The sequence below is a fragment of the Carettochelys insculpta genome, chromosome 7 (genome assembly GCF_033958435.1).
Source record: "Carettochelys insculpta isolate YL-2023 chromosome 7, ASM3395843v1, whole genome shotgun sequence".
NCBI lineage: Eukaryota > Metazoa > Chordata > Testudines > Carettochelyidae > Carettochelys > Carettochelys insculpta.
The window spans coordinates 21014490-21302847 of record NC_134143.1 but is presented as its reverse complement, the minus strand read 5'-3'; the positions used below and the strand labels follow the sequence as shown (position 1 = coordinate 21302847).

At 42.0% G+C, this 288358-nt stretch overlaps 4 protein-coding genes across 8 annotated transcripts; 3 read left to right on the top strand and 1 right to left on the bottom strand.

The window, feature by feature from the left end:
- The first annotated feature begins 49463 nt into the window (after window positions 1-49463).
- On the top strand, window positions 49464-65703 carry LOC142016046 (elastase-1-like). The gene is given in 9 exon segments (XM_075000108.1): window positions 49464-49528; window positions 52293-52329; window positions 52331-52384; window positions 55176-55275; window positions 56311-56420; window positions 57529-57623; window positions 60433-60713; window positions 62783-62946; window positions 65448-65703. Coding segments are annotated over 9 exon segments (1083 nt in total). The 3' UTR covers window positions 65625-65703.
- Window positions 65704-67439: 1736 nt separating this feature from the next.
- On the top strand, window positions 67440-91292 carry NCOA4 (nuclear receptor coactivator 4). 5 transcript variants are annotated; one of them, XM_075000102.1, is made up of 10 exons: window positions 67440-67487; window positions 79676-79830; window positions 81649-81789; window positions 81982-82070; window positions 82583-82691; window positions 83539-83610; window positions 84819-84965; window positions 85156-86175; window positions 87033-87122; window positions 87984-91292. In XM_075000102.1, exons 2-10 carry the CDS (start codon window positions 79690-79692, stop codon window positions 87987-87989), a joined length of 1815 nt encoding a protein of 604 aa, XP_074856203.1. In that variant the 5' UTR covers window positions 67440-67487; window positions 79676-79689; the 3' UTR covers window positions 87990-91292. The 5 variants fall into 5 exon arrangements, with proteins under 5 accessions (XP_074856203.1, XP_074856206.1, XP_074856201.1 ...); XM_075000105.1 differs by lacking the exon at window positions 67440-67487 and adding an exon at window positions 67727-67852 and having other exon boundaries at window positions 84822-84965; XM_075000100.1 differs by lacking the exon at window positions 67440-67487 and adding an exon at window positions 67727-67852.
- A 907-nt stretch (window positions 91293-92199) lies between these two features.
- TIMM23B (translocase of inner mitochondrial membrane 23 homolog B) lies at window positions 92200-123603 on the bottom strand. Its single transcript, XM_075000109.1, has 7 exons — window positions 123433-123603; window positions 122021-122079; window positions 116025-116118; window positions 114387-114471; window positions 110535-110593; window positions 106796-106906; window positions 92200-94829 (listed from the first exon to the last, which is right to left on the bottom strand). The coding sequence occupies exons 1-7, from the start codon at window positions 123539-123541 to the stop codon at window positions 94714-94716; spliced, it is 633 nt and encodes a 210-aa protein (XP_074856210.1). The 5' UTR covers window positions 123542-123603; the 3' UTR covers window positions 92200-94713.
- A 119-nt stretch (window positions 123604-123722) lies between these two features.
- On the top strand, window positions 123723-278618 carry PARG (poly(ADP-ribose) glycohydrolase). Its single transcript, XM_075000097.1, has 18 exons — window positions 123723-124223; window positions 127009-127075; window positions 130392-131405; window positions 137222-137408; window positions 139333-139455; window positions 142046-142129; window positions 147379-147453; window positions 180003-180095; window positions 194440-194597; window positions 224002-224081; window positions 227942-228002; window positions 232082-232157; window positions 238463-238610; window positions 254385-254463; window positions 255300-255408; window positions 259825-259930; window positions 274003-274131; window positions 278120-278618. Exons 1-18 carry the CDS (start codon window positions 124001-124003, stop codon window positions 278278-278280), a joined length of 2973 nt encoding a protein of 990 aa, XP_074856198.1. The 5' UTR covers window positions 123723-124000; the 3' UTR covers window positions 278281-278618.
- Window positions 278619-288358: the final 9740 nt, after the last annotated feature.

The following is a 288358-nucleotide window of genomic DNA, read 5'->3' as shown; positions in this document are numbered from 1 at the left end:
CTGCACAGCACTCCAAGGGCCACTCTATTGATTCTGGGTGCAAGGCCACACCACCCACTGCTCCCAGGGGATCATTGTATTTGCCCCAATAGGCAATGCAGCCCAGAACCCAAGGCCCACTGCTTTGACTCTTTCCACTGGACTGCACAGTTGTGAGATCCAGGACAGGCTGGTAGACTGTGATGTCAATGCATCCGAAATTCACACCAAACAGGGAGATGGGTATACACTGCCACATGCTCTCCTATGCTTTTTCAAAAAAAGATGTCATCTGAATCCTTGTAGGAGTTAACAGGGGATGAAACCAATAGGGTTCTAATGAAATTAAATCAGATGCTATGTAATTTACTCTAAAATCCTATTAGGCTTCATTAGAATAATCTTCTTTCTGTAAAATCCTAGGGCTAGAAGGGACCTTATGAAGTCATCAAGTCCTGCCCATTGCCTGAAGCAGGATCAACTCTAACTAAATTATTGCAGCCAGGACTTTGTCAAGCCAGGACTTAAAAATCTCTAGGGATGGAGATTCCACCATCTCTCTAAGTATAGCATTCCAGTGCTTCAACACTCTCCCAGTGAAATAGTTTTTCCTAATATCCAACCTACACCTCACCCTCTGTAACTTCAGACCATTGCTCCTTGTTCTGCCATATATCACTACTGAGAACAGCCTCTCTTCATCTTCTTTAGAGCTCCCCTTCAGGAAGTTGAAGGCTGCTATCAAATTGCGTCTCACTGTTCTCTTCTGCAAACTAAATAAGCCCAAGTCCCTCAGCCTCTCATCATAAGTCAGCTGCTCCAGTCCCCTAATTTTCATTGCTCTCCACTGACACACTCCAGTGCATCCACTCCTTTCTATACTGGGGGGCCCAGAACTGGACACAATACTCCAGATGAGGCCTTACCAGTGCTGAATAGAAGGGAATAATAACCTCCCTAGATCTGCTGGAAATGCTTCTTCTAATGCACCCCAATATGCCGTTAGCTTTCATGGCTACAGGGGCACACTCTTGACTCATATCCAGCCTCTCATCCACCAGAATCTCCAAGTCTTTTTCTGCTGCACTGCTACTTAGCCAGTTGGTCCCCAGCCTGTAACCATGCTTGGGATTCTTCTGTCCCAAATTCAGGACTCTGCATTTGTCTTTGTTGAACCTCATCAGATTTGTTTTGGCCCAGTCCTCCAATTTATCTCAGTCATCTGAACCCTATCCCTATCCTCCAACATATCTACCTGTTCCCCTAGCTTAGCGTCATCCACAAATTTGCTGAGAGTGCAATTCATCCCCTCTTCCAGGTCATTAATAAAGATGTTGAACAATAGTGGCCCCAGAACTGACCCTTGAGGTACCCCACTTGAAACGGACCACCAACCAGACATTGAATCATTGATCACTATCTGTTGGGACCGACCTTCTAGCCAGTTTTCTATCCATCTTAGTCTATGTATCCAATACATACAACTTTCTTGTTCGTAAGTTAAGGAAGTGGGACACTGTATCAAAAGGTTTGCTTAAGTCAAGGTATGTTACATCCATTGACTTCCCCATGTCCACAGAACCAGTTACTTCATCACAGAAGTTAATCAGATTGGTCAGGCATGACTTGCCCTTGGTGAATCCATGTTGTTTACTCTTGATCACATTCCCCTCTTCCAAGTGCATCAAAATGGATTCCTTCAGGATCTCCTCTATGATTTTTCCAGGGACTGAGGTAAGGCTGACCTGTCTGTAGTTCCCTGGATTGTCTCTTCTTTTTATAAAGATGGGCACTATATTTGCCTTTTTTCCAGTCATCTGAGACAACTCCCGATCTCCGCAAGTTTTCAAAGATAATAGCCAACTGCTCTGCAATGATATTTACCAGTTCTCTCAGTACCCTTGGATGCATTAAATCTGGACCCAGGGATTTGTGTGCATCTAGCTTTTCTAAATAACTCTTAACCTGTACTTTACCCACCGAGGGCTGCCCACCTCCTTCCCATACTACATTGCCCCGCACCATAATCTGGGAGCTCACCTTGTCAGTGAAGACTGAGGCAAATAAATAAACACCAAGTATTTAATCTTTTTCCCATATCATCTGTCACCAGATTACCTCCCTCATCCAGTAATGGTCCCACACCCTCCCTGATAACCTCTTATTGTCAACATCCTTGTAGAAACCCTTCTTGTTGCCCTTCACATTCCTTGCCGGCTACAATTCCAATTGTGCTTTTGCTTTCCTGATTACTCCCCAGCATTCTCCAGCCATATCTTTATACTCCTCATTAGTCATCTGTTCAAGTTTCCAATTCTTATACACCACCCTTCTTGAGTTTAAGCTCACCAAGGATTTCCCTGGTAAGCCAAGCTGGTTGCCTACCATATTTGCTTTTCTTACTGCGCATTGGGAGAGTTTGTTACTGTGCCTCCAATAAGACTTTAAAATACTGCCAGTTCTCCTGAACTTCTTTCCCTTTCATATTAGCTTCCCAGGGGACTCTTCCTATCAGTTCTCTCACGGAGTCAAAGTCTGCTCTTCTGAAATCAAGGGTCTGTATTTTACTGCTCACCTTTCTTCCTTTTGGCCAAATCCTGAAATTTACCATTTCATGATAGCTGCAGCTCAGGTTGCCACCCACTTCTATTTCTCCTACTAGGTCTTCCCTGTTTGTGAGCAATAGGTCAGGCTGTGCACAGCCCCTGGTCAGTTCTTTCACCACTTGTACCAGGAAGGTATCCCCAACATTCTCCAATACAGCAGCACACAGACAATCCAGAAAGCTTTTGGTCTCTCAACAAATGTCTGCTAAAGTCTCCCAGGAGGACCAGGGCCTGTGATTTGGAATGCTTGAATCCAACCTCCTAACACATAAAATTGCCTGCTTTAAATGTTAGCTAGATTGGCTTAACACTCTTACTTTGCCCAGGACTTTTCCAACAGGTGGATGGCAAGCTAGGTCACCTTTAATGATAAAGCCATTTATCTTTCATGTGTATTTCATTTCTACCTTCTCACATGTTGTTAATTACTGGATGTATTTATTTTACACCCTGTCATTTGCTTCTGCTGTATTTATTTCTACAGTGGCTTCTTAGTAATTCTCGATGTGGGCTAACAGCACCTTCATGAGCAGACTAAGAGGAGCGTATAGAAGTTGATAAAATAGGTAGGAACTGAAAAGGGAGTCAAGAGAGAGTCCCATTCAAATACATCATATGACAACAAACTACTGACTATTTACAAAAAATGTAGTTTCTTGAATATGGATAGTAAAAGTCTAAATATTAAGATGAGTGAATGTGAGTGGGCCTAATATTAAAATGAAAATATCACAGAAACTTGGTGGAAGGATGAAAAATAAGTTGAACATGGTAATACCAGGGTACACAATACATGCAAGTCAAAAGAAGACTGGGATGAAAAATAAAGATTTTTTTTTCAAAAGGGAAGTTTCTCTCTCTTCAAAAAAAAAAATTAGGAGCAAACTGCAGAGCTAGTGATTACCCTTGTAAGGCCAAGATAGGGTTTTGTAGATGTGCTGTAGGGCTTCTAGCAAATTCTTGGGAGCTACAAAAATAAAGTATTTCTGCTCTAAAGATCAAGGTCTAGCTTCTTATATCAAAACCTAAAAGTTTAAAGGGACAGAATCGCATAAACATCTCATTTTCATTTACAAATGGCTGTACCTGCTGTTAGTCAAGGTAATAACTGAAACAGCTTTGCTAGAACAAATTGTTGGGGTGGGCGGGGAACCAATTTGTCCCCATTGCTTACAGTATTACGAACCTCATTCAAAAATTATGTCAGATCCCAGACGATTAACCAAAAAACCCACTCTGAGGGGTTTTTTTTCTTTTGACTTTTAACAGTTTTTTTTTAAACAAGTTGACATAGGTGCTAGAACTAGGGGTACGGAGAGTGCTGCAGCACCACCTGGCTTGAAGTGGTTTCCATTATATGCAGGGTTTCCAGTTTGGTTCAAGAGCTCTCAGCACCCCACTATAAAAATTGTTCCATCAGCCCTGCAAGTCCAGTTTTAAAAAACACATTTCAACTTGTCAGTATCTCTGCAAAGGTGCATCATCAATTTAGGCTATACTTTTGTCTGAATATCTTTGCCTACATTGTTACAATTTAGACCAGAGAGAAAATATAAATGAAAAATCTTTTGTTTTTCAGTTTGCACTTTTGCTTGTGCTTTCAGTTCAGTGTTGCATATTTGACAACACTGTTTTATAATTAGACTTTGTTTCCCCTATATAATCACTTCCCCTGTTGTGTCATCACAGGTATAGGGAAGAGAGACCTATTTTTAAAAGATATGTTGGTACTACTGTAAACACAAAACTAAGTAGAATGATCTAAGGGGCACAACTAGTATCTGAAAATAGCTTCATCTCTTCTAACTTGTTAGCTTTCAAGTTAACAGTATGTGTCTAAAACTTAGCACCAACCATATTTCATTTATCATTTTAGAATTATTACTGACACCTTTACAAGAAATGCCAAGTTCAATAAAACTGGCATGAGCCAGAAAATAAATACAGACCACAGGACTTACTGAAATAGCAAAGTAGTTTAATATACTTCCTCTCTTCTTTTACCTCCCATGGTTCATGAGGTTTGACTGTCACATAATTAGCACGTTAAGCTAAAATAATGAGCTCGAGAAAGAGGTAGATTTTTCTAATTAAAAATGGTACTGACTAAGACACTGATTTTGTGGAGTTGGTGAATCATTCACAGAGTTGTCCAATTAACAGGATCTGGAGAACTGGAATGTGAGTTGTACCCTGAGTACAATAAATAGATTGCACCAGAAGAGAGAAGGCCTAAGCGTAATTATAAACGGATGAAACAATACAAGTACTTTAATATTTCTACAGAATCTTCATTCTGGGGTTCCCAGACATTACACCATTACTTGTAGTGATGCTTAATTACAGCAGTGTGAAAGTTATTATTTTATATATTGGTTGACTACTTTAAGCTACTCCAGTTTCATAGTAGTGTAGCCAATAAGAATTTCAATGAGATACTGGGCTTATGTTGGCATTTAGGACTTACACTGAAGTAGATGAAGCTGAATGAAGTGATAGGAAAAGAAAGTCTATATGAGACAAAGCCAGAGATTTGTAAAATATTCCTTAGTGCAATTTATTCCAGGAAGCAGCAGCTCCTCATGCTTCAAAATGAGGGCTGTTAAATAAAGAAATCAAGGTGGTGAGCCTGCTTGTTTATTTCCAGTTTTATTGTTGAATTCAAGCAATAACATTTCTTGTTAAATCCAGAACACACTCCAGACAAAATTAGGTGGAGAGGGACAAACGCTATCTTAACAGTGAAGTTCGGGGGTGGAGGGGGGAGGAGAAGCTGAAGGATTTGGATTGATTTAGTCCACAGATGATAAGACTGAGAGGAGATTTTCTAGCAGCTTTCAATTACCTGAAGGGGGGTGCCAAAGAGAATTGAGAGAGGCTGTTCTAAGTGGTGGCAGATGACAGAACAAGGAGCAATGGTCTCACGTTGGGCTGGTGGAGGTCTGGGTTGGACGTTAGGTGGCATAGTAATCAGGGTGATCAGAGACCACTAATGAAGTGGTGCGATTCATACGCAGCACTTCATTAGGCAAACTCTCCCCTGCAACAACTTCGAAGGGTCAAACTTCAAAGTCTCAACATGCTGGCATGCCAGCTCATGCTACTTCAAAGTGCCTTTACTCCCCAGAATTTTGGCATGTAGGCACTTCGAAGTTGTAGCGGGGGAGAATTTGCCTAATGAAGTGCTGAATATGCATCGCAGTGGTTCATTAGTAATCTCCCATTACCCTGATTACTATGCCCCCTTTGAAGAAGGTGAAAAGTGTACACATAGCCTAGGAGAGTGGTGAAGCCCTGGAACAGATTATCTATGGAGGTGGCAGAATCTCCTTCCCTACTGGCCTTTAAGTCCTTTCTTGAAAATGCCCTGGCTGGGATAATTTCGTTGGGATTGGTCCAGCTTGCAGACAGTTGGACTCGATGACTCCCCCAAGGTCTCTTCCAACTCTTATTCTATGAGTGGGGTGGGAGAAAGGCATGAACAAGGTGGATGAAAGAACAAGCACTCAGGCATAGCACCAATATAAGAACAGCTGAGACAGAGAGAATAAGAAGAGAGAAAGGGGGAAGAGAGCAAAAGGAAGGATTGCAGGGCCATGGGGCCCTGCTTTGACATCTTGTCCCAAGCCCTGTGAACGTTAGATGTTAGCTGTACAGGGTCAGGCTGGTAGAATGCTTTGTCCACTGCACAGGCACTGGCACTGGGCTATGTCAGTCCCTGTTAGTCTTCCTCTGCAGCAGTATGCAGATGTTGCCACAGAAAGTGGATAGATTTTTTCTTTTTCCCCATACCCAAGCAGCCCCTCTCTGGGTCCCTCCATCTATTTTCTCTAAGTCTAATTAGACCCCTTGTGATCGTTATTGCAAACCTTTACAGTGTAACTGTAACGTGTCTTTTGACATGAGAGTGTAACTCAGTGACGTGCTTGATGTAAAATGAGGGCAGGATTTGGTCCACATATCACTGCTGCTGCCTTAAGAAGCTTTTTATCTCTTCACCTGTCTGTCTTTTAATAAGCCTTACAAGAATGATAATGCCACCTACTGGCTACTTTGAATATTGCTCAGCAATGTAAATTAATGCAGTAACCAGTTCTCTTAATTAAAGATTATGCAAAATATATTTATAAAATCTTGAGCCGGGGAGCTTGACTTTGCTTTGTATGATGATTAAGAAATCCTAATTTTTTTTAAATCCTTCTTGTTTTTTACACTGTAAATCTCAGAGATGTCAGCCTTGGAAAAGTATTCCATAGTCAAGGAAGCCACAATGCTCCTGTCAATACCATCTGTGCCATCTTTTCTTTGTCAGTCTGTGACTATGATAGGAACCTGGAGGTTTACAGAAATAAAACATAAAAGCAATTTTTCCCAGTGTGATTGACCAACAGGGTGTAGGCTACTCCTTTTTTTTCCCCATTCTGCTGCATTCTAGACTGTCCTACAAAGAAAGACGTGTCTATGTAAAACCAAGAAGCAGCTAAATGTTGCTGTTCACCAGAATCTATTGTGTATGTGTTTATAATTCTGCAGTCCTATGCCTTTCTTACTAAGTAATGTGAGGGATGGGGTCTGCTTGACCAAGAAGGGGAAGAGCATCTTCATGAATTCACTCACCAACCTAGTGAGGAGGGATTTAAACTAGATTCAAAAGAGACAGATGACAAAAGCCCAAAGGTAAGCATAAAAAAGTGACCTTCATTGCTCTGTATGCTGGGAGGATGTGGCACATTAAAATAGAATCACAGGAACAAGAAGATAGAAATCAGTGGGGGAGCCCATTCAGCATCTTGTGTCTACTCTCAAACACAAGGGCTGCATCTACACATCTACACATTTTCATCTACATATTTTTGAAAGGAGCACCACATTGTTTGGATTTACTTTCAAAAAAACACTTTTCGTGTGTGGATGCTCTGTGGGATCTTTCGAAAGAGACCCCTTCTTCTGAAAAATCTTTTGAAAATTTTCTGAAGAAGGGGTCTCTTTCGAAAGATCCCACAGAGCATTCACACACAAAAAGTGTTTTTTTGAAAGTAAATCCAAACAATGTGGTGCTCCTTTAGAAAATGCTCTTCCTTTTCTGTTTCAGGAAGACCGCTCCCTTTGGAAATCTTTTTTTCAAAGGAAAATGTGTGTAGACACTCTGCAGGCCTTTTTTCTCAAAAAAGCAATCCCCATGAGGCCTGATTTTTCAATCCCTGGCCTGCTCTTTTGAAAGAGTCGGGGGTGTGGACCCTCTCTTTCGAAAGAACAGATCGCTCTTCAAAGTGTTGACACACTCTTTTTTGAAAGAAGCTCTTTTGGAAGAGATCATCCAGAAGGGCTTCTTTCGAAAAATCTCTGTAGTGAAGACATTAAACAGGAAAAGGTGGAAGTATCAGTGCATAATCTATATGGTGACAACTGTTATCACAGACTTGGTAGGATAAATTTTCATGGTTGGAATATTGATAGAGAGGGGTATAGCTGAAAGGAGAGGCAGGAAAAAAGGGCAGTTGTGTTGAATTGTACTCAAGAGTATATACAGTCATTCTAAAGCCCAGAAAGAGATGAGAGGCCAACTAGTTAAGTCTCTGGGCAGACAAAAGGAGAAAAATAGAGATGACATAGGACTCTACTATAGCTCACTAAATCAAGAAGGGGAGGCTGAGGCATTTATAGAACAAATACAAGAAATATCCAAAACACAAGATTTGTCAGTCATGAAGGACTATAACTACCCAGACAACCACTGGAAGTCATTTAAGACTTGATTCTGAACACCAGGGAGGATTTTGTTGTGAATCTGAATGTGAAAAGGAATTTGAGTGAAATTGATAATTAAATGAGATATTTCATAATTCTAAAAAAAGGAAAGACCAAGAGCAACAGAATAAGGACAATGGCCTTCAAAAAGCATCTTTTAATTAATTCTGAGAACTTGTCAGGTCAAGTCTGGGAAGAAAATCTAAGCAATAATGAAGTTCAAGAGAATTAGCAGTTTGTCAGTATTAGAGGCATAACTACAAACTATGTGATACTAAGGGAAGATAGGAGGAATAGGAAAAAGTCCAACATGGTTTCATCAGGCAGTCTTTGACGACCTGAAAATAAACAAGAAAAACCAAGAAAAAGTAACTAAGTGGACAAATTGCTAAGGAAGAGTACAAAAGTAAGGCATAGCAAGTAGGGACAAATCAGAAAAGTGAAGCTATATTTTAGCAATGGACATAAAAGGCAGTAAGAATTCCTCCAAGTACATTAGGGCTTTGTCTATGCTACAGCAATCTTTCGAAAGAAGTCCTTCTGGAAGATCTCTTCCGAAAGAACTTCTTTTGACAGAGTGTGTCCACACACAAAAAAACAGATCAGAAGAGTGATCTGCTCTTTTAAAAATGAGCGCCCACACAAACCCCACTGTTTCGAAAGAATGGGCCAGGGATTGAAAAGTCAGGTGTCATGGGGACTGCTGTTCCGAAAAAAAGGGCCCACTGAGCATCTACATTCATTTTCTTTTGAAAGAAGATTTCAAAAGAAGGCGCTCTTACTGAAATGGAAGCGGAAGAGTGCCTTTGAAAGGAGCACCACATTCTTTTGATTTAATTTTGAAAGAACGCTTTTTGTGTGTAGATACTCCACTGGGTGTTTCAAAAGAGCCCCCTTTGAAAATATTTCAAAGGAACTTGCAAGTGTAGACATGGGCTAGGTGTAAGAGAAAGATGAAGGAAAGTGTAGGCCTTAGAGAAGTCTGAGTTTTTTAAAGGCCTACTTTGCTTTGCTGTGAGTGATTTTGTAAGTGCTTATGTTATATGATGGGTTCTGTGAGACTCCATTTTGAAAGGTGCCTAATAACATCAGCATAGGTAGAGCTGGGTCAATCCGACTCCAACTGGATTTTCTCACCACAGGCTCCTGAACATTCTTTTACCTCAGAAGTTGAGCACCGCAGAGCTGTCAATCATATGAACTTTTGCACCACTGAGTTAATCAAAGCCTTGCATCTGTCAGTCAGTCTCTTGCACGCTGTCTTGCACACTCTTGCACGCTCTCGAATTCAAAGTGACCTTCAGAACGCAGACAATTGGTTTGAAATCAACAAGATGATGGGTGTGGCAGGGGTGGGTAGGGAGTCAGGGCAGGGGCCAGGGATATATGTGTGTTTGGGTGTGGGGGGTCATTGTAGAAGCCAGGGCAGGGGGTGTGGGACCTGTGGAGGGTTGTGGGAGCTAGGATGAAGGGCTATGGGGGTGCCAATGTCAGAGCAGGGGTTTTGTGTGGGAGCTTGCAGAAGTTGGGGGTGGGGGTTGTAGGAATGAGGGCTGGGGGTGTGTGTGGGGGGAGGCTCAGGGCAGGGAGTTGCAGGGGTGTGAGGGAGGTGCCGCAGTCAGGACAGGGGACTTGTGGGAGTGGGGGAGGAGCTCAGGCTGGGAAGCTGGGGCTGGCTTATCATGCCTCTCTGGTGGACATGTCCCTGCCCCTCTGGTACTGTTCACTGCCACAAGAGGGGTGTGGGCTGACTGTGTGGGGGCACTGCTGGCCTGCTGTTACCTTCTCCTGACTTCTGCCCCAGGGCACCTGCAGCAGTGCATGCCAGAGACTTCACATGCACTGCCCAGTGTCCAGAAAGGGGCAGCAGGACAGGCACAGACACACCAAGCCTGGCTAGGAGTGTGCATTGCCCCCTACAGCATACCCCCAGCCCCTCTCTATAAAACTGTCTACCTCACCTGGCTTCCAAATGCGTACTGTGGTGTGCAAGGCCACCAGCACCAGTATGCAGCTAGGAAGCCCTGGGAGCTGGCTGGAGCCCAGCTGGAAGAGTGCACTGCAAGCCAGACTGCATGCCTGGTCTTCAGCAGTGCCCAAGACAGATCTTGCCTGAGTAGTGCACCCAGGGTTCATGACCTTATTTTAACCTTTGAGTATGATTGTACAGACAAAGATGCATGTCAACATTAGGCCTCAGATCTATGGAAACCAAACCCTGGAAGTCAAAATATTTTTCATATATCCAACTATTATTTCCTTGCAGCAGATCATTTATTTTCCATTGTGAAACTACTATAATTCCAGGCCAGTTGCAATTCTCTGGCTCCCTCTGCTGGATTTTGACTTTGTAATTTGCTGCATTGATGGGAAATGGCTAATTTGCTTTGCCCATTTATCATCCCTGTGAGAACAAACAATAATCTGGCAAAAGACAAGTTGAATGTGCAAAGGAACTTTGTAAAGAGGCCAGTTCTGACACTGGAAACAAACTTTAAAGACAGCCTGGAGAGAGAACTTTTATACATATCTTGTATAGTACTCTAAATGTACAAAACTATCTAGTAGTGGTTCTCAACCTTTCTAGACTACTGAACCCCTGTAGAGAGACTGTCTTGCATATCCCAAGTTAAACGTCACTTAAAATTACTTGCTGACAAAATCAGACATAAAAATACAATAGATTAACGGCACCCTATTATTGAAATAGCTTGCTTTCTCTTTGTCTGTGTGAAATGTTAGTTTGTACTGAGTTTGCTAGTGCTTTTTATGTAGCCTAGTGTAAAACTAGGCAAATATCAAGATGATTTGATGATCTCTGTACCCCTCCAGGGGTTCACATACCCCTGGTTGAGAAACAATGTATTGAACCAAACCTGAATAAGGGCCAGACCAAAGTCTGCTGAAATCATTGGAAAGAATCCACCGGATTTCAGTGGGTTTTGTACTCTTCCCTAGATCCCTAATCTAAAGATCTTGAAATTAAAATAAATTACAAACAGCACAAATGACAGCCAGAGAGTTCCAGGTGGGTACTGTCTCTGGCAACCTTCAAAATATTTTAAAATTTGATCTTTTATATCTGAAACACAGCACTGGAATAATTTAGAGGGGTGTATATAGTCACAAGCATATATCAGGGCAGAAGCAAAAGGGTTCTGAGCAGATAACAGAGAAACTGCAAACTAAGCACAACTCTCAATATTAATTTACTGCTCCCTGGGTATTCCTTGCTTCACTATAACACGTGTGTGTGTGTGTGTGTGTGTGTGTGTGTGTGTGTGTCCATCCTTTTGATTAGAAATAAAAGGAACTAAGGGATTTACCTGGCATCTTTGGGGGTCCTTAATGCAATTAGTTTTTCTTCATTTAAATTGTTGCTTTGGGGTGGGGCTGGAGATGAGTGGTTCAGGATGCAGGCTGCTCCAGGGACAGAGGGCTACCCCAGCTTTCTCTCACCACTGCAGGTTGGAACCAGGTGAGAAGCATCTGTCTGTGGCCCCTGAAGTTCCAGTGGGCATGGCAGAGGGAGAGGTGCATGTCCGCTGACTGGGGCAGATCCAGGTTCATCTGCCTCCTGTGACCCCCAGTCAGAGCAAGAATGTGGCAGACTGTGCACTGTCCCCTCACTCTCTGATGAAGGGAAACAGACAGCCAGGCCTGCTGACAGAGGGAAAGGAGCAAAGGGGGGCAGTTGCCCTGGGGCCTGGCATTTCAAAGGAGCCCAGAACTTGAACTGCCACCACTGCCAAAATAAACTGTCGTATGTTTTTTGTGCCTTTCCGCCTATGGCCCTCTTCTGGGGGCAGGGAGCCGGGCTCCACTCCCCATTTGCCCCTGGGCCCATGGCGACTGTCATCCCTCCTGCAGCCAACACCTGTATGAAGTGGAGTGGGGAAGCTTCAGCCCCCTCTTCCCTCTCTAAAGCGCAAGTGAGGAAGGGTTTGATATGGGGAGTGCCCCCCAAGTCAGCCCCTTTCACTGGCCTGGTGATTGTCTCCTTTTCCGTATGGATTAAATCTTCAAAGCCCATTGATTAACTGTGCTGCTAATGTCTAGGTTTGACCAAATACTTACCTTTCACTTAACCAGAATAAATTTAATAGGAACATTCAGTAACTTTCTAATTCCATGTAGACAAGCTGCGCATGAGTGAAATGCAGCACTTTCGAAGTGCTGTGGCTGGCTGCATACTAATGAGGCACAAAATATTCATTTCAGTGCCTCATTAGTATTCTCCGATTTGGCAATTAGCATGGCCATCTTGCAGTTTTCCCCTAGTGTAGACATAGCCTTAATTTTGTAAGAGCAGTCCTACCCAGTCTGATCACACCCTACTCTCTCAACCTCTCTGCAGTCCTGCTACCTCTGAGGAACTGCTGACCCTTTGGATTCAAACTCTACTCCCTCCTGCCCTAAATGCCAAATGAATGGTCGGGGCGGAACTTCCATTCAGAAGCCCAAGTTCCTGTGCCTCCCTACACCCAGAGCTTGTGTTCTTTGAGCGTTCAACAACTTGCCCCAAGGTACACTTTTGTTTAGCACTTATCCTAAAGCAACATTTGCTGTCATACAATTTCATGTAAACATATAGAACCCTCTCCCCAAGTACATACTGAGTTAATACATAAAGATAGAGAAGAAAGAAACTCCAAGAGTTTAAATTTGTGGTGGTGCTATCGTGGGATAAAAGTTCACTAATAGAAGCCAGCATATACTTTGCCATGAAAGCCCTGAGACTACAAACTGCACAGGGGAATCTTTCCAAATTTAGACTGTTTCTAAATGCAAATACACTGGGGCTGAGTCAGATTGTCAGGGCAATGTGGGAAACTTTTTATTGACACTTGCTCTTCAGTACAGAACATGTTCTCTGTGTGGAGACCTGTCATCTTTCATGGGTAGTAAAGTAACTTAAAAATGTACTTGACTGATGAATATCTTGGACCAAATTCTGCTCCCTGGAGTCCCATGAGATTGCAAAGAGGCAAGTAATGAAAGAATTTGGTCAACAATTCCTACTGAATGAAGGATCTGTAGATGCTTCAAAACATTTTAATGAGATAATTTTTCATCTTATTTCCATTTCTGTTTCATTTTTATTAGGGACATTGCAAAATTACCTGATAGTTAAAATACCTTATTAAGATCCACAGACCCACTCATACCAAGTATCACCTAACTGAATGCAACTGGCATAGCAGATAGTAGATTAAATTCCACTCTAATAGGTTACCCAAGATATATTGTAGGAGGGTCCAGAATTAGATCCATATTCTTCAGTTCCAAGAACACAGGGTCATATTCTCCTCACAGCTACAGTGATGCAACTCCATTAAATTTGGTAAAGTTGGCGTAAATGAGAAGACAAAGTGGCCCTGAATCTTGCATTGAGAAGCAGCAAACTCATGGAACAGGTTTATAAGCTAAGCCTGTAGAGAGTAGTCATGCTGCTCATAGCAGAGAACTGTCATGCTATACATTCACCTGCTCCTGCTGCTCAGTCTGCACTTTAAGGTGTAATAATGTGCATAACATAGTGTGTGTATGGGGGGAACCAATGAAAAGGCCAATGTACACCTTCCAAGCACAGAACTGGATGAGACTTCCTTTGATGCATATTATCACCTCACTGTCATCAGAAAGGTAACAGCTCAGTGCTGTAAAGCAGGGGTGAGCAAAGTAGGGGGCATTCCCCCAGCCCAGGGTGTGAAATTTTGTAAAGGGTGCAGTGCAATCGGCCTCCCGCCACCGGAGCTTCTGCTGCCACCCCTCCCCGCCCCCACAGCCTCCATCACCACTGTCCTCAAGGGAGTGCAGTGACAAATGGGAATGGTCCCCCTCCCCTCTGCCACAGTGCCCCTTGGTCCAGACAGAATGTGCAGAGGCCCTGAGCCAGGCAGTGGGGGCAGCTGTTGAGTTCCCAGCTCAGTGAGGTAGCCACACTGGTTCCCATGTATGGTCCAAGTGCCAGTGGTACTTTTAAAAGTCACTAATAGTCCTACTTACAACAGTTTCATTAGTAAATGAAGATGCAGAGCTTTACCCTTTAGGTGATGGTTGGTAGCACCAGCTGGTCTTTTGTTAATCCACAGGTGGTACGGCTTTGAGTGAGCTCCCAGCTGTATGAGGGAGGAAGGGCAGGGCTGAGCTCTCATCTTGTATGCCAATGAAAACCAACTGACATGCCACTCTTGGCATCTGTGCTGGGGGTTGCTGACCCCTGTGCTAGAGCTTCTCAGTGCAACAATTGTATAAGTGAAAACATGGGCAACAAAACAATGTGTTTTTCCTTAACCTCGTTCTAGAAAATGGCTGAATTGTGTTTGCTAACACTTAATAACATAAGGAGCTTGAGGCAGACTCCAAGCATGGCAAATTTCAGCCTGGACAGTTAAAATTTGGCAAAACTATTAGGGATTAAAATCAGGGCCTTATCATGAAGTGTTAGGCAACTTTTAACTAGAGGCAGTGCTAGGAGTGCCATCTATACTATGAGCCAAAGTCAATTATTGGTCACATACATACAGCTGTGCTGCTTTGTAATTTGCTTTGGAGTGGCTATCTTAAAAAATTAACTGAATCAGTAGCCCTACTGCAAATTGCATGAGTGACCAGAGGCACACAAACTGGTCTAGAAAAGTTGCTTTTAAATCCATGGTGACAGAGGAAGGATGTGACATGGCTCAAAACTTCCAGTCTCCATAATCCGAAAACACCTTTCAAAAAGATTATTTTCCCAAAGACAATAACACTGCACCATGCTGCTGAAGGAAGCGATGATAATACTGTTAGAACATTATACCCAGGGAAGCTGAATCAATAAAGCCTGCCAGAATTTAGTAATGACTGAAGGATGAGGAAAGACCACAGGAATCATCTACCACAGAATATTAAAATTGCAGAATAGACGGTTTTAGTTCATAGATCGTATTTGAATCCGCTAGGCCATCTAACCAACAGTCTTCTCCCTGAAGGAAGAAATGAAAAAAGTGACTGTGATGCTGCTTGTTTGGTGAAAATGGACATAATGAGTCTGACAAACTTTTCTGTGTTGTCACACTTCTGAGCTAGATGTACTACATCTTGCAAGGCATGCATGTAAAAACCTTCCTCATACTGGATATGTCTGAGTGCTTGTGGAGTAAGTCTATTACTACTGTTTGAACACAGAGTTATTACAGGTCATGTGTATTATAATTAGACAAATACAAGCATGAAGACATATAAGTCTTCGAAGTCTTGGGTTGTTATAAATCAGCAGCTGTTATAATGAAGACATGGATGGTTTGGATTATTTTAACCATCCCACAAGTGCAAGTGCATTTACCAGAGCTCTTGTTTTTTATATAAAATTAAGTTACCACATTGAAACAGAGAGTGGTCACAATTGCATATTTTCTTCTAGTTGTTGTAAACATAAGCGTGAAATCACAGTCATCAAATCAGAAAGCTTCAATTTTATTCCACATGCTAAAATTAGTTCATATTTTACTAATCAGATGCATCCTTATTCTGAAATGGCAGATGAGCTGCTAAGAGAAACCTGTAGCTCCTGAGATTCTTAATGCATCATGACACTGGGAACTGTAGGAGGGTTGGTGTGGATGCAGTGTGGTCCATGCCCTGTGTACTGAGAGATACTGTTCTTTTAGATGTCGCAATGGGACAGGGACAGACTGGTCTAATCAGTGCAATTGGAGTTAAGTTTAGGCTGACCATATCTCCCTGTCCCAAATATAGGACAGGGAGATATGTGGGGAGGGGCATCAAGTCCCAGGGAACCAGGAAGGAGGCGGCAGTTGCCAGTGCTGCCTGGGAGCCCTGGGGAAGCAGCAGCTGGCAGCACTCCCCAGGAGCCCTGAGGAAGCAGGGGCTGCCAGTGCTTCCTGGGAGCCCAGGGAAGCCGCAGCTACCAGCCCTGCCCCAGAGCCCCTGGGAAGCGGCAGCTGCCAGCCTCCCTGGGAGCCTGGCACATGTGGCAGCTGCTGGCCGTGCTCCAGAGCCCCAGGGAAGCCCCAGCCCTCAGTGCTTCCTGGGAGCTCTGGGGAAGTGGCAGGGATGTGGCAGCCACCCACATTCCCCCCCACTTCTCCAAGGCTTGAAGAAGTGACTTCTGTCAGCAGCTGTATCTGCACAGCTGCTGGCGGAAAAGGTTGTGGGGGATGGCCCAAATATGGGACAATTAGTCCTTTTTTAAAAATAAGTTGGGATGCCTTTTTGGCATCCCAAATATGGGACCGTCCCACCCAATATAGGATAGACGGTCACCCTCGTTAAGTTAGTAGTGTAATTCAAATCAATGTAGCATAATCTACCTACCTCAGGATCCACACCATGCTGGGTCAACAAGAGAAACTGGTCCATTGACTCCCCTTGTGGCAAGTCTGCATCACGAGGGAAAGTCAATCGAAGGTTAGGTCTACAAAGCCAAGTTATTTTGAAATAACATATTACATTGAAATAACATGCCTTGCATCTACACAATGCAACTGCTATTTTAAAATAATTTTGAGGCAGTAGGCTTATTTTGAAATTGGAGGAATGGCACCTATTTTGAAATAGGTGTTATTAAGACAGGGAATAGAATCTATTTCAAAATAACTCATTGTGCAGCCAATGGCTCTATTTCAAAATAGGCTCTATGTGCATAGATGCTGTTTTTTTGAAATATCTAAGTGCTATTTCAAAATGTATTTTTGATTGTAGCAGTGTTACTTTGAAATAAACTATTCCAGAATAGCTGTTCCTTTAAAGAGATGGTACACGGCAGCCTGTTAATTTAATGGGGGTTACCACACCCTTCCTTCGAGTCACAGTACTGAACTGGATTGTAGTAAAACTAAAACAAATTTATTATCAAAAGGACACAGGTTTAAGTGATACCATGTAGAAGTAATAGGGATAGAAATGGTTACAAACAAAGAAAATATGATACTAAGACTGAAAACCAACATAGCAAACTAGAGTCTTCTGTTTATAATTTTTTTTTCTTCATGATAGTCATTCTTCCAGCATGGCTAGCTAGTCCTTTGCCAGAATCCAAAGGTAGCATTCAAAGCACTTAATTTCTTTGTCCCCTCAAGTGAAAAATTATTTTAGGTTTCTTTTCCCATCAATTTATATTCCAGGAAACTGTTGAAAATTTTTCTCCTGAAGTGTATCTTCAGAAAAAGGCCCTTTCCCCTGCTGCATGTTGCACTTTAAGGCTTCTTCTGTGCTTGTGATTTTTTGCAGTGCACATAATTTTCCTGCAGGTTCCAATAAAGGTGAATGGTGCATACATTTTGGTCACATTTGACATGTACATCTATGTAATTCTTTGCAAGTGAACTGCAAGTACATCATGCAAAAATAAGAATGACCAGTCAGTTGTTAGTTTTCAAATGCTATAGTACATGCCTCCTTTTGGATAAATATTATGACAACACTATGGTATGTGCACCATCTGGCACTGGGGTGCTTTAAGTTCACAATCAGAATACAGCAATAGATAGTATTACACTACCATCAGGGCTGTCTTTCCAATTAATCATTCTTGTCTACATTTGGCCACCATGTCCTTAAATAGAAAATGTAAACTCAAATGAGTCCTACTATTAAAATTATTGTTAAACATGCAACACAGTCTTGTAATTGAACCAAAAATTAAGCAGGGAGCTGTTCATAACCTCTGAGAAATTGAACAGATTTAGGGGTAAAGTGCCCATATAAAAGATTTTTAAAAAACTACGTATTTTGTATTAGATTTGAAGTCACTGCTGGCTCTACAAACTCAAGAGATCATAAAGTCAAAATTAGACATACACAGTCATTTGTACATACAAATTTAGGCATACAAATATCTGATTTCTACATGCATAGACTATTTTTGCATGCACAAATTCATTGTTAGCAAATACAGGTTAACCTCTCTGGCCGTTTCTACACAGGGAGAGAAAGATGTTAATGAGGCGCGGATGCAAATTCCCTGCACCTCAATAGCATAATGTCATGTGATTTGGAGTCCGGAAGACTGTTCTTCTGGACTCCAAAACTCTGTGTAGAAGTGCAGCCCCAGGAGGGCTTCCGGAAGGAAGTCCTCCTTCCAGAGGCCCCTTCTTCCCAAAAATTTTCAGGAAGAAGGGGCCTCCGGAAGAAGGACTTCCTTCCGGAAGCCCTGCCCCCGTCGGCGGCTGTGCTTTTACACGGCTTTTTGGAGTCCGGAAGAACTGTCTTCCAGACTCCAAATCACATGACGTTATGCTAATGAGGCACGGGGAATTTGCATCCGCGCCTTATTAGCATCTTTCACTCCCTGTATTAGCATGCCACTTCCGAAGGAAGGGGCCTGTGTAGAAATGGCCTCTAATCCAGAACACTCTCATCTGGAAACATTTGTAATCCAGCATGATTATAGTTAGCCAGATGACTACTTATCTTGGGTGTGGCCAAATTTTCCCATGGTCCCATAAAGTTTGTTTACAGCCACCTGTCCTAGCTCTCAGTGTTCTTTTACAGTTATTTATAGTTGTAATTTACCTCTAAATGCCTTCTAAGAACCCAGTAAGCCATGGAAGTGTTGGTAACGTCCTAGACAATACTGACCTTCTGTGGTCTGGGAAATTGTCTCATTTGGCAGCAGTCAAGTCCCAAGGATGCTCGATGAGAGAGGTTCTACATCTAATTGCATGAGCCAAACTTTGTAAATTCAGGCTATGAATACCTCATATCATAACCATGAATAAAGAATCTTAAGTTTGACTAGGAGTTAGTAAGCTTTCCTGTATGAGAGCTAGTCTAAGCGATGTTATGCATGATGACATTTTACTTTGATTTCTAATATAGAGGTGCATCGGCTTGTTTTTGTGTTATGATGGCTGACTGCTTTATTTTTTTTTCATAGCATATCTAACCTTTTGAAAACTTGTAATATAAAATCTGCAATAGAGACACGGTGGATTTGATCCAAACTGCCTCTGGCAGATGGAATTCAAGGAAGGAGCAATATAGCTCACAAAATGGCATATCTTCTTGGAGGGCTACATTATTTTCATAGAATACAACAAATTGCAAAAATACATTAGTGGGAAAGCAGCCTCTTAGTATTGGCTACAGGCAGTCTGGTTGCAGGTGCAACTTTCTCTGGTTTAAATGGAATAGAATCATGTGATGGAGAGTAAAAGCCTTTCTATACCCTCTTTAGTGAAGCCTTAAGCCATAATATACTCCACACCCCTGCAGATCCCAGAGGGGGAGAGCCTGCCTTGCTACACAACTGTGATTGGGCTTCTGAGAGTGATATTTAAGCTGAGTTTTCCTAATTAGCTGAGAGAGTCACTTCCAGCTGAGCCTGGTTCAGCTGGGGAGATAGGAAGAACTGGCAAGAAGCCAGGATGGGCATGTTCTAGAATCAGAATGGCTGCTCTGTTTATTTATGGTGGTTTTGTGTTTATAGATAGCTCTGGATTTCAAGGTTAAGGATTTTAGCAGGGCTCAGTATTGCCATTCACATGCGTTTTAAACAGCGTTGAGTCAGACCCTTACCCCCAAATGATGAGACTGGTTTTGAATCATGAATTTTTTAAAATGCTACAGGTTGGGTTCTTTTTACCTTCTGTCACCTGAACATTTAGGCATTGATGTTTTGAGGCTTCTGTTAACAGCACTAAGGGCCAGGGTGACCATATTTCCCTAGTCCAAATATGGGACAGGGAGATATGGGGAGGGGAGCGCCTCCTGGCTCCACCAAGGTGCAGAGAACCAGGAACTGGGTGGCAGCTGCGTGAGTGGACTCCTGGCTCCCCATCCGTTGGGTAACTTGGAAGGAGGTGGCAGCCACCAGTACTCCTCCCAGCTTCCCCAAACCTCAGGGACCCAGGAAGGAAGCAGCAGCTGCTGGTGCTCCTACCAGCTCCTCCTAGGCATGGGGAGCTGGAGCCAGGCAGCAGCCATACTGGTGTGTACTGGGAACCAGGAAGCAGCTGCTCCCCACACAAACATGGGGCAATTGGCCCCATTTTGAAAATAAATCAGGACGCCCTCCTGGTGTGCAAAATATGGGGCTGTCCTGCCAGAAACAAGACAGATGGTCACCCTACTAAGGGCTAGAAATTTACTTTAGAAAACAAGCAACACTGCTTATATTACAAAATGGTGTCAGAAACATGGGCTCTAAAAAGAAATCCAAGTACCCTTAGTGCTGGCAGCAGTGCAAGAATTTCATTTACAAGAATTCTGGAAAGATAAACTAGAAACTCCAGAGAGATTGAACTTGAACAAAATGCAAGCCTGTGAAGTTTCTCCCCACTTGCTAAGACACTGTGTCTCGTCCAGATCTTGCCACAAACTCACACTAGATTTGGATAGAAGCCAAAGTATCTGAGGAATCCAGAGACCCTCCCAGATAAAAGCTTGTTTTTTTTGTTTTTTTTTTAAACTAGAGTGCCAGTCATGGATCAGGACTTCCTGATGTGAGGCACTGTACAAATGCAGAGCAAAAAGATGGCCCCCGTCCAAGGAGCTCCTAATCTAAGTGAGTATCTGATCTTTTCATTTTAATCAGTACTCCTTCCACTGTGAACTGTTTAACCAACGATACATTGAATAAACTGTGCCAAGTTGGATTTTAAGATTACTTACATTCCCATTCAATGAAAAAGTAAAGAGGTCTATGTGACTATGAAGCCCCACCTCTTTAATCCCACAATACCTCAAAATAATTTCTTTGCCATTTTTCATGGCAGTGACATAGCCTCTGGGATACTTTTTGTATTTGGGTCTCTTCTTCTCAGAGCACATTTCTCCCCATCAACCAGTCAGGCTTGGTCTATACTAGGCAGGTTGATTGCAGATATGAAAGTTAGCTACAGCAACTGCATAGCTAGAATCGATTTAGCTGCAATCAACTTACCCAACCATCTACACTGAGGGAGGTTGATGGGAGAGTTCATGATATCAAGGAGTACAGGGGTTGGACTGCTGACCCCAGACAGTTCAATTTAGCACGTCTCTACCAGGTGCGGAAATTGAACTTCAGATGATCGACCCTGACTAGGTTGATCTTCCTTGTAGTGTAGACATACCATTAGTTATGTTTCTTCTACCTTTTTTCTGTGTCTGGCTGGCTGAGGACCATCAGAGATCCTTATAGAGAGGGGTAGAAGAGAGCATTACTGAGCAAATCCAAAACAAGAACTAGAAGGCCAAATATCCCCTCCTGCAGAGGACCTGAGAGGAAAGAAATGCTTTAAGACATGCCTCACAGAGTTTCTGTTAATTCTGTACCCTCTAAGATTTGGAAGATCATAGAATTTAGAAGAGAGCTTCCTCCCAGCTTCACAGAGCATGGCAAGGTGGGGTCTTCAGAAACCAGTGTTACTCACTGAGCTCTCTTATATGTGCCCTGTAGACCCTGTGGTGTGCTTCTAGCATATCCACAGTTGTCAAGAGTGTCTTTCAGTATGGCAGCTCCAACTCTGCTCCTTTGGCACCTCAGGCAAGGGCCTCTTTCTGGGCATAAGGATTAACAGGATAGTACGGTACTGTGGAAGTGGCATGCCCTGTCCCCTTCCTTCCAGCCAAGCAGACAATGGAAGAACTGCCCACAGTGTCCCCGCCCTGGACACATTGAAGGGGACATGGTGGAACACACTGATTTGATGAGCTTATGCCTCTTGCATCATCACATCCATGAGGTGAACCCCAATTGCCTACTATAAACACCTGTTTTAATTTATTGCTCTAAAAGCATTACAGACAAAAATGCTTTTCAAAATCCAACAGGCTATTGCTTAATAAAGAAAAATGATTGACCCTCGATGTGCAGTACAGCAGCAGCTACTGCCCTACAACTTCACAGCCTCAGGTTTAATGCCGTTGTATTGGGAGAGAGAATTTGCCTGGATAGGCCTAGATAAGCACCTTATTTTTGCAGTAAAGCCCAGCTTTGAAGGCTTAGAAAAATCTGTCCCTCACATTCATCTCTTTCCAGAGAAGAAGCATCAGCAGCTGCGTCTGCTTCCCCCTCTCCCAGCCAGACTGTGGTAAGAGTGGTTATGAGAGTTTTGTAGGAGAGCTCAAATATAAAGAGAGCTTAGGACGTCAGTATTAAACAGGAAAGAATTTAACGCATTAATGAGCGGGACAAACCGTGGAGTTTTTGCTGGTATGAGGCTTGATTTTATTCTTACTACTTTCTTCATGTGCCTTCTCGCCACTTTTCTTCCTGCTGCCCCTTCTTTTACCACATGCCGAGCCAGGCTCCTGAGGGAAGAAGGACAGCACCACAACGAAATAGACGCCAACTAATTACATGCGAGGGGGAATACAAAAAGGCAGGGACAGGATCGGTGCTGCATGAATCATCAAAAGTAACTGGAAGGACACCAGGCAAAGACACCTGCAGAATGTCCATTTCTTGTGCTCTCTCTTTTCTCCCAGAGCTGTGGAACCTTCCAGGATTATCACAGAGACCTCACACAACCCCCTTCTACTTACTGCTTCAACTGTCTTTGCCACAGACATCTCCCACCTGCTTGTCTTGCTTTATCTTTCATTTCTTCATCCACCATCAGAGTACTCCCTGCCCACTGCCTTGTTATGGTTCAGCCCCACTGGCTATAAAAGACCCATCCACCATACTAATTCTGGTGTCTCCTGCTGTCTCCCTTACTCCCCAACAACCTACTCCAACACCCCTCCCCCAACACTACAAATTTTCACCAGACTACACCGACTTTCCCCTTATCTGCTGGTGCTTCTAACTACAGGTTCAATCTCTATAGTGCAGATTACCATAGTCTAGCAACATCTGTGGTCCGGCATTTCCGTGGGTCCTCTGAAGCTGGAGCACTCGCAGAGGAAATCCAACTCCATACTCAGCAGCTCCTCCCCACTCTTCCTGAGCTTCAGGAGCACTGCTAATAGCTCATTTGCAACACTAAAGCTCAGGGAGGGAGAGGGAGGAGCGAGGGTGGAAAGACACTTGGGTAAGAGACAGGGTGGCTGCAGAGCCACATGGAGCTGCACTCCTGGCCCCTGGCTGTGGAACTCCATAGCCACCCTGCCTCTTCCCCCTTGTGCCTTCCCCCAGTTCTCCCTCAGCCAAAGCAGGTCCCTCTACTGCCAATGGAGAAGAGCCCAGCAGCCAACACTGACCTCCACTGATCCAGCAGATTCCCTGGTTCAGGACTGGTCAGGTCCCCAGGGTACTGGACCAGGGAGATACAACCTATGCAGGGTTTGGTGCAGCTCTATGTACCCTTGAGTCTGGATGATGGAAGGAGAGCAGCAGGCCTGATGGCTGCTTTCTGAAATCACCAGATCACCAGAGGAGGCCGTCTTTGACTTGAGTGTCAAAAAAAAAGCTTCAGATAAGGGGAAGCCTTTTGCGGGTTGGGGGGCCTTTGTGAAAAGTAGAGAATGAGAGAGAACATCATCATGAGTTTGGCAAAGCATATCAAGTTCAGCATGCTTATCCAAAACATCCCCCAAACTTCTATGATTGCATATCTTTATGCGTATCTGTGATGTTGACAGTAAGATGTGTGTTCTGAGATGTAGTCGTACAGGGCAGAAGCTGATTTTATTCAGTTTTTCATGCACTTTTGTATGTGTTTGCAAGGCTGAGTCTGGGTGTTGAGCATTTTCTTAAATGAACATTGACAACATAGTGACTGGATAGTTGGACATTGCAAAAATACATAGGTGAACAATATCAAGGGCTGGGTTTTGTGCATTTTTCTTATGGATTCCTGCAAGCCAGAAGTTATACTTCATGTTCCTGGCTAAAAATATAGCAAGATCCACAGCTTTTAATCTTCTACTTTAAAGCCACTTTGATTCAATAGAGATTTTTCCACTAAGTGAAAATGACCTCTAGACAATAAGTTTGCTAGAAAAATCATATTAAATAGTGCCCATTCTATCCATTCCTAACTAATTTATTCATTGTGTTGGCCAAGGTTGGGACTTGTTTCTGTACTTGTTTCTGAGGCCCAGGTAATTATGATATTCAAATTAAACTAAAATTTCCCAGTTATTGTGGGAATAGTAGAGCATTAGCCAGAATGCCCCCCTCTATTGTTCTCCTCCTGGTCAATTCACACACAGATGCTGCTCTCCTGAACTTACCAGGAGATTCCTGTTTCTAACCCATGCATGTGTAATGCTGACAGACCTGGGTTCCTGGCACCACGGATAGAACCTGTAAGCACAGAGTTTAAAGCCCTGCACTCTACCACATGAGCTAAAGGACAGGTGGTTTTCAGCTGAGGTGGCAGAGCACAGACTTCACTCACCCTCATATCTCTGGGTACTAGGTGCTTCCTAGGCCTGAGGAAACCCATCCCAAGCATCTGAGACCTTCTGGTAGTTCTCCCTAGCCACTACACCAATTGTAACACCCACAGACCCAAATTGCCAGTACCAGGAATAGAACCTAGGAGCATAGGGACTAAAGCCCTGCACTCTACCACATGAGCTAAAGGCCAGGTGTTTGTCAGGTGAGGCTATAGAGCAGAGACTTCACTCACCCTAGTGTGACGTCTCAGTACCTCTGAGAACTACACATGCAAAGCTGCTGTGTTTTTCCTTCTTTACAGACATTAGAGACAAAAGCAGCAGGTGTTTCTCACTGATATTTCCCAGCCTGTGTGAGAATCAGGAGCAATAACGTGCAGGATATAGCAATCCCCATATACCTAACTGCCCATACTTTACCACACAGCATGTATAGTTACTCCTGCCCTTCTCACTTTATTCCCCCCATTCCTCCTTTTGTGACCCGCCCCCCACCATTTGCTTCTCCTTCTCACCCCCTCCTCTCCCCTCCATGCTTTCTTATGCTTTGCTGAGTTGTTAGCTATGCACAGGCCCAGTCTCTCTAATCAGCTGAAGCAGCAGGATTATCTCTCTCCCTCCCTCCTAGGCTCCATTTTGTTTCTTCTTCAGTCTGGGGGAGAGGGAAGGAGGGGGAGACAGGAAGAGGCGTCACCTGTAGAGGCAAGGGAAATTGCATCTCTTAATCCCTTCTCCATTTGTTTTGATGGTCTTCACTCTCTATTCTTCTTTTCCCTTCGTGCACCTTGTTACCAGCAGGAGGAGGAGCAATCTGAGTTTCCAGAGGAAACCTAAACTCTCGCTGCTTTGATTTGTTTGTTTGTTTGTTTGTTTTTAAATATTTATTTAATTACTGAGCATCTTTTGAAATCCCCTCCAGGTAACCTGAACTGGCAAACTGGATCTTAAGGCTCTCTGAGCAGGGGAACAGCTAAACACCATAGGAGGTACATGTTCTCTTATCTTCTTCTAATACAATGAGATCTTTTTGTTTTAAACATATATCTCACAGAATAACAAAGCAAATTGTATGGCAGTGAGAGAAGCTGTAGAGAGAGAAACCTAGAGTTCTGTGAGTATTGTGGTGTGGGCTGAAATCTGGTCTCCTGGGGGACTCTGGTGATCAAATCCAGTGATTAAAACTAACTAGTAGTGAATTTATAGTGTGTGTGATTTTTTTTCCCTAAAAAGAGAGATGGACCTCTCAAAGGTGGCAGTTGTTTTGAGTTTTACACAGACAGCATCCAGCTCTACAAAAGGTGATTGTATTTCCATGAGAAACACCTGAAAGCTTTTATTAAAATGTGGATGTTTGTCCTATAATTTCTGTATGTTCTTTGGTGTGTTGTAGTGATTTTAAAGGAAAATAAAACCATTAGCTGTTTCTCCCTCCAGCCCCTTGGATTGTAGGATGCTAAGCGGCTCCATGCAGCTCTCTTGTGTTTTGATTTCCTATGAGTATCAAAAAAACTCTGCTAAAGAGAAGAGAGAAGTCATATAGTGGATTTGCTAACATTCCTTTCTTGTTTTTTCTGCTGTAATATTCCATCAGAGAGCACATTCCCAGAACTGAACCATGTGGTCATTGCATATATTTTTGAAGCTCTCAGCAAATTAGCACACAACAGCAAATCATTGCTCCACACCTGAATTGTACCATAATTCTAAATGATGTTATTGATTTTGTTTTCTCCATTGCTGCCCTATGTAAAGGATCCACCACAACTTCAGAGGCATCTTTTGTATTCTGCTGTTTGGAATTACTAACAAAACATTTTCTCCAAGTGGTAACTTGGTTTGCAAAAGTCTCAACCTAGATACAAATTGATTTGACAAATCTCAAATAGAGGGGAATTATTTTGCTGTATTTCAAGTCAGAGATTGCAACAGCGAACTGTGTTTTGTGTGCAAATGATAGCTCATAAAAATCCAATGCTAAAAGTAAAACCTTGTATCTGGTGCATTTTATTGATTAGGAAAAGGAGATGAAGGGAAAGAAACAGGTTGATTTTTTTTTTATGTAGGGGATTGTACATGTGAAAATAGATTGGGAAGAGAAAGTCATTGTAAAACTTTATTTTTTAGAACATCTGAAAGTTCACAAACAAAACAGGCCATAAAAATATAAAAAATTGTATTTGTCAATAATCTATGAACTGTATTAAACAAAGTAATTGCTTGATGCAAAACACCAGTTGCTGTATTGTGCTTACCTGCAAAGGTGAAATTATAGCGGTCTACCCTATGCACAAGCTATTTCAAAATAAATAAGATCCTGACACTGTGAACACTTATTCATAAACTTAACTTTAAGCACTTATGTACTGCTATTGGATATTAATCATGTGAGCAAACATTTTCAGGATTAGGCAACAGTTTTCCAAATGATCAAAGATCTCTGCAATAAGACCAAGATTTAAGAAGTGCCTTTTTAATTTTTATATTCTGTGTTCTGGCTGTTGTTGACCTTTCCTTAAGCCATTTGTGCTCTGTGTGCTCCTTCCAGTAAGATATGTTCTGTTACTACACTCAAGGGAATCGTAGCTAAAGTTTAATTTCTTATCTGATAATGTTTAAATATTAAGAGCAATCACTTGTACATAGTATTGTCCTTAAACTTTTTATTTGTGCTTATTAATAAGATTATTCACTTGCTAGATAATAGCATCAGGTTAAAGTATCAGAAACATATTTACTATGCGTACTGTGATCTAAACTTTTGTTTTCAAATAGTCTCACAGTTTGAAAAATGAGAGCTTGGCAGACAAAACAGGCAATATACATAATTTTCCCTATTAATCTGTACAATCTAACATTTAATTTTGCCTCTGCCAGCAGCTGTGATAAAATACCACAAATCAGGTATAGCCTGCAAATGGTCAGATGGGCAGAGGCATTTGGTGCATTAAAGAGATGGTTAATCTGGGTTAGTTCAGTGCGGAACAACAAAGCATTTCCTCCTTTTCCCCTCTCCATCTCACACTAATTTTCAGCTGCTGTTTCCTGTGGTTAGAATCCTAAAAACAAAACCTTGCCGTCATAAAGCCTTGCAGGGAAACTACAGCAGGGAGATTCCAGAGATAAAGCCAAAACTTTAGTCTGAGGCCAGCTTCTTGTGCTTCGACATTACAAAATCTTACGTAGTATATGGCGTGGGAGATCACTCAATATACAAAAACATCTCTCAATAATTACAAACAACATGGTGAACTCAAGATAATGTTTTAAGTCTTCACTCTGTTTTATTTTCCCCTGTTTTTATTAGTTTAAGGGATACATTTGAATTAAAAATGGTGGTTTGGGTTTTTTTGTGGGGGTGGAGAGCGCTCTGTGTGTGTGTGTGTGTGTGTGTGTGTGTGTGTGTGTGTGTGTGTTTCCTGTATCGTCCTAAGATCAGTCAAAACAAAACAGTCATGAAGCATGTTAAAGACTAACAAAATGATTTACTCGGTGATGAGCTTTTGGGGGACAGACCCACTGCTTCAGATCCTAAGATCAGTGTAAGAATTAGAGGGAAAACTATTTCTCTTTTTCAGTTCACTTTGTGTTTTTTATCAAGTCAAACTGATCATGATCAGTTTTTTTTTTTTCCTATAAAGTCAGTTTCCTCGTGTGAGTGCCTGGCATAGTCATAAGGGATATTAAAATACAAAGAAGATGTGATTGGAAAACTACAAAAATTGGCCAGTGGACTTTGCAGGGGTAGAAACGTGGGCTTAGTTATTATGCTGATGACCACTTGAAAAAACCATATGATAATAAATAGTGCCTGAAATGGACTTCATCTTTTAAAAACTGATTTGAATACATGTGAACAGTCTTATCTGACAATAGATTTTAAATGTATATGGAGTAGTTGATGTGATCGATGAGGTTGGGATTTAATATTTTGGCATATAATAGTGTGAACATGCCACTAATCTCATGTAGGAAGTCCTAATGTAGATACAGCATATGCTGTTGTTTTTTTAAAGCTATTATGATATACAGTGTAAGGGTATATGTATAAATCTTGCATATATTTACATCAAACCTTTGCCTGTTATGTGCAAGTGGCTTTTGTTTTGTCTTAGTGTCTCAGCTGTTTTACTTAATTTACAAATTCTTGAAGATTTCAATCCCTAGTGAGCTCTAACTCACTTAATTTTGTCTTTACCAGAGTCATTTCAGTTACAAGCTACATTTTAACAAGAAAATTGTCTAGAACCAACCATTTATTTTATACTTCTGTGACATCAACCATTTGTGTTAAGAGGGAAAGAATATGTTGAAGGGGCAGTGGAGTGGAAGATATTAAAACCATTCTCTGGCTGACCTCCTTGATGCCATAATTCTTATGGATGAGTTACCCTAATATAGAAAGACTCTTTAGTGCAGCCATAAGCAAAGAATTACCGAGGAAGAATGTTTTCAATTTGTTTTTAAATGGTTATAGCTTAGAAAAATTCCATTCAGAAAGAGTGTATTCAGCAACAGAAACATCTATTAATTAAGCAGAAGCCATGTTGTGAACCAGTTTAAGTAATCCCTTACTCAATTAGGAAATGGGACTAGGGGCTGGCTAAGTGTAAATGAGGTTGACACCAGCACATGTCTCTGCCTGAGCAATGTTGGGAGCACACTCATTAACTATTAGTGCTTTACTTTAAAGGGCAGTTCTGCATTGAAAGGGGACTGTAAAAATAGTACCTCCTTACTCAACCAGTCTGTTTCTTTGTGTGTATTTAAAGTCACATATGCTCAGACAGATGGCATTATACACTTGTTGGTGCTGTAGCGCTAACAGAATGAGCTGGATTTTCTTCTTTTGCAAAATGTTTACCAATTAAACTCCTGTTTGCGTGTGTGTAATCAACTGAATGGAATGGAGTTGAAGGGATGTAAAAAAGGTCTTAATTTGACTTGCAGAGTCTTTTGCTATCATTAATGCATGGGCATGAAAGAACCCAGCTTGTTCATGTTGAATTGGTAGGCAACATACCTTTTAACTTAGCAGCTAAGCACATTTGGATCTGAGAAATGTGCAAACCCACTATGACACTTGATTACTTTTAAAATGACACCCTACTCTAAAAGATATCTAAAAGATATCTTTGCTCATCACTTTCTGCAAAGCATGTGCCTAACTAGGATAAAGTGAAGGTGCTATATCTTTAATGTATTTTGTAGATTCTCTCAGAGAATTCTGTTTTGTGCCTTTTCCCTGTTATTTAGTTCTTAAAACATGTGCTTTCAAAAAGAGAATTTAATACCTGATGCACAACAAAGTGGTATCATGAAAGTTGTCTTGCTGAATGATTTGGACTATGATCATACTGAAGTCCATAATACAATGAAAGAAAAACCTACATGGTGTTGGGGTTACTAACAAATTTTGAAAACACACTTGGATACTGGTTGTGTCCCTAGACTTGATCTTAAGGCTTTGTTTTGTTGGAGTACAGACTAATACAGCTACCTCTCTGTTAATGTAGAGTGTAAGGGTGGGGGGAAGTTCCTCTTATTGATGCACTATCTAGTAGTTGTTGTCTTAACTCTTTTCAACAAGCAGAACAAGTTAACAATACCCTGTGTGTTTTTTTTTAAGTGCTGGTACTTGTTGATACCAAGTACCAGCACCTCAGCAGCCTCAGCCATGGTATTGGCTGGGGATGGAGGGCAGGTGACTGGCTAAGTATCGGCTCCTCCTTTTTAACAAAAATGATTATCTCATTTTGGGGTTGGGGTAAGAAGCAACATAAAATCACTAGTGGCAAATATGTCATTGTCCAGATGTTAGACAAATGCACAAAATTAAGGAGACAAGAAAATGGGTACAAATATTTAAAAAAAAAATAATGAAGAATTGTGATTGGGGCATTGTTGTCCAACCAGCCTTGTTCAACCACAGAAAGGAAGAGATATATATATTCCTGAAAATATAGTAGCTTTTCTTCAGAATTTCTTAGACATCCTGAAAGAAATGCTGATACCATGTTTGCAAATTATGATCTCCAATTCCTGCCACACCTCATGGTTCTGGTTTTTTCAGTGCCCCATGTTGACTGAAACAGTCTTTCATAGGGTCATTTGAGTACAAACACCAGTACAAACATTTTTTCATCCCTTCTTTGTGTCTCCAGAAAACAGATTATTTTTTCTCTGAAAATGGCTCACACTAACTGCTCACATAAGTCTAATTACAAGAACTCAACATAGTCATCAGTACGAGGTATAAAATGTATACTGTTGGGAAATGTACCCCACTTGATGCAGTCAAATTGTTGAGTTAAGCCAGAGTAAAATCTTTTTATGCTTAGGAGCTCAAATGAGCCTTAGGGCTTGTCTACATTACAATATTGTCAACTTAAGTTAAGCCTACATGCAGCCTATGCACTAATTATAGCAGGTGGTTGATGATCACATGTACCCCTTCTGTCAGCCATGCATATCCTCACCTAGAGTGCTTTCACCAACTGAATTGGGACACTGAAGCTCAGCTTGGTTGACAGCCAACAGGCTCTGAAAATAACACAGTGTCTACCTGGAATCTGTGTTGGCCTAATTACATTGACCTAACACTATACATCTCATGGAGGCGGAGTTAGGATATCAATGTAATGAGTGAATAACATCTTGTAGCATAGACAGTGTAAGTCTCTGAGGCTGAAGAGTTTTATTCTGTGGGCTTTAGTTGCTGCTCTGTGTTGAATCTTTTATTTATACTTTGCTCATGTTGATGTTTAGGTTTGAATATACTGTGTCATCCCATGCTAGCAACAAGTAGTTTTCCCTATAAGGTGAGTGCTTGGGCAGCCACCCAGGAGAGGTTCAAGTGTTGCCCAGCTGATCTGCAGAACACCCACAGCCACCCACAGTGGGGAGCATATGTTTGTAATGGCAGTGCACAGCTACAAATGCCTTAGTGAACATAACAAAATTTATTCTGCCCACAGATGGAAAAAGTTAGAGGGAACAGTGGCACCAGATCGTCATCTTTGGCAACACTGATGATACTTTCTCACCCCCAAATCCAGCCAAAGAATTGCATTGCTGGAGTCTGCCTATCTAAAAGCAATTTTTGCCACACAGCAGGAGGTTGATAGGAAAAACTCTCTCACCAACTTCCCTTACTCCTCACAATTGCCAGCAGTGCCATGAGAATTTGATTTAGTATGTTTCCATTGGTCATGCTAAATAAAACCCCAAAAGATTGACCACCAGCGCATATGATCTTCTTATAAGTGTAGATGTACCTTCAGTGAGGCTATCATCTGTTCATATGCTCACAATAACTACTGCACCTTGTAGGGGTCAGCAACCCCCGGCATGGGTGCCAAAACTGGTACCAAGCCAATTTTCATTGGCACATGAGGCAGGAGCTCAGCCCCGCCCCTACTCCCTAATGCAGCTAAGTGCTTGCTCCAAGTCATGTTGCCTGTAGATTAAAAAAACACCAGCTAATGTTACCAACTACCACCTAAAAGACAAAGCTCTTCATCTTTATTTATGTATTAATGAAGCTGTTTCAAATAGATCTATTAGGCTATGTCTGCACTGCACAGTAATTTTGAAATAAGATGTTTTGAAACAGCTATTTTGAAATGAAATAACACAGCTACACACAAAGTCTGTGTCTACACTCCCCCTCCCTTTTGTAGGGGATATTTAAATGACATGGATCAGAACTGGTTAATGAGGTGCTGATATGAATATTCAGTTCCTCATTAGCATAATGACAGCCAGTCACACTTCGAAAGTGCTGCTTTCAAAACATAAACTACATGGCCACTTTGAAATAAACCTCCGACTTCAAAATTCCCTTATTCCCAAAATGAATTGGAAATAAGGGAATTTCAAAGTCTGGGGTTTATTTTGAAGCACCCACTTCTACACAGACAGTTTGCATTCGAAAGCAGCACTTTCAAAGTGCTACTGGCTGCCATTATGCTATTGAGACACCGAATATTCCTATCAACACCTCATTAACCAGTTCCAATCCGTGTCATTTAAATACCCCTTCCAAAAGGGTGAGGTAGTGTAGACACAGCCAAAATGTATTTCAGAATAGTACCCAGCTATTTAAAAATAGCATTTTTGGATACATAACACTGTTTCAAAATAATGCCATTGGACACCATAATGTCTTATTTCAAAATAGCGCTATTCTGTGTCTTAACAGCACGTATTCAAAATAGGCGTTACTCACCCTGCAGTGAGGTTTAACAATTTCAAAATAACACACCTGCTATTTTGAATTAGACTGTGCATAGTATAGACAGCTGTTGTTTTGAAATAACTCTGTAGTGTAGCCTTAGCTACTTTATAAAGTACCACTGGAGCTTGGACCGTTCTTAGAGGTCAAATTTTTGCACTCTGCCTCAGAGTGGTTGCTGACCCTGACCTTTTATATAATGGGGGCAAAAAATACTAAGTGAAAAGCCTTTGTGTCTCTTCCCCCTCCTACCCATTCCACTTTATGACTCACAATATTTCAGAGGATCATTTGACTGCTACTGCACATCAGTTGGTTAGACTATATTTACATACCTATTCTTGTTACTCCTTCTCAAACCAGCTTAATGCACTCTTGCACAGATGCATACGCCTCTGTGGGCAGAGATGGCTCAGCCTCTGCTGGCAAAGAAAGAGGGAAAGGGCAGTCAAGCATTTGAACCAAAGGCATGCCCTGGACGTTTCAGTGGTTCTTGCTACAGTCATGCTATTAATACTTGTGAAGAGTTTAGCAGACTAGAATGAAAATCCAGTAAGTGATTGAATTTCTACAGGTATGTGTAGTGAGGTGTTCTGGCCTTCCGCTGCCATCGGGAAAGTGGAGGAATCCTCTCAGAGGCCCTGATGGGCAGAGCCAGAGCACTCTTGCCCTGCCTTCATCTCTGAGATTGACACACAAGGCAGGAAATGCCAGAGGCAGGGCATGGAGCTCACTAAAAGCCAATCCAAGCAGAGGTCCAGGCTGGGTTCCTGAGAGCAGGAGCCAAGTAGCCTGTGCCACACCTTTTGGACTGGCCAGACTGGTTGGCTGGCCCCCCGAGCTGACACCTGCAGAGCATCTGGACCTGCCACATACCCACTACCCAGAAGACCTGGGGTTGTCTGGGCTTCCGGGCCTTCTACTGGTCTGCTAGGCAGAGCACCCAGACCTACTTGAGCCTTCTGACCTGCCACTGACCCACTTCCAGGAAGGCCCTGACCTGCCCAAGTCTCTGAACTTGCCATCTGCCAGCTAGCTGGATGACGTGGATCTGCCCAACCTCATGGACAACCCTGAGGGGGACCCTATGCCAATGGAGGTGGAAAAAGGAAGCAGCCCAGGGTATGCCCTGCCAGAGCCTTGCACTGACTGCTGCTCCACGCTGCCCCAGGACCAAGGTACTTACATATTGTTTGTTTGTTTGCTCAGTACTGCTGCAGGGAGCTGAGTCTTGTACGGAATGCTACCCTGCTCTGCCCAGGGCGAGGTACCTACCTACAGTTTGGCTGCTCAGCCCAGTTATAGGGGAACTGAGCTCTGTATTGACTGCTGCTACACCCTGAACTGGGGCAGCTCCTAGACTGTAGCCTTCCCTAACCCATGAACTCCTAACTCGCACCTCTACAGTAAGTCTCCAAATTCTGATGATTTTTCACACCTTTGTTCTTATGGACATAAATTCTGCATGACTCAAACTATGATAGAATATTGCATCATTGTGCAGCCCTTGTACCAGAGTGTGTGTGCTTGTGATAAACCCCGGCATAGCTGAGCAGGAGTGCTGCATGCACCCAAGTGAGGCTGTCGCTATGGATAGGGTGCAAGCAACATAAAACTGACCCATAGTCAAGTGTAATTATGACCTACAGCAAACTGATACTGCTTCTGGTTTATTTGCTTGCACAGGATTATTCCAGTACAGATAAAGGCTTTTTTAAGTCAGTCCCAGTAGTAAGTAAAATGCTTATTCTGTGGCATCTGATGCCAAAAGCTTTTGAAGACAACTGGTTTTTATACTGGCACTTTCTTATTGGAGGTACTGTCATCTGTGATGAAACAATATTACTGTTCAAATAATCCTGGCTTTACCTGTTTGAAATCCATAGGATTAACTACCCTAACTGAAACTGCAAGTCTGAGGAAAGGGATTTCCACTGATGCTAGCACAAAGTAAATAGAATTTAACTGTTTAAATATATAATGGAAGTAACAAACTACACAGTTTTGGGGTGATGTGGCTTTCTGATAAGAGAGCTTTCTCTGAATGTGGCAGAAAGTTTATTATAAGAAGCCACTGAATTATTTCAAGCAAGGTACTTCTTTTTAAAAGGTAAAAATGCTTTTCTCCTAACATCCTTCATGCATCCAAGGATTTCAAAGTGCTTTGCGAGCATAAATTAGGCCTTATGAAACCTGTGTTCATCTTATCCCCATGTTATAGAGGGGTAAACTGAGTATCACAGAGAATGGGTGACTTGCTCAAGATTTCATCATGAGTCAGTGATCCAGACTGGGAATAGAAATGGGAAGTCCTTGCTCCCATTTCCTTTCTCTAATCACTGAACAATCCTTGTTCTCTTTCATAATTTTAGTTATTTTCTTGTTGCTGCTTAGAGTAACATTAAGTAACTTTTGAAACCTCAAAGTCCTAAATGGGTTTCTTCCTGAAACTTTTTTTAGTGTGCATAGCTACTTGTTGATATACACTTGCTCAGGAATGCTGGAAAGCTCCATTTCCTCTTACTGTTTTGTTGTTATTTTGGCTTGTGGCCAATTAAAGATGGTGGTGTAGAAGATAGAGAGGGAAAATGTGAGAGCCCGAGAGAGAGAGATCCTACTGGGGTGTTTAGTCCATCTGCCATCTATAATACTGATGAGAGTGGGTTTGTGAGAAGGACATAGTTGTCCTCATCATCTGCAAGCATTTGGAAGGTGGTAAGGTGCTAGGGAACAGCCAGCATGGCTTTGTTAAAAACAGATCATGTCAAACCAATCTAACAGCTTTCTTTGATAGAATAACGAGTCTTGTGGATAAGGGAGAAGCGGTGGATGTGGTATATCTAGACTTCAGTAAAGCATTTGACACGGTCTCACATAATATACTTATCAATAAACTATGCAAATACAACTTAGATGGGGCTACTATAAGGTGGGTGAACAACTGGCTGGATAACCGTACCCAGAGAGTAGTTATTAATGGTTTTCAATCCGGCTGGAAAAGTGTAACTGGTGGGGTTCCGCAGGGGTCTGTTTTAGGACCGGTTCTGTTCAATATCTTCATTAACGATTTAGATATTGACATAGAAAGTACACTTATTAAGTTTGCAGATGATACCAAGCTGGGAGGGGTTGCAACTTCTTTGGAGGATAGGGTCATAATTCAAAAGGATCTGGATAAACTGGAGAAATGGGCTGAGGTAAACAGGATGAAGTTTAATAAGGACAAATGCAAAGTGCTCCACTTAGGAAGAAATAATCAGTGTCACACATACAGAATGGGAAAGGACTGCCTAGGAATGAGTACAGCAGAAAGGGATCTGGGGGTTATAGTGGACCACAAGCTAAATATGAGTCAACAGTGTGATGCTGTTGCGAAAAAGGCAAACATGATTCTAGGATGCATTAACAGGTGTGTTGTGAACAAGACACGAGAAGTCATTCTCCTGCTCTACTCTGCGCTCGTTAGGCCTCAGCTGGAGTATTGTGTCCAGTTCTGGGCACCGCAGTTCAGGAAGGATGTGGAGAAATTGGAGAGGGTCCAGAGGAGAGCAATGAGAATGATCAAAGGTCTAGAGAACATGACCTATGAAGAAAGGCTGAAAGAATTGGGCTTGTTTAGTTTGGAAAGAGAAGATTGAGGGGTGACATGATAGCAGTTTTCAGGTATTTAAAAGGGTGTCATAAGGCAGAGGGAGGGAACTTGTTCTTCCTTGCCTCTGAGGATAGAACAAGAGGCAATGGACTGAAATTGCAGCAGGGGAGGTTCAGGTTGGACATTAGAAAAAAGTTCCTAACTGTCAGGGTGATCAAACACTGGAACGAATTGCCAAGGGAGGTGGTAGAATCTCCATCCCTGGAGCTATTTAAGAAGAGGTTAGATAGATGCTTTCAGGGATGGTCTAGAAAATGCTTGGTCCTGCCATGAGGGCAGGGGGCTGGACTCGATGGCCTCTCAAGGTCCCTTCGAGTCCTACTCTTCTATGATTCTATAAGAGGATGAACAGAGCTTCTCCAGTGACCTGTTAGGTGGGGCATCTTTCAAGCATGTGAGCATTGCCTTCCCTAGCTGTCTGGAGAAATTCTGGGGTCACCATCTGTCTCTCTATATTTCCAGTGTCACTGCTGCACCACCCATTGCAATTTATAAAAACTGCCATCCTTCTGCCCAGCATGATGTCAAGTGAACATCTCTGAAGGTAACGATCACTGGATTGTGTGATAAGGAGCTCTAAATGTATAGAATGCCAGGCAGATGCTCATTCCTTAGAATTTAACACCTTATCATTGTTATGTTCAATCTCAACTAGCCTCATTGTTATGTTCAGTCTCAACAAGAAATGTTAGTCCTGATGTTAATGTGAAACTTGGGACTTTGACATTAGACCAGATCATATTTATTTCTTTCCATTCTAACTGTTGCAGTTAAACTTCCAAAAAACAAAATAAAACCCCCAAAACAAACAGGTAAAACCCCTGCAAGAATATTTTAAAGCAAGCATAATATTAATTTCCAAGTACATTTAAATGATTCAGTTGTCCAGCCAGTTGGAAAGGAGCACGGTAAGTAAGCAAGACATGGATGCAGCCTTCTGTAAACAAATTATATTTTTTGGCTTCCTGCTTTCTTCATTACACTATTAGCATCAAGTCATGACATTTTGTATTGTTTATTTCTATGTGGTTTCCAGTATGCATGGTGCAGCCCTATGGGATGATCTCAAAACATAGATCCCTGACTCAAAGTTTGCAAGTCCCCAGTGCAGCAGAGACCAAGATGGGTGAATCTCTGTGTCTGCATGGAGCTAAACTGAAATCAGTAGGTGGAGGGGTTCATATGCGTGGCTCTCTTTTTGGGACTGGAGCCTATGGCCCTGACCTTGCAATGGGGTTTGCCCAGGGTGAAGATCATCACAGGATATGAGCCAGATTGTTGAACTCCGATGGGCCACATACAAGTTCGCATCACTGTCAGCCTGGGAGGACCAGGGTGGGAGGGTGGAGGAAGAGGACAAGAGTTACAAACTTTGTTGATCCCTTTCACTTCAGATTTTCATCTGTCTGTACATTTTTGCTGTGCAATAGTTTTGATGGCTGACTGTGAAGCTCAGCTGGATTTAAGTAGCATCCATCTGTAATTTTTGCTTGAATCATTCTGCTTTGTGGTTGGAAAGCCAGTTACTGGTGACTGTCAACGTTTGTGCATTAAATAGTTGAAGTCCTTAAGAAACAGTAGCATGTTATACCCACCAAAATATAGTCATGAGCTGACATCTAACTGGATATCAGTAAGAAGATACTCCTACTTAACACAGTAAGTGACAGAGTAAGTCAAAGTCTCTGAGTAAGTCTTTGTATTGTGTAAATCTAGTCTATATTGTTGAGAACAGTGTTTCCCAAACTTAAAACATTAGTGTGTCCCTTCTCCCAGTGCTGTCACAGTGCTTCTCTCCTGAATTTTGTAATTTGTTTTCTGCCACATACTCCTTGAAATCCTTTCACATACCACCAGTGGTATGCATATCACGCCTTGGAAAACGCTTGGTCAGACGACTAGGACTGTATGCTCATATGTAAATTCCATGGACAGTGGGACTTTCAGTGTGAATATATAGCACCTTAAAGAGTAATGAACTTATTTATTACATAGCTTTCACGGGTAAGACCCATTTCTTCACATTTTTTTTCACATCTGAAGAGATGGGTCTTACCCACAAAAGCTCATTATATAATCAATCAATTTCTTAGTCTTTAAGGTGGTACAGGACTGCTTGCTCTTTGTGAATCTATGGACTAACACAGCTACCTCTCTGAGACTTTGAGTATAGTTAGTAGGTCTGGTCACCCTTGCAATATTTAATGCTTTTCTTAACGTCTCATCTGTTGAAATGAGCTTATTACATGAGCATCTAGTTTTGATTTGAAAGATGTTTTTAGGCTTCATGATTTGCAGGAAAAATCTTGAACACAAGACCCCTAAATACTCTAAAGTCAGGAGGCAAATAAAAAGAATGAAACTTTTGTTTGGTTTCAGAATAATCAGATTTAAAAGAGATTATTATTTTTGAGATCGGACTCAATTTGTGAGCACCTAAAGTTGGCAGTGCTGCAGGGAGTGTGTTGTGTGGGGGTGGGGTGAAAGGAGGGTATGTACGCATGCATGCGGTGATGGGGCATGAAGGACAGCGTGCATTGATCATAATGGAGATGCATTGAGGAGCAGGGGTCAGGCAAGATGGTCAAATGTCTGTACACCAATTTATCACATAGAGATCACCTCTATCTGTGTGATTTTTGCTTTGGACACATACTATGGATATACTGAACTTGTCTTCCTGATTAGGTTGGATATTTTTTATTAACTCAGTAAATACAGAAACACATTCATTTTTTGTACAAAATAACTATCTTCATGTTATGTCATTGCAAGAAAATCATTTAAGCGGGTTTTCCCAGATAGGTCATTGTCTTGGGGAGTCAGTGGGAGGAGAGAGCCCCTTGCTGGAGCCTTGAGGATTTCCAGACACTTCTTCGCTTCATGGAGAGTGACTTGAGCACTCCTGCTTCTTTCTCTGACTTTCTGTCAGTGGGTAAGCGAGATGTCTGTCTGACATTCTGCACCTTAGCCAGGCTGAGGGGCAGGGGACAAGTGTTGGAAATCCTACCAAGCTTGCTTGGAGTTAACCGTTGTATAACTGATAAGAAGTATCAGATGCCGCTGATGTGACTACTTATATATATGTGGAGTGTATACCATCGAGGGTTTTGTATTGCGCTCATGGAGTTCCTTTGTAACATTCTTGCTAAGTGCAAAGAACTCTAATGTAGGCCACACTTGTGTTGTGTTTAATTTTTTTGGACTCCTATAATGATCACAGAGGAAGAATAGTCAAAATGTATAGGAACATAGTAAATGTTATGCCAGATCGTATTGATTGGTCCATCAAGTCTATTATTCTGCCTTAGACAATGGCAAGTACTAGCTGCACCTGACGAAAGGCGCAAGAAATCCTGGGATAGGCTGTGGTATAAAGTTAACTATGCATGGGAGACATCTCTACCTCACTGCCACTGGGCCTCCAAGCATGAAGGGTTTTGAGTGCTTCCAAAACACTTTTTTTTTTTGTGGGTTTAGTTGTTTTAGTGTCTTTGCTGCTGTTCATTGATGAATCAAAGCAGTGACCAGCAGCTGCAGAGCTACAAGGCGAAGTGATAGTTGATATAACTGAAAATGATGAACTCTTTTTACAAATGGTCTCTGCTGAAAATAATCCAACTTACTGAAGTACATACCTATGTGTTCACTACATGCATGTCACATTGTTTGTCTACTCCACCTGATGACTTATGTCTGAGAATCTGGGGAATTATTAAGCAAAGCCAAATCATTTAAAAGAGAGTGAGTGCCAGCTGGTAACTGTGGCTGGGCACAGTCAGTGCAAAGTGCCATAGGATATAAAAAAGTCTAAATTACTATGATTTTGAAATATTTAAAAATTGGGGTCTCTGGCCCAGTTCTGCAACCATCTCAAGTATGTACGTGCCCTAGCTGCTTACCGAACTTGGGAAAGCCTCATCAAAGAAAATTCTCATATGCTATCATCTGTGATCTGGAGACTCCTTAAATTCTTCAGCAGTGTCTCCTGTCTTCAGTTTCCCCTGCCCAAGAGGCCCTGGTCTCAGGTACCTGAGCCTCTAAGCTTTTTATTAAAACTAATCCTGTTTTGTCAATGCCTTTCAGGGGTCTTGACCCCCTTGGCACTAACGGATGCTAATCATCACAGCTAATGACCAGTTTCTTTTGAGAACAGGAATTTCCACCATGCTGCATAATATTACAGTATAAATCCTCAGATAACTGTGAAATGTATCCCGTGAATAGTAGTATGGTTAAAAATGCATGAACTTTATACTACATGAGTGCAAGATACAATAAATGCATTAATACAAATTTATTTTGATTACCTCCTTCTTTCAATTGCTGTCTCAACATAGCTCTAAAATAAGTGAATGTCATATGTTTGAAAAGGGGAATCAATTTACATATTAAATATACAAGTTGCACCTCCCAAATCTGAGACTCTTTGTTCTGGCAACATCTGTGGTTCAGCTGGACCACACATGTTCCTGAACCAGAGAGCCTGGAGCCAGGTGCCTAGTGGTAGGAGCGCTGGGAGCCCTGCTGCTCAGAAGCCTGGTGGCAAGGGTGGGGTACGGTGGCCTTACCAAGCCAAGAGCCCAGTGGTGCTGATGTCTCTGAGACCAGGGCTGGCGTCTGTAGGGCTGGCAGCTGTGGGTCTGGCAAATACTGGGCCAGCGGTGCCAACACTGGCATCCCAGGGGCCCTGTCTAGCAGCCCAGCCAGGGCAAGAGCCAAGGCTGGCAGCAGCAGGGCTGTGGGCAGGACCAGGGCCCAGGCCAGCAGTTAACAAAAAAAAAAAAAAAAAAAAAAAAAAAAAAGACACCTGAGGGCCAGAGGCAGGGGACCTCCCCTGCTCTAGCATATTCCCTCATTCGGGACTAGTCAGGTCCCAAGAAGCCAGACTAGGGAGGTTCAACTTGCAGTAGTTTTCCTTCAGGGATGGCTACAACAGAATTTTGAAGTAGAGATACACTTTGAGACAGTATTCCCCTCCCCCTCATGCAGTCTGTAACTGGTCATGGTCGCTAACACTTGGTGTGCAGTGAAAGTTCTCAACTACTTGCCATATGGTATTAATAACAATTGTAGCCTCTCAGGCAATTCTTCCTGGGCAGTATGGCAGGAATTTGCAGGTTATAGGCCGAGTGTCTGTAATAGGATTAAATGGAGTTAAGAACCTAGATATAGCAACCTTCTACTGGAATAAATCTTATAAGTAAATTAAAATCACACTGCCCTCTTGGTATGAAACATGCATATAATTGTTGCAGTGTTAAAAAAGAGTTTGGTGCTCTGAAGTAGTAGTGCTGTGTATGTTATACTGGCATATTTTATGAAGCTTTTCATAATACTTGTTAATAAATGCTGACACAAAACAAAATCAAGATGTTAAAAATGGACTAGTAATTTTAGGTGCCCAGTTTGAGACACCTTAACAGTGCCTGATTTTCAGAAACCTCTGGATGTCGGGTGCCTTTAAGTTGTCTCTAGTCAGAGAACCAAAATTATTTGTAAGTTTGAAAATCTTGGCCTAGATCTATTAGACCCTTTCTTTTCATTTTATAGGTACATATTTTCTGTTTGCAGCAAGGATGGTTCTGATTTTAACAGATGGAGGCAAGAAGTGCACTTTACAAGCATATGCTCACAGCTAGCGCTGGCTGGGTTTTTTAATAATAAGGTTGTAGACTCTGCCACCAGTATTCTTTCTCCCATTATGTGTACTGTTGTCAGTTTGTGTTTGAACTTTAAATTTACATAATGAAAATGATCCATAAAGATTTTGACATGGAATGTGGAAAGTAATCAGCAGGGCTATGTGCAGGAGCTTTTATGAGATTGTGTTTGCCTGTGATGCACTCACTCCTTGCCCCTTACCAAATTCTGCAGAGAATTTGTAATGAACCTATTTAATCTGTTTTTAAGATCTTAATGTTTGTGCCATACTTCTCCAATTTACAGAGCAGCAGTGAGTTTAAAAATGGGCACAGCTAACTATCAGTCACTAGTAGTGTGCTATAACTTTCTAAGTAAAGCAGCGGCAGATTTCTAGATGATGGTATTGTAAATCGGTAGATTCTATTTTGCCTCTTAGGGCAGACTCAGTTATTTAATACCCACCCCCACAGGACTCCCCTCCCTCTGAGTCCTACCTAGGACTCTTGCTCCCATAAGGGGGACAGAGGTGCAGCAGGATTGGAAACAGGGTAAGAGCTTATGGCCTCCCCAATCTGTCATATGCGCTCAAGGCCCATCACCAAAATCCCATGTTTTCTAAGTCTGAGAACTGCTCATTTTATTCTCTCAACCACACTGGAAACCAGCTGTGAACTGTGATGAGTAAGCAGCACTGCCCCTGTACCGCAGTTAGGTATTGTATGTTCCTACTTAACTCCCTGTGGCTTGCAAGTGCCGTGAGGAAGCCAAAAAGCTCCTGACTTTTGTGCCGATTTAGCCTATGAGGGAAAATATCCTTCGTGACTCCCCTCCCCACCCCGAACAGATCTGCACCATCCTCCCCCCCCCCGAACAGACCTGCGGCATCAGTCGGTCCAGCTTCTCATTCCTAGATTTGGTGGGTAGGATGAGCTGCTGTAACAGAGCTGAAAGAGGCTCCACTTGGCCCCTGTGCTGGGCTAAATCTAGGGAGCTGGGGAACGCTGTTCAGTAAGCACCTCCTTTTCTCCATGTGTGCCAGAGACTCCCCTAGGAGGCTGTTGTTCCTTAACAAGTGTCTTCTTTCCCTTGCTACTGGGGCTGTGTCCCTCTTTCACCTCCAGCCCAGCTCCATTAGCTTTCCCCACCTGTTGCTATGAGTGGGTGCCATTTGTAATGGTTCTCATTAGTATTCATCCAGCTTTGTAACTGCTCAAATAATTCTTGATGAATATACTATTTGAAACAGGTGTAAAAACTCCTTGACAAATGTATTTTACTGTTATTAGTTCAGTTGTAGTGATAAATTGTTTAAAAATCAATTGAAAATTGATTAGCAAGGATATACTTAAACATAATAGCAAATGAAACACCAATATACAATTTTTTTATGTTAGATACGTGACTTTGGTGTGCATAGGAATGCAGGGATTTTGAACACCTCATAGGATTATATTGGAGCTAGTAGGTATCGGGGAAATGATTCAAAACATGGAAGAAAACAAATTTTCTTCATCAAAATTTTCACTTGTGAAACAAATAGTACTAAAAAGTTTATGGAGAAAGATTATTGTTGGTATTGTGTATATGAAATGAAAATTGCTTTGAAACCTTGATCAGATGCCAACATGGTTTTATGGATTGTTCTGCATTTTATCCATTTACCTTTTGTTTTCAAAATTGTAATTGAAAGCATATTAATAAAATATTTTAAATTTCTGAATTCACTTAGACATATCAATTTGTCAGTAAATCTCAACTAGTAAAGTACACAAAATATAATATTCTTATACTAAATTTACTAATGCATTAAATAGGTCACCACTTTAATCATAAGTTATAGAAAAACACACAAATTTGTTGCTTTCAAGTAAAGTAGTTCAGTGGAATTAGTCAAAGCATGTTAGATCCCCTCATGCAGCCATCTGAAGCTAAGCCAAAAATAGTGGATGTTAATGCCATTTCTAGCCTAATCCTTTCTGTGCTTGTCTAACAATTTTGCATATATTCCTAACACATCTAACTCACATGGCATGCTTTCTTATGTCTTCAGATTCTCAAACTAAAATATTTTGCATGAAGTCAGTGTAAACAATAGGTATCTTTAAACAGAATGAACCTCACCAGTGTATTTTGTTCAATTTAAAATAAAGCAAAGTAATTCCCTCACCTCACACTGAATGAAGGGGACTAGTAGGCTAATAGCTCGAATATAGAGCTTTTTTCAGGGAGAGTGGGTGGGTGTGATCTGAATTAGGCACTTGCCAGCACCTTGGATGCAAAGCCATTTTATTTTAAGCTTGGGCAAAGTACTGCTTGATGGTATGGCAGATCCGTGAACCCAGGAATGCTATTTAATTAGTTCTGCACTCACCCCACAGCTCCATGTCTGCAGTTCAGGAGGCTGTGTGATGAAAGGGCTGAGTTCTTCAGTAGTTCGCCCAGCCTTTTGTGCCTTAGTGACAGAGGGAAGGGAGGAGGCTGCTCCTCAGCATATGCAAAAGCATTACTTACTAAGAATGTAATCAGTCAATGTGCACTTTCTCTGTAAAATGCTGGGTTTCCCTCAGACACCCACAGGAGGGTCAGCAATCCATAGTGTTGGCAGGTCTGAGTGCTGGAAGAAAAGATGGACAGAAGAGGGAATGTCCAGAAAAAGTGAAAATACCTTGCCCCACTTGGGAATAAAGGTGTATCATACAGGTAGCACAACAGTGTACTGCTCACCTGCCGTGTGACCCAGGGGAAGTCTCTTCACATCACAGATCGTCACTTCCTCATTTTACAAATGGAACTATTCCTTCCCTTTTGTAAGGGGCTTTGAGAGCTACATATGAGCTCACCTTATAAGAGCAACGTAACTTTTTATCAGTTCAGATATACATATCTTAATTCTGGCTCATACAATGTGTGTAGCATGAAAGAGAAGCAGGGCTATGGCCAGAATTTGGTGGAAGGGTGATTGTTCATGGATTATTACACAGGACTGAGGAGAACAAGATTCTACAGGTAGAAGTAGGGCATGGAACTGGTCAAAAAGATGAGGGTGTTTGTGGAAACTTTACTTTGAATTTCCTGATATCAGTGTGGGGGTGGTGGAAACATGTCTGTAAATTATATTGCTCTCATAGAGGTTTATTCATCTTGTGAAAGTATATCTTTTTTTACCTTCCTTAACTTTAAGATAGAATTATTGTTAGTGATTTTCCCATTTTGTATAATCATTTAAGGAATAATAAAGTTGGTTTTCATTATTTTGAGGTCCTGGATGCAAAGAGCAACAGTTATCCTGATTCAGAACCAAATATACACGTAGCTGAACAATAACCAAATTTAGAATGCCAAGTTATTAAAGCAACAATTTGCATGCTATCCATAGAGTGAAATAATGACTGATGTGAAGTTGGGTTCCTAATCAACTGATGTTCAGCTATTCAGTATAGCTGTGATTAAAATTATCTGTAGGTGTGAATAGCACCAAGGCAGGCAATCATAATTTTATAGAGAAGTTGTTCCTTTCTGGAATTCTATTGAAAACTTTAATCTTTGGAGTTTTCAACGAAAGTTGTTATAGCAATACATGGAGTTTTGCCGATTCATGTGAACGTGTTTCTTCCATATTTGTGATTCTGCACCTGAATTCAACTTTCAGACCACCCTCTGATCCCCGCCCTGATGTATTAACAGATCTTTACCTCCCAAGTCTTAAAAGTTTCATCAATCGTGTCCCTGGAAAAATTCCTATAGACTTCAATGGGAGTAGGTTCAAGCCCTGTATGTATACCTTCTATTTGCTATAAGAAGGCTTCCTCTCATCTGAGACATATAGATCCTGTGGATGAAGAAATGGTCATTGTGAAAAACTGGTTAGTATCAATGGTGTCGTAGGGTCTATACAGATACATAGGAAGATAAGATCCCTGACCTGGTTAAATCTAAAGCCTTGACCTTGCAAACTTGAATTCAGTTGTACTCTGGCATTGAATCTCCATTTGGAGTAGATGTGAAAAGGTATGCTAGCTGGTGTATCAGTTTGCAGAACTGGGCCTGTGTGTGTGCGTTGAGAGAGCTGGACTCACTGAAATGTGTCTAAATAACTAGGTCTCAGTCCTATTGTTTGCTTGATTTCTCAAGTGCTCTCTGAATGGACTTTTTGAAACTCTTTCAGTTATGGGATATCACTAGGGTTGTACAGCGTCATTTATTCATGTTGACAGCAAGTTGTGGTTGTATGTCATTTTCTTCTGATTTGTGCTTGCCTGTGCCTATCGCATACTGCTCTTGTGGCAGATTAGTCATTAGGATTATCAGGCTTCTGTCACACATGATCAGAGTGTGTAGGTGAAGGGCATAACACTGGGGCTAGGTAGAGGCAGTTGCCTCCTACTCTGCCATCCAAAAATATGCTTGTAATAGAAGCCCTACCTTTCTGTTCAGGGACTAATCAATTTCTTGGATAGATGAGCAGAGTATTTTGGTATATTTACAGGTATTTTTGTTCTTGAGTGACGAACTTCTCAGATACATCTCGCATTCTTGGCCCAAAAACTGTAATTTTTTCTTTGAAATCCATTGTAATGGTATGACTGATGTGTAATTGTGACTGCTTTTATTTTGTAAAGCTGAAATCTGCAGGGTTCATTTGCTTAAGTTCTTAAAGATATTGGGATTCATATAGTCATGAAGTTCAAGGCCAGAAGCAACTGCCAGATTATCTTGTCTGACCTCTTTGACGTTGTAGGACACTAATTTCTATGCAGTTACCCAGCATTGAGCCCCAAACCCAGGATTAGACTCAATATTACAGCCCTCAGGAGACTAAAATATTGTTTGCTCCAGTAGGAAGAACCAAGGTGCACAAATGCCTGAGGAACACCTGCCCCACTCCCTGCCAACCTGCAATGGCACGCAGTTGATTTGGTGAGCTGCACTCTGATGATCCTAGCAAGCAACCCAATGTCCCACGCTACACAGAGAGACTAAACTGCCTCAAGGTTCCTGCTAATCTTACCTGGGGCAAAGTTTCTCCATGACCCCCAAAAAGATGATCAGTATAGCTCTGGGCATAGAAGAAAAATGCAGCAGTCAAGCATCTGAGTGAGAGAATTCTTAGTACCAACTCAGAGTTTCAGCCTAACTATCTCCAGCCACGGCCCTCTCTAACGCATCAGAGGATGATAGAGAAAATAACTTGAAATTAATTGAGCAGGAAAAAGCATTTTCTTCTGAACCTCTGCTGACAATCCTATTAAGCCCTGAAGCACGAGATTTAGGAATACGTTCATCTGTATTTCTATTAAGAAAAAATTACATTATTTGAGCTGACCACTTAATCATGCTAATAAATTAATAATAAATAAAATCAAAATAATAAATAATAAATATATTAAATAATATATAAATAAATATCACAGGTGTTTTAACTTGAAGTATGTTTTCACTACCTAAAAGAGCGACTGGTCAAGGTCGATCTTCTAGGGTTCAATTTCAGGAACCTAGTAGGGATGCACGAAATCAAACAATCTGGGTTTAACAGTTGACCCCTGTATTCTTCAATATTGTGAAGAGAAAGGAAGGTGTCAAGAGGAGAATTTCTCCCCGTCAACCTCCCTTTGTGAGGATGGCCAGGAAAGTTGATTGCAGTAAGTCAATTGTAGCTGCACAACTGCTGTAGATAGAATTGTATATCTACAGTTGACTTTAATGCCTAGTGTAGACCTGGCCTAAGTGCTGGGTAGATGATTTAAGAAAACGAAAAATGGAGTGTGTTCTTCTGAATGCATTGTGGTGTTGCAGAAAGCTGTTAAAATAATTTTACTTCAATTATATGTCAAAGTGCGTGCTAAGGAGAGGGAAGGTGAATGGGCCAAATAGTCAAGGCAAGCTATTGTAACAGCATGAGAATAGAATAAATGAAGTTAAAAAGAAAACCATTGGAAGAAGCTACTTATGGACCTGTTAAATCTGGGTAAAAACAAGACTTATCATTACAGTTTATTTTAAAATGAGGAAATATTAACACATATAAACAATTGTAGGGCAATAATACTGGCAAAGAATTCCATACCCACCAGTGGAAGCAAGTATGTTTTTACTAGAAGTTAGCTAGTTCTCTTGTGAAAGATAGAAGAGTTGTAATATGTCATTTTAAAATGAATGTTTGTCACCTTGCTGTTTATTAGCAACAGTTAATATGAATTTCTGGTTCTTAAGGTGACTTTCAAAGGAAAACAACTTGTGACTAGAACCCTGGTCTGAGATGCAGAGCTCTTCTGCTAACTCACCCTGACAACTCTGAAGTATAAATGACTATGACTGTCTCTCTCAGGCAGGACAGAGAGTGGGACAAACCCAGCAATAATCTGGTTTCTTGTGATTGCGTGGGTTTGAGTGTGTTAAGGTAACTGTCAAGAAAGGGGTAAATTTAGATCATATATAGTAGGTGTTTGTGTGTGTTCTGCTAGCAGCAGGGTAGAAAAGCCACCTGACTTGTGTCCTCTTCTGCCTTTTGTGAACAATACGTAAACAAGGCTTGAAAGGATATTCTCCTTGTTTGGGGATGAGACTTGATTTTTTTTTCCAGTTTAGAAACTTAAATCCTGTTTCTGCTTAAAGACTCCATGACATAATAATGTTCACAAATTATCTAATCAGAAAGAGCTAAAGGTTGAACAGCTGAGAGAGGAATGGATTTTTAGTCACCGCTGAAAATATTTTTTTGTTTGTTACAACACTTGTTTAACTTTAGGTTCCTAATGAACTCTCAAGAGAAAAGTTACCTTTGTTTAAAAATGTGCCTTCCCTACAGAGTTGTGACTGGTTACACTGACTGTTTCTGGACTCTGGAAGAAGTGTTTTGGTAAACTTAGGAGTGACTTGACATTGCTGATACTTATAATGTATAAAAACTCTTTTGGTGTCATGAATAAGTACAAACACAATTTGGGGGAAAAATCCAATGCATAACAATCCTAATGGTAAAGAACAAGCTGATCCACTTGAGACTAAATAAGGATGTTGTACTTTGATCCCTGAAGGCACATGCTCTTGACTATAAAAAGCAAGGGAGGCCTAAGTTGTGGATCCATAGAGATGGTGAATATTTCCTGATCTTGAGAATCATTAATTGAATTGTTTTTAAAAGTCTCTTTTCTTCTTGCAGGTCTTTTATTTGTGATGGCAGCCGCCAACAGCCACCGGGTCGAAACCCATTCCCATCAGGCAAGATTAAATTCTGTTTGCCCTCGTCCTTTGAATCTAACCAGCCACTCTCTATCTAAGAGCTCCTCGAGTCTGGCGTGCATTGAGCAAGTGAGTGCTGATGAAAGACAGAGCAACAGACAAGATCTCAAGAAGAGCCTCAGTAGTAGTGTCTGCCAAACACAGGCGAGCGAGAATAATGTTGGAAGCCTCCCTAGTTCTGAATGGTCTTCCATGCAGTGTGGAAAGGTGGAAAGTTCACCAGCTATCAGAAGCACAAGTGATCAGTCACTGGGTGATAATGTGCAGAAGACTACAAACTGCGTCCTGACTGTTGACCAGACTCCCATATCCCTGGAAGGAAAGGACAAGAGGATGCATATCAAGAGTAGCACTGTTGAGAACATTTCTTCAGTCTGTGGTGCACATCAGCAGAGTGTGACTCGAATGGAAGGATTGGAAGCTGCAGTTCAAAGAAGCCATTCTGACCTAACATGTAGTTGCAAGCAGCAGAGTGCTGTCACCCATCTGGAAACTAGTGCCACACACTCCATTAAAAGTTCTTCTAACAGTAGTTATGATACATTGATGGATAACTCATCTTTACAAAAACAGGAGTGTAGCTCAGGACCGTATGAAAATACTCCTAATTATCAGCACCAGACAACTCAAATTCTTGCTGTTCATAGAGACCAAAAAGTGCCCACAAACAGCTTTGACAGTGGTGGTGTAACATATAACACAACCATTTACACAGATCCTGGAACATTTCACAGTGCTACTCTAGGACCACACATGCCTGGAAGTGGTTTCCCAAACATAAAAATGCACAGTCAATCAGCTGGACTTAATCAAGGCATCATGGTTTACAATAATGCATCAAGTAGTATATATTCTCCTACCGTGATGACCATTCACAACAGCATTGCCTTACCCTGTAGTGCAAGGCAGGACTCTGCTATGAAAATAGATGGCACTGTTCCTGCCTATTGCCATTCTTTACCAATACCGTCTCTTCAACTTGTTCCAAGGTTGGTATGCTCAGTGAGTGAATCGGGAAGAGAACAGGTAACTCCTACATATTGTCAGTCCCTGCCTACTTCAGGAATGCTCACCTTTCCTAAACTAGTGTCATCTGTTAGTGAATCAGGCCTGGATGCAAAGCGAATCCTGAAATGCTGTAGTGTTCCTAGGGAGAATCTGGCAGCTGCTCAGCACTGCATTCAACAGGAAACAAAGGCTGCTTACATCATGTTGCATAATCAGCAATGTTCAGATATGATGATGAAGACTAAAGACACATGGACTATGACCTCTATGAATGACTTAACCAAAAGTCTGAAATCTTCTCTTGAGCATAAAGATGCAGAGGTACAAACCATTTCTACAGTTGAATGCAAGTCTGTTGCCACAAGCCCATCTGTTGCAGCTGAAGGACGCCCTCATGTGTTCCCAGAGGTTAATTTAGAACAAGACCAAGAGGCCCCAAAGTCTCCAGTCCGTGAGGTGAGATGGGATGATGAAGGAATGACATGGGAAGTATATGGGGCAGCCGTGGACCCAGAAGTTCTTGGATTGGCCATTCAAAAACATCTTGAAATTCAAATAGAACAGTTGCAGACTGAGCCTATAGAGATATCTAGGAAAAGTACTGAGTCGTCACCTCCAGCTAAAGAGGCAAAGAAAAGGCCATTTAGAACAGTGATGCACTCTCTGAGATACCCAAGTTGCTGTGCCCGTTCCAGTACTGCAGTGGAGTGAATATGTACATGACTGCAACATTTAAACTGTCTTGTGAATAAATATCACATTTTAAGACTTAACACAGGCAGTGTGGACAATTCAGCACTTCAGAATAGGGTGGGATGACTGTGAATTGACTTAAAATAGAACTCCACAAGAAACTCCAAGGAAATCAAATACCTGAGAGGCAAGAGGGCTATATATTCATGGCTCCTTGACTTTTTTGTTTAATATATTACTCCTCTGTCCTTGTGTATTAGTTGTGAACAACCTTAAAAACAATGCTAGATTTTTTTCCCCAAAAGACGGATCTTTTAAGATCATATTATTGTACCTCTTTGTACTTTACTAATTTATAGTTAGGAACACTTTTTTAAAAATGTAACTTACCCTCTTTAGTAAAAATCCTATTACATGGAAACTGTTTTGGGAAATGGTATACTGTTTTTAAAAGCTATATCTTTTAGATTTACATAGCCATTAAATACCATTTTTGTCATATATAAAGGGCATAATATTAATTACACTGTGATTACTAGCAAGTTAATGAGCAGGAGTGTTCTGTAATATAAAATGCAGAGTAAGGTTTGTTCTGCCAGTCTACCTTCATTCTATACAGGATATATGTCACAGACAAAGTATAGATAGAAGATACTACTGAAACATGACTTAAATTAGTCTATATAGTTATAATGAATTACACTGAGTATCCAAAGGACTTAAACAATAAGTCCTGTGGCACCTTATAGACTAACAGATAAATTGGAGCATAAACTTTCATGGGGAAAGATGCACTTTGCCTATAAGGTGCCAGAGGACTTCTTGTTGTTTTTGTGGGTACAAGCTGACACAACTACCCCTCTGATACTTGTCACTAAAGGACATAGCACTTGAGGTATAAAGAAGACCCATAAATGTACAATATTACCAAAGATACCCAATTAACTGTGAATGACTCATGTACTGTGAATTTTATCCCAGATATCTGTTTCTTAAACGTGACACGAAAAATGTATCTCAGGTTCGTCTGTCATACTGTGTCTATATTACAGATAAGTAAGTGATCAGTTTGGTTTCTGGACATTAAATGTATTTCTAGTGATATCTTGGTATGAATGAACATTGAATTGTGATTTTTTTTCTTTTTTTTTTAATTGCATAAGTGATAAATGTATAGTCACAATTATGCCTGTTTGGATGTGTACAGGACACATGGAGCAGAGATCATCCTGAGCAACTTAACCTTCTACCAACCTCACGTTCTCATTTATCTGGTATGAAACTTGTTCCAAAAGTCAGGTTGCTGCTCATTTGCTTTTAATGTAATGCAACTTAGAGTACAATTTTAAAATTTCCAGCTGATTGAACTGCCATGTGAACTGCTTGATTTCCCCCTCCCCAAAATGTGTCTCTGTTTGTATGAGTACACTCTCTCTCTGCCTGGGGAGTCATTTGAAAATAATGGGTTAATTCTGATCATTGTAGATTTTTTTTTTTCAAAATAGTTGTAATAAGTCCTAAAATAGTATTGGTACTGATTAGAAGGAAATTGTAAGCAGAAAAAGAGACTATATAGTCACAGTGTATTATACAATGGTCAGCTGCTATATAGTGGAGAAGCTAGTGCTACAAATACTAGGTTACATAAAGCTCTGCTGTGAGTAAACTTATTCTGTAGTACTGACAGATCTGATACAGAAATACCAATATCTCATTACCGCTATAAAAGAAAATAAACTGCAAATGAAGAGTAAGGGGACAAAAAGGTAATCAGATCAATGTCTTACTAATAAAAATAACAGATGCTCTCTTATTTTGGCAAGCTCAGGTCTTTAGGCTTCTAATTGAGTCAGTGTGGCTTGATAATAAATATAGTGCATAGATTTGTGGATTTTCCTTTGCTTTTGAAAAGGACTAAAAATATAAGATTTTTTAATGTGGATTTAGAAAAAACTAAAATAGTCATCTGAATATTAACAATGTGGATGGAATAGGTAAGCTGCCTTTTTTTTTTAAAGGGCATTATATCAGAGAATGTTGGGTGCACTTTGGATGAGGTCTTTAGAAAGTTACTTTTGGCATTTTAAATCTAAATGATGGTCAGGTTACATGTCAATTTAATCTTTTCATTTTTTGACCAGTGTTCAAAATTACTGTTGTGAATGTACATGGAATTGGGGTTAGATTTATCAGAAACAAAACTTGTACTTTTTGGGGCTGTCTCTCCATGGGAGCCCACCATTGAAAGGGCAAAACCGAAAGCCAGGAATTGACATCCCAGCGTTTGAAAGTGTATGACTACACGGCAAAAGTGGACCACAGGTTGACCTCCTCTTTCAACAATCCGTCCTGTTTTTTTTGAATGGGAGCATCCTCATCTGTCTGAGCACTCTTTTGAAAGAAGTGAGGCGGAGACGCCACAGATGGGGTCGCATGGCTGCCAAGCCCTTCCGTGGCCCGCAGCTAGTCGCCTCCTTAAAGGGCCCCCCTCCAACTCCTCCGCCCTGCACAAACTGAGTCCTGCCAAACTGCCAGCAGCAACGCAGACCTCAGTGCAGCAGCACCATGGCCGACAACATCCTGCTTCTGGCAGTGGATGCAGACATTGTGGACACCGTTGCCCACCTTCTCTGCATGGTTGCCGTGGACCCCCCCCCCAACCTGCACCCCACCCTCTGGCACCGAGACACCCATGGAGCCACCCCAGCAGTGGAAACTGGTGGGAGTGACTGGTGCTGGGCCAATGCCATATGGCTGCAGAACTTCCACATGAGCTGGGACACCTTCCATGAGCTATACCACTGGCTGACACCAGCACTGAGGCACCAGGACACCACCATGTGGCCTGCACTCCCCCTCAAGAAGCAGGTCATGATCGCAATATGGAAACTGGCTACTCCAGACTCCTACCACTCAGTGGGGTGCTAGTTCGGGGGCACCTTAAGGGGCAGTGGCAGAGTCTCCTCACCCTCCTCAAGGTCAGGTGCACAACATCCTGCAGGTGGTGGGCACCTGCTGCACCCTCCTCAACATCATGCAGGGCAAGAGGGATGCCTACATGCAGGGGTGGGCCGCTGAAGCTGTTTGTTTAGGGGGGTTAAGGCTGTGGAACATCTCTGAGAGAAAAATGCTAGTTATCCGATGTCCTCAGACATTTAACTTTTGACTGTATTAGATTAAGGAAAATATTTGCAGTCTTTGCTGCATCTGTTCAAAGATATGGTTGCTAAATCTCTAGAAATGCTGCATCTTGAGCTTACAGACATCACATGCAGAAGGGTCAGTGCATTCAGACAGCAGAATACTAACATGAGGTCTGTAAGTCATTAGCAGTGTTAAACCAAAATAATATGTGACCAGAAGAGATGTCATCAATCTTATTATCAGTCTTCTGTATATTACAGAACACACTGTTCAATCAACATATCAAAGAAATTTTAAAAAGGGAATAAACACAAATGAGAAAATTATGCCAACAAATTCTAACCCTGCTTCAATCATGTTTACTTACTAGCAAAAAGGCAACCCCAGCAACAATTAACCACATGGTGTTGCAAGCTGTTCAGCCTCACAAGAAGAGGTTTTTGCCCCCACGTGGCTAAAGGTAGCATAATTTAATGAATCTGGGTCCAGAGCTTTCAATGATTTAGTGTGTTTACTTACAGAAAACATGTTCTCTAGCCCCACCTAGTACTAAGTGGATGAAACTGCCCATCAATGTTATTAAATCATAAAAATTCAATGTCTTCATTTGTTTTATAAATCATTAATCATAAAGAGGATGTTGGACCAAAATTCCCTAAACATGTAACAGTACCTTGCAGAAATGCCCGTTTTGTTTTTGCTGTCCAGTGTAAAACTGCTGATGTGACCTGCCCTCACAGCAGGTCACAACAAGAATGCTAAGCACAGGAAGAACCATCCAGGCTTTGGTGTTTTGTTCTGCCCTGCATTGTTTTATTCTATTTTATCATGAAAATGACAACAAGCAGAGGTGTGTTTTGGACCTGTCCCTCCAGTGTCATGTTCAGTAATGACAGTTGTACTGCAGTATAAAATTCAGTCTCTCTTCTTTTCTCGTCTGATCAAGTTCTTGGCAATAATTGTAGACAGAATGCTTATGCTGCAGTTTGTACTTTCTTTAGCACAAGCATCTCCACAGCCATATCACCCCACATTCCTGAATATAGGTAAGTTGATACTACATAATCTCTCTTTTTTGAAACATAGTGAATTTTAATTCAGCAGATCCTGTTCACATGTTTAGACTTGTTTGATAAGGTCAATCCTTCCTTGCTTACTAGTGCCCTTAATTTGGGCCTCAGATTAGAAGGAACTGTTTGGGTTCCATGGGGATTTCTTTCTTTGGTCAAATGCTTAGCAACCCCACCTAATAGTCCAAAGAAATCTTTTCTTTTCTTTTTTTGCTCCTAGGTCAGAAGTTGCCATTGCTGTTAATATTTTGAATATTATTAATATTTCCCTTTTTAAAAGAGAAGTCTTGGAGACTCCAGTGGTTTCTTTGACACCTGTCAAGATAAGGGGTTCATGTGATTTATAAAATGGAACCACTTGTGTAACTACAGCTTGCAGGATCAGGTGCCTGATGTAGTGTGGGCTATTTTTAAACACCCAACTTCTTACCTTTAATTCACATTTCTTCAAACCTATCATAGGCATTTTCCTCTATTACTGGGTGCATCCATGGTAAATAGGAAGTTTTTGAAACATTGTTTGAAGTATGAGTGTGTATTCCATAGAATGCATCCAGTTATATGTAAATAACACAAAACCAATAAAACTTATGAAAATTTCTCACCATAAGTTATTTCCAAAAAGTGATTACATATTCCAAAGAAGCAATCATTATTAAATTGAGATACAAAAGAAAATTTGCCCCCAAAGCAAACTAGTCGTAGACATTTGCAAATAGAAGGGTTAGGTATATAAACTAATAAGGTCACAGAATAAACTCTTCCATGTGTTTATTGATCTATCCGAAGTTTTAAAATCCGCTTTTAAAATGTCCCTATACTTCAATGCATAATTGTTGAAAAAGGAATATATGAATAAAAGGTTGAATATAGTATATTATTGACGATTGTCAGTTTACCTAATTTTCCAAAATTCTCTGCATTTTTTTGGTTGCTTCATCATTCCAGAATCAGCTTACCACTGTTAGAGCACAATCTTGTTGACTTCACTTATTTATCTGTACATTTCAGATTGGCCAGAAAACTGTGGGGTTCCACATTTTCAGCCAAACACATTGGAGAGGATTATATCAGGCAATGAAGTAAGGCCACATTCTTGGCCTTGGCAAGTCTCATTGCAGGTAAGATGACAGAGGAACAAACCTTGGGTCTGTCCCACGAAAGCTCACCTAATAAATTATTGTGCTAGTCTTTAAAGTGCTACTTGACCACTTTTTGTTTTAAACCTGTAACGTGTGTCTATTGTGCTAAATGCTTCTATAGAAGTCAATAGTAAAATTGCTTATTATTATTACACAGTAGCCGTGTCTACACGTGCATGCTACTTCGAAGTAGCGGCACTAACTTCGAAATAGCGCCCGTCACGGCTACACGTGGCGAGCGCAATTTCGAAGGTGAAATCGACGTTAGGCGGCGAGATGTCGAAGCCGCTAACCCCATGAGGGGATGGGAATAGCACCCTACTTCGACGTTCAACGTCGAAGTAGGGCACATGTAGACGATCTGCATCCCGCAACATCGAAATAGTGGGATCCGTCATGGCAGCCATCAGCTGAGGGGTTGAGAGACGCTCTCTCTCCAGCCCCTGCGGGGCTCTATGGTCACTGTGTGCAGCAGCCCTTAGCCCAGGGCTTCTGGCTGCTGCTGCGGCAGCTGGGGATCCATGCTGCATGCACAGGGTCTGCAACCAGTTGTTGGCTCTGTGGATCTTGTGTTGTTTAGTGCAACTGTGTCTGGGAGGGGCCCTTTAATGGAGCGGCTTGATGTTGAGTCCGCCCCGTGACCCTGTCTGCAGCTGTTCCTGGCACCCTTATTTCGATGTGTGCTACTTTGGCGTATAGACGTTCCCTTGCAGCGCCTATTTCGATGTGGTGCTGCCCAACGTCAAAGTTGAACGTCGACGTTGCCAGCCCTGGAGGACGGGTAGACGTTATTCATCGAAATAGCTTATTTCGATGTAGCGTGCACGTGTAGACGTAGCCAGTGACTTTCATTTCACAGTGGCATTAGTAGGGGGGTGGGGGGGTCTTAACAATTCCACCTTAACATCAATTTACACAGAGAGAAGAATGCTGAGCTACATGTGTTTCTTTCACAACTGCTAGTAAAACACTGTTCAGTAGAGGGCACTGTTACATCATCATTAGTTCATCCCTTCCTTTCATGTACCCAAGAAATATCCCCTTACAAATTTTCTTACTATTTTCTAACTTTTAGTTCTATTCCTAGGTTTGGACTAGAACAAATAGCAAGTTTATTCATGTTTGCGGAGGGACACTCATTCACAAAAGCTGGGTTCTTACAGCTGCCCACTGCTTCCAGAAGTAAGTTTTGTATCTGCAGTTTTCGCTTGAGTTCTGGAAGGTTATGGAATATATTTTTGTAAATGGATTATTACTACGAAAGGGAGAAATAAGTACAGAATTAGATGTACTTTGCACTTCAGCCATTGTGACTCAGAGACACCATGAGAAGTCACACATCAGAAAGAATGATAGAAAATGATCAAGGAAAATTGGGCGCCCTACTGGGGCGTGGTTAAATTGTGGAACGTAACCTGGAAATTAGGGTGGTAATAGCAAAAGAAAAATCTATCAAAATGCAAAAGATGACCTCTAAGGGGTATTATTTAGATGTTCTCTTTCAATATATTTTCCTAACTGAAGTCAAAAGAACTTCTAGTTTTGTGCTTGTATTAAGAAATATGATTCCATCACAGGAAGGAATAAAATCAAACAAGTATGGGTTTTATCCAGTCCCTAAAAGTTTTGCTTTCTGTGGCCAATATTTCACACTGGTTTCGAACAATGAAATAGCACTATTATTCTCTCATATAATGATTCCAAAGGCAGTTATTTTCTGTACCTGGGACACATTCGTACTATTTAGTATTTCTTTTCCTATATCATACGTGATGATCATCGCTGAATGGCCGTGTCTACACTAGCGCCAAACTTTGAAATGGCCACGCAAATGGCCATTTCGTACTTTACTAATGAAGTGCTGAAATGCATATTCAGTGCTTCGTTAGCATGCAGGCGGCTGCGGCACTTCGAAATTCACGTGGCTCGTCCCGACAGGGCTCCTTTCCGAAAGGACCCCACCTACTTCGAAGTCCCCTTATTCCCATCAGCTCATGGGAATAAGGGGACTTCGAAGTAGGCGGGGTCCTTTTGAAAAAGAGCTCCATTGGGATGAGCCGCGCGGCAGCGAGGCGCATCAATTTCAAAGTGCAGCGGTCGCCCGCATGCTAATGAAGCGCTGAATATGCATTTCAGCACTTCATTAGTAAACTCTGACATGGCCATTTGCGTGGCCATTTAGAAGTTTGGGGCTAGTGTAGACGTAGCCAACGTGTCACATATTTTGTAAATTCCCTTTTAAAATAACTGCAATGTAATTTTGTTTACATTTTATAAAGAAACAATGGAGGTGATGTACAATGTAAAAGATTATATCACAAACAAGTAAAATAGAAACGAATGCAATCAACCAGCTGTGTAAGTTATGGTCTAATAAAGTTCAAACTTTCTGAAAAATATATGGACAATCTCCATGCCAATATGTCATTTGGGGTGTGTCTACACTAGCCAGCTACTTCAAAGTAGCCAGCACAACGTCAAAATAGCACGGGTCGTGTCTACACGCGCCGTGTGCTATTTCGACATTGAATCGACGTTAGGCGGTGAGACGTCGAAATCGCTATTCCCATACTTCGACGTCAAAGTAGGGCATGTGTAGAAGGTCCGCTTCCCGCTACTTCGAAATAGCGGGGTCCTCCACGGCGGCCATCAGCTGAGGGGTTGAGAGACTTTGTTCAGCCCCTGCGGGGCTCTATGGTCACCGCGTACAGCAGCCCTTAGCCCAGGGCTTCTGGCTGCTGCTGCTGCAGCTGGGGGTCCATGCTGCGTGCACAGGGTCTGCAACTGGTTGTCAGCTCTGTGGATCTCGTGCTGTGCAGGGCAAGTGTGTCTGGGAGGGGCCCTTTAAGGGAGCGGCTTGGGGCTTTGCTGACCCCTTATTTCGACGGGGAGCGCTCCACATTTCTTTCCGGGGAGGCTCCTTTTGATGCTCCCCGTTGCTACTTCAACGTGGAACGTCGATGGCACCAGCCCTGGAGGACGTGTAGACGATACACATCAAAGTAGCCTATTTCGATGTCCTTACTTCGAAATAGGCTACTTCGACGTACGGTGCTATTGTAGACGTAGCCCTGGCGTAGACTGAAATTCACACTGTCACAAAGACCTGTCTAAAGTGTGGCATGCTACTTAAGCTATACAGTGGAAATCTTGACAAATTCAGTAATTAGAAAGCCTATGTAAAGCTATGTATTGTATGTCCTGCCCATAGTTAGAGCACTGAAGTGATGAATTCAGTTCTCTCCTAATCTTCACTCAGGCCTCAGCACAGCAAGATACTTAAGCATGTGTCTATACTGAAGCACAAATAGTTTCAATAATTACTTTGCTGAATCAGAGCTGAAATTCCTGATACAAAGCAAATTGACTCAGGAGCAACACATTTTGCCCTAAAGAAATGTGTAAAATTCATTCCTTTTCCCCAGTCAGCTAGAAATTGTACTGTATCCTGGATGCAAAGCCTCTTTTTACATTCATGTGCAACATCCAGCAGAGAAAGGTAAGAGCATGAAGCCTCTAAACCTTTTTGTTCCCTTCCTAAGCATCTATATGATCTGTCTATTCACATTTTTTGCAGAGACCTGCTGTAATAATGATGCATTGTTTATTCTTGCAGTGCAAAGTCAAACTGTATCTTTGTTACTATTAAATTCTAGGCCAACTGCTCTTTTGAGGTTATGATATTAGGAGAACCTCTTTCACTAATTTCTTATCTACCTTTATGGCAGGATTCCATTTTTCAGAATAAAAACACCTTCACTCATTACAGCAGACTATCATTTTGCACTTCTAAAGAATGTCATTTTAAATTCATGACCTTTGATATAACTGTCATGCAGGTATGATGTAAACAGCCTTCTGGTCAACTATGTGAGTGAATGAAGTAACACCTACTGCACGTAATAATCAGGTGGAAAAAAAACCATTAAAAAGAGGGTATTGGGCTCAATGTTATGTTCTTATGACCCTATGTTTATTTTCCTTTTTTTAGAGGAAAAGCAGAATATGCAGCAAACTGGCGAATTCTCTTGGGCAAGCATAACCTTAATCGTACTGAATCCACAGAGCGAGTCTACCATGTAAAGCGAATTTATCAACATGAGCACTTCAACTACCCTCACCTAAATGAGCTGGATTATGACATTGCCTTGGTCAAGCCTACAGAAGATATCATACCAAACCAATTTATTCACTATGCATGCCTACCTAAGACAGACGGCATTCTTCGCCCAGGACAATTATGCTGGGTGTCTGGATGGGGGCACACAAGAGGTACTTCAGAGATTAGACTTCAGCAGTCTGTGGAATGAGCATGCCCTCAGGGTACACCTAAAGTTACGAGGAGATCGACTCGGTCAGGGTTGATCTTCTGGGATTTGACTTCATGTGCCTAGTAGGGAATGAGTGAAATTGAACTATCAGGGTCCACAGTCAACACCTGTACTCCTCATTCTCGTGAGGAGTAAGTGAGATCAACAAGGGACTTTCTCCTGTCAATCGTCCTTAGTGAGGGCAGCCAAATAAGTAATTGTAGCTATGCAATTGCTGTAGCTGGAATTTCGTATCTAGGATCGACTTTAAGATCTAGTGTAGACTGCCCTCTGAGAACAACTTTTAGCCTGTTACTTTTTGAAACTCCAATGATAGAGAGGAGGATTCTTTTTCTACCACACAGCAATATAGGCAGGATGCCTTCCTGTGCTGAGCATACAAGAAAGCCAAATAACATCCATTGCTTCTGAAGTGTAACTAGTATGACAGCACTTACTGAAATAGGTGACTGACTTATTCGTTTATATGATGTTGCTCTTTTAACAGTATTACCATAGCATCTAGAAATCCCAGTCAAGGACTAGAGCCCTGTTATGCTAGGCACCATACAAATACAGAATAGTTCCAGCCCTAAGGAGCATGCCCAAAATTTTGACAACAGTTAGTGCCCATGCTACCACATGCTTGAAAACTAAATTTTTCAACATTTTTTTAAGGCTTTTGCCTGTTTTTATGTTATATTTTAGAAATGTGTGTCTTTCAGTCTGAGCCCATTTGGTCAAGAACTCCTAAATGGTAAGAGCTAGGACCACCAAATGTGGTATGCAGCTTCCTCTTATTGTAACTTAAAGCAAGGGCAGTGTTCAGTTGTGCCACAATAATGGGATTGTTTCGTACCAAAAGGAAAGGGAGAGGTGAGAGGGCAGGGACAGTTATACTCAGGAATGATCATAAGGGGCAGCAAGCAAATATCCCAGCCTGTCCAGCAGCACTCAGCACCCCAGCCTGATCCAGCGCAGAAACTGCTGGCCACCCCCCCAGGCGGCACTAGCAGATGGCCTGTGTGCCCAAGTCTGGTCCCAGGCTGAAGCTGGTGGCTGGGGTACACGGCAACACCCAATCCTGGGGAGCCTGGCATTTGTGCATCTCCCCACCTGGGCTGAAACCAGGGGCCACAGCTCTCCTTAACGCTAGCTGAAGTTAGAAGCTGGGATGCACAGCTTCCCCTGCCCCCAGCCTACCCAGGGAGGAGCTGGTGGGGTGGGGAAAGGGGTGCATGTCCCCCCAGCCCCAGGAAAGAGCCAGTGGGCAGGTTGTGCCCTTCCCTCCCATCCTGGAACATCCCCAGGGAGAAGCCAGTGGCCGACCCCTCCTCCCCATTGATTGCCTTGACTCCTGCACCCCACCCTTAAGTGCCCCTCCTTGCTCAATTGACTTCTAAACACACACTCCATATTACCAGCCCCCCTGCCCCGAAGGACCTGAGCAGCACCAGGTAAGTCTTCTAATATTTCTTATTTTATATGTGGGTAGCACATTTGAGGTTCCAATCTGGATTACAGCCCAATTGTGTTAATAAGTGCACAAACATCTGATACAAACCCTGCCCCAAAAAGCTTATATTCTAGCTAATGGCCATGAAAAGTGCCAGACTCTTTAGTCCTGGAGACAAAATAAAACAGATAAAAAAATGGACAGTAGAAGTACAAACCTCCCAGTTCTGTGCTGCCAACATTTCATAACCCTGCACAGAGATGAACAAATAGTTGGCTCCTTAATCTCAGCTGCAAACTGTGGCAACAATATATTGTGGTGAAATGCAGTTTACAGTTAACTATACTTGTAGAATAGACACACACTACTACTTAAGCAAAATACAAAACAAAAAAAAAATCAGAATGAATCAAACGAAAATAGAAAGGTCTGAATCTTTTAAGCTGGAACAAATGAAACCAAATTCTTGTACATGAATATTATTAAATTGTTATTCATGTCACTTGAAATTTTGATATTTAGAATGGAAAAGTGCTTCACATTCCATTTTTTTCGTTCTATTTTTTCTTTTAAAGGTGGGAAAGAAAACCTTACTTTGTCTGAGGTTTTGAACCAGGCCAAGTTACCAATCATAGATTTCAGTACATGTCGCCAAAAGAAATTCTGGGGAGACAGAGTTCAGCAGTCAATGCTCTGTGCTGGATTCAGGGACACTGGGGAGACTCCTGCTGCCTGTCAGGTACAAAAAAAATTAGCTGTTAATTCCAAACATGACTGAAAATATAACGCTGTTGAGCACAGGGATAGCTAACGTAGTTTGTAGCTTTCTAAAATGGCCTGTTGCCACCCCTATCTTTAAAGAGAAGAAAGCCATCCAGTAGAACTTTCAAGACTAACAGAACAATTTATTAGGTGATGAGCTTTCGTGGGACAGACCCACTTCTTCAGATCATAGCCATACCAGAACAGACTAGTATGGTAATGATCTGAAGAAGTGGGTCTGTCCCCTGAAAGCTTATCACCTAATAAATTATTCTGTTAATCTTTAAAGTGCTACTGGACTGCTTTTCTGTTTTGATTAGTATATAGACAAGCATGGCTTTCTCTGTGTTACTTTAAAGGGAAGTGTTTTCTGGCCACTGAAGATTATATATCTCTACATACGATGGTCCACAGTGCATGCTGGGATATGTAGTTTTCAAAGGGTATACTCCAACATTCAAGATAAAGGCTGTTGCAAACTCCATGTTAAATGCTATAAAGATGATTAAACATGATATTTGGTGATAAAAAGGTTGGATATTCCTAATCCAATTGGAGAGAGAGTTTTTAAGCAGTGGCATAGATTAAGATTCCCAGAGGCCTCAAATTACAGGGGAAAAGTCCTGGTTCAAAGCATTAGTCCAGTATCCTGATCTGAATAGTAAAAAGAAAAAAATGAGAGATAATCAAGAGGATGTTATTTTAAGACCATTGCAGTTCAAGTCTACGGAAAAATGTTCATAGCTGCATATACTCTTAGAGAAAAAGTTACTAAAAACGCCCAAAACTGCTGCAAAGGAATCTCTTGTCAGAGACTTACCACTTTTGATTAGTCTAAATAAAGAGATTTCACTTTTCAACCTCTTTGTATCTAAGAATGTTTTATGATGATTTTTGGACAGACAATGTAAGGAAATTATTTTTATAATTTTATTTTATTTTTGGATGTGGGAAGGCAGCTTGGGAGTGTTCATTCTTAGTCCTTGTGAAAGGTGACTAGTAACCTTGCATACTGAAGTAATTTGTATTTCCCATAGATCAGCTACAGCAGGGGAGAGCAAACTTATGTCAGGCCTCACTTTTTTCATCCCTGCAATTAGCAGCCCCCCACCTGTCTAATAAATCCAAACCGACAAATTTCAGTTATGTTCATATGGGGGAGAAGAAAAAAAACCTTTGGCATGTGTAAGAAAACGTGTAAAATGTAAAACTTTATTGATATATAAATGTGAATACACATACATAAAAACAGTTATATACTTCAACATTTTTAATTAGATGGATGAGCCTGAGACCTAGCAGCTGATCATGCTGTGCAACCTTATGAAATTTCATGCCCCCCCAAAGGGGCCCACCCTGCCCTTGTGCACCCGAGCTACAGCATAAGTAGCTGTCAACATACCCTTCCCCCTCTCTGCATGCATAACTTCAAGAACTACTGAAGTAATTGGCTCATTGGCCTTCTCAGTCCTTGACTACCCTCTCACTGTTCAGCCATAGGACATAGAATCATAGAAGAGTAGGACTGGAAGGGACCTCGAGAGGCCATCGAGTCCAGCCCCCTGCCCTCATGGCAGGACCAAGCACTTTCTAGACCATCCCTGAACGCCATCTATGTAACCTCTTCTTAAATATCTCCAGGGATGGAGATTCTACCACCTCCCTTGGCAATTCGTTCCAGTGTTTGATCACCCTGACAGTTAGGAACTTTTTCCTAATGTCCAACCTGAACCTCCCATGCTGCAATTTCAGTCCATTGCCTCTTGTTCTATCCTCAGAGGCAAGGAAGAATCTAGCATCAGCTGAAGTGTTTGTTGTGGGCCATACCTTTTTGTACAAATCAGATTCAGACCACTTATTCTCTTCACGTGGGCCATTAAACAACCTACCAAATGTTAGTAATGACCAGCCTAGTCTTGATTTACACCTATGGGTTAGAGACGAAACACTCTGTATACCATTACCAAGTCTTTGAATCATCCACTTTCTTAATCCAATAAATGATTGTTCATCTTTACAGAACAAGAAGCTTATAAATGCATCTAATAGCCTTATGTTTGGTGGAAAATGCTATTCATGTGGCTCTGAAACTGTGCAGTTTAGGTAATCCTAAAGAGGACTCCAACCTGATAGATAAATCTCATCAAGACTGCTTTATACTGGTGAAACATGGTGCTTGCCTCACTTCTTGAAAATGGCAGACCTTATTGCAAGGTGCCTGATCTAAGAACTCCACTATAGTGTCTATATGTTTTTCAGCACCCTAATGACACTCATTAAAAACAGAACTAGATGTTTGTGTTTTATACATTATGCAATCTGTAAAAAGTCTGATTTTTTCATAAAATCATAGGGCTAGAAGGGACCTCAGGAGGACATCTAGTTATGTTTGTTAATAGAGCTTTAAAGAGCACAAAATCATTGGCATACATAACACTCTTGCAATTCCAAGTCCCATCTAATGGTTGTTTCTTACAGGGAGATTCTGGTGGACCATTGGTTTGCCAGATTAGAAGAGAAAAGTGGGAAGTGCACGGCATAGTTAGCTTTGGACCTACTGGATGCAAAGTGGAAAACAAACCCACTGTCTTTACCAGGACTTCTGCTTACATTTCGTGGATTGAAGCAACCAGAATTCAGGACTTCTTTTTGTAAAGCCATGAAAAACAAACAAATGTAAAATTAATCTTTAAGCTAATTTTGTGTTTATTTCCAACTTTGGGGATAACTAGGTTCTTTGCAGAAGGCAAGATGGATGAGTGTGCTGTGGTCGCCATTTGTTTCCCCGTTCCCGAGTACAAGGTCCATAGATTAAATTTTCATTGGTGTACAGGTAGTTCAGTTAGAGCTAGGGTTCACAGGCCCTTTCCCTTCTCAGCTCCCAATCTTATGGGTTATTTTCTTCTTAGACACCTGAACTTTAATTCTCTGTGCCTGTAGTCTCTTCTAACATTGCTCAGCAAAAAGGCAAAGGCTGCACAACTGAAAATGCTGAAGACTAGGTAACAATAAATTATGAGAAATGCTTTAAAAATATTCAGGGATCTTAATTCAGCATTGTTTGCTGTGTCACAGAGACTTCCACATGCCTGAAAAATTAGTTTAAAACAAGTATGAGAAAACAGCTAGTCTTTCTCTACTATTGGACAGAGAGAACAGGGGAGTTGCTGTTGGAAACAAGAGCTACCTCTGTGCTAGTGAAAAAGTTCTGAATAAGGCACTTTTCTACCCAAGTTTATGCTGCAGTTATCACAGAGATACTATTGGATATGGAAGGGGAATGAAAAAGCAGGATGTACAGTCCTATATAGGCTGGGGACAGAAAAATGAGAAGACAAGTCTGTATGATGGAGGGTGGGAGAGGTGGCAAGGCTGGGTGGTTTGGGTTGTAAAGGTTGGGCAATGGTGAATGGGAGGTGGAGCTTGGTGGGGATGGGGGGGCTAATTGGGTTCCCTGCCTCAAGCTGCAGCCTACTTTAGTACAGCTGGACAGGCCTGCCTTAGAGAAAACTTGCCAGGTTTCGGGAGTTGGTTGTAGAGCTAGGCTACCTGCACCATCCTTTCTTGAGTCTGTCCCTGCACCAGTCAGTCAGATGGTATACACAGAACCAATCTCTCAAGCAGAGATGGGTAAAATATTTAGGCCACCAAACACCTATGTCCTACCACCACTCAACATCCCATGGCGGAGAAGGGTGCTCCACCTGGCTGCTGCTGGCACGTGTGGCTTTGCCCAGCCCTTGGAGGACAGGGGAGGGGCAGTGAGCACCTGCACACTGCCAGCCCCTGCTCACAGCACCATCCTCGCAGCTCCTGTACTTTACAGCCCCACGCAAGTACTGGTAACCTTCTCCCCGCAGGAGACAGGCAGAGACACATTTGGCATCCGAGACTCTGCCTCCCCTCCACAACCCAATCCCTTGCCTAGCTCCCTGCTGCACCCCAGCACCATGCCAGACACCCTTCTCCCTCCGTTAATACGGACGTGCAGCCCAGGACCCCCTTCCGAAATTCTCGGCGGGCCTCTGCCAAAACGGCGGCCCGCCCCTGCTCCAGCAGTTGCGGCTCTCCGCCGCCACTCACCGCCCCCACAGCGATCCGCCGGAGCTGCAGGCAGACGTGACGGTGCACTCAAGCGGGAGCCTGGCAGCCCGCCCAAGCAGACGCGGGGCTGGTGACGACACTTAGTCCGGTGATCTTCCCCGGCCAGGGCTGCCCGTTCTCTTCATACGGGGCCACCGGCCACTGGGGGGAGATGTCTTTCGGTTACCTCAAACCAGCCAAGGAAACCCCCTCCCCTTCCCCCTCCCCACCGTGTGCAAGCGCGTGAGGGGGGAGTGCTACTGCTGGCCCGCCTCGCGCCCGCGCGGCTCCCCCTGCAGCCCGAGATGTGCCACAGCGGCGACTCTCCGCCGAGGAAAATGGATGTTTTGGCCGCAGACGCAGAGAGGCTGGAGGAGGAGGACGCCCGCCGGCGCGGCGCGGCGCGGCGCGGCTCAGGGCGAGCCGCAGGCTAGGGTAAGGGTTAGGTCTGACACCATCACCGTTACCGAGCCAAGGTGCCCTGAGGCGGTGGCACGCAGCCTCCTCCGCTACTCCCATTGCCACAGAAGCGCGAGGGGCGGGGTGCTGGAATGGTTTTGAGCATGCGCAGACCCAGTTCTAGCCGGCTACCGATTCAGGCGAGCCGGTCAGCTAACTGCGCCCCCCTGCCGCCACGGGGCAGCGCAGGCGCACTGCTCCCACCTCACGGCGCCCGGACCTCTCGCGAGAGCAGCAGCAGCTACCGCCTCCGTCGCTCGCTTCCCCCAGCCTGTCCTCTGGCACTGAGCCACTAGCCGGGCCCGTGAGGTTAAACGGACGCGTCTGCTGGTCACGTCAGGGTAAATGCGGTAGAAGCGTACCGGGTACACCCCGCCGGCTCGCGCTGGCCCAGGAGCCGCCGAGACGTGCCCGGCCCCGCTCCCCATGTGCCCCCGGGAGGCGCCGCTGCCCGGCCGGGGCCCCGCGGCTTTCCCCGCCCATCGCGCGCCGGTAGCTGACGGGCGGGAGGTGGCTCGTCACCCAGGTGGCTGCTGGAGCGACAAGGGCAGCTGGTGTGGAGACATGCGGCCCGGACTTGTCCGGGGGCTGGGCAGTGAACGGGGCTTAGTGTAGACGGGCTGCGAGAGGTCGTGGGAGGCTTTTAGGCGCGTGCCCCGGATTGAGCAGCGCATGCTGCGGGCCAGCCGCAGTCTGCATCTGCGGTTCTCAGCCTGTGCCTCTTTCACGCGTTTCCTTTGTCTGGCAATAGGTCGGGATTTCTCCTCCCATAAAACTACTTGCTTACAAATCAGCTATTAACGAACCAACAATGTCACAGGCCACTGTTACTGAAAAGTGCTTGTATTCTTATTTCTCCTATTTAGTATAAAATAGAAACCCTGGAACTGTAGCTTATAGAGTCTGTGACATTTTAGTTTGTTTTGGCTCTGGTGCCTTTTATGTAACCTATTGTAAAATTAGTCAGAGATCTGTTTGAAAACCACTGATCTCCCTAACAGGAGCCTGTCAGTTTTCAGCCCACGTCATGGCAAATGTAGGGAACTCCAGTGGTAGCAAATATGACTAGTCTTTTAAAAGGTAACTTTTGCTGCACAAGCTAAATGAAGCAATTCTCTATTTGAGGTGCGAAACAAAGTGATGAGTGCACAAAGTGAATGGATTGGTTTGTTTACTCTGAACTACACAGTCAATTGAAAAATAATCTTTTAAAATTAAGAAACATCAGCCTGGTTGGTTTACATTTTACTTTGGATGGTAGTAAACCTTATTAAAGTAAATAATTTTGAAAACTCATGGAATATGTGTCCAAACCTACACAATCATGTAAAGATAATGTCATTCTTTATTATTTGTTCTTGGTAAATATATTTAAACATGATAAAAAGAATCTTCTTTGACTTATTCCTGGTAGTCATATGTAGGGCAAAATTTTCAAAAGCACCTAAAGCTGTGACATTGCCTCAGCATAGCTGTGTTAGTGTTGGTATGCCATCATAATCTTGTTCTGTAGTGTGGACACATGCTATGGTGACCATAAGAGTTTTCTGTTGGTGTAAGCTCCTTTGAAGATAGTGAGTTGGTTGTAGATTTCTGTAGACCTAGCTGTCTACATTGCATGTTAGCATAGCACAGCTCTGTGGTTTTTTTGCCCCCCTGACAGCTAGTTTGATCTTTTAAGTGTAGGTCAAGCCCGAGTCATTAGAAGTGCTTAATTTTGAAGGGATGTCAAAATAAGTTGCCATCTGATGTGTTTATGAAGGGAGGAGAAGGAGGCTGCAGTGCAAACAAATGTGGGGTACAGTATATTTCAGATCTGAGGGTTAGCATGGATAAAGGTACTTATTGAAGTATAGTACCAAGGAGTGGTGAAAAAGAAGCAGTCTTAATGGGAAGTACATTTGGATTTTCTTTGTATGGTCACTTACAATGGTAATATGCTGAATTTCAATAATTGTAACTATGGTTTGAACACCTTTCCCTGTAACTAGGTAACCACTTCACTTACCACCTATAAAGTGTCTATCTGGCTATATCTACACTATCCCAAAACTTCAAAATGGCCATGTAAATACATATTCAGCGCCTCATTAGCATGCGGGTGGTTGTGGCACTGCTGATAGGAATAAGGGGATTTCGAAGTTGCCGGGGTCCTTTTAAAGAGGAGCACTGTCTGGATGAGCCATGCAGCGGTGAGCCACAGCAATTTTGAAGTGCCAAGCAGCCGCCCGCATGCTAATGAGGCGCTGAATATGTATTTCAGCGCTTCATTAGTAAACTTCGAAATGGCCATTTGTATGGCCATTTTGAAGTTTTGGGCTAGTGTAGACATGGCATGGGTTTGTCATAACCCATCATGCATGTTGCAGAATTCCCTACATTGTTTGTTTTTACATACTACATGTTTTTTCCTCTGTCAGCTTTTTTAAGATGAAAGTATAAATGACAGCGTCAATATATGGCATGACTTTTTGGGAGGATTTCCCTTACATCCTGCTTGCTGATTCTGTACATCATTGGGGTTATAGAATAGCCTTGAAGTGGTGGGATGATTTGTGGTGGTAATCTTGTTGGAATGGTAATTGCTCCAATATGTTGTCTCTAACCTCTGTCTACCTGGGGCCAGTGCAGAGCCAGCAGCTGTGAGACAGGGTGCAGGGAATTAGGTGGACACAACAGCGGGGAGCTGGGGAGAGGGGCTGGCAGCTGATACTGTGGGAACAAGGCCTGCAGTGGAGCCAAAACTAAAACCTGAGGGTGCTGCTGCATCTTCCACATCCCTTGGTCCTGTGCCTATTTCAAAAATTTGTAGCATAGACTTCATCAAGAATAAGTTTTTTGTTCAAAAGTTCTCAAAACTTGATTCTTAAGTAATAGGAAATTAGAAATTACCAGTTCTATGGATGACAGGTGTCAGAGAGGTAGCCGTATTAAGTCTGTAGCTTTGAGAACAACAAAAAGTCTTGCGGCACCTTTATGGATGTTTCTGATCTACTCTGTTTTCATACATTTCAATTGCAATCTATATAAATGTAACACCCCTCAGGCAGACTCAAACCTGGGAGACCTCTGGAGCTTAGTGCAGGCACCGCTACAGCTTGAGCTAAAGGCCAGAAGGCTCTCACTTTAGGCTGTACAGGACAGTTACTCTTTCTCTGTGAAGTGGTCTAGGTACCACTACGTAGGACAGTTAACCACGCATAGGTGTGTGGATTACATAAACAGTAATTCAAATGCCATTGCTGATGAAAAGCTGGTATAACTAGTTCTTCTGGCCCTCCAGCTCTTGCATGTAATCATTTTGATTAAGCCAAAAGCATTCCTTAGCCTCTGAACATTTGGCCCGAAAAACAGAGTTGCAAGATTGAGAAATATAGAAAACAATCTTTTAGGAAGGCAGGGTCAGGTCTCATTTTGAGCCTGAAAATTCTGACTTCTATCACCTTGAGGTTAGGCATTATGTCAGTGATGGGCAACCTAGGTTATTGAGTGGGCCCCAAGATTCTTGTAACCAAGATGTTTTCCTGGGAGAGGATAGTTTTGCTAACTGCACTTGTGTATCTAGAATTTGTGGGACATGCCAATTGAACTATTGCAGTGTTTTGATTGAATGCTGATGGAGTGCATGGCTCTTGTGCTCAGTGGTATGTGCAGTCAACCTCACCTCACACACATCACTTCACGTGCTCTTACTTTACATATGTGTCACTTTAGTAGTACCAGTAGGAAAAGAACTATGTGGATGGAAGCCAGCGGAATCTGGCAATCCTGCACATGGGCAACAGTAAACAAAATGTCCATGGACCACAGACAGAACCCAGATGAGCTACAGGTGGCTGCAGGTTGCCCACCATTGCATTATGGCCTTCATTTTGTAACTGACAGATTTTAACTCTGCTGGTTAATCATGCAGAGGAGTTCTTAGTAAAAACACTCCCTTTATGTCCTGCATCTGGGAAGCAAAATAATTACTTTTTGTTTCTGTAAATTGATGTTAACACTAAGGGTGAATCTATACTTACCATCTGATTGACTGTGCCGCGGTTGATATTCTGGAGTTTGATTTTACTGCATGTGTTCAGAGGTGGCAAAGTCAACCTCTCTGGGCTTGGCCATTGACCGTGGAAAATAAGGGATGTTGATGCAAGCCTGAAAAGTCCTGATCTACAGAGAGTAAGAAAGTTGATTCTGATATGTCGATTCTAGCTACACTAACAGCATAGCTAGAATTGTGCATCGAAAATGGACTTTCTACCTTAGTGTAGATGTAGTCTAAGAGAAGCTATATCTAGCTTCTGATCCTGCCTTGCCAATTTTTGTGGCAAGTTTTCCTATTACTTTTTTTGGTCTGCTCACTTGGGCCATGTCTACATTACAAAAATAACTTGGAAGTTATACCTTGAAATAAGTGACTTGGAAGTTGTGTCTATACACTACTACAGGAATGGAGTATAAGGTCTTTGAAGTTGGGCTCCCTTACTTCAAAGTTAACTGTCAGATGGTGCAGTTAATCAGATGGTAAGTATAGATTCACCCTTAGTGTTAACATCAATTTACAGAAACAAAAAATAATTCTTTTGCTTCCCAGCTGCAGAACATAAAGAAAGGTAACTTGGAAGTAAGGGAAATGTGTGTGGATGTGCTGCCAGCTATTTCCAAGTAGCCCCTAACTTTGAAGTTAGTTCCTAGTGGAGATGCATCCTTGACATGTGAAAGACCCAGGGAATCAGTGAAATCTGAGAGTAGTGAAAAGCTCATGACTATTGCATTTGTTTACAGGCTTTTATTCCTTTCTTCCCAAGAAGTAAAAGGGGCTAACCACATGCTCACTGGGTGTATTTTATTTATCCTCTTAGTATCTAGTACACATTGTCACATCCAGACAAGGGATGTGTGGCAAAACATCAGGATGTATTACAGCAATTTCTGGTTTTGTGGTTTAAACTGACAATTGGATATTAGAATATGTTTGCTTGGAGAGAATGTTATTAAACCTAGAGTTAGTTGAACTGATCACCTGTACTGCTGAGTAGAAGTTAATATAAACATTTCAGATACTTTCCTAGGTATTGTTGATCTAAGTTCCTCTCTAAACTGCATAGTCATGTGCCTTTGTATTAAGCACAATGCCCCATGACAGGCAGGCAGCCTGCCTTAGTGCTATGAACTAGGAACTGTCCATGTAAGCCTGAGCCCCATCCTCCTGCCCCAGACTGAGGGCCCCCCAACTTCTCATCCCTGGACCCACCTTAAAGCCCCACCCAGGCAAAAGGCTGTACCTCCTCCTGCACCCTAGCTCCCCAAACCTAGAGCCCATGCTTGCATGCCAGGCCCACCCCAGAGCCTTCATTCCCTCATGCATGCCAACCTCTTCCTCATTCCAGAGCTCTGTCCTGTATTCTGAATACCTCAACTCTACCTCCTCAGCTTGGAGCATCCTTTTGCACCACAACCCTATCATCTCTAGTCACATTCCAGAGCCCTCACCCCTTCCTGCACCCCAACTACTGACCCTAGCCCAGAGCCCCCTCCCACACTTGGAGCCCCCATTTAGAGCCCTTAGCTGCACCCCCATAACATACTGTCCATGTGCAAAAGTAATTTTGCTATGTAACACATCATCTTCATCTTGGTGTCATTCCACACATACACATAAAAAATTAGTTAGGATAGCTTTTGAGTATTGTCTGTCGCATGAAATTTTAATCTGTTGATAGAAGAATTAATTCCTGTCAAAACATGCAGTAGAATTGTAATAATGTTACCATTTTCTGTGACATTAGACCTTACTAGGAATTGGATTTTCTAAATTTAGCCTCTCTTGAGGAAAATTTCTAATACTTCCCTGCTTCAGAGTGGTGGTGTTAGAATCAGTACTTTGGACTCTGCAGCACTTTTAGATTTATTAATGAAAAGCACTGTTGCAAAGGCTAAATATTATTGGTAAGCAGTACCCATTACAGGGTGCAGTGTGTTAAGAGGATGTTATCTAGCAGTAGTCTCTACTGCTGGTTGCATCACTCTCATCTGGCACACTCTCATCCAGCATGATTTTAGTTTACCAGGAGACCCCTTATTGTGGGTGTGGCCATGTTTCCCTTGGTCCCATAAAGTTTGTTTACAGCCACCTGTCTTGGCTCTTCCTGTTCTGTGCTGTCATTTAGCTCTAATTTACCCTTAAATTTCTGGTAAGGACCAGGCAAACAGTGGAAGTATTGGGAATGCTACTAGACAATATTGACCTCTCATGGTCTGGCAAGTTCTCTTGTTCATCACGGGTCAGGTCCCAAGAGTGCTGGACTAGAGAGGTTCAACCTGTAGTACATTCCTAACTACCCTTGCTGCTCAAAGAACTGATTAAAAAATATCCTCAGAGGAGGAATATTTGGAGAAATTCAGCTGTAATTAATGCAAGAAAAGCATAGTTTATGCTGAAATTTGTTCCTTGTTTGGAAAAATCTTTATTTTAGCACTTCCCAAATCCCTCTGAGAATGAGTGATAGAAAAATACTACTTTTTAAATGATTGGGTGAAATCAATATTTACCCATATGTTTAAAGTTCTGGCTCCAAATATTCTCTCCCTCTGTCTCCTGAGTGAAGGGTAGTGGTTCCCCCCCGCCCCCCCCGCCACCTGCTTTACCCTTTTGGTCCTATATTGATATCCTGTAAGTGTTAGATTTTATGTTTTCTAAATAATTGCTGGTATTTACTGGGCTTGTTCAGAGAAATCATTGTTGTAGAGAACAATGAGAGAATATTTTATAGCTTAAATAGGTAGGTTTCTGCTTAATGCTAGTTAGCTTTGTGTGTATAATTTTTGCTTTATAAAATTGTTCCAGGAACTGAACTCAAAAAAGCACATCAGTAATGCTCTCACAAAATTAGTTAGAATTATGAAGAGGATCTTTTATGTACCAATTAACTGGGTTTACTATGCACTCATGGCACTTCAGTTTTTTTTTTTTTTCAGTTTAACCTATTTTAAATATGTATCACTAGAAGGTTGTTAATCATACATTGAAACATAGAATTTCCTAATTATGCATTTTACACCTCTTCCCCTGAAATGAGCTAAATTCATAGAAAGACATCTTAAAATTTTAAGCCCCTTCAGCTGACACGAGGCTACTTCACTGGTTTTGAAGGGATCATTGTAAAGTGGGCACATACTAAAGTAACTGGACTTTGTCTTTTGGTGTCTTAGTATGGTATGTGAGGTATTAACTAGTGAACAGTATCTTAAAAGCAAAGTTATTCTTAGGAACTTACTTCATGGGTTTGTTATTGAGAGTAGTGGGTTCTTTGGAGTAGTAGGCGAGTGATATGAGAATAAAAGCTGTCTCTTGGAATATAAGGTTGCCAAATCTCAAACCAATAATTTTTGTCTTTGCGCATCACACTACAAAGTGGACAGTTTCTCTGTAACGTGAACTGTGGAATATTTGATTTAATGGTCAAGTTACAGATCTGTATGAGAAAATGGATCCATATTTGTTAGGCAGATGACTTTCACAGATTGCATGCTTGGCGCTTGGCTCCTGTTAGCTGTGAGCTACTGTGTGCAGATTTGGCAAAGTTCCATCTCGTAATTTCTAAAAGAGGATTGTCTGGAGACATGTGCCATACTTGCAGTTTTCTAAGGCCCCTAACGTGGCCTTTGCCCTTGCATTGTCCTGTTGGAGAGAAGTTAGAAGTCCATAGAAATGTAAATGTGTTGTCTGCGAGGCCGGGAGCTGTGCTCAGCATTGCAGCTTCGGAGCAGCATTCTGCTACCGCTGTCTCTATCAGAGCAGGTCTTTACAGACAGGGTTGTCACAGGCTTTTGTATGGTACACCCGTAAACCCCTCCTCTTTGTGCAGACGTGCAAGACTGAGTATCAGCTGTGGCTGCCTTGACCATGTGGGGCGGGCTTAGGAAGTAAGCTGCGCTGGCAGATTCCAAAGTTTGCTCGGTGCTCACAACTGATAAATTTGAGGGAGTAGCAGAAAGCTGTGAGTTCCTGGGCTCGTCGGACGGGAAGACGAACAACAAACAGGTAGAAGAGGGGTAGCCGTAGGATAAACAGGCTTGTCTTTCACATTGCAGTCATGTGACAAAAAGTCAGCGGCATGGATGTATGGTTTAAAGGTTTGCACAATATATTTACTATAGGAACTTGTGATCACATGAATTTCAGTTAAAATATGTTGTGTTTGTTATATTGAGAACTGAACGGTAATGAAACAAGGCTAAACAGCTTCGGGACCAGTCACTTAAAAATAAGGAAACTATATTTTCCAGAGTCTTGGTTTTTTTTTAAGCAGAAGATTTAATTGCATTGTTTGGTGTGAAGAATTCATATGTTCCTGCCTCTGACCTACAGGCGATTCTGTGCATTCCTGCAGATATGTATTTTTGTTTAAAAGAGTTTTTGGATCAATCCTAGAAAGCTTGGCAATGAATCAGTGGATGCTGAAAAAGAAAACATTAAAAGCTTGTTAATAACTTGGGTCACTGCTGAACTGTTTCTGTCATTGGAGAGAAATGCAGGGTGAAAGTGCAGTTTTAGCTGGTGTGGGTTTTCATCCTCCAGGTAGTAAGAAGTACAGTACCTTTTCCCTGCATATTTTTGGTTTCACATCCCAAGTGTTCTGTGCAGATATTTAAAGACATTGCAATTAGCGATTTAAACCTAGAAAGTTTTGAAATATGAAAGTTGGACAAGAGTTCAGCTCTGATGCTCTACGTATGGTTTAAAATGTATAACATCTTTGTATCCATCATGTGTAATTGAGACAGTAGCAGATATAGTAACTGTAAGTATGAAAGCACGGATGATTTTTTGTACCTGAAGTTGGGGGATGTTTGGCTGGGAACATTTATTGAAGAGTACCCTTGGATCTTTATCAGCTACTTGGAGCAGAAAACTTAAGCTACATTGAACTAAGACGACTTCTCGTTTGAATGAGAGCAGGGGGTAGGGTGTGATAATGTGCTTTTTAAAATTTATGTGCATGTCCTTCACATCTTTAATAACTTTGGTTTAACTTTACTGAGTATCCTATGTGGGCATAACCTCAAATAGCAGCGTAATCAGTTCAGGCCTTCAATACTGTAGGTTAGTAGGTGCATTTAATAGCACTTAATACATAGCAAGTGGTGTTTTGTTGGTCAGTTGTACTTCTGTCTTGTGCAATGGTTGGGGGATGGGCTCTCATGCACATTTTCCAGGCTCTGCAAGAGGGAATTTACCCTAGCAGGATCAGTTGGGAGAGGAAAGAATCAACCCTTAATATTAGCAGGGGACCAGAAAACTTCAAAATAAACAGATCCTTTGAGAGTCAAGATGCATATAGAGCAGGCTGCATCATACTTTTTAAAAAAAACAAAACAAAACTAAAGTTAAAAAATAAAATTAGCAGTGTCCTCAACTTCAAAATTGAGAGGAAATGATGCATCTAGGCATCTCTTGGACAGAAAACTGCTGTAGTAAGAAGTATTACAAAAGTTTTACAAATTGAGCATGTAAATGAATTGTGTTTAATATTAGAATTAAACACATAATCCTCAAGTAAAAATAGAGAAAAGGTGGGTAGGCACTCTGCATCTTGAATAATTTGGTACATGCTTGTGTAAATTTAAAAAAGAAAGAATTAGAGTAGTCTTGAATATGATCATCTGTTTCTTAAGAGAACATACTGGATAAAATTACTTCACAACTCATGGCATGATCTTTGATATTATATACAGAATGTTGCTTCTACCCTTTTCCATGAAAAGAAAAACACACCATACAAGCTGGCCCTGGATGTTTATATTTTTTTTTGTTCTTTCTTTCATAGTGATGACCTGCGTTTTCTTGTAACGTTATAGTTAAAGATTTATTTTCACAGATTTAAAACATATTTATTTACTTTAAAACTTGAATTCTGTAGCACTGACTGAAGTCCAGAGTGGAACTGAAATTTGCCTTCCACAAGGCAAAAATATAGTGATGCAGTTTTTGTAAATGTGGTACATATCTTCATGCATTTCAGAAGTCTAATAATAACCCTTTGCTTTGCGTACAGAATACTTATGTAAAGAGCTTTCTGCAGAAATGTTATATCTCAGCTCTTTTTATTTGAGGATATGTTGAAACTGAGGTGTCTGTACACAAAATTTTGAATCAAATTCACTGAGGAACCTGGGCTTGTGTAACATAGCTCTCTGACTTGTGGTAACGAGACTTCATTATACTTTTACCATCTTATCAAAGAGATGGTAATTTGCATGTATTCAGGAGTCTTAAAGAAAATGTATTGCTAGATTATATAATAATTTATCATTCTATTGAAAGATTTCCATTGGTGTAAAGGTCTTGGGTTGCCTTATTCACATCTATGTAAGACTCCCTGTTTTCTGGGGATAGGAGGAGGAAACTAATCTTATTTTAAAATGTTTATTTGAAGCAGTGTAGTTCAGTGTTTCAGTAAACAGAATTCTGACTGCAGCAACTGTTGTGCATAAAATAAATAAATAAAATAATACTTTTCAGAATAGCTTGGTGACACATTTAGGGTTTATCCTGACTAGGAAAAAGGTTGGATGTAGTTGGGCTTAAGCTCAGTCTAGACCTGACTACTTTTCATAGCCAGGAAAAGCTAATAGATACTGAACCTGGTTGATAGTCTTTTGAAATTAAATCTCATGTTTTGTAGAACAGCTCTGATGAATGTTAGTTCTTGTTTCTAATTAAGCCCTTCAGACTAGAGCATTTTCTGAAAATGACCAGGGGAAATTCTCTAAAAATTTCCTTGGTATAGCCAGAGGTGGAGGTTCATACAATAAAACTGGGGGAGTTTGAGTGAATTGCAAACAGGTGACTATAGAAAGGAGATTTGAACTAACAAATGATTGTTTATGACTTAGATTGGGATCAGCAACCTCCAGCCTGGGTGCCAAAAGTGTCACACAAGCTGATTTTCATTGGCATATGGGTTGGGAGCTCAGCCCTGCCTCTCCTCATCCATACAGCCTAGAGCTTGCTCAAAGCCTTGCCACCTGTGTATTAACAAAAGACCAGCTAATGCTACCAACCACCACCTAAATGGTAACGCTCTACATCTTAATTTATTAATGAAGCTCTTGTAAGTAGTATTATTAGTGACTTTAAAAAAAGTATGATCGGCACTCGGACTGTTCGTAGAGGTCAAAAGGTCAAATTTTGGCACTCCCCAACTTGGATGATCATTTGGCGAGCAGTGATGTGCATATTGTTGCCTGATATTAGTTAAATTTGAATAAGAAGTGTAGGGCTCAAGGGGACTTGAAAGGTGGTCTATGCTGAGAGAGGATTTGAGGATAAGTAACTTCTAGAACATATCTAACCTATTCTGAAAACCTCAGTGATGGCAGATTGCACAACCACTCTTGGAAGGATAGTCCAGTTCTTAACTATCCTTATAGGCAGAAATTTTTCCTGAAACTCCTTGATGCAAGTTAACCTCATTAGTTCTTGTCCTACCTTCAGCAGACATGCAGAACAATTGGTTACTGTCCTCTTTATAGTAGCTCACAGGATTGTTGAAGGCTGTAGCGCATCAGATATTGCTAATTGCTGTGTACCAAAACTAAACAAAAAAGGCAGCCAAGCTGAAGATTGTTATATTCCAGGGGTTCTCAGACTTCATTGCACCCATGACCGCCTTTTGACCACAAAATTACTATGTGGCCCCATAAGGCAGGACTGAGTCCTGAGGCCACCTAAGCCCCATTGCCTCAGGTGGGAAACCAAAGCCTGAGGTCCGATGTCCCAGACTGCAGCTCAGTCTAAAGGGCTTCAGGCCTAGGCAGTGTGCCTTAAAGCATGAATTTTAAGGCTGAGTGGTGAGATCAAGTTTCATCTTTGGCCCTGGTGAACCCACCTTTGAGTCCCAACCCACACTTTGAGAGCAGCTGGTATGTTAAGAAATGCTGAACAAATTACTGGACATTACTTTCTTACGCCAGGTTTTTAGTATTGGGTCTCTTGACCCTTTAGAAAAGTTACATTTCAAATGTGTTTGCAGTAACAAATTAATATTACTGAGATAGCAGATACAGGTGACTGTTCAGAATATGACCCCCTCATTCTTATCCTTTAACAGATTTTTGGATATACTTAAGTTTCACAGTTGTTAAAACATTTCCTTGTGTTATAGAAACATTGTCAAGAATGAGCCCACTGCAAGAGAGGAATGGAAACTCCTGCAGTAAGGAGTACCTGGTGAAGTGCCTTCAAGCTACAAAAGACTTGGAGACAGCTATTACTGGAATTGTCAAGGCTGAACAACAAATTAAAGTCAACTGGAGAGAGGTATTTACAATGTGTCTTTTAAAAGTCCAACATTTTGCTAGTGTTTAACCAGTTTTGATTGATAGTTTTGCAAGATGCTTGGTGTTCTGAGGCAATGAGTTGACATTGGTCACAGAAGCACCATTATTAAGGCTACGATTTAGTCACGGGTATTTTTAATAAAAGTCATGGACAGGTCACAGGCAATAAACAATTTGTGGCTGGTGCTCTGTCCATGTCTTATGCTACAAATCCCCTCAACTAAATTGGGGATTAGGGAAGAGATATGTGCCTTAGGGGGCCACAGGTCGGGGGGGGGGGGTGGAGGCAGGCCAGGCCAGCGGCTTGAGTGGCCCAGGGGTCAGCCACACTGGCTGCTATACAAGTCATGGAGGTTGGTGAAAGTCATAGAAGGACACAAAGCCCTAACAACTCTCTCACTATTACTTAACTATAATCCTTACAAAAGACACGAGTATTTGAGCATTACTGACGTCACCAAAACAAAAAGCGTAGTTTTTCAACATCCAATATCACCGTCTATTTTTTGTTTAGTCTCTAGGTTTTATTAATAGTTTATTTACAATGGGATTTTTTTTAAGTAATTCACAGTTTACACCACTGGAAATAACTCTTCTTTAAAATGCAAGCAATAAAGGTAATACAAAGAGTACTGCTGGTTAAATAAACTGATAATCCTTCAATAAGAATGGTCTTGGAACTTTGCATTGGAGTAACTGATAAGTATGTAGGGTAAAAGCCCATGTGTTTGATGAATAAACTTGTTGTGACGTAAATTTCAAAATGGTTTGTATCTGTAGATTAAATGTATTTTATGGGGTGAAAAGAAGGCAGTTGGGAGTAAATATATTGAGACACAAACAGACATTAGCCTCCATCTCCTGCTGCCTTTCCTTGCTTGTGTTTACCTGGGAGGTATTTAGATTCTGATGGGGCACTCTAGGGCCGTTTCTACACAGGCCACTTCCTTCGAAAGTGGCATGATAATACATGACCCGAAATATGCTAATGAGGCATGGATGCAGATTCCCCACACCTCATTAGCATACAGTCACATGATTTGGAGTCCGAAAGAACGCCATTTAGAAGCGTGGCCCTCCTGGGGTCTTCCAGAAGGAAGTCCTTCTTCCGGAGGCCCCTTCTTCCCAAAAATTTTTGGGAAGAAGGGGCCTCCAGAAGCTCTCCTGGGGCTGCACTTCTAAACAGCGTTTTGGAATCCAGAAGACCGGTCTTCTGGACTCCAAATCATGTTACCATATGCTAATGAGGTGCAGGGAATTTGCATCTGTGCCTCATTAGCATATTTTGGGCTCTGTATTACCATGCCACTTTTGAAGAAAGTGGCCTGTGTAGAAATGGCTAGGTGTCAATTGATGTGCACAATTGACAGATATTACCGTTTAATATGATCTGTCTGTGGAATTGGGTAGTCATATCTAACTTTTGTGAACTTTTATTGTTAATTTGCATTTGTCTCTAAACAATACTCAATTTGTGTACAATAATGCTAACTTTTTTTTAACCTAACAAGTTGAAAGTTTTTTACATTTGTACTCGTGTGAATTGTTTGAAGGTTGGTGACTTGTGTGTTTTGTGAAGACAGACAGACATTTCAGGTTATGGTTTAAGGTGATTCTGTTTAGTGCAAAAATATTAGTATTTAATTTCAGTGACAAATAATTATAGGCTGGATTTCTCCTCCTTGTTTTCCCACATCTCTTCTCCCTCACACCCACTCCCACCATTAGGCATGCTCTGTTTTGAACTACTCAGCATACTTTCCAGAAATATTAAATGGAGCTGGTATTTATCTTGCAGGTCAAAGCTCAGATTCACAGCTGTATAAGTCGCCATATGGAATGTCTCCGTAGTCGTGAAGTTTGGTTACTTGAACAGGTAGATCTCATTCAGCAGCTCAAAGAAGAGACCTTGCAACAGCAGACAGACCAGCTGTACTGGGTAAGATTTGTGCGTTTAACACATTTTAGCTATACTGGCCCTTTCAAATCAAGTGGTCTTGCTAGTATGGGCTCATGGGGAAAGTACAACTCTTGAACAGGTGTATCCTATGTCATGTATTATAAGAGTATGAATTTAAATGTGGTGCTTTTGCTGGAGCTAGGGAAATAATATATTTTATTTTTCATATAGTTGCTGGGACAGTTCAATTGCCTTATCCACCAGTTGGAACACCCCCATAGTAATGGCCTCATCAGTCAGATTTCAGAGTGCTTGGAGAGGTAAAAATATTACATCATATAAATAAATGATAGCTGTTTGACTTTAAACTGTTTTGTGGTTATGATGTCTGTAGTCCATGTTTTCTATATAGTTTTTTCTTGTGAATGTATGTATAAGACTTGACATTTTTGTAATTACTACTAATGGTGAAATTTAAGAGTCTATGCGAGAAGATGTGTGTGGCTAAATACTCAGGACTGCTTAGAAAGTCTCAGTGTAAGAATTTTAAATGGATCCTTTAAAGAAAAATCAGGATACCATGAATGGTAATACAAGCACACCTATTTGTGCAGGTTACTTCAAGTTAATGTCTAGGGCCTTTGATGGAAGTAGTTTTATTTTTGTATAAAAAGCTCAATAAGTCAGATTAATTCAGATATTTGCAGCAGAGCTGATCAATAAAAAATTAAGTTCACCCATAAGTTCAGTTAAATACTTTGCTAGCGTTTAAGTTTATAACATTGAGCCATATCTGTATAAAAGTTTTTGAAGATCTCCTTAATTCTTTTAGGTTGGGCAGTCTGACCCTCAAACCAGAAGAGTCTTCCAACCTGAACTTTGAGGCTGATACCTCTTTCCTTCGCCAGGCCATCACATCCTTTGGCTCAATTAAAACACTGGTGAGTATTAAGGCTTTTCTAACAGGATCACTGTTGAAATACTTGATTCAGATATTTTCAAGGCGATAGGGCATATGCAGAATCCTGGTTACTTATGCAAGTGTGGGTTCATTTTAAATTTCTGGTTGAAATAAAATATTTGTGTGTTGTATTATAGCTCTAGGCGCATCATTGAATAATCATAGGTAATAAGGACTTTTTCCTACTTCAGAAAGTCTAGAACTCCTTGAACAGATTATGGCCACTTGAATAGGATGTGATACTTATCTACAGTGTCAACAAAACCCAAATTATTGATGATCTGCAAAAATTAGTCACACAAAAATCTCCTTAGGTATATAGACTGGCAGCAGATGTATGTAAAGTTTTATGCAGCAGCCTCCCTAAAATATACCTGCATTTAATTAAAACAGAAACATATTTTTGGCAGCAAGTGATTAGGAATTGAGTGAGACTGGTCGGGTGGATGGATATATGTTCTTGATCTTTGTTGTAGCAGTTGGAATTTAATGTGGGGTCTTTTTGCTTACAACTAGTATCAGCTAAAGAATGTCAGTTAAAAAGGTATGTGCACAAGCCTCTGGCAGCATTTACCTTTTCTAAATACAGAAATAATTCTGCTTAATTTCTCTAGATTGAAATTTATCATAACATCTTCATTTTGGATGACTTTGCTCTCAACTCCTTTAAAAATAGTTCAATAACCTTGAAGTTACAGGGGTATGAAAATAGTTTACCAGTTGTAACTGCTTTTAATGCTGCTTCGTTATAGGTCTTAATGTTTAAATATTTTATAGTCCAAGTGTAAAAATTATTCATACTTTCTATTTATTTTTTTTTTAAATAGCCAACTCCTGAAAGAGAGGATGCTTCCCCTTGGATGTCAGTGCAGAATTGCCCTCTGGCCCAGCAGGAACAAGTAAAATGAATATTTGTCTTCTGCAAACATATTTGAGTACAGATATTTAAGGCATTATTTTGCCTATCAGCATTCCTAATTGGTAGTTTTTAGGGCAGTTGTTCAGGTATTGAAGTCTGAGTATCCAGTAACAACCTTGCAAGATCTATTTTGCAACAAAAGGGCTGTTGGGTGGATGTTTTAGTTTCCTTTTGCCATATTCCTTTATATCCTTAAATATGAGGTTGAGTTAATTATTCCATGGGGGTGGAATGGGGCAGCTCCTGCTTTGATCTTGTAGTGAATGTAGTGCGAATGCTAGAGGATAAATTGAGTCCTTTAAGTATGCCAGAAAGGGATCTGGAACCATTCTGGTTGTATTGCAGCAGTTCAGCTGAGACACACCAAGCTGGGTCCAGCACAGGACAGCAGTGAACAATGTTCCCTGTAAACTCACACTTGTGCGGTTGCTCAGAAGAGATTCCAGTGCCACCTAACTGCTTAACAGAGCGCTTACAGCAATGTTTGTGTTTCTTCTGCTGGTGCACATTCACATGCCTTTATGCACATAATGTATTCCATAAATGGACAGGAAGCAATAGGTTTAAACTGCATCAAGGGAAGTTTAGGTTCGATACTAGGAAAAAACTTCCTGTCAGGGTGGTTAAACACTGGAGTATATTGCTTATGAAAGTTGTGGAGAGAGCAGCTTAAGACAAAACACCTTTCCAGCATGTTCTAGATGGTGCCTGCTCGTGTCATGAGTACGGAGGACGGGACATCATGACGTTGAGGTTCCTTTTAGCTCTAGTATTCTATGATTGTATGGAAAAAAAATCCACACATGGATGAAAAAGATTAGAGGAATGTTGGCAGTGAAATTCAAGGTATTTTTAATACAGATGGAGAGACTGTATGGCACAAAGGGCTGCAGTGATCCACGATTCCAGAACTGACATGAGTCATACTGATAAATTGTACACTCAGAACTGTTTTCAGTCCAGTTCCTAGATACTTAGGAACAACTGGAAAAGCAAACCACACAGAAGTAAGGTGATTTTCTGCCACATGCATTACTTAGAGGCTTTTCTGATGATGGTGTCAGAGGGGACTTCTGGTGGTTCTTCTTTTGGTAAATACACAATGGTAATATTCTAAGGTTCTTGGTAGATGGCCTCTGCAATGAAATAGTTATTGTTATAATATGGAGACCATACATTCTTTTTTAGCAGAAACTATTTTCTGGAATCTTGGGTTCCTCACTCGGCGACTGGCTACTTGGAAGCAAATCTGCTAGTGTTTGCCAGGCTCAATATGTTCCCAGTAGCAACCCTGATGACTGGCTTCTGAAAAAACATGTGCCGGAGATCAACCAGGTATGCTCTTCAGATACTAAATAGGGTGTGTTAAAAGGAATGTAATGTCATGCTGCAGTAGGTATTGGAAGGGAGGTGAGGACATCCATTATGTATTTTTGCATCTCTGTCTTACCCTTGTTACTGCTTGCCTAGTTCTCAAAAGATTGTAAGATGTTCGTACAGTGACAATAAATGTTTGTTTTTTAAGGATTTAAATTCTTCCAAAGTGTGTTATTTTGAGGAAGCTTGGGGAAATCTGAAAGATTTGGAAAACTGGCTCCTGCAGAATCAGCACAGAGAAGAGGCTTCTGAAAGAAAAGATTCCCGTAAGCACAAGATCTCCAGTTCCATCCCCTGCTCCTCTTTTTCCACTGAAAAGAAGATGCATGAATTGGAGTTCCTCGAGCAAGAAGAGATGGATTTTTCTGACTGGCTGCTTACTCCACCGGACACAGAAAATGGAAATAGTGTCTCAGAAGAGAAATGGAAGTGTGCATTTAAACCTTTTTGGGAGCAATATAACATAAATGATTGGCTTCCCAAAAGCGACTCCTGCACTAACTGTTGTGGGAGCCAGGCTGAGGGTGTAGAGATAGAAAACCTTGGAAAACTGAAGTGCCTGAATGAGCATCAGGATGTGAAGAAATCATCCACAGTATCTACCAACAATGGGTGGCTTCTGCAGCAGTCCGAGACTCCATTTAAAGTGGAAGATGTGTGCAAAGCAAATGAACCATGCACTAGCTTCTCAGAGTGCATGTATGATGAAAGTTGTGAAAAGGAAGCTCTCTGTAGATGGCTTCTGAAGAAAGAGGGGAAGGATAAAAATGGGATGCCAGTAAGCCAGAAGCCTGTGATGAACCCTGAGCCTGAGAAACCTAAAACTGATGTCAATATCTGGCTTCATCCGTCTAGGCAGCTTCCAGAGGAGTCAGCTACTACCACAGTGAAACTGGATAGTTCGTCGAAGGTTGCAGAACCTCTGAAGGCATTGCTTCAAAGTCCATTGGAAACCTGGCTAGCCAAATCAGAGCACAAAGCAGTAAGCACAGAAGAAAAGGCAAACAGAGAGAAAGCAGAAGTTAGCTTCAGAAGTCCCTTTCTAGAGTTCCTGGCTCCATTCCATCTTCCTCTGAATGTCAACAGTTGGGTGCTGTCTTCTAAGAATATAGAAAATGTCAACAATTCTTCAGTGGAAGATAAATGGCTGCTACGCAAGAAGGCACAAGTGAGCCTAGTTTTTAATGTTTGTTTCTGGATAATTTGTTAAGCTAATATAAATACCAGTGTTACTTCTTATCATTAGTTTACATCAACCTCAGGTTTTTTCTAAAAAAAACTGTAGTGCTCAACCACTATGTGACAAAGCCAGTCCAATTCCTGGGCCTCTGTCCTGTGGTGAGTCCATTAGGACCCCTTAAGGGACCTGTTGCCCTCGCTGAGGTGAGGGGTGATCTAGGGGGGAACCCAGCCCCTGCCCACTCGTGCTGGGTTCCAGCGCAGGGACCCTAGGCAGCTGCCACTGGGAGGAGCTGACTCACTTAGTACAGCAACTCTCCTCCCAGGGCTACTTCCCCAGACAATTCCCCCGGTACAGTCTCCAGGCCGTAGCAGTCGGGGTCCCCACTCTTAATCTTGTAGAGGCTCCCGCTCTCTCTCTGTGATCTCCGGTGTCCCTGCTGTTCTCCTCTGCTCCTGTCCCCTTACATCTCTCTGCTCACCCCTCACTTTCTCCCCCAGTCCTTCCCCCTGTGGAGGGTTTTGAAGGCCTCTTATTGGCCCAGTCATTGGGGCCAGCTGGCTTTAATTAGGCTGAGCCATCTCCCACCCAGCTGCCTCTGATTTCCCTGCAGGCCCTTCTGCTTGTTTGCGGTTCCTTCACCCTGGCCCTGCCACAACTATTTTAAGTGTGCTGAAATAAAACAAATCTCAGTATTGAAATCTAGATAACTTTGTCAAGCAAATGTAGCCAAGATTCATCCCAAGAAATATTGGATGGAATGTCTTTAAAAGATTGTAGACACATAGGAAATCTAACTTTAGACACATTTTGGATACAATTCTAAAAGACATTCACTTTTTCAGGACTATGGCCTTCCTACAGTTTGTGATCTTTTTGCGTGTATGAAACTGAATGGAGATAGGGAAAAGTGGCTATACCAGACACCTTTTCAGGTAGGATTTTTCAATTAAAAATGCATTCCTAATAGACAGTTGTGTATTCTGTAATCCTTGATGATATCTAAATTTAAATACTAAAAGCAACCTACGATTTCCTTTCTATATCCATTTAACAGCTCAACCTACTTCCTCTTCTCCATTCCCATCCACTGCTGAGCTGTTCTTTCTTGCATTCTCTTCTGTCATGGGATGTTGAGGGAATCATTCCCATTACTAAGTAACTTGATATTAAATATTGAATCTTTGCATGGTTTATGGTAAATTGTGCTCTAATTTGGGATTTTATTAATTTTTAATGTATCTCATTGTGGGTGTTTATCATATAGTTTGACAGGGTCCTCTGTTTGATATTTGGCAGATGAACACTTAGGCCAGGTCTACACTATGACGAAAAAAATCTATTTAAGATGCACAACTCCAGCCATGTGAATTGTGTAGCTGGAGTCAATGTACTGGAAATCGATTTGTTCTGCCGTCCCTACGTGCAGAGGTCGACAGGAGGAACTCTCCTGTCAACTTCCCTTACTCCTCACAACAGCAAGGAGTACCAGGGTTAGACGGTGGAGCCCTGATAGTTTGATTGAGTGCATTGTCACTAGGATCACTAAATCAAACCCTGGAAGATGGACCACTGTGTCAATCTTCTGGTAAATGTGGCTGTACCCTTGGTTTTCAGTCCCATTGCTGGCAAGGGAACAGCAAACCCATAAATACGGAGAAATACAGCCTCAGAAATAGTATATTTGTGTGAAATATTGTCAGTGTCCCTTTTGTATGCTCTTCTCTTGGCGTATTACTTTCTCTTTTACCAAAGAACAAAATCAAATAACTGCATCCTCAATTATTTTGTTCTAGAAATGAAAAGCCTGAAGAATTAGAACCAAGTCACCTTCCTGCTGATTGCCACACATCCATAGTGTCATTGCAGTTTGCTGAATCATAGTGTTTATATCTGACTAGTCTGCTTAATTTTTCTTCCAAACTTTTATGCTAAAAGATTAACTATATTTATATGTAACTAAGTTATGGTGCAGAAAATGCCCTTGAGTTATAAATAACTCCTGAGTGCAGGCTCGCTGAATATAAGCACATTGATATAATAGGCATTTATAAGATCATTGAGTCTCCGTGAAACTTCTTTTATGGGTTGTCATTTGAAGCATCTTGAAACTTGGAACAGTTTGTAAAATGAAATGTCTTTGGTGTGAAATCTGTATTTCTGGTGTCTGGACTGTACTATGGTGTTGCAGTTTCCTTGCTGAAAAGGTTACCATTCCTATGATGGAGTTTTATCTTGAGAAGAATTCAATTTTTTTTAGATAACTTATTCCTTAGTCAGAAGAAATATGTTGTTAACGTTTGAAGAATGGCAGTTGTTTCTTGCATACTATGTGCAACTCAGCCCAAGGCTGTTAAATGTATTCTAGTTTTTGAAAGAAAATACCTTGTGGCCCCAACACATGTTGAGAACTGTTAGATGTGTTTCAAAGGAAGACCTTCCTGTCAGTATTTGCCTGTGAATGAGATCTTCAGCTGCTGAGAACCAAGACCCATTTGGCTCAAATATTTTCAAATTGCTTTTTAACTGACAGACTTTGTAGTACCCTTAGGGCTTGTCTACACTTGCCCCCAGCTTGGAAGGGCGCATGGATGCTAATCAGGGCGACAGGAGATTATTAGTGAAGGGCTGCAGTGAATACGCAGCACTTCATTAGGCTAAGCCTCCCCTGCGGCAACTTCAAAGTAGTGCGGGCACGTCCAAGTGCCTGCGGCTATGTGCATGCCAGCATTTCAAAGTTTGAAGCTTCCAAGTCCCTTTACTCCTTTAAAATTTTATAAAGGGACTTTGAATTAGCATGGGCACATGGAAGTGCCCGTGGCAACATGCATGCCAGCACTTCGAAGTTGCTGTGGGGGAAAATTCGCCTAATGAAGTGCTGCATATTCACTGCAGGACTCCATTAGTAATCTTCCATTGCCCTGATTAATATGCTCCCTTCAAGTTGGGGGCAGGTGTAGACCCACCTTAGTCTTTGTGAATCAATTGACTCTGAAGCATTTGATGATGTAACCATTACAGTTATACTGAAACAATGTGGTACCCAAGTCTTATTTTAGACTAATTGGCAATTAATTTATACATAGTTAGCTGCTGGTAGTTTTGTTTCCTTAGCTGACTCATAGACAAGTACAATTGGAAAATCTCAGAATGTCTGAGAACCTCCTAATAGGATGTAATCCTGTTCAGTGTGTTTTCCAGCTGGGGATCTGCATGGATCCCACCACCTTTTCAATCTGCTTTAGATACATAACTATCCCCTTGGTATCAAAATTTTGAAGTGGGGTCAGATAAATTTTGATCACTGTAGCAGTGGACATTGCATGAATATACCTCAGTTAGTATACATTTTATTGAAACCTTGCTTCAGTTGTCAAGAGCCATTGGTATACAAGGTGCAAAAGGGCAGTAGGTTTGCTAGTTTGCATGAATAATTAGAGTATCTGCACAGTTAATTTCCTCTGTTCATTTGAATTCACTTTTTGCCGATGATTTTTAGATAATATTTTTCTAAAAGCTTGTCTGGAGTAAAAATGATCTCCACTTTCCAGTGCAGAAAAGAAATATTATAAGGACTGAAACTTAATACCACTTGCCTGGTGCTAATAGTAATAAAGTATGTGTGTGGTACCAGTATATTCAGATAGCCTGTGCACTGATGTTTTAAAAAATCTTGGCCCTTTGCACACTGAAAATAAACTCCATAAGGGCTTTAGATTAATGGACCACTTAAGATCTTTTAATAGTTTGAGCTGTCAGCTGAAATCCGAAAGTGTTTTATGGACTTCAGTTCTTATGTGAGCATCTCACCTGTTGCTGCATGGAAAGACTATGATTAATTACAGCGATAGCTTGTTTTGATTAGTAGTTGAAGTTAATGATGTCTGACTTGCTTCTCACCTTTATACTCCTTTTAATCTTAGTTAATGAGTGCCGACTTCATATTCATTATGCCTTAAAACTTTCTGGGTGTATATTCATATGCTTTTCACAGAAGCACAAGTTAAAGCTAATAAATATTTATGTAAAAGATTGATTAGTTTTTCCATTAAAAACATTGTAGCCAAAAATGTGTGTGGTTATTTTTATTTCTTTATGGAAACCTGTATTTGGAGAATTCTAAAAGCTGTTAGCACAGCTTTCTATAACTAGATTTGTATTGCTTCCTACAGTGTCCATCCTCATCATTTGAGGCCTTAAAAACAAACAGTTGACAGATTTGCATATTGTCCTTTGACTGTTGTGGTACCATCCAGTAGCCCCCATAAGTACTCTATAATACAGAAGCTACTTGGAAGAGGCACAGTAATAGGAACAACTGCCTCCTGAAGAATATTATTGGAAGGCCCTTTACAGTGCTGTAACAAAGGCCTCATCTAGGGTTCTTGCAGAGGGAAAGATAAAAGAATGGCTATTAGCAGAATGATTGACCACTTCAAGATCCTTTTATTTTATGCAGGCATTGTAACTTATAGACTGGCTGCGACTGCCACTTGAACAGCCTGCTTAGCGTGGGGGACAGTGAAACTAGGGGAAGCGTGGTCTGGCTTTTTCTCATCACTTCCCCTATTCTGGCAGCTTTGGCAGGGCAAAGCTTAAGGTCAGCCTTGGAAGCTTATTGTTGCCTGCCTTTTTTTTTTTTTAATTTTTACAAATGCATTTCAGATAGTGCCTATCTTCCTGCCTCTTTATGGGTTGTTTATAGTGAGCTATGTTTTTTCAATCTACTGCCTACTCATTCTAAGTGCCTTGCAGCAAGTAGGCCCTTTTTCAATCATCGAATGAAAGCTGTGGTCTGCAGGGTAAATACTAGAACCTGCAACTTTCACTGGTACAGTCAGTCCTGTGTGCCTGATATTGGCAAATGCACAGCATAGACAATACCTAAGAAACCCATTAGTTTAAAAAGCACAGCTGAAGGCTCTGTGTTTTATGGGTTAAATTTTCATTGAGGATGAGTAAAAATTCAAGTCCACAGGAAATTTTCTGCCACTTTGTCTATTAAGATGCATAGAAATTCATGTACATTGCTGTGCTCAACTCTGTCTCTGTGAATTCAATGTGCAAATATTAAACTTCCTAGCAGAATAGATTGAAGTGTGAATTCTTTTCGTGGCTTCCCTAGTCAGTCTTCTGCTAGGATCTGGCCTTTGAAAGGAGGCCTTCTGCACCTCCTCTCACTTTGTAGATCACAAGGAAGTTGGGCAGACAGCAGTTCCCTGTAAGCTGTGTGGCTCTTTGAGAAATTCAGATGCCACCCAGCTGATTAGCAGAGCTCTTACAGCTAGCTCTTGTTTGTATTGGTGGTGCACATAAATAATGTATTCTGCAAATGGATGGAAAAGATTAGAGGGAACATTAGATGGTTAAAGTGCCAACACCAGAGATGAGGAATGTTGGCACTTCCACTGCTTTAATGTACATACACCTGTGGTTTAGAAAAGGCCTCAGCCAGGAATTGGGAATTCTAAATGTAAGCTGATAAAAGGTACTTTGATAAGTGGGGCTGGAAGAGAAGTCCTGTGAAAAGGAACAGCAAAAAAAGTTTTTGGCTGCTCCTTAAAGGTATGAAAGCCACCCTGCAACCCTAAGAAAGCTTTTCTTTACACCTCCCATGTTAAGCTCTTGCCAGGTTGCTTAAAGTAAATGTTCTTAAACTGATTAGCGGGGGGGCAGCCCTGCATGTTCCCAGTTATGATGAAGAATAAAAGTAGATAGTATGATTAGTTTCTTTCAAAGGGACAAAACAGCTTTGACAAGCAGATACAGCTCATCTTATCTTCTCTTTAACCCCTATGCAAAAATCACCCCAAAACAAAACATGTGCTTGCCATCTGATTCTAGGCCATTTTCCTTCAACTCACTGTGAGTATTGGTTTTTCCCCTTCTTGCCTTTCAACTGAGTGGCTGTCTCCCACCTTCCTGTAATCAATGCATTTTATCTATTTAAAGCATTGACTTGAAATATTCATCTTGAATAATTTGGTTTCCATATCCTGCGTGGAACTGCTTGCTCTCCACTACCCTCCTTTTCCAGGGCTGGTACTTTGCACTAATTCTGCACCTCCCGGGTATGTTTAACGATCATTCCTTCTTGGTTACAAAAGCTAAGGGATGATTAAAGATTAGCATCCTCCTCTTGATGAAGTGTGGAGCAGCTAAAATTTTACCTTGAAAGTTCTCTTTACCTTCTGCCACAAGCCTGCTTTGTTTAAATAGGAATACCACTTCAAGGTCATTTGATACTTCTGCAGAATAGGTTTTATACTGGTAAATACAGTCAATCTAGCCTTTAATGTCTTAAGGTTTTAATGAATTTGAACAAATTTTACGCTAGTTACTAATCTTGCATCTAATACATTACAGGTGACTTGCAAAGGAGACAATTGTAATTTTTCTTTTTAGAAAACAAATCTTAATTTTTGGGGGGCAGAGGATTCCCATTAACAGGACAGATTACACAGAACATCTGAACACAGCCAACTGAAATTAAGGAGAACGATTTTCACTCAACTTTTGATTTCAGCAATGAAACTTAGCACTTTATTGAAGCTTTGCAACATATGCTGATTTAGTTGATATTGGTGAGCACTGTGCCTGTTTTAGTCTTCCTGAAAATTTTATATTCCTGCTATGTCTCAAGCAGCTACAGCTTTTATGGGGGTTATGGAAAGAAATTTAAAAAAAAAAATCAAGCTTGAGATTCCTTTGTCCTATTTTGAAACAGTATAAACGGGCTCACAGGCTTGATTTAAAAAAAAGGGAGGGGGGAAGGAGAGAGCTACTGCACAAAACAGTATTAAGCCATCCTTCTCTTTTTTACATCCTGAGTAAATATACTAGATTCAAGATGGACAAGAACCAGGGAGTAAGTAGCTGCAGTGAGGCTATAGCAGTCACTCAAAGGTCAATCTGCAGTGGCTCTCCTCCCAAACTGGCTGGGAGTAGTTCACCGAGAATCAGCTCTCCAAGAACTTCCTGCTACTAAGCAAGAGCATTACTGTGGTAAAGGCTCCTGTACCCAAGCAGCTAGAGGATGGGGTTAAAGGAAAGAGGAGGATTTATTTTGAAGAGAAGGAATTGTATTGGAATAGAATCTTATTCTATACTGGGATTTATAAATACCCAAGATAGTAGGCACTTGTGCAGCATGACTCAGACAGACATTCAATAGCAGGTATCTGAAGAGTAGGCTCTTGCTATTCCAACAACATTTTTAGCCTCCAAGTATTGATGTACTACTTAAGAAATCCACTACCCTACTTTAGTTCTTCCCAACCAAGTCCCTTTTTCCCCATCTGTGCTTTCACCCATTGATTTTGAGAGTTACTCCTGATTTACTTTAATGTAACAAAAAGAAGAATCAGGCCCATGCTTCTCAGCCTGGACATAATGAAGACAGTTTGAAGAAACCATCCTTTGTACTGTAAAGAAGGTTCAAGATTTCTTCAAACCATCAATATTATGCAGCTTGATGCCACTCACAGAAGTCTTCAGCAGTTTGAAATAAATGACTTAACAGAAACTGCTTTGTGAACAGTGCTGTTGTGTTTCTTGGTTTCAATTTACTGACCAAACCAGCTTCCTCAATATCATCTCAGTTGTGCAATACTCATCTGTTTTAACAGCAAGTAACTATTCTGCAACAAAACATTTCCTAGTCCATCCCAGCTACAGTCTGCATGAAGAAATTAGTCCCTCTGCGATAATAGAAACATGCAACTTTCAGTCATCACCCCCCCTTTAAAAATGTCACCATACCATTTACCTAGCAGCAGGAGCCAGCTCACCCATGGCTTTTCTACTGAGTCCTACAGTTGCCCTCCTGCAACCTAATCATGTTACTGCTTCAAATACAAACCATTGGTCTCTGCATGTTTCTTTGCCTTATCAAGTAACAGAGGTCATCTTTGCAAAAGCATCGCATGAATACATCTATTTACTGCCTGATATACCTTAGTTTTTACCAGGTTTTTTTTTTTTTTTTTTTTTTTTTTTTTATCATTAGCACAAGGCAAGGCTTGTGTTGACTGCTACTGACAGACTCCACCTGAATTAACACTGGCTTACAAAACCATTTTTATTTATATTAGAACTGCAGTGGTTAGCTCTTGGGATGAAAGTTTTATTCGCTAGAAAGCAGCAAAACCACAGTACACAACTAACCGGATTAATGAATGAACCTTGTGGCATAGCACTGTCAACCAGAGCCACATCTTGGAGCTCATGTCCAGGTCTAGCAGACATTGACATGATGTGGAGACAATCTGTGCCTTTGAGGAGAAGTTAATGGCCACATTGTTCACTTGCAGACCCACCATGTACTGCTGCCTCCAGTCTGCTGGCTAGAAGTGATGTGCCAGTCCTGGCCAATGGTCTCAATGAACTTCACCAGAGTACAATAGCTTCCATTCAGTTGCACACTATTTGTAGATAAAATACAGAGGGACATCAATAGACCAATTTTGAAATCAATTTGATTGGTGAACTACATAAATGTCCTATATTGAGTCCACATGACCTGGCTCAGAGAGACTGTCGTTGTACTGAGCCCTTCATATGCTCCCAGTTGTTATAGAGAGCATAGAGGCCAGTAAGCATCAAACCTGCAATGCCTCCTCGGGCTATTCCACGCACTCCACCTGAGAGAGAAAAATAAACAGCATTGAAATACCACCTACTGAAAGCAGTTAAAAACAATTGACTAGGCTTCATTCAATTTAAGACGGCCTCAAATACAACAAGGTAAACAAGAAGTGGTGAGGGGACAAACCAACAGCAGTAGATGCACATATGAGCTTCTGCAACAGAGCTTCTTTATATCTGGCTCTAGTCCTTTAAATAGAAATTGAAAGTTAATCAAAACTGTCTTTTTTCTTTATTATTAAACTTAGCTAATTTTGGTAATTTGGAATCAACTGGGGTAATAGGATCAGTCATTAAGCATTTGAGGGGATCAAGTAACAGCTATTATCAGGCAGTTGAAATTGAAGGAAATGCAGTGAAAAAACATCATTCATCCACCACACTCTCTCAGGCTGCATCTACACTTGCATGCCTCTTTAGAAACACATGCAAATGAGGTGCAGATTTATCTATATGGCACCTCATTTGCATATTTTCAAAATAAAAGCAGTGTAGACACAGCATTTTCAAAAGTAAACCCCCCTCTTCAAAAGAACCCTTTTTCCCTTTTTTTATGGGAAGGATTCTTTCGAAGATGGGGTTAACTTACGGAAGAGCTGCGTCTACACTGCTTTTCTTCTTTGAAAGAAGCTCTTTTGAAACAAGAATATGCAAATGAAGTGTCAGGTATGCAAATCTGCACCTCATTTGCATCTTTGATTTCCCTTATTTGCATGCCTCTTTCAAAAGAGGAATGCAAGTGTAGACACAGCCTCACAGAAATAATAAGACCATTTAAAGTGGCTCTCTTAGGTCAAGTTTATTTTTTTAAATCTACTATTAATGGTAAAATGAGAAGTTAGCTGCTCAATAGTCATCATATAAATCAGTTGAAGCTTTCTGTCATTTAACTATTAGATTTCAGTTCCATGCCTTATTTAACACTGTCAAATGTGCAAAAGCTGAATTCTAATAGTAAAATGGAAACTTCTGCCATTTCCAATATCTAGCCTCTTCAAGCATTCTGGGAACACTCTACGCATGCAATGGTATCGGGGACCACAACCCTGAACTGGCAGGAAAATGTTAATTGTTAGAACCTTCAGTGAGACAAAGTCTGAGATTTAGAAGTGCCTGCTCGATGGGAATTAGCAGAATTACAAGGGCATTTCACAAGTTCTTCAGTCTTAAAAAAGAATGAGTGTCATGGTAATCCATACATATTACTCAACTCCTAGGGAATTAGTTGTCCCCCATCCCAAACGGCTCAAGGTTTTGTAGATTCCATTTAGTGGGACAAATTGTTAGTTTTATCTAGATGAGACATTATTAAGCAGAATCCCTCTGCAGCTGCTATGTCTTACATCTATTAGATGCATAATAAAACCAGGAAAAACGCGAAGGATAATTGATGACCAAAGCTTACTTCTAGTCCTACCTTCTCTAACTGCAGCCAGAGTAGCTGTGCTTACATAGCTACAACTTGTGTTTGTGAGAGGGTCAAGAACTCTGTTCTAGTTTAAGCTTCTTAATAAGTGGGTTGTTCCTCAGAAGTCCTAAGCATCCTGTAATGGGAGGTGAGGAATCCTCAGCAACACTGAAAGTTATACTTATCTAAACCAGGATTTAAGAGTGGCTCCCATTTTTGTGGCTGTGTCTTGGGTACACATAACAAAAAGAGGTAAAGAACTAAAAGGACACTTGTGCAATAATCACCTGTGGGAAAGGACAATAAAAGCTCATGCTCACACAGAAAAAAAAAATAAATGAAACCATAACATTGCTGTGGGAAAGGATTTGCCATGGAGAATAAGTAAGGGAACCCTTTAACCAGTTAGGTGTAGGCAGAACAAAAACAACTACAGGAGCTAAACCACAGTGCAGCCCCTCTCTTTCTTAAAGTCCTATTTTCCCACAGAAGAGAGAGAGGTTGCAAGAGGGTCTAAGCTGATTTCAGATGCTAAGAAGTTATTCATTTAAAGACAGAAATCTTAATGGGTTGTTGTAACGAGTCACTTGACTAGCATTTTTTTGTGCAAGTTTGGGCTTTGCAGCTCTCATGGAAATATACAGTACAGAACATCTGAGGCAGAGCCAAAGTCGTCATGTGAGCAGGTCAGGCAGTTGAGAAATGAAGCCTCTTGTGTTTACCATCCTTCAATGCTTCACTGAGTGCAGAGTGGTCTGGGGTATTTGTGGGCAGCTTAGAATAATGAGAACTTCGCTGAAAGACTTCAAGAGTACATTTCAGGAAAACAACTTGTTTCATGTAATGGAAACAGATGTACAGGGTTTGTACAAAGAGCCTTCCTGGTAACTGGAAAGTACACATGAAAGGCTGGGGGCGTTAAGCATGTGTTAAGTCCCAGTTCCTATTGAGTTCAACAACTTCACACCCAGGAAGCGTGGCTAAGGCGTGTTTTCTCACTACTCCCATGGAGAGACTTGTAGTTAAGTGAGAGTTTAAATCCTTCCAGCTCTGCTTTAGCCAGCTCACTGCAATTCCAACACACAAAACTAAGTTACAGGGCAGGATATGCTAAGTGTTCTGACTGATGACCTTGCTTAGGAATTGCTCCTCTTCCACCCATGGGGCGCAAACTAAGTGACAGGCTGAATTCCCACTCCTCCTCTGCAGTCACATTCTGCTAGTTGTGATAGCAAGTTGCTTTGGCACACCCCACAAGACATACATCATCAAGCCATTATCTCACTTTGACATGTGCAAGGCGAGGCTAAAAGTCAAAAAGGGGCTTAATTCAATAAGAATCCAATATTAAACCAGATCTTTAAGGGTTAGCCAAGTAAAAGTTACGTGAGGAAATAAGCTAGGTTTCTAAGGACACATTTCCTTTGCCTTTAGTTAATGAGCTAGCTAATGATACAGCTTATCAAAGAACCCTGGCTTGCTTACCATACCATTACTGTGCATATTCATTCTGTTCCAGCTCGAGTCTTAAAATCTCATTGTGTAGCATACTCACAGCACTGAAAGAGCACAACGCTCATACCATTTCAGTTCACTGCCTCTTCACAAAACTGGAGCGGACAGAGAGCAGAGGGAATTACCTGTTCAAGCTGAAAGAGCTGGACAGATATTTTTAGCTTATAGTTTCTCACTGACTCAGATATATGGGTTTTGGGCAACATTAATTCCTCCTCATTTTCTGAAAAAGTCTCAAAAAAAGGAAGACCATGGGAAAGGAGCTGAAGAGAAGAAAATTCCAGCACTGCTGCCTATTACCTTAATAGGCAGACGTGAGAAATACTATGCTAGAAATCTAGACTTACCAAATGTCAAATAGAACAAGGCAGCTAAGTGTATATAAACATTTAAATGGCTTGCAGCATCTGCCTCCTAGGAATTTAGAATGAGAAACCTTTTTCTTTTTACCCTGTAGAAGAAATCACTTGAAACTGTTTTAAGGCCCTGATTTTTGGAGGTGATAAGTGCTTTTAAATCTCACAGAATGAAGCTGTGGTTAATTAGCATTTCTGAACCAGGCCCATAAGTTGCTTTGAAAAAAACCCCAATGGTGTGGTTAAATGCAGATCTATGCCAGGAAAATTTTCTAAAAGTTCACTGCTGTCTCAAGAGAGTTCTTGAAAGTTTCCAGGGTAGGGAAAACCCTGGAAAGTATAGAAAGTACTGAGGGAAAAGTTCTGGTGAGGACATGAAACATTCTACTGAAACAGTTCTGATTTCAAACCACCATAGTCAGATGTAAAGGCCGGATCTGTACTTAAAACTTAGGCCCATGGTGTCCAACCAGTTCTGGAGCAGTAGCCACTATAGCAAACTAGCCACATTATGCTGAAAATGTAAGTAATTTAGTGAGACTCTCTGAACACACCAACTCTTGTCTTTTAAAGCCAGCAGAATGCTTCAACATTGGTTTTAATCAACAGAACTCATCACATTTTGCAGAAGTCCAATCATGGGACATATCACATGATATTTCTGGCCTAAGCAGCATATTTAAGCTTTCCCACAAACTGGTGGAAGTCTCCATCCAGCAGATGGGTCAAATTAACAGGAAGAGGCTTTAGAATTCAGAAAGATTGTCTGTTTTATTTTTTTTATTTAATGTCTAAAAATTTGTTTTGATTTAAAAATATTTTTGAATGCAACAATTTGAGCTTTTTAAATGTTCAAGCCAACTAGCCACATGTGGCTTGTGTGTTGGACACATAGATGTAGGCTATGTCCACACTACACAGATGTTACACAGCACAGCTGTATTGCTGTAAGGTGTCCTGCACAGCCTGTGGATTTGGAATAGCATCTTCCACACTGGTAATTTTGTCAATGAAATGCATGTTGGTCAGGAGTGTTTTCCTCCCTACCCCCACACGCTGACTCACAAGTTTTACCAGTGAAAATGCTAGTGTGGACATAGACTTAGCCTGACTTAGTTACACCCCAGGGCCCTATGCAACGCAGATAGGTTGACCTCCCTCCTCGCTGTAGCTGCAGCTGGGCTGACAGAAGAATTCTTCTGTTGCCCTAGCTACTGTTTCTTGGAGAGGTGGATTACCCACACCAACAGGAAAACCCCTTACACACAGCTGCAGTATGTGAAATTGGGAAACATCTCATTTGGTAGGGGTGGAAGGCAAACTGACATTGTCTAAAGAAAGTGAATTTTCCTTTAAAAAGAACCAATAACTTCCCAGCACCTTAATGGTTGTTGCATCACCTCCTGTCTATTAACCAATGCAGTATCATCTTCCTGTCTATAGACAGCCCCGGTACTTCTGCTGGGGATATTCAGAACCCTCCAAGCAGCAGTGAAACTGAGGAAACTAGTCTACTTTATTCTGTTACTGCTGCTACTTGACAACTAAGAACAGGCAGAGCCGACCCATCCATAGAATGAGGTCCGGCAGCAAAGCTGGGGCAGCAGCAGTGGAACACCTCCCTTAGGCCTTCCCCCAGCTCCAGCACCCACCAAGCAGCATTCTGCTGCTGCCTCCCAGCCCGCTGAGCCCTGTGGAGAAGTGAGGCTCAGCGGGCTGCGAGGCCATAGTGGTGTGCTGCATGGTGAGTGCAGGGCTGGGGGGGCAACCTCCTGCAGCTGCTGCTGCTGCCTATCCCAAATAATGCCCCCCTCCCATCCCAGGGATCACAATGGGGGCACAGAGGGGAGCAGGTAGTAAGACAGCATATAAAAATACCCTTTCCTTCCCTTGTTGCTGTCTTGTTAGATCAGAGCATGATTAAAAGCAAATACGTTCACAACAATTTAATTCATTCAGAACTCAAGTTCAAGGTGGCCTCTAAGATGGCGACACTACAAGCTGACAGACCACCCTGGCTGTTCATTATATTTCAAAAGTATCTGAATGGATTTAAATTTACAGATAGGAAGCAAAATCATCTACAATGAATTCTATCTTGGTTGTCTCTGGAACCTACACATAGCAGAGCCTTTATATGCAGAGCCTGAAAAACACCTTCAGGGTCTGTCCCTGAAGAAACAAGGGATTAAACAAGAGACCCTCTACTTTCTAGCTGATAACTTAAAAAAAGTTGTAATACTTGCATCAAGGAAAGAGAAAACCCTGATAGGACAAACAGGGCCCCAGTTTGCAGAGCTCACAATATTGTGGTTGTCTTTATATTCTTTTAAAGCTAGATCAGTTATTGGGTACTTCTGCACATTAGCACGACTTCAAATTCGTCTATAGATCTGACCTGGTCAGACTTCATACTTGTAGTAATGCAGTGATTAGTCCCATTAAATTTGTTGGCTTTCAGGGTTGTGTCCTGAATTTCTAAAATGATTACTGGTCGATACATGATAAAAAGGCAATGACACTGTTGTTCAGTTGGACCTCCTGATTGCAACAAATATTTTTACTGGAATAGAGCTGTACAATCCAAGTACTCTAATCAGGTTTCCCATTGTACAACATGCTGTACCCATACATGGAAACAACCCCTCTCCCAAATGTCAGGTTCCTTGCTGTCTTACAAAAGAAAGATAAACACATTATGCCAGGAAGAAGAAAAAGGAAAGTCATGTACAAATTGGGCTTATCTTTTATATTAAAGGTTAAGTTTCTTGCTGACTCAATACACTGCAAAGAGAACTTTGCCTTTATACCTGAACAGTCAAGATCAAGTCTGTCAAACTTGTTTTAAGCTTTACTGATCTTTTCAGTGATTCTTGTTTCTGAATCCAAAGAAAGGCTGCTGAATGAGTGACCCCACAAAGAGATAGGCTCTATATAAGCTTGAGTCTGAATATCTATTCATCTATTCACTACGGTAGTTCTGACCAAAACAGATCAAAACCTTATTTCTGCCTCTTTACTAATGGTGAAACACCCATTAGGTAAATTTGTAAAACAGGGAACACACACCTTATTGCATTTACATACTTTTCTGTTAATTTGCCTGCTGCTGCTCTCTTCCTTGAGGAGACTTAGGAATGTCTTTAAAAATGGTATCTTGAACTCATTTGAACCACTTCTGCATAAACTAAGTGTTGCTACTGGGGGTGGGGAGGAGGGAGGAGTGCTGATGGGCCTTTTTCTAAGATTATAAATCAGTTTACATGACCGCTTTTGGTAGGCAACAAGTGGGGAAAAGTCACTCTACAGCCAAACAGCATATGCTCCCTGATGGCCTGTAGTGTTTCCACAATGCTTCTGTTTCCTTTTGTTTATCACTGAACATCTGCTCAGCACATTCAGCACATTCAGCATAATGGGTGACCTCAAAAACTTACCCAGAGAAGCTACAAGGGTAGCATACCAGTTAATACTAGACTTAACTACTTCCAGTTAAGTCTCTAATGACAGCACTTAAGCTTTACACCAACTCAAACAGAAAAGCTTAGATAATTTCTCCTGGAGTGATCAGTTCCAAAGTTCTTCAGCTCATTTTGTTGCTTAGAGTAATTTCTAAACATTTGCCAATCTAGACCTTGTGGATTAGCTGAATTCTGCTAAACATTTTGTTGCAACACAGTTCCCAACTCCAATCCTGTGACATCTTTTGTATATGTTTAATGGTGTATTTATAACTTGCACAAAGGCAAAATGTTAGTTTGGGACATCATTTTTTTAAGTAGCAGCCTAACACACTGCATACAAGCAAGGCCTCACCACAAGGTACTTCTGACCACTTTTTTCCCTACTCAAAAGCTCACTCAATGTGGGTTTAAAAGTTAACAATACGCTAGCTTCATAGTGCAGACGCAGAAGTGTTTAATCTTGCAAGGCTAGCAATGACATTGAGTCATGGTGCCACATCCATGCATTGCAGGCAAAACTGATGCCAAACATGTTACTTACTGCATATATTTTAATCCTATTAACTGTGAACTGATTGTTAAACAAAAAAGGGTGAAATACAAGACTTGTGCACCACAACTCTACCTCCAATACAAACATACCACCCTTTTGGATTGTAGGATGGAGTTTACTTTGAAATTTGGCAACATTCTGTTTTTCAAGCTGCCAGTAAAAGGTCTTTGTGTCCCCACTCCAACGTAAAACACTGTCCTATACATACTATCACTTCACAATGATACACAGTCCCTGGGCTCTTCATATAAAAGCCAAGTTTAAATCAAGGTTAGATACAGGACATGACTGATTTGACTCAGTGAAATAACTGCTTGTTTCTGCATGATACACATGGAGCAACAAGGGAGAAAGGGGAGTACTACATGGTGCAACAAGGGAGAAAGGGGAGTAGTGGGGCACTTAGTGTGCTAAGGGTAACATTCAAAACCTAAAAAGAAATAAGAACATAAAATTCTTGGGAGCACAGGGAAGACCAGAAAATGAAGATGGAATTCATTCTCTTCAACAAGTGTGAATATCATCAGTGATGTTCCCACTTAAGGAATTAAAATTTACAATAAATATTGGAAAAAGTTTCAATCCACCCATCTATAGTGTAGCAGTTAGCAGTACTTTACTAGCTCCAGTGGAATTTACTATCCCATTTTTCTTAAGGGGCTTTGCGAATGGCATTTCATACATAAAGTATAGAAAAATTGCCTGAAGTGATAACTATTGGTACATGCAGTGCTGTGAACAAAGACAAATGAGTATCTATGCTGCCATTGGCTCTGTAGATTTGGACACGAGAAGATGGAGGGTTGCCAAACCGGAGGTTGTGACCCTCAAGGAGTTGCAAGATGGCTGCTGCCCCAAAACATTTATAATAGTGTAAAATATATTTTAAAAAGTGTTTAGTTTATAAGGGGCTGGGCTCACACCAATAGGCTTGTTGTGTGAAAAGGGTCATCAGTACAAAAGTTTGAGAACCCCTGAGCTAGAGTAAATGCAACCCTTTTTCCTCCTGTTTGTCTTCTTCTATTGGTGTCTGTAAAATTTGCTTTTTGAGGAAAATCATTGGACTGAAAAATGCACAGGAAAAAGCTAGGTCACTGTACAAATCATCCAGTCAGCCTAAGACTGGATGAAAGCAATACATGCTCCATAAGATGACAGAAGGGCTATGGATAAAGGTTTATAGAATGAACAGTGTGGAGAAAGTAAGTGTTATTCACCCCTTCCTACAAGGCACAAATCAAGGATTACCGAGGACATTAACATGCAGTGAATCTGAAACAAATCAAAGGAAGTACTTCACATAATTAAGTTAATCTGTGAAACTTGTTGTGAAGGAAAAAGTGTGAATCGGCTAAAAAAAATTAGGTACATTCATGGAAGATAGGTCCATCAATAGCTACTAGCCAAGATACCCAGAGCATGAAGCTCTACCCCAGCTTTTCCTAAATATCTGACTGCCAAATAAGGGGCTGGACAACAGGGGTCACTTGATAATTTCTCTGTTGTTTATTCCCTTTGAAGAATCTGGCATTGGTCATGGTCAGTGATAGGATACTGGGCTAGGTGGACCATTTGTTTCACCCACTACAATGAAAACCAATGGCAGACTGCTTGCTTACTAGTGCTTCCTGCAGTACAGTGACCCTAGCCTCCGTCAGAAGCTGGGGAATAGATTGCTTGATTACCTGTTCTGTTCATGCCCTCTGGGGCACATGTCCACTGTCAGAAGACAGATTACTGGGCTAGATGGACCTTTGGTCTGACCCAGTATGGCCACCCCTATATTTTTTAAAAAAAACTCATCTTCCAACGCTCAGTTAATGTGCAATTCACAATTATGTTTGATATAAGAGTCCTGATGGCTTAGGAAACAAGTGACAAGAAAGTCACCAGGGCCTGATGAAATGCATCCTAGAATACTCAAGGAGCTAATGGAGGAGGTATCTGAGCTCTCAGCTATCATCTTTGGAAAATCATGGGAGACAGGAGAGATTCCAGAAGACTGGAAAAAGGAAAATATAGTGCCCATCTATAAAAAGGGGAATAAGAACACCACAGGAAACTACAGACCAGTTAGTTTAACTTCTGTGCCAGGAAAGTTGATGGAACCAGTAATTAAGGAAATCATCTGCAAACACTTAGAAGGTGGTAAGCTGATAGAGAACAGCCAGCATGGATTTGCAAAGAACAAATCATGTCAAACCAGTCTGATAGCTTTCTTTGATAGGATAGTGAGCCTTGCGGAAAAGGGAGAAGCGGTGGATGTGGTATACCTAGACTTTAGTAAGGCATTTGATATGGTTTCACATGATATCCTTATCAATAAACTAGGCAAATACAACTTCGATGGGGCTACTATAAGGTGCATGCAAAACTGTCTGGATAACCGTACTGAGTAGTTATTAATGGTTCTCAATCATGCTGGAAAGGTATAACAAGTGGGTTCTGCAGGGGTCTGTATTGGGACCAGTTCTGTTCAACATCTTCATCAGTGATTTAGATACTGGCATACAAAGAACGCTTATTCAGTTTGCAGATGATACCAAGCTAGGACGGGTTGCAACTGCTTTGGAGGATAGGGTCAAAATTCAAAGTTATCTGGACAAACTGGAGAAATGGTCTGACGTAAACAGGATGAAGTTTAATAAAGACAAATGCAAAGTGCTCCGCTTAAGAAGGAACAATCAATCAGTTTCACACATACAGAATGGAAAGCAACTGTCTAGGAAGGAGTATGGCAGAAAAGGATCTAGGGGTTATAGTGGACCACAAGCTAAATATGAGTCAACTGTTGCAAAAAAAGCAAACATGATTCTGGGATGCATTAACAGGTGTGTCGTGAACAAGACACAAGAGTCATTCTTCTGCTCTACTCTGCGCTGGTTAGGCCTCAGTTGGAGTATTGTGTCCAGTTCTGGGCACTGCATTTCAAGAAAGAAGTGGAGAAATTGGAAAGGGTCCAGAAAAGAGCAACAAGAATGATCAAAGGTCTAGAGAACATGACCTATGAGGAAAGGCTGAAAGAATTGGGCTTGTTTAATTTGGAAAAAAGAAGATTAAGGGGGGACATGATAGTGGTTTTCAGGTATCTTAAAGGGTGTCATAAGGAGGAGGGAGAAAACTTGTTCTTCTTGGCCTCTGAGGATAGAAAAAGAAGCAATGGGCTTAAACTGCAGCAAGGGAGGTTTAGGTTGGACCTTAGGAGAAAGTTCCTAACTGTCAGGGTGGCCAAACACTGGAATAAATTGCTTAGGGAGGTTATGGAATTTCCATTTCTGGAGATATTTAAGAACAGGTTAGATAAATGTCTGTCAGGGATGGTCTAGACAGTACTTGGTCCTGCCACGAGGGCAAGAGGCTGGACTCGATTTCTCAAGGTCCCTTCCAGTCCTAGCATTCTATGAAACACTAAGCTCTTTACAAAGGGCGATGTAATCATATTCTCAAAATTTACCTTCTACAATATACGAAACGTTTACTAATGTGGTTTTATAACTGTGAATTACAACACTGAATTCTGTTACATTAAGGAAAAGGCTACTTAAAACTATGGGGTTTTTTGGTAGAATTTCATTTTTCTTTGTAAGAACGATAATCATTTCAAACGATATCTACTGAAGGTTTTTGCTATAATGATAATGTCAAGAGAGATGTAATAAACCTGCAGGACAAGAAGAATGTAGTAGAATGTGGTATATCTTGATTTCAGTAAGTCTTCTGACACATTTTTACATGATCTCCAACAAATTAGGGAAATACAGCCTAGATGGAGCTACTATAAACTGCGTGGAAAATGGTTGGAAAACTGTTCCCAGAGAGTAAGTAAACATTGTTCACTGTCAAGCTCAAAGGGCATATGGGGGAAGGAGGGCTCCATTGGTACTTATGCTGGAGCATGAAACAACCGATTATCAAGGATGCTTACATTTTTTTGTAAACAAGGTCTGTGATGGACAGTGCAACTATCTTGTAGAGTTTTAGAGGTCATATCCCCCAGACACTTCATTTCCTTAAACAATTTTTATTTCTAAAGATGGCTGAGGATACATCCAGTCTTTTGCCTCATTTTGCCTTAACAAGCACCAGATAGTTTAGGGTTATGCTGTAATAATACATTTAAGTGATTTTTGCACATGTACTATAAAGCACACATTACATTCTTCCACACAGACATACCCACACTTTATAAATCCTACATCATGCCCTAATTCTTAATTGTAAGACTTCTGAAAACTGACTTTAAAAAAACACTCTAGAGATCTGTGTTTGTTTAAATGACTTCCAGGTCAAGTTTTCTCCATTTACATATGCAATTTTCTAGCCCCACAAACTCCATATGGCATCTTTCATTTTCACACATTAGCACTAATAGATTCTGCATGCCAAGCTATCCCTTAAGTGCCATCTGTGTAACCACATTGTCTTTAGAGGCTTAACAACTAGACTCTGATATATAGGAAGGAATAAAACAGCTCACATCCTTTCCTGTGTTGGTTGACACTAAAGTCCTGTGTGCATGGAAAATTGGAGCTGTGGAAACAACTTTGCGGAGTAAAATTATGCCCTTTTTATATAGTCACTTTTCTGAACAGAAACGCACTTTAAAAACCTAAGTTTACATTCATACTTTACATGTTTGACAGGATAGTTGTTTTTGCCAGGCTACCTGTACATTTGTATAGCATTCCTGTCATGGTCCCAGCAGCTACTGTGTTCAGATCATCTTCTGCACCTCGTGTTTTCTCTATGACGACTCCAAACGCACTGTAAAGCAATGCTGGAAAAGGAATGAAAGATAATAGTAAAATATCAAAACGCTTGCGCCCAAGTGCATTTAAATGACATATGCATACTAGAAGAAAAGATTAACCAGACTTTGGAGTCTAGTCTCAGAACAGCTTACAAATCTATATCTCCCGAGCTCACCATTCTTATTTTTCATTTCTGGCACAGTCCTTGTCAACTTCAGTTTAACACTATTTTCAGTCTTTACCATTATATCATTTCTATTTTTTAAGGAGGACAGCTATGTCTGTCTTCATGCTAAAGTAAGGTATTATGTTTCTCAGAATTTGCAACTGCACTATAAGATCTTTGTTTCTGATTGCATGTATCTTCTTGCCCATATACAAAAAGAGCTACATGATAGTTCCTCAGATTGATGCTTTCCTGTTAACTGTCTCCATAGTAAATGGGAATCTGTGGACTTTTAGTATGGATGCATGAGCTCCACCCAGCAAACGCATTATTACTTGGTAAAATGTAACAGTATCTAAAATCTTCACAAAGGGAGAAGACTATTCAAGAACTTCATGTCACTCAAAACAACTTAGACACAGTTATCCTTACTGCTCTAAAAAGCTAGACTGTAATATCTATACAGTAAGGTCTCAGAGTACGTAAGCTCAGAGTACATGACCCCGCTCTTACGTGTCCAACCCGATTCCTATTGTAAATCGTATACTGTGATTTCCAGTTCTGCCTAACTCGCTCCCCCTGCCCTGGTTCAACCTCCCTCAGCTCTGCACAGCCGCAGAGCAGCTTCCCCGCCCAGCTCCACTCACCACCCGCACGCAGCTCCAGCTCACCCCGAATGCCCACGCCTGGCTCTGGCTTACCACCACTCTCACATGGCTCCAGCTCACCCTCAGCCCCCAGCCCAGTTTAAACCGCCCACAAGCAACTCTGATTTAAGCCGCTGCCACCCCGTGCAGCTCTGGTGCAACCCCCTTGGCTCACAAGCCGCCCGCTCATCCCCCTGCCCCACGTGGCTCTGGTGCAACCCCCCTGCGGCTCTGGTTCAACTCCCCGGGTCACAAGACACTCGCCCAGCCAGCCACCCGCCCCCACGGCTCTGATGCAAACTCCTGCCAGCTCACCACCCACGCACAGCTCTGGTTCCGGCTCAACTTCCCACCCCCCTGCAGCCTGGCTCACCATCTACGCACAGTTCTGACTCAACTCCACCCCTCACCCCCCTGCAGCCCTAACTCACCCAAGGCTTAATCCTCCCCAACTGCCACCCACAGCCCAGGACTTACCATTCTGCTGCTTCCCTGGCTGCAGAACACATGTTCTGCCTGGGAAAAACCTGGACCCCACTTACGCGAAATCCGTGTATATGCTAGGGTGCATGGAATGGAATCCTCACATACTCTGAGACCTTACTGTACACACATAATAGTACTTTATTCCTTCAAAAAACAGTCCACTTAAAATGCTACTTAATATGAGCAAGGATATTGATCTGATCCTAAGTGTGAACTGTTAGAGGGGGAAAAAAAATCTTGTTCAATAGAACCCTTTGAAACAGATCACTCCTTAAACGGACATCTGTAACACTTCAGCACTATCTCTGTTTTGCAGAGACTCTTAAAAACACAAACAGCAACTGGGGAAAGAAGAGGGCTCCTCCTTGTTTCTGAGACATGCACAAAAGCTGTCAACACTGAGGAAAAAGCATGGAGCTTCCACAGCCAGAACCAGCTTCCATATCATGCCTGGCACTCCCGAGGAGCATAATCTGCTGACTAGAAAGGTCATGCACTATATGAATTTTGCACAATAGTAGGCCACTGGAATGCATGCCAATGTAACTAAGGCAAACACTGAAAGAGGAAGATAACTCAAGAAAACAAACACAGCTGTGAAGAATTTGTTAATATATCACTCATCACACCAGAACCTTGAACTGCAACATGCAGCACCATTTTCATACATGTGTTTTACCTATATTGTTTTCCAGTGGGATAATAAGGTAATAGATAAGTCTCAAAGAGATCTGATATCATGGGTCAGTCCCATTGTTCCTCTTGTTCAATATCCTGTTTGACAGCAGGCACTACCAGATACTTCAGAGTACAGCATAACTATCATGTGGGATAATCTACTCCCCACATTGCGTCATCCAGATTTCTAAGAGTTACAGATTGGCTTAAATCCTGAAACATAAAGGTACAATTTCTCCTCCAAAAATTGGTGTAACTTAATTATAACACTGTATATTATATCTGTAAAATTATCCAATCCCTTTTAGAATTTTAAATTTTTAGCATCAGCTTCCTGTGGCAATTTATCCACCAGTTTGAGTACAATAAAAATCACCTATTCATTTTTTTAATTTCTCACCCTGCAATTTCACTGCATACCCCTTGTTCTTGTGTGAAATGGGGAGAACAGAAGTTCCCAATCTACCTTCTCTAGAACCACAGCTGGACAACCCCAACCTCGTCCATCTCTCTTCAGTCCCTTGATTATTCTTGTTGTTCTCCTCTGGAGCCTTTTTAGTTTTGTAGTGGCTTTTTAAAGTTACTGAACATTGCAGCTGGGATTTAGCCTCCTACTCTGGGTAAAACAGCCCTCTGACAGCAAGCTAAAAACATGAATGCAGACAATATAGATCAGGCTTTCATGTTTAGGGAATTGTGTGGGTTACAGACTCAAGTTAGCAGGGCTCAGGCTATCTACCCAGGCTGGGAAGATTACTTCAAGCTGTAGTGCAGACAAACCTTAAGAAACTGGATGGCTAATACTGTACACAGTATTCCAGAGAAGGGTACACCATTGATTTATATAAATGGTATAACAATCTTTTAGTTATTCACCATTTCACTCTTTGTGCATCCTGAAAGCTCTTTTAACTGTAGCTACCCCAAAGCAGAAGTCTTCACTGAGCTTCCTATAATAAACACCCAAATCCCTTTCTTGGGATGAGATAGTTTTACAATGTACGGAGTTCTAAATTTATTCATTTATATATGTCCCTCCAGTGTGCATTACTACTTGGATATAGTAACACCAAATTTCGTTTGCTATCTTCTACGTTGGGATGACAAATAAAAAGGTATCATTTTAGGTTGTTTACTGTCCTTAATTACTCCCATTAATCCTTGTTGATCCAGCAGACCCACTGACTTTTATTCAATTCCCTTATTTCCAATATACTATAACAACCTTTTAGTGGGTTATTTTTACACATTTAGCTGTATGGGCTGCAAAATCCATTGTGGACTTTCAAATTTTTCTCTTAGTTAATGTTTGCTATGTTTTTCAGAGCCAGAAAAAGTATTACTAATTAATGACTAAGCAATTGCTATGCTACAAATAAAAGGCTGACAAAGTAAAGTCTAGTTACTACAAATGTCTCTCTGGATCAGAATACTGAAGAATCTGGTGCCCAACTTCGGACACCTGAAAGAGCCTAGATTTCAGGCACTGCAAAGCATCACTCTCAAAAACCGGGCCTTCTAATGATTTCAAATGGAGACCCAAAATAACCAGCTGTGACTGAAAGTTTAGGCCACAGGCTATATGAACTCACTTAGGCTGCCACGAAACCAAAAGGAGTTTTAATTGGCTTCAAACCCTTTCTACACCCTTTAGTTTGAGACAGCAATTTGACTTACCTAAGGATCCCAGAGTGTTGGCCCATAAAGCTCCTTGCCTTGTCACCATATTTAAAATTCTGAAGATTAAAACAAAACCATTAAGTTTCATTAAACATCTCATTTACTAATCAGGTCCCTATGGGCTCCAATCAAGATGAGGACTGCATGGAACTAAGCACGATGAAATGCACCTTTAATTCTGCATATTTAAAATTACAGTAACTATAATATGAACACCCAATATATCATGTATTCTTAATAACTTGTTTCTTTTGAGAGAGAGATACACAAACGACTTCCTACAAGCCTGCCTCTAATTAAAGTGATACACTCCTTTAATTAGGAAGGAGACTATTTAAAACAGTTCTCTGGTGCTGCTGTCCAGTTCAAAACACTGTTTCTGGGAAGTGCAAAGTGACCATCAAATGCCAAGTGACCACCTTTCAAAAGCCTGCTCACATTGTTTGTGATCATTATTAAAGACAATTCTGTCACAAAGGTCACGGATTCCGGGACCTCCATGACATCTTCTAGAGAGGCCAGCCTTCCCAAAGGCTGCCAGAGCAGTGGCATGGCTCGAGCAACTACCACAGGCCAGCTCATTGTGTCTTTCAATAAACCTCAGGAACAGGCTCTCTTTTTTTATTGCCTGTGACCTGCGCATGACTTGCACTAAAAACAAAAAAAACCTGTGACAGAGTCTTAGCCTTGGTGATTATCTAATAAAATATGTAGTTTGAAGGGGATGTAACAAAATGAAATTGTTTCACCTTACAAAAGGGACGTGATGATGTGATGACTGTCACCAATACAGTTAAATATGAAAGGGTGGCACTGAGTACACAATTTCAAGGATGTGACCAATATATTTCATTGCCCTTACATAAAAATAAACTTAGCAGGAATCTGTGTGCCTATCGCCATCTGCTGGCTCACCTTGGTCAAAGTTTTCCATATGACAGTATCAATTAAGAAAACAGTCAATATTCTTGCCTCAGTTTCCTTACTGTGTCATGTCCCAACCCAAATGTTGGAATTAGGATCTGTTAATATAATCAGTTTTAGATAAATTTAGATTTCCTAACACATTATGGAAATAACTTAGATTTATATTGTAGGATATTTGGTTTACTTTTTCCCCTCTTTTCCCCCACTGGTGAAGAAGTATGCAAAGCATGCTCAAACATGATCAACAGTCAACCAAAAAAACCACCACCACACTAGCAGATGCTGATTTCCTTCCCCAGATGACTAATTTCTCCAAGAAGAGGGACTACAGTGATCGGAAAATAACATTTTTCAATATTTATGCCAATCCAGTCACAGGAGTCTCCTCACAAAAAACATTCTTTGAAGGGGGAAGCAGCAGTATATGAAGCCCATTTTTCCCTACAATCAGCTCCATCTATTTCTGCACTTTAAACTGGGGACCTAGAAAGAATATAGCATATGCCAAAGTGTAAGGGAAGAAGACTGCTAAGGATCTCAGGAGTAACAGCACCCCAGAACAAATATTGTGCCTTGCGCATTCTCCTTGAAGAAACAGCAATGAAGGGTCCTGTGGCACCTTATAGACTAACAGAAAAGTTCTGAGCATGAGCTTTCATGAGCACAGACTCGCTTCATCAGATGCTGGACACCAGATCACCAGCATCTGATGAAGTGAGTCTGTGCTCACGAAAGCTCATGCTCAAAACTTTTCTGTTAGTCTATAAGGTGCCACAGGACCCTTCGTTGCTGTTACAAATCCAGACTAACACGGCTACCCCTCTGATCCCTGAAGAAAGTCTGTTTACTGCTCTACCTCCCATCCCCTTGAAAAGAAAATCCAGATGGCCCCAGGTGTTTACTTTCTTTGCTGACATGGTGACTGATTCTATTATGAGACTTAGTTTTCACTTCAGTTATCTTTGTCAGGAGTGTGAGAAAAGACATCTCTCTGATGAATGTAATCATGCCAGTAAGACTCCCAGGCTGTGTCTACACTAGTTCCCTAGTTCAAAAGGAATATGGCAAGTAGGGTGTCAGGAGATTATTAATGAAGTGCTGCATGGCATATGCAGCACTTCATTAAGCTAAGTCTCCCCTGTGACAATTTTGAAGTGCCGACTTGTGTGTAGCTGCAACTAACCCACCAGTACTTCGAAGTGCCTGGGCAAAAATGTGAGGAGTAAAGGGACTTTGAAGTTGTCCAGGCACTTTGAAGTACCAGCAGGTTAGCCATGGCTACACACAAGCCAGCACTTTGAAGTTTAACACTTCAAAGCTGCTGCGGTGGAGAATTAGCTTAATGAAGTGCTGCATATGCACTGCAGCACTTTATTAATAATCTCCCACCCTCCAGGCTCCCTTCAAATTAGGGAGCTACTTTAGACATAGCATCAGTGCAAATACAGCTATTTTGACAGAGTAATACTTCTGCCTATAGTAACTCCTCATTTAATAAAACAAAGCAGCAGATATTCTGCTGCTTTATCTTGCTGGAGTACAGGCTAACATGGCTACCTCTCTGTTACCCCTCATTTAATGTTGTAGTTATGTTCCTGAAAAATGCTACTGTAAGCAAAACAATTTTCTCATAATAATTCATGTAAATATGTTGGGGGCAGGGGGGAAGGTTCCAGAAAAATTGTTTAAGCAAACAAAGAATAGTTTAAGTTTTACACAAACCATTTAACACTGTACTTGGATAGTAAAGATGACCATCAAGTTTGATGGAGCTGGGAGTGAGAATACTGGCATATTCTGATGGAATATTTCCCACAGAATGCCTTGTTACTAAATGATGAAGACTCAGCTGAGCCCTTAAGGGTTAATGTAGCCTTACTGTCTACAAGGCAGCATGGAGGAAACACGAGAAGAATGGCAATGGCAGAAATTAAACATAAGGATAAACTTGCACTATCCCTCCGTAGTGCACCACTCTAAACTCTGGATGACACACACATGGCCACACAGTGCCAAGGGTTGTGCGTATGAATCAGAAACACATACATTGTATGCATGTGTGTGTTTGAGAACAGCAGTCAGATGCACATTGCCCCTTTAAGCACAAGGGGGGCTGACCCCACTTCAAGTACACATTCTTTTTAAGTATAGCTCATCAGAAGTTCAGACACAGGAATCTGTAGAGCGATGAAGATGGGGTACAAAATACAGGGCTTGATTTTGGGGCAGGTGGGGAGAGACTGATATGGGCCCCCTCCACCTTTCCCATGCACAGCAAGCAGAAGATGCCCAGCTGCAGGGAACTCAGGGGACTTGATGAGGGCTCACGACCCACTCTGGTTTCAAGCCCCGGGGGGATGGGCTGCTTTTGAAGAGAATCCTTCAAATAGTGGACAAAGCAGGCAGGCAAACAATGTTGTAAGTGGGTATGGTGCAACTCTGAGTACATGCTCTAACAGCTAAGCAACATAACAATGTTGATTGGGACTGAGGAGTTACTGTACATAGCTATCACCATTTGGAGAAGTGGTTTTCCTACACCAGCAGAACTCCCATCTGTTGGTCTAAGCTGTGTTTACAGGAGGGCAATGCCAGTATAGCCCCTGTAGTGTTGACATAGCCTAAGTCTATCCTTGCCTGCAAACGCTGGGAGTACTGATGAGTGCTCAGGTACAAGTAAGGGGGGGAAAAAAAGACTCTAGACAACTTGTAATCTCTTTAGGAGTACTTTAACTTGTACAAGTATATAGTTTTAATAGATGGCAGATTTTCAGTAAGCAGCCAGGTGATTAGTGGTTCATTTATTTTCTCTTAATACCACTTTGAGAAGGGTGAAACATCACCACTGAACCTCATGGCTTTGAGCCATTCTAACAATGATGGCAAGAAAGAACATGTATGTGGGTACATTTGTATACTTACTGTACATTTCTAGGTTTGGACCAGGTCATGCCTTGCGTCTCCTTCAACCCCAAACGCAGGCCATTCAGTGCACCGAATGCAGCCCCTAGTGAATTATAATACCAGCAGTTACTTTATAAAGAACACAGTAAATAAACACACACTCACTCCCAATCTTGTAAATTGAAAGACAAGAATCAGATAGCTACTGCATAATGTGAATACATATACTACTCCAGGGCCATGTCTACACTAGCCCAAATCTTCGAAACGGCCATGCAAATGGCCATTTCAAACATTACTAATGAGGTGCTGAAATATACATATTCGGCGCCTCATTAGTATGCCGGCAGCTGCGGCTCTTTGAAATTGCCGCTTTTCGCTGCCGTGCGGCTCGTCCAGACAGGGGTTGTTTCTGAAAGGACCCCAGAAACTTTGAAATCCCCTTATTCCTATGAGCAGATAGGAATAAGGGGATTTCAAAGTTGGAGGAATCCTTTTGAAAAGGAGCACCATCTGGACGAGCTGCGCGGTAGCGAAAAGCGGCAATTTCAAAGAGCCGCGGCTGCCGGCATGCTAATGAGGTGACAAATACGTATTTCAGCACCTCATTAGTCATCTTCGAAAAGGCCATTTGCATGGCTGTTTCGAAGATTTGGGCTAGTGTAGACGTAGCCCAGGGGAATTCTGTGTCATTGCATGTGTGTGCAGAATTCATGGCTCCTGCAGATTTTTTGCCTTGGTCCACAAAATGACTTTGGATGGGGAAGTAAAGAGAAGCCACAAAACCCTCCCTAGCAGTACAGGCAGGATTGTTTGGGATGCAGAATAGCCACTAGAGACGTAAAAATCATTGCTGAGGTGGGGGATACACTGGGAAGAGATGCATGTACCACACTTAGTATGCAGGAGTGGGGTGTAGGGGTGTCTCTGAGCAGCGACACATGGGGCAGGCTCTGTCTGCTCAAGCAGAGCAGAATATGGCAGGCTGCCTGCTTAGTTAATTTTTCCCTTTGGTCATCATAAATTTCCCCCAAGAATATAAAACAAGTATAAAAAATTTTAAGGCTTCTTTACATTGCCAGCATGGTGTAAAAGAGTCTTATTGTCAAGGACATAAAGGCCTTACAAATGCATACGATACTTCAAAATTAGACCAGTTCTAATCACTAGACTGAAAAAAAATTCCTATCAAAATGTGGTCAATGAACTGTTTGGTTTCTGGAGATGGTCAGTAGTGAATATAAAGTTGTGAGTTTGAGTCTCCACCCCTTGCTTGTTCTTCAGTTGTCTATGACATAACACTAAGCATATGGCTGTATATATTTGATTAATAACTAGAAGAGTCAACACTAGCTATATTTCTATTAAAGGGAGTTTGGATTCACCATCCATTGTACTGCAGTTTAAATAAATTAACAAAATAATTGAAATCAGTGTAATTATATTGTATTATTCCAAGAAATGGAAAGAATTTTAAAATCTTATGTGCAAGACTTTTAACTTTTTGGTGTAGAGTTCCCCCAGGAATAATATATAGTCTGCAGGGAAAATAACTGTAGGACAACATCTCTTTTGCTTTATTGAGAATCTCCTGTATGTGGAATTTAATATAGTAACAATCTCATATTATGATACAAGTCAAATAGTCCCACATACCTGTCATACAACACCCTCCAATGGTAAAAAAAGCCAGTTCAAATCTGCCCCGAGTTTTGTTAGCTCCTGTTGGCAAGATAAACTCATCTGTATCCTAAAACAGAAAATGTAAATGTTATGTACATGTGTACTTTCCAAGGAAGCATGATTTCAGACATTTCTTTTTTTTCCTGACTTAACCATACTAAATTTAAAAAAAATACAAAAACACTTCCGCCCAAATGTTGCTGAACACTACAGCAGTAGGGGAAAGGGGCGGGAAATCAGCAATACTCTGTTTTGTTATTACATAATTAGCAAGAAGTACAGTCAGTTGGAATAGACTAGCTACAAATTCTAAAAAACTGCAAGATTTTGAACACGCAAGTTCATGAGATTCTTTTCTTAGACCAGTATTTTCAGATAACATAAGTTGAAGTGAAGAAGCCAAGAAACTCAAAATGTATTTATTACTTATGCCTCATAAGAGGTAATCCAACATTTAATCTATGAAAACACCTATACATCTCCCAGTTACATGTTGCTGCATACTAACATAATACAGCACTGATTTTTTTTAAGCTATCTTTATAGTTACTACAAAGAACCCATAAGAGCAGTACAACAGACATATTCTGAGACACTCAGGGGCAAGAATACAACTCTACTATAGGTCGAACCTCTCTTGTGCAGCACCCCCAGGACCTGACAAGTGCCGGATAAGAGAATTTGCCAGACAACGAGAGGTCAATATTGTCTAGCACAGGGGCCTGAAACCTGTGGCTCTTTAAGGACTTATTTGTGCCTCCCAATGCTGTAATTGCAAAATAAAAAAAGATGGATAGCTTCCCCGTTATTTTGTGCAGTGCATTGTGGATCATGATTCTATATCTATATTTTGGTTTTGTGGCTAATGAAGTTGTGATTTTGAAAAGGAGAAAAAAAATCTTGCAGCATTCCTGCTAGGAAGAGCAACATGTATTTAAGAAAGAAAACCAAAATTAAACATGAAATACAACTGGGATAAAGTGGGGTTGGAATGACTTCAAAAAGAGGAAAACTGACCATGAAAACAGAATTTCAAGCTGAATAGACCCAATCCTTTGCATTTACATGGAATTCAGCTGGCCTCCTTTATATGTCATTTGCATTGAGAAATTGGCCAAGAACAAAAAATGCAACCTCAAGAAAATACGTAAAAAGTTTGTGAACATCCTGAAATAAACATGTATCACATTACAAATCATTGTGTGCACTGGTTTTAAAATAGAGATTATAAAAAGTATGGTTTGACATTACTTATTAAGGACCGTCTCATATTCACATGCATTGCAGCTCTTGAATTATGGATTTTTTTATTGCATTTGAAAAAAATGGCTCTTCTTGCTAGTTTGGTTGCCAACCCCGATCTAGCACATTACCAACATTGTTCCTGCTTCCTAGGCTCTTGGAAGACATTTAGGGGTAAATTAGAGCTAACAACAGCACTTAACACAGAGAGCCAGGAGTGGTGGCTTCAAGCAAACTTTATGGGACTACAGAAAAATTGGCCATACCCATGGAAAGTGCTCATGTAACTAATTAAAATCATGCTGGATTACAGAAGTTGCCAGATGAGAAAGTTCAGCCTGTACAAAGCATTAAAAATATGCAGAGTTAATGTATTGGGAGAGTGATGCATAAAGAAATCCGAAAGTCTTTCCACAGAGGTATTCTTTATTATCTTTCCGGATGAGTCTGTTGTACATCAATGGTAAGCAACTCTAATACTAAAGTGTGCATTGGAGGTATGCAAATTTCAGCATTTGTTAGGGTTTTTCTTCCCATGCAGATGCTGCCCATGTGAGATTAAAGCAACACAACAGCTGCTTCTTGGATAGCTTCTCCTACAAGCACACGCATATTAATAATAAAGAACTGCAAAAAGAAGCTTGACTTTTTAAAAATAATTTACAAGCCCAGCACAGGAGGTACCCTTTATTCCAATTAACATCAGAAAGATCCAGAACTGTGAAAGTACAATTTTTCTTTTTCAGAATCTTGCATATTCCTTGGTATTGATGTATATTTTTTGTGGTTAGATTTTTTTCAAGATGTATAGTTAAGTTTCCTTCTTCGTTCTATACAATAAATGTAACTTCTAAACTTTAACACTGTACCCAATTGTTCAGATTTTTTAATGTGTCAGGTAGAACTTGTAATAGTTTCCTGTTGCTTTATAACGAGGTATAGAGAAGAATGGGCGTTTTTACTTGTCAGCAGTTTACCATCAGAATGTCTATTTTTGTTTCCAACCCATCAAATTTGGGGGAGCAAAGTAATCAAAGTCTGTATATTTTTTTCTAGCAAACTTCTCCTTTGCTGAAGATAGATCATCAGACAATCATGGTTTGGAATTCACAATATTCCCTAACACTAGTATGATGTGGCTGTACCATTTGACAGATGTGGTGTTCAGACAAGTATCTATGAAAATTTTCTATTGTCTTTTTTCAACACTGACTTTTTAGAAAGAAAGCATCTTGCTTGGTTCAAAGATATCCATACATCAGAAGTTTAGTAGTTTTACAATTAATTCAATCAAAATGGAAAAACCACACACAGTTCAGGCCTGGTCTACAAAACCTAAAGATTTGACACTAAACTGATTTAATTAAACCAGCTTAATTTCATGATCATACACTCTTACACTGATTTAAACTTGGCTTATATCCATTTAGTTTGCACTTGAAATGCAGAGGTACAAACTAAACAGATAAGACAGACAAACTGCTGTAAGCAGCCACACAAATGTAAAATTATTAAACCTGTCCAATGTCACATCGCTAATTCAACTATTAGTCCTCAGTCTCTACTAAAGTTTGTTGCAGAAGTTTTTTTAAAAAATTCTTTACTATTGTCTCCCCTTCCCTGCCCTAAAAATTGTTTAGATCACTATTCCCTAAAATTCACAAGGGATACTGCCAGAATGTTTTAGAATTTCTTCTGATCATTTGCGCTATGAATTACAAAATAAACAGTAGCCACGCTCACACACCAGGATACCTAAATAGTGTGCAAGTGGGTTTCAGAGGTCAGTAAATTCATTTTCACTACTAATTTCTAAGCAGTATATTTTCTTTATGCTCTCATATCTTAAGCAATTAGTATGTTAGTATGGCAAGTTAATAATAGCTGTTATTGTAGGTAGTATATTTTAACAAATGATCTTGAGATATGGCTTCTCTAAATCTACTTGTAAATTTAGAGACTATGCCTAGACTTCTGTTTTTAATATTATAATTCTGATGAAGAAGACAACAGCGTAGTAGCAAGCTGCATCAGTTTGTGCCCGACACAAGGGAATCCAAAGAAGAGATAAGCAATATCCTGGCTCCTATATGCCTGATGAGTGACAAGATTTTACAAACACTTAGGATCCTAAAATTAAGCTAAGTGAGTGGTGCTTGTCTTCTGAAGTATTGACTTCCCAGAATCTCCCATAGAAATGAATGGGTACTCTGTAGTCTTGAAGATAACGTCATTCACTTAGCCTTGTAAATCCCGCCTTAGATTCCAAACTTTATGCTCTTCTGTTCTAAAATCTTGAACAAGGGCTCTTAAGTGGCTTACTGTTTTGATGTACCTGGTAGTGCCCAACAGCCAACGTAATGAAATACAGATGACAGACAGTACTCCATTAGCATCTACTGTTTTTTGAAAAGTATTTTAGCACTGTTTTTGTATGTTACACTTTAATGTAGGTAATTTGATTATTTCATGTTTTTAAACAAATGTTTACATAAATGTTGAGTTTAGCTCCATGTCTGTGCCTATGTTTCGCTCTCTTTAGAGTCTGTCAATGAAGTCTAATGCCTAGATTTTTGTACCTCCTCAGATCTTAATGTATTCTATTTGATTTTTGTGGTATTTCACAAAAAGTGGTCTCCATAAAGCTTCAGTTTAGGGATACAGAATCCCAGTGAATTGGTTAACCAATTAAATGGTAGATAAACCTACTGTTTAACCAGTTAACCAACTAAGAGGTGGGCACAGCTGGGAAGGCTGCTAAAGCAATGTTGCCAGCCTCCCCAAACGTCTGGTGCACTGGGAGATGGGAGTACTGTAGCTGGGCTCGAGCTTCCTTGCCTATGGCACTGCAGTGGGTTGCAGGCAGTACAACACAGCCAGAGCAGCCCTAGTCCCTGGAGCACCATGGGCAGGTATTCTCCAGCTTGGCTGGAGCAGCCACTGTGTAGAGGCCTCTCACCCTTGGCTTGCTGCATGTAGGGGTGCTCCAGCCCAGCCGAAAGAGCCCATCTCTGGCAGAGGGGCCACAACAGACAGTGTCTGCTCTGGCCACACTGGAGCGCCCCCCCCCTTATGGTGGTCCCACTGGGCTGGAGCAACCCTTTGCCTGTGTCAGGCAGGGGGCTACTCCAGCCCTACCAGATACAAGAGAAAAGAAGATGCTAAGTGTCAATATCACTCTGGAAAAGCTCTCTTGCTATAGGAATGTTGTTCTATAATCTTTTACTTCAACAGTTCATAGTTAATCACACTGCACAAACAAAATATCTACAGTGACAGTGGGAAGTGAACAAGATAACCAAGTTAAGCTTTGTTCAGTGCTTCTCAGTTAAGATCTTTCAAAATTTGGTGAGACCCAGTATCTATGCCAACTGAAGTCAAAGGCACCCAAATGGCAGATACCTTATAAGCAATGTGCTCTTTTGTTTTTTCAGCATGATTCCCCCACAAGCTCCTTTTGGTCACATGAGGTAGTGACTTTTGTTTAGGGCAGTAGCTTAGGTGCTATTTCTGTGAAATTTCCAAATAAATGTCCATTTTGCTATCAACATAGGTATTTTAGTAAAAGTCACTTATTCATCTGCAAAATTTTAGATGTTTTAACTTTGCTTCCCCAATACATAAGTAAAAGAGCATGTTTCATTTAGGAATTAGGGTAGGCTAGCTTCTATTTAAGACTAAATGGGAACTGTAATATTTTTAAACCTATGTGTACCTCAGTTTCCCCTATATTGTGCTGGCTACCCAGTGGATAAAGTTTGCTTTCAAGGAAGGATAAGAAACAGGTATATATGTCCTCTAGCTGTCTGAGCTCCAATGGATCGTTAAAAATAAAAACCCATCAGGCCCACCGCATATCAATGAAGAACTGGGACAACAATGGGAAAACTAATCGCCAGGATGTTAATACCTGCCAAACAGGAAAAAAAAAAAAGCTGCGGCCTCGCTCGAGCTGTCCTGCAGCCAGTCACCTGGGGAGCTCATCGGCCAGTGGCACCAGCCCTGGGGATGCCTGAACCAGTGACTGCCCAAGAAGCGGCCGAAGCAGCTGGCCCTGGGGATTGCCTGAACAGCAGTTCCAGGGCTAGGGGAGCAGCTGCAGCTTGGCGGATCCTGGCAGTGGCTCCAGGAAAGTCAGAGCAACTCCAGGCTCTCTGGGGCACTCCACAGCCCCCAGGATTCAATTAGGAGTATTTATGGTATAAGTCATGGACAGGTCACAGGCAAGGTTTCCTCTAAGCTGTGTAGTTGTACAGTTTCCTAATAAGTCCCATGCAGAGGCACACGGCTGCTGCACATGGTGCTCCCTGCTAGGGCCAGAGGTGTGCACCTCTTCCCTGGCCACAGATCATCCATGTAGCGAATGAATTCTGTTACATGAACAAGTATGAGGTGACATGTCACACGTGGCCTTCAAATTGGTGCACATACCAAAATTCATTCTGCACATGCACAAAAAAATAAGAGGGAACACTGGCTATAAGCCATGATTTGTTTCTTACCCATGACTTTTCCATGGCATTTACAAAACTACCCATGACCTAATTGTAGCCTTAGTCTTTAAGGGATCAATAGTATATAACCTAACAACTCCATGCAAACTTTAACTTTAATATAAGAGAAATGTCATCCTGTGTGTTGAGCTGCTTTTTCATAAAATACAGAGGTCTGACAACTCATTCAAGATATTTGGCTTAACAGAATCAAAAAGGAAACATGCTTCTTACCTGTATTAAATATCTGGGATCCACATTTAAATAAGGAGACAAAGGGTTCATCCCAGTTACTGAATGAGGAAGAAAAAGAACACTGTTACTCAAATCACCACAAGCAATATCTCCAATAACTTAGGCAGAAGGGAGGATGGAAAGATGGTAGTGAGAAGTTTGATAAGATCCTTCAAACTCATTACGCAGCTCACTAAAACTTTCACACACAGTAATCATTTTATATTTTTATTACATACATTTCTAAACAATAATATCTTGCAAGACACGGAGGAAACACACAGGATGATCAGGGGACTGGTTGTTGGGAAAGCTGGGCTGCATTCCCTACTGTGCCACTGGCATACTGCATGACCTTGAAAAGTCACTTATTTTTCTACTTCTAATTTCCCCATCTGTGAAATGAGATGATAATAACCTACCTCTGTAAATTAATTTATCTATAATCCGAGAGTTCTACAAGTTATATGAATTATTCTGAAGTGACAAGTTAACAAATTTCTTTTATGCTTCTTTAAGGCTACAGCCATGCTACGATAAACAAGATGATGCAAAGGGTCTAACTGACCTTTGTAAGTAATTTTATCTATAACCTGAAAGTTCTATGAATTCTATGACTCATTTTGAGGTTATAAATTTCTTTTAGGCTTTATGGCTACAGCAAGGCTGCGATAAACAAAATGAGATATTCACTTTTTCCAAAATTAACCTCCCTATTACAATATTACCTTATAAGTAACACGTTAACTGTCAAATACATCCAACTACATTTGAAGTTTTGTATACAAGAGCTCAACCTGAAGTTTTTCTTAATCTAAGTAGAAAGGCCCCCTTATGTGTTTTACATCCTTCCCAGCAAGGATGAGACTATTTTCATGTTTCTGTGCCAAAAGCAGCCTGTATGGCTGAAACACTGGGCACGCTCTCAGGCACCCGCTTAGTAACAGAAGATGGAGACACTGAGAGCCTGTCAAAGTAAACACCCCTGGCCCTTTATCTCTGGCCTCGCACCCTGAACTAGGACTTTTGCTGAAGACTGTTGCGTGCAGGCTCTTCACCCCCCGACCCCCGGGAACTGATTCCTCTGCGATTGCACAAGGCTCGGACCCGTAGAGGCAGCTGGCCCTACCCCAGAACCGAGTCACGCGCGTGGTTGGTGCTGGCAGCTCCTCTACCATGAAGCTCGCCTGGGCGCGAATCAGTTTGAAACACGGGCGCACGAAGCGGGAGGGTCACCGAAGTGTTCCCCAGGACCTCCCCCGCAAAAGACAGCTTCGCTGCCGTTCGCCCCTAAGCCCGCCCCGCTCTGCCCCACGGCCTCGAGCTGGCGGTAAAGGACCGGCCAACTCCGGCCGGCCGAGGGCGGCGGGGAGGGCAGGAGGCTGGGCCCAGCCCCGCCGGCGGATACTCACACGGCACCCCGGCCAGGTCCGCGTGGGAATAGCCCGGGCCCCCGACTCCTCCCGCACCGAACAAGCCGCCAAGGCCTGAGCCCCTCGAGTTACCGCCACCGCCCTCCATAAAGCCGCCTCCGGACAGGCCTGGCCTGAACCGCAGAACAACCTCCCCGGCACCTCCACCCTCGCCCGCTGCCGTAAAAGGAGGCCCCAGCGCCGCAGCTTTCACGCCCCCTCTTCCGGTTTACGACGACCCGGGCCATGTTGCTTTCCGGCCCCAGAGGGCGGGGCGGTGGAGGAAATGTTGCTATGGGGAGAGGGGGAGACATTTTGAAGTGTGTGGCCGTGGCAGCGGCCCCTACCTTCCCCCATTGGCCTGAGGCCAGCCGCAGTTTGCTCCCCGCAAGGTTTTGGGAGGGTGCGGTAGAGCCGGGCGAGTTGCCCCCAAGCCCCCTCGGCTGCAGGAGCATGTGGAGGGGAAGGGCCCCGGCCTCTCGCTCTCCGTGGGGGGCTGCCGCTGCCCCCTGGTGAGGCCAGGTCCGCGGCGCGCCTGGGGGAGCGCGGAGCGGGGGGTCTCCTAAGCATGAGTGCAGGGGCGGAGTGTGAAACCCCCAGGAAGAGAGTCAGGCTGGGTCCCCCCGCCTCCCCCAGCGGCAGCCGCGGCGCGGAGGAAGAGCAGCCCCTTTCCCCGGCCGGAACGAGGGCACTGCAGTCTCAGCCGCCACCCCCTCCTCCGCCTCCTCGGGAACGAGGGCCCAGAAGCAGCGGGAGCAGCCAGAGCTTGGCGGTCACGGTGGGGAACAAAGGTTTGTGCCACGCGCCTCCTTTCCGCTGTCCTCTCTCTGTGTCTTTCCGTGGCTGTTTCTCTCCTCTCCTCTCTGACTCGGTGTGTGGCGGGGAAGCCCTTCCCTTGTGTGCGTGTCACTGGGATTCCCCCCGCCCCAGGTCCATCGGAGAAGCCGCGACTGTAGTAAGTGCAGAGACACAAGTATGTTGTTGGGTCTTCTGGTTGTTTTGTTTGCTTTCATGTACTTTACATAAGGCAAATGGTGTCTTTGCTAACTGCTCTGTCGTTGCCGCTGTCTTGTCTGTAGAGACTATTGATTTCCCCGGAGTTAAACCTAATAAATTATTTTGTTAGTTTTTTAAAATGCTACATGACTGCTGGTTTGTTCTGTTAAAATTTGATCATTTATAAGTGTTGTTAGGGAAACTAGTAAGAAAACAAACCACTTTTCATACATTTAAAGTGCTGTCTGGTGAATTCAGTGAAGAGAAATATTTGTTAAATTATAAGGAATTTGCCTGATTCAATAGCCAAAAGTGTCTCGTGTTCATCCATTGGGATTACAGGAAGTAATGACTGCCATATGTAAATATTTTAAAATGTCAAATATGAGGTTATCAGTTTGCCTGAAGGATGGAAAGGAGAGTCCAGAAAGCTGCAGTATCCATTTTTTGTGCATGCCTGTTGTAGCTAGGCATTATAGAATATGATATTCCTCTTTAAGGTGGTTTTACAGAGCAGGAGGTGGTCACACTATGCATTTCTTTTTACAAACTCATTGTATTGCAGTAGTCCCAAATGGTGTGTAAAATATGTAGTCTGACAATGGGCAGTCTAGGCTAGTGAGTGGGCCTCCTAAGTGGCCCTTCATCACAGTGAGTCACAAGATTGTCATAAGCAGGACGGTCTCCCAGGATAGGATTGTTTTGCTAATGGTGCTTGTATACCTAGAATTTGTGGGGTGTGCCAACTGAACCATAACAGTGCTTTGATTGCATACAGACAGAGCACGTGGGCTCTCTGTCAGTGGTGTGTGCAATCAGCACACACTGTACTTCACATGTTCTTGTTTTATGTGCTTGTCACTTTGGTAACATTGGTAGTGAAATATCTATGCAGACAGAAACCAGTGGAATCTGGATATCCTCTGTAATATAGAAAGAAGGCTTTCTGGGCCACTGCTGAGAAAATCAAATCAGGGTGAATTGCTTGGAAACAGGGCTACTTACAGCCCAAGACTGGGGTCCTCCACTATAAACCACACCAAACCAGTCACAAACTTTTGGTTACCATGCTGGCTAGCTAGACAAATAACAAGCAGTCCTGTCGCACAAAACAGACTAAAAAAGGTACTGGGTCATGCACTTCAGTAAGTAAAACTCATGTCCTCAGATGGAGTTATACAAGAGTACCCTCACACAATCCACCTTCCCGTTTGCCACAAACAATACCCTCCTTATATAAATGAGAGGTTATGAAAACCAATCTCACCAAATCCAGTCAAGCCCTTCTGAGCCCGAAGAACCATCCACATCCAGTCCTGCACCTTTAGGACCTGACCGGTGTCAGATGAGAATTTGCCAGATTGTGGGAGGTCAGTATTGTCTGGCAGCGTTACTAGCACTTCCACTACGTACTGGGCTCTTAGAAGACATTTAGGGGTGAATTACAGCTAACGGCACAGAATACTGAGAGCCAGGACTGGTATCTCTAAAACTCAGACCGCAGAAAACTTGGACACATCCATGACAAGTGGTCGTCTGGCTAACTAGAAACATCCGTGATCGGGCATGATTTTAAACAAGAGAGTGGTGGACTGGAGAGGTTCAACCTGTATTATGATATTAAAATTGAATGAAGGCCCAGGGAAGTGCGGCTTAGTGGGCTTGTTCAGGATTATGTTCCACCCCTTCTTACTTTCTTCCACATGCACTGAATGTTCAGTGGCTAGAATGAGTCTGTCAGTGTTCACTGTTAGTGGATAGATGTGGATGTAGATTGTGTCAACACAACCCCATATAGTAGATGCAGCTTGGGTGGATAAAAGAGGTTTTCTTGGTGGTGTAGGCCTCTCTCAGCAATGTTAGCTGTGTTGTCAGAAACTCATCTCTCTGTAGCTGCATCTGCTTTGGGGGTTATTTGAACATAGCTATGGAATTTTCTACTCCATACCTCTCTGTGTTGTTTTTTTTTAACGTGCTTGATGGACAACTGTGTCAATATAATGTCAAGTGTAGACTTATACCTAGCCACTGTTCAATACTATTTCATTTAGAGCAGTGAGTGGAGTAGAAGAGTGTGATGGACTGCCTAAATTTTGCCATATAAAGGTCGACAGTATACCTTTTCTCCATATACTAAAAGTGTATTTTGGTATCAGTAGCTAAAGATGAAGAAGAATCTAATTTTCATGTTTGAGAGATAAGTAGTTCAAAAGCAGCAGAATAACAAAGGTAATTTTCCAACCCATTCCACTGAGTCCAGCCAATTACTAAGTAACCAATGCACTTGCTGTGCTGTGCTGTGCAGATGATCCTAAGGTGGGGCAGAAGGGGAGGAAAGAAATCTGTGACTGTATTCAAAAAGCAAGTTAGGAGTTTACTGACAATACAGCAGTTTATTACAGATGTCGAATCTACATATATATTGTAATATTTTATATCATTGGTCTGGATGATGTATGATGTAGTTATGGCAATGAAAACTTAATTTAGATATATTACTTGTAGTTAATACAAAATACACACTTCATAGATTTTGGTAATATTGCAATTTGTGTTATAATATATGTTATGGTTTTTCAGTTTACAAACAAAGGGCAATTACCACTTGGATGGAGAATAAAGGAACCAAAACAACAGAGTTAAAGAGGTAAAAGCTTTAATATAGGCTGCTTGAGTGATTTTTTTTTTTAATAAAACAATTGTTTTATCTCTAATGTGGATTTGAGTCATAAGGTTTATTATTACTTTCTAACACGATCGTTTTATTTTGAAATATAAGAAGGACTCTTAGAAAAGGTTCTGTTTTCATTTTGATGAAACATTGTCACAGCTCTTGATGGAATCCTGTTTTCAGTAAATATTTTTGCCTCCTCTACCACTTGTAGCATCATACTCAGTTCTGATTTTAGGTGGTCACATCTACAACGATTGTGATTGCGTCTTATCTGCTCACACCTGGGTTTAGTTTGTAGCATACTATCCTTGCTGAGTATGAATGCCCAATCTTGCATTCATAACCTTATTCATGGCTGGGGTGATAGTGTCACTATTACAGTAGTTGCAAATAAAGTAGACTTGATGTGCAATCTTCATTGTTCTGCTGGTACAGGTTATTAAACATACTGCCTAAAACATAGTTAAACCCTCTAAGGTTGAATTTATGTGGTATCTGATATTAAGTAATAGTGGGATATAACTTTTCAGTAGACAGTTGTAACTGTTCCATTCTCATTATCATCAGGTCAACAGATTTATTTTTCAGAGTAATAAAAAAAGATTGGCAGCAATAAGAAAATAACCAGCAAAAACAAGGAAATTCTGTTAAAGTGGCTGAGTAATTGGTGCTCTGTGTTTGAGTATCAGAGGGAGTAAGATGGCTATGTAATTTTGTGCACCGTATGTGCTGAAACACTTTACGCAGAAAGGTGAATTAAGGATGGAATGAGTCTTTATTACAAATTCCCTTCTTAGCAGTGGCTCTTATATTAAGACTATAAAGGGACGTTGTCAACTTGAAACTTAGTTTAAAAATGTAAAAAGTGTGAATGGTGCATATTCCTGCCCCACAGTCCTTCTGCTAGTTTTTATGTTTAATTAGGCTTTCTCTCTGTTACAGTTACAAAAGGTGAGTAACCATTGTTTCCTACTAGTCTTTTTCAGCTATAGTCAGCATAGATTTTACTTGCAGCAATATTCTATTAAAATTCAAATTCAAATGGAAGGGTGTTTGTTTTTTTGAGTTTAGTGTCATTTCAATATTTCAGGCTATTTTAAATAGCCATTTCTTGAGAAGTAGACACTGTCAAAAATATCAATGAATAGAGAAAGTGCTCTAAGCATACTGATTAATGGAAATGGATGTAAATATTTGTTAGCCGATGGCCAGGTGAGATGCCACTTATGCCCTTGTCTATGGCAGAGCCCACCAGTGACCAGGCTGAGAGCAGCTGGGTTCTTTGTTTTGTGTTGGGTTTGCACAGTAACAGGAGGAGTCAGGTTACCACTTAATCAATTACTTTGTTTATTTATCTAACAAGTTAATCTCTTACTGTTACAATGTTGCTTTGTTTGGAGTTAAGCTCTTGTGGTTACAATTGTTACAAGGTTTATACTTTGATTACAGATAGCTAGCATACACTCTAATTCATAGATCTATACTTGTTAAATGTGTGCAAAAATGAAAAGCAAAAGATAAAATACCTAGCAGGTCTTATTCTCACCCCTGCATTACCAACGTGGCTTGGCCAGTTTTTCTCTCAGTCCCTTGGGAAGAAGTCCTTTGTCCCTTTTTCTCCAGGAGTTGGGTGTCCCTGGGGACCTGGGGAGACCCCCACCCTCCTGTCTGGCAGGAAAGATGATTGGAGCTCAAATAGGGGGTCTGCCGGACCCCTCTTTTATACCCAATGGGTCACGTAGGCTTCTTCCTTGGTTTAAAAAAAATGCCAATTGAATTAAACTGTCTGATGCTGGTTCTCACAAGGAGTTCAAGGGTGTAGTTCACACCTGTGAGGTAGACAATTGAGGGCATTTGTTTCTTAATGGGGCGGAGATTTTCCTTGTGTCTGGGACCAAGTGTGTTGCGAATCAACTGATGGTAATTAGCCAAGGGCAGTCTGAGGCCTGGCTGTTAATTAGCCCATTGTTCTTTGCTCGGGAGCTTCCAAGACCGTGGATCTGTGCTCTCGGGCATTCCAGGACTGGGCTGTCTCTTTTAACCCTTTTCATGCTCTGAAGCACCTAGGGAAGGCAAGATGGAGTAGAGCAAAAGGTGGGGCGGGTTCTGTCTGGCTACAATATTATAAGATGAAAGCCAGCAAACTCTTGAGAAGTGGCCAGTGTATCCTGTTCACTTGGATAGCTCAGTTCATGGTAGGCAGCAACTAATTTATTCATCTGTAGTATCGTCTAAGAACAGAAGAGTATTATCATTTATTGATGTGGCTGCTGTCTTTCAGTAGCTTATCAAAATGTGTTTAGTCATAGCCTTCATAAGCTGTAACAGTCACCCAGCACCACAGGCACCATGTGGCCATGATCAATACGTTTTACTGTAACAGTTAGTAATTTTCCATTGTATCTTTTAGATGATGGAAAAATTAGGGAAAGACCCAACAAAGCACTGTCTAACATATGATCAAGGTTAAGAAGTGAATTAATCATGGCCTCAAATTACCTATAGGCTGTGTCTACATTAGTCCCCTTCTTCGAAGGGGATATGATACTCATCCTGATTGGTGAATACTAATGAAATGCTGTGATGAATATGGAGCACTTCATTAGGCTAATTCTCCCCACGGCAACTTCAAAGTGTCATGCTGGGTAGCCACGGCCACTTCAAAGTACCTTTTAATCCCCAAAAATTTTGGGAGTAAAAGCACTTTGAAGTAGCGCGGGCATGTGGAAGTGCCCATGGCTGCATTGCATGCAAGCGCTTTGAAGTCTGACACTTTGAAGTTGCTGCGGGGAGAATTAGCCTAATGAAGTGCTGCGTATTCATTTCAGCACTTCATTGGTATTGTCCAATCAGGCTGATTACTAGGCCTCCCCCCTTGAAGAAGGGGGCAAATGTAGACATAGCCATACTGTGAGAAGGGAGACCTCATTTATTAGGGTCTTTTAAGATGCCAGAAAAGGCATAACAAGATTATGTGTAGAAAGCGAAGATAGAATAATTTAATTGAACATTTTGACTGTGAGGATCATCAACCACTGGAACTTGGCTGAGAGACGTAATTAATTTATCATCTCCCTTGGAACCTTTAAAGGGGGACATCTTTCTAAAAGAGAGACTCATATCAAGTACAGGTTAAACTAAAGTGATTCTGTTATTGATGGAGTTACTGGGGTGAAATTTTTCTGTCTTACATGGTTGTAATAGTGTCTGTAACTTTTAAATCTGCAGATAAACTTTTCATTTGGCAAGAAACTGTTAAATCCAGCTTTTTAAATCTTTTCTTCCACAGTTTGCACAATAAAACTAACAACACAGGAGCAGATCCCAAAATGACTTCTATTAAAAAGGATAGTTTGTCTGAGCATGATGTTAAAAAGCTAGAGAATATTAGTCCACAGAATTATCCAAGAATATCTGTGGAAACAAATACAAAACATGTCAATCTGCCTCAGACTGGTAGCCTGTGTAAATGGGAGACAGAGGGTCCATGTAGAGATCAGTCATCAGCCACAGAGCCTGTTAAAGAGATCCAGGCTGGAGAACAGTTTAAAAATGATATAAGTGATCAGATGCACAAAACTGGCAAGCAGGTTCACAGAGATAGTGAAGAAAATAGTGACAATTGGACTCACAGAAAGTTATCATCAGGCAGTTCTGTGAAGATGGCAAATACAAAACATCCATTAAAAGACACTGAAAGAGAAGGAAAAGTGCCTTCATGTAACCCACAGCAGCTCAAGAGCTGCAATCCTGTTCATGTTGTCTGTATGATTAGTGAACAAGATGAAGCTGATGTAGTTCCAGAAAGCCCACTTTCAGATGCATGCAGTGATCCTGGCGTATCTGATATTGGAGACCCAGGAAAACCGAACACATATCATAGTAATTCTGGAGAGTTGTATGCTTTTGAGAAAGAAAGTGAACCTGAATCACCAATGGATGTGGATAATTCCAAAAATAGTTGCCAGGGCTCAGAGGCTGATGAAGAAACAAGTCAATTTCTTGACGAGCAAGGGGATGTTGACACATCAAAAGCTACAAGCAAATCTGCCAGGTTTCAGATGGGGAATGCTGAACTGGAATTGAGAAGGTCTCCGTTTTCTTCCAAATGTTATGAAGGTGCTCGATATAACCTCCATTTTGAGGGGACAGATGACTCTGTGAAAGAGGCTGAATTACGTACAAAGTCACCTGGGATTTTTCCTGCACTTTCATCAGAATGCAAAAGCACAAAACAGTATGGGAAGAAAGACTCTAAAATTACTGCCCATTTCATGAGGATACCCAGAACAGAAGAGAAAAGGTAAATTTAATGTGTCGTCTTCTCCTTTCCCTCTTAAATATATTTCTCTTTGATAATAGCACAATAAATGTTTTTTATTATTTTCTAAGCTGTTTTGAAAAATTGTTCAAAAAAAGTAAAGAAATCATTTATTTAAAAGCAGCAGACGAGAACTTTTTTTTTAATAGCCTTCATTCAAGGTTACAAAATGACAACTTATCTTGTGCTGTTTCTGGAACACTGATGAAATATTAAAGTTAGGCATTGATATTGACCTTTTAATGCCAGAATAATGCAAAGTGCTTTTTTTATATTTCTGGTAAAAGAAGTTGTTTAGAATAATTGGATTTTAATACTTGGAAACAAATGGTGGCACAGGACAGCTTTAACAAAGAATAGCTTTATTATTCATTGTTTAGTAACTTGTAATAGAAGGATCCTTCTAAAATAAAGAGGTAAATTTTTATATTTCTTAGCAAACTAGTACTGTGACTTGTGAAATAATATCTGAATGTTATTTTTATTTCCTCAGACATTAGTATGATCATGGGACCTTATTAAAGTCTTATTGAAGTTAAGAGTTATGGCCAGGATGACTCTGACCTACTGATTTGTGGCAGAATCTAATACAATTTATTAGCTTTTGTCTGCTTTCAAAGAGGTCAAATGGACCAAACCCTAAATACACTAATCAGTTTTGTCTGGGTAAAGAATTTAAGCCACTGATCAAGATTTCCTTCAAACTGCAATTGTTTTTCCTTTGTCAGTGACCAATATTAAACAATGCTAGATTTTTTTTTTTGCATGTGCACTCATCTAATGCACAGAAAGAAGCAGCTACAAAATTCAATCAGACTACATAGCAGAAAGACTTTAAGGTTTTGGGTTTTTTATTTTTTTTTCTAATGTTTACATTATTCAGTTAAAAAGTAAACAAACCTAATGCAGTTTTCTCCAAAATATCCATGCTTGGGTTGAGAGCAATATGGAAAGTTTCAGCCCAGGTAACATTGGGAAGTGGGAGATGTGGTGAGGATGGTGCTTGCTGTTGGTTTTTATTGTATTACCATAAAGCATAGACGTCATAGTCATGGATCAGGACCCCATTGTGCTGATACAGCAAAAACACGCGCACAAAAAACCCCACAAGCTGTCACAAAGAGGGGCACACATTCTGTAATAGGTTCATCTAGGTTGTAGTATCTGTCTCAAAAACAAATTACAGAACATGTAAGACCTTATCAAAAGCCTTTCTAAAGTCAAGATGCGTGACATCAAGGACTTTCGTGCATCCGATCATAAGAATATTAGGCTGGTTTGCTGTTACTTGTTACTGACCAATCTATTTTTACTTCTACGACATTTTACATATTGTTTGCTCTGTTATTTTTCTGGACAACCAAGGTAAGATGCTGGTCCATAATTCCTTGGGTTGTCCTTATTCCCCTCTTTGTAGATACAGGATTTGCTGTTTTCCAGTCTGCATATATTTCTCCTGTTCTCCGCAAATTCTCGAAAATATTAGGTAGTGGTTGAGAGATCTCTTCAGCCAGTTCCTAAATATTTTAGGATGTATGTAGACCCAGCTAACTTGAGAGCATCTAGCTTTTCTGAGCCCTGGGCTATACACTCATCCCTCGCTATATGAGCACAATTGGTTCCCAAATTTCTGCTCATAGGCAAAAAGTCATAAGAGCAACACTAAATTCCCATTAAAATACATGAAAAAGTCTCCAGTTTGTCCAAGGGCTTGTAACTTGACATAAACCAGTTGAGTTTAGGTACTTCTCTGATGTATTTGAATAGTTTGGCACCAGAAATAGAATGTAGTGTATGTATGTAGAGCAGGATTTTCCAACCTATGGGTTGGGACCCAAACATGGGTCCCATTAGATTTGTTAAAGGTCACCAGCTGGTCAGTTTCCAGCTGCCATGTGGCTGTTAAAGAAGCCATTTGCAGTTTCTTAATACTGCTCCCTCAGGCAGATAGCTGTCAAAAGCAATAACTGCTGGAGATGGTAGCTGTCTCTGTCATTAGAGATAGCAATTACCTTATACCTAGGTGCTGAAACCTTAACACTTGAGTTAATTGCTGGGAGCAGGAGTGCTGGGGGAGCCACCCAGTCTAGTGCGGGAGGAGAAGGAGTGTCTAAAGCTGGGGCTGTTGAGGGATGCAGTGGGGGTCTAAGACTGGGGGAAGTTTGGGGCTGCAGAGAGAGTCTAATGCTGGGGGCAGTTTGGGGCTGCTGGGCGGGTTTAAGGCTGGAGGCGGTCTGGAACTGTGGGGGGGGCAATTAAAACCTGGACGAGGGTGAGGTCTGTGGGATGGGCAGGGGGTCTAATACAGGCAACCCTGGAGTTACCCAGGGGTTGTTCCTGAAACCCCTGCATAACTTGAATTTTCCTGCAAGGGTAGTAGAGCCCGGAACCACCAGGCTGGTCAGTTTCCTGGCTCTCAGAGTGGCAGGAGCTGGGAACCAGGGGCAGGCTGGTTCCAGTCTCCCCATGGCTTGCCAGGCCAGGAAACTGATCAGCTCATGGCTGGTCAGTTTCATGCTCCCGCCATTGCAGGGGAGGGAACCAGGCTAAGAGCCTTTTCCCTCTCTTCTCCCAGCCGAAGGGCTGTCAGACAGCTGCATGTCTGAGGGAAGAAAGGGAGAAGGCTCCAGCTGCGGGTCTCCCTGCCCCTAGCCAGGGACCCCACGGCTGGAGCTGAGCCAGCCACAGGGCTGCAGGTCTCCCCGGCCAGGGACACCGCTCATATAAGCGGGGGAAATTCACTCATATAGTGAATAAAGGTAGGTATATATGTTCCTCATTTTAGTGAGTACTCAAAAGTGAAGTACTCATTAAATGAGGGATGAGTGTACTGCGAACTCATGTTAATATAATTATATCAGAGGGGTAGCCGTGTTAGTCTGGATCTGTAGAGCAACAAAGGGTCCTGTGGCACCTTATAGACTAACAGAAAAGTTTAGAGCATGAGCTTTTGTGAGTTAACTCACTTCTTCAGATGCTGGTCCTGGAAATCTGCAAGGCCAGGTATAAATAGGCCAGAGCAAGGCTGGGGATAACGAGGTTAGCTCAGTCAGGCAGGCTGAGTTGTATTGTCATCAGTAGATCTGGAGGTGTGAACTCCAAGAGAGGGGAAGGTGCTTTTGTATTTAGCCAGCCATTCACAGTCTTTGTTTAATCCTGAGCTGAGGGTATTGAATTTGCAGATGAATTGTAGCTCAGCAATTTCTCTTTGGAGTTATTTCAAGACTGGTATTCCTGGGGTATAGACTGTGGTTGTTAGCGAGGATCCTCATAAGGTTGGGAGATTGTCTGTAGGAGAGAACAGGCATGTCACCCAGGGCCTTCTGGAGTGTGGCATCCTGATTAAGGATAGGTTATAGGTCTTTAATAATTCGTTGCAGTGGTTTGAGTTGGGGGCTGTAGGTGATGACCAGCGGTGTTCTGTTCTTGGCTTTTTTGGGCCAATCTTGGAGTAGTTGGTCTCTGGGTAGTCGTCTGGCCCTGTCAATTTGTTTTTTTACTTCTCCTGGTGGGTAATTCAGGTTTATGAATATTTGGTAAAGTTTTTGTAGTTTTTGGTCTCTGTCAGTTGGATCAGAGCAAATGCAATTGTTTCTAAGATTGTATCTAAGGTTTGGGAAAATGTAGCTAAGTGCCACAAAATGCAGTTGTACCAGTGCAGAGCTGAATGTAAACAAGAGATAAGTCAATCTTAACTTTTTTCCTCTCCTATTTTAGCCTTTTTGCTCTATCACATTTATAGTGATGTTCACAATTAGTTGTCCACTGGTAAGGATGAAAGAACTACATTTTTAAAGTGTTTGCATTTCAGTTCCAAATTTACAAAAACTGAAATTCAAAGAGTGCTGCATCCATTATTATTTCTCATGCGATTGGGGTCTGAGTTGGAGGAGTAGTGGGCATCTGTACCTTCTATTGTAATCAGTGAATTGAGAGTATTCATTATGCAGTCTGGTCTTTGAGGCATATAGGTTGCAAATTCTTTATGTGGGGACATATGGTAGGTCTACGCAGCAATGCTATTTCAAAGTAACATCTGTTATTTTGAAATAACTAGTCTAGTGTCTACATAACGCAATCACTAATTCAGATTAATTTCAAAATAGCGGTTGGCTTATTTCACAATAGGTAAACCTCATTCTGTGAGGAATAGCTCCTATTTTGAAATAGCTATTTTGAGATAGGTACTATTAAGACAGGGAATGGAGTCTATTCCGAAATAAGCCATAGTGCATCCAGTGGCTCTATTTTGAAATAGGTTGTGTGTATGTGTAGATGCTGTATTTCAAAATAGTTAAGTGCTATTTTGAAGTTCGTTTTTGTGTGTAGCTTTGTTATTTTGAAAAGAAACTGAATATGAGTTATGGGTATTCGGGCTACAAATTAGTTTCTTCAAAAATAGCGGCCAACTTGAAACGTTAATGAAGTAACGTTTGGAGAAATAACAGGTTGTGGAGAAGACTTGCGTGCAGACACGAAGAGGCTCAAGAAGTGGCTGTTTGTGTAACCTAACTTATAACCTTTAGGGCAGTAGTGTCCTAAGCCTAACCCCCACCCGCGCTGAGGCAGCATACGGGTTTTTCTGAGGTTAGCCTCCTGCCTTGCCCAGTTTCCTAGCTGTTGATGGGACCTGGGGCTTTTCCATTACATCCTGTCATAGATTTTTCTGTATGCCTGTCTTGGCATCAACATTCTTTATGTGGGCTGCTGGACCCTAATGAGAATTTACTGAATTATCATTTACCCATTCTTCACGTACATCATCTCCCTTTCCTCAGGCTAGTGTCCCTCCTGGTCCTTCCAACCCTGCACAATAATCCTCCCTCCCTCACACCTCACTAGTGTCTTTTCAGTGCCCTCATATCACGTCTTTGTTTTTTGCTCTCCTCTTCCCCTCTCCAAGAATTCCTCCCAGCTTCCACCCTCACACTTTGGTAACCATCTACCAGCAGCTGCTACTTGTCCTTGTTTTCCTGCACAAAATACAGCAATAATTTTGCCCATCTCCCACCAGTTTGTGACACTTAGTCAGCATTCGTCACAGTTAAAATAGCATTGAGGTTTTTATATTTATAGTTAGTGACAGCTATTGTATAGTTAAGATGGAGTGCTGCCTGGAATCATTTCACACAAATAAGTGAAAGTGTTAAATGTAAACTCTGTTCTGCTGAGCTCAAGTGTTCAAGGAGGACTGAATCAATGCTCAGTCATTTGAGCAGAGAGAGAGGAAGAGACAGAGCCTGAGAGCGCCTGGGTGCCAGCTCTCCCTTTCAGATTCAGACAGTGGAATGGGGAGGCAGTCTATGTGCCTGCTAAACCTTTTAAATCCAGAGCAGGGAGGAACTGCCGGCTTACAACACAAGCATGGATAAAGGCTGAGCCAGTCGCTCCCTATTTTCTTGGAGAGGGGGGCTGTCAGTAAGCAGGAGCACTAAGTGATAAGCAGATGCTTATCAGTTAGTCCTGTAACCAGATACTGTATTACATCTTAAATATGCAGAGCTTCCTGAAAATGGAAACCATAATGGGACCAATGCCACTGACTATGGAGTATGTTCGATTCCATCAAGTTACAATATTTGGACCAGTTCTGAGGATGGGTTTTCTACTATTGATTAAGCACCAAAACACTATGGAAATTTTGCATATTTCTGTACTCAACTTTTGCTGTGTTTTGGATGCAGCTAAAAGGGCTTTTCGAAAAGAAACTGCTTAAGTGACATATTTAGTTTGAAGCTTAATGTTAAACTCTACAGATAAGCATATGTATTTTCAGCCTATTATTTTTGTTTTAACAGCAGGAAAGAGCCATGTGAATTCAAACACCAAAGGTCAGGAAGGAAGATTCCTAAATATATCCCACCTTCTCTTCCAAGTAGTAAGAAATGGTTTGGGACACCAATTGAGGAGATGAGGAGAATGCCTACGTGTGGAGCTCGTCTTCCTCATTTGAGACCATCAACCAATCATACAGTCACCATCAGAGTATGATAATTCAAAATATTGTTTGAAAACACAACTTTATTATCTTGATATTAGATGGTATCAGACTGATCCTGCCATTTATCCGTTTTGCAGCTTTACCTGGTTGTGGAAACTTTTGATTTCTCCTGGGAAGCTAGCTAGAGCAATGTTTCTTAAACTTTTTGGGACCACAGAACACCAAAAAATAATATTTTTGTTGTGAAGAATCTACAAAAATTTTCTTTAAAAAAAATTGTTGTCAGACCAAAAAGACAAAAATGAAAACAAACAGCACCATAAACATCAAAACCAAAATGAAGTAATTTAATTGAACATCATATCAATGAGGAAGTAACATTGTATCTGATTTTAATAACAGAAAATATGTGCCATCAGTGTATTTTTCCAGACACTCACAGCACACTTGTGAGTTATGAACACCATTATTTCGTGGAACATAGTTTAAGAAACACTGGGCTAAAGTATCTAATATGCTTAAAGATTACTTGCCTTCTGTGATACAGAGGTCTGACAGTTTGGCTGACTAGATTCAGACTGCTGAAATATTATTACGATTTTGCTTTTGGTGCTAATGGGACAAACTTTTTGTTTAGTTAGGTCTGTGTCTTCCCATGTGACTTCCAAATTTTGTGAGCTTCAGTATGTTGTTTCTATGGCCAGAATTGGTCAATGTTTTCTGTTTCCAAAATTCTCCATCTTGGATTCAAGATATAAAAGATAAGTGTGTGAGTGGAGAGGCGCCTGAAGAAATTTAAGACTTGCATCCCAGATTATACTTGGCGTGTGTGTGTGTGTGTGCGCGCACGCGTGCGTGTCCCTTTAACAATTATTTTATTGTATATTATTTCAAAGTAAATATAAGATGAAAAAATCTGTCAGCATGCCACAAAAGTACATGTACAAATTGCATTCACATTTAATAAACTGGTATGTATTTGACTTACCTGTTGCTTCAAAGGCATGTGGTATATAAGGTGTTCAACTGCTAACATTGCATTATTAACAGAATTTACTATCAAAAAACTCAGGAATTTTAAACATGTGGTTCCCACTGAATCCACAACTAGCCATCACTATATGCAATAGCACAGTGTTCTTCATACACATAATTATGGCTACATTTGGAACCATAATTGTCGGACTTTTGTGGATGTATTTCTAGCCATAATGAGTTGGAATAGATTTAAGTATTTTTTTATTTTTAGAGAAGAGGAAAAAGCTTAGCAGGTGATCAGACATTGAAATGATTGTGTATGTAACATTTATTTCACTGAAGTTTTGAGCTGCATGTATAAAGGAGTAGCTTCTCACTTATAAAAGATGTGTGCCTCCCCTTTGTGCCCCTTGTGGCTGGTAATGTGCAGTAGATACACCCTCTTTATTAATGTTTCCAACTGGGACCATCCACAAATCCACTATAAAGGATTCAGACTGAAACATCCATATAGCCCCTTTAGTGTGGTTTTAGAGAGAGAGCATTTGTAACAGCAGTTCATAGGCCCTTACCTTCAGACCCAGTTTCAAAATTCCCAAATTACAAGACTACAAAGAAATCCTCTGGGTGGGTTAGCCCTCTGGAGTGTGAGGGGGAGACTATTGTCCTTTGTAGCTGGATGATTTGTAGACCCATTCTTCCTGTTTCTGTTTAAAATGCCAGTCCTGAGATTAGTTCTCAGAGACAGCTCAAGCAAGAGCAGGGTTACATAGCCATGTGCATTTCTGAGTTATGTCTAAGGCTATGTAATATGGGCCAATGCCTCATCTTAGATGTTTATGTATAGTTGGTGTTAAATTTGGCAGACCATGTGGAAAAGGATCTCTGGCCAAAATTTGACTCTGCGCTTGCTCTTTATGAGGATTTGTTTGTTTAGTTTTCAGTGGTACTTTGCACAGCATGAATTTTTTTTTCTGTTCTCTGTTGCAGGTAGATCTATTGAGGGAAGGAGAGGTACCGAAACCTTTTCCAACTCATTATAAAGATTTGTGGGACAATAAGCATGTTAAAATGCCCTGTTCGGAACAAAATTTATACCCTGTAGAGGATGAGGTAAGACAAAAAATGTTTCTCTAAAAATACCAAATGTAAGTTTGGGTAATAAAAATCAGACCGATGATATGAGGATCTGTGTCCTTGCCTTCTACTATAATTTTAGATGTTCAGTTTGTCATACTGAATCACTACACTGGTCTATCTGATCTGGTAGCTAAGCTTCAGACAAAGGAAGAGAACTCTTCTGTCAGCCAATAATTCATATAGCCCTCTGTGTGAGGGATGGTACGTGATGGAGAAGAATGCTACATGGTAGGGAAGAAGGCTGAAGGGCAGATGGGGAATTGAGAAAAGAGAGACTTGATCTTACTGAGAGTGACCGTTACGCCTTGGAGAATGAGATTGGTTCAGTTGTAGTTTGTCATTCAGTGTTCATTTAAACGTTTTACGTGTATCTTCTCCTTCATTAATATGTTACTGTCTAAACCATAAATGGCTTAGTCTTGCTAGTTTGTTTTTTTTTGGGTAAGAGTATCCATGTTACCACTTGGGAGACCTGTGACTGAAAGACTTGTTTTTAGTGATGCATGTGTGTCCAGATGTTGCCTCTTGACAGCTGGCACAAACCTGTATAACGTAAAAGCTTTTTTGGCTTTCTCAGAGGTGTGGTATTTTTGCTGCAGCTGAAAAAGTAGTAGTAGTAATAATAATAACTGAGTTGATGCTTTAAAGGAAAAGGATTAGTGAACACCCAATAGTGCCATGTACCTAAGACCATTAGCATGACTCTGAAGAGGTAAACTGTCTTGTCCAAACCCTCGTACCAGCCTCATGAAAAATTGCCTGTGTTTACACAGAGTAAGCACTGGAGTTTTTCCCAGTCTTTTTCTCTTTAGACATATGGCCTTAATTTGATTATGTGGAAGAATGAACCAGACTTTTTGTATCTTAATCCCCCATCCATAGAAGAAGAAAATGACTTGCTTTGAAATGTGAATGGCTAAATTACTTTTCTGAGTGTGAAAGGAGACTTTTGTGGATTTTGTAACTCTGGCCATATTTTGTTGTCATCACAAGTCCACTTTATCCTTACTGCTGAAACCCCCATTCAGGTCTTTGGTCATCTCTCTCACCTTGATAATTATAAGTTCCTCATTTCTTACCTCTGTTTCCAGATGGTCCAAATCTTTGCTATCAGTTTTTGCTCTTGATTAGTATAACGTGCACAGAATCTCTATTTTTGTGAATTATATTGTCTTCCTTTCTGTTTCTGGGTGTGATTGATAGTGGTGGTTGTTGTTAGTAATGTCCTTTATGATCTGGGACAGCTCATTTAGGAACTTTCCTTTTGCCACTTTAGCTACCTAAATGGTATAGAACATAGGAGGCACTTTTGCTAACTGTTTGTGAATGTCCAACCCTTTGCATCTAGAGCAGTGGTGTCTGAAAGGAATGTAAGGGATTGCTCCACCCCCCCACCCCAGATTACTCACAGAATCCACACCGCGCAATCCACACCAGAGCGTGGCTGGAGCCTGCCGGGTCTGGAGGAGCAGCCTCAACCACTGCTGTCATGCGCTTGTCCCACCATGTGGTGAGGCATGGAGTGGCTGAAGGGGCGCCTGTTACTACGCTGTGGGAAGTGTATTGGACACTGTTGGCCTAGAGAAGGGATGAGCAATAATTTTCACACTGGGGCCCCTATTTTTGTACTAGTCATAGGCTGGTTCTGGGATGCCCAGAAGGGGTGCGGCTGTGGGGTTACAGAGAGAGGCGTGTGGGAGTGTGAAAGAGAAACACTTTGTGTGACAGAGACAGACTTTGTGACACGGTTTGTTTGCTGCAGTGTATGTGTGACAGTGTCTGTGTGTGCGGCACAGACTGGGTATGTGTGACAGACTACAACACAGCGGTGTGCGCACTCTGGGTAAGTTTCTGAGAGAAATCACCCTCTGTGTCTTTCAGGGAAACTGGCCCTGTTCTGTTGTCTCCCCACTCCCCTGCACTCCCATGTCACTTACCATCCATGTTTCAGACTGGAACAGCTGGTAGTGGGAGGGGCAGCTGAACACTTGCTGCTGACTGTTAAATATGCATGCTCTGCTAATCAGCTATATGGGCTGAGGAGAGCTGCTTGGTGGGCCAGATCCAGTCCCTGGGGATTATTTTGCCCACACTGGTCTAGAGGCAGACTGTTTCTGATGGAGAATCTTCAGCTGTTAAGTTCACTTCTCCAACACTGATATCCTTTAATTATGCGTTTGTTCAATTGTTTCGTGCATTATGGTCCATTCATGGGTTATTTATGGCCATTAGGAAAGAGTATGGTCAGCATGAAGGAGAGCTAGTTTAAAAAAAGGTCCCAGTTTAAAAAAAACTTCAAAAGTAAAATACAGTGTGATTGGAGACACTAACTAGCAATTACATAATTGCTCAAAGAATAGTTTTTACTAAAAATAGACAAATAGTGAAGCCTTTTTCTTTTCTCCATTCTACAATTATATTGTGGTTTGCAGTTGATGATACTTGCTGCATGCTTTTTGGTTTGCGAATTGAATAAGTTTTTATTAACTAATGTGTTTTCAGCCTCCTTTGCTCATTGTTCTCATTTTCATTGTCTTTGTTCATTATTTTATTATTTTTAAAGAATGGTGATAGGACTGCTGGAAGTCGATGGGAGCTAATTCAGACCGTGCTACTTAACAAGTTCACCAGCTCGCATGATTTGAAGGTAAGGCCAGAAATTTGCTATATATGTCTAGGAGTGCTCTTGCCAGTCCTAGTATTTTTTTTTCTTTCTGTTTTTCTGTACTGAGTGATGGAACCATATTAATAACAGAAGAAAGTGGCCATACAGAGCAGAGCATGAAACTCATTTTTCAGAATGAACCGTCACATTCATTAAGTAAAGACACTGGAAAAATAGATACAATAAAAGCTTTATCTGGCAGTTAACCAGAAAGTTCAATTAATTGGCATTTCTGACAGGTCCCAAAACAAATCTTCAGTCCGTTAACTTGGACTAGTATATTGTCCAACATTTGCATATTGCATATTCTGCTCTCTGCTTTTAAGCAGAAGAGGCAGAAGATAAGTAACGAAGCTGTTCCTTGGGCTGAATCCAAAATGCACAATCACCTACACCTGCTACATTTACATTGATCATTGTTGCTTATAATAATGATCCTGAAGCACTGCAGGATCCTAAACTGCCTTCTTTTCAGTTTAGTTTTAGTGTTCTGGTGTATGCTGTGTGCTGCCTGTAGTGATATGTAGTGTCATAAGACAACTGATTACATAGAAAACTTTACCTGTATACATCTTCAGGAAGCCAACCACTTTGCAGAGCAGTTCTACTACCAGATGGTTGGAAACCTGTATATTATTTTACATTTCATTCATGTTACTATATTCTAATTCTTTGAAAATGGGCATCCCATTATAAAGTGTAACTCTGTTAACCAGAATATTCCATCAACCACACCTCCCATCCTCCATTCCCCTATCTGGATAACCAAGCTTTTAGAGTGTTCTCTTTTAATAATGCTTCCCTTAGGTGCCTTTTGATAATATCAGGATAAAGAAACATAGGTAGGCCCTCTGGGGTGCAGGGAGAGTGAGATTAGGGGGCAACTGCTCTCAGGCCCGACAGTTCAAAGTGGCATGGGGCTCTTGGCTGTTGCTGCTGTTATTGTAGCAGCAGCAGCAGCTCCTGGTGTTTGGGCCGTTTAAATCACTGTTGGAGCGCCATGCGATGTGCTACAGATAATGCTGAGGGCTAGGGGGAGGGGCACGCCACAATCTGGGTGGTGCTGAGGATGGCTGTTCCCAGCCCTGGACTCTCTTCCACTCCCCCATCTCCTGCTACCTCCCACCTCATTTAAATGTTGTAAGTGTTCTTCCCATGGGCCCAGTGAGGCTGTTAGCTCCCCTGGTGGTGGTAGTTGAGTTGTTCTCCCCCCACCCCCAAGTGATGGTGTCTCTTTAAATTTAGGAATGTAGAAGAGCTGCCTTCCTCACTACCTGGTTAAAGGCAATAATGCCTAACAGCATTATCCTTAACTTGCTTTTTGCACTTTGTTTTCTTTTTCCTTTGTAAAGGAACTTTTGATTTAGCAGTTTAAAAAGAAACAGTGCTGCTTGTTCATGGTTTTGAAATTTGAATACAGAATCTTAACTTACACTTGAACCCTAGCAGCACTTTGATTGGATGTAGAGGGAACATATGGCTCTCACAATCAGTGCTGTGTGCATATAAAACGTACCTCACTTTGCATCATCATCAGTAACTGTGGGCTCAGTGCCCATTGATGTCTGATGCCACTCTCACTATTCCTTTCCATCTTTCCCTGTCCAGTGTGGAGTGGTGTAGTTTCTGTAGACTAGCTCCGCACCAATCTACTATATCATCTATCCATCCTCTGTGGGGTCTGCCTCTCCTATTCGAACCGTCCTTTATGCCGAATGCCAGGGTCTTGATTTTTCACTCATCATTCATTCAAGTTGCCAACCACTGTTTTATGATGAACAGTGGCTACTAGTCCACCCACATATAAAAGGACGGGCAAAAATATGACATGACATTTGCCCTAAGGACTCTAATTTCTTTTTTTCCATCTAACTCCCTTAGAGCGAGTTCAGTAAACAGGTAGGGCAGGTGGAGCTTCTCCACATGACAAGGACCACCTTTTTTGGTTGGAAGTCCTATTCATCAGACTCATAGTTCAGGATCATGAAATGTCAGGCAGTCAGTTTCAATAACCATAATAGACTGACAGCTGTTATTGAACACGTGGCATAGGAGCATTGAGAGCAATCCAGGTGATTTCAGAAATCCTCTTATTGCATAGGAAAGCTCTTCAAACATCCTTGGATGCTGTGGACAGTGCTGCCAGGTCCATCTCCATGATGGTAGCTCTGCATAGGGCTTGATGGCACCTGCTCTTCTGAAAGAGGTGAGGGCCTCTCCTTCAGTGTTTGTAGGCTTCTCTTGGAAATCAGAAATGAGTCCTTGTATGCACTGAAGAAGTCTGGAGCTATTTTGTATTCTCTGGGCATATGTATACATACTATTAAGAGACAGTTCAATATGTTAAAAATTACAATAGACTGCATCCTGCTCAGTTGTCTGGACTCCAGGGAGGAGGAGGAGGAGGAGTACTGGTAGTAGGCATCCTTCAGTCTGCATAGACTATGGATCGCGCCCTTTATAGTTTCAATTGGGGACTTCATTTACAGCGTCTACTGTGACTATGAAGGCCCACACGAGAGTGGCAGTCCTTACTGCATCCCTTGCAGATGTGGTGGATGTCTGGTAAGTCCTTAGTGTGCTTTCTGTGTGCTCGCTTCTCCTCTGCTAGCTGTCTGATCTTCATCTCGCCCTTCTGAAGGCCCTTATGTAACCCCTGCCTCCATCTGCTGTGGTCGTCTGCTAGTTCTTCCCAATTGTCCAGCTCGATGTCTACCTCTCTGAGGTCTTTCTTGCAGACATCTTTGTAGAGCAACTGAGGGCGTCCGGGAGGTCTTTTGCCAGAGGCTAGCTCACCATACAGGATGTCTTTTGGAATCCTTCCTTCGTGCAAGGACTTTGAGCTTACCATCAGCCTAAAGAAGACAAACGTACTTGGTCAGAATGTTGCTGAATCCCCATCAATCAGCATTGACAACTATACGTTAGAGGTTGTCCACGAGTTCGTTTACCTCGGGTCCACCATCACTGACACCCTGTCGTTGGACACTGAGCTAAATAGGAGGATTGGAAAAGCGGCCACAACTCTGTCCAGACTCAGCAAGAGAGTGTGGAATAACAACAAGCTGTACGCTCACACCAAAATGCAAGTCTACAGAGCCTGCATCCTCAGCACCCTCCTTTATGGCAGCGAGACTTGGACCCTGTATGCCCGCCAGGAAAAGAGGCTGGACTCCAGGGAACCCTACAGGAAAAGACATAAGGCTCAGAGAAAGAGGACAACTCTATGACCACTCAGTGATTTTGTAAGCTGTAGTTTTGATGAGCTGGAATCCTCTTGCATCTCTGGTTTTACAGCTCCAATTGTTTGCCCTGCACCCTCCCTTTTAAGGGTTGCCTTTCTGATGTCAACATTCGTGGAGGCCAATTACTACAAGCAATAGATTATAGAGATCATAACATCACACTATACCATTCATTGTATATTGCTTCCTGCTTTCAGTTCTCCTTCCCCTTCCCTTCTCAGGGACCCCTTTCATGAGCTTGAACTAACGGTGGAAGAACTCTCTCTCCTCCATTTAAGAACAATGGAGCCAGTCATTTCCCCCTCAGAGGGTCACGGGTTTTACTCAAAGTATTGCTACCAAAGTCATTGTACTTATAACAAAGAAAGTTGGAGTGTGGAAACGGATCTTAGATCTGGGACTTCTAAACAAGTTTGTAAAGCCTGAGAAATTCAGTATGGTGGTTGCGGCAGCTATAATTACTTCACTGGAGAAGGGGGTTGGTTTTTAGCCCTGGACCTGCAAGATGCCTATTTCCACATGATGATATCCCTTTCAGACAAGAAATATCTATGATTCACTAAAGGACTGGATAACTTCCAAAGTGCTTCCCTTCATTCTCTCCTCTGCCCTAGGGCTGTTTTCCAGGGTTGTGGTGGTAGTGAGTGCCTACCTTGAACAGGAGGCAATCCTCATCTTCTGGTACCTTTCATGACTGGCTACTTAAGGGCATTTCTTATGAAGCATTGTGATATTCCAGCCCTTGCTGTTCCAAGAATTGAGTTTTGAGCTAAATGTAAGGAAATCCCCATTAATCCTCAGAGGAAAGGTAGTTTAGAAGACTTCCTTCTATTTGTCAGCAGGCAGGGCCCAGGTTCCCTCTAACTTTTTCCACCATGGGCAGAATAATTTTTTTTATGTGTACCAAGGCACATGTGGATGTGTACCACCAATGGAAACCCATGCTGCCCACTGTGGGTGGCTGTGGGCACTCTGCTAATCAGCTGGGTGGCATCTGAATCTCTCTTGGGTGGTTGCCCAAGTGCTCAGCATACAGGCAACATGGGCCAGGTCTTCACTCCCTTACATAGATTTATAACATCAAGTGTGATATGGACAATTCAGAGGAGTCCTTGAACATGGTGAGGAACTGCCTTCAGCTCCTGTGACACATGGTCTATACTCTTGTCAAAGTCCTCAGACAGTTACGTGGTTGTCCTAATAAGTGAGCAACTCCCTAGACTGGTGGAAAAATCTGTTCAATGCCTGCATGGGCATTCTGTTCTGTTGTCCAGTTTAAATACATTGCTGTTGGGATGGGGAATCATATCAATGCTTTTATGCCTCAGGGCAAATGGAGAGCTCAGAAGACCAATCTCCATATTAATCTGTTGCAGCTCAGGGCTGTCAGGAATCCCTGTTTCTATTTCTGTTTCACAAGAATTCAGGCTGCTGAAAAAGCTTTATGCCTTTTGAGTATTTTGAAAAGCCTTTATGGTCTGTGATGGGTAAAGATATTGTGACTCTTTCTTTGTCAACAAAATCTAATTTGTGTTTTGAGGCTGACAAATTTCTTGAAGCAGTTTAAAACTGATGTTTTAAAACATTGTTTACAAAAAAGTGAGATTAGACAAAAAGGAATATTGCAAATTAAGACCTAAGATAGTTTTCTTTGGAATTATTTTTATTAAGATTATGTTTAGGCCTTGTCCTGGGATTTTTGTTTTTATTCTGCTTAATTATGCCATGGTTCTGATCCTCTAGTCTTCTACATAGGTAAAACTGTTAAGTACAAAGCAGGTATTTTTTGCCTGTATGCAGCCTGCTGGTTAGGTTGCAAGCTTTGTTCTGTAGTAAGACAGCTTTTTGCCAGTAGATGGTGCTATTTCTTCAAAAATGAAAACTTCCTTGAAGTTTCTAATATGCCAACCAAGAATCTGTATTTATTATTCCAGTATGTGTTCTTAAGATGGTGTGTGTGTGCTTTTTTTTTTTTTTTTAAACTAGGAGGCTATATTGAGATACAATGTTGCTTATGCCAAGAAATGGGACTTCACTGCTCTTACTGACTTCTGTGATAAGGTAAGAAAGATAATTCAATGAATTCTTTCTATGCTTACTATATATCGTTTTTTGTTTCATTTTCCTGCCTATCAAAACTTACCAGCTGTGCATTTCTATAATCAGCATTAATGTAATATTTTCATTGGCAATGGTAGCTACAGTACAGGCTTGATTATCTGTCATCCCCAGAGAATGGGGATTGCCAAATAATTAAGTTTCTGGCTAGTTGAACACTGCCCCAGGGCATCTGACCGCAGTCGGGACTACATTTTATATTACTAGCTCAGAAGTTCTAGAGTGTTCCTGAACTTTAACTTCCAGTAAAATCCTGCTTTACTCTGTGATCTTCTTGCTATTTTGCCAGATTTGTTCCTGTACTTCATTATGTTTGTAATGTTTCTTTCAAAAAAGAAACTTGTTACTTTTATGCTTGTCTAGTTTCATTAATTCATCTTTATTTCTCTGTCCCATAGACTAGTTGTAATTCTAGAGATACGCCTTTCTTTTAGCGTATGAGAGTTTTGAGTTCAAATTTTAGACAAACCCTAGTGAAGATGGAAGCAGTTGCTCCATCTTCAGACTGTTTTCTTAGCAAGGGGATGAGGAATGAGAGCTGTATTTGACAAATGTTAGTAACTTTGCTTAATGTACTTCTTCCTTGATGTGTTGGTGAAGGCAGTACAATAGCTCAAGTAGAATAGAGTAGGACATGTTGTATCTTGAGTTTGAGTTCCAAAAAAGAAGATTCTATAATGGAAGAAGAGAAAGAAATGTATTAGGAAAATACATAAAACTACTTATTGATTTGCTTTGATGATAAAGATAATAGGTGGATCTCCATCCAGGAAATTCTCTAGAAGGCAATTTGGGTACGGTTGAAACTGAATTTGATTTGTATTGACAGAGTCAAATTAAAAGTTATAAAGAAGAATTTTAGTAAGTTATGGATTTGTTGTAGGTTTTGCATAGTTATTACACACATATTCCAGAAAATTTGAAATGTACTTTCTTTACCAGAAAATACAGTTGGAGATGTATGTTTTTTTCTTTTGTTGACCAAGTTTTACACATGCACAAGCCAAAATTTCATAGGAGAAACAATAGGTGGTTGTACATTTTGAATATATGGTGTTTAGTAGTTTTCTTCATAAATCATGGGTTTGCTTTTTTGTAAGTTCATAGTGCACACGTGTATAAAAATGTTTGGTCATCTTGATGCATGTGAGAAAGCACCCTCTCTTTGCAATGCCTTTCTTATGCTCATATACACAGCAGATTGAAGTAGGATTTGGTTCTGGGAAAACCTGGCAGGGGCACAGCTGCAGGAAGGCAGCTATAAAAACTGCTCATGCTTTCATGGGATCCCTTTAGGCTAAGGTTGCCTGTAAAAGGTGCAGTTTGTCTTCAAGGCTCTGTGGTGCTGCCCCCTTCTGCTCCTGATTCATCTGCTTTTGGGGCAGCATTCACTAGCTTCATGCCACCAGCGTAGCAGTGATTGGGAAGAGGTGTTTTTTTGCATCTGTGCTCTTGGTGGAGTTTCCACCACTCAGTGCTTTCAACCTTGGTTTCACCACCAGAAATTAATCTATTCTGTTTCAGGTGCTACTTGTAAAAATGTAGCTATATTTTTAAAAGTGGTGGGAAAACTTCTGACATATGGCAACACTGCTGGGGCTACCCTGTAGCAGCAGACTGGCAAAACAATCCTACTGGCCTCAATTGTCCTACATGAGAGTTCTCTGCAATTCCATACAAACTTGTTAATATTCTCATTGAGACCAGTTCATTACCAAATCTAGTGAACTTTGCCCATAACAAAGGGCCAAAAACATTATTTGTTACTTCCCCACAGCCTATTGGTGGATTTCCTAGTCTTCTAGTCTCTGACAGCTCTCCTTCCAGGAAGTTCTCACCTGCCCTTTTTTCTGACTTGACTCCTCCTTTTTTCTACCCAAATATGTGACCCCAGGTGCCTTCCTTTAAGCCCAGCTTGGATCAACTGACCAGGCACATATGCACTGCTTTTTACCCTCTTAAAGGGCCATCACTGTTTGACAATCCCTGTTTCTTATCAAAAGTGCTATTGAAGAATACAGTGGGATGTTTGAAACTAGTACCACGCACCTGCAGATGTGTCTGAACTTGTCAAATTGCATGCAAGTGCTGTTGTGGAAATTCAAAAACTTTGGATGATCAGATTAAAAGATCATCAGCTAGAGACAAAGTAATCTCAGCTGTCACTGGAGAAGATAGGAATAATAGAGTCATAAACTACAGAGGGCGTTAATCCATCCAAAGCTGAGAAGGTAGCTTCTGTCACTTGGTAACAGTGATTTACGTGTGAGATTCCCAGAAAAATTGAGTAAAGCTGTACCAAAGTCTTAACTCCAGAGCAGGCTTGAAAACCGTGTGCTGGTATGTTGAACAAAGAATAATGAAAATCCAAGACCCTAGAGCTCTCCAAACTTTCTGATTTCCTATTCTCCTGATAGCTAAATCACACCATGGAAATACATTCATTCATACATGTTAAAATTTTGAATGCTCCCAAAAAAAACAATTAGAGACCCACGGTGAGTGTGGCAATATGTTTTACTGGACCAACTTCTCATGGTGATAGAAACAAACTTTTGAGTATACAAATCTGAAGAGGAACTCTGAGTAAGCTTTTGAGCTCTGCTAGAGATTGGTCCAGTAAGGTCTCTCACATTATCTCCTCCACTTTGTGACTGTGATATACACGACTGGACTAACACAGCTACAACAGCACTGCAAGCAAAAACACTATTTATTTTGATTAGAGAAATTCTTTAAAATCAGTTTTGGAATAAGGCACATGGCAACTTTAAAAGGTTTCATAAATTATCAGAATCTCTTCTTTCACTTACTTTGCAGTACCAGAGCAGATGAACTTTTTTGAATTAAAAGCTGAGCTTCTGTGGAAGCTCAGTGTAGATGATTATAGATTGACCTAAATATGCCAGTTGGAATGAAGTGCTGAATTTGAATCTGATGACTTTGGGAGATAGCACTTACAGTTTTGTTGATGACTGTTGCTTTTTCCTATTTACAAGTCCATTTGAGTGGGTGGGATGAAATCGAAACTGGCTTCAGTAATAAGAGTCCAGAGGTTGGCGAGTCACTGGAAAGAGAGGAAGAAATAATTTGCTAAGCAGTGGTACAGAAACATATACAATTATTTTGTTTAAAGCTGGAGACTGAAACAGCCTTTGGTTGCATTCACAGCCCCTAATTACTTTACACATGTTCTTAAGTCACTTGCAGTCTGATTTGCACAGGATCCAGGTGCCCACAATTGTAAGCGCATTGCTATTTTATGCTCTGGATAACCCATTCTGTTAACAGTAAAGGTACATTGGGACCTGTTGTATCTGGGTGCAACTTTTGGATCATAAGTATATTTAATAATGCGACTCTGAAGAATGTTGACAGTGCAATCTCTGCACTTGATGCAGCTCACCTACTGGTTTGTTTTATGCTATCATATTATCAAATTCTTGTTATGTGCTTCTGCTTGTGATTTCCTTAATTGAGTTATAATTATTAGGACAGTGGCTAAGTTTTGGGTGAGCACCTTTTTGAATATTAAAGCCCTTTTCGTTTTTTAAAACTGTTGAGAAATACATTTTTATTTTTTGTGGGTTTTTTGTTTGTTTTTTGTTTAAGTAACTGTAAATGATGTTTGTTTAGTAGAAAAGTAGATTGGGGAGCAGTATATTGCCTGATACATTTGAGATCAGGTCTATGTGACATAGAGGTGCCCCCATTAATAATACTTTGGTATTTTTGAATTGGCTATTCCTGGTCTCTTCCCTAATTATAGGGCTAAATTTCCACAGTCTAGTTGCGGTCCTTGGATGTGAGCAAGAGCTTCTGACTTGGCCCTAAGCAGGTAGCAGAATTGTGTCTAGGTACATGTATGCCTTCAGTGAGAGCATATAAAATACATTGATGATAATGTTAAGGTTGTAAGGTCTAGAACTTGAAAGTTAGGAAATGATAGAACTAATGTTCCTTGTCCTACTTTAAAATGACCCCCTTGTGTGTATTTATTTATATTTCATAGACTGGGTCAACATAATTTTGGAAATCTGACAGAAGCATCAGAGTCCCGGCTCTGATGTGTTGCAGTTCAGTGCCTTAAACACGAGAATTTTTTTTTCTCTGCTTGAAATGTTCTGCCTCATTTACTGTCCATTCACTGCTCTGAATGACTCATGAAAATATGGTTTAACCTTATAATACATACCTAAATACATAGGTTCGATGAGGATAATTTGTTTGTACAGGCAACTTTCTGGCATTTAATATGCTGACAACTGATGTCTTAAAAGGCATGAAATAATGTCGTTTAACTTTGCATTGCTAAACATATTTTCTTGGTTGGTAAGGATTAATGCAGAGAGAGAACTTTTTAAATATTTCAAACTAGGGAACGTATTATTTTTAATTGAATCAAAGAGTTACCTCTTTTCTTCCATATTCACCTAATCTTAATTCCTTTTCAAATTTGTAGTATCTTTTTGCTCACGTTTGTTTTGACAAAATGATTTTACTTAAAAGGTGTTAAAGAATATTACTAAATTCTTAAAAGCAAAAAAAAATAGTTTTTTTAGGCTTGTGGGATTTGTGTGTGTAACATATATATATATATATATATATATATATATATATATATATATATATATATATATATAAATAAAAAAAATACAGTAGACCCCTGACATGCATAGGTTGTGTTCCTGGGCAACCATGCATAAGTCAAATTTCACATAAGTCAGGACCTGGCAAGGTAGACGCCCTGCTGCCTTTGGGCCTTCCTGGTCCTGGCTGCACCTGGCTCCCTGCTCCTGTGAGCGTTGGGGATCCCAGAGCCAGGAGCAGCAGCGGTGATCAGTTTCCTGGCTCTAGCAAGTGGTGGGGAGTTGAGAACCAGGTGGTAGCCTGGCTCCTGGCTTCCCTCTGCTTGCTAGAGCTACAAAATTGACCTATGCCGTGGTTGGTTCCCAGCTCCCCGCCACTCACAATTTTGACTCACGTTATTGCAAGAAACACATAAGTTGAAATCATGTAAGTCAGGGGTCTGCTGTACTTTAAACAATTGTTACACAGTTGTAAAATCAGTAACAGAAAATAGAAGTATCTATATCACCTAACAATCCTGGCAACAACTGCAGTGAGGAACATACTTAAATGCAGAAAAACAAAACTCCCAAAGTTATCTTCTTAGAGATCTAAATCAGTCTTGAGGATGTAAAATAGCTATATTATCCAATATTAGCAGCAGTTTTCTCTGTGGTTCAGTGTGGCTTGTATGTCAGCTGATCTGTTTTGTGTCTCGGTCTGTGAGGTAGGATCAGTATAGCAGGCATAATATCTGATCCTGATAGCCAAATTATTGATATGATAAGGAGTGGCTGAATTTAATTTAATAAAATACCACCCACCAGCCTTCCAAGCCTTTTAAAACAGGGATGGGCAAGAGACCTAGACTAGTGAGTAGGCCTTTCTTCATTTCAGTGGGTCACAAGATTGTTGTAATCAGACAATCTCCTGCAATAGGGTAGTTTTGCTAATTATACTTGAGTGTTTAGAATTTGTGGGGTGTGCCAATTGACCTGTAGCAGTGCTTTGAGATGAGGAAATCCGGTATAGTCAAGTATCTTCAGCACGCACCTAGAGAGAGCTATGGACAATATAAAGGAAGAGGTAGAAGAGATATCTGTTCGTGGGATAAAAATTAACAACTTGAGGTTCGCAGTTGATGTAGTTATCATTAAAGAAGATGAAGAGAAGCTAGTGAGAATGGTGCAGGTGCTGAACCAGGAAGGAAAGCAGTATGGACTGATTATGAAAATCAATAAACAAAACCAATGGTATTTGGAGATAAAGAAATAGGAAGGAAGCTCAGTGTAGATGGGATTGAACTAGAGAACACAGGGAATTTCATGCATCGGGGGAGCAACATAACATATGATCTAGACTGGGAGAAGGGAATAGTGACTAGCATAGCAAAAGCAAGAGCAAGTTTGAAGGCAATGGATAAGATCTGGAAAAGCAAAGCAATTAGCTTGGGAAGGAAGCTGAGCGTCTTGAAAACATGTGTATTCAGCAGCATGTTATGGATGTGAGCCATGGGTCATAACAAAAGATTTGAAGAGAAGAATATTGCTATTCAAGAGGAGTTGTTATAGAAAGATCCTGAGAATAGGATGAATGCCAAAGGTCACCAACAAGAAATTATAAAGGAAGATACAGCCAAAAGAGAACCTATTGCAGAAGGTTATACAAAGGAAGTTACAGCTCTTCAAGCATATTTGCAGAATGAACCACAAACAAAAAATCAAAACCCTGGTATTTGGCATAATGGACAGTTCGAATAGCAGAGGCAAACCCCACAGAGAATGGGTAGATGATGTAGTAGATTGGTGCAGAGAGAGTCTATAGAAACTAAGCCACTTCTCAGTGTACAGGTAGAGATGGAAGAAAATAATGAGTGAGGCATCAGACATCAGCGGTTGTTGAGTCCATGGTTATTGATGATGAGTGCTTTGATTGAATGCAGAAGGAGTGAACGGCTCTCTCAGTTAAGATTATATGGCAATCATCACACAACTCACTTCATGTGCCCTTGCTTTAGGTGCCTGTTGCTTTAATAATGCTGGTAGGAAAAAAACAATGTGGGATGGAAACCAGTGGAATTTGGCAACCCTGCATATGGGCAATGGTTGAAAAAAAATCTCACGGGCCAGATGTAGACCCTTCATGGCGGCAGGTTGCCCACCAATGCTTTAAATTATCATCAGTTGAAATCTTCAGCAGTTTCCTGTGTCATTACAAAGTGAAAAGGGAGTTGGGGAGGAAGTATTTACCTAGGTAAAACAATGACTGTGTGTTGTAGTGGATTTAATTATATTTCTATCCGAATAAAGTAAAGGTGAACATATTTACTGAAATTTATCGTTCTGTCTATAATTAGAAAATTGAAAATGGTACTGAGCTGAAGTGGCAATATTTAGTGGGGTTTTCTGCATTTTAAGTGCAAATGTTGGTCTTCCTGTCTTCCAGTTGCTGGAAATAGCAGAACCTAATATGCTTTGTTTTATGGCTCTCCTGTGTATTGTGCCACTAAATTAAATCCAAAACACTTGCCTAATAACTTATATTCTCAATGAATCAATATGCCTAATGTGGCAATTTTTCACAATAATATATGACAGTACACTACAGAAAGAAGGTCGCCTGTGCTAATGTATTCAGGTTGCTCTTGGAAGCTTGTGTTTTAAGACAATCTTTTGATTTTACTAATCATACCTAGTACATTTGAAAGTGAAATTTACGTTCTTGAAATAATGTTCTGTATCAGGCAGCTACTAAAAACAGTTAATCTGAATTAACATTGTATGATTATTAACCTAATGCAAATCTTGAGCATAATACAATGAAGTATTTTATTCTTTTTTGGAGGCTACAGTTGTAAAATAATTTTTTGTGATTTGAGGGTAAGGGGAAGTAGAGCCTGTATTAAATTATGTATTTGGTGTGTAGAGGAAGTGGTATATTAAGAATTACATTTCCACTTTTGTCCTGTCTGATAAACAAGGATAACCTATTGTCCACCTTATACTTAAAAGGAGTTAGTCAAGTGAGAAGCAAAGAGAGAATACAGTGAACTCTTTCTCATATCCAGCTTCACTGGGACTGGGAGGCTTCCGGACATTTAAATATTCTGGATAATAGAGATATATACCTAGCAGTGCATAACACTAAAGAAAAACAAGATTAGATATCAAGAAAGAAACAAAACTGTATGAAGATTACTATACTTACCAAGAACAGTAGTATTGTACACTGTAAACTTATACTGCATTTGCTGCATTTATTTGTATTTACTTTCAGTACAGTAAACCCCCACTTTAATGGAGTAAGCGGGGGAGGGATGTCCGTTAATGCTGAAAATCCATTATAGCCAATTGGTTATGCTCTGTATGATGATGCACTGACCTTCCCGGTCCATCACTCACTCCTGTCCTCTGCCCCCTTCTTCCCCCCGACTCCATTCTTCCCCTCATACCTCCATCTCCCTCTCCCAGTTACCAGGAGAGGAGCTGAATGCCAGCCTGGTTCCTTCCACCTCCTGCAAATCTCAGCACTGTGGCTCCTCCAGCCCCCGGCTCCAAGCTGCCCACATGAAGGTAAAGCGTGGCTGCCCCCAGCTTGCCAGCAGGCAGCAGCCTCCAGTGCCACGGCTACTGCTCAGCACCATTGCAGGCAGCGGTGGCCAGGTTCTGACATGCTCCATGTACACAGGGCTGGAGGAGGAGAGCTGCAACCCACTGCAGCTCCCCCACCCTACCCCCTGGCTCCTCTGGCCCCGATGGCCCCTCCAGCCTTGGTGGTGGCTCTGGTGAGTCTCCAGCATTTATGTAGGAGAGGTGGGGTCTGGCAGACAGTGTCCATTTCTGAAGTCCATTATATCAGGTTCCATTACATCGAGGGTTTACTGTACGCTAAAATTTACTTCTGGTTAAAATGCCACTTATTTGAGAGTTCCCGATAATAGAATGCCAGATATAAAAAAGTTTACTGTACAATGCAAGCTGTACAGAGCGAGTCATAAATTGTGAAATGTGAAGGTGAATCATTAGAATAATTATTTTACTCATGTTTTTTTTTTTTTTTTTGTAAAAAGTCAGAAATGACTGAGTGGCACAACACTAACTCCACATAAAAGTATAAAAGGCTGAAATACTACTATCCAACATTATGTTGATTTGTCTTTTTTTAATTACTTTGGACAGAAGCATAAAACATCTATCATGTTATGGCTAGTATTACATGACCACCTGCAAAAATGTGTAGGTAAGAGGTTTTTCCGGCTCTTCAAGAATATGGGTGCCTTAATTTTTGTACTTTATTTTCAGATTATTTTACAAAAGTCCTGGCTAATCAGTTTTAAAAGACATATCAAGGGGCTTGTTTGGTATGAATCCCTGATTATTTCTAGCTCATTTATTTCTGTTAATGGCAGGTAGCTTACAGAGTTAACAATAAAGCCTCATGTAAAGGTCCAAGAACTACTGATTAGAGAGCCAAAACAGAAGTGTGTCTTCATATGCATATACTTGTGTACATATCTCTTGATGATGTGTAGGAATAACAAAGTGAACAATGTGCTGATGATTTCACATATGTGCGCTCGATGGTGATAATCATGATGAGTGCTGTCTTTAATGTGTCTTTGTGGGCTTGGATATTTATCTTTAGAACATCTGTGTCCTTACTTTTTGTCTTTGTTCTTTATATTTATGCAGTAAGTTGATGTGAAAGCATTTATAATTTTAAATAAATTCAGATGTGACTTGGATTTCTTGCCCAGAGGAAATCTCACCTATTGTTAACTGCACAACATCAGAGTTAATTGCTGTAATTTGTTTAATTTTCTCTCAAAGTTAATTTAATAGTTTTATGGGCAAAAAGTTATATTTTTTTTCTTTGGAAGACTGTTTTCTCAACTATAAAGATGAAATGCATATTACTAAAGTCTAAGACAAGTACTGCAGACCAGTTCATCAGCACCACTGACAAAGCCTATATAGTAAACTTTCACATCCAGCATTGTGTCATCTGGAACTCTCAAATAACCGGCATTTTAACCATAAGGAAGTTTTTAGCTGTTTTCCATAAGTACAGTACAGAGGCAGTAAATAAATACAGCAAATATAGTGTGAGTTTACAGTGTACAGCAGTGGTTTTCAAGGGTGCCCTGAAATTTTTTCAATTTCTCCTTGCTGTGACTCTGAAATGCTGACCCTGCAGGACTCCATTTGCACTGTGAGGTAGCTGAAATGCTGCTTCCTGACCCGAATAAGCTGGCAGGGAGTCTGCCCACCTCTCTCCTATGAAAAGGGGGAGGGCAGGAGCCAGTTGGATCTAGTATGTGGTTTAAATGCCATGTCCTGGCTCCAGCAGACGGACAGAGAGGGGAGCCTGCTTTCACTAGTAACTCGTTTACTCAACATCCTTATTGTGGTGTTAAGCAGATTTTGAAAATGTGTCTGTGCTCGCTGTCTAAGACAGTGTGTTCTGAAGTAGATTTGAAACATTAATGCAGTTGATCCTTGTTTAGCTTGTTATATGAACTACTATGTTGCAAATCTCTCTAGTAAGACTGTAACCATAGTAAATGTAAGTAAATGTTACATTTATAACCAATTGATTCAGCTGAACAAGATTGCACACTGTGAAATTGTTTGTCTCATTGAAGGGTGCCATGTTATTGAAAAGGTTGGGAACCACTGATGTACAATATACTGTTTTTGGTAAATAAAACACTGTGTACATTTTTGTTTGTTTCTTGATATCTAATCTTTTTTTCTTTAATGTTATGCATTGCTAGGTGTACCCCTCTATTATCCAGAATATTTGAATATCCAGCAACCTCCTGGTCCTGGAGCTGCTGGATATGAAAGAGTTTACCGTATGTATATTCTGAGACCCTAATTCTGGAGAATGATCTGCAAGTTCTAGTGTGGGAAGAATCCCAGCTCTTTTAGTGGGCTGACTGGGATTATAGTATTGATCAGGACAACCCCATATTTCAGGTGCCACAAAGGAGTCCTGACTTATTTTTTAAAAGAGGTAATTGCCTCGTATTTGGTCCCCCACCAGCTTACCTTTTCCGTCTGCAGCATGCACAGGCACAGCTGCTGGCTGGAGAACACGTGGAGACCTTATGTGCTCTCAGGCCGCAGGAAGAGCAAGCCAGCAGGAGGCCCCCTCCAAAGATAGTGTAAGTTGGTACTCTGCTTCTCTGCACCTTTGGGAAGCCTGGGGACCACCAGCAGCTGCTGTCTCCTTCTTGGCTCCCCAAGACTCAGGGAAGCACCGGTGGCTGCTGTCCGTTTCATGGCTTCCTGAAACTCAGCAAATCTGGGGGGGAGCACCAGCAGCTGCTTGCCACTTCACCTCTCTCCAAGGCTCAGCGAAGCTGGGAAACACTAGCAGTTGCCAACTCCTTCCCAGTCCCCCAAGGCTTGGTGAAGATGGGGGAACACCAGCAGCTGCTGGACCCTTCCCAGCTCCCGGAGGCTTAGGGAGCTGGGAAGAGCACTGCCGGCTGCCCCCCATTTCCTGGCTGCCCACGCTTCAGTGGCGCCGGAAGGAGGCGCTCCTTCCCCCCCATATCACCCTGTCCCAAATATGGTCGCGTAGCAAATTTAGTTCAGGTTTACAAGATTCCACCTGATGTTTATTCGCCTCTGTGCTTTGGAATTCAGATTTAAAATTTAATAGAAATTCTCTCTCTTTCTGGATTTCTTCCAAGCATGAATCATAGGGTTTTTTTTACAGCCTGTATATTTTTTTACAGCTAAGTCTAATTTAATTGAAAAGGATGGTTTAAACCATGAGGGAGCTAATCAGACCATTAGAGAAGATGAGCTAGATCTAATGAAGCTTGACATTTACACTGTGGCTATGTCTACACTAGCCCCAAACTTCGAAATGGCCATGCAAATGGCCATTTCCAAGTTTACTAATGAAGCGCTGAAATGCATATTCAGCGCCTCATTAGCATCCGGGCGGCTGCGGCACTTTGAAATTGACGCGCCTCGCTGCCGCGTGTCTCGTCCCGACGGAGCTCCTTTTCAAAAGGACCCCGCCTACTTCGAAGTCCCCTTATTCCTGTGACCAGGTTGGAATAAGGGGACTTCGAAGTAGGCGGGGTCCTTTCGAAAAGGAGCCCCGTCGGGACGAGCCGCACAGCGGCGAGGCGCATCAATTTCGAAGTGCTGCGGCTGCCCGAATGCTAATGAAGCGCTGAATATGCATTTCAGCGCTTCATTAGTAAACTTAGAAATGGCCATTTACATGGCCATTTCGAAGTTTGGGGCTAGTGTAGACACAGCCTGTGTGTGTTTAAAAGCGTTGAGGCATTTTATTTGAGACTGTTAGGTATTGATGCTGCACTAAGGAATCTGAGGAAGTGCTCTTGGCTCCTTTTGACTGTTTGGATCTTCACTGTTGAGTGTGATACTTTTTAAGGCAGGCAGTGCCTTTGGAGGTGCATGACGGTGTCTATCTTCTTTGGACCTACATTTTGTAATATATATCTGTACTTAACCTGTAAAGCAGGAGATTTAGTGCTCTCCCTTTCTTTTGTGCAAAGACTATTGACATTGTTGGAGAACTAATTAATATTGGTTTATTTTGTATTTTGGGAGGTGGTGTGACTGAGAAACTGTGTCTGTGGCTGCCCCGAAGTCTGGAATAGTGACTGTTGCCTTTCCATGTTCTGTGTCAGAAGTGCAGGTTCTCTTAGTCCTAACTCCTCAACAGTGCAGCCTAGTGATCCTTTTGCTCAATGTCATGTTAGTCTGTTTGGACCCAGCACAGAGTTCAGTCTGTGTGATTGTGTGTCTCCAGCCCTGCCACTGGTCACACCAGGCCGTGTTGTCTTGCCAATGTGCCAAAAGACTTTTGCTGTTTTGGAAGGCCATGTATGTATGTACGGTCTGACCAGTGGTGAGTTTCATTTGAGCTATTCAAATACAGGACTATAGAAGTGTTTTAACGTATTGGCCAGTACTCCAGGAGCTTGGACCAGCCCTTACCTGCGAGCTGTCACTGAACCCATAGCATGGGAAAACATACCACCTAAAGGAATAAACACGCTTAATATTAATGAAGCACATCACTACGCACATCAAACAGTTTGTTAGCCATTTCTCATACAATCATTCCCCTTCATTGTGGCAGCATCAATTTTATCATCCCTTAACTATCCTGAAGGATGATAGTGTACTGTCTAGTTTTGATTATCCCCAGTGATAGTAATTCCACATCCTTCCTTGGCAGCTTATTCACTGTCTGGCTTTGATATACTGCCCTGCTTTAATAAACACTGAGTATGTTCCATATAATACAGACTGTTTTCTTTTATCTTATTGATCACACTATCAACTTGATCCTTACATTTTAAATTTCTTAACCTCCTATAGAATTTTGAACTACAGCTACATGAATATTTTGTGTTTTCTGGACAAATGCAGTTAATTCACTTTCATTATGTACAGATTCTGAATTGTGGGTTCTAGGTTATAACATGTCTTTTTTACCATATTACTGGCTAAGAAAATCCAAATAAATAGCATCAGGTGTTCAAAACTGGACAATTTTTGGAGTGTTTTTAGAGCTGACCAGAGGATAGCTGTTCCATTGTATGACAATTTTCAACGCTTTGAATTTGGGATTTTTTTCTACCTCAGAACAAGACCTTTTACCTTTTGTGTCTTCCCCCCCTCCTTTCCTCTCCTCCCCCCCAAAAAAGGAATTGTGTTGAAACTTCCACTTTTGTCTCAAAACCTGGGCTTTTGGATTTAGAAGTGTATGGGGGAAAAGAGGGCTGTGGTTATCTCAAGCCCCACCCACCATGCTGCAGATGTCAGACTCTCTCTCTCAAGCTTCCTTACAAAATCTTGTTTATTTGTTTTTTGTGTGATGATTGTGGGCATGTTGGAACCAGGATATTAGACAGACAGTGTTGGTGAGGTAATATAACCCGAAGAGCTCTGTGTAAGTTCAAATGCTTGTGTCTTACTAGCAGGAGTCAGTCTAATAAAAGATTTTGCCTTGCCCTCCCCCATACCCACCTAGTGTCTCAAGTCTCCTTAAAACATTTCAGTTTTGATGAAATGTTCCAACCAGCTCTAATGTTTTTTCCAACACAAGAGGGAGCTCATGTTCTGTTTTAGGGTAGTCTCAAGATGCAAGTAAGTATGTGAATGCAAAACTCAACATTCCAAAAATTAGGAACATTAGAACATTTTGTGAGAAACAAATTTCAAATTAAGTGATTTTTAAGACATAAGTATTGCACACAATTCTTGCTAAGGTGTCTCACTTGTCCTTCACAGATGCTACCTGGGGATTGATGTCTGGCAGATGGACAATTCTGTTGACATACATGGCATTGTCATGCAGTGTTCTTTTGTTTTCAAAGATGCTGATAAGCGTGGTTGTGATTTGTTTGCTTGTTGTTGCTAATATTGTCACCTAGATCATGAAATTCTTGCTGCTTGGAAATCCTGCTGGACACTGATCAGGTGACAAGGAATAAAAATGTCTAAGTTCTGAAGTGATAAGAAGGAGTAGTAGAGAAAGTAAGGGTGAAGAGTAGGCGATGCAAAAGAGGAATGTGTCTGGGATTGGGATGATGATAATGTGGTGGTGGTGTTGGGGCTTGACTGTGGAGGCAAATCAATGGGTTTTATTAAATGGTCCTTGAACAGCAGTGCTCTGTTTACTCTTTTAACTTTTCCTTTCCTTTGGTGTATATTTACCATTGCACTTCCAATTGTCACTCTTTGAATGTGACAGTGATTGCCTGGGTCAAATCCCACAGTGTGTGGAGGCTCCATCTCCACCTGCCACTGCTTTGTCTCAGGAAATTAATTCTAAGGAGAAGGAAAGAAAGTTTTTTATGTCCACTAACATAGTCAATTGCTAAATGTGCTTTACTTTGCACAATGTTTAAACTTTTGGAGCTCAAGCATGCTGTTGAATTTTAAATAGACGTGGCAGCATAGCACAAAGTGTTGGTGTGACCACAGTTGTTAAATCAAAATCTGTCTTGCAAATTTAATTTTGGTTATACAAAATGCAGCAGAAATTTAAACAACCAAGGACAAATGGTGCTCCATTGATATCACAAAATGGAGGCTTCCTCCATCTTCAGAACCCAGTCTTCAGTGAAATCTCTGGAACTCAAAGTAAGCAGCAGAAGAGTTAGCACAAAGCTTGTTGTAAGCTCTTGTTACATTGATTGAGCAGGAGAGTTGTTATGCTCAGGCTTCTGGCTTCTGTATAAAACTGAGCAGGAGAATTTAAACTGACAGTAAAGCTGCCCATGAAGCACTCAGGCTACATCTACACGTGCTGCTTCCTCTGGAAGCGGCATGGTAATGAGCTGTCTGGAAGATGCTAATGAGGCGTGGATGTAAATTTCCTGTGCCTTATTAGCCTATGGGCATGTGATTCGGAGTCCGGAAGAAGCTCTTCCGGACTCCAAAATACATATGCAGCCTGCGGGGATTGTCCGGAAGGAAACCCTCCTTCTGGAAGCCCTTCTTCCTCAAAATTCTGGAAGAAGCGGCATGTGTAGATGTAGCTTCAGGGCCTGTGTCAGAATCAGCTCCCTTCCTTGAGAACGAAATCTACAGTTTTAATTTTTTAGTAGGAGAAAATAAATGTCATAACTACTAAAATTTGCTACAGATTAAAACTAAGTAATGTAGTTGCCTGTTATACTGAGATGAAAGGAAAGACTCAAAACCAAAGACCCAATGATCATATCTTGCCTTATCCCCTTGCTACTGCGGAAGGGAAGAGGGGAGACACCCACCAGGAATTGTGTGCTGTAATCTTGTCATTTTGTACATGCAAGAATTGAGTCTATGTACTTTGGGATGGTCCAAATGTCTGTCTGCACTGAGTAAGCACAGGTAAAATGGATTGATGTTTGTGTTACTTTGTTCAATAAAAAGGATTAAATGTTTATATTTAAACATGCCATTAAGGGACAAATTGTAATCATTATAGGTTATTCCTAGTTAGGGGATTTTAAATTCAATGTCTGGACTCATGAAGTTTTAGGCTGTTGTTTTTGAGTCGAAAAAAACTAAGAAGAGAGGACTGGCCAGCTGTCAGACTGAGGCGGAGAAAGCAAGTGCGGATGTCACTATTCTAATATCATTCCCAAAAACGAAACTTCTCATGTGAGTAGTCAAAATGAATGTAGCCCTTGTATATTATGCAGATCACTGTGCTCTACTTGACTCCTTGAGTTCAGCTTCCCTTGGCACGGTTTGTGTGTGTTTTGATGGGGCATGGCGGATGTGGGGAGTTCATCACAATTTCCCTTTTAAAACCAAAATGTCACTGAAGAAATGGAGAAGACGTATGATCTACCATCTTCTTTCCTCTGAGGAAAGAAATAATTTAAATGTCAACATGGTTTACTATCACTGAGCATCTGAGTTGAGATGAGTGAGTAGCTCGTACCTCTTTCTTGTTCCAGCCTCTCTGCAAACTTACATCTGCTTCAGCTGTACTCAGTTCAAATTTTTATGGTTTCTTAATAATCATACGTAGAAACCTTAAAAAAAAGCCCAGATTCCAAAATATGTGAGTAGCAGCATAGATTGATACCATTGTGGTATGGGCATGTACCAGCTGTTTCCAAACCCCGGGGTCTGTTTATGCAAGTTTGGAAGAGAGAATTTCTGTGTCTAACATCTAGTGTCTCACAACATTTGAGACCAGGAGCTTTTCATTAAAACACATTTCATTTAGGGAGGACTCTTACTCCTAACCCTCCTTTAATATTTATATTTATGGTTTCCTTGTTTTTGTGGGGGAAAGTTGTATAAATGAAGGTTGAATCATTCACTACATACAAAGGTATTCCTTAGGAGGCTGGGAATAGTGACATTGCCTTGGAAATGGGCTAATTTTTGGGCCCGTCTATGGAGCCTGATCTCTGGAGTCAAGGGAAAGGAGGCTCATGGCATAAAACCAGCACTTCTTTTGTCCTGGACCTATCTGGCTCTGACCCAGATTATGTTGGCCATAAGTCTAAATCTGCTGTTTATGTTAATTTACTTGTAGTATCAGTTTGCATCTGCACCCATTATATAATTTCTGGCCAAAATATATAGAAAACAGAATATCACCTGTCATTTTAAAACACTGGCTACATCTACACTAGCCCCTTTTTTTCAAAAGGGACATGGTAATGAGCGAGGTCGGAAGATGCTGATGAGGTACTGCCATGAATATGCATAATGGCGGCCGCAGCAATTCAAAATCCTTTTGTTTTAGGAATAAGGGGCTTTTGAAAACTGGGGGGTCCTTTTGAAAGGACCCCATCTACACGGGTGGTGCATGATTTGAATTCCTATTGCCATCATCATGTTAATGAGGTGCTACAGATTCATGACAGTGCCTCAGTAGCATCTTCCAACCTCGCTCATTACTATGCCCCTTTTGAAAAGAAGGAGCTATTGAAGATGTAGCCAATATGTCACAATTTTCAAAGATTACTGGAAACAAGTAATTGTTTAAGTAGTTATAGCAGCAGAAGCAAACTAAAGAAAGAATTGGGTTCCGCCCCACCTCCACCTTTAATCTTAACCTGCTCATCTTCTGTTTCTGATTTTTGGATTGTTATGAGAAGTATGGATCTGTCATGGTGTTATTATGTTCCTTGTTTTCCTTCTGTATATACAGAACTGTATCTTGGAATCTTAACTAGAGCCTGATTGAATAAGACCTATTTTCAAGAATGAAAATTGTATTGCTTTATTGGAAATACACTTTTTTCTTTAACATTTATTTCTTTATTATTAGGAGTTTTAATTTTAGCATATGTTGTATGGGGCTAGCAAACATTTTGTATTTACACAGATCTCAGTTATCTAAATTTTGGTTTGACAATACATAGGTATGTGCACAACCTAGTTTACAACAAGCTTTCAGAAAGATTTCTTTTAGTTTTCTGTGGAGGTTACATGTAAGTTCAGGTTCACTGTGGTGGAACATACCAATGCAATAAACGTTCCATTATTCAACATTTTGCACTCCAGAATTATTTACAAACATGCAATATGGTGTATTTTTATTGTTGAAGTAGACCTTTGCTAATTTATACTTTCTGAGAAACTAGTTACTGAATTGGCTAATTCAGTAAATAAAACTCCATACTCCAAGAGTTTGTCTCCACGACAGCTTTATTTCCAAATATGCTATTCTGGAAGAGCTTATTTCAAAACAATCCTGCTACATGCTGAAATGCATTTTGAAATAGAGTTTAGGTGTGTTGAAATACAGCATTTATCCACATACAGCCTATTTTGAAATAGAGCCATTGGATGTACCATGGTTTATTTTGAAATAGTCTCTATTCCCTGTTATAACAGCTACTGCTTCAAAATAGGCACTATTCCTTGTCGAAGGTGGTTTACCAATTGTGAAATAAGCCAACCGCTATTTTGATATTAATTCAAAATAGAGGTTGCATTGTGTAGATGTTAGGCTAATTATTTCAAAATAATGGATGTTATTTCTACTTTGCTGTGTAGACTTACTCCAGGAGAATTCATTACAAAATTTATTTTGTTCATTTGTTTGTTAAATGATAGTTACATTTGATGTATACTGTTACATGTGACATGACACATTATTTTGTAAAAATGCTGATGTTTAAGTAGGTAATACTTAAACAAATTGTCCATTACTCAGTCACTTCTTCAAGAAGTAAGGAGCAAATCTTGTGTGCAAATGAAGATGGTATGAAGACTAGCAAAGGTCAAATGAGTATGGCTCCTTCTGTAAGAGGAATGATTTGGTCATAAATAATGATGAGCTGCTTCCTTCTTTATATGGCTAAAATTAATAAGTTCCTGTCAAGGCAGCAACAATTACAAAATGCCTCACAAGCCTTAAATAATTAATCCCCTAACTTAACTATCCTTATACAAATGTTAAATTCCTCACTTTACAGACGACGAAAAGGTGATTGAAGTTAAACAACAAACCTAAACATCCTTCAAGTTAGAACCTAGAACTTCTGACAGTAGGTCTATGCTCCAGACTATACTAGGTTTGAAAGATGCTCATCTTAAAAGTGCATAAATTAATATCCAGTGTTTCCATTTTGCAAGAATTCCTTAAGTGTATGTTTACTGGCTAATGTGTGTGTATATATAATTCATGCTGTTATTTTTCCGTATAACTATGGGCCTGCATGCAGGGGATACTGGAATAGTCCCTGGTATGTATGTTTGAACCAACTGCTTGAATAAATGATTTCTGTAATCAGTGAAAGCAGACTAAAGGAAAATCTAAAGTACAGGCTTTTTGTACTGATGACTGGTTTTTTGATAAGTTATCTTTATAATTGGCTAGACAGTGCTAACAATGCAAGCACTGCTGAGAGAGGTCAGCACTACAAATGGAGGCTTTTTAAGTAAGGAACAAAATGTCCTAAGGCCTGAAGTAACCCGTCCACTCCTCCATGCTGGATTTCATTTTGGTCCAGATGTTTTTCAAAGAACTTCATTGCATCAGATTAAAAAAGAGTTATCTAAACTGAAATGGTCTTATAAATGTTCAGTGGAAGGCCTTCTGTTAAGAGTAGCAGAAATTATTTTTCCCTGTATTGAACAGAATATAAATTTCACTAATACATGAACTGAAAAAGATGCTTCAAATATTAGAAGTGTTTCTCTGAAATGTACAGATCTAAAATGTAGAGGGTAAACATTTTAGACAACAGCAATAAGGATTGAATTATGGACATATATAGGTGATATCCATATGTATTAGAGATTATTTTAAAATGGCATATGCAGGCACCATCGTGACGAGCCTGGCATAAAACAGATGTGCCTTAGGTGGGGTCTGTAGGAAATTAGGCTATTCTCTTGTAACAGATGTGGAGTTATAATTATGCTATGTGTGCTTAAAGTTTGTCCATATGCACTGAGCCATATGGAAAAGTGCATTTTAGATTTTAAAAATTCAGAGAAACTATGCGAAATGCTCCTCCTGTTACACATCTAATTAATTTGAAGGTACCGATATTTGCCATCTTCATTTGAAAACACTTCTGCTAATCAGTTGGATTTTTTTCAACCCTTTTGCATGGTTGCCATAGGCAACTTTTATTGTAATCATTAGATTATGTGAACACCATACCATTATCCACAATTCATTGTCACAAATAAATATGCCACATGCTTTTTCTTCAGAACATTTCTTCTCCTTTTTTATGTCACCAGGTAATACGTTTCAGGAGTAGTTGTGCCACTGAAAAACTTTCAAAGGTAAAATTTTTCCAAACTTGGAAGTGCAGTACTCCCCTGAAAAGTATCTGTGGAAAAATGGCTGTGCTGTTTACAGATGTTTCCAGTCTGTCTTCAAAACCCTACCTGCTTATTCTGATGATGATAGGTTTTCTGTTGCCTTTTACTTCTGCTGTTTCATCTTAGAAAGTGCATTGGATTCTATTCTTTATAGGGTGAATGTTACCAGGGTTGCTTACCAAGAACAGACTAGTTACTGAAGGCTGAGAGTTTGCACCAGATGTTACTTGGGTTCTAATTAGGCACCTTTACTACTGAAGATATTAGAGAAGGGCTCTGTGTCATGTTAGGTGAGTAGTGTTGGCATTTGGGAACACTGATTCAAATGCAGGTCAATGATGAATGAAATTTGTTACTACAGGTGGCCTTTTTCATGGCATCCATAAAGTAAGTTTGTGGTGTCAAACCTGTTCTTGGCAGACTTCTGAAGAATTGCACCATTACAGGGCTTTCTACCTTTTTAATTTTATTGGGGATTCTTCTTCCCCCTCCACTCCCACTCAGCCTCCCAGTGAGAGGAGAATAGAGAATAAAGCAAAAGAACAAAACAGTCATAGAAGAAAAATGGATGCAAAAGGAAGGGAATCAAATTGTGACATTTTGCTTTCTATTTTGGAGAGATTAATCAAAGATTCTTTTCACATGTTTCTGGGGTGTGAGACAGTTGTTTGGTTTCAAGCACAGCTCTGGAGAACCAATCTTTCTGTAAGAGGGTGATTTTCCAAAATTTAGAAATATATTGCACAGTACAGTAATCCCTCAATGTGCAATTTTGAGTTGCGTTTAACTCGCGTTAATGCAAGTTGAGTTCAACTCAAAATCCCACTTCCTCCCCCAGCCACAGGTCAGTCCCCCCTGCATCCCCAGTTCAACCTCCCCACTGCCATCACACATGACCCTGGTTCAAACCCCCCAGGGCTCTGCCCCCCTCCCTCCCCCGTGCAACTCCGGCTCAACACCCTGCAGGCCTGAACGGCCATAGTTCAACTCCACCCTCCACCTCACCTGCAGCCCTAACCCACCCCAGGTTTAAACCCCCTGCCCCTCTCCCACAGCCCCAACCCACTACCAGGCTTAACCCTCCCACCTGCCCCCCAACCCCAGGAGTTACGTTTCAAATGGAGCTACAGGTGCTCTTCATGCTTCCCCAGCTGCAGAATGTGCATTCCGTCAGGGGAAAAAGCTGCATGTGAAATTTGAGTTATGTGAGGGTACCTGGGAACACAACCCTCACATAACTCGAGGGACTACTGTACTAGGAAGTAATTTCTGTGACAATTTCTGTTATCCATTATGTGCTTCTGGGAAATCCACATCTCCAACAGGAGACTGTTTTGGCAAGGCCTATCTGTGCTAACCTGTGACCAGTGTCAATGAATTATAATTCTTTGCTGTATAGTAGAGTTCTTAGTATTTTGCAAGACGGTTCCCCATGGGCTAGTTTTCAAGGAGATAAATTAATCTTTGTTCTTGGCTTAGTGTAGGCAGTTAATTCAAAAAGCGGCTTTAGGATCTGAAAATCATAACGGGTTAAGGCTACAGTTAAATGAAACTATGAAGCTCCCACCACACCAACAATTCTGAAGTTTCTGGTCCTTCCAGTGCATCAGGATCAAACATATCTTTCAAGAGCTGCTTAAGCTGTGGGTCATGTCATGCAACTGGACCAAGTAGATTGCACTGTTGGAGTTCTTGGAATAGGAGAAACTGATCTCTGCAATCTGTTAAGATTCCCAAATTATCCCCTTATCTAGCCAATGTATTCATTAATGGTTTCTTGTCATTTTTCAACAGTGGGTTGACCCAAAGTACAGCATGATTGTGAGAAGAAATAGAATTTAATATTTCTAGCTAAACTGGCCCACACTTGTTCATTAGCCTGTATTGTTGGGGACATTCTACAGTCAAGTGAGTAGTAGGCTGAACCTTGTATTCCTGCCACTGGGGAGGATGTATCACAGCTCTTTTGGTCGTTCTGGCATTACGTGTGTCAAAGATTTGAGTAGTTATGAAAGCTGACTGTTTTGTCTGCTCAGGTGAGGGTTGGAGCACATTGGTCAGTCGATGTAGGGAGGCTTGCATTGCTGCTGCTGCCCATGCGGTAACTCATTTCTCATATTAATTTCAGACTCCATTACAGCAATTGAGAACTGTTAAACTGTAGTACCTAATTACTTGGCCTTCACTCATAGGGCCCTGATGGTGCTCCTAAAACAATTGAGCTTTAATATCACAATTTTGTGATGACAGAGCTTCTTGAGTAAATTTGTATCCGTTCATGGGGCATATAATAAAGAAGTCATTTTAGCTTTTTAAGACTAAAGAAAGCAAGATCACGGGGAGGTGGTGGGGTGGTGGTATAGACTGAATATTAGGTTGCCTGATGATGAAATCTGTTAGGTTTTGGACTAGTCTCAAAGCAAGTGGTGGAAGCCCCATCATTTGGACAAAGGAAAGTACTTATGTGAACAATCCGTCATTGCTAGGGAGATGGCCTCTCATTTCACATGTGACTTTCAAGTGTCAGTGATGTTCAGTTATTTGACGTAGATCAGTAACTGAGATGAAAAAGCATAATTGGTCATCCTCACCTCCAGACCCAGTTTGATGACAGTCCTGTCCATACCTATGAGGAAAATATTATCTTTCCAATACTGTGGTGAAATATTAACTGGTTTTCTAAAAGTAGGTTAAAATCAGTCATAAAAATAAATTTAATACATCTTTATTATAATTTCTCATAAACTATTTGCACTTTACTTAAAAATTCGAAATACTGTGAAAATAAAGCTGCAGTTGTCAAGACTGACACACCTGAGAGATCATTTCAGGGTTCAGTTGGTAGGAGACGTATGAGCCTTCTAAAAAAAATTAAACAAAAATGAATTAACTTCTCTCTTGTAACCTGTCTTCCTTTTTCTTTTCAAAGTGTCAGTTTGTGGTTTTGATAAATGTCAGAAACATTTTTCTTTTTCTCAAATAAGGTGGTTCTCTGCATAATCCTGCATTGATTTTGTTTTTCCTCACCCCTCCAAAGATTACTTTATCCTTCCGGTGGTTTCTAATTAGGAAAGTGTCTGAGTACTGGGATAGATTTGACAGCTAAATGTGTTTCTTAATTAGTTGCAGTAGTAATTTGAAACAGGAGAGGAGGGTATTCATTTGGCCATTTTTTTGGTTTTGTTTCCCTTTCACGTTGGAAATTCATTAACAACTCAAAGTAAAAATAAACATTTCTAAGTGCATACTATTTTTTTCCAGCCAAGCTGTAGGTTTTCTTGTCATGCTTTATACAGTGTTTTAGGTAAAAACAATGATTAATAGTTTTACATGTTACAAGGAAATATGTGCATTATATTTACTAGAGAACTGGACCGTTATATCTGCATATCCCTGACACAAACCATTGATAAAATGTGAAGGTGTGTGCTGGCACAGTGCAGTCGAAGTGGAATCATAATCATCTCCCAGTGGTTATCATAGGGGTACGTGATACTGGCAGCACTTTGAATCAAATAACTGTTTATAAAGTTTTCTGAGAATCCCCCTCCATCAAATCAAGAACAAACTAATGTGCAGTTTATAACAGTTTGATGCACTTTTTGTTCTTACAAATAAACTCATGGGCAAAATTACTTTTAGGATTCCCCAGTGTTTTGATTCACTTTTTTAAAATTATTTGTCATTTGGCTCTTGGGGAATTCTGAATGGCTTTCAAAGAGGTTATTAGTCTTCTTTCTGGTAAAATATTTATTATAGAAAATTGTTCTGTTTATATTGTAGCACTTAGGACTGTCATGGACTGGGACCAGGCTTTGCTAGGTGCTGTGTAAACATAACCAAAAGATGGTCCATAGCCCAAAAGGCTTGCACTCTAAGTAGGGCATTACTTGAATTGCAGGAAATTTATTTAAAAAATAATAAAAAAAAAAAAATCCCTGCTGACTTATGCCATGGAAAATTGCAGAAAAGTCCATTATTGCTTTTCCACATTTTTGAACTGTCATCGGCCTGGGTGTGAAAGCAGGGGCTCCTGCTGTTTGGCCCGCTGTAGCTGAGAGCAAGAACTCCCTGTCTCAGAATTACAGTGAAAATCTAATATTCTGGAATCTGCAATTTTTGCAGTATGTCAAGTTAAGTAGGGTCTCATGCATATGAAAAGACAGCAGATGGGGAGGTACAAGAAAACAAGGAGGCAGTATTGGTTAGTGTGTTAGACAGCTCTCATAGGACATGCCGTCTAAAACCATTTTCAAGGTGGGAGGTTTTTTGTGGGGGTGGGGGTGTACACTACAACTCCTAGTTTGAAGGAGGATAATGTGGTAGCTTTATAGATGTGTACAAGGAGCTGTTCCAAAGCACAAAAGGTACTATTTTGGAAGCTTAATGAGTGCATGTGGAAGTTTTGTATCATTGGCTGACGGGAGGCAAGAATCAATGTCTCTGTAGTGTGTGACGTGACAGGTAACTTTGGGAATAGACTTTGAAAATAAAGACAAGCCGTTTATATTTGATTTGAGGGAGAAAGGGTAATTGATGGAGGGATGCAAAGAGGGGTGAGATGGTCAAAGTGATGACCTTTATGCTGCATTTTGGATAGATATAAGAAGGATAAGATTGTGACCTTAATAAAGAAACAAAGCAGATTAAAATCTGTAAATTGAGTAAAAGCTTATTGCTCCCTTCACAAATGGGAATTATTTTTCTGCTTTACTTTAATTTCCATGTCTTTATCCCTCTGATGCACAAAAAGGGACTGCATTTTATGAATGTGTCTTTAATAGTCAAATGATATCTCTGCACTCTTTCTTCTTATGGAGGTAAAATTCTTATTAAACTCATTTTAACCCAGAATTAGTCTGATCTTAATTTATAAATACAAAAATAAAATCTCCTGAATTTTTGTAGTTTAATTCCTAGAACCATGTTATTGATTTGAAAACTCACTGATTCTGGCTTCTGAATGTGTGTGCGTGCTTTTATTTATGAGGTTTAAAGTCCAGAAATAAATACAGATTGAATCTCTCTAATTCGGCATCCTCTGGACTGGCTGGTGCCAGATGAGAGAATTTGCTGGCTCATGGGAGATCTGTATTGTTTAGCAGCTTTGCCAATACTTCCACTGCTTACTGGGCTCTTAGAAGATATTTGGGGTAAACTGCAGCTGAATAACAGCAGAGAACGCTGAGAGCCAGGACTGGTGGTTGTAAACAAATTTTATGGGAGCATAGGAACTTGGTCACATCCATGGTAAGTAGTTGTCCAGTTAACCAAAATAATTCTGGATTGTGGATGTTGCCAGATGAAAAGTTCTGGGTTAGAGAGGTCCAACCTGTATTGTATTGCTCTCATAGAACAATATAATTCTGTATTAAGGAATATAGAGGAATATTTTGTGTTGGGGAAATATTGTAGTCTGCTAAATTTAAAGATAAAACTCCTTTAGTTGAATGCAGTGTAATATTAACATGCCACACAAAATCCACCATTTCTTTTTGGTTGTAGGGTGGCTACCACATTCATCTATATTACATCTACACTTAGTTAGTGCAACTGCTTAGTTGCAAAGGCAGATCATGACAGTAATATTAATGAAGCTAATATTGTGTAGACTGATTTCAAATATGAGACAAGATGTTTTAAAACAACAAATGTTTTCTTCTAAACAATCCCACTGCAGTCTGAGGAGCAGTAAGGAGTAAAATGGCCAAAATACATTACAGTTGGGAAACAAAGATCAAGTCTGAAGGTAGCAGTCATTTTGTTACTCCAATGTTGTTCAGTCAGTCAGCATTCTGTCAAGTTAATATGGGGGAAAGAAAACAAACAAGTAGAAAATGTTAAGCCATTGCTGTCTGAGCATGCTGTTTTCCCCTTTTTGGCTTGATTAGTCTACCTTCTTCTATAATGGATAGAGCTATCTAAGTCATGTTTCATATGTTTAGTTTGTTTTGGTTTGATGGGCTGTCATGTTTTAGATTTAAACTCCCTGCCATCACTACTACCATGTGTTACCTCAGCCTTTTCTCATTTGTGCTGTCAGGCACACTTGTTCATTAAATTTGGAGTACCAGTTTATATTGACAAGCAGTCATTACTTATGGTAATATTTAGTTAAGGTTCTTTTGCTGCAGTATAAATGTTCATTTTGTGAAATCGCCAGTAGGTATGCTTGGCCACGAGCTTTTACCGCTGCTGCAACTCATTCAACCATTTTGCATCATTAAGTCATAGTCATTTAGTCAACCACTCAGCTGTAAACCCTGATGAACTTACGAAGTGATTTCTTTGGCAAATAGCAGCTGGTGTTTTGTGAATAACAGTCCCTAGTGCTTTATTTTGAGAAATAAAACTTTTCTTTAACAGATTTTAACATTTTAAATATTGCTTCAAAATTGTGGTGATTAAAACAATGAGAACTTCTTGTTGTTTTAGTGGATACGGACTAACATGGCTACCCCTTTGGTGAGAGGTAAAATACACTGTAGATTTTGTTTAGTTATATAACTTACTTTCAGATCCACTTGTTGAAACGGTGCTACAAAGGGTAAGTACATTTAAAAAAAAAAAAGAAGAACCTACTGATTGACTACAGGCTTTATGGCTAATGTGCTTTTTGTTCTTCTATTAAGAATGTTGGCAAAAATTTTTGTACTTCTGTACCTTCTGTAGGAAAAAATGTAAGCCACACTCATTAATGGATATAATTACATTAATGTATCAAAGTTTGGGCACCTGCACTCAAAAAAAACAAAAACAAAAAAACCTAGATTTTCATCCTTTGAATCTGATTGTATCATATTATAATTAAAGTATTGTATCACTTCACATTGCAACTGTCACAGGGTGAGTGGATCTGTAAGAAGTTTAGAGTTCATTTACACCTGAGCCCTCCTACCCCACATCTCATGGTGGAAGAAATGAACAAAGTCATGTGACAGTCACATGACTGGTACCTGGCTTCACCGGGAGATATAAAGGCAACATATCAGTAAGAGAAGAAGGGAGCTAAGCAGAGAGGACTGCAGGGAGAAGAATCTTGGGAGTCTATGCTCCGTAAAGTATTAGTAGAGCAGCCAGAAAAGTTGATAGGATGGAAGAATACTTTGGGAAAGAAAAGCAAGACAGGTAGTGGTTATGGGGGGCGGGGGGCAGTCAGTGAAATTATGTAGTGTTGCTAGGGCCAGGAAACCATAGAAGAAGATGGGTGTGAATTCTTCTTATACTGCCACTCTGCACTCTCCAGCCTTCCCAGTGTCCCATTTATATAAGTGGAAACAAAGGACTGAATAGAGCCCAGGATATTTTCTGGCTGAGTCTGTAAGGGAAAGGCTGGAATCTGGGTGACGAAAAGACAGAAGGAGTGTCTGTGCATAGTGACCGGGGTGGAAGACTTTTGTGTGTGTGTTTGGACTAAGGTTCCCTCTAATCTTTTGTATCCATGTGCAGGATAGTTTTTATGTGATTGTGTACCACCAGTAGAAACAAAAAACCTAGGTGTGGGCACTCTGCGAATCCTCTGGGTAGCATTTGAATCACTCTTGAGCAGTACACAAGTGCACAGCTTACAAGGAACATTGGTTTGAACTTTGAGAGCCCAGAGGGCATTCTTGTGACTTGGCCGGAGGGTTGAGCCACCTCAGCAGTGGAACTGTGCTGATGGCCCCGAGAATTATGATATAAGTAGGAGGAGAACTGAGTTATGGTGGTTGTGTGCCATGGCAGGTCACAAGGGGGTGTCTCTTGGTGTGCATGTGTAAAAGTCATGTAGTGTATTTTGTTTCATCCTGAAAAATTTGTGGCTACGGTAAGTTTTTAGAAGTGTTTTTTGAGAAGATCTAGTGTGGGCTAAGGAAAAAAGAGAAGTATCTCCTTCACACTCTTTGTTAGGTGAAAAGCACTGTGAATCCATGATGAAAACTATTTATGGAACTATGTCTTGCAAAAAGGAGAAGGTTTAAAACAGTGATTCCCTAGAGAAAAAGATGGGAGGTCCTTAATATGCTTGTGGATTTAGCACAGAGTCCTGTAGCCCTTAGTTGAGTGAGTCCCCTTAAAATAATCAGTGGGTTTATTCACCTGGGTAGGCACTGCATGATTAGGTCTTTAGGCTCTGATTCTGGTCGCATTTATCCAGATGCTTAACTTCATGAATTTGAATATTCCCAGTAAAAGTACTCATGGGCATAAATGTCCATAGTTTGCCCCATGATTTGTAAAGGGAGAATTCTTAATCAAGCTATTAAGTAGATAAGAGACAGAGGAAGGCACTGTTTTAGGGGCATAAGCAAGGAAAGGAGAGGGAGAAAGAAAAGTAATTCTTAAGAGTTTAAAATGTACACTTAAGTTCATTTAATTATGCGTTTGCCATCAGACTTGTGATGTTGCTGGTTTTGATTCCTTTTCAGGAAGGATGTGTGTCATGCTATCATTACAGTTTTTGCAAAGGAGCATAAACAAAAGGTTGAAGTGTTGACAGCTCTGACAAAGTTCAGTGCCATAGTGTGTCACCAGATAAGTGATACTGTATAGTTTGTGGCAGTCAGCAAAGCATGGCGGCCACTATGCATGTGTCAGTTTTAAAAGACAGGAAGCGTTACCCAAAGGGGAGAGAATATCGGAATTTGACAGTTAGGTAGACATTTAAGGTTAAAAGTCTTCCTTTGAATAGATTTAATTTATATGTGTATTCATTTTTTTTATGGCTTGAAGTCTGAAATTCCACGTTTGCAACACTTTGTTTATCTGTTCATTTGGGGATGTTTATGCTGTGGGGGACCTAGCCAACATCTTTAAAGTTTCTCATGAAAATTAGACGTCTAGATTTAGATGTTACATTTGATATCCATATTTTTTTACTGTGCCAATATGCAAATGTACATAAATGTTCATTTACAAATATGCATAAAGCCAACAGCCAGACACTGCAGTGATATATACATATGTTATTCAGTTTGTATTAAAACATGTCTCATTTTTGAAATTACCATATTGTGTAATAGATTATGATATGCTGGGATTCCATTGCAGCCAAATTTCCTTCAGATTTCTCATAGTTGCTACTTCTTGGCAAAATAAGGTTTTTAAACAGTACTTTAAAACTTTACATTCACAGTTTCTTTTTTCGTGAACACATAAGTTTCTAGGATTGTCATTCTGTATCACACTCTGTAGCCTAGAATGTCTGAGTCAGTGCAACACAAACGAAAATGTGACAAGGATGATTGAGAGCTTCTTTTAGATTAGAATATCATCAAGCTCAATCATTATTGGAATTCATGGTCTTTTACGTCCAGTTTCTAAACTTTTGCCCATTTTTGGCTTTTTTTTCCCTCACACTTTACAAATATACACCTAAATTACAGCACAGGCTTTCACCTGCTTATGAATACAGTGCATATGTATTATCCTCCTTTTTCATATATTCAATTTGTTCCATAAGTTCCTTTAACTTCCCAAGCATTGTAAATGAAGAGAGTCAGTCTAAAATAATAGTTTACATAAAAATAATTTGGAGATAATTGAAGGCAGAAGTTCTAATGTGAAGCATCTTAAGCTACAAAGGTGAAAAACTGAAGCAGTATGTGGTGAACCAATGGAAGCTAGAGGGTATCTTTTGCAAGAAATCTATCAGTGAAGTTTTAGAGAGATTTCGATATGTAGTGAAATCGTATAATGGACATTTGAAACAGAAAATGCACCGTATAAATGACTAAAAAGAAAATTTTTTGTAATTTCATTATTTAATCTCTGAAGCCTTGTGCATGTCTAAAGTAAACACTCATCAGTATTCTTCATATTATCTTCACCGTCTACTAAAAATATATTTGGTGTGAACAATATATAAAATATTTTAGAAAACAATTTTGTTATAAATTGATTGGCTCCAAATTAATGTAGCTCTGTTGATTTCAGTTAAGCTATATCACCTGGGGAATTGTCTCATTATGGCTGTGTCTGCATTACGAGATACGTTCGAATTTAATTCGGTTAGCTCAATTTTACCATGTGACTGTCTTCACTGTAAAGACCATTAGCTCAGTTTTGGGAGCACTAGTCTCGAGATTACAAAACCTCCCCCAGTGGTTAAGATACAGAGTGCTTTGCTGTTGCCATGGCGAAGTCTTCCCCGGCGGCTACGATACTGGGGGCTTTGCTGTTGCTGTGGGGAAGGAACAGCTCAACGGGTCATTCAGAGACACCCTGACGGTTATGGCGTCAAGCTTGGATTCAGAAGTTTGATTAAAAGGCCAGTGTGGAAACAAACACCACATCTTAAAATTGAATTTAGTAGCCTCCAGAGGTGTCCTGTATGTAATGCCCCTCTCACTGCTATGCTCTGGCTGCTGCTTTCCCTGTAACACAAAGAGCCTGATTTTCCAAGCGGGAGCAGCAAGCCTTTAGCTGTGGGCTCATGTTAGTTTATGACAGCCTGAGAAATGGCTCCTTTCTTTCTATGCTGTTGGCAGGATGCATGCATCTATCCATTCAAATAGGCCATACGGGGAGTTTGCAACTATCTGTACATTTGCTATTTTTTTGTGTGCTGCATGGCGCCAGCCCATGCCCTGCCATACCACGTGTCAGCAAGGCTGTGCTGGGGGTCATGCTTGCATAACACGCTGAGAAACTTCTCAGTGATTTACATTTGTGTGCGACCCCCCCTTCCCTCCCGCCCAGGCACCACAGAGTCTGGATGTTTCCTGTGCTCAGGCACATCACGTGGGTAGCCCCCAACCCAACCCAACCCAGTAAAAGGATGTGCCTGCCATTTGGTGCTGGCAATGCTGCCAGTTGCGCTGGAAAGAGCAGATTTTGCTGTTTCCATGGGGAAGTCTTCCCCCCAGTGGTTAAGATACTGGGGGCTTTGCTGCTACTGTAGGGAAGTCTGCCCCCACTGTTAAGCTTCTTAGGGATTTGCTGCCACCGTGGGGAAGTCTTACCTGGTTGTTAAGAAACTGGGGGCCTGCTGCTGCCATGGGGAAGGAACTGGTCATCCAGCGATACCCCCTCCCCCCACTTGGCCCATACCTGGGCTTGCTGCTGCCAGGGGAAAACCAACAATTCTTTTTTCTGCGATGATGGGAGGTGGGATGGATGGCAGTATAGTGTAGGGGGAAACCAAAAATTCTTTCTTCTCAATCTAACATTGCAGGCCCCTGCATGATTTTGAGGGCTCTCATTTCGGCAATGATGGGAGGTGGGATGGATGGCCAGTTGAGAATACAGTCGCTGCACTTGTGTGGGCAGTGTAATCTGTGGGGAAACCAAAAATTCTTGCTTGTAATTTTGAGTGTCTTCTGCATTAGTTCCAATTGACATATTTTTAGGGACTGGGAGGGGAATGATGAAAATACAATGGGGGAAGATGTCAAGACCAGCGAGCATACCCGGAATGCTACGGGGATGAGGAAACTGTGGGATAGCTTCCCACAATGCACAACTGCAACAGTTGATGTTCGCCAATATGTGTGTGGCAGCAATGACTCAACTTTGTGGGGAGCAGGGTGTGAAGTGAGGATGGGCAAAATCCAACTTATAAATTCCAAATTAGAAAATTGATATAAATAAATTTTAATTTATCTAGTATCGTGGATGCAGCCTATTATCTTGCGTGAAAGGTTTCTGAGATTTCCCTGGCTTCCTTTTTAAAACTTCTGCATAGTTAAACAATGTTACTTTTTTTTTTTTTTTCCCTACTGCAGCTTTTGCCAGCTGTGACACCTACCTTCCAACATTTCATTTCATGTGGCTAACATGAGATGCAGCACCACTCAGTTTTGGTCCATCCACATGCAAATGGAGGAGCAGACTGGCCAGATTTTATTGGTTTACAACCTAGCACATGGGGTTACACCACCAATCCCATTTAGTCCATACTCCCCTGCAGAGGTGAAGAAGCAGACAGGCCAAAACTGAGTCGTGCTTATGACCCTTAATGCCAAGTCACACTACCACTGGGTTTGGGGCTTCTCTCAAGAGGATTCCAGGGAAAACTCTATTCCAGAATAGCCCTGTGTGTGGAAACTGTTACCTTTCCAGGACAAAGCATTTTTGGGATCAAAGTAAGACCATCTAGCCAAACTCAGGACTGTTGAGAGGTCTGTTTCTCCATCCTCAATTCTTCATTTAATTTTTCAGTTACAGGTAGAAACATCACTTCTCCCTTCCTTATACAGCTAAGGTTCTCTATCCTTTGGCTCTTTTTGTTACTAATTTTTACTCTGTAAAGTGTCCTTTAGAAAACCATTTTTATTGCATCAGAGAGCAATTAATGGCTAATTAGATTCTTTCTTCACTATTCCATTGGCTTTTTGTTTTGTCTTTGACAAGTCACTTGACTTGTTCTCTCATCCTCATATAGGTAAAATGGATAAATAATGGTTACCTACTCTGTACCTTACAAATTGAGATAATTAATTTTGTAAAATTAATTGAAAAATTTTGCTGAAGGAGTGCAAAGATTATTTAACAAAAATGTTTAACGGTTTAACATTTAATGTTTTAAGATTAACTTGCTCAATAATTACAATTTTCCAATGTGAAAATAGGACCTGTGCAATGTTTATTTTGTTAATATCAATCACATTTTGATACAAAATATTTTTTTTCTTTTCGTAGGTGCTCGAAGATGCAGAGTCTCAGCATTTGTTCCAGTCCATCTTGCCTGATATGGTAAAGCTAGCACTTTGTCTCCCTAGTATCTGCACCCAGGTAGGTAGTGCAAACAAGTATATCCCCAGGGCAGATTAATTTTCTGCAAACTGTAACTAATGGCTGGGATCAAAATGCCATGGTTATGTTATCTTTCTTCTTGATAGCTGTGGTGGTTCTGTCACATTTAACTGAGGCCTACAGAACTGGGAGTACAACACGCATCCATTATGCTACGAAATAATATTAAAAACTCACTGTCCCATTTCTAAACCTTAATTGAAGAGGTCAATCACAATTCTATATACACTGAAATGTCTTGTGGTTCTTTCTAATTAAATCACCATGAAATGTTTAAACTTTGAAATAATTCTCATTCAAAATATTTTAGTGGATTTAAACACTTTTGGCTTTGAAACCACTTCTAAAGCTGTTTTATCATATGTTAATAATGCTTCAGTTAAGGCTTTCTTCTTTTGCTTATAAAATACATGATTATATTTACACCTCCACAGTATCTGTAAATATCCTGTTCTCAATAATTGTAATAGAGACCAGTCCTGCAGGCACTTACTAGTTGGTATAATGCTTACCGCTGGAACAGTCTCCTCAAACTCAGTATGACTGTTCATTTAAAGAGAGACTCTTTGTCACAGTAAGCATTTGCAGGATAGAGTCTCTGGCTTGTAAGCATCGCTGTCTCAATTTTTAATACAGCTGTTCTAGCTGACGGGGTACAACAACTCATCTTCACCCTGTTTAGTTTTCTTGTTTCCAGGTCTCTTTGTGTATCCTTTCAGACTTGGCAGCAGTCGGTGGTTTGCTTCGCATATCTTAAATAAAATTTCCCCAGAGAGTAAAGTCTTTGTCCCCTTTCTACGCACCTCATTGGAAAAATACCAAATTCAAGATGGATTCCGGGCTCAAGTGATATGGCCGTATGTTTTTGTAGGACCAACCTCAGTTTAGCCTTACAGGAAAAACAAGACTATTCACAGATCCTTGTCATGAGCCCTGGGCTATTAAGTCTGTTAAGTACCACTGCTGGTTTTCACTAATTACCTACATTAATAAATAGACATACACATTATATTTCTAACTTGACATACAAGAAAGTTACATGTACATAAATAAAATATACACAATTAGGGAATTACAGGATCTTGAATGATAGGTTACTTGCCCCATTTTGCATAAAGCATATTTGAATTATGCCTATTCATATTTAAAATACATTTCCAAAAAATACGGGGGTGCAGTGTCACACATTCATATTGAAGATTTCATTTAATGCAAGTGTCTCAGGATTGTATGTTCAGTAATTCTATTTATCGCACCTGTTCACAAAGGAGATGTCTCTTCCTAGCTAGAAGTGCTGAAATACAATGTCTCAGCTCCACTGAATCTCTGTTTGTTGCATATGGAGAGAGCAAGAAACCAAGGTGGCAGCTGTGTAATTGTCATGGATAAGCTAGAAGAAGGGGTGCAGAAATGTATTTTAATTTGATTATTTTAAAAAATAATAATTACAATAGCTGCAAGCCTGTTAATTAAAAATAATTGTAATCTGTTTTCTAATCAGATACAAAGTGTGTCTTAAAATCCTTTAAGAGCTATGGGGAAAAACAGAAGGAAATGTTCTTCTTCGAGTGGTCCCCGTGGGTGCTCCACAATAGGTGTCGGGCTCGCCCGGCGCCGCAGATCGGAAATCTTCCAGCAGTTTCTCCTGGATCGCGCATGCGCCGGCGCACGCCGCCCCCCTGCGCGCCCCCGGCCGCATGCGCGATCTGGTCCCCGCCAGTTCCTTCTCAACCGCCATCGGCTGCAGACGGAATCTACTCAGGCTAAGGCCAGAGTCAGATTAAATAGTGTTTTTTTTCTACGTGTCATTTGTTGTTTTTGGTTATTTAAAAAAAAAAAAGAGAGAGAGAAAGCAAAGACAAAGAGAATATCAGCAAAAAAAAAAAGAAAGGAGCGGACGTGAAGGCCATTTAGGCCACCCGCTGCCCCGCAGGCCGGTGATCACTATGTGGGGTGGAAAGGCACGGGTTAAGTGCTAAGTACCCTATTAACAGTAAAGGACTCAACGCAAGGGCCTCTTCAGGTTTTAAAAAGCGTGAGTCATGCCGTGAAGCTATGTTGGCCTCCGTGGGGCATAGCGAATGCATCCGATGCCTGGGGGAATCACAGGCTACCCAGAAGTGTTTTCACTGTGCTAAGCTCACAGCCAGGGCCAGGAAGGACAGAGCAATGAGGCGTAAAATGCTCTTGTTGATAAGGCTCTCCAGCCGGACTTGCCGGAGAAGCCTCACCCAGAAGGGCCCTCTGGGTTGCATAAGAGGAGGGCAGCTTTCTCTGACCCCCTCAGTGCAGAAACGGAGGAAACGCTCCCTGGCTCGATCCTTGCCGGCGTTTGCAGCGAGCAGGACGAGCGGAGCACACAGCCCCCAGCCGCATACTCAGGCAAGCAGCAGCGCGGCAGTGCACGTGGCAGAGGCTGAGCCTCCAGTTATACAACAGCCGGCATGCACGGCACCTAGAGCGTCAGCGAGGCAAGCGCCGGACCTGGCAGCACCGGCCCCCACGGCACCAACGGTGCAGGGGTGCCAGGCACGGAGCCTGCAGGCACCAGAGGAGGATACCCGCGCGGCACTGCAGCTGACGGTGCCGAGCGCGGCGCTGACAGCAGGGCCGAGATCCCCAGCACGGAAGGGGGCGGTGCCGGCCCCGCAGGGGAGGGGCAAGGCAAAATCAAAAGTCCGGCACCACAGTCCATCTCCGGACAGGGCTGCACTGCTGTTAGCACCAAGCCCTCCCCCTGTGACACACACGCCGCACCGAAGGCCTGTGTCTCCACCGGCCCATCCAGAACCACCTCCTCCGTTCCTCCAACCAATGGCACCATGGCTTGGGCCACCTTCACCATTTCTGGGATTGGATCCCCTGGAGTACTATCACAAGCCAGTTTCACCTCTATCTGTGTCGTCGTGGAGGTCTCGCTCTCCCGGACATCGGGGGTGCACACCCCGTGAGTGGTCTAGGTCTCCATCCCCGAACCCTTGCCCATGTTGCCATGGTCGTCCTTGTCATGCTGGACACAGACACCACAGGCCTACACCCAGGGGCAGGTCCCCCCCGGCCGCTCAATACCCCCGTGGGCACTCCCAATCGGGGACGGGAAACACAGTTGTCTCAAGGGGAGTTAATTTTAGAACCCCGAGACTTTCCTTCACAATTCTCCAGCGAGCAAGTGTATTATCGACCGCAGGAGCCCGAGGGTTCGAGGGGGGTTTACCCTAGTGGTTCCTCCTTATCCTCCCCAGATGAGGCCATGACCCCCGGGGATATGTCTCCCCCGGATGACCTTAAACAGTTTCAGGAGCTGTTTAAAAGGGTGGCTTTCACTCAAGACATTCAAATGGCAGAGTATCAGAGGGGTAGCCGTGTTAGTCTGGATCTGTAGCAGCAACGAAGGGTCCTGTGGCACCTTATAGACTAACAGAAAAGTTTAGAGCATGAGCTTTCGTGAGTTAACTCACTTCTTCAGATGCTGGTCCTGGAAATCTGCAAGGCCAGGTATAAATAGGCCAGAGCAAGGCTGGGGATAACGAGGTTAGCTCAGTCAGGCAGGCTGAGTAGTATTGTCATCAGTAGATCTGGAGGTGTGAACCCCAAGAGAGGGGAAGCTGCTTTTGTATTTAGCCAGCCCTTCACAGTCTTTGTTTAATCCTGAGCTGAGGGTATTGAATTTGCAGATGAATTGTAGCTCAGCAATTTCTCTTTGGAGTCTGGTCTTGAAATTTCTTTGCTGCAGGATAGCTACTTTTAAATCTGCTACTGTGTGTCCTGGGAGATTGAAGTGCTCTTCTATGGGTTTTTGTATATTGGCATTTCTGATGTCTGATTTGTGTGCATTTATTCTTTTACATAGAGACTGTCCAGTTTGTCCGATGTATATGGCAGAGGGGCATTGCTGGCACATGATGGCATAAATTACATTGGTAGATGTGCAGCTGAATGAGCCCACGATGGTGTGGCTGATCCGGTTAGGTCCTGTATGATGTTGATGGTGTGTATATGTGGGCAGAGCTGGCAACGAGGTTTGTTGCATGGATGGGTCCCTGAGATAGAGTGACTGTGGTGCGGTGTATAGTTGGTGGTTAGGATTTGTTTTAGGTTGGCAGGTTGTCTGTGAGCAACGATAGGTCTGCCTCCCAAGGCCTGTGAAAGTGTGGGATCATTGTCCAGGATGGGTTGTAGATCCCTGATGAAGCGTTGTAGAGGTTTTAGCTGAGGACTGCAGGTAATGGCTAGTGGTGGTCTGTTGGTTTCTCTCTTGGGCCTGTCCTGTAGTCAAACGGCAGAGGTGCAGGAGAAACATCACAAACTCCTGGAAAATTTGAGACCCCCGGCTTCGTCCAAAATTGCTATTCCGCTGGACGAAGCCATTCTGGAGTCAGCCATTACTATATGGCAGACTCCGGCCTCTGTTCCACCTATGAACAAGAGAGCGGATAAGAAGTACTTCGTCCCGGCAAAGAGCATGGAGTTCCTCTTCAGTCACCCACAACCAAATTCTTTGGTGGTCGAGTCATACCAGCAGAGGTCAAAGGCTTCTCAGTACAAATCGGGGGGATCGGACAAAGATGCTAAGAAGCTAGAGCTGTTTGGCAGGAAGGTATACTCCTCTTCTACCCTGCTATTGACAGTGGCAAATTATGGGCACACCTAGCAAACCATAATTTTGATAATTACTCCAGGCTTACTCCCCTCATGGATTCACTTCCGGAAGACAAAAAGCCGGTGTTAAAGGCGATTATTCAGGAGGGCTACGCAGCATCGCGGACGGGAGTCCCGATTGCCCTGGACATGGAGGGCACGGCGGCACGTTCAACGGCTACAGCAGTGGTCATGCGTAGAGAATCCTGGCCCCAGACGTTGGGTATCCCGAGGGACCTACAGGCGAAGATCGTGGACCTTCCCTTTGATACATAAAAGCTGTTTGCAGACTCAACAGACTCGGTCCCTCACTCCAGTAAGGACTCTAGTGCTACACTTAGAACCTTGGGCATTTATACTCCCCCATACAGGAGGGAAAAATTTTATCCTCAGCAAAGACGCTACCCTTACAACCACAGCGTGCTCAATATCAACGGGGCTACAGCCAAGGGCACTATCAACAGCAGCAATAGTACAGAACTCCTAGGCGACGTTCTCAACAAAGCCGTACGTCCTCGGGTCAGGCCCAAAGGCAATAAGTTTGACGGGTATGTCGGGGGCTGCACTATCAATACCCTCGCTCAATGGGTGCTGGAGATCATAGCCACGGGTTACGCGATCCCCTTCCAGTCGCTTCCACCGATGAAGCCTCCCACCAGGCGTCACCTCAGGGACGCTGCCACGAGGCGAGGCTCAAGCAGAAGGTGAATCACCTTATGTTCATAGGGGTGGTGGAAAGAGTACCGAAATAATTCCAGGGGAAGGTTTTTATTCACGCTACTTCCTACCAGAGAAGAAAACAGGAGGCTGGAGGCCCATCTTAGATCTTCGGGGCCTCAACCGTTACTTGCGCAAGCAATGTTTTCGGATGATCACAGTTGCCTTGATACTCACGGCACTGGACGATGGAGACTGGGTTGCAGCACTCGACTTACAAGATCCTTACTTTCATATAACAATCCACCTGGCACACAGATCCTTCCTCTGCTTCACGGTCGGCCAGGAGCGCTTCCAGCACAGGGTTCTTACGTTCGGCCTCTCCTCGGCTCCCAGAGTCTTTACCACAACCCTGGCAGTGGTGTCAGCCTACCTGCACAGACAGGGGGTGTTTATTTTTCCCATATCTGGGCGACTGCCTGCTAAAAGGGGCCTCGAAGGCAGAGGTCTCACGCATGATACGCGTCACAGTGGTCACGTTTTTCTTCGCTGGGCCTAGTCATCAACCTCGCAAAGTCAAAGTCTGAACCCACACAACATATAGAGTTCATAGGGGTACGCATAAACTCTATCACAGCAAGGGTGTACCTACGCGACGCCCGCTTCCGCGCCATCAGTTCGCTGATGCAAGTCATCACATACAGCCCCACGGTGCCGGTCTTAACGTGCTTACAGCCGCTGGCCCACATGGCAGCAGTGACGTTTGTGGTACAGAATGCCAGCTTGCACATGTGAAGCCTGCAGCATTCACTGGCGAGCGTTTACAAACCGGCATCCCACACTGTCCGCAGGCTGGTGTCGCCCACAACAGAGGTGCGCAGATCCCTGGAGTGGTGGGAAAACCCCGAGAATCTGCCAGTGGGGGTGCCTTTTCACCAACCACAAATTTCTATTTTTTCTTACTACCGACGCCTCCCACATAGGATGGGGAGCGCACATCGGCGACAAGGTAACGCAAGGGCTATGGTCCCCTGCGGAACAAACACTGCACATAACCATGCTGGAGCTCAGAGCAGTGTTCAACACCTGCAAACATTTTCGAGATTACCTACATGGCAAAGTAGCCGGGATTCAATACCGACAATACCTCCACTATGTTTTACATCAATCGACAAGAAGGAGTACGATCCTGTGCCCTATGTGTGGAAGCACTTCCGATTATGGAATCGGTGCATCGCCAATAACATACCGTTGAAAGCCTTGTACTTGCTGGGCGCTCACACCGTGAAAGCAGATCAGCTGAGCAGGCTCTTCACAATCACACACGAATGGCAGATCCACTCCGATCTGCTACGGCGCATTTTTTGTACATGGGGGTTTCCCCAGATCAATCTGTTTGCCACAAGGTCTTGCACAGAGCCAAAAGGGAGAGATCTCGCATGGTACTCATAGTCCCGCTTGGGATCGGCAGCAATGGCTTCCCTTGGTTTTGCGCATGTCGGACCGCCCACCGCTCCCTCTACTGGTGGCGCCAGAGTTACTCATGCAGGCTCAGGGGTCCTTAGTGCACCCACACCCTCAGGGTCTACACCTACAAGCATGGCTAATCCATGGCTCAGCTCTTTAAAGAGCACGTGTACGGAGGGAGTACAACAAGTCCTGGAGTGTAGCCGAAGGACCTCCACCAGGAGGACTTACAAGCAGAAATGGACTCGATTCACAGCCTGGTGTTCTGCCAAGCAGTTAGCTCCCCTTGACGTTCCTATACCTGTAATACTAGAATATTTATTGGACCTCAGGAGAGGCAGGCTTTCTCTATCCTCGCTAAAGGTCCACCTCGCTGCTATATCAGCCTTTCGGCATACAGAGGAAGGGCCCATGGTATTCGCCCATCCTATCGTTACCAGGTTCTTGAAGGGGCTGGTAGACCTGTACCCCCCTCGGAAACTGCTTCCACCATCGTGGAATTTGGACTTGGTGCTCAGCACGCTATCAGGTCCACCTTTTGAACCATTAGCCACAGTTCCCATACGTCTCTTTACGATAAAAACAAAAAAACAACCTTCCTCCTTTCAACTACGTCAGCCCACAGGGTGAGTGAGCTCGCTGCAGTGATGGCAATGCCACACTGCACAGTATTCTCAAAGGAGGCGGTAACCTTAAGGCTGCACCCAGCCTTTGTTCCAAAAGTCTCTTCGGAGTCCAATCTTAACGAGCCAATAGTTTTACCCTTGTTTTACCCGAAGCCTCGCAGCTCCGGCAAGGAGGCACACCTGCATCTCCTGGATGTGAGGAGGGCGTTGGCCTTCTACATAGACAGAACTAAGTTCTTCCGGAAAACGGACAGGCTCCTTGTCTCTCTCTCTCCCAGGTCAAAAGGAGAAGGTCTCTCTTCACAGAGAATCTCTAAGCACGTTGTGTCCTGTATAAAAATGTGTTACGAGCTTCAAAATGCTCCTTTGCTGGCCCCGCCCAGGGCTCACTCCACCAGGGCGGTGGCGGTGTCAACAGCCTTCTTCAAGGGTATCGCGTTAAAAGACATCTGTAGAGCGGCAACCTGGTCATCCTACGACACCTTCGCCGAGCATTCTGCCCTGCCTTGGGTATTCGAAGAGGATACCCATATGTCGACAGCAGTCCTCTCAGGGGCAAGCTGCACATAAACCGATGACCCACCTCCTTACTTGGGTTACTGCTGGGTAGTCACCTATTGTGGAGCACCCACGGGGACCACTCGAAGAAGAAAGAGAAGTTACTCACCTGTAGTAACGCTGGTTCTTCGAGATGTGTCCCCGTGGGTGCTCCACCACCCGCCCATCCTCCCCGCTTCGGATCTCTGTCTAGTGTTTTTCAGGAGCATCCGAGGTGGTTGGTCAAGGAACTGGCGGGGACCGGATTGCGCACGCGGCCGGGGGTGCGCAGGGGGGGCGGTGCATGCCGGCGCATGTGCGATCCAGGAGAAACTGCTGGAAGATTTCCAATCTGCGGCACCGGGCGAGCCCGACACTTATTGTGGAGCACCCACGGGGACACATCTCGAAGAACCATCGTTACTACAGGTGAGTAACTTCTCTTTTCAGTCTTCTTTTAATGCAAGTTTCATGCTTTCATCTATGAATTAAAGGGTAGTTGGGTCTGCTAGTTTGAAGATCATCATCAGTTTTTAAATCTAAAGAACATTAATTTAATCCTGATTTTCAGATGTATAATTGCTTTTTGCTGGTAGGAAGATGTGACTTTGCAAAATCTGCCTCTCCTAAAGTCAGGTTACCAAACCAAAATGGTGGATAAGGATCACTGCGGTTTCCTGATCTTACAGTAGACTTTTATTAGTAAAAATTCAAAATGGTCAACTTAATAGAGATGAGTGGGAATCTGTGCCCCCTTTTATGGGTGTCCTTGGTAACTAAGAATGATAGCCAAAGTTTAATGCAGAGATTATTGATCTGCTAATACATTAGTGAAAACGCTGCATACATCTGAGGGTTTGCTTTCTCTTGTGTTGTCTAAAGTGATACATCCCTGATAGTTTCTGTTCTAACACATATTACGGTGCCAATATGCAGTTTCTTCTGTGTAAGAAAAACTTTCCAAGACATTTTATCTTTACAGCAGCATTTCCTACTTAATGCTGAATAGTTACTCTAACTTGGAAATGTCATACACACAGCCACTGGGCTAGATTCAGCCTTTCTGATGTATTATTTGTGAGTGAAACAGGACATGTTCCCATCCTGCACTATCAAAACTTCCTCTGAGAAAAAGGAAAGATGGCTTCTGATGGTTAGAAAACAGACATTGAAAACATGGATCACTTTGCTCAGAACTTGAAACAATAGCTTGGGAAAATATGAACTCCCTTACCCCCATTAGTCTACTTGATTAACACTAACACACAAGACTGATGCTTTAGATGCCAGCATTTACTACTTAATTGCCGATCATTTTCATGGACTGAATGAGGACAGGGTTGGGAGGGATAGAAAGTGGAAATTAAGGCCAGGAGGGAAATGCATACTGGAGAAAAGCAGAAAGCCATAAGGAGGGAGGAAACCAGGGAAAGAAGGAACAAAACAAAAATGTATGTGGTTCTAATGGAAAGTATATTTTTTCTCTGAATAGTGTGAAATTTTAATGGTAAAATAGTGAACAGTAGTAACTAAAAGCTTAGTTTTTATATAAGTACTGTAGTCCTCCTTTGAGTTCTGTGTAAAATTCTGATTGCGCTGTGCAATATGTATGCTTGTTATGCAGCAAGTTTCCTTTCTGAGAGGAAACACTCCCAGAAAAAACAAAAATACCCACCTCCTATGTATTGCTGCTACATATTGACAAAGAATTTAGGGAGAGGGAAGCTGTTGTAAATCTTTCCTCCAATTTTTGCAGTGATTGTGATGGCAGTTTGACTAGACTTGAGTCCTGAAATAGTAAGCCATGACAACATGCCTTTCAATGCAGAATTAGGTCTGTGAGTAATTACTTAAGGTTCTTGGGCTCATATAGTTCATGCTGAAGTATATGTTGCCGTGACTTTTTTGTTCCAGGATTAATGTAGCTTGTTAAGAACTATTTTGGATATGTGGCCACTCCAACTGTAGTCACACCTTGTGACTGCAGTGTATACATACCCTAAATCTGTTCCTGCTCTCTGGGGAAGGGTAGCATCCCTATAAAGGGGCAGAAACTTGTTCCCTCTCTAGGTCTTGTAGAGCCCTCATGGATGCCTCCTGTGGTGATTATAAAACTGAAATACTGAAGTGTCTTTGTAGTGTGTGACCTCTGTTAGTCCGTTGGCAGAACTCCCAAATGGAGCAGCCACCAAGGAGAGTCTTCTTTCTGTATAAGTTTAAGCTTGTTCCATGGGTATTTGACATCCATCAAGCTCTCTCCCACTACAGACCTTTTTGTGGTGGGGAAAACTTGTAGAATATGCTTGGTGCGTCTGTTAACATTACTGCCATGAGTTTAAAAGCTATATTTGGTGTTCAGAAGGATAAGGAGGAGGGACTAGCTTCACTGGCCAGTCATTTCTCACCCTAACTAATGAGAAAATGCCTTGTCAGAAAAGAGAATAGATTCCAAGACCTGATGTACACTAGAAAATTAGGTTGGTTTAGTTACATAGGCTGGACTGTGAAAAATCTGCACCTTTAAGTGGCATTGTTAAGATGACCTAAATCCCTGCATAGGCAGCACTATGTCAACAGAATAATTCTTCTGTCAGCTTCACTGTTGCCTTTGGGGGTGGGGATGGATTACTTATGCTGAATAGAAGAGCCCTCCCTGTCAGAGTAGGTAATATCTGTGACTACGTGCTACAGTTGTGCAGCTGTGCTGCTTTAGCGTTTTATGTGTGGAGAATCCCTAAGGCTCTTTTGGCCTAATGTGACTTTATAAACAGAAACAAAAATATTCTTTGTTAAAACACTGTTCTTTAATTTGTTTTAAGATTTTTAGGTTTTTCAGGAATAACTTTGAAAGATGGTGGTTCATATTTTTAGTATTCATTGTCTGGCCCCCAGACTTTTTTGTTTTGATCTTCATTAATTGTAGTTTAATTTTTAGTGATATTACTATTTTACTCCAGTTCTTTCCTTTATAATATTAAGTCATTCATTAGACAGACTTGCAAATTCTTTGGATGGTGGCATCTTCCACCTGAGGACATTGCGTGGAATTGTGAGATTATGGTGGATTGATAATAAGTGGTAACAAATTTATGTTGCTAAAGCTTTAATTGCACAATTTACAAATGTGGATAGTTGTAAGTAGTCACTGTACAACCTTCTCCAGTCCTTTCATACCAATGCATGTCATTCCTGATCTCATCCTAGGCCTTGTCATAGCTTTGCTAGTACATTTTAGTCTATTCCTGTAAAGGTATTGTTAAATTTCATCCTTTTTATATCATCAGTTGTACTAATTTTTCTCTTGTGGACAGATGTCCACTTGGAATCTAGAATGAGGTTATCCAAATTGGTTGCCAACAGTAATCAAGTAAGATTTGATTCCCAAAAGGAGTGAAATGTATTTCTTCTGAACTCCTCCATCCCAGCCAACATCTTCCTCCTTTGGCATACCATAAAGGGACAGAATTTCTAGCTTATGCACTGTGCATGTTTTATGGGGTGCACGAGAAGGAGAGACTTCAAATTGATAAGCCAGTTATAGAATAGTGTAGTAATAATGGAGCATGTTTGTTTTGACAGTTCTTTAAACTATATTTTAGTCTCCTAATTTTCCAAAACACAAAATTGAATGACGGAGTCAAAATAAATCATTGAACAATTTACATATTTTACAACTGTTGACATTTGTCTTCTCATTTTACAGCTGTAAGTGGGTGATTAAAGAAAATGTGTGATTATAGTAAACCATGCAATAGCATTATGACAATGTGCTTGGGTTCCCAGAATCGAGAGTTAGCATTAACCCTTTCAGCCTCACCAGGTGAGAGTTCTGCTGTTGCTAGGAAGTGTGGCAACACTCTGATGCACCAACTTGTCAGCCTTGCCAGTAAACTCTACAGGACTGTCAGGCCAATTCTTAGCTTGCAACTAACAGACGTTCCCTGGAGACATCTCCCTGCAATATTCACTCTCCTTAGTGAACACACAGACAAGTTAAATTTGTTGCCTCCTTTAAGGAGGCAATATACTGCAGCTTTTTGGCTTAAGTGAAGTTAAAACGCCTTTCATGTCAAACAGAGCACTGGATGGTTTTACAGTAAACTAATGCAATTTATTTAACAAAAGGGCATAGGATTGAATGATGCCAAGTATAAGGAATAAGGGTGAAAGGTTACAAGCAAACAAAAGTATAAATACACTTCTGATTCAACAATCTAGATGCTCTTGCTCAAAGAAATGTTCCTTGAAACTCTTTTCCAGCATGACTGGCCAGACTCGCTAGCCAGGACCATTCATAGGTCGCAAAGTCCCTTTGTGCCATCAGGTGAACATAAGAACAGCCATACTGGGTCAGACCAAAGATCCATCTAGCTCAGTATCCTGTCTGCGGACAGTGGTCAATGCTAGGTACCCCAGAGGGAGTGAACCGAATGGATAATGATCTCTCTCCTGCTGTCCATCTCTAGCTTCTGACAGAAGCTAGGGTCACCATTCCTTACCCATCTTGACTAATAGCCATTAATGGACCTAACCTCTATGAATTTATCTAGCTCTTTTTTTAAACCCAGTTGTAGTCCTAACCTTCACAGCCTCCTCTGGTAAGGAGTTCCACATTTTGACTGTCAACTGTGTGAAGAATTTCATTTTATTTGTTTTAAGCTTGCTGCCTATCAATTTCATGTGGTGTCCCTTAGTTCTTGCATTATGGGAACAAGAAAATATTTTTTCCTTGTTCACTTTCTCTACACCACTCAGAATTTTATATATACTCTGTCCCTTGTGAAATGAGTACTTACGAGTACGCACTAAAACGAGGGACACATACCTACCTTTGTTCACTAGACGAGTGAACTCCCCTTGCTAATAGGAGCCTTACCCCACTCCCTGCAGACCCAACCTGCTGCAGCCTGAAACCCCACCCTCCCTGCAGACCCAACCTGTCTCAGCCTGAAACTGCTACTGGGCCTGGAGACTGAACCCGCAGCTGCCTGAACACACCTCCCCGCCACCAACTCTGTGGTCCCAACCCGCTTCACCCTGAAACACGCCCCCCCCCCCCCCGCCATGGACCCAGCCGGCTGCAGCCTGAACCCCCTGCCGGCCCCGCAGACCTAACCCGCAGCAGCCTGAACCCCCCACTGGCTCCATGTCCCTAACTTGCCTCAGCCTGAACCCCTCTGCCTTCCCCTCAGACCCAATTTGCAGCAACCTGAACCCCCCGCCTGCCCCACAGCCCCAACCCACTGCAGCCTTACCCCCCACCCCCTCCCCAACCTGCAGCCGTCTAAACCCCCTGCCCTCCCTGCCCCTAGCCTTTAACCCTCCCCAACCCCCGCCCCCAAACCCAAGGTTCACTTACCTTTCAAAAGCAGCGCCACATGCTGCCACTCCTTCACTGAGTTATGAGCACTTGAAACAAATCAGAGATTTTTACATGTATTTTAATGGAAATTGAGTGTCTCTCTTGTAAGTTTTCACCTATGAGCAGAAATTTGGGAACCAATTGTGCTTATATAGCGAGGGATGAGTGTACCTCTATCATATTCCCCCCCTTAGTCTCCTCTTTTCTAAGATGAAAAGTCCTAGTCTCTTTAATCTCTCTTCATATGGGACCCATTCCAAACACCCAATCATTTTAGTTTCCCTTTTCTGAACCTTTTCTAATGCCAATATATCTTTTTTGAGATGAGGTGACACAACGGTGCACAGTATTCAGGATGTGGCTGTAGCATAGTTTTATATAAGATGAAGCATGCCAAAATGTTTTTTTTTTCCTGTCCCCTTATGTCTTTCCAAAGTTAATTGACCCTGCTTCAGGAGTTGGGAAGGCATCCTGGGGTGTAATCTTCATCCCCCATTAAGATTGTTTACTGATCAGCTCTCTCCACTTGCTCTCCCAATGGCTTTATTTTCTATGTAAATATGCTTTTCTCTGTCTTTGTTCCAATCATGCCCACTTTTCATTGTGGAGATAGTAGGTAGTCAGACCTGGCAACAGTAGCAGAGAAAGAGTAGTGAACCTCTCTGTCCCAGGCATAACTTTAGAATCCAACTGCTGCAATAACTAAAATATATTATATCTTAATTTTGAGATTTCCCGGTTATTACTACATTCCATCTGTTTCCATCTCTAGAGCCTGTTTTTTTGCTGACAAGTTGTGCTTTGTTGGCCTTATTGTTGCTGATTACTAATCTGCTGTTTGTCAAACTAGCTTGTTCCCAATCATCTTAGTTGAACAGTCCTTGACTTTAATGGTGCTGCTGATTTAAGGACCAACCAATGGCCCTAAATTACTCTTGCTCTAATTTAGCAAATGTAATTTTGTGCTCCTGTTTTTTTATTTGAATTGCTAAACTAATTATTTTCTCTCTCTTTCTCGTTCGTTCCCTTCTGATAGCCAATACCTTTACTGAAACAAAAGATGAATCACTCCATCACAATGTCACAGGAGCAGATTGCTAGTTTTCTAGCCAATGCTTTTTTCTGCACTTTTCCACGACGCAATGCCAAGATGAAGTCTGAGTATTCTAGTTATCCAGACATTAACTTCAACAGGTATGTCATTTTTGAATAAATGGAGCAAATAACCCATCAAAGGAAATACTGTGGTCACTTAGGGAGATTCATGGGTTTTTTTTCATATTATTAAAAGGCAATTAACACCCATTCAATGGTTTGTTTCCTGCCTCTAAAATTATAAAGAAAAAACAAACTGGAAATTATGTAATCACAGTATCAATGAGAAATATGGGGTCTGATGGATGAAAACTTAACGCTTGATAATAAGGTTGACCTACCCCAGTTTATTCACAAACTTGCACTGGTTTAATTAAATGAGTGCAACCTCCTCTGTGGACACTCTTATGTCTGTTTATGAACATTGATAAATTTAATGAAAAGTGCTGGGTAAGAGCTAGGCATAATTAAGCTTTTTAATGAGTGCCTTACTTCTTCTTAGCATCAACTTTTTCCTTGTAGACATAAGTGAAACTGAAATATATCTGATTTTAAAATGAGTATGTCGACCCAGCTTTCTGTGCATTAGGTTAAATAAATCAGTTAAAATTCCTTCTTAAACTAAAACCATTGGAATTCTGAATGTAGACAAGCCTTTTTTTCCTCCTCTAAATGGGCTCAAACTTGCACTGAAATAATTAAATTTATTTTAGTTTGCATCACTTGTTAAATATTATATTGGTATATATCATATGTGCCTCTAATGTCTGCCTGTCCCTCTTCTTTTCTCTTGTTAACCTGTTTCTGTCAACCAGCATAAATTGTTTATCCTACATTTTTTCATCATCATTTTTTAAGTCCAGGTGTCGCAAACCTCCTGCTCATAACATACACTAAAATAAATCAGTCCCTTTATTTATATAGGACATAATGCACGGCTACTGTTGTGTTGGGGAAAAGAGGAGAACATACATTGTCCCTGAAAAATTGAAAAGTCTTTGTTCTCAAGACTTATCAGTGTTCCTGTTTGATGTTTACAAAAGCCATAGCAAGACACTTTTTTGTAAACCCTTGCAAATTTTGGCCATTGAAGCTGTAGTCATTGACATCAGACTGCCTGACTGGGTATCTCCCTCATTCCCTACCAATTTTTTCACATAGCAGAACTATGGGTATGTAACTGTCCATAAGTCCTGAGCTATCCCTCCATTGGAATAGCAGCCCTCCAATCCACATGGGGTTGCTGTCTCCCCCTTCATCCAGGCAGTGCTGTTAATAGTGTGTTCAAGAAATGTCAGTTGTCCTGCAGCTTGCAGTTGTAGACATATCTTGGACCACTACAAACTTCTTCCTATCTCTCTTCCACTAGCAATGACTAGAGTGAGTTTAGGCCCCCTGGTGTGGAGGGAAGACAAGTAGCTGACAATAAGTAGGATGGGAAAAGTGAAAAATATTTCAGAGGCTGGGAAGAAAAAGTAAGGTAGAAGCTATGGAAGAGAGGATAGAGTCATTCAGCAATGGGCAAGTGAAGAAAGTTACCCAGAGGGAGAACACCGTTTCCTATTTAGCTGTAACATGGCACAGTTTGTACTTCAAAAAGGGGGACAGGTGGGCAGGAAAGTGTAGAGTGTGAACTGACCATATGCTAGTGCCAACTTTTCTCTACATTTTTTGTTTTTTTAAAACGTGGGTAGGAAGGAAAAAGGCAATAAAGTAAATGTCCTTAGCCATTAGTGGTGTTATTTTCTTGTAATTGGAATAGTATTTGTCCCATTACATTGTAAAAGACTCAAAAATAGAAACAAGCATTCATGGCCTGGTGGCATAGGTACAAAATGTACTATGCAGAGTTAGAAGTCATAATTTGTGGTTGTTTTAACAATGTACTCCTTTTAAGGGATATCGGAAGCTTTTTTCCTACTGTGATTAGGGAAGGGTAAGTTAGAGGTTGTTTAGCTACAGTGACTTTACTTCCCCAAAGCAATATGCTAAGGCATCCAGACTTAAATTATGTAGAAACTTCTATTCAATCTTCTGTATAACTGAATGAATTACTTGGTCCCATTGCCTGTAGACATTCATGTATTATATTTCTTTCATGAAGCAGAATAACTGTGGATGTTAGCCAATTTTTGTCATTTTTCTTTAACAAAGGCATTATTCCATAATTAAACTGATTTTTCTGCCTTTCCAATATCTACATTTTTCTTACTATCAAATCTTTAAATAATGTACAGTTTGTTTAGATAAGATACCCATGCATAAGAAATTTCTTAATATAATGTCTTTAATATCATACGGTAGTCATGTTCCCAATCTTTTATTATTTTATTGTTTTAGTCTGCCAATATATGCATATGCTCAGTAATTGAAAAAAGGACCATACGAGCATGGACTAAATATAGACATTTTTCAACCCTATTAATTTCGGGCCTGATGCAGTGATCTTCTATTTAGTCTCATATCTCACCAGAGTGTGTGGGAAGTGATGGTGCTCTGCACCTTACAGTAACCATCCTTCACTGTTAAAAAAGGTGGGCTTTTTGTTTCAAAGTGAAAATGATCTGTGCCTTCATAGTTGCTGGATTTAGCTTTCGTGTCAAATTGCAGAATGAAGCATGCCCCTTTCACCTTTGTTCATTTTAAACACATTTAAAATTTGTACTGCATAGATGTTTAAACTGAGAAAGGTCTTTAGCCTAATTTAAAACATCTTAAATCTCCTGTCAGAAAATGTCCCCTTTTTTCCACTCCAGGCTTGGCCATTTCAGGTAATAAAATGAAATGGTTCACTTGGTTTGTACATATTAAATAAATATTGTCACTGTTTGCCTACTGTGATTTGACAAGGCTATCAATCTGTTTTATCAAACAAGCCAAATGTGGTACAAGAGATTGAGAACATACCATTTATTTTATTTTCTGTAAACCATCTCAAATGTGCCACTGCTTGTTAATGTGCTGATGAAGGCAAGTTTCCTGAGTACTTCTCTGTATGCAGTTGACTTTATGGTCACCCAGAAAGGAGAGAGCTTACATGTCAGCATGTCATAAGCCATTTTACACTTTGCCATTTCCAATTTAACTCATGCTGTGGCCACCGTATATAATATGCATATACAGTTTCAGTACATCTTTGACTTCGTAGTGCTTAATTTTATAGTACGCTGCAACATTTCCATGTAAATTTAGATTGTACTTCCCCCAAGGCCACTAAGTAAAATAATAAAGTAATAAAACACTTGTCAATGTGATTAAATGCATCCCTTTAAAAACTTGGCAAGATTGTGCCTTTGTAGAGTTTTAAAGGCATTAATAGTATAATATATTAATAAAGAATGTAATTCATAAAAGGAATTAATATTTTTGTCTCAAAGATCATCTCTAAAATGGCATTTTATGCTTACAGTGCTAAAATGTTGCCTTAGAATTGTAATCAGGGCAGTGTCTATTCTGCTTCTCTTCAAAATATTTAACGTGAATAAAATAATTATAAGCAATATTTTAGAAGGGAGAGAGAGAATGTTGATCTGAAAAGATGCACCTTTAACTTGAGTTTGAATTAAAGGTAGAAAAATCAGGGCATTTAGGTATTATGGTTGAAAGGCCAGTACAACTCTTATGGCATGATATGTTCATTACAAAATAGTTACTAAATTTGTTCCTGTGTGATACCCTGATTGATGGATTCTGCTGAGAGGTCTAGTGCTGACTGTGCTTAGAAAATTAACAGCATTCTTCACCCCAGAGGTCGTTCCTTCTAGAACATAGTTGAGGCACATTGTTGGGGAATAGAAGATACTTAAAATACTTTTGCTTGTGGTGTATCTGTTCTGTGAATAGAAGGGAATCTGAGTTGTGTCAAGAGCTTATCAGTCTAGTACCTTTTAGAATTCAGAATATTCGTCCTTGCTCCCTTCCTTGTACATAACGAAATACAATAATTATGGCTGAACCTTTATTTCACTACTTTTCTGTGAGGATTGCCAATGAGAACAGTGTCTGTGTAGCCAGACAGAGTCTCCCCCTTACAAGCCAGCTTGCTCGTTGCCCCCCCCCCCCCCCCCCCCACTGAGGAGCACACAGGGCACGGAAATGGCTGCTGACAGCACAGTCTTTGATGCCCTCATTGAGGCCCAGATATGCTGGCTTATCGTGACCCTGAGAAGCAGAAAGTACAGCTAGAAGGCTAACAGGCCAGACTGTCAACATGAGAGGGGGGGTGAACCCTCAAGAAATCACCCCAGCTGGCATTGATCAATATGATGCACACACAATCACCCAGAAGGGGACGTGCCCCGCCCGCACAAAAGAATGTCCTGTACTCCTAAATTGTTTATCTCTTGTCTTACAAGTGCAAACTAAGTAGAAATGCCCTTGTAACAAACTGGAGTCACAAAGACAAACCAGTATGATCTGGCACCATAGATAAGAAAGAGAATACGTAACCCAAAAGGGGGTATAAAAGATGGGTCCAGCAGAACTCTAACTTTGAGTGCATTTCAACCAACTACCTGCTGGTCGGGTCAGGTGATTGCCTCCCGAGGTCCACAACTGGGGACGCCCAACCTCGTATTCGTCTTTCCGCGGAATTGAGTGACCGATCCGGCTTGGCTACGCTGGTATCGAGAGACGCAGAGAGGGTAAGATACACCCATGCTAGGTCTCTGACTTTTTTTGTGCACAGCTAAAGAATTAGAGCTCTGTAACTAGATGTCATTGTGCCAAGATATCATTGTGTTAGATGATAACAGATATCTTTGTATTGGATTGTAACGTAACTTGTCAACACCTGTACTTTGCTAGCATATAAGAAGTAAACAATAGCCTTTTGTAACCGCACGCTTATAACTGTAGCTTAAATAAACTTGTAACTAGTTAAGCTCTGAGCCTAACCATTTTGTTAACCCTTTTGTCACTGCAACACAGCCGGCACAACAAAAGAACTTTAACCGTTTGGTTACTACAGCCTGGCCGTGGGTGAGTGTGCTAGGAGCTGCCTGCTCTAACAGTAAAAAAACTGGGTTGCTTAGGACCCAGGGGAGTACCTCACCGCACATTACCTGGCCTCCGGCTAACAGAATTGGTCTGTCACAAAAGTTTATACTAATTCTGGTACTTCTGGTTTCTCCTGTAGTTGCTAATGAGGAGTTCTCAGACTTGCCTTTTAAATTCCTACACTTTAGGAAGCTGTTGATTTTATTTAAAAATGCCTAAATCTAATGGAGTTTGGAGCAGGTTATAAGGGTACAATATGCATTCTTCTCAAATCCATTTTTCAGATAATTAAGAGAAGTTGGGTGGCTGATCAGAAGCCCATATACTTTATTTATGTGGCTCTGATCTGCCAGCAGCTGTTGACTTTTTACCTATGGTTAGGTCCCTATCACTTTCACAGTTATGCAAAATGGGTCGTGGACCATGAAATCTGGCCTATTGTGTGCTTTTACCCTGTACCGTACAGATTTCTTAGGGGACACAGCTGTTTATCAAATTGGGGTTCCTGACCCAAAAGAGAGTTGCAGGGGGATCACAAGGTTATTTGAGGTAGGTCACGGTATTACCACCCTTACTTCTGTGCTGCCTTCATAGCTGGGCAACTGAACAGCAGTGGTAGTAATGTTGGCCATGTGCCCAGCTCTGAAAGTAACATCTGACCAGGAGTAGACCTGAAGTAATGATGGCAATAGTAAATCCATGCCACCCTTACTTCTGCACTGCTTCTTTCAAAGCTGACGAGACCATGGCAGCTGCCAGCTAAGCTCCCAGCTCTGCAGGCAGCAGTGTAGAAATAAGAATGGCAATACCGTGTCATATTATCTTTGCTTCTACACCGCTGCTTGCAGTAGCTCTGTGATCACACCTGGCCATTCCTGGCCAGCGTCTGCTGCTCTGTAGCTGCCCAGCTCTGAAGGCAGTCTTGCTGTCAAAAGCTGTGCAGAAGTTGAATAGCAGTACTGCAATCCCTGCTCAGTTCCTATTGGTGTGAGGACCCCTAAAATATAACACAATGAAATTTAAATAGCTGAAATAATGTAATTTACCATTTTTTAAATCCTGTAACCATGAAATTGACCAGAGTGGATAGTGAATTTGGTAGGGCCCTCGCTGTGGTATGCTGTTACAGTAGCTCCCTTCCCATTTTCCTTTATGAAGAGACTAAGCACAGTAAAAGTGCATGGCTTTTAGTCATTAACGGGGGGTTGCTTAGGTCAATAGCAATCAGTTTCATATTTTAAAGCAGTTTGTATGTCAGCATAACCCCAGAGATTTTTTTCAACATGCAAGTTAGAGCAGTGGTGTCCAAAGGGAAGACACCTGGTCACCACATGCTCCCCCAGCCGGGTGGCACCCCACCCCTGCAGTCAGGGACCCTGCCCTTGGTGACTCACCAGAGCCACGCTACTGGAGCTGTCCAGCCCGAAGCTGCACAGCCATGAGAGGCAGTGTGGAGGCTGTGGGGGCTTCCGCAGCAGCTCCTCAGGTGCCAACCAGTGACAGTGGCTTGGGAGCTTGGGTGCCATGTGGCTGGCTTGGGGCTGCGCTGGGCAGCTCTCGAGGTTGCGTATCTTGGGGTTGGGTGGCTCCAGCGGAATGGCCCCCAAGGAACTGCCGCACCACACCGCGGCCCCTGAGCCAGCCACGTAGCACCTGAGCTCCCAGGCTGCCGTGCTGCCACCCAAGCTGCCACACCAGCCCACCAACCTGCATTTTCCACAATATGGTTCCCCATTCATCACATGTGGTGAACAGGGAGCGTATTAGACACCGCAGAATTAGAGGGTGAGAGGAAACTACATAAAAAAGATGTAAACTATGGTGCACTTCTGCAATAGTGACAATATAAAATACTGACACGACCAATATGTATCCTAAATTTAACTCCAGCCTTGTCAAGCAAGATCCTTAAGGTAATTATTTTAGTGAATGGAAAAAGGAAAAAAAATTGAACTAGTTAATATATATGCATCTTTTATGGATTTTTTTTTTTAAATATAGGAAAGGAAATGGACAGAGTGTACAGACACTTATACAGGGGAACTGAAATCTGATTTAGCAATAATGTGATTGTCTCTTACTGTGTATTCTCCGTGGAGTAAATTATCCAGTGTATTTGAGGTAATCTAATTGGGGAATAGGAATATATATTGTTTCTATAAAATGTGGCTCCAGTTACATCTTAACCATAAACATTTCATTGCAAAGAACTGAGTATTGCCTTTAAATATTTTTCCTCTTTAGGATTCTGACTGTGTATTCTGTTCATCTTCACTGTAGATGGAAATGTTTAATTGTAACATTGTTTTCTATACTGCTTGCATGTTACTTTGCTATAAAATGTGTAAATTGCAAAATAAAAAAATCTTATATTATTAGCATGAGCACTAGCGCAAACTGTAGTAATTGGATAATGTGAATTTTGCTTTAATTCTTAAAGTATAAAAACTAAGTTCCGAGTTCTGTTCTGAGTTCTCCTATTAACAGTGCCCTACCAAATTTATGGTCCACTTTGGTCAATTTCATGGCTATAGGATTTTAACAATTTGAATTTTCACCATGTTGTAATTGTCAGGGTCCTGACCCAAAAAGGAGTTAAGGGGAGTTGCAAGGGGGCTTGTGTTACGGTACTGTTGCTCTTCTGTGCAGCTACTGGCAATGGTACTGCCTTCATGGCTGGAGAGCTAGAGAGTGCTGGGTGCTGCTAGGTGCCCAGCTCTGAAGACAGACCTGCCACCAGAAGTGAGGATGGCATGGTATGGTATTATTGCCTTGATTTCTTGGCTGCTGCCTTCACTCAGCACCCACCATTTGTGAAGGAATCAGCACAGGGGTAAGGGTAGCATGGTATGGTATCAGCAACCTTATTTCTGTGCTGTTTCTGGTGGGGGGCAGAGTTGAGCACTCTCTGATCTCCCAGCTCCGAAAACATCATAGGAGTAAGAGGAGCACTATGAAGACACCCTTAAAATATCTTTGCAAGCCCACTGCAACTCCCTTTTGGATCTGGACCTGTAAAATCTATATAGTGTATGTTGAAAGCATACAAGAGCCCAGATTTCATGATCTGTTATGCATTTTTTCATGTATGTGAATTTGCCCATGGAGGAGTTAAGTGACTTTGGGTATGTCTGCACCTCAGTTAGATACCAATAGATGGCCCATGCTAGCTGTCTTAGGTTGTGGGTCTCTTTTGTTGCTTTGTACATTTCTGGGCTTGGATTTGAGCCTGGGTTTTAGGGTCTTCTGGCAAGTGAGGACAACCCGGCCTCCAGCCCAAGCCTAGGAATCTACAAAACAATAAAACAGCCTTGCAACCCAACTCTTGTGGGCCTGAGTCAGCTGGCATGGGCAATCCACAGTTTTTTCTTTGCTTTGTAGACAGTCTAGAATTATGTCATATCTGCTAATTTTGAAATCCTCCATTTTCAAGATCCTAACTCTCTTGACTTAAGACTTAACTTTCAGTTATTGAGCTCCCAGAGTTCCCTTTAATTTCAGCAAGAGTAAGGTTTGCTCCTTAGTGAAATCTGAGGTTCTTAAGACATAAAAAGATCCATAGTAACTTGGAAAAAAAAAGTTGCTATTATTGCCTTGATATAGTTTACTTACCCAACGTGGGTTTAAAAACTCAGAAATGAGAAATGCTTTTTCTTTAACAGTATGGTAAAGGAGGTCAGTGTTTGCAATTGCACTGCCCAACAAAAATAATAAACAATGGACAGTGGTGGTCAGTTTTGCTGCTCCTCTGAGTGGCAGGGAGCTGGCACCAGGCACCAGAACCCAGCCACTCAGAGTCCTGTTAACCTGAGATATGTGCAACTCGAGTGCACATATCTCAGGCGTCTACTGTATAAATGTATAAGAGGTTTTCTCCACTGGAAAAAAATACATACATATGTATGGTTATATAATTGCATTTCCTCTTACATTGACACATAAGTGGTAATTTGTAGTCTGCTTGATACCCATTATAAGAGATGATGCAGCATCTGATGAAGTGAGTCTGTTTTTAAAAAAAAAAAAAAAAAAAATTCTCATTAATCCCTTTGAGAGACTTTTGTTTTACCCAAAGACCCTTGTATTAGTGATTTACTAAAACCTGTATCAGCTAGTAGGTAACTAGAGTAAAATTTTCAACGCTATTGAAGAAATTAAGGAGCCTCATTTTCATTGGGACTTATGTTTCCAAGTCAGCTGGATACTTTTTAAAATATTTTATTCAGAGCATTACTTTGTATTTACAACTCTTTTTAAGTATTTAATGTGGCACTAGGATTTTTACGTATGCTAGCAAGTTTGGCTGTACAGGAAACCCTCGACATTTGCAGCTTCAAATTGCACATAATTCGTTTTAACACAAGTTAAGCATAGCTCAATGCGGCTCTGCAGCCCCTTCTCCCCAAATCCTCCCAGCTGTGGGACTGTCAGCCTGACAGTCACGCTGCTGGAGGAAGGCAGGGAGAAGCAGCCAGGAAACTGACCAGACTGGTTCCCATCTACCTCTACCCTGAATGACTTGCGCGAAAATTAGAGTTACACGGGGGTTGCAGGAACACGACCCCCACGTAACTGAAGGGTTTACTATATTTTGAATTTTACTGGAGATTAGAATTCCTGATTTCTGCATAGACTGCCATCCTATGTTCTGTGGTATATTAAAGCTGTCAAACATACTTTTGTCCACAAAAACACTAATGGAACATTATGAAGACAGTTTCGTTTGATGATGGGAATATAAATGACAATAGCAAACACTTAAGGTGCGTCTATACTTGCATTCCTCTTTCGAAAGAGGGAAGCAAATGAGGCAAATCGAAAATGCAAATGAGGTGCATATCTGATTATTTGGCATTTCATTTGCATATTCTTCTTTCGAAAGAAAACCAGTGTAGATGCTGCTCTTTTGAAAGTAAACCCCATCTTCGAAAGAATCCTTTTTCCCTTTATTTAATGCGAAGAAAGATTCTTTTGAAGATGGGGCTTACTTTCGAAAGAGTGATGTCTACACCGGTTTTCTTTTTTTCGAAAAGTTCTTTCAAAATAAGAATAGGCAGATGAGATGCCAAATATGTAAACGTACCTCATTTGCATTTTTGATTTCCGTGATTTGCATACCTCTTTCAAAAGAGGAATTCAAGTGTAGCTGCACCCTTATTGTAGCTGTTTGGTCGTCATCATGGCTTTGGTCAATAGCTGATTTCAGCACAATTTCATCTTAAAGATCATTATCTTTGGTGGAATACAAAATGTGGTTAAATGTAAACAGAAAATATTTTAAAAGTTAACCACTATTGTCTACAGTAGACTGGAATGATACTATCATTATCAACTTGAAAATTTTCAAAGATAGTTTCCATGTAAAGAAACATTCAAAGAGAGTTTCCATGTAAAGAAACATTGCAATCTGCAAGTACTTTGTAGAGAGATTCTCCTGACTTTCCTGAACATTTGAGAGGAACGTGATTAAAGATGCTTGGATTATAATTGAATGAAAAGGTCAGATAAAGCTATTGATGTGACAGAATATTTACGTTTCAGGCAAATGTTTATAGCAATGCAAACTAAAGTCTAACACATTTTCAATGATAACAGGTAGCTATTTTAGTCTGTATCCTAAGAAGACAAAAAAGCAGTCATGTAGCACTTTAAAGACCAAAGACTAGTCTTTAAAGTGCTACATGACACTTTCAATGAGTGAAAGAAAAGATGGTTTTGAAAAGAGAGAACTTTTCTATTTATATAACACCTCTGTTTTCCTTAAGCAAATGGTAAGGGGACCTGAAGTCAAGTTGCAGGTTTCAAAGAGATAGGCAATAATAGTTGAAAGCAAGTGCCTTTATAGCCACTAGTTAGCCTAGTCGATAAACTGTTATTTTCCTATTTGACCCCTGATTTTTCCTTTAGGGCTTTGGGAAGCCAGGTGGGGTGTCCATGTGTTCTACTGACATCAGTAGGATCTGAGCGTGCATAGCATAATAAAGGCCTTGAGTACCTATATAGATTTAAGTTGTCTTTGTAGCCATGTCAGTCCAGGAGTACTAGAGAGAAGAGAGCAGGTGGATGAGGTATTATGTTTTACTGGATCAACTGTTGGTGAGAGAGAGAGAGAAGCTTTTGAAATATCTAGAAGAAGAAATCTGTATGGCTCAAGACCTCGTCTCTCTCACCCACAGAAGGTAGTCCAGTGAAACTTATTACTTCACCCATCTTGTTCCTCTATGTAGATATAAATCAGTCTTCACAAAGTACTTACAAGCATAATAGTTTACCTCCTGTGCAGAGCCATCCAATAAGATGGACTGCAAAAAGTAATAGCTTAGTATATGGGGTTCAAGTATTTGGTCAGCATGTGCTTTCAAAATAATTTTTCCTTAAAAATGTGTGTATTGTGCTATTTTTTTAAATAGAAGAGTGAATACTTTTTATTCTTTGTGGATCTTTATGCAGCTGGCCAGCTGCGTTTAAGGCTTATATTTTAGATCTCCCTTTAAACTATTTTAAGGGCTTAAGTGGGAATTTGGAGGTAATGTACCCCATATGCTGCCCCTTTGCAGAGGAGTAAATGCCATCATCCACTGTAAGAGCATGTTAAAATCCAGGAAATAGCATGAGTAATTTGATTTGATGTTTAACTGCATCAGCAGAGATCGATTTTTTTTTTTTTTTTTTTTTTTTTTTCCTGATGAATAAGGTTGACTGCTCAGTTTAAATTGCGCTGTCTGATAATTTTACAGGTTGAGGTAGTATGTTCTGGGAACCATAACCAGTATGTCTGCATACACATAAATCTCAGAAAGTACAGTCAGTGCCATTTTCTGGGTGAATGGGATATTTTATATTGTGTTTTGAAGTTTGAGACATTCTTGCCATAAGATGGACTTTTTTAACCATGAGGATAATTATCTCGATATATTGTGTCAGGGGTTGCGGTGGAACCTGCATCACGTAAATGAATATTGGATATCTTTCCTAAAAATATACTTTACATTAGTTTATTGTATAGTGTTCAAGTATTTTGTTGTTATATGCCTTCAAATTAATTTTTGATATTGACGTGGAGATTAGTGTCAAATTCTAAAGCCGTTGTTTTGTAGGAAGTCAGACTAAAATAGATGATCATAAAGATCTTTTGTGGCCTTAATCTGTGAATTTGGACCAAGTGTTTATGGGGGAGCGGGGAACTTACAGGAATAATGGAGTTCCCTGGATTCCAGGTTTCAAAATCATGAGAGTTTGTTCTGATTTGATGAAACAGAAATAAATTTCAGAACCTGTGCTTCAAAGGTTCATCTTCTTTCCATTTGGCACAGTCCATGCCCTGTCATTTTTTGAAGCAAATAGTGTAATGTTACAACATTAAGATACTGACATGATGACCTAATGTATTCGAAATATTTTTGCCTTGTAGTTTTCCCATCAAGTATTTGTAAAATATATTAGGAAACTAACTGTGTCACAATTAGGCTAATCCCTGTATGTCTGAGTCATAGCTGCTTATACAGATTCAACCTCTCTTGTCCAGCGCGCTTGGGGCCTGACTGGTGACAAATGAGAGAATTTGCCAGAGCAGAAGAGGTCAGTATTTGTCTAGCAGCATTACTAGCACTTCTACTGCTTACTGAGCTCTTAGAAGATGATTACAGCTAAATAACAGCACAGAACATTGAGAGCCAAGACTGGTGGTTGTAAACAAACTTTATGGGACCACAGAAAACTTGGCTATACTCTGATAAGTGGTCATCTGGCAAACTAAAATCATGCCAGATTACAGATGATGTTGGATGAGAGTGTGCCGGACTAGAGATGTTGAACCTGAATTTCTGATGAATATATATGTTTACTCCTGTAATGCAGCAGTAAGATGGAGAGGTCCTTTTCTCTTTTAACTAGGATGTTACCAAGTTTGTTTCCTTTCTTCTTGGTGAAGGAACCACAAAAAATGTCACCAGACTAACAGACGTCTTCAGAAAAGCCATCGAGCACATTCTTAAGCACTTTCCTGAATTGGAGATGCAGTTTTCAGACAGAACAGCTGGGATGTGGGAAAGTTTACTTGTAAAAATTTTAAATTCTATGCAGAAGTAATTGAGACAATAAACATGTAATCTTGTGCCATTTTAAATTTTTTTTTTTAGTGGAATCAAAATTTTAAGCAGGAGTAAATTTACAAACCGTGTATATTCGTACCATAGAACATTGAAATAGTTTATTTTAAATACTCCTCACCACTATTGCTATCCTGCCACGTACTCAGTCATATTGCATATTTTTGTGGCACACTAATATATTGGACGATAATTACTGTTTTTTTTTCTTATTCTTCTGTATCAAGCATAGGATTTATATTCAAAACATAAACGCTGAAAGCAGTTGAAGAATAAATAAGAAAACATTTTGTTTGGCTGCTAATATTAACTGAATGTCTTGTTATATTGCTCCCACTAGTCTGATTATTTTTATCATTGACCTTCACTTCTGTCTGTCCTTTGATTCCTCAGAATATCTAAATATCTATATACAGGGCATTATTGCTGCATTTGCTTAGAAGCTGGAAAGTTGAAGATAAATTGTAGGTTGCCTCAGTGTCCCCTCTGCGAACTTTTTGCATCTGTCTCTCTACTGAACGGAAGTAGCTGTGTGGCAGTTTGACAGAACATCTTGCACAAAGCAAAAGTGCCTTATTGAATGAAAATATGCAGCTGCAAGTAATTTATCAATTACTTCAATTTAAAGTGGGTCTTGCAATGCTTTGAGTTTAATTTATAATGCAGTTTAGTTGGATGAATTCTTAAAATTTGTATTAATGGTTTCTTGCCTTGGATTCTTGTATTGGCAAATTGAAATTTACATTGCACTCAGGGAATTGGTTTTTTTTGTGATCTTGTCAGACAGAGCTCAAGAAAATTTCCAGTTAACATACATCATGCCCTAACTCAACCCATTCTTCTTTACAACTACAAAATTTTACACTTTGAAAAAAGTGTTTCCATAATCTTTCATATTGACCAATTCACTTTAAGGTTTACGTAAGCCAGTGCAGGTGTTAATGAGACCTCACCATTAAATTAATACTTGATATTTCTGTTTTTTGCATAAAAGCAGTTGATACACAACATGGTTGCTGTATGTCTATTAATGTTTTCCCAGTACCATGGCAATTTCTATTAATGCTTTGTTTCCATGTTGGAGTATGAGAGAGGCTTAATTATATGATGCATTTGCACTTGAGACTTTTTTTTTTCATGTGTCATTTGGGCTTTTTCTTAGTAGGGAATGGTGAAAATATTTAGATAAAATATTTTTAGTCCATCTCCTATACCCTGTTTTAAGAAAAAAAATCTGCTCTTACAGTGAAAAATTTGGCTCTGGACTAGATTAACTTTCTCAGGTTATATCTACACTACAGAGTTTTGTTGTCAAACCCCGCAGAGTGTCCACATTTCCAAGGCATTCTGTTGACAGTAAATCAACAGAAGGCGACATTTCTGTTGACAGCATTCTGCCGCTCCCCCATGAAGCAGAATGCCTGGATTGACAGATTCTGATGACAAAAAACTGGTCTGGATTTTCTTGGGGGGGGCCCTCTGTCGACAGGCAGGGCTTCCTGGACGCTGGTCAGCCCTGACTGCTGTGCTTCTGGTTGGCCATTCTGCCTAGAGAGCAGCCGGGCAGTCCAGCTGCTCTCTGTTGATAGAGCAGATCACTTTTTCGATCCACTTGGCATTCTGGCCACAATCTGTCAACAGAAGTTTTGTTGTGATACCTTCTGACAAAACTTCTGTTAACAGCTCGCTCAAGTGTAGACATAGCCCCAGAGAACAGAGGTGTATACGTTTGATGTTTTTTCCTGAGATTCTGAGCACTGTTCCATGTGCAGATTATTTTTTCATGCATGTGTGGAATAAATTATGTGCACCAAGGCACGTGTGAATGTTCACCACCAGTAGAAACAAAAAAAGCTAGCTATTGGTGCTCTGCTAGTCAGCTGGGTGGCATTTGAATATCTCCTGAGCAGCTGCACAAGTGCCCATCTTACAGGGATCACTGGTTCTGAGCAGTGTTCCTTGTAAGCTGTGTGCTTGAGCAGCCACTGAGGAGAGATTCAGATGCCACTGAGCTGATTCCCACAGCTGGCCTTTTTGTTTCTGCTGGTGGTGCACATGCACTTCCCTTGGTGCACATAAAAACAGTTTATTCTGCACATGGATGGAAAAGATTATCAGGAACATGGGTCCTGAGCACCTAAAATTCAGATTTCTGTCAAGCAGAAAATGTGAATTTTGGTACCTCTGAAAATAGGGCCTTTGGCTTGTCATACGTGGAAGGTTCACCTTATCACCCTTCTCAGCACTCTGCAGACTAGACTGGAGGAGGAAGAAAAGTAGGTGGATTTAGTTTTAAATTCAGTTTTTGGCAACTAGTACGTTGAGACTGTTTAGTGTTAGGATTTGGGTATACATGTTGATATAGTTGTAGTTTGAGGCCTAGCTCTCATGATTTTATGGGCAGGATTTTCAAAAAGCATTTGTCATAGCTCTAAATCTGCTACCATTGAAATTCATTATAAAACTCCCATCAACTTCAGTGGGAGCTTGGCTAGGACAGTAGCATGTGCTTTTGAAACCCTTACCCTTTATTACTATGATAATACTCTGACTGTCATGAAAATGACCTGCTGTTGTATAATTTATAGGGAATACCTAAAAGGTTGTTTGTAAGTTTGCTTGAGGATTTTTTCCCCTGAAGATTTCATACTTGCTTGTGTGTTACACTGATTGCACCTCCCTTTTCCGGCACGATCAGGACCTGACAGGTTCCAAACAAGAGAATTGCCACACAAGGGGAGGTCCAAAGCTTCTGCCTCCAGACAGCCCTGTGTTCTCGGGGCTGGTGTGGTTCCAGCCTCCCTCCTCTGGGTCTCTGGCCCCAGCCTGGGCTCCCCAGGGCTGCTACAGGGTGCCAGTCCTGCCTCCTCCAGCTCCTGAGGGGATGCCAGGAGGCTCCAACTCTGTCCCCAGTCCCTGCGGGGCAGGGGCTCCCGCTGTCAGCCCCACTGCCACAGGGCAGGGGGAAGCTCCTGCTCTAAGCTGCCAAGGGGCAGGCAGAGGCTCTGGCTCTGGTCCCCACACTGCCACGGCAGGGTGGGAGGGCAGTTTCTGACCATGTTGCTAGCAGCATGCAAGGCTCCTGCACCAGCACCCGGCCAGTATTCTTTTGTTCTGCAGCATCCGTGGTCCTGCAGATGTGGCCGGGCAAGAGGGTATTGGATTTGAGAAGTGCAACCTGTAATACAGCTCATTCTTTAGTCAAGGAACCCTCTACCGATGTAATTTTTTTAAAAATATGAAACACTTAAACCCCCAAAACTTTCAGGTCTTCATTCATCACTCCCCCCACCAAAAATAGGTATATATCTCCTTCCCTCCCATATTCCACCCTTTTCCTTGCAGGTCATCTTCAGTGCCATTTGAAAGTCTTCTAATTTGCTGTATGAACTGAACTGCATACTGACATTACATTTGGATGTGTTTTTGTAAGCTGATGAATGTAAACTTTAGGTCCTGATTCATAGACCACTGTAATCAATGGGACTCTTTCCCCTGACTTCTCTGGCCTTTGACTTAGGCCCTGAAGTGTTGATAGGGAATTTCTAGAGTTGTTAATGGGCCTCAGATGAACAGACATTCTTCTTTGAGTGATTTGTTATGTTGATTACAAGTAGGGGTAAGCGTATTGCTTGCACAGTTGCTGGAAAGTTTTACCCTTAGCAGTATCTGTTGGGTTGGCTATAGTGCCCCTTGGAGTGGCACCGTTATTAGGCTGTGCGTTATTGTGCCATTGTTGGTCTGCTCCTGCTCAGTTCCTTTTTATTGTCAGTGACTGTCGTTAAAGCTTCCTTTTCTTGCCTCAGCAAGTGATTTCCTCATGTTCTTGTAGTTGCTACTTCTCAATCAAAGGAGGTCAAGAAGTTGGACCTCTTTGGCCAACCAGGGGTCTCCAGCTTAGGATTTCTAACCAACAAGTGGTGCTGAACTGCTATCATGTTAATTTGTGAGCCATGTTTGCAAAAGTCAAATAACTCTTTTCTGAGACTCTGGCCCAGAGTTCCTGGCTTTTGTAGAGGAAGACAAGATCATTTCCAAAACCTTCTTATTGGTGGCATTAGATTCAGTGGATTCAGCGGCGTGCACGATGTCGAGGGGCATTGTGACGTACAGGAGCTTGTGACTCAATAATTCTGGCTTTCAACCAGGGGTGTAGCACACAACAACAGAGTTGTCTTTCCACTCCTCTGGGCATTTCAATGAGCAGATGGATTCTAGGTTTCCTATCCAGAAGGACATAAGGGCAACCTTAAAATTTCTAGGCCTACATACATGGGCCCCAAAAAGGAAGTCCTCAGAGCCACCACCTGGCTACCACCATTCCCAACATAGGCAGGACTATAATAGGAGGGGTGGCTGTAGGAACAGGAGGAGACTCCTGAACTCTTCTGATAATCAGGGCCAGGGGTCAACGAGACAGTCTCCAGCCCCCAAAAAGACCTTTTGAAAATGCATCCAGGGGCAACACACACAAGTTAATCCTGGATTTTTCTCCTATGTTTGGGAGCCGTGTATTGCACTTCTTCCATGTTTGGGCCTGGATTACCACAGGTAGCTGTTTTTTAAGCACAGTAAAACTGGGATATTCCCTTCAATTCTTATCTCTTCTCCCACTTCCGTTCATCCTTTCTGTCCCTCTTCAGTAACCTTTCTCATGCACAACTACTTATACGGGCGATACAATCACTCCCCTGGGCAGCAGCATCAATTAAGAGGGGACACCAATGCTCAAGTGAAAGTGAGGATTGGGAAAGCAAGAACATGAAAAATATCTGGAATTCTAAACAGACCAGAACTCAGACTAAGATCAGGTTATTCAACTCTGACGTCAAATCAGTCCTACTATATGGAGCAGAAACTTAGAGAACAAAGATGACTTTCAAAAAAATCCAGACATTTATTGATCACTGCCTCCCTGAAGTCCTCTGAATCCACTGGCCATATGCCATCAACAACCAAGATCTGTGGCAACTGACTCACCAACTTCCTGCCATAGAAGAAGTCAGAGAATATGGTGATGGATTGGACATACCCTTAGAAAACCAACCACCAAACATCACAAGTTGGAACCCACAAAGAAAAAGGAAAAGAGGGCATCCAAGAAACACCTGGTGGAGTCCTGAAGGCATATACTAAAAAGATGGGATATACCTTCTCAGAACTGGAAAAGATCACCCAGGACAGGGGACGCTGGTTTTCAATGGCCTATCCTCCAGGATATAGGATTGGAAGAGCAGTTATGAATAATAAAGGTAGTCCCTCAAGTTTAGAGGCAAGGGTTTTTTACTCATATAACATGCTAGACCCCAACACCAAGGGTGGGCTCAGACATTTTAGAGCTTCAGAATCTGACCCAGTTTATGAAAACTTTGAGTTTTGTATTATCTCCCTAACTTCTATGATGATCTTGCTGGATCTGGGCAACTGATGTGCTGCCCTTGATTTCAAAGACACCTACTTCCTTGTTATCATAATCTTATCATACAGGAAGTTTCTTCAGTTTGTTATAGGCAAGCAACACTTCAGTTCACAGCCATCCCCTTCAGCCTATCTGCAGCCCAATGCATGTTCACAAAATGCATGGCTGTCATGGCAGCCTTCCTGTGCAGGGGCATGTACAGGTATTTGCCTACCTGGATGATTGACTGACCAAGGGCAGCTCTCAGGCCCAAGTGGAGAACCATGTGAGGATGGTGTGTTATGCTTTTCTCAGCCTCTGTCCACTCAGAGGATAGAGTTCATAGGAGCCCAGTTGTACTTGCTCCTGGCCTGAGTTTTTCTTCCACAATCTTGGTTTCTCACAATGAGTGCACTTATCAGAGACTTTTATGGCCTTCCCCACCACAAGAGCCTGAAACCATCTGAAGTTATTTATCCCTGCGCCACACTATATATGCATCATACAGCATTCCGGGCTCCAGCTCTGCCATCTTCAGGCAGGCTGGCTCAGGTTTACAGACCTAGTTGATATAAATTCGACATACTCACACCTCAAGTTCTTGCCTTCCCCTTGTGGTGTTTCAACCTGCATAGAATCTGCATAGGCATCTCTTTCTCCAGATCACAGCCAACTCTCTGATCCATGGGTACATTGGCAATGGACTGGGGCTCCACTTTGGTGACCTCAGGACACCAGGAAGCCGTGCTAGTCTATACACTATCAAAACAAAAAGCAGTCAAGTAGCACTTTAAAGACTAGCAAAATGGTTTATTAGGTGAGCTTTCGTGAAGAAGTGGGTCTGTCCCACGAAAGCTCACCTAATAAACCATTTTGCTAGTCTTTAAAGTGCTACTTGACTGCTTTTTGTCAGGACACCAGGTGTTTAGTCCCAGGCATAGATTCCACTAAATATCAACATCAAGGAGCTCTGCAATACATGTCACTTGCAAGACACTCTGCACCAACCACTGAGTCAATGTATCTCATTTCTCATAGGTAACACCACAGAAGTGGGTTGATACTTGTTCCTTTTCTCCTCTCTCGTGGAGCTCTTAAGTCATAGGACTTTTGCATCCTTCATGAGATACACATAGAGGCCTCACATCTGCCAGGGCTGAGAACAAGTTGGCCGACCAAATCAGCAGTTCCTTTTGGTTCCTGCACTTGGCCAGTGTCAGCTATATCTTCTGAAGATGGAGGTCTCCCCAGGTTAGACCTGTTTTCAGTATGCCAGAACAGGAAGTGCTAGCAGTTCTGCTCCTTCCTCAATCATAGCCAGGTTCATTGGTAGATGCTTTGATTCTTCAGTGGAAGGCTGCACTGCTATATGTGTTCCCATTCATCTTCAAGGTCCTTCTCCAGATCCATGAGGAGATGGCATCATAATTCTTGTAGCTCCGACTTGGCCCCGGCAGCATTATTTCAGCATGTTGCTAGACGCACTAATGCTTCTGCCCTGATTTCGGATTTGATCATGATTGACTCCTGTACCCCCAAAATAAAGTCCTTTCACCTCATGATCTCAAAGCTTTGTGGCTAAAGTCATGGACACTACCATTCAGATGTGGTTAGAGAAGTCCTATTCATTATCAGGAAGCTTTCTGCCTCAGCTACCTTCCTGGCTAAGTGGAAGAGGTTTTTGTTTAATCTATCCGTAAGTGTATCCTGTCAATGGAGGTCTTCGTTCCAGTAATCCTGGACTACCTATTTCATCTGAAGCAGCGAGGGCCTCCTAGCAGCATTGATAAAGGTGTGCTCAGCAGCTCTTTTAGCATTCCACCCTGACTTGGCGGGCTGTTCCTTGTCCACTAATTGGATGGTAGGCTACTTCTTTAAAGATCTTGATGGGCTCTACCTTCATGTGAGACATCCAATCCACCCATGGGATTATTAAACTCTTGCTTTCTAAATTAACACCCCCCCACTCCCCTGGTGTACTATTAGCAACCTGCTCCCTCCTTCATATTTCTTGGAGGGTAGTTTTTCTAGACATGGTCACATCAACCAGGTGGGTATTGGAGCTTAAGGCTGTGACATCAGAACCACCTTACGCTTTTTTTAATAAGGAGAAAGTGCAGCTGCAACTGCACCTAGCTTTCCTACCTAAGGTAGTGCCATAATGTCATGCCAGACAGGACATTTTTCTTCAGTGTCGTATGCAATAACCACATGTGACCAATAAGGAACATTCACTACACTCTCTGCACAATAAACGTATTCTTGCTTTTTAGATAGAATGGACTAAACCCTTCAAGAAAATCCATTCAGCTCTTCATTGCTGTCACAGACAGAATGAAAGTCCTGCCTACTCCCCTCAGAGGGTCTTCTTTTGGATCACACCCTGCATTAGAATCTGCTATGACTTTAAGGCCCTGGCCATTCAGTTAACTCCACATGTGCTGAGGCTTCATCCACCAGGTTCCTAGTTCATGTACCCATCCAGGACGTCACTGAGCAGAAACATGCTCTTCGGTACATACATTTACATTTCATTTTGCCATTACCTTGGAGGCTGGAGGGACAATGCTGTATTCAGTAGCACAGTGCTCCAGTTAGTAGCTTACTGATCTCCATCCCTTGCACCACATATCTACTTGTTAGTTACCTATTTGGAATCAACATGAGCAATCGCCGTTAGCCGATGGCGAGGTGAGATGCCACTTATGCCCTTGTCTATGGCAGACCCTACCAGTGACCAGGCTGAGAGCAGCTGAAAGCAGCTGGGTTCTTTGTTTTGTGTTCAGTTTGCACAGTAACAGGAGGAGTCGGGTTCCCACTTAATCAATTACTTTGTTTATTTATCTAACAAGTTAATCTCTTACTGTTACAATGTTGCTTGTTTACCTAGCGAGTTAAGCTCTTGTGGTTACAATTGTTACAAGGTTTATACTTTGATTACAAATAGCTAGCATACACTCTAATTCATAGATCTCTACTTGTTAAATGCGTGCAAAAGAAATAAAAAAGTACAATACCTAGCAGGTCTTATGCTTACCCCTGCATTACCAACGTGGCTTGGCCAGTTTTTCTCTCAGTCCCTTGGGAAGAAGTCCTTTGTCCCTTTTTCTCCAGGAGTCGGGCATCCCTGGGGACCTAGGGAGACCCCCACCCTCCTGTCTGGCAGGAAAGATGATTGGAGCTCAAATAGGGGGTCTGCCAGAACCCTCTTTTATACCCATTGGGTCACATAGGCTTCTTCCTTGGTTTCAATTGAATTAAACTGTCTGATGCTGGTTCTTACAGGGAGTTCAAGGGTGTAGTTCACACCTGTGCGGTAGACAATTGAGCCCATTTGTTTTTTTAATGGGCCGAAGATTTTCGTTGTGTCTGGGACCCTGTGGGCGAATCAACTGATGGTAATTAGCCAAGGGCAGTCCGAGGCCGGTCTGTTAATTTAGCCCATTGTTCTTAGCTTTGCTCCAGAGCTTCAAATACCGTGGCTAAGATAAGCCCATCTGCACTCTCAGGCATTTCAGGGCTGGGCTATTCCTTTTAACGCTTTCGTGCTCTGAAGCACATAGGGAAGGCAAGATGGAGTAGAGAAAAAGGAGGGGTTCTGTCTGGCTACAATTGCTCAAAGACCTGAATAAATAAATAAAAAATTACCTGCACAGAGAGTATGAAATGAATCCTAGCATATTCATTTTCTTTACATAAAATTGCCACTCCAAGACTTCATTTTGTGAGATTCTTTGAGCTGAATAAATACTAATGGTAATGAATTCAGAATTATTCTGAAAGGCGTGAACACGGATTTGGCATTGTCGTCAGGCTTATGCTTTTCTTTATGTGTAAGTATAGGATCACTGGCCTAGAGTCCATCAAATAAACTTTTGCTCTGAAATCCTATTTTCCAGTTAACCACCATGGGAAAGGCTTTATCTGAAATATAAACCATAGGTTAGATTAGAAACTAACTTTCAAAAAATATATTTCATATGAATGAACTTGATTGTAAATATAACTCTCCATTGTTTTAAGAATGAAAACATACTAGAATTGAGAAAAGGAAATCAGAAATCAATTAATAAATTTTAAGGCCAAAAGGGTGCATGTAATGATTAGCAAGTTATTCATGCTTGAGAAATGCACCCAAAACCACTTTTGAATAGATGCTTTGCATTGGCCTAAACTCCACTCCTTTGAAATCAGTGATAACAATCTCATTTAGTACAGTGGGAAAATTAGGTCAAAACTGACCGTTGCTATTGTAATGCTTTCTCTGCACAGAGGCTGTCTGTACACTGAATCATTGTTGGCTTTGTGATGTGGACAGCCACCCAATGAACATATGGTTGAGATTAACAAATGTGTTTGCAATCTAAGCGTTATTTCAATTGATTTTGAAGAGGCAGAAGGCTAGTGTATGAATGTTTGAATGTATGATGAATGTAGTGTTGTGTGTAGTGATAATGTATGAATGTTGTGTGTAAACTGTCTCAGATAAAGGGCACAAACATTAAAAAGTACAAGTAATGTTTTTTAAGAGGAAAAAGCTTTAACAGATAGCCTAATTTATTTTTATTTAATTTGCTGATTCAGCTTGCTCCTTAGCTCTGTGAGCGCTGTACTTCATTAGTGCCTGCAATGTAGAGGGACCACATTGCCCTATGGCAAAAACAAGTCACTGGCCTCTGGGGTGGGGCTAGGGGATAGCTGTCTCATGTCAAGGCTCCTCGGTGGTGTGGGCTGCTGCCCCACAGTGAGGCACCAGGGGTGGGGGCTCTGCAGTTACCCAGTGAGGGGAAGCAGACAATAGGGGCTCTGCAACCTTTTGGCACAGGGGTGCTGAGAATAGGGGCTTTGCAACTTCCCAGCAGGAGGGACCACGTAATGCAGCAGCCACCTCATGGCAGGAGTCCCTTGCGGCAGGAGCTGCGTCCCCTGGGCCTGCGCTACCAAGGAAACCAGGTAGCTGCCCTGTGGGAAAGCTCCCTGGCAGCGAGGGCTGCTGCTGTGGAGTGCGGGGAAGTGGGGCAACTGCCCCCGGAGGAGCTCCCCTGCAGCAGGAGCTGCCGTTCCAAGGTATAGGACACTGGGAAACAGGAGCCCTGCAAAATACAGGACAGTTTGCCCATTTTTTAAAAAAAAATTCAGGACGCCTGAAAAACAGCTTAAATAAGGGGTTGTCCCAGTAAAAATGAGACAGATGGTCACCTTGTTGCAATAATGCTATTGTAAAATCAGATATACAAGTAAAATTGTTTTCCTGAAGTCCTTGTTTACAGTCTTCCCCCTCCCTGACTCAGATTAGTGAAACTAGGGCTAAAGACTAATCTTTCCTTCTCCCCATTTTTATTTTTTTTTTAAAACTGAATTTAGTGGGAAATTAATCTGTTCTTGATGAATACTCCCTCTTCACGTAGTTCTTATACAAGTTGTCTTTTCTAAACATGAAAAAATCTAATCCATTTCAATACTAGAAGGTCAAATTCACGTAAAGCTTTTTGCTTTTAAAGCAGGGTTTTCATTGCGGTACATGGAAACAGATGAATAATATTGTCACTTTGCATTCCCGTTCCTAGCCCATTTTGCTGTACTTTCAGAATAGTTTTTGAAAATGGGATCTTAAGTCCCAATGGGTTCTACCGTACCAGACATCTTTTAGTGAACTTATTACTTAAGGCACATTGCTTCCAAAGCCCCCTGTGTTCTTCCCCCCAGACAAATTGCATTATGTGTGACCAATAACAATGCCATGTCATTTTATAGGACCCCAAATTAAGTAATACAAGTGCAGGTCATTGGAAGCTAGATGAGGCAGTAAAAATAGTATTTTGGTTAACACTGAACAAGTGAATTTACTTTATAGCTAAAAGTAGGGATTTTTTTTTAATTACTTAAATTTTCATAAATGGATTTCTATATGTCAGTTGCAGCCCTCTAGCTAACTTCAAGTAGAGATTCTTCTTGTTTTTGGTTTTGTTTTTTTATCCTGAAGAAAAGGTAGCTGGTGTTGTCTTTCCCCAGCAATGCAATTTCTGAAAAGGTAATGTTACGTTATTTTCTTTTAGAGTAAGGTTCCAATGAAACCACGTTAGCAAGTGACCGGTTTCATTCTTATTGGAACTCATCATACGTGCATCAACCGCTGTCTGTAGCGTGATTCGAACCTGGGACGCCTTCATCATAGTCAAGGACGATACCACATCTCCATGGGTTCACAGCATTGGTTGTGGGAAAGGAGTATATGTAGATCAGTGGGACTGATCGCTTGTCCAAATAATTGTACCAACAACTGTTGGCCATGTGTGCTACATTCACAAGCGAGTGAACTGTAAGCACGCCCCAGTTGGGGTTCACTATATTAGAATAAGGGTCCAATGAAACCACATTAGCACGTGACTGGTTTTGTTCTAGTTGGAACTCATCAGACAGGCGTAAACTGCTGTCTATAGCATGATTTGAAGCCAGGACGCCTTTATCATAGTCAAGGACGATATCCTATCTCCACGGGTTCACAGCATTGGGTGTGGGAAAGGAGTATATGTAGATCAGTTAGATTGATTGCTTTCTCAGATTGTTTTCTTTCCTAACAACACTGAAGTGTAACTAGATAAAATTCAGTTTTGTCTGAAGGAGTTGGAAGGCCAAGAGTATTGGATTTGCAGCTTTTCACCTCTTGGTTCCTGGTGCCAGTTGAGATTCAGAAACAAAACAAAAACAAACCCTCTTTAATATCTGCTAGTCTGGGCAGCCAGTATGTAATGAGTTAGTCATTTCAGCTGCAATTCCCTGAGAACAGATTTCTTTCTCTGACATTACAAAATACCTATAAATAAGACTCTAAAGGGTATCTTACTGGCAATCTCCCCAGAGAGACCAAGCCTGGAATGGGCCGGGGTTCATAAAGTGATGGGGGTGGCACTGCTCAGGGGGCATGACATTTCGTAAGGGGGGCAGAGCATGATCAGCTGCTGGGTCTCAGGCTCATCCATCTCATTAAAAATGTGGAAATATATTACTGTTTTTTGTATGTGTATTCACATTTATATACTCATGAATAAAGTGTTTACATTCTACATACTCGTTTTTCTTACGCACAACAAAAGGGTTTTTTCCATACTAAGATAACTGAAATTTCCATTAGTTTGGACTACATTAGACAGGTTTGGGGTGGGCTGCTAATTGCAGGGATGAAAAGTGGGGCCTGATGTAAAAAGTGTGCTCATCCCTAGAATAGATGTAGCAAATGACTGAATTTTTCATCCTAGAGGTGATCTCTAAAATTCAAAGTATTGCTGGAGTAGCATAGATAAGCTTACATTCCTGCTATCTTTGCTGTAGCAATTCTGTGGCTAGAATGCAGTTTTCATGATTGCCGGGATGGCTCCTTTAATGAGCATTAAGTTCATGAAAAAATTTTGAAATTAACAAGCACCTCAAGAGTGACAAGTGTAAACTTCTCCCACGCTTTCCAACCAATACGTGTCAGCCCTGAGCTTGGAGAAAAGAAGGTAAACTCCATGATTCATGCTGCTTTTAAATTCTGCATTGTGATTGCAAGAGACAAAGTGTGTGCTTTATTGACTCCGGTCCTGCAGTTGAATCTTGAGTAGACCACTGTGTTTGTGTGGAATCAAATGGACTTTAGCAGGATGCCACGTAACCTCCTGGGTCACCCATGTGGCTCCTGTTGTAAAATGCTGTATTGGAAACTTCATTTTTTTCAATTCTCAAAAAAAGAAAATTCCCAAGTTTATGGTCATTTAAGATATTTTGGTAAGTTCATTGATCTCTAATTTAAAATATTAGATATGTGTTGGGTGTGCCACTTTCTGAATTAATTTTAAGGTGAGTATGAGGTGGGTTCAGAGCTGCCTTTTTACAAAGTGGAGTACTTAGTCTTGTTGGGATGCGATTGTTGCCTGACAAATGCTTTCCAAGATTTTCTGTGGAACAAATACTGTCCTTGGTGCCAATTTTTAGTTAGTATTAGGGAAACAAACATCGAAGTAGCCGATTCTGGTTGCCAGAAACAAATAAGCAGGTCTGCTGACTGGCAGAAGAGTGGAGGTGGTGACAGCCCTGGCACCCAGCAATGCAAAAGGGCCTGCGTGTCCTGGCCACTGCTGCTCTTACCGTGGCTGTAGCAGCAGCTGGAGTCCCAGGCCCTTCAAGTTGCCACCTAAGTATTACACAGCATGTTCTGGTCAGCTCTGAGGGCTGCCTTGGTGCACAGTCCAATGTGTTTTGGGCAGCACTGAGGTGTGGCAGACCCCAAACCCACCTCATTCTGAGGACACGGAGCCAGCCAGCCCTCCTCTTCCCGCCACCCCCACACCTTGCCCATGGCCCAGCAAGTCTTTTCCCCCTCTTCCCACCGCAAATAGAGAAGTTTACTTCAGTCCTTTTTGTGTTCCATGGTAGTAGAAGGGGACATTTGAGGAGTGAGATGGGAGTGGGATTTTTGGCGGTTAAACCAGGTTTGGGAGCAAGTGAGTCATGAATAGCTAGTTAGGCAGTTGATAACTTTTTCTATTTATTTTCATATATGGCATAGACACAGCTGTCCTATTAACAGCTGTTATAAACTCATCATTGCTGGAGCATTTTGATGATAGTTTGTGCATATTATATTGCATTTTGAAGGAACAAATCACAGCTAGGCTGAGGAATAGATGCAGACAATCTGTATTTCACAGACCAAATAGTGTGAAAGAGAACTAGTGAAACAAACATAAGCCCTTTGTCACACTGACCATTGTGTTTGTGTTTTGTATGCCTTTTCGCCCTCTGCTTTTTGTCCTTTTAGGACCCAGTCCTGCAAGCAAACATGTAACTTTTCTCACCTGAGTAGTCCTATTGAAATCAAGGAGGAATACTTCTCTGAGAAAAATTAAACAAGAGTTTCCAGCATCAGTGCCTTACACTGTAAACTGTTTGAGGCAGGAACTGTCTGTCTGCATAGCTTTACAGTGTCTGCGTGTTTTGGGTGCTATTGCAATTTAAATGAAAATGTAATGGACCATACTTTGCGGAAAATATGGAAACAGGTCTAGGAAAAAGTGCTAGGGGAAAGTGCACACTTTGCTGCATGCCTGTCGCTCTGGCTGAGGATGGCAGAGGACAGGCAAGCTGTACACTTTGCTCTCACTCCAATGGGGACAGGGAAAGCCAGGAGTGAGCAGTGTCTCTGCCTGCCATCCCCACCGAGTCCCCTATACACTCACCAGCCCTCTGTTCTGACTCCTGCACTCTTCCACACACACCCTAACTCTTCCCTGAGCCTCCCCTCTCCGCCCCTGCAAACCTGACTCCTGCTCCATCCCACACACCGACCCTCTGCCCTGAGCCTCTACTCACACTCCCAACCCTGACTTCTGCACACCTATCCTCCTGAACCTCCACACTGCACCACACACTTAAATTTCTTACGGGTAATGTCATATCACCCCTTCTCCCCCAGCCTGTGGGCCAGGGGTTTGCAATACAAAATTACCTGCAAGAAATTTTAGTTTTACCCCTGCATGCATATATGCCTCATGCCCCCACGGTGCTCCTGAAAAGGTCTCTGCTCTGAACCTGAGTAGTCCAGCCAGTGAATACAACACTGAAGGCAGGCCTGTGAGGGCTGTTTATCTGCACACCATGTGGATGGATCCTTACCATTGTGCTTTCAAGCTTATAGATTGGAACAGTGGCTGTGGAGAAGCTATGCAACAGCCGTGGAATCTGACACTTGGTTGTTTGTCTGGATTTTTCCTGGTCAGTCTGCTTCATCTGCTTAAAACTAAACTATTTGGGCTTTATGCAAACAATGTGGCTTTTAACTAGCAGGTGTTAGTACAACTAATATGTAAAGAGAAAATTTTGTAACTAAGACTTTGTCTGCACTAAAGCATCACATTGCTTTTAAAGATGTTAGGTTCATTCTATAACGTGTCTGTCTTCACTAGAAAAATCATTAGGTTGATTTTAAGGGCTCTTAAAGTGGACTTTTCCACTCCAGTGTTTTCATGACGAGTAACACCAAATTCAAATTTACAAGGTAAACTTAATGCTCACATAGACACAGCATTATTTAATTCAATTTTATTGACCTCCAGAAGTATCCCTCAGTGCTCCCAATGTGTCCATTCTGACCATCACTTTCCCCTCCACTGTTCTCTGGGTAAGCAGGAAGTAGGATTCAGCCCATGCTCTCTGGCCGCTGTCCACACCATGCGGCATACCATCCCAACCATGTGACTGTCCCACCACAGCCTGGCTGCCGGGCTCTGTGGGTGCACCCTCCCCACCCCCCATGTGACTGCCGGGTCAAATGAAATCACACTATCAAAATTAAGCATTTCAACAATACCAAAAAAATCCTTTTCAATAGCTCCAATTTGAAGCTTTTCAGATTTTTATTTCTGCATGTTACGTTTCTCGGGACTGGCTTGCTAGCTTTGTAATGGCATCTGCTGGGGCAGGCTGTAGGAAAGTGGTGCAAAAATGCATTTGGCTGTTTGTTTTCAAAGGGAGCGGGGGGTGAGAGCAATGCACTCTGGGATAATGGCATCAGACACCTACAGCCTCTTGCACCACAAAAACCCAGAATGCAACAGGGGTGCAGGAAGAGTGGGATAGGTACCCACAATGCATTGCTGACACAGTCGCCATTAGGAAAGGTAATGGGAACACACTGTCGACTTTCTAAACGTGTGGATGCTTACCATCAGCTTTATAAAATCTAGTCATGTAAAGTTGATTTTAATAGATTTGACTTTATTTCTTAGTGTAGATATAGCCTAACTTCTGGTTTTCATCCCTCTTTCAACAGAAAAATCACTTGTTTTCCATGTTCCTTTCAAATTAAATGAGTTTGACACTTTTCTTAAACATCTAGAGAAGCCTCTTGAAGTTATCTGTATTACTTTAAAAATCCAGTCAGATCATTGTTATTAAACAGCTTAATTATTACATTTGTTCTTGAAATTAATTAAATCACTTTTATGTATTTCTCTTTATTCAGATTGTTTGAAGGACGGTCGCCACGGAAGCTGGAGAAACTTAAAACACTTTTCTGCTACTTTAGAAGAGTTACAGAAAAAAGTATATCCTCTTAATCGTTAATTTCTTTTGAATGCTGTGAAAAATGCCATTTAGTCTGACCTGCAAATACATAAATAATGTATAGTACATGGAAAAACATGGCAGTACAGGATTATGGTGAAGGTTCTGAAAAAAAGGAAGTCAAGGATTTGAAAATACTCGTTCCCACAGGAACTGTAGCTTTGCTCTGAGATACAGCATATGAAATATACTGAATTATTATTTAAGGTGCTGTCATGCACATGTGCAGATTTTCTCTCACACTCGCTTTAACACTTTGTGCATGTGTGAGTACGTAGTTTAGTTGTAGCCAGGTCAGTTCCAGAATATTAGAAAGCGCAAAGAGGATGAAGTAAGAACTTGTACGGGGCCATCTTCTGTTAGTGAGAAAGATAGGATTTCTGAGCCAAACAGAGTACTTTTCCCAGACTTGAAGAAGAGCTCTCCATGGCTCAGAACTTGTCTTGCATCAACAGAAGTTGGTCCAATAAAAGATTTTTACCTCGCCCACTTTGTTTTTCTAATATGTGAGAACTTGGCAGTCAGCAACTTAGTTAGCAGTCAAAAAATTGTGTGTGTTCCATATGCTGCTAACTGCCGTTCTCTCTGTTTGCACATAGCAGCAGTTAGACAGATATAGATACTCACACTAGGTGTCAAAATAATGGTTTCCAGGAAACCAACTTTGAATTCACTGGCTTGTGTAGTTCCAAAATCTCAGCTCTAATCTTGGGGCAATGCACTTTTTTTCATTTTTTTTCCCCAGTCTCTTCTACCTTCCCTTCTCCCTCCAAGCTCCCTACCGCCCCCCCATGCCAACGCCACCCCCTTCCCTCCCAAGGGACTTATAAGAGAGCTGGTTTGTATTTAAAATAAACCCCCTAAACGAGTATCCCAGCAAGATGATGTAAGGCATTTGGTCGCCTGGCCAGGACGATGCTTAGAATGCAAGTGTGTAACCAGACATTCCAGTAAGGCTGTATAAGCTATCAAAGATTCAAATTAGGGTGCTTAATTGAAGGTTCTCACATTATGTGAATGTGCAACCCCATAACAAACTTGTACGAATACCTGTTTGTGGCTGTGCAGTTACTGCACTAAACGTGAAGATATAGTTGCATGCACAATCATTTTATATGTATCTTAATTATATCTGCAGTATCATATCTAGTGGTGTTAACATTTTTCTGATAACATACCCCATGGGCACATCATGTTTTCTACTCTTAAAACTTCATATGAGAAAATCATTTCTTCAAACATGTAAAAATACCAATTTTCTCTCATGACTAGCTCCATGTCAAGTCAGAAGCATTTGTGTGTTTTTAAAAAGACATTTGGAGGTATTCAGATGTAAAATGATATCTAAAAGTACTCCAAAAACTGGGCCAGAAAAGTTCCTCTTTTACTTCACTCAGTTATACTTTTGACTTGAACACTTCCACTTCCACGTTGCAAACTAGTGGAACCACATCATATCCTGAATATACACACCACGATCTCATTGATGTCAATAGGTGTTGTTCAAAAAGGTCCAGAGTAGAATGTGACCCATGCAAGTTGCTTTGAGTATAGCTTACTGTACATTAACATATAACAGCAGTCCTGTGGCACATTAGGCTATTTCTACCCAGCAGAGTTATTTCTCAGTAAGCTATTCCAGAAGTGAGATTCTGGAATAGCTTATTATGAAATAGCATGTTTACACACCAAATGCATGTCGAAATAGCACTCAGTTATTTTAAAATAGTGTCCACATACTGTAGAGCCTGTTTCAGATTAGAGCCCTTGGAAACATGATAGCTTATTTTGAAATAGCCCCTGTTCCCTGTCTGTACAGCCCCTATTTCAGAATAGGTGCTATTCCTCGTAGAATAAAGTTTACAGAATTTGAGATAAGCAGCCTGATCTTTTGAAAGTATTTCAAAATAGCAGTTTTTCTGTGTAGATGCTGGCAAAGTTATTTTGGCCATTATTCTGAAATAACTTTGCTGTGTAGACATACCATTAGAGACGAACAAATTTATTAGGTCATAAACTTTTGTGGGTAAAACCCACTCCTTTTTCTTCTCCATTTTTCATCTAAAGAAATGGGTTTCACCCACGGAAGCTCATGACCTAATAAATTTGTTAGTCTCTAAAGTGCCATAGAATTTCTTGTTGTTTGTGAAGCTGCAGACTAACGTGGCTACCCGAGTGCTTTTTTATGTGAATGAAATGTTTACATGCAAATTGAATTACAGAAATCTCCTGCATTTAAGTTTTACAGCTTTCCTGTCCCTTTATTTATTTTAAAATTAGTTTAAATATGTTCTATATAACTGGTGAATTGGACTATTCTGTGTTATAATTCCAAATAATATTTAATGTGCTTCTCATATGTTCTTCCTTGGATTAGTAACTTGTATCAGCCTTTAAATAGACCCTACCCTTGTTTGGTTTTGGGTGGGTTTTTGCCCCCTGTATAATGAATTGAGACTGAAGTAATTTTGCCTTAGAAGTGAATAGAGATTGAGTGCTTATTTATAACAAAAGGGCTGGGGAATTAATGGAGTTTCTTCTTGTAATAGAATGCATTAGTGCATATGTAAACCAAAGTTAAGTATTCAAAATGTATGCTTAATTTGTGAAACACTACCTCCATTATATCACAGAACCTTTGTGGGGAAACATTTTATTAATGTAAGACCTTCTCTTTTAAAAAAAAAAAAGAAAAAAAAGAAATTAACCTAAACCTTTTTTCTAAAATTCTTAATATCCACTAAAATTTCAGGAATGTTATTATATTTTATTATAATATATTATATTATAATTATTATATTATATTGTAATATATAACAATATTATAGGAATATTTAGTACTTTCTGAAGAATGGGTGTACTGTGCACTGCAAAAATAGAGTTCCTAAATTAATAGAAATCTTAAAATATGGTTTTATTCAGATGACCATCACCATTGTCTCTAACAATTTCTAATGTTTCTCACTCTGACAGTGCTTTTTTCTGTAGACAAAAGGGGAATTGTTTTCTGGAAAAAGAACTGATTGAATAAAAAATATTTCTTCCAAATCTTCACTATTTTTTTTTTGGTTGCTGCAACTAAAACACATTTTTAGTGAAATAAAAGGAAGTCACATAAATAGAAGTAATCTCTTTAGAATATGCTTCTGTTGGTGACAAAATATTTTTTTCTGTTGAGGGCTGGAGTTTTGCAAGAATCTTCCCATTTCTTCTCTGAAATGCTTCATATGAAATCCATCTCTTCATTTTAATCAGCCATGGTTCTTAGTTCAGAATATAGAATACTCCTTCCCATGCAGCAATTCATGGAGCCTGCTTAGGATCTGAAGTCTGATTTTTGCATATGGCAACCCATTCTACTCTTCCTGGAGTTATCAAGACAATGTCATGATGTTTCAAGCTTAAGTGGAATATTTGACAAATAACATACTTTTCTTCCTTGGTTTTATATTGGTGGGCGGGGGGACCCATTATCAGGTGCTCAAATTAGGAAGGAACCTACATTAGACCCCACACTTATGACATATGTCATACTGCCACTTCACTTTTGCTGGCTGATTAAAAATAGATGTAAATGGGAAGTTGGGCAAGGACATGAAAGTATGATTATCACATATTTTTACTTCAGTTTGAATGCTGGCACTGGCAGTGAAGGAATCCAAGCTTCAGTTTTCCTTTTAGCAGACACAAACATCTATTTTAACCCTATGGTTATTTCTGAGTAAGTACCACATGTGGTAGACTTAATGTCAATTATTTAAGTTGGTCAGCTTTTAAAACTTGAAACGTACAACTGGTAATGTATGTTTTGCTAGTTTTATTTATTTATGTTTAAATAGAATCCACTGGCTTGGTGACATTTACAAGACAAAGTCTTCAGGACCTTCCAGACTGGGAAAGGTAAGAGTAAACACATTTCTCAGTATGAGAAATTGGTCTATATGATTTTTGGGAGATAGGCTGGCTCTTAATCATTACAAGGGGCATTATTTTGTGTGAATCTTTATTTGTACTTTTTATTCAGCAAGTTTGGAGAAGACATTATCTGAATTCATACCAAAAACAATAAGGAGGGATGTTAATCTTTGGCAGGGAAGTTGTTTCTTGAGGTGATGGTGGCACAGTGAAGTGTAAGGAAAAAGCACTCTGCTTGATTTCTGGTTTCAGGGTAAATATACACTGAGTGCTGAGAGGGACTTTGAAGTAGAGCACAGAATTAAGCCGTCATTCAAATAAGAGAGGTCAATTCAGAACAGCATATTAATTCGTGAATTGCGGAAAATAAACACATTTATTTGTGTTGATCAGAAAAGGTGCTTTCATTTCAGGGTCCAACATTTTAAAAAAATCTATTATTGTAAGTCTTGAAGTACATAAATTTGTACATGTTTGGTAATAACAGCGTACACATGCTTCTCCTAGTCTTTCAAGAAGTTGCACATCCTTACAGTTTTACTTCTCAAGGGCCAGATCTTCAGCTGGTGTAAATTAGTCTTTGGCAGGGGGTTGTTTCAGTCTTCTGTAGAGTTGATAATTTTGTCAAAGTGCCAGAATTTTCAAAATAAATCTTTAGTTTGATCAAATTTATTTCATTTGTTTGTTCATGATTTATATTAAATCACAGTGATATTTACATAAAAATGTGCAGATATATATGTGGGGATGGGGGAAGAAGCCTGGATGACTGCTCTGAAGCAGAAATAAAACAGCAGAAATATAGCACTTTAAAGACTAACAAAAGGATTTATTTGGTGATGAGCTTTCATGGGACAGACCCACAGAAGCAGAAATGACAGGCTCTCTAATGCAGTGGGTCTCAAACTGTGGAGGGTCAGGACCCCAAAATGGGGTCACCAGGGCTGCTGTTAGATTGGATGGGTCCTGGGGCCAAAGCTGAAGTCTAAGCCTGACTTCTCGGCTGAAGCACAAGCTCCACCAGTTGGGGCTCAGGCTTTGACTTCAGGTTGCAGACCTTCAGCTGGGGATGAAGCAGTTAGGTTTGTCTTTGTCTCCGCACATCCGCTTGCTCTCCTCCACCTCACAGGGCAGAAGGGCTCAGGTGAGATCAGACTTCAGTTCCCTTTCTTGGGGTTGTGTAGTAACTTTTATTGTCAGAAGTCGGTCATAGCTCAGTGGAGTTTGAGACCCCTGCTCTAATGCAGTATGACTGACAGCCAGCATGAGAATTTGATTTGTCAGCTTTTTCATTGGCTATTTCCTGTCATGAGCTAAATGTCCAAATAGGATGGTTGCTGTTTGAGTGGGAATGTGGAGTTTTAGATTTAAGAGATATTTGCGGATGTTGGAGTTCTGGGTCTGGGAAGAGAGGCAGGAAGTTGCAGAACTGGATACATAACTCAACTCTAGAATCTAAATCTGTAGTTTTAGGATTATTAATATAAATACTAATTCAGATTTAACTTTTGTGTCCAAAACTCTAAATTAACATAGTGTAGACTTCCTTTCTGTTCCATGCTCCTCCTTTTTTAGACTTAGTATAATAATTGGTATTCACGAAAAAAGAAAATCTTTACTGTAGTAGTTATAGTACCCAGGCAATGTGCTAAAATAACTCATGTACGTTCACTTTTTATTTACTTGCTATACAATACGTATTAACTATACTCTTAAAAAAGGCACCCTTCTTAAGTACATTGTAGGTCTGATACCATATCTTGCAAATAGCATGTCATGGGTTGTTTCTTGTTTGTTTTACTGGTTCTCTAACAGTGCAGGATAAATGGATTCCCAGGCCCTAAAGGACATGCAACAAAAGATATTTTAGAAGGCTATCCTATTGAAAGTAGTTCAGAGTAGGAGCCAACATTATATTCCCTTGGCATTCACTGCTTCAATAATTTTGTGCTGCCTCTTGTAAAGAGATTGATTTCTTGAGGTGATGGTGGCACAGCGAATTGTAAGGAAAAAGCACTCTACTTGGTTTCAGGGTAAATATGCAATGATCACTGAGAGAGAGTTTGAAGTAGGGCAGAGAATTAAGCCACCATTCAAATAAGATGGGTCAGTTCAGCATGTCACATTAGTTCATGAATTGCAGAAATAAACACACTTATATGTGCTTATCAGAAAAGATGCTTTCGTTTTGGGGTCCAAAACATTGTTTTTTAAAAAAACAATCTATTACTATAAGTCTTGGAGTGCATAAATTCGTGCGTGTTTGGTGATGAGTACACATGCTTCTCCTAGTCTTGCAAGAAGTTGCAGACCCTTACAGTTATACGTATCAAGGGCCAGATGTTCAGCTGGTGTAAATTAATTTACCTCCATTGAGTTCCCTGGCGTTTTGCCAGTCCACTCCAAATTATTTTTCAAAAGCTGACCAAATATTCTATGAAATCATTTTGTAATTGAAATAAAGTTCTTCTTTATTTTTGTAGTTACTTGTGCAGTATGTTCAACTAATGTTTAGGGGGTATAAAATTCATAACTGTATGCTATTAGAAGTTTTTAAATTGGTGATTGAGGAGATAGACATGTTTCCCATTAACCTCAATGGGAACTGAATATATAATGCTTTCTTAAACTGAAAGGTGAAACAGCATTTTTTTTCATGTGTGCTGAAGTGCATCCTAATGTTAATATATTTCAATCTCAATACTAGATTATCATACAGAATATTCTGTTTAATATCCTGGTCAAATAGAGGACAGACTTATGGCCCCTGGAAATCTATCTATCAGTAAATAATTGTGACTAATGCAGCTTAATTTAAACCTCTCCTGTTTTTTCTAATTCCATTGTATTATGGCTAAGTATGTGAGGGACTTTGTTCTTTACAAAGTGTAGAAATAACTCTTCTTTCTCGAGGAAGTAGTGGCAGTAAATCAGAAGATTTTATACCATTATTAACAAAAGTATGCTGTGCATTAGAATATTCTGTTCACAACCCTGTGATCAACCCATAAAATTAAGTGACTTTTTTAATTTTACAATTCAGGATGGAAATTAATGATTAAAATGATCACACTGAGTGTCATAAGGCCAGTTTTATGAAAACCCCAAAGAGGAATAATAGGTGTGAGAGTGTAGAAGATAGCAGAAATAAAATGTCAAGTGAGCCACAGTATTTTTCAGCAGCAGCAAAAACAACATTTGCCGTAAGCAAAAAACTATAGCCAAAAGATCACCCGAGGTGGGGTTCTCTCAGACTATGGCTATACTGCAGGTTAAGTCTACGTAAATTGTCACTCAGTGGTTTGAATTGGCAGCCCCCACCGCGGGTGACGTGACTTAGGCTGATTTAAGCATTGAAGCGGACAGAACTATGTCTTCAGAAGCTCTCCTGCCAAGATAGCTATTGCCATTCATGGATACTGGGGTAATTCAGCGGACAGGGAAGCCTCTGCCTTAGCACAGCTACAGGGAGCATATTGCAGCAGCCATAAGCTCTCTAGTGTAGCCATAACCTCAGTACATTCCAACGGATATTCCTCTCTCCAGTCTTTCTAGAATGCCTGATTGTAGATCTTACCTGAATTACTGAGTAACAGAAAGGGAAACTGAAGCTGTAGTTAATTCTTTGTGTACTGGTGATCAAGGAGTGCCTCTGCATCCAACCACATCCAGGAGTATCAGAATTCTAGGTCCAGATCTGCATTTTACTTGGTCTGTGGCCTTAGGTAGGAATTTACTATGTACGTGCAAAGTATTTATTTTCTTCACCTACCACGTCCCTAACTCAGATCTGACTTTTGTCCCATTGTGCCAAATTCTACTCTTAAATTATCCTGGTCTTAATTGTATATCTGTAATATCCCTTTGGAGGAAGGCACACAAAGCATTTCACTAAAGTCAGTGGAGTTACTTTAGATTTATACTCTCACGTAACAAAGAACAGAATTTTGTGCTTTTTTTATATTTTGGCAGATTTTTATAATGGAGACATTTACATTTGATGATATAGTTAATTGATTCTCTGTACGGTAACACAGTATCTCTATATATTTTTAAAATTATAGATCTTATAAAAAACTGACCAGGTTGCATGTCACATATGAGGGCACTATAGAAAGCAATGGACGTGGTATGCTACAGGTAAGTGCAAAACAACAAAAATTTGACCTTATGCTGTGCTTTTGGCACAGTTTTCATGACTGCACAGTTCAGCAAAGTTATTCATGTGCCTCCTTGTTGTGTTAGACTTAAGTAGTTTAATTAGTCAGACAACATAACAGTATAAAAGAAGCAACAAAACTGATCACTTTGCAGCTTTAATAGTGTTAATATTCTCCAGATCACCTTGTTTTTCCACATGTGCCTGTTTCCAAAACCATTTGACAGAAAATCATGAAACCTGGACAGCTTCAGGTCCTTCAGTTCAAACATGGATTAAAGATTGACATGAGAGGAGTTTTCCAGTGACAGGATGTCACAGATTTTTGTTTATTTTTTAAAAGCTGTTGCTCTGCCCCATCTGATGATCAGGTCTGTAGTTCAAGAGGTTCTTTTGCTGGCACCACAGTAACTTTTGTCTGAGAGTCATTGAGGTAAAACTGATCAATGAGAATCTGTCATATCCTTAAAAGTAATACCTAGTTTTGTTTTAAGAGGTGACAAGTTTAGCTTTTAGAGTTCACTATAAACTTTAGGGGTCTGTATCTTTTATCAATGTGTGTTATCCTATCATTTTAAGTTGTTTTTAGTTCTTGAAATCCCACTTGAAAAGGGGAAGTACAGTTGTTGCCTGTGGGAGAAGTAGATCCATAAATTCTGTAGTTGGAACTACAAAGGTGCTGAATAATATTTGGGAATGTGTTTGTTTGGTCGGGGGGGGGAGGGGGCTCTGTGTGGTTTGGAGTCCTCTGTAGATCTTTCCATGGGTGGGCACCCTTTAAAAAGGCCCTAGCATCTCCTGTCTAAGGCCACTAGTCGCCAGGCAATCTGGAAAGTCTTTTGTGCTCCTGTGGAGCAGTCCTGGGGAGGTGAAGGCTTTACCACCTCAGGGGCTGCAGAGATGTCAGCTGTTCCATGCTCAGACCTGACACCTACAGTGGTACATTCCTGCAGAGTTTAGGAAACCCTCAGGGTCCCAGTGGCCTCCCAGAAGGAAAGGGGCTTTCATCATAAGTGTAGTCTGAGGGCATTATGAAAAGCATGTGAGTACACACACCATTTAATATATGCAAAAATTTTGCATGTATATGCATATATAACATTGAACAGGAACTAATAATGCAAAGTAGAAGTCAGGGCTGCGGGGGGATGAAACTTATAAATACAAAAAGAAGTGTGCCTGGGGTTACTCTTTCTGTGGGATAGCAACCAATAAGAGTATACATAAACCATTGGTTTGATAGGTCAGCATATGCACAACAGGATGGCTCCCAAACATTTATACTACCCTGTGTAATCATGAGCTTATTAATGTTATCCTTATCTCTCCCCACCTCTATTTGTTATGTCTCGTCTTGAATTTAAACTGTCACCCTCTTCAGCATAGGGATCGGCCATGATCTACTTTTTTGCTTTCACAGCAGCTAGGACAGTGGGTCCCTGATCCTGATTTGAGGGGTGGCTCTTTGGGTGATGCAGAAGTGTACACAATGCTATTATTCAAATGATCAGTGATAGTAAATTAACTAGTTATTTCGGGAGCAGCTCTAAAATATTATAGGACATATCCAGTAGGCATTGGTGCTGTTCCAGTATTAGCCACAAACAGGCACACAGTGGACCCAGTGATGTGATCCAGGGTGGAATACCTTGTGTCTGAAGTGAGAGCATCACCACAAGTAGATTGTTGATATTTTAATATAAGGAAAATTCTTATCCTTGAAGCCCTTTTGTAGCATCGTTAAATCTTATAAGACAGAATTTGAATGGAGATGATAAAACTACCCAGAGATACTGATTTTTTCCTCCTCCTCCTCAGAAACTCATCCTGTAACCCCAAGAGGAAGGAGGAAATTATGCTGATATTTTTATAATGCCTTTTATGTGTTGTATAAATTTACATTAAACTCAGACAAAACAAATATACCCTAAGGGGTGGTGATGATACCTTTTTCTAACTATTTAGCTTTTAAAGTCTGAATAAATAGAGCAGGTAATCCCTCTGCTTGGACTAAATTTATTGTTGTTGTTTTGGACTCCAAGAAAACTGTTAACATTGTCATTATAAACTTCAATGGGGATTTGTTTTTGTTATTTTGGCTGTTGTTTCAGGTTCTTTCCATTAGGGGTTAAAAAGTTAACTCATAATTTCCCATGTGGAACTGTGTCAGATATTTTACTGAAATACAGGTAGAGAAGATAATCTGCATTTCCTTTGTCTAGAAAAATCCGGTATCTCCTCAGAAAAAGAGACCGGGTTGATCTGGCATGATCTACCTGTTGTAAAATCATGTTGTATTTTATTCCAGTTACTGTTTATCCTTAACCGCTTTCTCTCTTAAAACTTGTTTCAGGACCTTGTATACAATTGAGATCAAACTAACAGGCTCATAGTTTTCCAGATCACCTATTTTCCTTTCTCAAAAATTTATAGTATATTTCTAATTATCCAGATGTAGGGAATTTATGTATTAGTTAAAAATCCTTGCAATTGAGCTCGCAATGTCATGTGCAGGTTTCTTTAATAGTCTTGGATGGAAATTGTCTGAGCTCATGGGCTGGATGAATTTCTCCAGGTTTAGCTCCTTGTGCACCTCTAGACTCTTTATTTACCTGAGCATCTGCAAGTATGGCTGCTCGCCACCCCCATTGGCCATGGTGCGCCATTTCTGGCCAATGGGAGTTGCAGGAAGTGGTGGCCTAGCCTATGCACATTGCTCACCCCTATGTTAGCCACTCTATCACTGCCCCTCAGTTCCGCCTCATTCTAATTAAAAACTGAGGCAAAACGTTCATTTAGTAGTTGGGTTAGGCCTAGATTATATTTAATCTCTACCCAAGCCTCAGTGCTTAGTGGTCCCGCTACTTTCCTCATTTTTTTTAAATTCATATGGCTAAAGAACCTTACTATTGCTTTAATTTTCTAAGGTCTAACTCTGCTAGGGTTTTGTCAGTTCTCATTGTATCTGTACACATTCTGCTCTCCAAGAGGTAGCTTTCTTTCTTGATCTTTCCCATTTTCCATTCTGTGTAGTCTTTCTTTTTTTTTGTTATTTCTATACTACGAAATAGTCAAATTTATTGAAGTCAACTTTGTAACACTGTATTTTATAAAGTCGAAGTTGTGTCCACACCTGCCCACAAAATTGACTTAGTGTATCTCCACTAAATCACCAAGTTCAACTGTTGCAACAGTGCATTGTGGGAACCTATCCCACACTTCCCTCAGCCGTGTGGCATTCTGGGTTTTTTTTGCTGGTGTATTATGGGAAAAATTGCTCTGCAAGTGGTTGTGGGTGTGTGATGTCATCTTCCCAGAATGCATTGCCCTCATTCCCCTCCTGTCGAAAACAGCCATTTTTCCGAAGTCTCTTTCCCCAGTGAAAGAAGTTGTTTGAGTCATTCACATTACGGACCTTATTACAAGATGTGTTCTGTGCTTCATTCTTTTCACTTTTAAAGAACAGTGACTTTAAAAAATAACTTTGCCAAATGTGTTCTGAGAGCGCTCAGCTGACTGAACCATGTCAGCAGGTTGTTCAACCAGTTTTCTTCTGGTGAAAAAACACCCATCAGGTGGGCTTCAGAAACTTAAGCCTATGATACCCAAGTGGAACAAACTGGTTCCATGAGACATGGGAAAGACTTCATATTTACAAAGAGAGAAGAAGAAAGAAGATACAGTGCAAAAGTAGTAGTGTATTGGTAGTATATCTGGCTGAAGGAGCCAGGTTCAAAGCTGAGACAGAAATCTGAGAGTCGTCACCACACAGAAATGAGGAAGGCTTTAGGGAGGCCATTGCAGGCATGTCCCCAATATGAGGCGAGGAGACCATTAGAAGTATTTACTCCAGATGCGTTATGAATCCCCAAGACTAAACAGAAGAGAAGGAAATAATCCTAGAGGGTTTTGGTGTCTAGTGGTTGCTGGAAGGAGCCATTACCCCATCAGAAGTAGTAGTGGCTTGAGAACAGAAGGAGAAGTTAAGGAAGCATTAGAAGATCGAAAAGTTGAGGAAAGAATGAAGGGATTCCTTTGCCTCTTCTAGTAAAGAGAGGGAGACCACAAGCTCCATTTCTTCAAAGGAAATCAAAACAAAAAGCAGTCAAGTAGCACTTTAAAGACTAGCAAAATAGTTTATTAGGTGAGCTTTCGTGGGACCTAATAAACTATTTTGCTAGTCTTTAAAGTGCTACTTGACTGCTTTTTGTTTTGATAGTCTGTAGACTAGCACAGCTTCCTCTCTGTTACTGTTCATAGGAAATCTTCTCCAAAGCCACGCAATTTGCGAAGGGAAAGTACTGGTGCCTTGGGTGCATGGTGCCTTGTGGAGGGCCAATCCCTTAAAATTTCTGTGGCCTGAGGCCAACCTCCCAGCTGTGTGATGCCTGGAGGGGGGCAGCCCTGGAGACCATTGAATAACCTGTTGAAATGCTTGTGCATTTGGCAGGGCAGCCCCATAAAATTTCTGTCGGGGCCAGGCCCCTGGCGTGAGGTGCCTTGGAACAGCCAGCCCCTTAAGCCTTCTGTGTCAGGGGGCTACCCTATAGTGTAAATTTAAGAGTTTGAAGCTTTTAAGAATGAGCCCCAGAAAATGTGAAGTGGAGAAAACAAGTTTCTTGCAGGGAAGAAGTTTTCACCCTGTGCATGGCAGGTCATACCACTGTCTGGAAGCATTGTTTGCACTGTACAGTGGGGTGGGGGCTATCCCACCAGCCGCATGGCGCTGCCCTGTCCAAATGTGAAGCACAGAAAAAACGTTTCTTGGCCTTTCCTGCTAAAACCTATCCAGTGAAGAAAACTGCACCTTGAGCAGGGCAGGACATGCTGCTGTCTTCAAGCATATCCCCACAGCCCCGGTGCCACATGGTGTGTTGGGGCAAGGACTAGCCCACCAGCCGAAAGGAGATCCTGGCTCTCCTGATGGCTCCGTGCTGGGGCTCTTTTGGCATCTTGAGAAATCATGGCTAGATGCAATTGCCACGCTGACCAGTAAGAAAATGAATTCAAATTGCCAGGCTTCCTGTTACTTGCTTCCTGCATACTTGGGAGCAGCAGAGGTGAAAGCAGCCAGAATGGACGCATTCAGGGCATTGTGGGATACCTCTGGAAGCCAATAAAACTGATTTAAAGTAATACTGTTTCCACACTTGCACTAATTCGTCATTTTAAATTGGAACTTCACATTACATCAGATAAGAGGGAAAGGGCAAGAAAGTAGACCTCAGCGCCCTTTAAAATCGACCTAATCATATTTGCAGTGAAAATGGTCACAGTGCATAGTTGAGCCAGCTCTCATGTGGTCCCTTCACTACTCATGTATACAAGTCTAAAATAGCATCACTTCTTGTCTGATGACTGTTGGTAAAGAAATGTGTCTGCTGTCCCACTCATTATTAGCAACACTTGTCCTCTGATCTGTATGTGGGAAATTAGTCTCCCATAATTACACAATTCCCAGTAATATTTTTTTTCAATAACCGTATTAGAGGTTTCTGTCCATACCCACATCAGACCCTGGAAGACCTATAGCATCTTGGGCCCAACCACTGTCCCAGAGGAACCTCTGACTTTTTTCCCCCCCAAAGTGACTTTGACCAAAATAGATTCTGTTTTACGCATTCCATCATTTCTAATTCTTTTCAGTCTTCCTCATTATTAGTATACAGGTGCTAGTTCATGATCTTTATTTCTGTGGGTGGTGGCTTTTTAAGTGCAATACGTGCTCGGGGGGGGGGGGCAGTGGGGTGGGAAAAAAATAAGCTTAAAGCTTATCTGTTTTTAAACAGTGTCTGTCTTTTTAACAAAAAGTCTCCTCCCATTCAGGGTTCTTCAGCCATGGTTCACAGTGAATCTTGCTAAGTAGAGAGCTAGTGGTACAACTGAATTAGAAATCTCTAAACGATTTAGAGCATCCTGCTGATGATCAAGCATATAACAACATGCAAATTTTCTAACTCTGGTATAGTGGAAAATTGTGCAAGGATGGAAAAATAGAAACAGCAACTATAGTTTATTTCCAAACATTTATTGGAGTAAAGTGTTCCATCTGAGAGCATTTTGTCACTGGCAGGCATGCAACTCTCCTTCTTCATGAAGCCAGCCAAAGTGCCCCACCAATTATTATGTAGTGAGGGCAAGGTCGTTCAGTCCTGCTAGTTGCATTACTAAATGCAAGTGGGCAAACTAAACGAAAGGTTGAACAGAAAGATGTCTCATAACATTTATTTACCTTATTAAATATATGTGCCTATTTTGTGACCATCCAGGACTTCTTTTCTATTAGGTTGATTTTGCAAACCGTTTTGTTGGAGGTGGTGTCACTGGTGCAGGACTGGTGCAAGAAGAAATTCGTTTTTTAATCAATCCGGAGCTGATAGTATCTCGGCTCTTCACTGAAGTCCTGGACCACAATGAATGTCTTATAATCACAGGTTAGTCTGTGCAGAATGTGTCAGATACTTTTTTCCTGTTATATGAGGAACCAGTGTGGTTCCAAGAGACTTCAGTTGAAATTTCCAGCATCATAAAGGCTTGAACCACTCTTGATGGTGATAAACACACACTTGATTTATACATGCTGTTCTTATTTTAGAGCACAAAACGAAAATGAGAAATATTGCAAATGTCTGTTAGCTTGTTTCTTACACATTTTAAAACTGTACTTTGTTACCGATCTTCTAGACGTCACATCACTGCAATGCTGTTTGTTGATATGTCTCTTCATATGCAGCTCTCAAATGAGGAATGGTACTAAGAGATGCTAATTATGTTCTATTGTGTGTTGGTGTTTTGACTTCATTTAAATCAGGAACAGACTTTATAGTAAAAGCAAAGCAACAGGCTACTTTGAGTCTAGTGGTCCGGTTGTAAATTCCACTCTGTTGTAAGTTGGCTGTAATACTACATTAATAGTCAGTTTACATAATGTCACAGTTTGTTATGGGATTCTTGAATATAAGTACTAAAATTTGATATTGACATTACTAGCTATGAAGTTTTTTTGGAGGTGTCTACCCTTCACAGTTAAGTACAGAATATACACTGTGCTCGCAGAGTCCCATCTTAATAAATCAGGAGCTCATGGAATATCTTCTTTTAGAGGTAGTCTTTTTTTAAATATTGTGTTCTGGTGGTGGTGCATGTTGGGGATGTGTTGTGATGTGTAGAGTGTTGTGCTACTAAAATACCATATCCTGATCAAGAACAGAGAGTGGCTTTTATGAGGATGGTTCCATTTATTAGCATTACTAGAAGATGTGTAGCATCAACTGATAAGTAGGTTGTTAACAAGTATTTTGCACATTAAGCCTTTCTTTAAATAGTGAAATTGTAATATCCATCTTGAAAGGGTCCAAAGCAATGTTGTCTCTTTAAAAGTGTTCTTGTCACATCAGCTGTGTTTAAGTGCTGCCACATCTGGGATGGAAAATGACAGTTGTTTTAATGTTTGCAGTGTTGTTTAATAGAACATAGTAACGTATGCAAACATTTAGGAAAGAACTCTAAGGGTTAACTGATTTTCTGTATTAAATACACCTGGAAGGAACACAATGTGAATACGTAAGTAGGTCTAAAATGACACAGGAACATAGTTTTCCACATTTGCATTGTCCAATATGTCAAAAAGATAAAAGAATATTTTTACTTAATTTAGGGTCTTGGCTCTCGTTGAAGTCTGTGCAATGGCTCCAATTGACTTCACGAGGAGGTGAACCAGGCTACATACAATGGAACTATATAATTACTGGTAGGGTAGATCAAATTATCAACAAACTCAAATATTTTTCCCAAGTACTCATTCCTTTTGTGGCCTAATCTCAGATTCTTTCATCTGTCACGGTATGAGACAAAGAGCAATGGAAACAAAACTAACAGCTTGCAATGCTTCTAATTTGTTTTGAGTTCGAATGTGATTTGAAAATATTTCAGGTAGATTTACACTTCTAGCTGAAGTTTGCAAATGGTGCCATAGTCCAGGGGTGACCAACCCATGGCTCTTTGGTCAAAGAAGTGTGGCTCCTGCTCAGAACTGGGTTCACGTTTCACTTGTCCTGGGAACAAATCTAAACCCCATGCAGCAGGAATAGCAGTGGCAGATGTGAGTGGCTTTAGGACCCTGAGGACTCCCACAGCCTGCCAGGTAGCTGCTGTTCTTAGCTGGGTGATATGCTCTTCTGTTCATCTTTGCCTTTCCCTCCATCTGCGCAGACAGTGCCTCTGCCCTCCCCCACCCAACAGCCGGAGGATTATTAGGGAATTAGAAGTGAGATGTCAGTAGGGGATTGAGCAAGAGGGTGGACGTTGGTTGTAATAGTGGAGAGATGATTGGAGAGAGGGTGACATGAATGCAGGTGGGGAGGGGGTAGGAAGTGAAACTCTTGTTGCAGACAGTGCTGGGCATAGATGTGGTGAACTCCAGGTCCAGCCCAGGAGCTCTCAAATCTCTGTCCCCACCATTGATTTTTACCACGGGGATAAAGGGGCTTAAGCAGCTGTGTGTTGCACTGCCGCAGGGGGGTCAGTGCCTTGGGCCAGGCTGTAGAGTGGGATGCAGGACCTTCTTCTTCCTTGCCTTGGGGGCTGTGGTGGTATTGGTACTCTTACTGGGCGTGGGGTCTCTACTTCCCTTAGCTACGGGGATGAGATTGGGAGAGGCAGGAGGTGTGGAGTGGGAGGAGGTTTTGCTGTTCCCCAATATGCTCCAAGGTTCCTAGCCCTGTCCTGGCTCCTGCTTCCCCCAGGGGTGGGCGGTGAGTGTGCTGGAACACAGGGTGGTCTGGGCTGCTCTTTCCTTGCCCTCGCTTCCTAACCTACCGGTGCAGGAGCAGCAGCATGGGGCTGCAGGAGGGGGAGCAATGCTGTGCAGGTCCATGGCACGACTGGCAGGGTCCCTCTGGCAGGACTTGTGGACAGGAGGACTGAGTGAGTCCCAGGGACTGGCAGGTGCAGGAGCACTCTAGAGGGGTGGAAGGAAGGCAATTCCAGCTTGTGAGCAGGCTGACGGGTTCCTCTCCAGGTTCATGTCCAGTAATGTTATTTTTATTACTACATTTTGCATACTATATATACCTATATATCTAGACAGATATATGGATATATAAAAATAAATATATGGCTCTGTATGCTCTATCAACAGCTATTTTAGCTCTTAGTCTCTAAGCTGGTTGGCCATCCCTGCCATAATGTCTAGAGACAAAGGCTGGTATATATCATAGAATATTTTTGTGAATGAGCTACTAAAAAGTGGGTAACAGCAGGCTGACAAGGGAAATAAAACTCATTTATTACACAGACGTCTCTGGACACTCCTAAACAGTCTCCACTGCTCTTTTTAAGATTTAACTGAAGAGTACTGCAAAGAAGAGTCAGTAAGTAAAAGCAACAATCAGTCAACATTAGCAGATACTTCTGTTTTGTCAAAAAAACAGTTTTCCAGTTCCTTCCTGGAATCAGCTGCATTTAACCTGATTAAAGTGAGAGATTGAAAACTCAAGTCTGAAAAAAGAAAACTCTCTCTCTCTCACTCACACGTGTGTGCGCGCACACACACACAGAGAGAGAGAGAGAGAGAGAGAGAGAGAGTGCAGAGCAAGGTAAGGCAGTCCAAGGTGTCCCTTGCAGACTGTTGATTTTTGCAAGTTATTTAGAAAGAATATGCTCAGCATCTGCACAGTACCTGAAATATGTTATGAGGCTGTCTACAGAGATGTGCAATCTCTTAAACATTTTATAATTTGGAATTAACTGTTACTCATGTTTATACCACTGCTTGCACCAAACCAGGGTGGATTAAATTGGGCTTCTGAGCCCTACATAGTTGAAAGGAGAACAAGCTGGGGCTTCAAGCTATGTATGGTTGCCTGCAACAATGACGTGCGCAGCTGATTTCTTGGGTGAATTGCTTCACTGAAAAAAGAGACAGATTTCAGGTGTTGAAGATGAGCCTGTCAGGGACCTGGGGTTGAGGAAGGAAAGACGAATCTCTTTTGGAAAGAGAGGGAAATCAAATTTGGTATGAGAGGTACACACTTTTATTGGCCCCTGCTTCCCTTTAACTTTAATTCAGATCAGTTCAACAGTGATTTAAAAATTATCAGTTTATAAATGCATCTGTACACATTTGATAAAGCCCTGTGAAAGAATACTTAAAGAAAGTACTTCTCCAAAAGATATACTTTAGTACAATATCAAATTTTCAGGTTGTGTTGTACTGTGAAGTTTTGTTTTGTTCTTCATGTTTCCTTTGATTACTTTGTATATAGTTGTGTCAACAGGCAAATATCATCAGGAGTGTAGTTCATGTGCCATTATACATTTGTTGTAAGGTGATATGAGTTTGAGGTTCTGAGTCAAATGCCTTGTGTAAGGTACTAACCAGATTAAAACACTAAGGCTATGTCTACACTAGCCACCCCTCTCTCGAAAAGCGGATGCTAATGAGACATTTTGGGATATGCTAATATGGCACTGTAATGAATATGCAGTGCCTCATTAGCATAATGGTGACCACGGCTCCTGTTTTCGAATGCCTGTGGCTCAGCTAAATGGTGTCCTTTTGGAAAGGACTCCGCACACTTCAAAATCCCTTTATTCCTAGGACCCCATGTAGCCGAGCCATGTGCAATCGAAAGTTGCACTTTTGAAGTGCCATGGCTGCCATTATGCTAATGAGGCACTGTATATTCATTGTAGCGCCTCATCAGCATTATCCCAAAGTGTCTCATTAGCATCCTCCTTTCGAAAGGGGAGTGCTAGGGCAGACATAGCCTAAATGACTCCAGTTCTAGAAAGGGTTAGGTCTTCCAGGTTAAGCTTAATCAAAGGGATTGAACAAAATCCTCCAAGAGAATTCTGCATCAGTGTATACAGTAAATAAAGATTTTGTGAACTGCTAGCCAGTCAGGTCAAACAATGCAAGTATTTGTTGCTAGGGTCAAACAAGTGTGACTTTTTCATTCAGCCAGTATTTTCCCAGTTATTTTTTCAATCCACTTTACTTTATTATAGTGCCGTCTAATTAATATCTGTGATGTTATGTTCTGCTCCCTTAATGGAAATGGCCATTTCATCATCCTCATTTGATCCCTGGCTTTCTTCCATCTTCGGTCTTAAGCAAGTCTGCCCTGCATGCTACTGTGTTGTTGATATATTACATATTTTTCTATGATTCATCTTGATGCAGTGGCCTAATGGATGTAACAGTGGTACTCACATTTGCAAAAGAGTCTGAAAAATTGGAAATAAATTTAATTTGTTCTGATTGTGCAACATCTGGTTGAGATCATCAGCGTAATGAATATGAAACTGGTCATACAAATAGGCTAGTTTTTCAGTACACACAGAATTTCTGTCTACAGAAATGTTAGAGTGCTGGAGATTCCAGCGATCTATTTCTATTATATTGTTTAGGTTGCATACCATGATTGCTGCTAACAAATTGGCATCTGTTAGGATTGTGAAGAAGTCCTGATACTCTGAATTCAGCCTTTTTACCATTTGGGACCAAGTGTGTTCAACCAACATATAGACAAGCTGCTTAGTCTCCTGCTTCAGTGGATACTGGTGCTACTAACCTTCCTCCCTCCCTTAGAGAATATGATGTTCTCTTATCTTCCAAGCCGATACAATGGGAAAGAGAGGGTGGCGCAGTGCCATTTTTCTCCTTTCCTGTAGCTCAATCAGTAATATAGAGTAAACTCTGTTTTATCTGGTACTCAGTCTACTGGAATTCTCAAATAACTGGCGTAACTCTCAAACCCCCAGCCATGACGCCACTTCCCCTTCTTCCTCTGCCGGACAGCAGAAGTGAGTGTGCAAGCAATGCCCCACCACCAAACAGACATGTGAGTGGCAGTTTTTCGCCTATCACCTTGCCCCTTGCGGCCGGCCTACTCAGCACCTGCCTTGTGTCCCTCTCTGCTGCGTGTGTGTGCAGCCAGCTGGCTCCTCCACTCTCCCGCCCAGTGTCTACCACCCAGAGCAGCTCCCCATGTCGCCATCTTCAGTTGGCTCCAGGCTGTGCCCACCAGCAAGGTGGGGGCAGTGATTGAGCAGGAGCTGGTGCTGGGGGTAGCTGAGCTTTGTTATTGGTGGGGGGGTACTGACTCCTCACCTGCACCTCCCCCCAGCTGCTCTCTGTTTTCTGGATGGTCATATAATCCAGATACCTCCCGGTCCTGGGGTTGTCAGATAAGAAAGTGTTCACTGTAATTTACGTGGCTAAATCTTAAGCATAGTAAGATCCTGAATCCTTATGTTGTTTCTAGTAACATACACAATTCTGTTCAGATGAATGGTGTCCTAGAAGCTCTAGCATAAGGCAAGCATAGTTTTCCTTGACTTGTGCAATTCATAGAAGTTCTAACAGGATCTATTTGATGCCACGTCATTGTATCTATTCTTGCCTCTTTTATAAGCACCATCCTCATCTTATTTCATAGCTTGTCCTCTGAAACTTGGCACTATGCCTGTGTGTTGTTTGGTTTTTTTTTGGTCTCATTTTCTTGATTATGTTCTGCTTCTGTAAATGGCAAATTATCCTCCTGCATTTCTCTACTTGTTGTTTTCCTTAGCGTTCTAAAGTGTGCTATTGTGTATACTTTAATTTTTTTAAATTCAAATGTTGAAAAAGCTAATCAATAAACCAAAAATATGGCAGACCATAAAGTCGTCTCTAAAATTCTCCAGAAATGTCTGCAGATCTGATTCTTTTTCCAACCTCATCTTGTAACACCGTGAGTCACAGGCAAGTCGACTGCCTGTCAAGTAATTATTTGTGTCTGATGTTTCCAAGAATTCATTTATAAAAATCAATAGTTTTCACTAATGCTGGATTTCTGGGACACGAGTTTAAGTTTTGGGTGATTTTTCTCTGACCATCTCTTTTGACGACCACTAATTAAACCACTCTAATATGGTTTAGTTTCTCATTGTTGGTAACTTAGCACTTTCCCTCTAACTGCTATACCCAAAGAGAACATTTTCTTCTTAAAGTTTAAGGTTTCCTAAACTGTCCCAAAAGAGAACTACCAGCTCTCATTTGCTTTTCTCACTGTTTATGCACACATTTTTCCCCAGACATATCAATAAATATGAATTTTAGGCAAGTCAAGAATAGCCTGTATTGAAAGCTGATAAATCTCTGTATGTTTCAAAATAAGGTTTGTCTTTTGGACTTAACACTTTATAAACTGTACCCAGCTATATCTTTTTCTGTGTGCATTTGTGGGTATATGAATGAAATCTCACATGTATGAGGTTCATACATTCACACCAAAATATAATGAATGATTGAATTGCTGGATTTGTGGGTATATGAACTGCTGGTGCCAAATTCTCTTGCCTTTGTGACTGTTAGCATTTTTAATGGTAAGCATACACTTTTTCTGACCCACAACAGGTCCTTGATTCCATGATGGAGGAGGGGGAGTAGGCAGATTGGGATAGCAGACTCGCACTCCCTTATGTTGCTCAATACACTTGGCATAGCTGCTGCTGACCCTTACGTAGACTGCTGCTTCTAGCACAGGGCCACAAGCATAGACTGTAGGGATGACGTTGTCATGCAGACCTGGGATGCCCAATCATAGGTCCAGAACTTTCACATGAAGACAGCAACATTCTTGGAGCTTTGTGAGCAGCTAACCCCAATGCTCCCGCCTAAAGGCGCATAGAGGAGGTCACACTGGCCAGTCCAGAAGCAGGTCACTATAACTGTTTGCAACCTGACTAGTCTAGACTGCTACAAGTCTGTTGCTGACCCTTTTGATGCTGGAATGTTGACTGTGGATGGTGGTGGTTGCTGAAGCAATCAGGCATGTGGTTTACCAAGATGGCAGGGATTAAAGATATTCCTGAGATAAGTGCTAGCCTTGAGACTCTAAGTTTCTTAACTGCACCAGGGCCATTGATGGGACTCAGGTGCCCAGAGTATCTCTTCATCAAGGAGCACATCAGTACATAAACCAGAAGGGGGACTGTTCCATTGTTATACAGGCACTCCCTTCCCTGTGCTGTCTGTGACCCTCTGCTGGCAACCAGTCAGTGTTAAGAGGGGAGGGGACTGGAAATTGGTGGGGAAGAGGCTGAAAGCTGGGTAGAGAGGGCACACGGGGGCTGGTTAGACAAGGAAACTGGGACTGGTACCCAGCAGAAGCAATGTGGGACAACAACTGAGAAACAGTTGTCTTGATGTGGGGCAACACTGAGTTGGGAGAAGGGGGAGACTGCAACTTGCTAATCAAGGGGAGGTCTGTGACTAACTTGGCAGACATATTGGGAGACTGAGTGGATGGGGAAAGGAGACTGAGATTGGGTGAGATTGGAATTGAGAGCCAATGGGTAAAGGAAGATGAATCAGACAAGGAGTTAAGGAGTAGGGAGGGGGTACTTTGATTGGATAAGGAGACTGGGAACAAGGAGTTGGAGTTGCAGGGGCATTGGGACAGATATGGGAAGAGGAAGTGACTGGGAATCATGGGGAGAAGAGATTGGGACTTGAGAAGGGATCCTGGAAGTAAAGAATAGTAGTGGCTAAGCAGAGACTGGGACTGTGAGAAACCTGAGTAGGAGGAACTGGATAGAATGGGGTAGTGGGACATGGACAAGGAGCCAGGTATAGGAAAGCGATGGGAGGAGGGCTGGGCAGAAAGAGTCAAACTTGAAGGAAATCCAGTGCACAGGATGTATTTCCTTTGGCGGTAAATAAAGGTTGTGTCATGAAGAAGGCTGTGATGTGGAGGAACCCTACCTCAGTTTGTTTCAAAAGTTGAAACGTGCGTAGTAATGAGGCAGAGTGGTTTGGGGACAAAAAAGAGGGACTTGTGGTTTAGACTATAGAAGGGTGCTTTGAACAACTAGATTCTATCCTTACCTCTGCCATGGGGCTTGGCTACACTTGATAATCTACATCGGAGAAGCAACTGCTTCATCAGACAGAGCCACTCACTGCAAAAATGGAAGTGATTCTTACATCACCCTCGGACCAGTTATCCACATCCTCATGAGTCAATATCTCATATATTTATCTCTATATTTCTCAGAGGTGGATTTTTCACATCCTTGGGTGATGTAATTGGATCAACTTTTAAATGGAGGCCTGGCTTTAGAGTTCATCTGTGATACCAAGCAAGTCTCTTAAATCAGACTTTTTCAGAGGGGCTCAGTAATTGCTTGTCCCTCATTTTCTGGGTGTTCATGTTGAGATTTTGGGCCTGAGCTGCAGAATTTCTGAGCACTGGCAGCTGCAACTTTGGTCAAAGGGAGATGTGGGTTGAATGTATAAAGTGTTGTGTTATGCTAAGTACTCCTAAAAATCAGATTCTAGACACATTAAATCGAACACACAAAATTAGGTATTTATGACCTGAATCTCTCAGTGCCTCACCTGTAAAATGGGGTAATGACATCCTCTCACTTCGTAGGCATATTGTAAAAATGTATCCGAAACACTTGGATACTACTGTTATGAGTGTTGCAGCAAAGCCCATGAGGAAATTTATAATTCTGTCTTTATAGCAGGATTTCAGTACCATGTAGTAAATGAAGTGGAGGCTCACACACTGAGGAGAAAATAAAATATCGAATAGGGGAATCATGAATTGCACACCAGCCATCCTGTGCACTGAATGACAACGGAGTACTTTTAGGAAAAGTAGTTTGACACAAAGCTCATCCCCGAACCAGAAGGTGAGGGGATTCCTGGTCTGTAGCAGTGAGCCTTAGCTGTCTGGATGAGCTCATTGTCATATTTGGTCCCTAAAACTTGTCATGTAAGGTATCTGATGCAAACTGGCAACATGCTGGTCATTAATATTTTGTGGTGAATGTATAGGCGGTAGCTTTAAAAATTAAAAATATGTGCTCGAAACATGCTCTTAAAAGGTTTTTGGCAGCCAGGGTATAAGTCACCCTGTCCTAGAGGGGGAAAAAATGGGTTCCGCCTGCATAAATTTTGTCTCCATAGTAAATTGAGCAAGGAGGGACAGTGACATTACATTTATGTGCAAGGTAGACAGAGCCATCGGCAAACCAGTGTGGGGGCTGGCCACTTAGTTTTCTCAGTGGGGAGTGGAAGTTGCAGCTCCAGGAAACCTTCCTGCCTCCTGAAAGAAGATCATTGAATTTTTGAAAGATACAAGCAAGGGGAGAGCACATGTGCTATTTTGGCATCCTTCACCCAAAGTTCACTGAGTTCTGTTGTGGATCCCGGCTCAAAACTAGCAAGCCAGGGTTGAAAAACAGTGCTGGTGTGGTTTTAGTCTTACTTGTAAGACTAAAGTAATACTCTTTTTTTTTTTTTTTTACTTTGGTTTGTTTGTCACTATTTCTTTCTCAATAACTCTGTTCTTTATTATTAAAAGTAACCTTATTTTATTACACAACTATCTCAGGGCAGTGCGTCAAACTTAAGGGTAAATCCTGAGCACTAATAGGCTAGTGCTATGGAGGTCTGCAGCTGGAGCATCTGACAGGTGATCCTGACTGGTTTGGCTGAGACGTTATCATATGCTAGCACTTCTGTGCCTTCCCTTCCCTCTGCCTTGGAGCTGCCCACTGGAAGCCTCTTGTTTGCTGTGCAGGGTTGAGGAGGCCGGCATGGATGTCAGGGTGTCCCTCTCCCCCAACCCCTGTAACTCATCTCCACGGGAGGGACAGGACAATGCTTGGGGTGAAGGGAGCTTGTTGGCAGTTGCTCTCATGTCTGAATGTGCTCAGCATTCTTAATGGTGCAACGTGAATTTCTCATTCTCACCCACTGTCTGTCACTCATACAAACACACTCTGCCCTTCACACTCAGCCTCCTTACCCAACAAATGCTTGTGGTGCTGGTGGTGGTACTAGTCTACTTCTTTCAAAGTTAGGTTTTAGGCTGGTCTGTGCCTTTCATAATTTGTATTTCTCTCTTATGCCTAAGTTTAATTCATACAGTCTAATTTTCTCCATCCACGTTGGAACACGGGACAGGAGTCTTCTGGAATTGGGCTCGATCTCCTGGAGGCTCCTGCAGTCAAATCTGGAATCCAGCAGGGCTAAAGTAGACTCCTCACAGACCTGGCCCTGCACCCTTCCTGGAAGTGTCTGGAACTTCCCTGGGGGAGTCAGGGCAGGAGATATCCACATACTGCCCTTTCCTGAAGGCACCACCCCCGCAGCTCTCATTGGCTGGGAAAGTGGAACTGTGGCCAATGAGGGGTGTGGGAGAGGGTACGTGTGGACGGGGGACAGCATACAGAGCCACCTGTCCCCCCTCCAAGGTACTACTGGACGTGCCACCCATTTTCAGGATTGGCTCGGGGCCAGGGCAGGGGTAAGCCTACCGTAGCCCCACTGCACCACCACCACCCAGGAGCTGCCTGAGTTAAGCAGTGCCCAGTGAGAACCTACATCCTGAGCCCTCCTGTGTTCAGTTACCTGTTAGAGCCTGAACTCTTTCCTGCACCCCAACCCCCTGCCTCAGACTCAGCCCAGGACCCCTCCCCCACTCCAAACTTCTCAGTCAGAGCCTATACCCCAGCGTCCTGCCCCAGCCTGGTGAAAGTCAAGGGGATGGAGTGAGCAGGGCAGGGCCTCAGAGAAGGGGTGAGGAAGGAGGCAGGCCCAGGGTATAGAATCATAGGGCTGGAAGATGCATCAGGAGGTCATCTAGTCCAGCCTCCCATGCTTCAAGCAGGATCAACCCCAACTAAGTCATCCCAGCCAGGACCTTGTCAAGCCAGCACATAAAGAACTTTAGGAATGGAGAATCCACCATTTCTCTTGGTAACATATTCCAGTGCTTCACCACCCTCCTGGTGAAGTAGTTTTCCTAACATCCAACCTACACTTCTCCCTCTGTAATTTCAGACCGTTGCTCCTTGTTCTACTGATACCACTGAGAACGGTTTCTCACCATCCTCTTCAGAGCTCCCCTTCAGGAAGTTGAAGGCTGCTATTAAATCACCTCTCAGTCTTCTCTTCTGTAAGCTAAACAAGTTCAGATCCCTCAGACTCTCCTCATAGGTCATGTGCTCCAACCCGTTAATCATTTTTGATGCCTTCCACTGAACCTGCTCCAGCACATCCACATCCTTTTTATATTGTGGGGCCCAAAACAGTATGTATGAGTTCATGGTGAGAGCAGCTGACCACTGCAGAAGAGATGTTTTTTGGACTCTTGGCATTAGATAAGTTGTTGATGTCACCCTCTAAGGCAGGTGTAGGGGAATCTACTCTCCATGTGCTGGTCTTGATCCAGCCTGCAAGGCTCAGGGCTTCTCCCCGTCCTCCGCAGTGGGGTAAGCTGCTGCTGGATCCCTGCTGCTGAGGGGGGAACTGCAAATCCCAGCACAGTCCGGCTCCTTCCCTTACACTGGCTTGTCAGCTCCATGCCCATCACACCCATTGGCAGGGAATCCTGGCTATTAGGAGGGGGCGGGGTGAGCAGTGCCTGCCGGCACTAGGGGTCGCAGAGCCATAAGCGTCGCCCAGGAGCTGCACCAGGCAGGTGCCTCCATCGCCTGATTCCTTCTGCTCCTGCACTCTAGTTCCATCCAGAGTCCCGCACCCCACACTGCTCCTGAATTCCTATTACAGCCCAGACCCTGCACCCACAGCCTACTCGTACACCCTCCTTCCTGCCCAGACACTGCCCACTCATCCTGCTTCTGCATCCTAACTCCCACTCAGACCCCACACTCCCACCTTGCTCCAGTACCCTAGCTTCTGCCAAGACTGCACCCTCAGCCTCATTCACAGCATTGTCTCAAGGGTGCTGTTGCACAGCTGATCAAGCTGGCAGCAACCCCATGGACTGAACAGAACAGTGAATTTCACAGTAAAAATTACTTTATTGCATGCAATTGAAATAGCAGTTTAAAAACTGTCTAAATTGTATAGTTAGCAATTAGAAAGCAAGGCAGAAGTAATGTGTTGCTTGAACGGTTAATGGTCTGATTCTTAACCAAATTTAGTGCACACTCTCATAAGCATATTCGCACACACACACACCCCCTCTGGGACTGGCCAGACCCACGTAATACTGATTACCTGATTTGAGGTGAGAGTGACATGAACGTAACCCCAGTATGCCAAATCAGTGGACTCTGACTCGTGGCAAATTGCTGTAGTATTTATTTTCTTGATAGAAGGCAGCGATATTCAGTTCCTTGGTCACACACACATCCCCCACCCCCCCGATATGGGTAGGGTGCTGCTCAGTTCATTGGTTGTACCCCCGTCCGGATGGGGTGCTTGTCCATGACCAATTTTGGAAGATCTTGTTTAAAATACCTAATTCTGCTTGCTTCAACCAGAATACAATGAGCAACAGGGTGTCCTTGATTAGTTGTTAATTTTAATGTTATCTGGAACCTTATATGGAGATATATGTATCTCATAGAACTGGAAGGGATCTTCAGAGGTCATCAAACACATTCTCCTGCACTCACAGTAAGACCTATTACCATCCCTGACAGATTTTTTTTTTAAATGGATTTGCCCCAGATCCCTAAATGGACCCCTCAAGGGCTGAACTTACAACTCACAACCCTGGATTTAGCAGGCCAGTGCTCAAACCACTGAGATATCCATCTGCCCTACTGAGCTTCACCTCCTTCTGGGCAGGTCTGCCATCTCAGCATGCACACACAGTTCTTTCCCAAAGTGAAAAGGCCTTAATTCACCTGGGCACTGGCTCATGGCCTCTCTTCAGCCAACTTACTGTTAATTTCACTCATGGTAATCATTTACCCTAATCACTCATGCTGATCACGCACACTACATTTGTGACAGCAGCCCCCGCCCACACACTGAACCCCTGATATTTGGGCCCACCCTGGAGCCTCGGGTGCCCCACAAAAATTGACTAGCCTTGGGCTTGCAGAAGAGTTAATCTGGCTAAGGTAGGAAGCCCTGAGCCTTGGTGCACCCCTCCCCCCACAGGGCAGAAATGCGATGGGAACCCTGATGCTGAGTTGCATGCGTGAGCGGATTGTCGTCACCTCCCCCCCCCACCCCCACCCCGTAAGTCAGTTGGGGGCATGCCCATGAGATTTTTTCAGGGGGCGGTTCTGATTTGCATGGGGCCCCCAACTGATTTTTCTGTGGGTCAGTGTTTCTAAGGAGTAATAAGCAGATTAGTGGAAGCCAGGATGCGGTCATTGTGCTGGCAGTTGGAGTCAGAGCTCCGTGCCAAAGCTGCATGGCACAGAAGTACCCAGGATTACAGGGAAGGCAACCCCTTAATAGTCTGGCTCCTGTAATTAAAGACCATGTTATAATGCATAAACACAAGGGAAACAAATTAAGGTTGCACAGACAACTTCAATTTTGACTTGACCTGACTTTTGAATGATTGGCTTAGCAACCTTAGTAATGTTCATTTAACATAGTTTTTGGGGTATCACATGACTTCCTAAGTTCAGAATGTGTAATACAGTTCAAAGCGGGGAGAGGGGAGAGAAATAGTCTATTTTATAAGTAGTTAAAGTACATACGTGGGAAAAGCTGGTGAGTTGGCTATTGTAAGGCATTGGCTACACTGAAGTGGCCAGTCAGTAGTGGTATCCTTCAATCAGGCAAAATGCATCTGTGGTTCATTACATCAGTAGTATCAGCTGGTGAACTACTGGTGGTTTATCAGCTGAGGAATGACATAGGTAAACAGAGGGCAGTACTTAGAGATGAAGGAGAGCATGACCTGGGGCAGTCAGACTTCTGATAGGGGCTATGGGGACACAGGTTATATGCTCAGTTAGCAATCCACAATGAATTGCCAGTTGATGACCTTCAGGGGGCAAGTGGAGGGAATGACTTAGCAGGAGTAGCAGTCAGTGGGCTCTTGAGGTCCAAGATGACAAACACTCAGCATCAGAGCCCTAGACCAGATGTATTGCTTTGAAGATGTGCAGGTCTGGATGCTGAAGGCTCCCAATGGGATGATGCAGCTCTGTACCAATCCTGGTATAAGGCAATAATAATTGCTTTATTCTGGCCTTTAACCCTTCATGCATTTTCTAGTATTTGTTTTAGAGAAATTTGTTTCCCTGTGAAAATGTACTGCTCTGTACAATCCCATTTCCTTCCTCTGACTGCGTTTGCTTCCTTTGGGTTATCATTCCCATCTGTCAGCAGCTGATGGCTAATACAGGAAATTGTATTCTGAATAGTGGAGTATTTTATTGTCAGTGTAATGTGTGTGAATGAACTTGTTTCAATGTCTATGCACCTGTGAACCTAGTGTCCCAGTAGCTTCTGGTCTGAGTGAAATTAGTAGTTCATGTCATGAGATATATAAAAAATCTTTTCTTATGATTATTTTCTTACCCCTTTTCTCTCACTTTATTGAATCCTGGTATTTCACAAATGCCCTAACTGAATCACCAATTGAAAGAGTAACTCCTAGTGGCCATAACATAACCTTTCTTAAGAAATGTTTGGCATGGAATTTCTCATCTTCTGTAAATTAGAAATCATTGTCCAATTATTAAAATTTGGTTAGAAATTCTTGCTTACTGGAAAAAGTTAAGCTATTCTGTGCCTGTCACAGAGAAAAGCGACAGAGATGATGCAGCTTTTTTTTGGTCTTCCATATCTACCAAGCATGACAGCCTCTCTCTCTTACAATAAGGCTGTCAGTATATTGCAGCAGTCTAACCAGACACTTCTCTCAGGCTTTTCTCTCTACTCAAGTTTGCAAATTAATTGTCTTTTGTTTCCAGAACAAATCCCTGTGGGTAAGGCATCTGATCTCTCTTTTAAATAGACATTTACCAGTAAAAAATTGAAGGAAAAATAGGTTATTGGAAAATTTGTGTTGGCTTAACTCATATCCTCCCATTCTCCTCTCTTCTCTTGCCCCCCTTCCCAATTAACTTGTTACTTTCAAGCTCTGCATAATCAGCCTGCTGTCTTTCCTGGTGAGTTTCACTCTGGCCTGAGAAATTGAGAACCACAGGTAGTTAAATGTATGTTAGGACTTACGGATGTGGGTAGACGAGAGCTGTATTTGTGATGGCTTGTGTTCGGCATTTGCTATACTGTGTGAAAAAGATTCATATTAATTACGTAGGGTTCAGTTTGCCATATAATGTTCATATGTCGCACCCATTAGTGTTAATGTAAGTTACACATACATTCAGAGGAGTGAAGATTCCTTGGAGGGAGGCAGTGTATTAAGAAGAGAAACATCAGCAAATTGTGTAATATGACAAATGATTTGTTTCAGGCAGCGAGCAATACAGTGACTATACAGGCTATGCAGAAACATACCGATGGGTGAGAAGCCATGAAGACAATACCCCAAGGTAATTCATCTTGCTGTTGAGTAGCTGAGATCATTTGTACAATAAAAGTTTAGCCTTTATTTCTGAAAAATTGAATAAGGAAACTATCCTGAACATTGAACTGTAGCTCTTGGGCACTTTTTAGCTTCTCTTCTATACATCTAACTAATTGGGTTTCTAATAACTGCTATAAAGCATGTAGGTGCTTTGTTAAAGAAAAGATCCATATATTCTATGGAAGGGCAATTTGCTACAGAATTCATTCTTTGAAACATAATAGTTTAGGGTAATTATGCATTAATATAAAAGAAGCCTCTAGGTGTTAGGGTTTTAAGGAAAACCTTTCAAGAAGAAACCAAGTGAGAACTGGAACAGTATTGTCTTCCTGAGACTGTACAGCTTGGAACAGGAGTTCTGAGAAGCATCTATTCAGAAAGGTTCTGACTCTGTAAAATCTATGGAGAGTTTTATCAATATGTACTGTCACTACTGCGCATTACCTAGCTAGGTGCCAAAAGCCACAGCCACCTATGACTCCATTTTACACTCTCAAACTTCTACAATGCAGTGACAAAAATCCATTATGTAACACATTGAAAGTGCTTTTTATGGCCTTTATCACAATGATATTAGTGTTTACCTCACAGTGGTGTGAAAATAATTTTATTACGCTAGTGAAAGTAGTGGTGTTATCTCTTCCATGTTTGTGTTCAGAACAGGTAACTGTAGCTTAGCCTAATGAAAGAGTTAAACTGATGAATGAGTTATAAAGCCTGAGTCATACTTAATTCTTAGAATTGTTTCTTTGACAGGGTCTGATTGAATACACAAATTTTGCTGTCCTTTTCCCAATGTAGGGATGAATGGCAGAGGCGCTGCACTGAAATTGTTGCTATTGATGCATTTCACTTCAGACGTTTCCTTGATCAGTTTGTTCCTGAGAAAATCAGAAGAGAACTCAACAAGGCCAGTAACTTCTAAGGCCCATTATTTACAGCCATTTCATTAATGCTGGAAATATGTTTCCCATTAGTTCTTGCAGCATCAGCAACTCCTTTGAAGGGGACATCTTGTTTAATTGCGGTACCATTTCATAATAGGTACACTTCATATTCTGCAATAGTAAGATTAAAATCTAAGCATGCCAAATACAATGGTTGTTGGTAAATGGTTTCTGTCTTGGCATACGCTTTTTAATTTTCTAAATAGAAACTAATAGGTCTGTCCAAATGTTCCGATAATATTTTTCAATTCTTCTGAGGCCAAAATTAAGAAGTTACCACTACCGGTATTTCTATGATTTGTACTTATGATTGGGTAGTGGTAATGAATCAAGTCTACCCTATGATTTAAAAAAAAAAAAAAAAAAAAATGGTGCAGTGCCTCATATTTCCATAGATGGTTGGTTAACAATACTAATATTGTTTCCTTCTCCCCCATCTGACCCAACCTGCAGTTTCTAATTCCAGATTCAATGCTGGACTAACTTTCTTCTCTAAGGGTTTGTCTACACTAGCTCCCTACTTTGAAGGGAACAGGGTAAGTAGGGTGTCAGAAGATTATTAATGAAGTGCTGCACTGCATATGTAGCACATGCTTAAGCTAATTCTCCCCCGCAACAACTTTGAAGTGTTAAACTTGGATTTGCCAGCTCGTGTGCAGCAACCCTAACCCGCTGGTACTTCGAAGTGCCTGGGCAATTTTGAAGTCCCTTTTGCTCCACAACAATTACTTCTCAAAAGTTTGACACTTTGAAGTTGCTGTGGGGGAGTTAGCTTAATCAAGTGCTGCATATGCAGCTCAGGACTTCATTAATAAACTCCCAACACCTTACTTATGTGCTCCCTTCGAAGTAGGGAGATAGTGTAGACAAGCCCTAAATGAATATCCAACTTAAGCTCCTATTTTCAATCAAACACTGGGGGTGGGGGCGGATTCTTTTGTTTTGTTATGGGTTAGATCCTAGCCCTGTGCAGAAACCAACTAAGCATTGAATTCTCATGATACTATATATTCTTGGAATACATTTTCAGCTATAGAAGGCAAGTTTTCCATTAATTTCTGTGACTAGTAATTAATTTTTTGTCAGGTGTACATGTGTGCTAAATAAGTCCAAAAGTGAATGGTACTGAGAAACCTGAGTTTCCATTTTACCTTGTGGGAATTGAAGCATTTAGAACCTTTCAGGATTATATCATGCTGTCTATAATAAGTAAATTCAAGCAAGTATAGGCAAGCTTTTCATTAATCTTCCAACTGAAAAGGAAATACCACTTTTAAGTAATTTTTAAAAAAATGGCATATGCTGATCAAGACAAGTTTTAGTTTAAAAATCTGTGTTTCATATATAAAGTGATATACCTCACATCGTTCCATCACTGATAACGAAATAAGCCCTGGAAAAAGATAGCAAATGAATTTAGTAAACTTCAGTGACAGTTTAATTGGAAAACTAAATTGCCCACCCCAGTGCATTTAAGATCAGACTAAAATTATCAATCATATTGATAGATACAAATCCTTTCATATAGTGAGACAGATTTATGCCTTTTCTTCTGTTTAGAGTTCCTGTTAGCCAGTAGTAGTTCAACATGAACTGGTTAATCATAACTGAGGAAACTGCTAAGCCAACTGCTGAGTGAAATAGATTTTACATTTCATTAACTAAGGTAAACTTAAATATAAGGGAGAATTCTATACTAAATCATATTTGAAATCATCATGCCTTCTGAAGACATTGTATTGCTAGTGTATACAACAGTACTTGTCTTCACTGGTTTTCAGTCATAGCTTATTTAAACTGAGTCAATATTGCATACAGTGTAGAAACAAACAGAAGTGTTACAATTTCTTCTTATCCACCATGTATCACGATTTAATTAATTAGACCATTTATTCATAGACAGGTTTTTTTTTATTTAGGTCATCAAATGCCTGCTTATACAAGAATGGCACCCCAGCATAGGACAGAGATCACTATCCATTGTCTCCAGTAGATCTGTTATAGTCTTTGGTTTCAAAGCTAGCTGTACACCCGGTTTAACCTGAAAAAACTGGTTAATGTTGTCTGAAATCAAATATTTAAGGCATCCATTGTGCCTAATTTCAACAGTAGAACTTGCAAATACACAATGTAAATAATGTTATAGTAAGATAGTCAGTACACAGATCTACTGTATTATCATCATGAGTCCCTTGAGAGCAGTACTAGTTGTTAATAATCTTTCCCTTGTCATACTTTTATAGCTTAATTATCAAGATGCAGCTTGATATGTTTAATTTCTAGTAGAGCTTCACTTATCATTGTTTAGTAATTTGAGATATTTTATGACCAAGACAGTTCCAATCTTATACTGACTCATAAAAGGATCATTGTAGAGTAGTGAAAGGCACTCAGTTTGTTACTTTTAGATCTATTGTTAGATTGGAGAGAGAGAGAGAGAGAGAGAGAAAATATAAAGGCAGTTTCCATGTTCTTTGTGTATTTTCTCTGTACTTCAAAATATATGTCCCACTCCTTCCTGCAAATAAATGCAGGAACAAGATGGCAGTCTTGTTCTAATATAGATCCAGTACTTTCATCTGGTTTATTTTCCACACAGCTATGTAATGATTTGCTAGATGCTGTCATTTTTCACAAACCTGCCTAAGTCTTTGAGCACACCTACATTTCTGACTTGAGAGAGACTTTAAAAAGCCACACACATCTTCTAGAACAGGTAATTTGTGAACTCTTGTGAAAGTGCTTGATTGGAAACCTTGAATAATGCTGTACTACCAAATTATAACCAATATCTGTCAGATTTTACAAATTACATGGGTGAAAAGACAGGTTTACTAATCCATACTAGACAGTGTGTTCAATAAATTTGTATTCCTTTGTAAAATTTCCATGGCAAGATTTGCCCTTTTTCCACCTGAGTCTTTCACAGAAGCACCTTTCTTTATCCAAGGTTTGAGAGTGATTGTCAGATTATCTCCTTCATCCCTTCTCCTGCTCCCCAGACTCATTTAATATTATACAAACACATATTTTTTACGACTGTATTGTGTATTTTATTCAAAATTTCAAGGCTTTAAGAACCTGGGGGCAGAAGTGTCCTGCTGTTACATAATATCATAATATTCCATGTGTGAATCAGTGAAAGGCATTTCAAGATTTCACTTCACAAGCAATCACAAAAATGTCTCATTACGTTTAATTTAGTGCTTGGAAAATTTGTCCCCCTTTCTTGTAAGGTCATTCTGTTTACTTGGCTCAAATGAGTTTCTTTTGTCTTTGATTGGTGTGGTAGCTTGCAAATCACAAGCTGGTTCTTTCTGGGTCATACTCTCCAAATTCTGATTAACTGGTGAGAAGAGATTTTAAACCTTTATGAGAAATAACTGGATGGTCCAAAAACCCAAACAACCAACCTTAAAAAATTAAAGGAACCAAAAATGTATTAAATTTATGGTACTGGTAAATGAGAGGCACAGTAAGAAAATATGCTACCATTTTAAACCCCTATATTAATATAACTTTTAGTTTTGTGAAAGCCAGAAAGGCAATACTTTCTTATCCTTGAAAGGTGACAATTACGCGGGGCCTAGGAAGTAGGAGATGCACAGAGTAAAGGGGATTATACAAGAAAATAATAAATCTCCTAGGATGGAAACCCTGTAAGGAACCTACATAATGTGATTTGGAAGGTGGTACTCTTCCCCGGAGTAGACATTGCACAGAAGCCCCCAGCATTTTGTGTGATGGCATTGTACTCCTTTCAGATGAGACAGCAAAACTAAGCCCTGCGTAGTATGGTACTATTATAAAGAGATCTAAGCATTCTCCATAATCCCAGTGTCTCAGCTGTATTCAGTTTAAGAAATTAATTCTTATTTACCTATATGTCCTTCAGTTTCAACGGAATACAAGTATCCTCTCTCTGTGGTAAGCTGTAGCACAGTTGTAGCTATTTCACCTGAAATGTTTCAAGTGGACCATGTGAGCTTATGCTAAATACATAGTATGCATTACACTTAAATGCGTAAAGTGCATTAGGATCTTATGGAAAGAAAGACACTTTTACAGATATTCTTGGGATTCTACCTTGGGCGTGAAGGACTCCTTGCTCCTTAATTAGTGCTGGAGAAATTACTAGGATTTTGTTTTCTTGTCTAATTTTCACTCTGAATGTTTTTGTTGCTTAGTGTTGTTCGTTTGCCAATAGATTAATGTGTTAACTTTCATTTTAAGACAACCTGAAGCGAGATTGAATTTTAAGTTACTGCAAACAGTAGAATAAAAATACAGATTACTGTTGTCTAAATGATGTTAAGAACATAGCATCAGAACTACTGTCCAACTCTTCCTCTGCTGAAGTGCCTTTTATCTACCTGCAGGCGTACTGTGGCTTTGCTCGACCTGCTGTTTCTCCTCAGCATCTTTCAGCAATAGCCACTGGAAACTGGGGATGTGGTGCCTTCGGAGGAGATTCTAGATTGAAAGGTAAAAGCAGTGTTCTAAGAGCAAAACAAATCAAACATCAAGTTGAAATAAGCTTTTTCTTTTAGGGTCTTGGACATTCTGAAATGTCCCAAACTTTGAAAAAAGTTTTTATGGCAAACTGCTAGCCAAGGACTTGAGTAATAGTAAAATCATCAATAATACTAATCCAAAAAAGGAATATGCTTGTTCTTAAATTCATGTGTTTTGTATATCATGGTGGGAGGATTATGTAAATACTGCTTTGACAGACAAGGTCAAATGAAATGGGAATAGGAGCCAAGAACACTGAGTTTTACATCATAGCTTCTGCTGGGTTTGGGTCAAACTCTGACTTGATCTTAAGTGGACATTTATTTATGGGCTCATAAATAAGTCTTACTTACCTAGGTGTACTCACAAATCAGGTACAGTGTTTTGATGCCTAAAATATCTAAAATGTAGATGCAGATTATTTTGGTTGCAAATTAGTGTTAATTATTTGCAACTCAGTTTGCAACTACAGTTTACCTCACACTCAGTTTCTTCCATCTGTTACAATGCTGTTCTTACTCTTGTCTTGTTTATTCATTGTATGTTTGCCAGGGTTTGTTTTGTTTTTGTTTTTGTTTTTTACAGAAAAATACACTAGGTTTTGGGTACCTGCAAATTGGGCAAACATTTGAGTACCTGCAAAGTAAGCGTTTGTTCAGATTCTCAGCTGGTAAATCCTCAAATCTAGTTCACATAGGTGTATAATTTAATTTAAATTTTCTTGTAAGCAGAAAATGGCATATTTTGCTTCTTATTACAAAACGTTTGGGGTGATGAAAATATTTTCAGAAGTGAGCTTTATAATTATCATAATTATGGTCTTGTGGCTATTTTAGGTGTTTATGTTAGAAACATGATCTTCAGGCTTCAACCATTTTCTTTCCAAACCTTTGTTATTTAGAAAGAGCCTATTTTTACTTTGTACTCAGTGATTTTGTGACAGCTGTCTTTTGTTTTCCATTTTAAAAAATAAATGATCAAATTCCCGCTATGAGTACAAATTGTCAAATCTACTGAAGTCTGTGATCATGTTTAATGGACAATTCTAGTTAGGCAATTTTTAATAAATGTTTTTAATTGGCATACGAGCTCTTCTTAGTTGGAAATGCAATATCCTAGCGTAATCCCAAAATGTATAAATTTCTGCTAGAAATAATGATCTCTTGACTAAGGCCAGTCTACTAGTGGACACAATTGATCCAACTCCAGCTATGCAATTTATGTAGCTAGAGTTGACATACCTTGCACTGATTTTTTCTGTGCCGTCTCCAAAGTGGGAGGTTGACAGGAGGAACTCTCCTTTCGACTTCCCTCACTCCTTGTGACCTGAGGAATACCTTGATTGGTGGCGAAACCCTGAGCATTGGATTTAGTGTATCCCTACTATGTGTGCTAAATTAAACCCCAGAAGATTGACCCTGACCAGGTTGATCTCCTGGTAAGTATAAACATACCCTGAGATTCTCAAATTAGTTCCTCTTGAATGCAAAATTTTACGATTGCTACCATGTTGAGAGTATAAATCAGAATAGATACATGTATCCTCTGACCTTATATCATGCTTCCATCTGATATTATAAAGTTTTGGGATGATCTACTAAATTGGAGGAAAGACATCAGTTAAGCTGGATCAGTTTCATAAGATGGGATGGCTGGTTCTGTACTTGCTTTTGGTAGAATTAGTTTTCACAAGACATTATGATTCACTCTGACTTTTTATTCCTGAGTCAGTGCTTTTATGATACTTGTTACAGCAGCCTTTTTTGAATAAAACACGTGGCAAAACTAAGAACCTGCCCAATTTATGGTCATTTAAAATCCCGTAATCCACTTTCTGAGAGCTGAAGTGGTAATTCCAGACCAAATTCAAACTACTTACTACGCTCTGCCTGGGTGAATTCCCTATATGATTTCAGCTCCAAAAGATATCTTCTCCAGTCCTAAAATGTTATGTGCCATTGTTTGCGCTGTGAAATTTGGGAATGGTTATTCCCCGTAGTGGTTGAATTTTTAGTGGTGGAGAAAAGGCTATGACACTTTGTAAAGAGCTTTAGGATCCTTCGGGAAGGAAGGGATGTATATATCATCTGTTTTTTATGACCTGGAAGAAATGTATTCTAGGTTTCATAGGCTGTCTTAAATCTGACACTATATGGCAGTGAGAAAGCAACTTTGGTCACTTGTGTATTGATATGGCATTTTGGCTGTATTTTTGTAAACCATTTTAGTATGGTGTAGATTGGTGTTTTTGTGTGTGTTCAGAAATGCAAAGCTTCAGGCTTAAGCTATGAATTCATTTTCACAGATGACTATAATAGCACAATAGCTGCCTTCTTTGTGTGCTTCCTCACGTCAATTCATTGTAGGTGTGTGTGCTCACCATAGGCACCAGTGCTGAAAGATTTTTCCCTTAGCAGTGTCTGTTGGGGGAACTGGCTCAAGAATCCCATGGAGTGGCACACACATTCCGTGGTATATAGGGCCCCCTCAGTACCTTCTTGCCAGCAGTGAGAGTGTTGGCAACTTGCTCATCTCTGCATTCGTGTTGCTCCCTTTTGCAGCTCAATGGACCCTTTTATTCCCCTGTATTTATTTTTTTGTTATCTGTTAGTAGTGTTAGGTCCCATAGAAATTTAGATTCAAGTTGGAGCATGCCCCAGTCCCCAAGCTTCATGGCATGTCGCAGTTGCAATCAGCCCATGCTAGTTAGAACCCCCCCCACTGTGACTGTTTGTGGTCTTTAGGAAAGGTACATTGCAGTGATAGTGTGCTGGAAGCAAGCACACACCACACAATCCAGTGTTTATAGTCAAGTCCTCAGATACAATCGCATCTGCTCTGATCCTTCTGACAAAGACCAAAAACATAAAGATCTCTAGCAAGCTTTTATAAAACTTAATTACCCACCAGGAGAAGTAAAAAAAACAATTGACAAGGCCAGATGAGTACCCAGAAACCAGTTACTTCAAGGCAGGCCCAAGGAGGTCTATAACAGAACTTCTTCCTCGAGTGTCCCCGTGGGTGCTCCACAATAGGTGTCAGGCTCGCCCCGGCGCTGCAGATCGGAAACTTTCCAGCAGTTTCTGCTGGACCGCACATGCGCCAGCGCGTGCCGCTTCCTTGCGCGCCCCCGGCCACGTGCGCAATCCGGTCCCCGCCAGTTCCTTCTTAACCGCCATTGGCTGCAGACTGAATCCGCTCAGGCTGCGGCCAGAGTCAGCGTACTTAGAGTTTTTAGTTAGATTGTTGGTTTCTTTTCTTGCCAAAAAAAAAAATATATATATATATAATAAAATAATATATGCAGAAAGATTAGTAAAAGAGAGGGAGGAGCGGAGACAACGCGGGGACGTGAAGGCCAGTAGGCCTCCTGCCGCGGCAGGCTGGGGTCCGTGAGAGGGGAACAGGCACAGAGACAGTGCTAAGTACCCTATTAACAACTCAAAAGACTCACCGCGATGTCCTCTTCAGGATTCAAAAAGTGTGAGTCGTGCCGCGAAGCTATGCCGGCCTCTGATGGGCATAGTCAATGCATTAGGTGCCTGGTGGAATCACACGTTACCCAGAAGTGTTCCTTCTGTGCAAAGCTCACAGCCAGAGCCAGAAAGGACAGAGAAGTGCACCTGAAAATGCTGTTGTTTGATAAGGCCCTCCAGCCAGACGTGCCGGAGAGGCCTCAATCGGAGGGACCCAAAGGGCTCCATAAAAGGAAGGCGGCGTCCTTCACCCCCTCGGTGCAGAAACGGAGGAAGCTCTCTCCAGCCCGATCCCTACCGGCGGCCACAGCGAGCGGGACGGGCGTAGCACACAGCCCCCAGCCACAGTTACAAACAAGCAGCAGCGCGGCAGCGCACATGGCAGAGGCTGAGCTTCCGATTACTAAACAGCCGACACGCACAGCCTTCAGAGCGGCGGCCAGGCACGCGCCGGAACCGGCGGCACTGCCGCAAGTGGCACAGATTCCCGCGGCGCCAATGGTGCAGGGCCAACAGGCACGCAGCCTGCAGGCACCAGAGGAGGCTATCTGCACGGCACCACAGCTAAGTGTGCCGAGCGCGGCGCCGACAGCAGGGCCGAGATCCCCAGCACGGGAGGGGAAAGGCAGCAGCAAAAACCCAGCACTGCAGCCCTTCCCCGGACAGGGCTGCAGGGCTGCTTTCATCAAGCCCTCCCCTTATGCTGCATACACCAACCAGAAGACATGGGTCTCCCCCAGCCTACCCAGAGCCGCCTCCTCCGTTCCTCCAACCAGCGTTACCATGGCTCGGGCCACCTTCACCTTTTCTGGGATTTGACCCCCTGGAGTACTATCACAAACCAGTTTCACCATTATCTCAGTCATGGAGAAGATCTCGCTCTCCCAGACATAGGGGGTATGCACCTCGAGAGTGGTCCAGGTCTCCATCCCAGGAACCGTGCCCGTGCTGCCATGGTTGCCCTTACCATGCTGGGCATAGACACCACAGGCATACACCCAGGGGCAGGTCCCCCCGGACCGTCCAATATCCCCGTGGGCACTCACGGATGGGGATGAAAACACAGTTATCTCAGAGGGAGTTGATTTTGGAACCCAGAGATTTTCCCTCGCAAACCTCTAGCGAGAGGGTGTGCCACCGACAGCAGGACCCTGAGAGTTCGAAGGAGGCTTACCCTAGTGGTTCCTCCTTGTCCTCCCCCAACGAGGCTACGGCTCCCGGGGATGTTGCTCCCCTGGATGACCTCAAACAGTTTCAGGAGCTGTTTAAAAGGGTGGCCTTCACGCAAGGCATCCAAACAGCAGAAGTGCAGGAGAAGCACCACAAGCTCCTCAAAAACCTGAGACCTCCGGCCTCATCCAAAATCGCTATCCCGCTCGACGAAGCAATCATGGAGTCGGCCACCACCATATGGCAGACCCCGGCTTCCGCTCCACCTGTAAACAAGAGAGCAGATAAGAAATACTTCGTCCCGGCGAAGGGCATGGAGTTCCTGTTTAGTCACCCACAACCAAATTCACTGGTGGTAGCATTGTCTCAGCAGCGATCAAAGACTTCCCAGTACAAAGCGGGGGGGTACGGACAGAGATGCCAAGAAGCTAGAGCTCTTCGGCAGAAAGGTATACTCCTCCTCCACCCTGCTGTTGAGAGTGGCAAATTATGCAGCACATCTAGCGAACCATAATTTCGACAATTACTCCAGGCTTACTTCTCTCATGGATTCGCTTCTGGAAGATAAGAAGCCAGTGCTGAAGGCCATTGTGCAAGAGGGCTATGCAGCTTCGAGGACGGGAGTCCAGATCGCCCTGGACGTAGCGGACACGGCGGCACGCTCAACGGCTATGGCAGTGGTCATGCACAGGGAATCCTGGCTGCAGACATCGGGTATCCCGAGGGATCTGCAGGCAAAAATTGTTGATCTCCCCTTCGACACGCAGAAGTTGTTTGCGGAGCCAACTGATTCGGTCCTTCACTCCAGTAAGGACTCAAGAGCTATACTCAGAACCCTGGGTATTTATACCCCTCCATACAGAAAGAAAAAGTATTACCCTCAACAAAGGCGATACCGTACCAACCTCAGCGTGCTCAGTACCAACGGGGCTACGACCAAGGGCGACATCAACAGCAGCAACAGTATAGAACTCCAAGGCGACGTTCCCAACAGAACCGTGCATCCTCGGGGCAGGCCCAAAGGCAACAAGTTTGATGGACAGGTCAAGGGCTGCACCATTACTACCATCGTGCAATGCCATCCCCAACTAATGTTCCATCATCGCCTCCCACTGTTCCACTCACAATGGCAAAAGATCACCACAGACAAATGCGTACTAGAGATCATAGCCACGGGTTACGCGATCCACTTCCAGTCGCTCCCACCGCCAAAACCTCCGCCCAGGCCTCATCTCAGGGATGCTTCCCATGAGGCGAAACTCAAGCAGAAGGTGGACCATCTTATGTCCATAGGGGCGGTGGAAAGAGTGCCGGAGCGACTACAGGGGAAAGGGTTTTATTCACGATACTTCCTCACAGAGAAGAAAACAGGAGGCTGGAGGCCCATCTTAGGTCTTCGAGGCCTCAACAGGTACTTGCGCAAACAGCATTTTCCGATGATCACAGTCGCCTCTATACTCACGGCACTAGACGATGGAGATTGGTTTGCAGCCCTCGACTTACAAGATGCGTATTTTCATATAACGATCCACCCGGCACACAGACATTTTCTCCGTTTTATGGTCGGCAAAGAACATTTCCAATACAAGGTCCTGCCGTTCGGCCTCTCCTCGGCCCCCAGAGTCTTTACCAAAACCCTGGCAGTGGTGTCAGCCTACCTGCACAGACAGGGGGTATTTATATTCCCATATCTGGACGACTGCCTACTGAAAGGGGCCTCGAGGGCAGAGGTACTACGCATGATACACGTAACAGCAAACACGTTTTCTTCGCTGGGCCTGGTCATCAACCTCGCGAAGTCAAAGACTGACCCCACACAAGACATAGAGTTCATAGGGGCACGTATACACTCTATTACAGCAAGGGTCTATCTACCCGACGCCCGCTTTCGCGCCATCGGTTCCCTGGTGCAAGTCATTACATACAGCCCCACGGTGCCGGTCTTAACGTGCTTGCAGCTGCTAGACCACATGGCAGCGGCAACGTTTGTGGTACAGAACGCCAGATTGCATATGTGCAGCCCGCAACATTGGTTGGTGAGCGTCTATAAGCCGGCGTCCCACACTGTCCACAGGGTGGTGTCGCCCACGATAGAGGTGCGGAGATCCCTGCAATGGTGGGTAAACCCCAAGAACATGCTAACAGGGGTACCCTTTCACCAACCACAAATCTCTATTTTTCTTACTACCGACGCTTCCCACATAGGGTGGGGAGCCCACATCGGCGACAAGGTAACGCAAGGACTGTGGCCCCCTACGGAACAGTCACTGCATATAAATATACTGGAGCTCAGAGCAGTGTTCAATGCCTGTAAACACTTTCGAGACCTCATACAAGGCAAAGTAGTCGGGATCAATACAGACAATACCTCCACCATGTTTTATATAAATCGACAAGGAGGAGCTCGGTCCCGTGCCCTATGTGCGGAAGCAGTCCGGCTGTGGAACTGGTGCATCGCCAACAATATAACATTGAAGGCCTCGTACTTACCAGGAGCTCACAACATGAAGGCAGACCAGCTGAGCAGGCGCTTTGCGCTCACACACGAATGGCAGATCCGCTCCGATCTGCTACGACCGATCTTTCATACATGGGGGTTTCCCCAGATAGACCTGTTTGCCACCCAGCACAACAAGACATGCCCCCAATACTACTCCAGGGCAGGACTGGGGCGGGGGTCCTTGGGGGACACGTTCACGATTTCGTGGAAGGGCCCCCTGCTTTACACGTTTCCTCCCACAGTGCTCATCCACAAGGTCTTGTAGAAAGCCAGGAGGGAGAGAGCCCGCATGATCCTAGTAGTCCCAACATGGGATCGACAGCAGTGGTTCCCCTTGCTTCTGTGCATGTCGGACCGCCCACCGCTTCCCCTTCCGGCGGCACCGGACTTGCTCACGCAGGCCCAGGGGTCCATAGTGCATCCACACCCTCAAGGCCTGCGCCTACAAGCATGCTTAATCCATGGCTCGGCTCACTAGAGAGTACATGTACGGAGGGAGTACAACAAGTCCTGGAGAGTAGCCGAAGGACCTCCACCAGGAAGACTTACAAGCAGAAATGGACTCGATCCACTGCATGGTGTTCTGCCAAGCAATTAGCTCCCCTTGATGTGCCTATATCCGTAATACTAGAATACTTACTGGACCTCAAAAGAGGCGGGCTCTCCCTATCCTTGCTAAAGGTCCACCTCGCCACTATATCGGCTTTTCGGCATGAAGAAGAAGGGCCCACGGTGTTTGCCCACCCTATTGTTCCCAGGTTCCTGAAAGGGCTGGTAAACCTGTACCCCCCTCGGAAACCGCTTCCACCATCGTGGAACTTGGACCTAGTGCTCAGCGCGCTAATGGGCCCACCCTTTGAACCCTTAGCCACAGTCCCCCTACGTCTCCTTACGATGAAAACAACCTTCCTCCTTGCAATCACGTCAGCCCGCAGGGTGAGCGAGCTCGCAGCAGTCATGGCAACGCCACCCTGCACAGTCTTCTCAAAGGAGGCGGTAACCTTACGGCTGTACCCAGCCTTTGTTCCGAAAGTTTCTTCAGAGTTCCACCTTAATGAACCTATAGTTTTACCCGAAGCCTCACAGCTCTAGCAAGCAGGCATGCCTACATCTCGTGGACGTGAGGAGGGCGTTGGCCTTCTACATAGACAGAACTAAGTCCTTCCGGAAAACGGACAGACTTCTAGTCTCTCTCGCTCCCAGGTCAAAAGGAGAGGGTCTCTCCTCACAGAGAATCTCGAACCACATTGTGTCCTGTATAAAAATGTGCTACGAGCTTCGAAAGACTCCTTTGCTGGCCCCGCCTAGGGTTCACTCCACCAGGGCGGTGGCGGCATCAACAGCCTTTTTCAAGGGCATCGCGTTAAAAGACATCTGTAGAGCGGTGACCTGGTCATTCTATGACACCTTCACCAAGCATTATGCCCTACATCAAGTATTCCAAGAGGATACCCGCCTCTCGACAGTGGTCCTTTCGGGAGCAAGCTGCACATAAATCCAATCACCCACCTCCTTACTTGGGTTACTGCTGGGTAGTTACCTATCGTGGAGCACCCACGGGCACACTCGATGAAGAAAGAGAAGTTACTCACCGTAGTAACGATGGTTCTTCGAGATGTGTCCCCGTGGGTGCTCCATCACCCGCCCATCCTCCCCGCTTCAGATCTCTGTTTGGTGTTTTTCAGGAGCATCCGAGGCGGTTGGTCAAGGAACTGGCGGGGACCGGATCGCGCAAGGGAGCGGTGCGCGCCGGCGCATGCGTGGTCCGGCAGAAACTGCTGGAAAGTTTCCGATCTGTGGCGCCAGGGCGAGCCCGACACGTATCGTGGAGCACCCACGGGGACACATCTCGAAGAACCATCGTTACTGCGGTGTGTAACTTCTCTATCACTGGTCATTACTGCTAGCCCCCAGCTCAGATCCCTACAGGACATCATCAAAAACCTACAACCTGTACTAGAACACGATGCTACACTCCGGAAGGCTCTAGGTGAGAGGACTGTTTTCTCCTATAGACAATCTCCTAACCTATTGAAAAATCTCGCTAGCAATCACAGGCCATACTACAGTAATACTAATCCTGTAACTTTTCCTTGCAACAAACGCCGTTGCCAACTTTGTCCACATATTTATTCTGCAGATACCACTGGACCTAACCACATTAATTACAAGACCAGGAGCTCATTCTCCTGTACCTCAAGCAACGTTATATATGCCATCGTAGCTACGTCTACATGTGAATGCTACATTGAAATAGCTTATTTCAATGTAGCGACATCAAAATAAGCTATTTTGATGAATAACGTCTACACGTCCTCCAGGGCTGGTGCCGTTGACGTTCAATGCCGACGTTGGGCAGCACGACATCGAAGTAGGCGCTGCAGGGGAGCATCTACATGCCAAAGCAGCAGACATCAAAATAAGGGTGCCAGGAACAGCTGCAGACAGGGTCACAGGGCAGACTAGCCCTTCCGGGGCAACAGTTAGCCGCTCCCTTAAAGGGCCACTCCCAGACACATTCAGCCTGCACAGCACGCGGTTTGCAGAGCCATAGGCACGCACACCTCGGCGAAGCAGTTGTGGACCCCGAGCAGCAGCCAGAGGTCCACCCAGCCACCCCTGCAGGAGCAGTGCTTGCCCTGCTTAATGCCATGCAGGAGGAAGCTGATTACCTTTTCATCACAGAAGAGGAGCTGCCCCCAGGGGAGGAGGAAGCAACCTCAGACCCTGCTGTCCTCTGCCCCCTGCTGCACATGCCGCCGGCTGTGGAGCTACCCCACGAGCACCAACTGGTGGGAGCGGCTGGTGCTCGGCGAGTGGGACAACAACCGCTGGCTCCAGAACTTTCGTATGAGCCGGCAGACATTACTGGAGCTCTGCCAGTGGCTCACCCCCGCACTGAGGCACCAGGACCCCACCATGCGGCGTGCCCTCAGTGTGGAGAAACGGGTCAGCATCGCTGTCTGGAAGCTGGCCACTCAAGACAGCTACTGATCCGTGGGGCAGCAGTTTGGCATCGGCAAGGTCACCATCGGGGCTGTCCTCATGGAGGTAAGAGGACCCACGGGGAGGGGGAGGCAGCCCTGGGGGTGGAGGGGAGCCCTGGGAGGGGGAGGGCCAGCCACACCCTGCACACCCCTCACTGGTGCTCTCCCATGTCCTTCCCCTGCAGGTCATCCTTGCCATCAATGCCCTGCTCCTCCAGAGGCTCGTGCGGCTTGGGGACCCGGATGCCGCCATCGCGGGGTTTGCCACCCTGGGCTTCCCAAATTGCTTTGGGGCTCTGGATGGGACCCATATCCCCATCCGAGCTCCGGAGCACAGCGGAGGATGCTTCCTGAACAGGAAGGGCTACCATTCGGTGGTCCTCCAGGCCTTGGTGGACAGCCGGGGCCGCTTCCTGGACATTTATGTTGGCTGGCCTGGCAGCACCCACGACCCCCGGGTATTCAGGAATTCGGGCCTATGCCGCCGGCTGGAGGCGGGGACCTACATCCCCCAGCGGGAGATACCTGTGGGGGACACCACGATGCCCCTCTGCGTCGTTGCAGACACAGCGTACCCCCTCCAGCCCTGGCTCATGCACCCTTACATGGGCCATCTCACAGCCAGCCAGGAGCGCTTCAACACGCGCCTGAACCATGCACGCCAGGTGGTTGGGCGCACATTTGGCCGCCTCAAAGGGCGCTGAAGGTGTCTCCTCACCCACCTTGATGCGGGCCCCCCCAACATCCCCCAAGTTGTGGGCGCGTGCAGCGCACTCCACAACCTGGTCGAGAGCAAGGAGGAGGCATTCTTTCAGGGCTGGGCTGTGGAGGCTGGCAGGGCTGATGTACAGCCACCCGCTGCCCCCAGTCATCAGGTGGACCCCGAGGGGACCCGGGTCCGGGAGACCCTGCGGGCCCATTTCGACCAGGCTGCAGGGTGAATGCTGGCAGGCCCCCCCACTGCACCCCCACATCCTCCACAACACTCCCTGCCCCTACGCCCACACCACAGAGCACCTAAGAGCACCCCCCCCCCCACTTTTCTTGCAAATAAAAATAGACCTGTTTGTGAAACCGCAAAACGGTGAATTCTCTTATTATATTATTACGACAAATATATTATATATTCTATGATAAACAAACAGTGGAACACAAGGAAGGGGAGAACTATTTATATGGGGGGCAGGTATCATAAAATAACAGGGGTCTAATACAAACTATATACAACATAATGGGGATATGTACAAAGGGGGGGGGCACGTCCTAGGCCCCGCACCCCCTAATGTCCAACGCTGGGGGTTGGCGGGTGCGACCCTCGCCTCGGCCTCAGACATGGCCAAGGCTGGCCAGGGGCTGGGCGAACTGGCAGATACGGCTGGCGGGTGTCAGCAGGCCCCAGGTCCCCCTCAGCAGAAGGCCCCTCGGTGGCGGACGGCGGGTGGAGCAGGCAGGGCGGGCAGAGCAGCGGCCGGCGCGGCATGGGGGGCCAGGTAGTCCGCAGTGCACTCAAAAGTGTGCATAAAGGCCCCCCATGCCTCTTGGCGCCAGGCCAGCGCCCGCTCCTGCAGTTGGAGGCGCCGCTCGTCCACCCGCAGGCGCTGCTCCGTGACCTCCAGCTGCCGCCGGAGGGTCGCCAGCAGCTGGGGGTCCGTCGCTGTCCAGTGGTGGTGCTGGGTCCGCTGTCGGCCCTGCCCTGGGGCTGGTCAGTGCTCCGCCGAGGGGCTGGCCTGCAGTGATGGCCCCGGTGGGCTCTCCGGGATCACTGACACCTCACCGGTGCTCTCCGGGCCCTCTGATGGTGCAGCTGCGGAACACGGGGGGGGAAGAAGAGTGGAGACAGCCATTAGTGTGGGCCCCGAGCCGTGGCCCTTGTGCCCCCACCCCTCTGCTGCTGGTTCCCCATCCCCGTCCCTGGGAGATGCTGCTGATGCGTGTCCCACCCCCTCCCCCTGGGGGACCCTAGGTTCCGCTGCCCCCATCCTCAGGGATGGGGCATGGCACTGTCGTGCTGGGTGGGGCAGGGGCTGATGCACTCCTCTGAGGGACATGCCACTGCTGTCCTTGGGGCCATGGTCATCAGGGCATGTGGAGGGCCCTGGTCATGTCTGTTGTCCCCGCCCCTCAACCCCGGGGGTGTGCACCAGGGGGGTATATACCTGACAGTCCGCTCCCACGGTCGGGGGACACCCTGTGGGTGGACGCCCTGCTGGAGCTTCAGGACGGCAGCGCAATGTGGAGCCACCCGTCGCTGGAGGAGGATTCCCCCTCCTCCTCCTTCTCCTCCGGCATCCCAGGGTGGGCTCCTGGGGGGCCCCTGGGGTGCGGGGCTTGCCTTCGGGGCGGACTCCGCCTCCGGGGCCTGCTGGGGCTTGTCGGCCAAGGTGTCAAGAGTGGCCGGCGGGGAGGAGGTATGCCGTGGGCCCAGGATTTCCCTGAGCTCCCTGTAAAAGGGGCAAGTTGCGGGGGCGGCCCCAGATCAGCTGGCCGCATCCCGGGCCTGGGCGTAACCCTGCCGCAGCTCCTTGACCTTACTCCTGACGTGGTCAGGAGTGTGGCCAGGCCGGCCCTGGGCGGCCAGGCCGGCCCTGGGCAGCCAGGCCCTCGGGCAGCCGAGCGAACGCATCCGCATTCCACCTCTTGCTCCCCATTACCTGGAGCACCTCCTCCTTGCTCCAGAGCCCCAGCAGGTCCCGGATCTCGGCCTCCATCCAGGAGGGGCCCCGCTGCCTCTTCCCCAGCTGGCTGCCAGCCTGGAAGCCCTGGCTCCCCTTGTGGGGGGGTTGCCCTAGGGGTGCTTTGGGGGCTGGCGGGCGGCCATTGCAGCGGGGAGGGTGTCTCTGGGCTGCAGGGATGCGTGCAGGCTGGCTGCGTGGCTATGCTGCCGCCTGCACGCGACGACCATAGAGCTCAGGGGCAGGAGAGAGCGTCTCTCAACCCCTCAGCTGATGGCTGCCATGGCGGACCCCGCTCTTTCGATGTTGCGGGACGCGGATCGGCTACACGTGCCCTACTTCGACGTTCAACTTCGAAGTAGGGCGCTCTGCGCATCTCCTCATGAGGATAGCGACTTCGATGTCTCGCCGCCTTACATCGATGTCAACTTCGAAATAGCCCTCGCCACGTGTAGACGTGGTGGGTGGTATTTCGAAGTTGGCGCGGCTACTTCGCAGGTGCCGGCACGTGTAGACGTGGCTCCTGTGTCCCAAGCTCAAACAGGGACTCTGTGTCAGAGCAGTGGGGGCAGTGTTGTCCAATGGGCAAGAAATAAAACTGGAACTTTGGAAACTTTGGATTCTATGCCCTCACCAGCTTTCCCTGGGTCAGATAAGCCCCCTTTGTTCATGCTGAGAGATAGTTAACTAGGCTAGATTGAGTTGGATGTGCCAGTTTGTACATTGGGAGAAGCAAAGGTTCCGTCTGTGCACTGCCAACCTGCATGGGAGAGGGCGTATTCACTCAGTGGTTGTTCTGCACCCATCTGTCTTTGCAGTTCACAATGTGGGCAACTCATACAAGAGAATGGGAGATGCTCTCTTAACCCACAGTTCAGGCACATTAGCCAGCACGTAACGTAGTCCTACCTGAATAAGCCCATTTACTTTAAGAGAGCTACTTAAACATCAAGATACAGGTTGATGTGAGCGGGAACAGAATCTGGCCTGTTGTGTACTGAACTACTCTGAGCTTCAGTTTCTGGTTGTTTTTTGTTTTAAGTCAGTTTTTATTTGCAATTTTACAAAAAGTTGGCTTTAAGGTCTCCAGGCAAAGAATGCTATGTGGCATGATTGGTAGTTGTGAAGTCTCCCCACAGAACACAGATCACAGTACTTCTGTGATAAATTTTATTATCCTGTCTTATCCTGTATTTACCTTTGGTCTGTTTTCTCTCCTCCCCGCACCCCCTTGCAGCCTTAATACAAATCCTTGCAGCTGCTGAAGTTGGACGAGATGTGGTTTATTTTACCTTTGGAGATGCTGAGCTGATGAGAGATATTTACAACATGCACACCTTTCTCACTGAGAAGGGCCAGACTGTTGGTAAGTGTAAAACAATCCCTCTCCACTGTGAAATACAAAGAGGAATAAATCCCTCTTCAGTTCGATGTCTGAACAGTCAGAAATGTAGTCACTAGGTCAAAGTGCTGGAATTAAGTGTAGGAAGCCTCAGCATTACAAGTCTATGCAAGAAGCAATTCCTGCAAAAGTCATGCAGAGAATCTGTCTTAACCGGCATTCTATCATCTGGGACTCTCAAATAACTGACATTTTAACCAAAAGTAAATTTTAGTTCTTCATCGAGAGTTGTCCCTGTGGGTGCTCCACACCAGGCATTAGTTCATCCCTGCACCTTCGCACGGTGATATTTGCAGAAGTGTCTGTCTGGGTCGCACATGTGTGAGCCTGTCTCTCAGCCCACCCTCCCCTTCCTTTAAAGAGCCATGCACAGGACCCAGAACCTTTAGTTCCCTTTCTGCCATCCCCAGCTGGAGACAGAGTGCAGCAGTCATGCACTCCCCTCACAGTTTATAATTTAGCTAGAACAGTATTTTTCATTAGTTATTTAGTTATTTACTGTTTATAGAAGAAGAAAAGGAAAGGAAAAAACCCTGCCTCAACCATTTTGGCAGCTCCTTTGGAAATGCATGGCTCCCTGAGCTTCAGGAGAGGTGCCTCCTGCAGGGAGGTGATGCCCATCTCTGATGGACACAGTCAGTGTGCTCCTGTTTGGGAGAGGGACATATCCTTCAGAAATGTGCCCACTGTGAAATCCAGGGTATGCAGAGACAGGGCCAAGGCTGAAACTCCTGCGAGTGGAGAAGTCTGTCCGACCAGCCTCTGACCCAGGATGGGGAACATGCTCAGCAAAGGGGTCCCTCACAAGGTTCCCAAAACTGCTGAAAGCAGCAAAAAGAGTGCCAGGCACCTTTGCCGCGGATAGGACATAAGAGGAAAAAAATGCTCTCCAAGAGTCTCTGCCTCCCCCACAGACAGCTCCGAAAGCACCTGAGGCAGCATCCGAGCAGAAGCTAATGCAGCTGCCCCCTCTCACTCATGGTGTGAGGCAGGCACTTGTCACTGCTCCTCCTTCCTTTCCCCTTCTCATGAATAAATGTTATGTGATGAGGTAGACCATCTCCTCAACTAGGGGGCCACAGAACCTTTTTCACCAGCAACATGCAGGGAAAATTTTTTTTTCCCCCCACTATTTTTTAATACCCAGAAAGAATGGAGACCAGTTCTCAACCTAGGAGGCTTAAACAAATTTGTAAAGAAACAGAAGTTCAGAATGATCACCCTCTCCACAGTAATCCTAGTGCTAGAACAGGGGGACTGGTTTTCAGCCCTCAACCTGCAAGATGCTTACTTTCATATCTCCATACATTCAGCCCACAGACATTTTCTGAGATTTACTGAAGAGCTGCCCACTACCAGTACAAAGGTCAGACCTTTGGATTCTCCACAGCCCCCATAGTAGTTTCCAAACTCCTTGCAGTAGTGACTTCACACCTCAGGAAAAAAAGCACCAATATGGGAGGAAGCCACTCACACCACCATCACGACTATGAAATGCTTTCAGCACTTGGGCCTGCAAATAAACACACACAAATCAGTAACACAACCTACATAGCATCTGGAATTCCTCAGGGCTTACCACAATGCCACCACAGCTACTGCCTCACTCCTGCACCATTGCTTCCAGGCCATCACCAACCTTGTAACCTCCTTACAAACTGCCCCACAAACCACAGAACAGCAGTGCCTACAGCTACGAGGCCACTAGCTGCGTGCACCTTTGTGGTCAGACATGCACAACTACACATGCGAAGTCTGCAGGGTTGGCTTGCTGCTGTTTACAAGCCACACAAACATACATTGACACTATCACTCACAATTCTTCCCAAAGTGAAAGACTATTTGGTGGACACAATCCAGAAACCTATGCTCAGGAATCCCATTTTTTTAGGCTTCACTTGCACGTATTCTTACCACGATGCCTCCCTCACTGGGTGGGGCGCTCACTTACGACATCATACGGCACAGGTTCTCTGGTCCATGACCGAACAGGATCTTCACATAACCATACTGGAACTTTGTGGAGTCCGATACGCCTGCCTCTACTCCCTTCCACACATTGCGGGCACTACAGTTCAGGTTCTCGTAGACAATATGCCATGTATGTTTTACATAGATAGGGCAGAGCTTGCTCCCCCTCTCTCTGCGCCAAGGCCATCAAGCTGTGGAACTGTTGTGTCCATCACAGTATTCACCTTTCTGCCTCATGCCTACTTGGCTCCCCGAATGCAACAGCAGACGAACTTAGCACATGATTCCCCATGGACCACGAGTGGGAACTGAATGATGAGATCCTGCATGCCATATTTAACCAATGGGGTTACCCAACCGTAGACTTCTTTGCCTCAGACAGCAACAAGAAATGCATGAAGTATTGTTCCAGGGTGGGTGTAGGCAAGAACTCAATGGGCAATGGCCTTCTTGATTGGCACATGCTGGGCCTATGCCTTCCCACCTACACCACTCCGACACAATTGAGCAACGGTAATCTTAATAGCTGTAGCATGGCCCAGACAGACATGGTACCCTTACCTCCTCTGGATGTCCATCTGTCCCCCTATCACACTACCTCCCATTGACAACCTGCTCACACAACAACAGGGCCAATTGCATCAGCTCAAGGCATGGCTCCTGTCTGGCTGTCAGATACATGCTCATTCCAAGTCCAGAATGTTCAACTAAATGGCAGAAAATCATATACCTGTACAGCTCTCACACACAAATGGAACAGGTTTAAGGCCTGGTGCACTGCAAAACAGTTAGATCAAAGAGCAGGACTGCTTCCTTCTATCCTGGACTATATCCTTGAGTTAAAACAAATGGGCCAGTTAAAACAAACTGGCCTTTCTCTGAGTTCTGTTACGAGTGTGACCCAGAGGGACACTGCTGCATAAATCTTCATGCAATGGTGCAGGAATGCACCAACCCTGAAATGGAGCACCCACAGGGACACTCACCTCAAAGAACCTCAGTTACTGCATGGGAGAGTAACCTTCGTTATGTTTTCCATGAGTACAATATATTGAAAGTATATACAAATAAATACAGGACAAGTTTAGTGTACAATACTACTGTTGGTAAATAAAGTACTCTGCATACATTTTTGTTTTTCTTAATACCTAATCTTGTTTTTCATCAGTGTTATGCATTGCTAGGTACCCCTCTCTATTATCCAGAATATTTGACTCTCTGGCAACCTCCTGGCCCCGGGGCTGCTGGATATGAAAGAGTTTACTGTACATAATACACATGTGCCATCATAACGTAGTTTAAGGTGACTGAAGGTCTGTCAGAGCTCTAAATAAAATTTGAAATGCTTTTTCTTCCTTCAAAAAAAATAGAATACATAATTTTGATCCTTGTAGTAGTCTGGTGTGGTATTAAGGGTTTGATTGTACAAGCCCTCATGAAGTCTTAAGTAGCCAGATTTGAAGATATTGGGACCCACTGAGTTCCAGTAGCAGCATAAAAGGATCTGCGTGCATTGCTTTGCTGGTAGTAGTATCTCTAACTTCTTTGTGGGAAACAGAGCTCTAAATGTAAATATTTCCAAATCAGTAGAGAAAATAATTCATTTTGTCAGGATTTTGTTTTAAAATTAGAAGACGTAGGAACATTATTACTGTGACTTTCACCACTCCTGGCACAGAGCTCAGGTAGTTTTGTGAAGGGAATTGTGCAAGCAGTGGGGTTTGCAGTAGGAAACTGAGAAATAGAGAAGGGACCCAAAATCCTGTTTTGTTAGCAAACCCCAGGTTGTTACACAGCCCCTTTTGGACTAAAGCTCCAGCCTGCAAACTGAAATAAGAGCTGTTTCCCCTTTGCTTTCCCTGTGCATGTGTATGCAGATGCTCTGGCCCAGTGCACAGTTGTTGTTTGTGGTATACCCCTACTTATAGCGTGATAGTTACTTAAGAAGCCTGTTTTCTTTTTATTTCTTTTCATTTTCAAGGGGATGTTTACAGGCTGTTGCTCAGATACTATAATGAAGAATGCAGGAACTGTTCTACTCCAGGACCAGATGTGAAGCTTTATCCTTTCATATATAATACCCTTGAATCCTATGCAGATTCCACTGATGAAGATGAGAAAGGATTGTGCTTTGATGAGTAGGATAAATAAGAGGATTTTTCCTCTCCTTATAATATATTGTTTGAATTGCTGGGTGTAATATATGGACCGGCTTAACTTAATATCAATGTATATAAGACTGCATTTGTAATTCTTTTAAATTAGCTTATCCTAAAACCAAACTTTCAGAGGTGAGATTTTCTGTTTATACAACATAAACCTCATCGATCCACATATTTAAATGTTTGTTTTGTATATCCTATTTGCGTTTGCGTGTTTTCTTGTTCATCAGAAAGTTTTGGTCTATATTTGTTACCCTTTGGAATCAAATACCAGTTTATGTGAAAACTCTCTTTTAAGAGATCCTGTAAAATACATGTTTCCAACATAAAATGATTACTAGTAAACCCACAGTCATGGGTAACTGATGGGTGCAATGTTGGGAAAGCTGAGTAATTGTCCATTGTAGTGGAAATTGTAACAGTTCATTCCATCCTTGGACTGCCATGGTACTTTTCTCTTTAGTTATCACTTTTTAATTTCTGCAGCTTTAAAAGAAAACATTGATTTCAAACTTTTCAATAAAAGGTAAAATGTACTACTCTGCTTGTGTTGGAACTCTAAGGAGAGCAGGATAACAGGAAGTTGGAATGGGCAAAAAGGGGCTGAGTTATAAGGGAACAGAAACACTAAAGTTAGAGGAAGCCAAGGCAACAATTTCACCTTTTTATTTATATTCTTAAGTATGTGTGCTAGGACCCAAGTATTATATAAAGCATGGAACACGTTCTTAAACACGATGATGCATCAAAACTTTCTCAAGTTTGCTTCAGTGATTTGTAATATTGCTGAAATTCACTATTTGTTAGATTTAAACCAGCATATCAATTACTATATATCAGTTATCCTCTAACTAGAATATATACAGATGTACACATATAGGTGTGTATAAATTTGCATGCATGGAAATGAAATTAAGATACGATAATTACTTACACATCAGTGGGCAGCAAATCTCTCCATTTTACAAAAAAGAGAAGATTGCCGGAGCAGATGTGTGTACCTTTGATTATGAAAGAGATGACAACGGAGGTACATCAGAGGAAGGAGTGTAGCACTTTTGCTCTTTTCCATCTCCATGAGTCCAAAATGAATGCTGCTGTACATTAAAGACATGTATGAATGAGTTTCAAGGCTTCAGCAACTTAACTGTATAACAGCTCAGGAATGTATACTGGCCTAACTGTATTGGTTTCAGTGAAAGTTTTGCTTCTGGTAAGTGTCTACACTTTAGTTCCAAATTGGAACGTATGTTACCTGCTCTCCATTTTTTTTGGTCCAATGACATCGCTGCTGCTGCTGCTGCTACCACTGAAGATTCACAGGTGGTAGTGATACTCATAGATGTAGAACAGATAAAGCACTATTGCCACCAACATTGTCAGCATGATGTCTGATAGATCTCTTCTGAAGAGGGTTAGGCAACATGGTGCTTAAATACTGGTACCAATTCAGAGTCCAGCTCCATTTAAGCTCATGCTACTGCTCATACTGTTGGAGCTGATCTAGAGGGGAATCTGGGACTTCGAAAAAGATTAATGCAGAGGTTCTGTAAAAAGTCTTCCTGTTTATGCTAATGATTCAATTAGGACACATCAATAGTCCTTGTAATGTGAAATGTTATGGCACCGGTGGTTATAGCCTTGCAGTTCCCAATGGTTGTTCTCTGTCCAGCCAAACACACTGAATAGCAAATTGAAAAAGAAATCTTGCTCAAGAGACTTGGAATTGCTTTGAGCAACTTTTCTTTTGTTTATACCAGTTACTTTAGGGCTTAGAGGGAGTCTCAAACTCATGGCTTGAGCAATTCTGTAATCCAGCCCATGCACTGCTGCTAGCATGAGTCCCTGCAACTCTGGGGGGATGTAATTAGAGAATTATTTTCTCAAGTTTATTTTCTCATTGTACCATAGTATATTCAATTCAGAGAATAAGGTGGTTGTAGTGCCAAGAATTTCCAGAACAATCTGAGATCACATTTATGATGATGATTTTTCTTGAAATCCTGGAGAATTAAATAATGGTGGACCAGAGAAAGCAACCCATTCAAGTTCAGATCTTTAATGTATACATGCAGTTAATAAACTATTGTCTGCTTTTTTCCCCTGTCCATACAGTATTCATTTATATATAGTCACCTGAAAAATTTGAAGTGATATCTTCAATACCTTTATGAACTTGGTCTTGGAAAGGAGAATACAGGGAGGGCACTTGCAATGTAATCTAGAGTGCAGGATAAAGATTATATGTACTTGTGTAGGTGTGAAGTAATATAGCAGCACATGGTGGTTAAGTTAATATTATATTCCCAGCATCTTTCTAATCTGAGAGAATACTAAACCATACCTGGTCTTCCATCAAAACCAAACAAATAACTTTTGGCCAGTGTAATATTTGCTCTACATCTTAATTTCTTTCCCTCCCAGTCACCATCATCCATTTCTGAACTTTCTGGAGCACTCTATCCAGCCAGAGGCACTTCTGGTGTTGCATTCAAAATATTGAGAAATGGAGTGTGCTAGCGGACTGTTCTTACAGTTGGGGAAACTAGAATTTTATCCTCTTAGAGATCTGTTGGTGCAATGCTCCGTTCTCTTAATTCCTATGGGATGTTTGTTAAATATGTTCAGACAAACAGATTTAGACTTCCTACCCAACAATTGTTTTATACTGTGTTCTAGGTGTAAAATAGAATGATCAATATGTAACAGTGATGGACAGTGTATTAAATTGGACTGTGGTCTTACAATCAGGTTACGGGACAGAGGACCTCTGTTTCCTTTACAGCTGTTACACCTAAATTCCTGAGTCAGTTATGTGTAAAAACTAGCTGAACACATTCATTTACAGATTGTGTCAAGAATATTTCAGTATTCTTAATCTTGCAGTTTATGAACTGGATCATATTTTGATTTTTCTGGACACTGATTCTTACATTAATTTGTAGGAAAAAAATATAAAAAATCTGATCATAACTTTGTTCTCCATTATTTTTGACGTTGATGTATCATATCTGGTAAATTTGAAATGGGCTTAGATTGCCAGTATGTTTGCACTGTATAATATTGGCTATGTAGAACTATTTACTTAAATGAATTTCAGAATCAATTTTCTTTGTTATCAGTATGTGTTCTCATTGAAGGTTAATGTTTTCTGTAAACTTGTTTAGATGCTAGACATCCCTGCATATCTTACATCAGTTTATCTACCTAGAACTTGTGTTAAGATTTGCATCAATCAGTCCCAAATGTATTAATATTAAATATAGCTGTTCATCCAAGTCTTACCCCAATCAAGCAGTCTGCAGTGAAGTCTGGTGCCTATAGAAAGGTTATTTCCTTATAGCTGTAACAATATTTGCCATAGCTTGTCTTCACCCTGTCACATATGAACGTAGAGTCCTAGTTTGCATATGTAAATATTCATGCAGAGTTGATCTTTTAAAACTAGGTAACATCAAAGGAAGGCAGAAGTGGCTACCCCCTCCTTCCCACTGGTGCAGATCCTACATGGGCAGGATGCTCTCTCTCTAGAATTGCCCCCTACTTCCTTGTTTGTTTATGACCTTTTTAAAAAAGAAAATGTCATAGCCCGGAGGCCATATGTATGAACTGTAACTCAAAGAAATGCACCCTTTCATTCATTGTATTTTTATTAAAGGAAGCATTTGCGCTCTGAGGGTAGAACTATTTGCATGATGGCTCAGCTAACCTGCCGTGGCAAACACTAACGTGGAAAAGCCACTGGTAGCTGAAAATTTGTTTTTCCACCCTTTATGCACTGCTAAGTTAAAAATCAGCCTTCTCTAGCCATGCAGAGTACCCAACCATGAGTCCTCCACCATCTCTCACTAGTTATCAGTTGTGTCAGTTCCCCCTTACTGTGGTTTCAGCATATCCAGAAGCTCATGCATGACAGTTTATCATTTTTGTTTTCACATATTTCTTCTGCAAATGGTCACTAGTGCATATTATTGCATGCAAACATCAAACGCCATTTACTCCAGTATGCCAGTGAGAATCAAGTGCCTTAACGATCCAACTAAAAAGCAGCATGGATTATTAGATAGCTGTCACAGCCCCATGGGCCTTAGACACACACAGCGAAATATGCTGCTAACTTTAGAAAGGCATGTAGGAAGGAATGAGAGCAACAAAAAGTCTTGTGGTACCTTATAGACTGACAGATATTTTGGAGCATAAGCTTTTGTATATTTTATATATATGTAGGAAGGAATGTTTCCATTTTGCTCCTGCAACATCATAAGACCTAAAGTGGCCACCTCTCCATATCAGCAGTTTTGTAAGAAGTTGAGCAAATTCTTACTGGAATTTAAGACCCCAAAAAAGGAACTATGTAAATAATGCTGAGGACTAACTGGAGTTGCAAGGATACTTTCCCATGGATTTAGTCAAGTTTTGACTCTTGCTTAAATGCAAGCCTCCAGTTTGCCAGTCAAGTTGTCTGTTCTTATTCATAAGAAACGAATTTCCAAGCAGGTTGCACAACTGTTAGCATTTATACTCCAGGTGTGTTTCCACTTCATAGATTATAGAATTGGAAGAGACCCCAGAAGGTCAAAGTCCAACTGCCCACTGAAAGCAGGGCCAAACCTAGCTAAATCATCCAAGGGGCTTTGTCAAGCTGAGACTTAAAGACCTCTAGGGAAGAAGATTCTACCATCTCCCTAAGTAATCCATTCCAGAGCTTCACCACTCTCGAAGGGCTTGTCTGCACTAGCTCCCTACTTAGAAAATTTTGAGGAGTAAAGGGATTTGGAAGCTGCCCAAGCACTTCGAAGTACGGGCAGGTTAGCTGCGGCTACATGTGACCTAGCACTTTGAAGTTAAATGCTTTGGAGTTGCCACAGGGGAGAATTAAATTAACGAAGTACTGCATGTGCAGCGCAGCGCTGCATTAATAATCTCCTGACGCCCTACCTAACATGCTTCCTTTGAAGTAGGGAGATAGTGTAGACAAGACCCTAATGAAATAGTTTTTCCTGTTATCCAACCTACATCTCCCACACCACATCTTGAGACCATTGCTCCTTGTACGGTCATCTGTCTTCATTGAAAACAGCCTCTCTCCACCTGTTTGGGAGCCCTCCATCATGTAACTGAACGCTGCTATCAAATCCCACCCCCACAAGCTCTTTGTCTTTTGTAGACTAAATATGTCCATGTCCCTCAGCCTCTCATAGGTCATACACTCCAGCCCACTAATAATTTTTGTTTTTCTTCGAGTGGTCCCCGTGGGTGCTCCACAGTAGGTGTCGGGCTCGCCCTGGCACCGCAGATCGGAAAATTTTTAGCAGTTTCTGTTGGGTTGCGCATGCACCAATGCACACCGGTCCTTGGCGCGCCTTTGGTCACATGCGCGATCCGGTCCCCGCCAGTTCCTTCTCAACCGCCCACGGCTGCAGACTGATTCCACTCCGGCTCCAACGCCTGAGAAAGATAAAACTATCTTTTAATTTTGTTAATCTTGTTAATAGTTATTAGTTTAATAGTTTAGTTAGCATTGTCATTGACATAGCGGAGGTGCAGGAGAAACATCATAAACTCCTGAAAAATTTAAGACCCCCGGCTTCATCTAAGATCGCTATCCCACTAGACGAAGCGATTATGGAATCAGCCACCAACATATGGCAGACCCCAGCCTCCACCCCTCCCACAAATAAGAGGGCGGATAAGAAATACTTTGTTTCAGCTAAGGGCATGGAATTCCTGTTTAGCCACCCCCAGCCAAATTCCCTGGTAGTCAAATCATCACAGCAGAGATCCAAGACACCCCAATGTAAATCAGGAGGGTCAGAAAAAGATGCGAGGAAATCAGACATGTTCGGTAGGAAGGTTTATTCCTCCTCTACCTTCCCCTGAAAACAGCCTTCCTTCTCACCCTCACGTCAGCCCACAGGGTGAGTGAACTCACAGCAATAATGGCAACGCCACCCTGCACAGTATTCTCAAAAGAAGCGGTGATCTTACGATTGCACCCTGCTGTCCTTCCAAAGGTTTCCTCAGAGTTCCACATTAATGAACCAAGAGTATTACCCTCATTTTATCCTGAGCCTCACAACTCTAGCAAAGAGGCGCAGCTGCACCTGCTAGACGTAAGGAGGGCATTGGCCTTTTACATAGACAGAACTAAGCCCTGCCGGAAAACGGACAGTCTCCTGGTGTCTCTCGCACCCAGGTCGAAAGGGGAAGGCCTATCCTCACAAAGAATTTCAAATCACATTGTATCCTGCATAAGACTGTGTTATGAGCTGAGTAAGACCCCTCTGCTAGTTCCGCCCAGGGCTCACTCCACCAGAGCGATGGCAGCGTCGACGGCTTTCTTCAAAGGCATCGCATTAAAAAACATCTGCAGAGCGGCGACTTGGTCATCTTACGACACCTTTGCCAAGCATTATGCCATGCACCAGGTGTTCGATGAGGGTACACGCCTATCAACAGCAGTCCTATCAAGGGCAAGCTGCACATAAGTGGACACCCACCCCCTTAATTGGGGTCACTGCTGGGTAGTCACCTACTGTGGAGCACCCATGGGGACCACTCGAAGAAGAAAGAGAAGTTACTCACCTGTGTAGTAACGATGGTTCTTCGAGATGTGTCCCCATGGGTGCGCCACTACCCGCCCATCCTCCCCACTTCGGAGCTCTGTTTTTCGTGTTTTTCAGAAGCATCCAGGGCGGTTGGTCAAGGAACTGGCGGGGACCGGATCGTGCATGTGACTGAAGGCACGTGAAGGACCGGCGTACATCGGTGCATGCGCGACCAGATGGAGACTGCTAAAAATTTTCCGATCTGCGGCGCCGGGGCGAGCCCGACACCTACTGTGGAGCACCCATGGGGACACATCTCTAAGAACCATCGTTACTACACAGGTGAGTAACTTCTCTTTATCCTGTGCTGGACTATTTCCAGTGTCCACATCCTTTCTGTAATGGGGGGCACAGAATTGGACACAATATTCTAGATGTGGCCTCGCCTGTGCTGAATAATGGGAAATATAGATCTGCTGGCAATGCTCCTACTAATGCACCCTAGTATGCAGTGAGCCTTCTTGGCTACAAGGGCACATTGTTCATATCCAGTTTCTGACCCCTATAATCCACAGGTCTTTTTCTGAGGAACTGCTGCTTAGCCTGTTTGTTCCCAGCCGGTAGCAGTGCTTGGGATTCCTCTGTCCTAAGTGCAGGACTTACAGCTGTCTTTGTTGAACCTCATCAGATATTTTTGGCCCAGTTCTCCAATCTGTCTAGGTCTCCCTGGACCCCATCCCTACCCTCTAGGAATGGGGCTGAAGAAGAAGTTATGTAGGACTCTGGGATGCCAACAAGCTGCACTAAAAATGTTTCTGTTTACCAGCCTAATGTTTTTATCACCTTTAAATAGGCACTCTCTAATATTTGCTTTGAAAGTCTGTACTGTTTCAAAGCTATCTGTAACAGCACTTTCCACCCAGTACTATCTGGCATGTTTTAACAGGATTAAAAACATTCATAAAGCCTGAGAAGGCTATCAGATGCTGTAGCTGGCTGAAGATTCATAAACTAAAAACTATGTTTAGGGTCTTGTTTTGTGATTAACAATATTTCATACTCATTTTTCATTGCTTAAGTGACTATGACCTGGAAGCTCTATAGGAGGTGTCTCTCACTGATAACTCCTTTACAATAACACCATCAATTTCTGGTTAACTGAGCTGTCAGCTGTAGACACAAAACTACGTGTTTCTGATAAGTGACACTTTGTACACATTTTAAGAAACCCACAGTATGGACTGTTAAATAGGAGATTTATCTCCTTTCAGGCTCAGCATTCCAACAATGGAGACTTTAGAGCAGTGGTACCACAAAGGAGAGCTCCCATAACTACATACAAACATTTTTTTTAAAAAGGGCCTGAATAACAGAAGTGACTGAAGCACCTCCGTGCATGGCACCTTGTATTTTCAATGGTGGCTTTCTCTATCTTGTTCTCCATTTGCTTCCCAGGAGGAGGCCCTGTATAATGAACTAAAGAAGCTGCCATTGAAGAGATGCCATCCACTGTGTGAAACTTATTAGCATTGCGCTACTTACTAAATGGAGCAGTATGACCAAAACGGCATCCTGCAACAGGAGAGAGACAGGCCCCATTCAGTAGCTGGAGACAGTGAAATAGAGTCCAGTGAAGTGGTTGTCAAAAGGTACACATTTACTGAGCATCCGCAAGCAGAGGCGTTGTGAGATACTGCCACTCTTCACTATATTTAAAAGAGACAAAAAGGGTGGTAATCATGCAGGAGCTCACCAAATGTTGACTACTGGCATTCCAAAGACTTTTTGGAGCTAGGATGTTATAACTCAGTGTTTCTCAACCAGCGGTGTGAGGTCTTCCAGGAGATACATCAACTCATCTGGATATTTGCCTAATTTTACAACAGGGCACATAAAAAACACTAGTAAAGTCAGTGTAATCTAAAAGCTTGTTTCTACTGCTTCATGTGCCATATGCTGACCTGTAAGTACAATATTTCTTTTCCAATTCATTTATTTGATAAGATGGTAGAAAGTCAGCAAGTTTTTAGTAGTAGTCTGTGATATTTGTGTAAGTAAGTAGTTATTTAAGTGAGCTATAACTTGGTGATATGCAAAAACAAATCTGACTCCTGCAAAGAGTACAGGTATCTGGAAAAGTTGAGTGACACTTGTTTTAAGACCTCCGATTATCTTAAGACCATGTTTCTCGATGTGTGGTGCACATACCTTTTGGAGTACATGAGAGAAGTCTGGGAGTACTTAACTTTTTTTTAAAAAGGGGTACTTTATTTTTTTAAAAATGGAGAAACACTGTTATAACACAAAACAAAAAAGTCAAGTAGCACTTTAAAGACTAGCAAAGTAGTTTATTAGGTGAGCTTTCGTGACACAGACCCACTTCTTCAGACCATAGGCAGACCAGAACAGACTCAGTATTTAAGGCACAGAGAACCAAAAACAGTAAGCAAGTAGGACAAATCAGAAAAAGATAATCAAGGTGAGCAAATCAGAGAGTGGAGTGGGGAGGTCAAGAATTAGATTAAGCCAAGTGTGCAGACGAGCCCCTATAGTGACTCAGAAAGTTCCCATCATGCTTTAAATCATGTATTAATGTGCCGAATTTGAATATAAAAGCCAGTTCGGCTGTTTCTCTTTGAAGAACGGTGCGAAAGTTCTTTTTCAATAACACACATACCTTTAGGTCATTAATAGAATGCCCCATTCTATTAAAATGTTGACTAACTGGTTTGTGGATCTGGAGTGTTTTGATGTCTGTTTCGTGCCCATTGACGCTTTGTCTAAGGGAGTTAGAAGTCTGTCCAATATACAAAGCATCTGGGCATTGTTGGCACATGATGGCATATATGATGTTAGTAGAGGAGCATGAGAGAATGCCCGTGATTCTGTGAGTAACCTGGTTAGGTCCAGTGATGGTATTTCCAGAGAAGATATGTGGACAAAGCTGGCAGCGGGCTTTGTTGCAAGGAAAGGTTCCAGGACTGGTATTCCTGGTGTATAGACTGTGGTTGTTAGTGAGGATCCTCATAAGGTTGGGAGGTTGCTCTGTAGGAGAGAACAGGCATGTCACCCAGGGCCTTCTGGAGTGTGGCATCCTGATTAAGGATAGGTTGTAGGTCTTTAATAATTTGTTGCAGTGGTCTGAGTTGGGGGCTGTAGGTGATGACCAGCGGTGTTCTGTTCTTGGCTTTTTTGGGCCGATCTTGGAGTAGCTGGTCTCTGGGTATTCGTCTGGCCCTGTTGATTTGTTTTTTTACTTCTCCTGGTGGGTAATTCAGGTTTATGAATATTTGGTAAAGTTCTTGTAGTTTTTGGTCTCTGTCAGTTGGATCAGAGCAAATGCAATTGTATCTAAGAGCTTGATTGTAAACAATGGATCTAGTCGTGTGCAGGATAGAAGCTAGAAGGGTGTAGGTAAGTACAGCGATCAGTAGGTTTTTGGTACAGTGTGGTACTGATCAGGGCATCCTTGATTAGTACTGTAGTGTCCAGGAAATGTATCTCTTGCAT

Bases quoted from the DNA above. Each gene is read 5' to 3' on its own strand.
- PARG (XM_075000097.1), top strand. From the start codon at position 124,001: ATGAGTGCAGGGGCGGAGTGTGAAACCCCCAGGAAGAGAGTCAGGCTG. The intron at 124,224-127,008 runs GTTTGTGCCACG...ATGGTTTTTCAG, and splicing joins GGTCACGGTGGGGAACAAAG to TTTACAAACAAAGGGCAATT. The intron at 131,406-137,221 runs GTAAATTTAATG...TTGTTTTAACAG, and splicing joins CCCAGAACAGAAGAGAAAAG to CAGGAAAGAGCCATGTGAAT.
- TIMM23B (XM_075000109.1), bottom strand. From the start codon at position 123,541: ATGGAGGGCGGTGGCGGTAACTCGAGGGGCTCAGGCCTTGGCGGCTTG. The intron at 116,119-122,020 runs GTAAGAAGCATG...TTTCTGTTTTAG, and splicing joins ATCCCAGATATTTAATACAG to GATACAGATGAGTTTATCTT. The intron at 106,907-110,534 runs GTAAGTCAAATT...TTCCTTTTCCAG, and splicing joins CAACACTCTGGGATCCTTAG to CATTGCTTTACAGTGCGTTT.
- NCOA4 (XM_075000102.1), top strand. From the start codon at position 79,690: ATGAGCCCACTGCAAGAGAGGAATGGAAACTCCTGCAGTAAGGAGTAC. The intron at 82,071-82,582 runs GTAAAAATATTA...TAATTCTTTTAG, and splicing joins ATTTCAGAGTGCTTGGAGAG to GTTGGGCAGTCTGACCCTCA. The intron at 84,966-85,155 runs GTATGCTCTTCA...TTGTTTTTTAAG, and splicing joins ATGTGCCGGAGATCAACCAG to GATTTAAATTCTTCCAAAGT.